Raw genomic sequence first — 288358 nt, 5'->3', positions numbered from 1 at the left:
TTTATGTTGGATATATTGCAATGGCACGAAGACATGCAGTCGTTCAAGCATTTCCGTTTGACCTAGAATCTGATCCAGATGGAGAAGCAACGGATGAAGAAGTTGCAACTCAGCGGCTCCAGCAGGACGTTTCCGAATGGTTAGTTTAAAATATTATGTCTGGATACGGTACTTTATTCGGATGGTTTACAGTTATCATCACGTAGCTAACGCTAACCTACTGTTGCCTTTTCATGAGAGATCTGTAACGTCTGTAATTTATCTTATTACAATTACATCAAACTCTGCGATCTTGAAATGCGGATATCGCGCGCGCCATATAACCAACAGGAAAACGGTTATCCAAATAACAAAGAAATGTACAACACTCGCGTTACAGTATGTGTAACTTGATGCTGTCTACCTTTACATTAGCGCAAGTAACTGCATAGCTGCATAGCTAATGTGACAGCCACATTCTACGTGTAAGAAGCTAGGTAACCATAAACAGTAAAGCAACACACTTGTATATAATTTGTTGACTTAACGTTACTTGTCCGACGTTCAGCAAGCCCAGCTCTGTATTGACCATTCGATGTTCATTTGTACATCCAATTATTGAGCAATTATTATGCTTCGCTCGCTCAAAAGCCATGATATCTCTCGTGGACAAACTAAAATCGCGCGCGCGCGTTCTACTTCCTAGCTCATTTTCTCATGGGCGAGAAATATTCTCTGGGCGAGCAAAGCAGAGAAAGGGGAGGTAACATTTCTCCTTATGACGTCATAAGGAGGAGATTCAAGTGCTGTTTTCCAGTCCACTTTTAGACACGCACTCAAAGCACTTCCCCTCGGGGGAATCCCCGCCGCCATTTTGAAGTGCGTTCCACTTCGTGAAGTGGACGAAGGAAGTTTAGATGGACAGACCCTCGTTCCCTCGATTTTGACCGAGGGAGCAAGTCTACTTCATATGTACACTTCAGGCACCTATATGTTACACAATGCAGTACGATTGTGACGTCACCACAGATCTCGTCTAATCACCACCACAACAAACAACTCTATGATATGTTAATTAAACATTTTTTTAATTGAAAACAACCCAAACACCATATACATTTGGATGCTGCATTAAACAAATTCTTAAAGGGAAAACAAATGTAAATAATAAATCAACTACATAGCTGATTCCAAGTGATCAAGGACTTAGGACGTTCCAATTCAGCCCATTGCAGTTTCCGCCAGTAGTGGGCACTCGCAATGACGTACATCCGAGTGAACGAGACGGAGGGAAGTTAGCAAGTGAAGGGCATGACAATTTTGGACTGGAACGCAGCCATAATCAGCCCGGTTGAGCTTCCATTTTCTCAAAGGCAGAGAAAAATAGCAAAAGCTCGATTTACACCGATTAAATTTTTTAGAAACTTGGGGACCATATACAGGCTAGGGGAACTCATATTAATGTTAAAAAAAACGCAGAAAGTGGAAATTTCATGTCATGGGACCTTTAAGATCAGACAGAGGGCTAATTTTTCACTTCCATGACAGACACTAATTTAATCAAGCCGCTGAAATCTTTCAATTTCATTTCCCTCTACACTCAATATGCATCACTTCATCACTTGTCCCTCAAGAGCTCACGCATTACCAAGAAAACACAGGGGCTTTCAGACTCTTCAGAGACTTATTTTAACCCTCCAGGCTTATGATGACTGTCTATTCAAAAATGTGTGTTCCCCATCAGCCCTTGCTGAGCCCCTAGAACCTGTGAAGGGAATTTTTCAGAGATTAAGAGGACATGTTTGTTGTAGGGTCAGAAAAATTGCAGAAAACAGTTACAGTCTGTTTGTTACAGAATACTAGACCTATATTCTGTAACAAATGTATTATATATATATATATATATATATATATATATATACACACACACAATTACATATATACAATTATATATTTATAAAATAAATAAAATATATTTAATATATTTCGATATTTTAATAATTAAAGATAAATATTATGAATAGTAGATAAATATGTAAAATATATAAAAATGATTTATATATATAAATATATGTATATAAAGTGTATATAGGCCTACTGTAAAAAAAAAAAAAATTTTAAATGTATTTTATTCCTGTGTATGCAAAGCTGAATTTTCAGCATCATTACTCCAGTCTTCAGTGTGACTTGAATGAAATTATATTTAAAAATATATTCAAATAGAAAACAGTTATTTTAAATTGTAATATTATTTCACAACATTACTGTTTTTGTTTGTATTTTTAATCAAATAAATGCAGCCTTGGTGAGCACACGAGACTTCTTTTAAAAACATTAAACAACTTACCGAGCCCAAACTTTTGAACGGCAGTGTGTATATATATATATATATATATTTTTTTTAAGATATGTATCACAAATATTTAACCAAGTATTTTTGGTGATAAATGCTGCCACTATTATATGAGACCAAAGCCTCTCTTAAGCTACTGCATGTTCCCAGTAATACATCAGATTGTACTGCTATAAGCAATACCACATGTTGGGGGGCTTGAGCAGGGTGTTCCCAAAGAGGAGGAGAGCGCAGAAAGACAAGAGTTGGTATGCACAGCATAGCTAGCAGAACACAAGTGTAATTTGAACAAGGTCTAAATGTGCTCCCCGTCAATAAGAGAGATATTTCATTAAAAATGATTTACTGGAGCCCACCCAAATAACTATCCATCTTCAATAGTCTGCTCCCAGGGCATTTGCAATGTCATTTGGTGCACTGTTTCAGCTTAAAATATTGGGTCAAGAACTGAAATTCTTATATACGAGGCTTAACAAACGTCAGAACAACATTCCTTATTCAAGTCAAGAAATACAAGAGAAAAATCCAGACAACGGCAACATTGTCACCTCCTAGAATATTTCCCCTCATCTTTCCTTGAAAAAGTGGTCACACTGATTGAGAAAACCAGCCACTTTCACTCATTTATGAGCAAAGCAGAGAAAAGCAACCTCCCCAACATCACCAAAACAACCGTTTTTCTTGGTTCGTTCTGGCGTATTGCCTTACCTTAATTTGTTAAACTGTTTATTTTGTTGTTCTCAATTTAAAACACATTGGACAGTGGCGAGGCTGATAAGCCTTGGTTCACATGATCCAAAAAACAAAACAAAAAACATCACAAATGCTGAACTTGATTTGTGTGAAGACTTCCCCATCCAGATAATGCGTGGCACCAGCATAAACCACTGATCATAAACTACTTTAATGGCTCTGTCCCAAGAGAAAAAGACTTATAGCTGGCAGATAGCACATTTGGGATGGTTTAGTCACAAGTAAGTAGGCTACTAGAAACTTGCTGGTTGCTGTCAAGGCAATAAAACACACTAGTACAGTTTTTATACAGCATATTGTCACAACGAAATTTTTTGCCATTTTTGAACATAATTGCCATTATGTAGGCTAATTATGTAATTGCCAAATAATTTTTTTAATCATTATGAAATAAAAATGGCAAATTCTTGTTTTTTATGGAATAATATTGCAATATTTATAATAAAAATTTTTTTTATTTTTTTTATTAACCTTGTAATCTTTTACCAAAGTAACTTCCCTCCCCTCCTTCTTTCAACGACATCTCCTCTCTTCTCTGATGGCGTGTTTAGCGTGACGGCGGGACAAGCTGTCACTCACATGAGATCGACCAATGGAAAACCACAACCATTCAACCAATTCCCAATGGACAAAATGAAGTCCCTACAATAAAGAGCAAATATCTCCCTTTGCTTTGAACTTTGAGCATTGTAACTTTGCAGATGATGTTCATGCTCAAAGTTTTAAAGTTAAAAAAGTGAAATCATAATCAACCACCCCTTTAATTCAAATCATGTGACTCTAGAATTACAGTCATGTCTAAACATTACATCTCATAAAAAGTGAGGGATTTATTTTCCAACTTAATTATGCTTGACTACCCTGCCAGAACCCAAAGCCACAAACTTAAGGATTAACTTATCAAATGTCATTTAATTGAGAAATTCAGAACACACACGTGTTTCCCTCACCAAATAAAGCTGCTGGATGTCTGTTGCCAGCTTTAGAACAGAAGCTACAGTTGTTGTAGGTGTGCACTGGATAACAAAACATGACATAAGATTAAGACCGCATAAGAGTTATTCATTTCCTGGTAAGGCCAAAAAAAAAAAAAAAAAAAAAAGTGTAAAGAAAAGCGAAATTTGTTTTTTTGGGACCTTTTTATATTTTCCGCAATTAAGTTTCTTTTCCTTTTAAAAAAAAAATCTGACTATTAGTCAAAATATATATATATATTTTTTTTATTGACATCCCTGATAAAATTGCTGCTTCAAAACAGGATCACTTTTAAGAACAAAAGAGCATGTGACGAAAGTAAGTACACCCCTCACATTTCAGCAAACATTTTAGTATATCTTCTCAATTACTATAGAAATAAAATTTGGATATATTTTAGAGTAGTCAATGTGCTGCTTCTATAGCAGTAGCCCTATATATGTACTGTCCTCTGAAAATAACTCATCACACAGCCATTATTGTCAAAATAGCTATAGCAACAAAAGTAAACATGTCAGAACTGTGTCCAAAGTGTCAATATTTTGTGTGAGCACCAGTTTCTAAAGGGAGCGCATCATGTTCTGTTTCAGAATGTCACAGTACATATTGGAATCCATGTTTCCCTCAATGAAGCTCAGCTCTCCAGTACCAGCAGCACTCATGCAGCCCCAGATCATGATGCTACCACCACCATGCTTGACTGTAGGTAAGACACAATCTTCTTGGTACTCCTTACCAGGGTGTCGCCACACATGCTGGACACCATCTGAGCCAAACAAGTTTATCTTAGTCTCATCAGACCACAGGACATGGTTCCAGTAATTCATGCTCTTGGACAGGTTGCTTTCAGCAAACTGTTTGTTAGCTTTCTTGTGAGCCAGCTTCAGAAGAGGCTTCCTTCTGGGACGACGGCCATGCACGAGGACTCAACTTCTTTGATTGACCCATGCGAGGCCTGTTCCGAGTGGAACCCTTTTTGGAAAACTTCTGTATGACCCTGGCCAATACTGTAACTCAGTTAAACGACGTACAGCTATTATCACTTAAGGTGTAATCACTTTTGTTGCTAGCTATTTTGACAATAATGGCTGTATATTGAGTTATTTTCAGAGGACAGTAAATATATACTGCTATACGAGCAGCACATTGACTACTCTAAAATATATCCAAGTTTCATTTCTACATTATTTCCATGTATCACCTGGCTCTTGCTTATATTGCCATTGTTGGGAATTACTGCATAGGTGTTAAGATCTTTGAGCACTACTAGAGTGGGCCAGCTGTAGTGTTCCACCCTAATTGGATATCTTTACTGACTAAATGAGAGCTAAATGCACTGCTCCATTTCAGGGCGCAAGTACCAGCTGGTGGCCATTTGGTCTGCTGGTGATAATTCAATATGATGTACCTTTGGGTAAAGCTGGATCAAGGGACTTATTGGAACAGGTACAGAGCAAAAGTCACAACAATGTAGCTCAGTGTTTTCTGCTCTAGGACTGGGACGATAGCTTCAAAAATCACGTACAGTGGGTACGGAAAGTATTCAGACCCTCTTAAATTTTTCACTCTTTGTTATATTGCAGCCATTTGCTAAAATTATTTAAGTTTTGTTAATTTTTTTTTCCTCATTATTGTACACACAGCACCCCATATTGACAGAAAAACACAGAATTGTTGACATTTTTGCTCATTTATTAAAAAAGAAAAACTGAAATATCACATGGTCCTAAGTATTCAGACCCTTTGCTCAGTATTTAGTAGAAGCACCCTTTTGATCTAATACAGCCATGAGTCTTTTTGGGAAAGATGCAACAAGTTTTTCACACCTGGATTTGGGTATCCTCTGCCATTCCTCCTTGCAGATCCTCTCCAGTTCTGTCAGGTTGGATGGTAAACGTTGGTGGACAGCCATTTTCAGGTCTCTCCAGAGATGCTCAATTGGGTTTAAGTCAGGGCTCTGGCTGGGCCATTCAAGAACAGTCACGGAGTTGTTGTGAAGCCACTCCTTCGTTATTTTAGCTGTGTGCTTAGGGTCATTGTCTTGTTGGAAGGTGAACCTTCGGCCCAGTCTGAGGTCCAGAGCACTCTGCAGAAGGTTTTCGTCCAGGATATCCCTGTACTTGGCCGCATTCATCTTTCCCTCGATTGCAACCAGTCGTCCTGTCCCTGCAGCTGAAAAACACCCCCACAGCATGATGCTGCCACCACCATGCTTCACTGTTGAGACTGTATTGGACAGGTGATGAGCAGTGCCTGGTTTTCTCCACACATACCGCTTAGAATTAAGGCCAAAAAGTTCTATCTTGGTCTCATCAGACCAGAGAATCTCATTTATCACCATCTTGGAGTCCTTCAGGTGTGCTTTCATGTGTCTTGCACTGAGGAGAGGCTTCCGTCGGGCCACTCTGCCATAAAGCCCCGACTGGTGGATGGCTGCAGTGATGGTTGACTTACTACAAGTTTCTCCTATCTCCCGACTGCATCTCTGGAGCTCAGCCACAGTGATCTTTGGGTTCTTCTTTACCTCTCTCACCAAGGCTCTTCTCCCCCGATAGCTCAGTTTGGCCGGACGGCCAGCTCTAGGAAGGGTTCTGGTCGTCCCAAACGTCTTTCATTTAAGGATTATGGAGGCCACTGTGCTCTTAGGAACCTTAAGGTCAGAAGAAATTTTTTTGTAACCTTGGCCAGATCTGTGCCTTGCCACAATTCTGTCTCTGAGCTCTTCAGGCAGTTCCTTTAACCTCATGATTCTCATTTGCTCTGACATGCACTGTGAGCTGTAAGGTCTTATATAGACAGGTGTGTGGCTTTCCTAATCAAGTCCAATCAGTATAATTAAACACAGCTGGACTCAAATGAAGGTGTAGAACCATCTCAAGGATGATCAGAAGAAATGGACAGCACCTGAATTAAATATATGAGTGTCACAGCAAAGGGTCTGAATACTTAGGACCATGTGATATTTCAGTCTTTCTTTTTTAATAAATGTGCAAAAATGTCAACAATTCTGTGTTTTTCTGTCAATATGGGGTGCTGTGTGTACAATAATGAGGAAAAAAAATTTACTTAAATGATTTTAGCAAATGGCTGCAATATAACAAAGAGTAAAAAAAAATGAAGGGGGTCTGAATACTTTCCGTACCCACTGTATATGAACCCTTATAAATAAAAGAGCAGGTCACAAACCCTTCAGGCGCATGTGTCAAACAAGACATCATACTCATTAATTTAATTAAAGTGGTTTGGATACTGGTGTTTCTCAGGTGTAAGACATTAGATAGTTTAGAAGTCTGGCACGGTTTGAACAACATGATGCATTATTACACAATTGGCTGAGTAAGCGTCATAAAAGGGAAATTAGTGAACAAATTGTTCTTTTGAGTGGAATCTTTTTTTGTTGTTGATGCAGTTCACAATGATTGAGGGATTGGTTCAACTCAATGATCAGTGCAAAAAGACTATCAGCGAATGAGACTTTGTTTCTGTCTGTTTCTTACATAAAGCAATCGTTTGGCTTCGGAAGACTTGGAATATTTATGGTGTTTTGTGTCTTTTCTGGAGCTTAATAGCTCTAGTCCCCATTCGTATTAACAGCATGGAAAAAAGCAATCAGGACATTATTCACAATTTCTCCTTTAATTTTTCTGTGGGAAAATGAAAATCATAGAGTTTTGGAATGACTTGAGGATAAGTAAATAGTGGCAGTTTTCAGTTTGGGGAACTATTCCTCAATGAGTCATATTTGCTCCAGTGAAGAAAAGAAATGGCGTCAACCGCACCTGGATTGGACCTAAAAATCTCTTGGCAGGTGGAGACAGACTTTCACTAATACACAATGTTCAAGGCCTACCAGAAGATTTGTTGCTTTGTCAGCCTATACATCTGTTAATGTAATCCAATCCTAGCAATCCAACTCAGACTAGGAGGCCGAGTTGTAATTCTTAGATTTACGCCAGTACTTCTGAGAGTCAAGCTACCACACTGGCTTCACTGTAAGTGTGAACACAACAGTTGTTACCTAATAGTTACTGTAGTTAAACTGCTTCCAAGCCTTGTTGCATTACAACTAGGGCCGTCATTTGAATAAAACATTTTATTTAATTAATAACATTACATGGAGATTAACGTCTCAATTAATGAACATCTCGAACATGAGCGCAGCAAGTGAAGTCAAAAGTAGCTGAACTTTGAAAAATGCATCTCAAAAGCTCTGTCTTTAGAACGATATTTAGATAGAGAGAGAGAGAGAGAGAGAGAGATAATGTTTTACATCTCGATCAAACCTCATTCATGACAGGGCTCGTTGTCTACAAATCTGGGCAGGTTTTATTAATAGAAAAGCATTCCATTGCTAATATAATATTTTAATTTAAGCATTTTCTCTGCATCTATTCCAAAATGTCCCATATCTTGATCAAGCCCACGATTGAATAATGCCAAAGATGTCGCCAGTACGTCCAATTGATATCAGCTGACTGAGCTGAGAAGCCACATGAGTGATTGAAATGAAAGAGCAGAAACCAGATGTTTAGTAAAGTCCCATATCATCTGTTTTTATAGGTTGTATGCTTTATTTGTCTGAAGGCGATTCCTCAGAACTTCACTGGATTATGTTTACGTGCATGAAAAGGGAAGTTGAATGGCACGCCACACACACACACACACACACACACACACACACACACACACACACACACACACACACACACACACACACACACACACACACACGTCGATTAGTCATTGGCTCCGCATGTGTCCTGCCTTGCATGTATGGATATTTCAGAGTCTAGAAGGAGTTTCTTGAAAATTATTTTTGGTGAAAGTTATTTCCTCATGACATAATGCCTGTGAAATGAAAGGTTATTCAAAATTATGTAATAAAGAAACATCAAAAGTGCCGCATAAAACTGAACTCGTTCCATGGAATTCTACAGATGCAAATAAAAGATTTGTGATTGATTGAGGGTGACTTTAAAAATTGGTTACTTGTGTTTTACTCGTTTAGTCATGCGTGGCCTCAGACAGGACTGCAGTCATCACAGGGATTCCCATAGGCATTAAAAGCAAATGTTGTTGCATGAATTTCTCTGAAAGGGAATGAGAACTGGCAGAGCTGTAATTTCATTTGGCACAACTGAAATGTCATGGCAAAGTTGGTCTTTCTATTTACTGATACTTTGACGCAACTGTCCTACGTCAAAGAAAAAAAGAAGGCGCTTAGGTAAGTGAGCTAAATATTGTGGTGCCGAGGAGTCCAGATCCTCTAGTGACCAGTGTTTAAACTCTTTTAGGTCACAGTTTGTTTTCAACGTTTTCCCCTACTAGCTCTCATTTCTAGACTTTTCTCCATGCTTAGTGTCTAAAAGAAATAATTCACCCAATTACTTAAAAATTCTATCATTTACCCTCATGTCATAAGAAACCTGTGACTTATAGAAGAACATAAAAGAAGATAGTTATGAAGAACTTTGGGGCCCAAACAATATTAGACCTCAGTCACTTTTAATGTACGCAACAACAACAACAAAAAAAGAGACATTTTTCAAAAGAAGCAATGAAAAGTAATACAGGTTTGGAACAATATGATGCTGAGTAAATAATGACATAATTACCCATGTTGTATTTATTTTTTATTAAATATATATATTATCTATAATAATATTACATATATATGTATGTATATATATATATATATATATATATATATATACACACACACACACACTGTTAAAATGATATGATCAATAAGTTATGACAACATATGTTATATATATATATATATATATGTATATATATATATAATCATTTCGCTTTGTATAAGGCCATGTTGAAGCAAATTTGAAATTTTTTCATATTTTCTCAGTGTCTTAGTTTCCAACATAAATACACTTAAACAAATAAAAAATTAAATAAAATGAATTGGAATACAAGTCAACAAGATATTTATTTTCAAGGAAGACGAACACAAATTAGTGTATTTATTCACAGACCTCCTTGTCTTTGATCTAAAGATTCAGCTTTCAGCTTGAAAGGACTTGTTGCTTTTGTCTATTTTTGGCACACAGTCATTAACATGCACAAGTGTGCAAAACACAGTACAGAAGATAGCGTCAGATTTGCATTTGAGGATAGCATAATAGTCCTTTTAAAGAATATTTAATTTTCTGTAGAGGTAGCATAAAATAATCTTGCTGAAATTATATTGTCACATGATATTCAGACGTGAAAATACACTGTATGTATATATATATATATATATATATATATATATATATATATATATATATATATATATATATAGGATACAACAATGTCCCTAAAAATCACAAGTCTAATATAAAATAAATCTAAAAATAGATTTGAATGGCTATAATTATTTAAGTAATCAGGATAAAAAATCTAAATTCCTACTTAAAATTTGAATGTGTTCAAAGCGCATTGTGGATTTCAAATATCTGATGCGCAGTTCTCACAGAACTGACATGACATTTATTCTGTAGTAGTACATTTCTGTATTCAGGTTACAGATTTCAGGTAATGTCACAAGGAGGCACCAGGAGAAACAAGAATGACGCAGAGCGGAAGGAAGGAATTTTTTATATTGCGTATACAAGTACTTATTGCATGCGATGACAAATGTGTTATACCATGAAAGGAGTGCAATTGTCATGACAACGGCAGCGTTTATGGCAACGGTAGGCCTACCTGTGAGCTCCAGGGTACAGCAAATCCACCACAGGCATGGGGTTAAGTTATTTTATCCACTACAAACAGCGAGTGCAACCAGATTCCACTGACGCAAATGGGTTTTATTTGATTTATTACGAGAATTATGAACTTTTTGAAACCTAAATCTTAGGGTGGGACTTGTACGTCACAGAAAAGTGATGTACAGCCATCACGCTCACAAGTTCAAGAACTCGAAACCGAAGGGTTTTCAATTGTAAATGTGAGTTACTTATTTGAAAAAGTAACTTCTATATTATGATTTAAATGGTACCAATGTGTTATTATATATAGCCTACATATACATATATCGTTGCTGTCAGGCAGAAACCATTAGAATTTTTTTTCTTATTAATCACTACTATTGGTTAACCTTTACTCTACATCTGTCTGCGGGTTTTGCAAATATTTATCCAATGAAAAGTATTAAAAAGTTTCCACCCGACATCGACGATATATTATAATGAAAATTGGTAGGAGATTTTGAGGAACTTTCATGTGTTTTCAAATAGCTGAAAATGTCCACGGTTGTAAGAGTCCCATGAAAAATAGGAGCAATTCTGTGGTTAGGGTGAACTCTTATTCTAATGAGCTTAACGTTGGAGCCGGGCTTGAATGTTGCTCACCTCTTGCCTGGAATGTGCCATTCATAAACCAAGCCTCACCACAGAAAGCTATGGTGCTACAGATGCGTTCCCAGTTCCTGTGACTCAAGTGATGGGAGAAATGGGAGGTAGTGGAGCAATTTGAACCTCTGAATAAAGTTCGTGCAGAAAGGCAGATTGTAACAGGAATGATCGGTCATGTGTATTTTAGATCCAGCATCAACCTTCCTCCAGCTCTTTATTCCTCTTTCTTCTTCTGTTCCTAAGGAAAAATACATGATTTTTATTAATTATATTAACAATACTTTGACACAACTAGAAGAAAAATAAGATATTTAAATCTTTTCATAATGCAAACATTCATTTAGATTTCAGTCATGTTATATGCCAATTAGATCTGGACTCTTAGAAAGTTTTTTTATTGGCACCTGGTTCCATGAAGAACCTTTAAAGGCCTGTTCACACCAAGGACTAACTATAAGGTTAACAATAAAGATATAGTTTTAAAAATCATTCTAATGTAAAATAATAGCAGAGTCCACACCACAACTATAACGACAATGTCACAGAGGAACAATATTGTTGGCTACACTTTCATAATATTTTTTTTTCCATTAACAGCCAATAAGAATCTTAAAGAGCTTGAGCATTTAAAGTGTGCAAAAGAATGCTATTGGTGTGGACGCTAATATAGTTATCATTATAGTTATCGTTCTTGGTGTGAACGGGCCTTAACATCCAGTTCTTTATAGTGGAAAAAGATTCTGTAGATTACTAAAATGTTCTTTACACTAAAAAAATGGTTCTTTTAAGAACTGTGGGGGATCAAAAATGGTTCTTCCATGACATCACTGCAAAAATGACCTTTTGGAGTATTCCTTAGCATTTCCTGTTATGTTCACAGGTGTCATTTTTATTGAATAGTAACTTTCATATGGCTTCCGAAGAGTTGAAACAAGCCCGTACAAAGGCGTAACAGGCACGCTAGCTAAACCTTTTGACCACAGCGTTCCCCTGCAGATTTACATGCCCAACAGTCATGCTTTTTTACGACTTACCTGGTATTGTGTTGTCCAATACAAATCCAAAGAATCCACCAATGAACATGTGGGTGGTGAAGAGAATCATAATGAGCTGATCCAACTCTTTTATGCCTGTTGACAGATACAAACCATTCAAGTCACAAAGAGCTGGGCGGACAGTGACAGATGCCCAATGTATGCATATATATATGCAAGTCAACGGGTAGGCGTAAAAACTCTTGGTATAAGATATCTTATTAATTATTATGTCTTAATAAGGTAAATATTCTAGGACCAATTAACATCCATCTGACGAGACCAACACAGCAAGCGTTGGTCAGGAGTTCAATGTGTCAGCTTAGATCACTAATTCCTGAAAGCCTATCATTAAACTGCTTAAAAGAGGCTCTGATTAAGAGTGCACTATGCACTATGAGACTTGTTGAACCCCCTCCCCAAATTTTAAGCAGTGTTAACCCAACACGAAGTTTAGGACAAAGTTCATCAAAAGGCTGCACTGGCCCAAATGTCGAAGGGGGAACGCTGGTTTTCACGTGAAAGGTTTGAAGGGAGGTCTGAAGTGAAGGGAGGAGATTACAGCAGAGTCAAACGGAGACTTGTAAAGAGGATTGGCAGATAAATCGCCCTAACCTCAGGAGTCCAGACAATGCTTCTCACCACTGCGGATAAGCTTGGGATGTGCCACTTGCACCGAGTGACCCGCCTCACAGCTGTCGTTATCACTCTCAAATGAGATCTCAAAGAAATGAAAGCTTTAGCGCAAGTTCTGCCAGGAAGACTCAATCATTATGTCACTTAACCTTCACATCTAACCAATCATGTTGTAATACTTGCAGTGCAAAAGATTGGTACTTACACATGTCTGAGTTCGCAGATGCTGACGCAAACAATTACCTCCATCCTCCCCGCCACCACCAGGATGGTCCCTTCCAACACCTCCCGGGGGGTCGGCTGCGCCCCTGCCTTCGTCTTCAGGCAGGAAATGCAGATCGCTACCCTCGGATTGCGCGCTACGCCAAATAACTTTATAAATATTTGCTTGCTGGGCTGTTAATAAATATATGCTTTTGTTACATCATTTTTTCTCCCGAGTCTTTCTGGTAGAACTACTGTTTCTTGCCCTGTTCAGAGTCTGAAGCAATATTTGAGTCTAATGCGCAGCAAAGGAGTTCAGACTGGAATTTTTATTTTAATGTATTAGTTTTTTTTAGTTTAGTTTTATAAATTTTTTAGTTAAGGTCAGATGTGTGTGTCAGACCATGCAATACTACACAAGAAAAAAACAAACAAACAATAGCTACATCTCAGACTGCAGGTCTCAGTTAACATATTAAATGTTAAAGTTCATGACAGTACAATCAGAAAAAGACTGAACAAGTATGGCTTGTTTGGAAGGGTTGGCCTCTTCTCTCTAAAAAAAAACATAGCAGCAATGGCTTAAGTTTGCATGGAACAATGTCCTTTGGACAGACGAGACCAAAGTGGAGATGTTTGGCCATAATGCACAGCGCCACATTTGGCAAAAACCAAACACAGCATATCAGCACAAACACCTCATACCAACTGTCAACCACAGTGGTGGAGGGGTGACGATTTGGTCTTGTTTTGCAGCCACAGGACCTGGGCACCTTGCAGTCATTGAGTCGACCATAAACTAATAAAAACATTTTTGTTGTTAAATAAATAATGACATTTTTGCTATGCCCTGACGCGCAAATCCATATAATGCAAAAGGGTGTACTTTCTTTTTCACATGACTGAATACATACATAAACACATACATGCATTATATATACACACATACATGCAGTCATGTTCTTTTAGTTTTGTTTTCATGGAATTTTAGTTTGTATTTAGTTCCTGTTTTCCCATGTCTGAGTTTCCTGCCGTCAATTACCATGGACACTCATCTCACCAGCTGTCATTCATCATGTTCGTTAGCTCTGTGTATATAGTTCCTCGTTGTTATCTGTTTCCTGTTGGTTCTCGTTGACACACTAGCTAAGTTTGGTTATGTATGCATTCTGCTATTAAAGCCTATTTATTCTTATTTCGTCTTCATCGTGTTCCCGTTGAAGCCACGCTGAGCCAGATTGTGACACATGCATTATATATATATATATAGGGGTGGTAGTGGCGCAATGGATAAGACACATGCCTTTGGTGTGAGAGACCCGGGTTCGAATCCACTGTGAGACACCAATGTGTCCCTGAGCAAGACACTTAACCCCTAGTTGCTCCAGAGGCGTGCGACCTCTGACATATATAGCAATTGTAAGTCGCTTTGGATAAAAAGCGTCAGCTAAATGAATAAATGTAAATGTAAATGTAAATATATATATATATATATATACAATTTACAATTAAGTTTATATTTTGCCAAAATGCAGTAGGTATGGCTCAACTATACTCAGTTTCAGAGAAAACTTATTGAACATTTATATCAAAGCCATCCAGATTAAACAAAACAAAATTAAACTTAATTTTGTGTGAATGCTTCTTGAAACCATAACAGAAGTCATCAGGTTATGTGATTATACTCAAAACGGCAGAGTTTTCTTTCAGCCTGAGCTCACTGAGTTTTTAAGAGATTCATTGTGCACCAGAGGGCACTCCACATAAGACTATTATCACTCACAAACTACATTTCCCATAACTCACTGCCCAGACTCATCATCACTGATCACATTCACCTGTACCTCATTCACTGATTGTATTCACCTGTGTCTCATCATCCTGTTAGTCTCAGTCTATTTATACCATGTTCATTCATTCACTCACTGCGAAGTCTTGTTTAAGTGTTATGCTGCAATTCCGAGCGTTTTCCCTGGTTTCTTGTCTTTTGGTTTATTTGGATTTCTTGCCCTGTTCCCTGGATTACTCTTTTGCCTCTGGTCCCTGCCTGTTTTGTTTGTTTGTTTGTTTGTTTCTTTGTTGGTTTGTTTGGACTGCCTACCTGTGTTTTGACCTTTTGCCTGTACACTGGATTACGCCTCTGGATTACCCACAATAAAGCTGCGTTTGGATCTTAACCCTCGTCTCGGAGCAGTACGTGACAGAAGACTTCGCCATACCCAGATCCAGCGGCTTTTATGACCATTTCCAATCTAACCATGGACCCAGTCGACCAACTACTACATTTCCAGCAAAGAGACTTACCTATTGAAGACTATGTTCACCAGTTTTGTTTGTTATCTTCTCAAGTTCCATTTGATGAAGTGGCTTTAAAGGACATTTTCTGTTTTGGACTAAATGAGCCCATAAGATCTTGGTTTCCTGAAGGGAAGTTTAATTGTAGTCTAAGAGACTTTCTGGACTGCCCTAATTTTATGTGGTTCCTCCTTCACTGATGGGGAGGTTGAAGAGGACATGTCCCCTAAACCTTTTTTGGGAAGGGGCATCAGACTCCAAGAGGCAATGGCCACGGAGCTTGGCCCACCACATTCATCAGCATTCCCAGGTCAGCCTCTTCACGTCAGTCCCGCCGAGCCAGAGCTTCACGTCAGTCCCGCCGAGCCAGAGCTTCACGTCAGTCCCGCCGAGCCAGAGCTTCACGTCAGTCCCGCCGAGCCAGAGCTTCACGTCAGTCCCGCCGAGCCAGTGCTTCACGTCAGTCCCGCCTGTGTCTGTTCCTTTTCCTGAGCCGGTTTCTGTTCCTGTGCCATGGCCTCCTGAAGGGTCGCCTCCTCCCTGGCCTCCGGAAGGGTCGCCTGCACAGCCTGATCCGCCCGCGCCTCCTGTCTTGCCGCAGTGTCCAGGTCGTTATCCGCTCCACGGGCCTGGCCCTCCATCCCACCCCACCCCCGGGTCCTCCTCCGCTCCACCTCCCTCCTGGACAGTTTTAGGAGCGTCTGGAATCCGCTCCTTAAAGGGGGGGCTATGTAACGATCACCAGCTGGAGTGCCCTTGAGAGCCACCAGAGGGCACTCCACATAAGACTATTATCACTCACAAACTACTTTTCCCATAACTCACTGCCCGGACTCATCACTGATCACATTCACCTGTACCTCATTCACTGATTGTATTCACCTGTGTCTCATCATCCTGTTAGTCTCAGTCTATGTATACCATGTTCATTCACTCACCGCAAAGTCTTGTTTAAGTGTTACACTGCAATTCTGAGCGTTTTCCCTGATTTCTTGCCCTGTTCCCTGGATTACTCTTTGCCTCTGGTCCCTGCCTGTTTTGTTTGTTTCTTTGTTGGTTTGTTTGGACTGCCTACCTGTGTTTTGACCTTTTGCCTGTACACTGGATTACACCTCTGGATTACCCACAATAAAGCTGCATTTGGATCTTAACCCTCGTCTCGGAGCAGTACGTGACAATAGGCGTTTTCGCAAGAGTGCAGAACTGAGACTGAAGTTATTGACCGCTTCAATGATTAAAGAGCGCACTTGCAAGCTTTTTGTATTGGCTATATCCCATTCGCTATTTCAATAAATGTTATTGACATTTATTGTGTTTTTCATGCTACCAACACACTACAGAGTACAGTTTCAGGAGTGACAACCCGAGGGTGAATCTGCTAAATTGTTTTGTTAAAGTCACCCGGATATTTTAATGATTGACAGATAATTATAGCAATAGACGAATGGAAAAAATTATGGTATGTAATGTGTGTTTTTTTTTACCGAATTTTCACATGGACTTTTTAAAGGAATGATGGCTTAATTGAAAATTTTCGAAGGGTACATTATGTTTTAATGCAAATAAATACAATTTAAAATAAAAGCTGTGAAAATGAAGCAGTATTGGGTTTTTGTTGTGGTGAGAGGCCTGACCCTTTGGTTCTGTGACGGGGCCCAATAATTGGTGCTACGCCCCTGGGTAGAAGTATTATACTCCTGTAAAATATGTTTGCTGATGGGTTAAATGCTGCATACGCTAGGTGATGCTGATGTTATTTTGTATATGTTTCAATGTTATATTCACCTGTGTTGACCATGCCTGGATTCGAATGAAACCAGGTTGGGAGCACAAGACCACTGAAGGTTGAGAAGCCGAGAATTAGGAGATTCCTGGAGGAGTTCAAGTCCACATACTAAAAGAAATGAAATACAAAAGAAGCAAACTCTTAGTATGTATTTTATTAGATGAAGTCGCCCTGACATACAATTTTATAACAATGAAATGAGAACTCTCTATCAAGTATACCTGCAGATTGGAAATACCGACTGCTGCTACCATGCCAAACATGATGAGGAACATTCCACCAATGACCGGGTCTGGAATAGTTATAAAGACTGCACTGAATTTACCAAAGAGTCCCAAGATGATCATAAGAAGCCCAGCGGTTTGAAGTACCAATCTGCTGCCGACCTGGCACACAATGTAGGGATCAGCCATCAAAAATATAAATCATCCAAAATACTGTCATGAAACCCAAACCAAACAAACCAAAAAACATTTATGAACATGCAGGAATGCAATAATTGTCATTCCCATGAAACGGAGATACATTATAAAGAAAAATGGCCTGATAACATTTAAACACCACTTGGCAAAAATCGAAATAAAATCTTCAAAATAAGACCTTTTTATATAGCACTGCCCTGAAGAAGATGCACAGCAGATGTTTAAGCATTCCTCCAAAAATGACATTAATCTCATGTCATGTGTTGCCTCCTCGAGCATCAATGATGGCTTGCAGGTGTTGGTGATATGTGGGGAAGTCCTTAAATGTGCAGAGGATGCTCAAAAACCAAAATAATTTACAGGAAGTGCAGGATGTTTGAGAACAGTGGCCACCTTTATTACTCAGAACTCATGCACAGGAACGATCATAAAAGGTCACAAATTGTCATTGATGCTCGGGAAGTCAACACTAAATATTAAGCACCAAAACAACCTGAAATTCTGATCAGGATACTTTCTGTAAATTAGTTCTTGATTTTGTAGGGTTGGGGATTATATGTATATCTGTGTACTGCATATTCTTTTATTGAATTAAATTTATTTATTTACTGCTCTAACTTCTCTTTAAAAAGTGAAACATTATTATTTTAGTTATTTTATGTTCTGGAATATGTGTAAATATCAGTAATGACAAGTTATGAAAAGCTTAATCACCAAAAAAAATTCTTTTTTTAATGCACGTGTATTATTATTATTGTTGTTGTTGTTGTCAATAAACAGAGAAATCCTACCCTTGTAATTCCCAGAGCGGCGATATTCTGACTGTAGGAGGTGGTTCCATTACCACTACCCCACAGGGCAGCCAAGATGCAGCCCACGCCTTCCACCGCAATGCCGCGGTTAATAGCATGCGTGGGAGGTGGAGGCGCACCAGAGAGACGAGCGCACGCATAATAGTCTCCAATGGACTCCATTGTTGAGGCCAGCACTCCAGCCATCATGCCCAGTACAGACGACAAGCTCACAGTGGGTAAACCCCACTGTCCTGTAAAAGAGTTAATAGATGAGGAAATGCTTGTTACGGACAGTACTTTCCTTGGTATATTTTATGATGCAAAAAAACCCCATAATTTTAGTGGTTGGTTCCATGCTTCCATGGTTGGAAGCATGATGAGGTTACTAGGAACACCATTTCTTCTAACCGTTTAAGGTGGAGAAGCTTAACAAAAAGAAACCTTTGGGTTGAATAATTTTGTCTATTGACACAACCTAGTCAAACTTTGCTTCCTTGTTATGGTGTCATGAAGGTATGTTTGCTTTGACTCCCATTCAAATTTGTGTCTGATTTTCAGCCAAAAAAATACTCAAAATACCAGATTTTAATCAGACTTTCTGAGTAATACTTAAGCATAGTTTTCTCAACGACTCAACTCAATGCATTTAGGCATGCAGACATGGTCTAGACGATCTGCTGAAGTTCAGCCTCAAAATGGGGAGGAAAGGTGATTTAAGTGACTATGAACGTGGCATGGTTGTTGGTGAGATGGGCTGGTCTGAGTGTTTCTGAAACTGCTGATCTACTGGGATTTTCACACACAACCATAGGGTTTAAAGAGAATGGCCTGAGGTCAGAGGAGAATGGCCAGACTGGTTTGAACAGATAGAAAGGCAACAGTAATTCAAATAACCCCTTGTTACAACCGAGGTGTGCAAACAAACATTTTTAAGCGCACAACACGTTGAACTATGAAGCAGATGGGCTACAGCAGCAGAAGACACACCGGGTGACGCTCCTGTCAGTTAAGTACAGGAAACTGAGTTAACAATTTGCACAGGCTCACCAAAATTGGATAATAAAAAAAATTGGAAAAACTGATGAGTCTCGATTTCCTCTGTTACATTCAGATGGTAGGGTCAGAATTTGGTGTAAACACACTTTGAATTTGGCACACTTTGGGCCCCTTAGTACCAATCGAGCATCGCTTAAACACCACAGCCTACCTGAGTATTGTAGCTGACCATGTCCATCCCTTTATGACTGCAGTGTACCCATCTTCTGATGGCTACTTCCAGCAGGATCACTCTCTCTCTCTCTCTCTCTCTCTCTCTCTCTCACTATGTATCTCTATATATATATATATACATATACATACAGCTATATATAAAGCAAAAAGGATAATACACACAGTAGTAGAATATACACAGAAGAAACACATTATGGTAAAAAATACACACAGTAATATGAGGCCCATGTTCAGTTATTCTTGTATATCAGCCCGGAGCACATACATGTCTCAAGGGATTTAAGTGGGTCAAGCGAAATGACTGATTGTCCTCACTAACATTCAGACACTGATGCAGTCAAACCTGTATTAACTATTTGATGTTTAAAATACCACATTCCCGAACATGTAGTCCCTGGGTGATACAACTAGGCTTTATCTAAAGAAGTCAAATGGGACGCAGTGAAAAGAACGATGGAAACCTTAAAGCTGTTTCAAATACATATATACGTGCTAGCTGATTCCTAGCAGAGGACCGATTGCTGTTGAATGCTTTTCTTAATACAACAGAATGACTGAAAAGACCTGAGTGGGTAGCACGTTGAAACGGGCGAGGGCTCAAAAGCCTGACTGTCATTGTCATACACAATAATACACCACACCTTTATGAGTGAGAATTGACCCTGGCAAAGACAACTATGGTTCCCGGTGACTGACAGTTCCCAGATGTTCTTCAGGATGAATTAGAGAAGCCCTATTCATGTCACTTTTCACATGTCACATATGTATCTCTCATCTCTGGAATATGAAAGAAACACTACCATTCAAGATAGCTCTTTCTTTTTTGACAGACATGTCTTAAAAACAGCTTGCAAACAGCACTTGGGAACCAGCTTTGACAGTACTGTTGAAATAGCTAACGTTCATGTTCATTGACTATGAAAATCAACTTTCATATATTATTCAGAACAGTCAGATGGTTGACAAAATGTTTGTTTAATGAGTTCCACGGAAACCATGTATCTTTGCATCAAACCATTCATTGACTTTTTGCTATCATGAATTGGTATTTTAATTCATGAAAAGATTAATTAATTATTTCTTCTGGAATTTTCACAGTTAAGCAAGAGATAACAAATGTGGGTGTTTTTTCAACTATGGGTATTTTTGGCCCTGTGCACTTTTAGGAAATAAATACATGTATTCGTCCCGAACTGTCACGGTCAGATGATGAATACAGTGTCACAGGCGATCCACACTCCAATCCAGAATGGGGTGTGCGCAGTAATGCAACACTGTTTGCTGACCACAACACGAAAAAGAGCAGAAGACGAGGAGACGATCTATGCACCAACCCAAAACAAGGGCTGTGTTCGAAATTGCCCCAATACACTCATTCACTATTCCCTACATTACTCCACTAATATAGTCCACTTAAAGGAGTGAATGAAAATGAGTTAATTCAGACACTTTTTACTGAGTAAAAAGGAATTCATACCTGTATGATATTACGCTGTACCCACATTGGACCAGCGGTTTGGAAAAATGGATGGACAGACGATTCAGCTGCGGGCGCCACCTTCTGGTCAGATGCCGGAATTCATTCGGCGTGACCGTCAAAATAAGTTATGGGTATTCTCTAGCTCAGTGTTTCCCTACCCTGTTCCTGGAGGCACACCAACACTACACATTTTCCAACTCTTCCTAATCAATCACACCTAAATCAACTCATCGAGCTGGTAGAGACTCCAAGACCAGAAATATATGGGTCAGATAAGGAAGACATCCATAATGTGCACTGTTGGAGTGTCTCCAGGAGCAGGGTTAGGAAACATATTTGGCGTACATGTTCAGCTTACATGTTCAGCATGTTCAGCGTACATGTTCAGCCTAGCTGTTCAGCGTACATTGGTTGTAGACTCGTTATTGCGGTGCATTCTGGGATTCGTCCACTATGGTTTCGGACACCAGTAAAAATGGCTGTCCCCTTAAATAGTGCCCTATTTAAGGAAATGGGGGGCAATATCAGACACAGCCAAGAGCATTTCTCAATAACAAGTTTGCAAAAGTTTGGACTTGCGTCCTTGGTAGTTCGGACTCGCCAAGTTCGACTCAGGAGTACAAACTCCCGAGGAAGGGAGGACGCAGATTAAGCTATTCTGCAAATGGTACAGCAGCGTTCTTGATAACGTCACTCAACTCGCCTTGGCTACTCCGGTTATCAGTATGTATATTTACAATAAAACATACATGTACACCACCCTGCCTCTTTTCGTTTTCATTTAAAAATCTTAAATGCATTAATAGCCACACAAATGTGGTTCAGGCAATGTGTACATAGATCACCTTCATTGCATGTATAACCAAACGAAATATAAAACAACCCTGCCTTTTGTTGTTTTCATTTTTTAAATATGAAACATTAATATGTTCAGGCAATATGTACTCTGATTCTCTTCACTGTATGTACATGTATAATAAAATGAACCTCTTTTTGTTAAATGTCAGTTTTAATGATCAAAATCCCTTATAAAAGTTATAGTATGAAGTATAAGAAGCTATACAATAAGAAATAAAGACAAGCAAACAATTCAGTCTAACTACATCAGGGGGACTAAATGCCGCTAGTGGAACAGATTGTAATTTGCACTACTGTCTGTTCAAAATAAAATAAAATAAATCTGCATTGTGGATTTGTAGCTTTTTCCTGTTGTACTGAACTCGTATCGAACCGTGACCCAAAAACCGAGGTACGTAGGCTACCGAACCGTGACTCGTGATTTCTGTGTACCATTACCGTTCTGTGTACTTTTTTTTTACAAAAGCATCTATTTCAGATAAATGCTGTTCTTGTAAAACTTTCTTTTCATCAAAGAATCCTGAAAGAAATGTACACAACTGTACTCAACATTGATAATAAAAATAAATGTTTCTTAAGCACCAAATCAGCAAATTAGAATGATTTCTAAAGGATCATATGACACTGAAGACTGGTGTAATGATGCTGAAAATTTTGCTTTACCATCACAGGAATAAATAAGGCAAGGCAAGCCTTGGTGAGCATAAGAGACTTCTTTTAAAAACATTTAAAAAATCATACCAATCCCAAACTTTTGAACGATATACAGTACAGGCCAAACGTTTGGACACATTACTATTTTTAATGTTTTTGAAAGAGGTTTCTTCTGCTCATCAAGCCTGCATTTATTTAATCAAAAATACAGAAAAAAAAAATTAATATTGTGATAAATTATTACAATTTAAAATAATTGGTTTTCAATTTATTATACTTAAATTATCATTTATTTCTGTGATGTAAAGCTGAATTTTCAGGATCATTACTCCAGTCTTCAGTGTCACATGTGACATCCAGTCTATCACATGATCCTTTAGAAATTATTCTAATATTTTGATTCATTATGAGTGTTGGAAACAGTTCTGCTGCCTAATATATTTGATGAATAAAAGGTTAAAAAGAACTGCATTTATTCAAAATAAAAAAATATTTTCTAATAATATAAATCTTCTATACTATCACTTTTGATCAATTTAACACATCCTTTCTGAATTAAATTATTGATTTATTTCAAAAAAAGAAAGAAAAAAAATTACTGACCCCAAATTACTGACCAGTAGTGTATATTGTTGTTACAAAAGATTTCTATTTTTAAAACATTGGCTTCTTTTTTTTCTTTTTTTCTTTATTCATCAAAGTATCCTAAAAAAGTATCACAGGTTATGAAAAAATATTAAGCAGCAGAACTGTTTTCAACTTTGATAATGAATCATCATATTAGAATGATTTCTAAAGGATCATGTGATAGACTGGAGTAATGATCCTGAAAATTCAGCTTTGCATCACAGAAATAAATGATAATTTAAAGTATAATAAATTGAAAACCAATTATTTTAAATTGTAATAATATATCACAATATTTTTTAAAAAATCTGTATTTTTGATCAAATAAATGCAGGCTTGATGAGCAGAAGAAATTTGTTTCAAAAACATTAAAAATAGTAATGTCCAAACTTTTGGCCTGTACCGTATATATATTATACATGTGTGTGTGTATATATATATATATATATATATATACACACACACACACACACACTACTATTCAAAAGTTTGGGATCTGTAAGATTTTTTTTATAAATAAATAAATTATATATATATATATATATATATATATATATATATATATATATATATATAGTGAAAAAACTTGTGAAAGTCTGGGTCTCTAAAATCTAAATCTTTAAATAAAATGTGTAAAAAATGCTGATGACATAATAGCAAAAAAAAAAAAAAAAAACTGCAGGGTTGCAAATAAAAGTCCATGTTATTTGCTGTATAGCTGTTTGATGGTGGCTCACCTGGATAAGGCACATAAAACCATGCAGCACTTTTTACTGCATTGAGATTGATGTCAGTTCTGGCCATGTATCCGTACTCATTCGGGGATGAGGGCAGGGCATTGAAATATGTCAGCAGGAAGCACACCAGCCAGGCTCCACACATCCCAAATAAAGCCTGTACATTAAATACAACACATAAACATGGCTTTCTACGTCTCCTTGTCATGGACTTCACAATGTACACTTTCTTGTTTTTGAACCTTTAAAGGCTGGATTTATTAGCTCACTTAGGCTAAGTCAATTAATGTCAGGCTAGTAATGCTAGGAATCTTTTTGTAATCTGTATCTGTAGCATGTAAAATGTGACAATATTAGCCCCTGGGGTATTTCTTGATTTTTGCCAAGAGTGAAGCTTGAAACTATTATTTTTTATTCCCACAACTCTTTTCGACAAGATTGTCACAGACTGAGTGATTTTTAAGACGTAGTTACTTCAAAACCACCATATGACAGATTACATCTAATATCTTATCTGTTATCAGGAGTGGCTTTCGCAATGGAGGAACCTTTTCATAGTTCCTAGAACTATTGGCGGCAGAAGTACAAGAAGTACTCGGATTTATGGTGCCTTCACGTGCTATGGAAAAGATGATATTTTCCACTTGTGAACTGGTATTTACCAGTGTGTTGTGTTCAAGTGCTTTTGTTGTCGTAATGTAGGTAAAAAAAAAATGGACTCACAGATCCAGACCTGTTATTTGGCTAAAAATGTTTAGATAGCTTAAGTCAGTAAATCATGTTGTCGCTGGCGTACACTACAGACAAAATACATTCACGTGAGTAAATTGCCTGACCGCTCATTACTAGGAGGCTCCTATTGACTGCTAGCTAGCATCTGCTCTGGGTAGGTAACAACAAACCAAACTGACACTGAGTGTTAACGCATTATATTACAATTTTTAATGACACAATATTGTATAGGCTACAAAAACTATCCGCTAACAGTAGCAAAAAAACGTTTAGTTGTGTGCAATGCTTATTCATGACTCTTGCGTTGCTCTCCGCCATTTTGAAAAGGTCAAAGGTTATCTCATCTCGGCAACTCGTGCATCAAAATATTCTACGAGTTGCCCAGTGGAAAATACCACATGAGGGGGTGTTCATGTGCATTTTCCACGTCGGCTTTTGGTATTTACCATAATTACCATAGCACGTGAAGGCACCATTAGTCGTGTTCTAGGAACGATTTTAGTTCTAGCAATTCCTTTTAGAGGAACTAATTTCCAATAAGACGTTAGTGTACGCTGATTGGCTAAACGCACGCGAAACACCGATACGTTATGAAACATGTAAAACATTGATAGATAGGCCTATTAACCTTTTCTGCTCTGCTAGCAACACCCTATTAACCTTTTCTGCTCTGCTAGCAACACTGGACATAAACCACATGGCATCCGCAAATACCTTTTCATATACTCAGCTACTTTCTATTGTAACGTATTAGACAGGAGTGTTATGGTGCGTTCACACCAAACGAGAATTTAATTATTTGCGCGAGTAAATTAAATACAAAGTCAATGCAAAGACGCGAATGACGCGAATTGGGCGACGCGTTTGCCGCGAACGCTCGATAATCGCCTCAATCGCGTCTTCCGCGCAAGTTGAAAAATTTCAAATCGAGCGGAAAATTCGCATGACGCTTAGTTGCGCAAGCCAATCAACGAAGAGCTCACTGATACGTCACTTTTGTCGAAAATGGAGGAGCTAATTATTGTGAACCCAGACACGTAGGCGTTTGGCTTTCCTCCGTATTTTGGAGTTCCACAACAAGTACAGAGCAGCAATATCATTTATTTCAGACATGACGGAAAAATTATGGCAGAAAGAAATTGTGTTGATGTTGATGATGATGACACACTCCTTTTCGCGGGATGTTTTTATTCGCGAGTGACGCGAAAAACAAGAAAAACATCCCGCGAGTAATCTAGAGCGAGTAACGCGATGCGAATATACACTTCGCGTTTGGTGTGAACACGCCATTAGACCATGCATTAGACAGATCGTAAACTAATGAACATGGAGCCTGGAGGGTGAACACTCTGGTGGTGTTTTCAGCACCGTCAAAATAAAGGTCTGCCGCACCGTCCAAATAAAAGTCACAAAAACAAGCGCGGCTTCGTCACTTCAGAGTTCCAACTGGCGGTGTGAATGCAACCAGGAACATGGTTGCACCAGAGAAAGTCTAATAAGACGTAGACGGGCTCTGGTTTGCACTGAAAATCTGCACTATTTCTAGGTCACTAATTTAATTGAAGGATTCAAAAACGTGGTTCACCAGGCACAAACTTGTGGAATTCATGCCAGGTTGTCACTAAAGCAAAATGGGGACATATCAATATTAAGAAATTAAATTTTTCACTCAAATTGTTATGCTATTATACAGTTGTAATGACAATTTAAACAGCAATGCAGAAGCATTTTCTCTAGTGGCTCCAGACCTTCGGATCCCATGGTAGATATACCTACATAATTATATTGACATAATTATAATTATATAAAATACACTCACAGAAAAGAGTTTGAAGAGAGGGTACTGGAAGACTTTCCACTTCTTGTCCTTATAAGCAATGAGAGGAAGGTTAACTTTGCTCAAATACTGGGAGAAGAGAAGGATCAGGCAAACAGTTCTGTAGAAAGATGACAAGATATCATTGTTAGAAAGATATAGCTCTTATGCACAGATCTATACAATTTACAAATATTAAACATCTTTATCTGTGTTTCCATATGAAATAACATCTTATAAAAACCATAATTATTCTAAAAGTATTCTAGTTGTTTTAATCCATTACTTTTATCTGTTTTGTAGGTCCAGCAAAGCAAAATCAAATTCTTTCCAAGTATCTGCCACGTGTAAACCCTGATTGGACTGTTTTAAACGTAATCTTCTCTTCAAGAACAAAATGGTCAATAATCCATTATTTTCAACTAAACCATCATTTTACAGGTTTTTTTTTTTATTCGCTTTGGTACTATTTTCACAAGTTAGGTGTACATTTTCAAAACTCTTAGTGCTAATATCACAACAGATCATCAAAAGTGCACTTTTTTTTCAAACATTTCATCATGTTTTCAATTGTGTTATAGCACAATACACAAAATCACAAAGTAGCCTATCCTTTTCACAACACAAAATACTGTAAGTGTTTCGTCTACATAAATGTTTCATTCACAGTAACTGCCTTTCATAAAGCTCTTACTATCAAACTTTTGATTTGCATCTCTTCTTGTTCAGTTTAATACATTTGTCTATTATTTAATCCAAATTATCTTAATGGTTAATCAATGAATCATTTGGTACACCTATAGATTTCTATTGATACTGATTCAATACACAGTTCCTATAGAACTTGTTTGCAATTTCTGATATGGATAACCAAATGTCTGAATTCTTTTTACATAAGTGATTTATAGATAATAACCACCATTTTGTTCAAAATGTGTGCACACGCATGTGTGTTTGTGTGTGTGTGTGTGTGTGTGTGTGTGTGTGTGTGTGTGTGTGTGAGAGAGAGACTGTAAAACATCAGATTGATCAGAGATGCACCAGTAGAAGGGAGACAGATGGCATACTGTAAAATACAGCATTTTACATTACAGTATGTATGCCATGTGATACTGTAAACATGGTAGTTACATTACTGTAACTCAACCTTCATCTGTAAAGGTCCACTACAGTATAGATTCAGTCAAATAGTCAAAATCATTTACTGTATTCATTGCCAGCAAACTCTGTTCTAGCACAGAACCTCATGGCTGTGCTTCATCACACCTTTTGATAATACACTGGATAGATACTATTACAAACATTATGGATTCAATTGCATAAGTTAGGTAATGCACGTGTGTTTTCTAATGTGGCATAGCCTGTATTACTGAAATTATTTCAGCAACAACGGTGATTTGAAACATGTATCTTGCATTGTTTGCTGTTGAATGAACTGATTGTTAAAAGTACTAAATTGAAAGATCATACTGTTGTGTTTCTGTGATTAAACCAAATGTTGTCATTACATATTACAATAATCTTGTGTTTGAAACAATGATTATGTGGACTGAAAAGTGTATAACTGTAATGAAAGCATGGGATCAGGTTTTGAAAGAATGACTAGCTGTGTTACAAGTGGGATCAGTTTGGATTTTTGTACTAAGAGTTTTGAAAATGTACACCTTACTTGTGAAAATAGTACCAAAGCGAATAAAAAAGAACTTTAATGTGCATACGATTCAGGTTTTTTTACTCTTATTCAATTGGTTCACTTTAACAACAAAGGTTGCCATATTGTATATGGTGTAGGTAAGGTTTAAGATTAAGACTATAGGGAGGATCGGATTAAGGACTGGACGAGAATGAAGAAGAGGATTAAGAATAAGGATTGGATTTAATTTGATACTGAATTAAATATCCTCATAAATAGCATCTGCTTTGATTTTTTTTTTTAAGTAGCTGACAACAACGAACTTCAAATAAAAGTATATCAGCAAAAACACACAAAAATCAACACGTTATTTGTTCAAATAAACAGGCATCTTTTGTCTTGTACACTAATTAATGCTGCCACAACCTGAATCTTATTTACAAGGCTTAAGATGAGATGTTTACTATGTGACCTATGGGTCACACACACATATGTGCCTTAAACCTTTGTTTACTCTGAGGCACCTGGACAGGGAGGGTCTGAGGGGCGAGACGCTCAAACCGATGGCAGGATTAATGTATTCTCTTAGGGATGCTTGAGGATGAGTAATGAACAGCGTTTTTTTTCATCAAAGGATCTGAGCGATGTTTTATCATTTAAATGAAAACACTGAAGAGGGTTGATCTGTACAGATAAACACTGAACCCTGAGGGTGTTTTGTTTTTAAAGGGGCCTTGCATTGTGAGAGCCACACGAAAGCCATACACAATTAGAAATACAGATTAGTGACTCGGCTCTCGAAGTTACACATAATTCTGCAGTTACTCACAGAGCAGCAATTCCCCAGTGAGCTCCTGACTTCTGCCCAGCCTGGATGAAGAGCGACAGTCCGATGAGGTTGATGGTGGGAGCAATGGCCAGCGGCCCGATGAACCTCAGCACTAGCCCCACAAGACCCGACAGGCCCAGGACAAGCTGAAGCATTGAGGCCACTAGAATAGCACCCTGGATCTACGGAATGTGAAAAAATGGTCAGAATGTTCTGAGAAAATATATGAAAATTGTAGATATTTATTCATGAAACAAGGTACGTTCATTGAGTTTAGGTTTTCCCTGTCTGACTGCCTGTCTGTGTTCCCAACGCTATCTCACGACCAATTTGTACGAATTCGTACGAATGATAAAAAGTTGGCTAATTCGTACTAATTCGTACGACCTCACTCGTACGAATTTGTACGATTTGTCTAAACCCACGTGATGGGTAGGTTTAGGGGCGGGGTCAGGGGTAGGTCATTCGTATGAATTCATACGAATTGGCCAATTCGTAAAATATGTAAGATTTTGCAAAAATCGTACTAATTCGTACGAGTCAGGTCGTATGAATTCGTACGATTATGCCACTTTGTAGAACTTTGGTTGTTAATTAGCTGTGCACATGTACTGTTTTACCTTGATTTCTCTGTCTTTAATTTAAGTATTTAATTCCTTAGTTGCATGAGTTGTTTGTTTCACGTCATTAACGTTTTGTTGAGAGTTATTCCCTGGTTATCTCCTGCACGTTCCATTTATTCTATTAAATTCTGTAAAAATATGTTTTGCATTCAAGAAATTCTAACATACATCACAAACTGGTTTCTCTTCCCCTCACAATAAATATGAATGAGCGAGTCTTGAGCGACCAGTACGACATCTCATATATACGACCTGGTTGTTTCTATTTTCAAAATAATAACAATAATGAACTCCTTGATTTAGTACTGGACTCATATGCATTCATTCCATTCCATTCTCCATTTATTGTAAATGTACAGATTTTACAGATCATCCTATACAACTGAATAACTTTAAAGCCTCCCGATAATTTACAAAGAACATCAATATATTTTTGCAATACTTAAAACTGACCTTAAAGCTTAAAAATGCTTTTGATTGAAAATATCTGGTCATTCAGATGTTAAATATTATAGTTTTTCCTTTTGTAACCTCCTTAAGACAAAAGCTGCTCTTCACATCTGAGACTTTACAAGGTAAAATTATTACATTAACAAAAAATTCTCTAATTTTACAGTCAACACTCATTATTTTAAATGAGCAGACACTAGTTCAACATGATCTCATTAGTATTCATAAGTACAGGTATAAGAGCATTCTTACATTTTTGTACATTACTGATAATTACAATTTCCATGACAGCTTTTAAATCAAACCCTTTTTACATTTGAAAATCTTTATCAATACTTTTTATGAATTGTATTGCATTTAATATAAATGAAATCAAACTGGTTTAATGATATTTAATTTAAGTAACTCTACTGCGTATACATATCAACAATATATTTCATTCTTGTGGAGCTTTTGCCATTTAAAATGTCTTTAAAAGTTCAATGAGAGTACCACTACGAGGATTGAATTCGCTCACAAAGCTTCCAACGATTTCAGTTTGGATGAGGTTTCGTAAAGATCTCCAAAGTCTCCAAAACTCACTAAAATGTATGTGCTCACTTTCCACATAGTGGAACATTATTGTCAATCTGTCATTATTTTTTTTGCTCTTGACCCACATTTCCTTTTGACACATGACTCGCAGCTCAGAACAGACACACTTGTTTCAAATCATGCAATTAGGTTCAGGTTTGAAATAATATTTCCTACAGTACCTCGCGGATGCGGACCTTCCACACCTCGTCGCCATCCACGAGGAGGGCTGCAGAATCTGTGGTGTTCGGTTGAGCGGTGGCACTCATGTCTGGGCATCTCCACTTGGGGAGGGCGAGGATAGCCAAGGTCGGGGTGATGAATGTGAACGTCCCCCCTTGGAGGATCGGCAACCTGCAAAGTCATAAAGAATGAGGCTATTTTATTCATTATGTCAGTTAAATCATAAAAACATTGGCAGGAGTATTGCAAAACATCAATATATTCCTTTCACTGAATTATGGAGTACATAAAAACCATTGAATGCAAAGGTCTCGGCTGAAAAGACGAGAGCCAGACTGATTTTAATGTACTTCTGTAAATTTACTTAATGTAAATTCTGTGATTATTTATTCACTCTCATGTCATTCCAAACTTCTTTCTTCTATGGAACATAACTATAGATGTTTTTGTTCAATGTTGTTGATTTTCATTGTATGGACAAAACCAATACTCTTATGTTTTGTACTATTACGACTCTAAACTCTTTACTCTTTCCCTGCCATTAACAGAATTTTCTGGCAATCCATGTTTTCACTGTTATGCATTAGGGGGCCCTATTACACATCTTTTGATATAGTACAGTATCTCTGGATCAAAACACAGGAGAAGAAGCAGAAACAACAAGCGACTGAAGCATTGCTTATGCACATGTAAAATTACGCGGTGTTGATGAATGAGATCTACTGGATCTATGTTTTGATCATCGTTCTGAATCTAATTCGGATGTAGTCTTTGACAAAAACATGATTTTCTCAGCTTTTTGTTCAAAATGTCACTTTTTTTAAATGAAACTTACCCACATTCAATTGTTGCTAAAAAATGAATGCATGAAGCTAGAATAAAATGCTTTTTAAAGAACCATTATTTTCTTAGTGCAAAGAAGTTTGTAATAACTAAAGAAACTTTTTCCACTATAAAGAACCTTTTTGTGCATTTCAAAGATTCCATGGATGTTAAAGGGATTGTTAACCGACAAATTTTATTGATGAAATCTGAAAGCTTTCTGTCCCTCTATTGTCAGCTGCGCAACTACCACTTTGATGCTTCAAAAAGTTAATAAAGAGACCATAAAACTAATCCATAAAAATTGAGCAGTTTTGTCTAAATTTTCTGATGAGACATGATCGCTTTATTTGTGGAACAGATTGAATTTAGGCTTTTATTCACATATAAACATTGATCAGCGAACATAAACAGAAGTTCAAACGAACTTGCTTGACGAGCAAGAACAAACCTCTTGCTGAAGCTCAAACGTCCTGCGTAACACACGAGAAAGAACCTCATTGGTTCTTGCGGACCTCAAACGTGATGCGTAACACATGAGAATGAACCTCATTGGTTCTTGCGGACCTCAAACGTGATGCGTAATACATGAGAATGAACCTCATTGGTTCTTGCGGACCTCAAACGTGATGCGTAATACATGAGAATGAACCTCATTGGTTCTTGCGGAAGCTCAAACGTGCTGCGTAACACATGAGAATGAACCTCATTGGTTCTTGCGGACCTCAAACGTGCTGCGTAACACACGAGAATGAACCTAATTTCTTTATGGAACCTTTAACATCCATCCATTTTTAAGAGTGAAGGTATTTTTTTCAGGCAGTGTATATAACTTCAGATATCACACATTGAGGAATGTTAATCCCCGTACCTGGTCCCGAAGGTGGTCTGTAGCAAGGTGCAAAGGCCAGAGACGAAGAAGATGGTAGAGATGAGTTGACTTTTGGCAGCGTTGTTCTCTTTGATGCACAACGGCTCAGCCAGGATGAGAGGAATTGCCAGGATGCCACCAAATGCCAGTATGTAATGCTGTGTGACGCAAGAAATGGGTATGAAGAGCTACCATGGATGACACCAGGCTTAGGTTCATCGCAAACAGCTTGTTATGCGGGACGAGACCCAATCTAAGACAGATGATCACAAAAAATGTAGCAAATCTTAAATCCGGCCTGACTAAGCCAGGGAGACGTGCGAGAAATGGAAGACAGATGTTGGCCTATCTGTTGTGAATATATAGCACCTCTTTACTCTCACCAGTAAGCTTCATAAATTTGTCAGGCTCAGAAAAAGTTAAACTTGCCTGAATGCTCAGCAGCTTTGATGGGAGATTACGGTGCGGATACGGAGATGGTGCACGGGAGACTATTTACACAGCAGGAGAGGTATGGAAATAAATGTGTACAGTTTGATGCTTTATGTTATCCACACTTAAATTCCTGTTGTTTTATTGTTTTTCGGCTGTTCTAGTTTATGCTTTCACAGCTGCCTTCCCCCAGAAGTCAAGTAGAGCAGAGCGGGTAAAACAGTTTTGAATTGAATTTACAATTTCATAACCCTATAGGGACGCGCATTAGCATAAAAACACCGGTAATGAAAGCTGAAACGGCTGGGGGCTCCAAGGGAGTCTGTGCTGACATGAAATACCAGGTCTCTCCCTGCCTTTTCCTCCCCTCCATGACACCAGAGAGATGAAAGAGAGCATGCTGGAGGAGTGAGATTTCTTCTTTGTACTCCTCTTTACGCTCAGCACATCATCTTACCTCACATGTCAATGCGAGTCCCCTGTGTACCTTGCTGACCTTTCTCTCCCCCCACCCAATTGCCTTTGATCTCCATGTGTCATCAGGACGAGTAAGTGGAATGCTTTGGCTCATATTCCCCTCACCTTACACATCAGATGCATATAATAAGGAATAACAGGGTCAAGAGTGGCAGTGAAGCCTTAAGGCGCTTAGGCTGACGATGAGGATTAGTGGTGTCAAAGCAACCAGAAGTCATTCCTTTTTAATGAGAATTGGTGGTTTGAAATGAAAGAGACCATTTACAAAACGGAAACTGTGAACTCCTGTTCACACCAAGAATGATAACCACAAAAAAAAAATGTTTTAAACTGTTGCTGTTCGCCAAAATTTCACTGGCAAAATCTAGGCATTTCATTAGGAATCCGCACAATCTGGTGTATCGTGTTACGGTGAAAAAGTTCCCCTCGCAGATTTTGCTTGTTGTCAAGTTGGTTGCACAAATTCGCTGCTTTGATCAACAAAAGCTGCTTGGTTTTAAACTCATTTCTGTGTGACCTACGCTATTGACAATAGATAATGGATAATGTTTTGCTAATGTGACCGTACCTTAAGAAATTAGCAGAGACCATGCCAACAATATGTATAATGGCAGAGAGGAAAGATATAATTTCAATGACTTTCAGACCGATTTTGTTTTCCAGATAATGAACTAAAGCTATAGTGCACGCTTAAAAAAATAACATTATCGTCCACTAGTGCGAACGGACACTATTATAGTTAGCATTAGTTGTTGTAATAGTTTTTGTTCTTGGCTGGAATGAACCTTAAAGCGATAGTTCACACAAAAATGTTAATTCATCATCTGTCATCATTTTCTCATCTCATGTCATTCCAAACCGGTAAGACTTTCATCTGCAGAAGGCTACAAAAGAAGGTATTTTGAAGAATGTTGGTAAACAAACAGTTTTGAATATTGACATTTGAATAACTATTCCTTTAAGCTATGTAAGCAAAATGCAAAGGGTAACTGAAATATACCCTAAAAGATTCATATTAAAATCAAATCAAATTAATCGAATTAAGAGTTACTTGTGAACTGCAAAATTGGATCATAAAATATCTATCTATCTAGACTGGTACCATTCGCATACTATCCGTCATAAATAGTACTCGAAATTAAATCATAGCATGTTAAAGTGAGTATTCCAAAGATACCCGGATGGTCTACTATTTTCGGTTAGAATACCGGTTAGTGAAGATCCATGCACACTCAATAGCTAATATAGCCCAGTAAGCCCACAACCCATTGAGTGTTAGACGAGGATTCGATTAGAACTACAAACTCACTGTACAATAAAATACAAACATGCCAGATATGAGCAACCGACGATTAAGTATTAATATTAGAAATCAGTATCTAACCTGAAAAAAAAAAGTTTATTCAATGTAATCCACGTTATGGATTCATCTGCAACAACAAAAAAGCGGATCTATGAAATATCAGATGCGACCAAGCTTCAGTGCAACATTCCTGTGTATTAAGGAGTTAACCTTATCTTTAGTCACTCTGCTCATGCCCTTCAAGGCAATTCTACCATCCAGATGTTTACTCACCTTTTTCTTGGCATGCAATGAGGAGAACTTTACCCTCAAGCTCAGTTTAACCAAAAAACTCATTAAAGGTCAGTTGTTTAAATCAGGAAAGACCTGTTCGCTTGAAAAGAGATGTGTGCAGAGATGTCTTTACGTGTGGTTGGGGTTAAGCTGCCTTTCTCAAAAGGCTAACTAGAGATTTGTTTCATGTTGTGTCTCACCTGGAAACCCAGAAGAATGCAGAGGTACCAGGGTGGGCGATCATTGATGGAGTAGATAAGGTTGCCATCGGGCCTTGGGTCCAGGCCCTCTTCCAAACTGTCAGCACGGGGTTCAGTGATAACGTTCTTCTCAGGGTCAATGCTGCCATCTGAAATCTGAAGGTAGTGGGGATTATTCCAGCATCTAAGGAGAGTCAGCACTGAAGTTAATTAAGAGAGCAAAGGGATAACCACTGAATCCTTCGAGAAACAAGATATGGAGACCTTTAATGTTCCGAGAAAAGCTCTGTTCCAGAACCTGGGCAGCTGCTTTATTCTCTGCAGCATCTTAACAGTTATGGAACTTCATAAGTGACCATTTTGGCAAACTATAAGGCAGCATTTCAGTATAGATGACATGAGGGAAATGACACACTGAACCCTGGATATTTATTTTTATTTTTTATTTAACCTTTATTTACCCAGGTAAGCACATTGAGAACACTTTCTCATTTACAATGGCGACCTGGCCAAGATAAAAGCGTCGGGGTACAAAAGTTACACATGAAATTACAAGACAAAACAGATAAAACATTTACAAATTTATACATGTAGTACAAAAGGTGTCAATATATTGAAGTAATGATTAGTAGATAAAACGGCGTTGCTCTATGCCATACAATCAATAGACGAAATAAATAAACAGCCATGGTATATTAAAATGTACAAATACATATATTATTGACTAAGTGTGTTCCAGTCGTTAACAGCGGAGAACTGGAAAGAAAGACGGCCAAAGGAGGTACGGGCTTTAGTAGCAGTCAAAGTGATATATACCTGCATGAACGAAGGTTCATAAAGGGGGTAGCTCTAGAGATTAGTGATCTTAGATAAGGTGGGGTTTTACACAGTAGACATTTATAGATAAAATGATACCAATGTTTTTGACGTCGGATCTGTAATGAAGGCCAGCCGATTAAACTATAGAGGTCGCAGTGGTGGGTATTATATGGAGCATTGGTGACAAAACGGATGGCAGTATGATATACAACATCTAGTTTACTAAGGAGAGAGCTTGAAGCAATTCTGTAAATAATATCACCGTAATCAATAATTGGAAGGATGGTCATTTTCACGAGAGCGAGTTTTGCTGGGAAAGTGAGAGAGGCTTTATTACGGAATAAGAAGCCAATCCTGGATTTAATTTTAGTTTGGAGCTGATTAATGTGGGTCTGGAAAGAAAGAGAAGAGTCTAACCAAACCCCTAGGTATTTGTACTTGTCTACCTGTTCTATAGCAGACCCATCTAGTGTGGTGATGCTTAATGGGCAGGTAGGTACAATGTGAGATCGGTTAAAAAACATACATTTAGTTTTGGTAGAATTTAGAAGCAGTTGAAGGGAACGGAGTGAATGCTGTATATTATTAAAACTCTCTTGAAGATTTTTTAACACAGTGTCCAACGACGGGCCAGCCGCATAAAGGATGGTGTCGTCTGCATAGAGGTGGATCAAAGAATCACCTGCAGCAAGAGCAACATCATTAATATATACAGAAAATAGAGTCGGCCCTAGAATTGATCCCTGAGGCACCCCCATGGAGACAGCCAGAGGACTGGAAAGTAGGCCCTCTGACTTAACACATTGAAACCTATCAGAGAAATAATTTGTGAACCAAGCAAGGCAATCATCTGAGAACCCCAAGTTCCTTAATCTATCAATTAAGATGTTATGATTGACAGAATCAAAGGCCTTGGATATACTGGATATATACATGGATATAGCCAAATATGTATATTTTTCTTAAGAGAAACCACGCCGGATAATGGGATAATGGGATGGCAGCCATATTGCGCCATCAACCCATTTCGTGACACGGAGGATGTAAAAGCTTACAAAAGGCCTTGATATTATAGGTACTGCCCTAACAAAAGCCAAATTTTTTGCAAATATTATCTCTAATAATTCATGTGCATCCATGTTGTCATTTTCTTCATAGAAGATGGCAGTGACGCACAAAGGTTATAGTTTACATAAACCAGAAATTTGAACGCATGAGAATAGTTTCTTGTGCGCTCTCGAAAGACTGTATATTTTTTATTTTTGCAAAGGTTCCTTTAGGGGCATGAAACATAAATATACTTTTGTAAATTATGGATAAGACTGGCCATCTTTATTTTCTTATTTAATTCTAATTTATATAATTTAATCAAATTAAATTCCTAAAATATTTTCAGTATTGAAAGAAAAAATATCTTGCTCTGCCCAGCATCACAGTGTTGCCAAGTCTGCGGTTTTCCTGTGGAAATAGGATACTTTCACAATGTTGCATCAGGTTGTTTTTTTTAGTCTGCAGGCTGATTTGCCAAGTGGATGTGAACATGATAGGTCAACATTATCCTGCTAACATTATAATCAGCCAATGACAGTGACGAGGAGGCACTGCCTCCTCTCATGTGACTTTTCACTATTTTTTTTTTTTTTTTTTTTTTTGCAATAACCCCCTCAACTGAGGCAAAAGAGATACTACATCCCTCTGAAACTTTATCCACTAGTTTTAATTTTCTTAAATTATGTCATGCTATTTCTTTTCAGGAGGCTCTGTCTTCTGTGCCTTCTAGAAGAAAACACCTCTGGTTCATTTTCAGAGGAACACACTACCAGACATTAAAGGTGAACCGAGTAACTTTTTTTACCTTAACTGAACAGCTTCGGAGTCATTGGAATGGTTATATTACTTATTTCGGGTTGAATGGTGGTCGTTTCGCACCCCCCTGGTGCCCGTGAGCGGAAAATACGCACTTGCAACTTTGAGCCGGCGGGCCGCCGGCCGCTGCGTCAGGAAGTCTCGCGTGATATCAGGTCTCGCGATGTAAACAATTGCTTTACGGCCAAAAGAAATCTGCTAAAATGCTGTCATTATTGCGCTCCCTCACGCTGTCCGAACCCGAATGAAGAAGACGTTTTAAAGAACGTCCCATCTGCTTTGATGTCGTTGATCTATAGCCTCTGGTGTCTGAGAATCACCAACGAGTTTTTACGACAGTGTTGTCAAATATCTATTCCGAAGCTGTGGGGGGAGCTCTAGAGAGAAACCTGCGAGCAAAAAGCGAGAATACAGCGAAGAAGTCCCGAAGCTACTGAGTGCTGCTTTAATGCATTCCTGTCTCATCTTCATAACTCTCCTTCCAAATACTTACTTTCTTGTGTGACTCATGCCCAAGTCAATGAGTTTCCTAATCACCTGTTTTCCCTTCGCTTCATGCTCATTGAGAAGTTTATTCAGATGAGCATGCATGCAGCCAAATAATAGGCCTTTTAAACAGTGTTTGTTCTGTGGTTGATCTGCAGTTAAGAAAAATAGGCCAGAGCACCTCACGGGGGATAGGCTATATGATACAGCAAACAAGTGACTTGATTTAACGCGATTCGGTCCAGCGCATATGCATGTATGAATGATTCTAAGGAGTTTGCTCTTTTCTTTTCATAAGCTACATATCCTCAGGTCAATTTCAATACATAGCATCTCTTTAAAATTAAGGAATAATGATTCATCCGTGCATGAACGAAAAAGTCATTATGAGGTAGTGAGATTGATGATGTCTTAAAGGAAGAGTTCACCAAAAATGAAACTTCTGTCATTATTTACTCAGCTCATGTCGTTCCATACCTGTCCAGGAACACAAAAGAAATTTTTTGGCAGAATGACAGTGTCAGTCACCATCTCTGTTAATGAATGGGGAAAAAAAGATGATACAACAGTAAATGGTGACAGATGATGTCTAACATAGGCAAATCGTTTTGTGTTTTCCATGGAAGACATATGGATTTTAAAACAACAAAAGATGACAGATTAATTTTCAGCTTTGAGTGAACTAACAGACAGACAGATAGATAGATAGATAGATAGATAGATAGATAGATAGATAGATAGATAGATAGATAGATAGATAGATAGATAGATAGATAGATAGATAGATAGACAGACAGACAGATAAACTGACAGACAGATAGACTGACAGACTAACAGACTAACAGGTAGATAGAATGGCAGTCATTGAAAAGCCAGTTAGTTAGCCAGTCAAACAGACAGATTAACAAATAAACAGACTAGGCAGGCTTGGTAACCGGACAGAATGTCTGAACAATAAATCAAAAGAAATAAGCGAGCTAGGTCAGACAGTCAGATATTGATAGTTACTTTTTTAATGGATTTTTTAATAACTAAGTGAATGTCATACACATGTCAGAATGATTTTACAGGAATGTATCAGCATGTAATTTATGCAGACATACTATCAGAGGTGGATTAGTACCCCCAGGGGCCCCTGGGCACTGAAGCTCATGGGCCCCCCTCCCCTACCTGACAACCACACCCTCCAAAGGAACACACACACACACACACACACACACACACACAAACACGCGCGCGCGCGCGCACACACACACACACACAATACTAAGCCCCACCACGTGTGGGATTTGACATGCCAATAACTATTGGTTAAAAGCTGAATGATTAGTTAACAAGACAATGATACAATTATTTATTTTTTTAAAGTAGGGCTGCACGATTTGGGGAAAATGTCATATTGCGATTATTGAGGTCAATATTGTGATTGCGATATGCGATTGCGATATAGTAAACGAATGGTTTCATGAGTCAACTTGCTTGGTTCTCTGTTCTTTTTGTTCTTTGAATAACTTTACTGACAGAAAGCTTAAGCTGCTGTCTCTTTAAGACGAGCCGTTGCTGACAGAGACGCTAATCTCACACGCGCCTCACACCTCTTCACGTCATCATAAGACTGCTCTTAAGTTATGAAGATACTCGACAAAACGGACATTTTGGCATAATTGTGTGTGTTTTTGTAAGTTCAAGCACGAAAGAGAACCGTATTCTGGCGTGCTGTCTGTGCGCATGATAGGCTACTGGCGCGTCTGTGTATGTGTGTCACTGTCACACTTTTGTCTTGTCGCACATTAATTGTTTAAAAGCATGATATGTAGGCCTACACTTTTTTTTTATAATCTGATTGGATAATTATCAAGATCGAGGCCAAGCCTTGTGTAGGCTATACTATTTTTATGTAGCGCAGCGCACAAAAAATAAAATAAAACTCCGATCACGGAGGGCCCCTCTCTGCGCAAGGGCCCCTGGGCACGTGCCCAGATTGCCCTTATGATATATATCCGGCCCTGCATACTATAGTTACATGTAATGACAGTTCTAGGAAAACAGAGCTGCCAACTCTCGCGCAATTGGCCCTTTTCACACGCTCTCACGCCACACATCCATTTTCTCATGCAGAGAAAAATTGCGAAACAAAGAGGACACCGACAGACAAGACAGAGCAGGTTACTTTTGATATTAAACAAATTCTCAGCTCTCAGATTCTGTCAATTTTATTACGAAATTCAAACAATATAGGCTACCGTTTTGGCGCTTTTAAATTTGACAAATCGCTGTAGCGCATCAGTTCAAGCGGCACGTGAACCGATCATCTCTATTTACTAGCCTAGGCTACTAGTTTATAGTAAATAAACACGAATGATCAATTGGTATGTTGAAAGATACAGTACAACTTACCGAAATGTATATGCCTCATAATATCGAGCAATCCGTGTTTTTCAACAGTGCAAAGAGGTCAATAAAATAGCTGGAGTAGGCTACGTCACATAATGTTACATTTACCTCAGGAATGCCATTTTATGACCATTGCACGTAAGTTGGCTAGAAAAATGTGTATTTTATAATATATTTAGTATTAGTATAAATGAATATTTAGCTAAATATGTGCACTATATTATAAATATGTGCATATATTTTTACTTATATCATTAAAATATTAGTTGTTTTTGTAATAAAACAGCATTAGGCCTATTTTTAATTTGAGTTGTTATTTTAAACCTTTAATTATACCAGCTGACAGGGCTCTATAGCCTATGTTTACAGCATTAGGTAAGATTTTCTTTCTTGAGAAAAATGAACACTAGGCCTACTGTACCTAATACGGATCCAAATTGAATCAAGATCGGAATAAAACCACAAGAATTAAATTGAAATAGTAAAATTTGTATCAAGCAATAATAAAAGCAATAGCCTATACCAATTATTGCGCCATCACAACATTTTATTAAATTATGTTTAGCTAGGCAACCAAATGTTTTGACAATCACAATAGCCTACACTTATTGTTTGTGATGCAATAATAATAATAATTTATTTTTTAAAATCCCCCAATCCATGCTTCTGTTTCAAGCTCTGATGTTTTTTTGTACCAGCATCAGTCACGTCTAACACATCAAATCCGCCATTAAGGATATGAATGCAAATGAAAAACCTATGCATTCACGCTTCGCTGCCGCCTCGTAGTGGTAGTTGGTGGGTATTTCATTCACATTATTAGGCCTCGTCTAGCACCGCTGACTCTGTCAAGTACACACATTCTGCTTTCACGTGCTATCGGAAACTTCCTACTTCCCACTTCTGAAGTTGTGATTACGAGTTCATTGCATTCAATTTTGACTTGAGAGGGCGTTCATGTTCAATTTTTCTAGTTTATTTTAGTTTATTTTGTTATATAGCACATTTCTAGTGCCTCAAGTGCAGCCCAAAGTGCTGTACAAAGCCATCAATAAGACAGATAATTTTACAATAATTCCAATCTCACATGAAGGCAGAATTAGTCTGGACAAAATGTAAGTTATATTTTTTATTAAATATAATAGGCTACTAATTTAAATATACGTATAAGTCACAGAATTCACACTGCCAACCAGGCTGTGTTATGCACTATTTTTGACTAATGCTTTGTTTAGGTTTGCAGATATGATTGTTGTATATGTAAATGTCTAATCAATGATGTAGTTGCTCATGACATGAAATTCCACATCGTGACTGATCCTTCATAAAACCCAGTTGGCCTATATCTGCAAAATATTAAAAGCTGGTTGAGTGAGGAGTGTTGTTGGACTTTGGTGTCTATTTTTTGCACTTAAGGAAGTAAGTGTGTTTATCTAAAACAACAAGATGGTGTCCCACTGTTTCCCCCAAAGCCATTTGACCTTTCTAAATCTGTTTTCAGTTCGTAATTAAATTACTCTGGTCTATATCAGCCTTTCCTTCCACAACATATGAAACAAATTGACAAGAGCTAAACTTATTCATATCTGTTATGCTATATTTTATAATAATGCTTTCTTTTATGGATGAAGCCCCCAAAATAGTAGGCTATTACATCAAATTATTAACCCATAGCCTATATTTGTAATGAATGAATAATAAACGTAATTATTAAAGACGCATTATGAAATTAATAAATAAATAAATAATATATGTTTATGCTTTACAATGTTATTTTATTTCACTAACTGTAGGATATTCTGCAATACTATAAATGTGGTGTCGTAATCCTGATTACGAAAATAATTTTTCTTGTGTGATCATTAATTATACTTGCAAATAGTTTTCTTACATCATATTGGAATCAAACATAATTATTTAAAACTGAACTTCATATGCAGTTTCATTGCATATGACATTTTTCTGATTTTGCGGTTATGTGTGTTACTGGCCCTGTAAAGCATATTAATAATACATAATGTGGTGGCAACAAGAATTTCTCTAAACCATTGGCTTAATATTACCTCAACAAGCCCAGCATTCATGGTCTCTCAAGACCACAAATTATTTGTTATTAACTTCTCAGATTACTCATGTTAGTGCTGCAGAATTCCACTATGACAAGATGGTTATGATGATTTGAAAATTATCCTAAGAAATTTGGAATCCAGTTTGAACAGTTGCATTCTGACTCATATCACAGATATATTACCCTCTGTTAACCCATAATTCACCACATGGCTCCAGAGAACAATACACACTAGTATTGTTTCACATTCGTTAACATTAACAAATGCAGTAGAAGTGCAGTTCATTATTAGTAAATGTTAATTTCAATATTCACTATACATTATTAAAATCAAAAGTTGTGTTTGTTAACATTAGTTAATGCACTGTGAACTAACATGAACAAACAATGAACAGCTGTATATTTATTAACTATCATAGATTAACAAATGTATTGCTCATTAATGAGTAAATAGTTCAAGTTAAGTTAGTTAATACATTAACTAATGTTAACAAATGAAAACTTACTGTTAAGTGATACACATGTATTGACTTGCTCGTAACTGAAACTGACAAAACAAGGCTTTCTATAAAATCACATGTGATGAAGAGAAACAAGCAGCAATTGATAAAACTTTTTTTTCTCAGAATTGAGCGTTTTTTGTTTAGAGCATTTTTTGGCACTTACTTCAAAAGTTGAGTCTGTGGCTCCCTGGTTTCTTAACACAATGTCAAGCTTTTGGTCCTGTTGAGTGAGATGCATAGCTGACCTGTAGGTTTTGGAGAGAGACGGCGGCCACACTTCTGATAGGTTCAGAGAGAGAGACACTGGCCTTTGCGGTCTGCTGGTCGTCAAGGAAACCAGAGCTGTGTTATACATGCGCCTTGAACTTTTGAAGCATTTATGTAATCGGCAGCTTGACCAAGGGTTTTGGAGTCATGTGCCAGCCTGAGGACCGCTATACGGCCACTGATAGGGCCCAAGACCACACGAGTGCTCCCAGTGTTTGTGTTGATTTTAGGCAGATCAAACCAACCCTGACTGAGCACGAGGAGGACCAGGGGGTGTTCTTTTGCATTGAGTGGAACAGGAGACACGCTGACTAGAGCGGTGCAAATCAAAATCTATGCTCCAGTCTGGGAAAGACACTTTGTAAAGCAGAAACAAAAGGAATCAACCCAGTGTTTATCAAGAACCGAACAGATATCTCCTAATGATGTTAAAGTGTCAACTTACTTGAACTTCTCTGTTTTGTTGTAAAATAGAACACAGGATGAATTAAAGTTATAAAAATTGTAAAGTTGTAAAATTACATTTAATGTTTGTTTTATATATTTAATGTTTGACCATATATGGTAAAGAAACAACAGTTAAGCATTCTCATTCTCCCATCAAAATTATTTTAAATACAATTAATAATAATAAAATATGTCTTTAATTTTTTTGTAACATTATAGTACATTGACAGTAAAAATATAATAACAACTGAGAATTCTCAAATCAATTACCAATATAATATAATATAATATAATATAATATAATATAATATAATATAATATAATATAATATAATATAATATAATATAATATAATATAATATTAATGTGTTGTTTGAACATATATGGTAAGGAAACACAGTTAATAAATATTTTTACTGAGGCATTTTAAAATTATTTTCCTATCAAATTATTATATTTAGACCAGCATATCTAGTCAATCGCATTTATGAGGCATGAGTGCTGGTGTACGGTTGTAGCCATCATGCTTCATGGTTAAAGGAATAGTTCACTTAAAAATGTATCATTTACTTGTTGTTCCAAACCTGTATGAATGTCTTTCTTCTGCTGAACACAAAGGAAGATATTTTGAAGAATGTCAGTAACCAGACAGTTAATAGACCCCATTGACTTCCATAGATACAAAAATACTATGGAAATCAATGGGGTCCATCAACTATTTGGTTACAGACATTCTTCAACATATATATATATATATTTTTTTTTTTTTCAGCAGAAGAAAGACATCCATACAGGTTTAAACAACTAATAATTTTCATTTTTAAGTGAACTATTCCCATCAAGATTTGCTTGTGAGGAACATGGCAGTGCTGGTCTGGACTATAGCACCAAACCAGCATGAATCAGCCTAGACCAGCATGGACATTGATGGCAGTTTTGTGGAATCATCATTACATGAACTGCCATTTTGATGATGTCAGCTCTGACCCTATTTGCTCTAAATGCCTTCTCACTGTCACAATTATAATCGATTAGTAGTGTGTCAGAACAGCTCCCTTTTAAACGGTCTTGTCATTATGGCTTTGCATTCGTCTGTTGGATTGATACATAAAAGAATCAATTGATCTCTGTGACCTCTTTTTTCATCCTGCCCCCCCTCATCAGCCATCAACAAAATAAAATACTTTCAATCAATAGATATTCAAAGAGCCCTTATAAACTCATCACAATCTGGGTGAAAGGTGACAGCTTGGCTGACAGGGTCAGAATCATATTCAAGATGCTGAGATGTGACTTATGTAACTTTTCACCTGGAATTTTTCTGTTTGTGTCTTTTGCTTTTTCAAACATGGTCACCAACCCCCTGTGTCGAACAGCTGGACAAATGTCTAAATATAAAGAGGTTTTTTTTTTTGCCTTATAAGTTCTTAAAAGTGGTTACTCTCAAGCCTTTGTTAATTATTGCAAATGCTTTTTTTTTTCTTGTCCAGATTTACCTTTTTAAATTATATTATATTATATTATATTATATTATATTATATTATATTATATTATATTATATTATATTATATTATATTATATTATATTATATTATATTATATTATGTTATATTATATTATATTATATTATATTATATTATATTATATTATATTATATTATGGATGAATCAGTTCAAGGTTTAAGGTGTTTTTTTAAAATGTTTTTAATGTTTATTTGATTAAAAATACAATAAAAAAGTATATTTTGAAATATTATCATAATTTAAAATTTGATTATTTGCTGCTCAAGAAACATTTCTTATTTTAACATTTCTTTTATTTTATTTCTGTTTACATCATTATCAATGTGCTGCTTAATATATTCGTGAAAACCGTGATACATTTTGTTCAGGATTCTTTGATGATTTGAAATAGAAATGTAACAATATAAATGTCTTTACTGTCACTTTTGATCAATTTAATAATATATCCTTGCTGAATAAAAGTACTCATTTAAATCAGCTTAAATTCAAACACAGTCTTGGGACATACTGTAAAAAAAACAACACAAAAACTGCCCACCATAACCTTCTGTAATTTAGTGATATGGTCTCGTGAGGGGATCGTTTGAGCAAAACAGAGTGGGCTTATGGAATATTGAGTAGACCACATGCATGAGTCCAGACCCTGAAAGAGGGAGTTAAATCAATTTACTCAGATGTGGCAGAAACACAGCTATACCACACAAACACTCTTTCATTTAAGCATGTGGTCTGTAATCATGCCTTATCGATGCACTGTTCATGCACAGAAAATGCCAATTAGATGTAGATTGACTCATGAACCTCACATGGTTTGACTGACTGACTATATATATATGTGTATATATAGGTAATGTGACTATATACAGATAATGTGAATTTATACATATATAAATGAATGAAATACTAAGAAAAAGTGGTTGTGTAACTGGAATATATATTTTTAGATATTTTGGTGATATAATATAATGCTATATATAGCTGGGATATTTTGGGGATATTTTGGCATTCTATAATACTAAATAACTGGGCTGTTTTGGGACACAACTAATCTATAATTGGGATATTTGGGGGCTAAATAATAAACTATAACTGGGATATTTTGGGGATATATAATACTCTATAACTGGCTGGGATATTTTGGAGATGTCTAATATTAGATGGGATATATTATTGTGGGGATATATAACTAGGATATTTGGGGATATAATATACTCTGTAACTGATATATTAACATTTATATGACAAACACATAAACTTAAAACATAAGGAATGATATTTTATCAGTTCACAGAGGAAATTCCTCGAAGAAACAGTGGAGATCAATGTGATTTAAGAAGAATTTAACATCAAATAAGACCAACCATATTTCTCCAGTTTCATTCCATTTCCCCTTAAACCAATGGGATCTTAGATAACATTAAAAACTGTTTTGTGTTCTCATAGAACTGGCCAAGAATGGTCAGAGTTTCCATATGGACAAGCTGTGATGTTGTTTAGAGGCCCCCAAGCAAAAGGGGGTCTTGGGGGATTTCTATGAAGAAAAGGAAATGAGAGAATACTACTAATGCTAACCCCTCCACAAACTTAATATGATTTGCAGTTGATTTATGTCTTGTTTGCGGTGGAGTTGTTTGCATGTGGTGACATGGATATGCAGGCTACAGTATCCTAACTTTTGTACAGTTCCATAGAACATAAATTTTGAGCATTCATTGCATGCTCATATTGCTACAGGACATGGATTACATGATTACATTTCATGATGGTTCTAAGTTAACATAGTGGGTATATTCAGAATTAACATAATCCAGCAATACAATACAGAACAATACAGTAGAATATTTTATGAACATCTGGGCTGCTATTTAGCTTTGAGCATGATTTAGAGAAAAACAAGACTTGTGTACAGTGACTTTTTTGTAATGCCCCTCACATTCCCTTTTAAACTAAAATAACTTTTATGCACCCACACATTTTCTTAACTTGTTTAGTAGATGCCTTTTTCCAAAATGACAAAAAAATTATGAAACACAAAAACGCATTTTGGTCAAGGCCTCTAATGATCTACATGATCAAAACTTTGCTTAAAAACCTGTTATGCTACTTACATGCCTTTTGTCGTCTGATTGATAGTTTATACTTTTTTAGCAAGTAAAAGGCTTCTAAAAACGTCAACCTTCAGGTTGTTGTTCGCGTGTCTGTTTGTTAAGAAATCTTTAATGATTTTTATGAAGTAAACATATTGTTAGTCATATTTCAAGATGGACGCTTACTGGACTGAATCAACTTAAGTTTACTTGATTATCCATTCATAATTTATTAGAAAATGTTCATTAGATGTATTATGATAAAATATCATTGTGAGTATCAAATATGATCAGACTTTTGAGGAACATTTATTATTTGTACATTTCTCGATCATTATTGTATTGCATTGCATTATACGTTTTGCACCCACAGTAAAAACTATAGAGCTTTTATCATAAAACTAAGCATTTCATAAAACGAATCTAAGGGAGACATAGAGTGACAACTGATATTTCTCTGCATTTTTGTTTAAGTCTGTTATACTCTTAAAGATTATTTACATTTCAAGGCTCAGCTATCCGATTTTAATCTTACTTTTTGATCATAAATAACAGCATACAATAAATTGCATATAGCGCTACATATTCTCACTATATCATTAAGGCCTGACGTATCAAATATGATACTCAACAAAAACCACATACACTTACACTTTATGACTCGCCGCATACACATACATAGTCTAAATGTTTGTCTATTTGTCAATAAACTGTTCCATTTAAATAATAATAACAATCATAATTGTTTTCTGTCTATATTTCATATGCCAGGCTTTACAGGGTTAACATTTATTCTTTTAAAATTTTTACTGTTTTCACAGTTTTACATGCTGTTTTTAATGGCTTTTAAAAGTGATACTGTTTTGAGTGAGCAATTTTACCCCTCAAATTCTCACATTTGAAGTCACAAATGTATAAATTAATTCTTAAATTAAAACATTTAATTCTAAAAATGGGTAAAACAATATATAGCAATAGCTGACACTGAACTGTATCACGGTGAATTGAATATGTTAAAGGTACTGTAAGAAAAAGGTCATGTAAAATTACATTAACATTTTTTAGAAACTTGAATTTAAATGATGAAATTATTTAAATACATTTTAAATAATAATTTAGATGAAATTAATCAAATGTAATGCTACAAGTCTGCTTATAGCCCCTTTAAAGAAACACTTAACACTTTACATCCTTCCTCTTCTTACTATTCAGTTGTTGTATAACGGATCTCAATGTTCTCCAACTGTTAAAGAGGTGGTATAATGCCCTTTTCACAAGATGTAAAATAAGTCTCTGATGTCCCAAGAGTGTGTCTGTGAAGTTTTAGCTCAAAATACCCCACAGATATTTTTATATAGCATGTTAAAGTTGTCACTTTTTGAGGGTGAACAAAAACGCACCGTTTTTGTGTCTGTTCCTTTAAATGCAAATGAGCTGCAGTGCTGCTCCCGCCACAGTGGGCGGAGCTACAACAACTTGTGTCCTTTTACCTCACACAGACATGCACTGGAAATTTAAAAAACTTTTAGCCTTTTATGTTCAAACTGGAGTCAGAAAGATGGAGAGACTCAAGAAGACATGACAACATGTAGACAACATTTCTGAATGGTAAGTTGGTGAATTTAGGTAGTTTATGTGTAGCGATCTTCTAGTCATTGATTACCATAATCTGTCTTGATAATCTATAAATCGCGTTCCGGGGGCGGGGTTTATGTAAATTGTAGGGTTAGTGATGTCAGTCCCTACCAGCCATTTGTTGTAGTCCTTAAAAAACAATTTCTTTAAAATAAAATATCTCCCTTTGCTTTGATCTTTGAGCATTGTAACTTTGCAGATGTTGTTTATGCTCAAACAGCAACATTACACACTAACTAAAGTTAGAAAAGTGAAATCATATTCAACCACCCCTTTAAATGACCCTATTTTGAATCCTATGCTGCAGTCTGTCCAGCAGATGGCAGCATGTATCATCTTATCCACCACAGCAAACTACTGACATCATCAACCTTGGGGCAGAAATATCCATGGTAACCCATGAATGAATTCTCACAGCTTACTGTAATGAATAAAATGAACCCATAGAAGAAATACGGCTCCCGTCACATGAGCGCTTAAACATTAGGATTTGCACTTGATCACACCTGGTGAATATTTAACATCACGTTTAAGGCTCAAGATTTGGCTGGTTCATGGTCCAGTTTAGCCTCTGATGGAAAGTGCTGAAACTACACCATTCTGTCTTTCTCCAGGTCACCACAATGGCCTCTGCATCTGTTCTTAATCTCTAGAACAGTTACATGTCCAACAGGAAGGGACTGATAACATGTCTGTTCAACCGAATCAGGCCAGTTAGCTTCCTGTGAACACAGAGTGGACAGTCAATAGTGACACGGAAGGGTCACTAGCCACTGGCTTTTAATGACATGCTGAGAGGACGCAGGATTAGCGAGGGATGATGTCATCCCTGCCACCAGCAACTGTGCCCTAAATGACATTTCTATTACTCTGTGTCGGCTTATAAAGGAACTCCTGCCATTTTAATGTCAAAGAGACACTGAGAAAGGTTTGTGGGTGACAAAAAACGAGGTATACAGATATCCTTTCCTCTGATTTATTTATTTGCTTGTTATGAATCACAGCCTACAGTGCATGGCTGAATTTATATTGCTTCATGCAGCAAGAATGCCTGATTTGTTCAAGTCTCAGTACGACTTCTCGAAGACACAATAGATTCCAGTACATCTGTGTTACATTACATCCAAGTTAGATCACTTTATGACTCGCCTTTTTTGGAAATCTGCGTACTTGGTGATGGGGGAATAGAGTCTTTTTTTATATATCTAGGTTTTTGTTGTTGTTGAGTGAACAGTCTCAGTTGTTTCTGTACAGCTAGAGTTTTTAACCAAGGTTTAGAGAACATATTTACGTATAAGAAGAGCAAGATTGCTGTTGTTATGAATATCATATCATTCAGCCGGAGACATGACACAGTATTGCCAATTCAAGCCTGTTCACACCAAGGACGAAAACTAATGCGATAAAGCTTTAAAAATCGTTCTAGTTCTATGAGAACAGCGGAGTTCACACCACCAAAACTATAAAGATAACATCACAGAGAAGCTTATGAAGTTGGAATCACTTTCAGAACGTTTTTGTCCAGCTAATGAACAATAAAATCATTAGCAGCCAATCAGAATGCTCAAGCATTTAAAGTGGCAGATGACAAAACTGCAGCGCACAATTAAAATAAACAGAACGGCTGCATGTTCTTTTGAGGTACTTATTTTGAATAAGTATATTGCGACAGCTAAAAAAAGTATGTTCCATATTGTATTAATCTATATAGTATTATTATATAATCCAGACATACTACATCAGCCATGTAGTTACTGTCACGTGACCTACCAGAGTCAGTTGTGTCACTTCACTGCCATTCACAAATCCTCTCCTGTGGCCTCATGGGATATATTGCTTATTCTTTTATGAGTACTGTGAATTTGGACATACTACTTTTGTCACATACTGTTTTTCACCTACTAGCCAATTAAAGTTAGTAGGGAAGTATACAGTTTCCAATGCAGCCAAAGTTATCATTTGTTGGTGTGGACACTAGTTCACTAGTACTATCACTATATCGTTCTTTATGTGAACAGGCCTTAACAATAATGATCACAAAAATATCACTGGAATCCCTTTCAGAACAATGTTTTACTGCTGTTGAACAATAAAAACATTAATAGCCAATCATAATCTACCCGACATTAAAAGCCTAGAGCATATTAAGCAGCAGACCACATGCAGCATGCACTTATTATTAAAAGAACATTAGCATCCATTGGTGTGGACTCTAATATAGTTATCGTTATAGTTATCATTGTGAATGGCCCTTTATGGCCTTTTTTTTACTCCATCAATGGATAATTTCAGTCAATGCCATTGTGTGTCTCAGAACAACACAGTAGTGATGTTTTGTTCCTGAATGAATCAGTGTTTTTGAACAAATCAGTTGAGTGAATGATTCAATAACTCACTCAAAGGCAGTTCAATGAAAGAATCAGTGTTTTGGACTCATTGGTTCAGTGAATATCTAAATGAATCATTCCATAAAGACCGTTTGCTTGTTTCTTTCCTGAAATTAATCAGCGTGGTTGAACGAATCATTGACTAAATGACTCACTTATAAAAAAAGCCACTTGTCGCTGCTTACTGGCATAATAATGTAAATGTGCAAAATCCCCACCACTAATGCACAGCGATCAGCCAATCAAATTTGAGAATCGTTTTGTAATATTATGTAAAATGGTCATTATGATGGTCTTCTTTTTATAAACGGTAGTCTTGATGGTTGATTCATTCAGGATTTGAACTCAAAAAAATTCTCTCTGATTTATCTTCTCTGTCATTTGTTTCATCCATTCGTTTTCTTTTGCTTGTCTGCCTACTTTCATTATTCAAAAGCTTTCATTCATCCCTCGTTCCTTTGATTCATCTGCCACACTCAATGCTAATATCTGCTGAATCCATTAGGTATTATTTTTAGCTCTGCTTTACAAAGGAAGAAAATGTGGTCTAAATCTAGATGCATTCTCTTTACATAGACTCTCTCTTTTCCATTCTTCTCTCTCTCTCTCTCTCTCTCTCTCTCTCTCTCTCTCTCTCTCTCTCTCTCTCTCTCTCTCTCTCTCTCTCTCCAGAGTTGAGTAAAATTCAAGAATGAAATTCAAAAATCCTTCATGAATTAGTTGGAAATTGAATTTGCACCTCACACAGGAATGAACTAATTTTAATAATTAAAATTTTATGCTCACCAAGGTGATACACTACCATTGAAAAGTTTCGGGTAAGTATGATTGGGAAAAAAAGAACGAAATTAATACTTCTATTAAGCAAGGACACATTAAACTGAAATAAGTGGCAGTAAATGCATTTATAAAGTAACAAACGATTTCTTGTTCAAAAGAAATGCTTAAATTTGACTTGTGAATGGCGCACAACCTTTCCATTCACAATGCGACTCTCACACGCATGCTGCGGTATATGAACCTCCCCTTCCCCCCTCCCGCTGACTTTTTCCTGAATGGATGCTGAAGCTCAGGGACCGGCAGCTTCCACGCTGCGGCTGTGGCTCAGGGAGGGAGGGATGCTGGAGGTATTAGTGGCTTCTGTCGCCATTACACGTGCAAGCTTGAAACATCCAGCCTGCCATTCGATGTAGAGGAAGGGGGGTAAGGGAACTCTGTCATCCACACTCACACTGCCTGAGGATTACAGCCCATAATCTGCACGGCAACAGCCCAGCTCTCTCTCTCTCTCACTGAGATGATGGAAGGAGAGAGGGAGGGGGGAAGAAGATATAGAAAGAAGAGATGAGATTAAGAATGGCTGCTGATTCATTCATATAATTTCTCCTCTATTCACATTCCCGGCCTGCACTGGGGTGTGGGGGGGAGGGGGTGTAAAGCGAAAAATGGGCATCACTAAGATGAAGGAGGGTGAGTGAGGACGAGCACAGCTTCATCCATCCACACCCCCATCTTCATCAGCGGTGAGGAAGAGGAGGGAGCTAATGACGTCATTGCAAAGGCACCGCAGTACAAAGGCAAAGTTGCAATGAAATACAGACATGCACTCGTTCTGCCCAAAATCCCACGAATTGTGGGAAAACGCTGGTGTGCAAAAATGGATTTGAAGCACAATTCAGAGTCTGAAGATGTGGGTTTATATTGGCTGAAAACGTTTAAAACCATTGGTAGGATAGTACTGGGAAAAATGTGGAAAGTCTTTCCATACGCAAGCTTTTTTATTAGGACAGGTCGTTTTGGGAAAAGGGGGGCAGAGCACATGCCAGTGCAGTGGTTCGGGCTTGACGTAGGCACGATGATGTCATTGATTCAGGAGCACAGAGAACTAGTGCAGTCTGATTTTTATTTTTTAGCGCTTTAGTTGTCAGGAAGACAAAGAAGTGTGCAAAACTCCAAGAGACAAACATATAGCATGATACGTGACATTGCACTGAAAATCTACTTTATGCTGTGCCATTGAGAGACAATTGCAAAAACTCTTTGAATAATGGATCCATTGAGGAGCCAAAGATGCATCCATCCAATATAGCATTGATGATGTCATAAAGCAGTATCTTTCAACTAACAGGTCATGGTTTAACACGTTTGGTAGATACTATGTTATATCACAAGTCTTTCTCCATTGACAAATGTAACTGTAAAAGTAAAAGTAACTGTGAATTCAGATTTTTTTCTTTCTTCAAATATAACAACCTATTGAAAATATTTACCTATAGTAGCAGGCTATAGTTAGTAGATATTTTACTTAAGCCAATTTTCCAATGTTCTTGAAAGAAGTCTAAAGTCTAAATCTAAAAAAAATCTTACTGACCCCAAACCTTTGAACAGTATATATTTTACATACATATATATATATCCTACTGTGTCCTACTGTGATGTTTCACCATTTGCTTGGCCTGTAAATTCTTCAATATGATCAGAATCATCAAATGCATGAGGACAGATAAACCCTTCCCACTCTTGCTGAACGGGCATTTGACTGGTCTGTCCTCCACTGACCCAGAATAGCATCCCTTTGAAAATGAGGTCAGCACCCCCTCCATCTCATAAAAAAATAAATAATAATAACGGAAGAAGATTTCGAACGGGGGAGTGTGAGGAGAGAGAGACAAAATGAATCATGCCAGGATGACTAATGTCTTGCATAACTGCCTGAGAATCCCTCCTAGTGTTTATCAATGGGCGGTGGGCTGGCTGGATTTCATAACCCTCCCACATTCCCTTCAAAAAGATCAAAACCTGTGAATATTCACAGCTGCCAATCATCACAAGCCACCAGGTATCCGCACTGCGCCGTCAAAAGCAAACAGATTCTGTTTATAAAAGAGGAACGCTGGTTGAATGTTGTATTATTGTCGTCTATTGACATAATAATCAGAGGGAACTTATACTCTGACCTCTTGTCAATATATTTCAACTTCCATTTGTCCTCTCTAAGAGTATGCTTATTATTATTAGTTATTATTATTAAACTCTTTTGTTCGCTTGGAAATAGGACTGAAATGGCTTGGAAGGGATTCCTTAAGGATGTCATGTCTGACACAATGAAACTGCGTGTCCCTGTATTTTGTCCTACTTTGTTTGAGATGGAGAATCCAGCTCTCTTCCGCTTTGACGTCATCAGCCATATCTGGCCTGTATTATGTTCGCTCCCTCTCCTCAGGTTTCCCCTCGAGAGTTTGTTATTCCACTGAATCAAAATAAATTGCCTATGAAACCGGATGAATCAGTCAACCCCCTCTTCCCTCCTCCCTATTCCCATTCCATCCTTTTTCACTCAGTATTACGTATTTGAAGGGAGTCTCGATGCGTCTTTCATATCTTTTCTCCTTTCTTCTTTTTTTCAAAGTGGGGCATTTCTTCCAGCACCCACTCTGTTTGCTCTTTTTAGCATCTTGCTGCTTTCCGGTTGTCACGCCTTATTTTGAGTCATGAGTCGTGTTGTTAGCCAAGTTAGAAGGAGTTTGAGGATGATGTGCTGACAGCAGAAGTGTTGAATCATCTGGAATCATCTTGGGAGGCTGGTTGGAAAGGGACTGAATTTTAAGAATAAAGTAGCCAGAAAAGTGGCATATAAAAACATCAGGAAGCATTTTAGAAGTTGCATAATAGTTCAGTTGCATTATTTAAGTATACAGAAAGTGCTTACTAGATCAAACAAAAGCAAACCAGAAACAGCTGAGTTCCAATTCAGAAGCTGCATCCTTCGAAGGTTGCATTCGAAGACCGATTGCGTCACAGTGGCGTCATGAAGGCTGTCCCAATTGGAAGGCTCCCTCAAATGTGGCCATGAAATGCATCCTTTGTTTCCCGGGTAATGAAGGATACAACGTGCTTTTCCCAAATCACTGAAGTGACCTCGACGTCCGGGTTAGCGATAGCATGAGCCATCAGGCAAGTGTTATTTAAATAAACTCCTGATGTACTTACAAACTTTCCAATGCCTCGTTTTATGAGTACAGAACCTATTTGTACTACTGTAGAAGTTTGATACCATTCTGGGCTTTATTAGAAGGGTAATTTACGAGATACAACCTTGGTTCCATTAGCGCCTGCACTAAGCCATTCGGCTGATATCTCTAAATAAGCTCTAACTTTAATAATGTTCGACCAAGGGAAAAAGGCTTCTGGGCTTTGGGTGTTTGGTCCTTCGTTTGCAAAGGACCCTAGGTTGATTTTATTCCAAACCATCCCTTTAACAATGGGACTTCGCAGACTTAGAAGACTGGCCTTCAAAGTCTGCATCCTTCGAAGGATGCAGCCTCTGAATTGGGACACAGCTAATGTGGTCTCCTCATGTAGAATCCTCACAACCTCCCTCAGTTCTTGTTAGTGCTATGCAAAGCTAATAGGCTAAGCTATTCATGTGCTAACCTAAGGCTAATTTAAAATATTGATGTATCTTTTATATCTGTTTAAGTGCTTGTGCCATTCATGATAGGCTATATCTCCCTTTCTTGAAGGCTGATCAAGGGTGTTATTGTGACATCTTGTTCTAATTAATAGAAAGTGCTTTTCTTAACCAGTTAGCGCTATACTGAGCAAAATGAAAACTAAGAAAGGAAATGTTTCATTTGACCTTCGGTAACTTCTATAACTTTTTTATTTTATTTTATTTTGTCTTTTTGTTGTCGATCCACCTCAACAAAAAGATAAATCCCTCCACTCCTCAATGTTTACAACAATCCAGAGGTCCAGTAAATAAGGAATACTGGAGAGGTGTGGGAACAGATGGGCTGAGGGAGAACCAAGGTGTTTGCGGCTCCAGCTGGTCAACAGTGGATTGAAGGAATGCGTTTGATGCACGTTTCACTGGAGAGGTGCAATATTTCCCTCACAGATCCAAAACAAAGACCAGAAGTTGCACTGACGCCACACACTTCATTTTATCTCTATCAATCATTTCCAGAAATGAAAAGAGGGTCATCTGGTCAGATAAAGTTCAGGATTGTTCATGATTCTGTGATGATGATGGTTGGCATGGTTTCTGTTTCTCTAGCAGAAGTCACACATGAAAGTGAAGTTGTAGGCGTTCATGAGGTGGCTGAGGCCTCAAAATCCTCCAGACCAGCCAGTGACAGGAACACTGAGCCCAAACTAAGAATAAAACCTCACACTCTCTTTCTAATCTCACGTGTTTCAGAATGTGGGAAACTGAGTCATCTGAAAGTGTAAGGAACACACAGTAACACAAAACTTACACCTGAGTTTGTTGTGTTTGAAGCTAATGCATAAGACTGCTGTGATCACACAGAACACCCCAGCAACATAGAAATAGTTTGTTCAATCTATCTAGTACAAATCTAGACAACTAACAGGGTTCTGCATAATTGCCTGTTTTATTTTATTGTAGTAAAAAAAGGGTAAATTTGTGGTTAGTGTGTTTTTACAACAAATAGCCTATAGTCAGACTCTGGTTACTGTAGTAAAAGCATAGTTTTCAATAGTGTTTTATTGAATTTTCCTGTTAGTAAACTAGCTAGTGAAATGTAATTTCTGTGCCACTAGTGAGACCAAACAAAACTTTAAAAATAACAGTTTTTTAACCATATCTTTAACCAAGTGTTTTTAAACAGGTAAAGAAAAAACACTTCGATCTGCTGCAAATGATCAAATAACCTGATAGCCCCGCCCCAGACCCATGCCATTGGTTGAGCCAATGTTGTTGTCCAACAAACAGATTACAAAAATAACTACAAAAATGCACATTTGTAAAAAAGTTGACATCATGTGACATCATTCATATTATGTGTTCAGTCTATAGGCTCAGTGACACCGCCAACAACTATGGAAGGTCAAAAGGGTCAAAACGTGTAAAAACTGTCTTTAAAAATGAACAATGAGCATAAATAGCACAACTAATAAACACTGGCATGCTGCATTTTTTGTCGTTTTGACAACGTTGTCAACGTGCTTTTCTCGTGAGCCACTTAGTTTGGTTAGTCTGAGAAGAAAGAGCTGGCGTGGAAGCATGCAATGACATGATGTTTTAAAATGCAAAAATGTTTTACATTATTAATGTGCATTTGGTAAGTGGTGGGAGCTTAGTGTGCATTATCCAGTATGATGTCATGACACGTGTATGAAGATCTCATGAGGGGGCTCATAAAATCTTTCGGTATGAAATCATCTTATCAAAAATGAAGCAGATGAGGGGAATATTGGGGGAGCGGATTCAAATGCAGCTCCCTTGCCTATGATGTCAGAATTTTCTAACGATTTAGAGAGAGAGAGAGAGATGGAATGAACATAGGTCAACCTGAAGTATTCATTAGAATTTTAATGTGCAATGTGGCTACAACTATATTTTATTCATTCTTAGTGTGTTGTGATGTTTACTCATTCTTCATGCTGATGTAAACACAAATGAGGTAGTCAAGTATATTTGGCCATTTTGTTCATGCTTTGGCTGAATGACTAAGTCTCTTGTATTCGCTAGCTTATCTTCTTCCTGCTGCCTCAGGATCCGGGAGAAGCCTGTTTAATTAAATGATGATGTGTCCATGCCAACTCCAGTTTAAGTCACAATCAGTGGAAAGCATTTAATGATTCAGGAAGGATGTTTTCTATTTGGTTTTTAGCCCAGTGGTTCCAGCGGCCGAGCGGGTTACACAGGAACGTATTGATCGGCTCTCTGTCCGGGGTCACACAAGTGCTGATTCTGCTGAAAAAGGAATTTTTTACCTGACATACACATAACACATATAAGTAACACTTTAATATTTGTATATTTAAAAAGTTAGGAAACCCGAGACTGTTGGAACAACACGGCTGAGGATGAGCTCATGCAAGATAAAATTTATTTATAAAATGAAACAATTGAGTGATATAAAGTCAAACTGTGACATAAGCATCGTAATTATGAGGAAAAATGTATGAATGCGATATAAGTTAATTATGAGAAACAAAGTCGCAGTTTAGGACTTTAAAGTCACAATGTGTGATATAAAATTGCAATTATGAGTAACATAATCACAGTTGGGTAATATAAAGTTATAATGCAAGATATAAAGTTGCAATTATGAGAAACAGCTGCAATTTTATTACAAATGTACAATATAAAATCTCGGTTATGAAATATAAAAAGTAATTTTGTGAGATATACAGGCGTAATTGTGAGGAATAAAGTTACAATTACGAGAAATAAAGCAGTCATTTTGATAAACAATGTTATTGTGAGATATATATTATAAGAAATAAAGTTGTGAAAGTGAGATATAAAGGTTAAATTTTGAGAAACAAAGTCAGTTAAAGGGACAGTTTATGAAAATGAAAATGATGTCATCATTTACTCACCCTCAAATTTGTAGACTTCCATAGTATGGAAAAAAATATATGGAATATACTGCCCATTAACTGTTTGGTTACAGACATTCTTCAAAATATCTTATTTTCTGTTCTGCAAAAGAAAGAAATGCATACAGGTTTGGAACAACTTGAGGGTGAGTAAATGTCGGACTATCACTTTTAAGGAATATAGTCACAATATGACAATCAAAGTTGCAATGATGAGAAACAAAGTTTTTAGTTTTTTACACTGGTTTGGACAAGGGCTTTCATACAATTCACTTGTTTGGTGTTGTTCCCCGACAGGATGAAAGGTTTCGGCATGCACCTCTCTAGCGATCTCTGCTACAAACCCGAAGCTCATCTGCAAGTCTTACCACGGCATATCTCATCTCAGAAGTGCGACATGAGACTGACACGTCACCTCCTGCCCGCTCAGGTGCACCCAATGCTGTTTCACGCCCCGTTGCGTCTTAAAGACGAACAACCATGGATCCTTGAGTCAGTGAAGGCACAAAACACGTCAGCTTCCCCAAATACAGTCACCGCCATGGTACTCTTGTTAAAGATTGAAGTGTTTTCATTGTGTACTTGGCCAAAGTTTCAAAAGGAGTAAATAATGCATGGGCTCCTAGAGAAACTCTTAGCAAATGTGCAGAAGTCACACGGATTCTTCCTGCTTTGTTGTTGTTGTTGTTGTTTTTCTATCACACATTACTTAATCAGAGAGTGAGGTAATCATCTTTCCAAATCCCTAATCATAGCAAATCTGCCACTTTTATTAAACGAAACGCGATAATCCAGTGACTCTTGTGTGAAGGAACAGGATGTTCTGCTCTACGGTGACAAAATGTTCTATTTCTGCACACAAGATGAACCATTAAACTTTTTGTGGTGTCCTTTTAGAAGTAAACTTTATAATTTTTTTGCCTATGTGGGTGTAGGACCTGATGGGTAATAGGAAACAATGCTGGACCAGAGCTGAGGGAGTTTCATTTAGCATGAAAGGGAGTAAACGGCTCCCAGTGGAGCAGTGACTGGCAGTAGCCACATGGTGTCATAAGTTTTGTTATGGTGTCATCCGAGCATGAGTTCCTTCCTCTTTGTCAAACAGTTCAACCCCAGCCCTCCCTTTGTCACCAACAGCCGCAGACCACATCCTGAACTCTGGTTTAGCACTCTTCCTACTGATATGACTGCTAATCCACTGTAGACACACATGTACAATGCGCTGTGACCTTTGCTATATCAAAATCGCATTAGAGGACTATACAACTGCTTTACACGCCAAAAGTAACACATTAACCAGGGCAGTCTCACAAAGAAATTTCAGGGTCATATTTAGCCCATAAATTCCAAAAATATGAGCACTTAAATTATTATTTCTGTAACCGATATGCACTTACAGTAATAACAATTAAAGGGGAAATTGGCTCAAATGATCATAAATAAATGTAATAAGCATGCTGGGATGTCTTTTTAGTCTATAATATAGGTGTCCACATTGAGATTACATGAACATTTTAAGTTAAATGTATGAATTAGTGTACGATAACATTTCAAGTTAAGATCAATTAAAATGTATAAGTAGTAAATACAACGTATACCAGTTCTGCTTACTTAAACTTTGAATTTCTTAAATTAAAAAAATTGAGGCAACTGATTGCCTCAAATTTGATGAGTTTTGCCAACTGATCCAGGTTTACAGTATGTACGTTTATTTATTATTGCTTATTATAATGTTTTTATTTAGTCTAGTTTTATGTTATTTTAAACAGATTATTGTTTTATACATGTTTTATACAAAAGCTATAAGTGTATCATTTGGTCAATGAGGTATCTGTGATCTGTTTTATCTTGTGCAGGGGGCAGGATGGATGATTTGACACCCTTTGTGCAACACTGAAAGGAAAAGACCTGAACAGTTTACTGAGCACGGCACGGCTGTTTTAAACTCATCAATATTTAAACAGCTCGGCTTACTGCTTCTCTCTCTCTCTCTCTCTCTCTCTCTCTCTCATGGTTGAGTGAAGGTAATTCTTGCATAATTTGACTTTAATGCATTCTTAGCTCAGCAACAGGAAGATAGAAGAGTTAAAGCGAAAAAAAAAAAAAAGTATCAACATCACCTATGAGATGAAAACATTCAGTTTTTGAATGGCTAAGTATGCCACCAATTAGACTGGCACTGACTGAAAGAATGTGCTACTGTCACTTCTTGTTTGGAGCTTGTGTGGTCGTCAAGCGCAAACCTCTTTACCTCCTACCCAGATGAAAAGGTTCAAAGCGACCTGTGTGCCCTGCATCTATTCCTTATCAGGTGTGACGCTTCCCCCTCCTCAGGAGCAACCTTTTGAACTGCGTCTTCAAAACGCCTGTCTTGAGGAGTCTCAGCCATCAAGGTGTAACCAGAACACAGTGGAATTTTTACAACAGGATATAATTATGCTGAGGGAGATGTGTGTGTCCGTCCGTGTTTATGGGAGGAGCCAAAGGTTTGACCCTCGAATGAAGGGTCAAATGACAGCCTGACAGGAAGATTAGGTGTGCCATTTGTTTTGTTATTTAGAAGGAAATTGCCTCAGTCGGCACTGTTGAATTCATTCATTCTGACTCTCTTCATTTGTAACTTGTTGACAAATGACTTAATGTTTAAGATGTTCACAGTAATTCATTAATAATCTCTAAACCAATGAATCACCTCTCACAAAAGATCACCTCACTGTTAAGCATTGATGTAATACAATGAAACCTAAATAGGGGTCATTCAAGACCAAACCCTATGAGGCAGTAAAAGCCAGTCTGCAGTTGTAAAGTAGGATCTTCCCTCGCTGTGAAAGCTAATGAATAGCGCCATTTATCGGGTGGTCATGTGGACCTCGACACAAAACATTAGCAGTTATATCTGGCCTCCTCTTTAAATCTCATGATACCATTTGTACAGAGGATGAGGAAGCAGAGAGAGGCGTGAGAGAGAAACATTCTCTAGGAGTATTTTTAGTTCATGTCAAACTGTTTATGCTCTCATTTTGTTGCCTGAAACGATAGCTCTCACAAGGACGAACGAGGAGATGTTGGAAAATGCAGCAGTGCCATGACTGTATGGTTGTGTGTTCTGCAGGCCTTGATACACACACAAAAACAAACAAACTGATGGACAGAAATATTTTTTTACATTGGTGTTTTACACTGTGTCCAAACTAGGAGCAATGTGACCAGAAATATATCCGTCCACAATGAATTCGAAAATGTGGTTTGTGTCATTCGGTTCATTGTGTTAACGGTTTCTTGCATTCTTCCGTACATCCTGCTAAAATACTTTGACTCTAGAGTTTTGTGCAACAACGCTACTGAGTCTAAAGGGCGAAAGAGGCAGTGCGTTTATTGTAGACTGATTCTCAAAGAAAATAACTCTTATCTGGTTCAAAAACATCCAGTGCAATCCACACTGTAAAAAAATATTGTTGGTTCAACTTAAAAACATTAGTAACCTAGTTAGTTACTTTCAAATTTTGAGTTCATTGAAATTGATTGAAGGAGATTGGTTTAATCAACAGAAAATCCAAATATGTTACCTGAACCACATTAATTATCTAAGTTGATGTGACAAAAGAAAAAAAGTTGTGATAACAAATCATATAAATATTTTTTTTTACAGTGACCTTAGAACTAATGACGTCGTTCCTTTTAGTGAAGCAAAAACAAATAGAGAAACCAGTGTAGTCGGTTGAAAATTATTTTAAGGTAATGAAATTAAAATGATTTTTTCTGAATATAATTCTTTCAAGTAGTTATAAAAATAATTGTTATTAAAACATTTTATTTAAAACACATTGTAAATATAAAAAAGAAAGGAAATGCATATTGATGTAGAAAATCCAGGTGCAATGATTATTTTTAAACAGATTTACTGAATCAGCATTCCACTTATTCACCCGCAGCAAGTCAAGTCAAGGTTTTTCCATAACACACTGCAGGGTTATTTCCACCGTGAAGGAATCCGGCTCATCCCTTTAACTTCACATTGATTAGACCTGAAAAGACCTTTGTCATGTGACCAAACCGTCATTGTTCTGCACCAGGTGTACGGCCTCCTGAGTGCTCAACAAGAGCAAGGTCACCCGGGTTCACGTCAGGCATGAGCAGAAAAAGACGTGACAGCGCCTGTTTGTGAAGGTGTGTCATTGCGTCTCTGGAAAACCTGATAGTTGTGATTGTGGGTTTAGAACCAACACCTACAAGACCAAACCTGCCACCACTCCCTGTTAAACAAATACCTTATTCAAAAATATGTAATCATTTGATGTTTTCTTTGATTCATTCATGAGCGGATGTATGTAAGTGATCAACTTCATCTTAATATTTAGACAAATAAAACTGAGTCATGGTCATTTCCTAATACAAAAACCAGCGTTGTAGCCCAATGATCTAATCTAATTCAAGCAGATCTGGCTTTTAACAACTCCAGGCTCCATCTCAAATGCACTCTGGTGTTAATGTGGAAATTGGATCCCTGTTTTCTTTGTTAATGGGGGTAAGGGCTGTGTGTCCAGGTTACGCAACCGATGGCTGGTTTTCTGTCATCAATCACTCTACAGAAGCCTGCCTGGACTGCCTGTGACCTCCGCCAAAACATCTGAGACTTGTGTTTGGGCATAATTGATATGCTTGGGAGCTACTGTTTTCATTTTGGTCAAGTGTGACGTTGCCAACTGGAGTTGATCTGAAGTTCATCTTGTGTTTTTATAAATATAGGTTTTGGTCCAGAAAACAAAAGCTGGCTCAGATCAGGCACACGGAAAAAGGCATTTTAAGGTTCACCTTCCCAGTAACATGTTCAAACCTAGCAAACAGTTTGGGCATGCTGACTTAAAACACATACCTAGCTGAGCTAAACTGAAAGCTATTCTTTAGAGAAAGGACATAGTTCTGGACAAGTTTGGCAAAAGTAGCATGCTCCGTATTTTTGCTATGTAATTTTTGTAAAACAAATATGGAAAAGTACAACAACAAAAATTAGCTGTCCTACCATGGTACCACATGGTACATAAATAATAAAATAAAATAAAAACACCCGTTTGTTAATGGGCTGCCCAAGGTTGCCAGGTCTGCACAACAAAAACCCGCCCAAATGCTAATCAAAACTAGCCGAATCATGGCCAAAACTAGCCCAGTTGCGTTCCGGGCTGGGTAAGTGTAAAAGTAGCCCAATTCCGCGGGAAAACTGCAGACTTGGCAACACTGAGGCTGCCATACATTTATAGACTGAACACACTGTCTGAATGACTCTGAATGAACCATTTTGGTAATCTATTTAACTAGTTCAAAAGAGTGATTCATTCATGTATCAGACATTGCTAAATCTGATTCTAAACAGCTTCAGGGTCACATGATCCTTTCTAATTCAAATGCATGATCCTTCTAATATTCTGATTTAGTACTCAAGAAACATTTCTTATTATTATCAATGTTTGCAGCTTAATATTTTTGTTGAAAACGTGATACTTTCTTTTTCAGGCATCTATGGTGAATTGAAAGTTCAAAACAACAGCATTTATTTGAATTTGAAATGCTTTGTAACATTATAAAAGTCTTTACTGTCACTTCTGATAAATTAAATGCATTCTTATTAAATACAATTATTAATTTCTTATAAATAATGCAATAACATTTATTTAATGCAATAACATTCATTTTAAGTGTGCGTGTGTGTGTGTGTGTGCGTGTGTGTGTGTGTGTGTGTGTGTGTGTGTGTGTGTATGCGTGCGTGTGTGTGTGTGTGTGTGTGTGTGTGTGTGTGTGTGTGTGTGTGTGTGTGTGTTTGTGTGTGTGTGTTTCACTAACAGTAACTCCTTCAGCTTCTGGTCACCTGATCAATAGCTTACAACTAAAACTGTAGCTAAAGACAGAAACCAAGGCAACCGCACTTCTTCTTTCAATCATACACTCTTTCTAATTATTCACTCTGTCATTGTTCCTGTTTAGCAGGTCTGTTATTGCCACCAGACTGGAAATTGTCGGCTAACAGTTGTTTATTACAGAGGAAACCCGTCCTACTCCCCTCATCTCCGGCGAAAACATTCTTGTATGTCCATTAACTGCCATAAAAACTGTAGTGGTGTTTATGTGGAGGTCTTTGTAGAGGCTCCTGTGGTTTTTGCCTTGTAACAGCTTCACCCAACCCTCCTCTACTTCATTAAACAGCTCCATCCAAGAGGGCCTATACCAGACTAATGCGTCCCCTCTGTCCTTCCTTCCTGCCTTAGATGATTAGCACTGGACACTCGCTTTTATTGACCTCACAGCTAGTAGGCCAGACAACGGCACCTCTCCTTCTCATTAGCGCCCACGTCATATACACATTTTCCACAAGGTCGGACTAAATAAACCCCACAATGCACAAACATACACGCCAGTCAACTTTTAGTTGCCTGTTCTCGTAGTTTTATGATATCCGGAGGAGGTGGTGTGGCTGTATCCTGCCTGGAGTGTCGTAAAAAGCCTCATTTTGCTTCGCATTTGTTCTGTCTCTAAGGTCATGAGGGCTCATACAGGCCCCAATAAATGTAGGTGAACGCCTAATAATCTGTTAATGTGGTGGCAGTGCTGGAATTTGGCTTTGGTTATTTAGTGGAGAGTTGAGCACTTTTTTACTTTGTGCTGATGGGAAGTTTATAGCAAACTTCTGCTAAGTGTGTGTGTAGTGAGTATTGCCTGTGTATTAGAATTGCGAGACAGCTGGATTTTCTCTTTTAAAGCTGGGAGCTCGTGACTGTGGGCTCACACACACAACATGGAACTGGCTCACAGATGCTGTGGTGACAGCTACAGTGTTGTTGCCACCCTCTCAACACCCCCCAGCCCACAGTCTTTCCACTTCCTGTACCATCTTTCAGCACTCCGTGCACATTACATTACGAGAAGGGTTTCTGTTCAAAGCCTTTAGTAATGTAGAAAACGTTTTTACGTTTTACTGGATGTATGGGGTCAAACTAAAAGTTGTCTAAATAATTTTTTTTTTTTTTTTTTTGGAACGGAATAAGCTCTCCTGTAGCTCAAACAGTAAAGCATTGGCTCTTGCAACGCCAAGGTTATGGGTTCGATTCCCAGGAAAAACAAGAACTGATAAGAATGTAAATGTGTACCTTGAAATGCAATGTAAGTCGCTTTTAAGCGTCTGCCAAATATGTAAATGTTCAAAGATTTGGGGTGGGTAAATTTAATATAAAGTCTCTAGGCTGCATAAAGTCTCATTTAAAAATGTTAATATTGTGAAATATTTGTACAATAAAAAAAAAACTATTTGAATGTATTTTAAAATGTAGTTTATTCATGGGATGCAAAGCTGAAATTTCAGCATCATTACTCCAGTCTTCAGTGTCACATGATCCTTCAGAAATCATTCTGATATGCTGATTTGATGCTCAGTTATCAATGTTGAAAACAGTTGATGTAGGAAACCATGAACCTTTTTTTTTCAGGATTATTTGATGAATATAAAGTTCAAAATAACTATTTATTTGAAATATAAATCTTTTGTATGATTATAAATGTCTTTACTGTTTCAATTTACTTCCTGAATAGAAATATTACCCTCAGTTTCACAGACAAGGCTTAAGCTAGTCTCAGGCTGAAATGCATGTTTAAGCTGTTTTAACTTAAAGCAATTTACACTGACATATCTTAAAATATGTCTGCCATTTTTGTCTCAAGATGCACACCAGTAATGTTACATCTAAGGCACATTTATAAAAGCTACTTAAATGTCCTAATTAAACTAAGGCCTAATCCTGGCTTAATCTAAACCCTGTCTGTGAAACCAGGCCTTATTTCTTTCTCTTTTCTTTTTTTTAAATACCGCCCCCAAACTTATGAATGGTAGTGTAAATATTGTTTTATGATTTCAAACCAACCAAACAAACGTGTAAGTAAAAGTGCAGATGTGTGTTTCTTTAAATTAAAGACAACCTCTTGGATTTATATTTTATTTAATGCAATGACATTTATTATAAGCGGATATTTAAACAGATATTTTGCAGATATTTTTCTGGTCACTGTATGTTCAAACAGGAAGTTTGTGAAAGGATCAGCACTGATGCATTGACACATATCTGATGTTACCGGGAATCTGTCTGTATGTCTTTCAAGAAAAACACTTTACAAAATGTTCCAGTCAAATGACCCGGTGACACCAGGTTTGTCAGCGCAGCTCAGAGGGTAGATGAAGGTATGTGTGTGTGTGTGTGTGTGTGTGTGTGTGTTCATATCTGTCCTCTGTTACACTTCTCTCATTCATGCCCCCTTCATGAACCCCAGATAGGAGTGCGATTTGGTGAGCAGCTGGCATACCTTTCAGCAACAGGTTTACAACATGTCTGCCGCTTCATTCCACTCCTTTGCACAGAGCAATAAACTCAAAACATATACGTGTACAAACGCAAACTTAGACTGCACTAAAAGTCTTTAAATACATTTTTTAACTAACATTTTTCATTTTTACATTTTAGACTCCTGTTGTCAAGCCAAGGTTAGTGATAGTGAAAAAAAAAATGTAGGTCATTTTCATGGCATCCTAAGACTTTTGAATATAGAGTTATAAATTATTTTGGAATTTTACATTATTTATTTATTTGTGTGTTTGTTTGCTTATAAATAAATAAAGTTAGGAAATGTTATGTTATATTAAGGCTTTAGAATATATAGTTATTTTATTTGGGAAATAAATTTCCAAAAAGCAAACAAACAAATAAAAATAAATAAGGCCAAATAAATGAAATTAGGCCATTTTTCATGGCATCCCAAGACTTTGGAATATGTTGTTATGTGGGAAATAATAAATCTTTATTTATTTGGAAAATAAATAAATTCAGTCATTCATTCAGGTAAGGAATAAGATATTATTGTACAAATATTTTAGGATCTGTATTGTCCAATCAGCTGTTTTAGTATTTTTTTGTATGAAGGATCATTGGAATATTTGTCAAAGATGTAAATGACTCGAAGTTCAAGGATTAATTCTTCTTCCACGGTCACGGTCTCATCAGATCTGTAATGCTGAATGTTCTGCAAGAACGGTTTGCCCTTATCTCTTTGAATCTCTCTTTGGATTTTTTAACTTGAAACTCAAAGGTGACCTTTTGACCCGGCTGTCAACCTCGCTGCCCTCCAAACCCTTCCACCGCTTCTTTGAAAGGGACTTGACAAGAACAACAACTGTGCTCATCACTTAGGAATTCCCAACCCTTGACCTTCCTGCATTCATCACAATAGTCAAGAGTCACACTTTCAAGTCACCGTGGCTTTCAGAAGGCGCCATTGCGTGTGTAAACATTTATGGATATTCAAGTTCTCAGACTAACGTCCAGTTGCAAACGTGACACACTCTGTGCATTCGGGAACACTGTCCTGATTCGATGTCTTCGGTCTTTGTTCCGTGTCGCTCTTTCTCTTTTTCATCACTCTCTCCCATCCGCATTATAAGGAACCCCTGAGAGGAGCAAAGGGGGAGAGAAAGAAAGAGAGCAGAGGACTGGAACAAGGGAAATGGATAGAGGGGGGTTATTGTGGAAAAGGGGATTACTGCTCGGCATTGTCCTGCCTTAATCCCACCATTTTACTATCATTTAACACCTTTCAATGGTGGCCCCCACTTCCCATCCTCCTCCGCACACACAATCTGCTCTCAACCTCCCTCCTCAGACGGCGTGAAATTTGTTATTCAGCCTGTGTCGAGCAGGTGGGGGGGCAGGGTGTTGGGTGGGGTGACAAGTTTTGGGGGGGCGCCCGGCCGTTTTTTGACCCCAACTTCATCTATTTTCCACAGCTTGACTCAGGGGCCCCATAACCCCCTTTGTTGAGATTGATGGCCTGCTGTTGTAAGAGAAACCAACACACTGCTCAAACAAGCATACATGGACATTATTGGCAGTGAGGCCGACTTGTGACGCCATTCATGGATGTTTCCCAAATGACAGCCTTTCTTGAGAGCAAATGTATTTCACTGCAAAGTTTTCATTGTGTAAATGACAAGACACTATAGTTCAACACTTAATTTTCTGAAAGTAATCAAAAACCACACTTGAGTGTCATTTCCGCCATGTATTGTGTCTAAAGGCAATCTGGAAATGACGGTTGTGGAAATTACATTTTCAACATTTTTGGTAAGAAATAGCTAACTAATTTGTCTTGCTAAAGCTAATTTCAAAGCTAAAATTGTATGCATATGAAATACATACAATTAATAATTATATTTTGTGCACAAGTGATTACGTTGATTTTTTTCACATTACCTTGTGTTTTATTCACTCAGCTTTGAAAATAAATTGTTTCGCGTCACGGAAATGACATCACAGCTGTCAGATAGTTTCTGCATCTGAAATCGCATACTCTCTTGAGTAGGATCTTATATTTAAAAAGTAATTACTTCACGGCTGTTAAAAAGTATGTCGTAATCATGTGACCTACCAGCGTCAGTTGCGTCACTTCACTAATCACAAATCCACTCCCGTGGCCTCATGGGATAGTAAAGTGTCCATCGTGTGCACACATCAGAGTCTCGCCTGACGTAGTAGGTCAACTCTTTTATGAGTACTGTGAATTCGGACATCTTTTGTCATATACTGTTTTTCGCCTACTATATAGTAGGGAAGTATGCAATTTTGGATGCACACAGTGTTTATGCATTTTAATAGCTTAAGATTGAAAGTCTATAGAACTGGGAGGGTAAAACAATGAAATCTGTACATGAAAGACATTTGAAAAGTAGAAAAAATAAATGATAAAAAAAGGTTTCCAAGTCAGTTTTAATTTGACCTTCATATAATAAAAAGGACAAAAGATGTCGAAATCTAAAACTGTTCGTTTTCCTAAAAGTGGTCTTGAATTTCTATCCACAGCACAAAGGGGAAAGAAGTAGAAGCCAAGAGGGGTGAGTACACAACGGGTAACCCTAACGTCTGTGATACCTCTTAAAAAGAATTCATTTTCCACCATCCATCCATCCTTCCTTCCTCTCCACACTGCACTCCTTCTGAGTAAAAGTGCAGCTGTCATTTGTAGTCCTCAGTTTGTCCGCCCCCTGCGAGCGCTCTGAGGGTCGTGGGATGGGGGTGGGCAAGAGTTAGACATTGTTTTAAAGAGGGAGGGAATGTAGGGGGGACTGAACAGGTGCTGCCCCCCCCACTCTCTCCAGAGTCCATCTCATCCTGCGTCCCTGAGGAGAGGAAGTCAGGGCTCTGTTAAAGGGATTAGAGGATTGGATCAAACAGAAGAGCGGACGTTCTCTCTCTGTGAGGCAAAACCATGAATTGGTCGACACGAAATCGCATATAGTTGGTAATACATTTGGTTTGAAACTTTAATTCGCGACCGTTAAAAAAGTACTATCTATATAGATAGTATATACACTATCCATTATATACCGCCATTTTGTCATTATCATGTGACCTATACGGAGTCAGTGGCGTCAAATCACTTTCATTCACAAATACTCTCTCCACATGTCCATCGAATGCACATTTTGAAGTTGTAGGTCATCCGGATTCGCCTACTTTTATGAAAACTATGAATTCAGACTACTCGGCTCACATACTTTTCGCTTATTATATAGTAGGCATATTTCACAATATTACTGTTTTTAAATGAATGCAGCCTTGGAGAGCATAAGAGACTTCTTTCAAAAACATGAAATAAATGTTACCGACCCCACTTTTGTATATTGTGCATTTGTATATGTTGTGTATATATACTATATACACTATATATTAATACACTATATATACTATATACACAACAATAGTGTATATAGTTAGCCTATATATTTAAGAACATATTGCCCCCAATAATAGCTTCAATGTAGTTTGCTACTTTTTGTTAGTTGCGTAAAGTAGCAAACTACTTTTACAAAAACCTAACTTGATTGTAGTTGAACTACTTTAAATAAGGATTAGCTTAGTTTGCCAAGTGACAATTTCAAAGTAACACCCAAAAGTAAATGTAACCACTGATCTAAGCCTTTATAATATCAAATAATTTATATAGATCAGTGTTTACATTTTGTTCTCATAAACAGTGTTGTGGATGTTACTTTGAAAGTGTCATTTGGCGAACTAAGATAATCCTAATTCAAAGTAGTTCAACTACAATCAAGCTAGGTTTTTTGGAATGAACTGATGGAATGCAATGGGGCAAACCCATCAAAGTATTATGATGGCAATACCCTAATGGCAGCAATAAACCTGAGAGGAAAACAATGGCGAAGGACGTTTGCCTCGCCTTTGCCCCAAGTGAATTTCGGACTGGTTGAATGAGAGGTCAGAGCAATTTAACACCACTTCGCTCAAAGGGTAAGGTCATGCTTGGGCAGGTGGTGGTCAGTTTAGCACAAGAGTGTCTGCCTTCTCTGTGTGTGTGTTTGTGCAAGACAGGAAGCAGAACTGTTACGCTAGTAAATACCAGCACACAGGCATCTGACACGATGGGAAGCTGGAACGTCGGAGATACGGGCTGGGGGTGCTTTAGTTGAAACAGAAATAGGCCTGCTATAGCCTCAGTGTTTTGGCATGTGGAGGGGAGGAGGTTTGTGCAGTGTTGGGTTTCACAATTGCTGGCGTCCTGAAAGGAGAAAAAAGTGGTGGTTGTTCTCAGCGCTAGCTAGCTTCCTGTTGCGGCTCTGTGTCTCTACATGTGTTTGTTTGAGTTTGTTTATGAGGATGTTACTATGACTAGGATGTGAGTGAGTCATTTAGGGCCAGTGTGAAGTTTCATTCTTAGTTTGTGTGTGTGTGTGTGTGTGTGTGTGTGTGTGTGTGTGTGTGTGTGTGTGTGTGTGTGTGTTGCAAAACTAGTTTGTTTGGCCCCATTAAACGAGTTGTCATACTTGAATTTATGTCTGTTGTAACTTCACCTCCGACTGCATGTTTTTATGCCACTGAGGATATCATTTTTAAATATGGTTTCGCGCATCAAGTCCAATAAGAGTTGTGGGCTACTGTAGATGAAGCCTTAAATTATACAGAAGTGTATCCGTTTTGGTGTTTGCCGAGTCTCCACTAAAGGTAGAAAGAACAGGGCTAAAAGGAAAATATTGATTGTAATGTGTTTCCTGTTCTTAGCTTTCACTCTGGTGTCAATCTTCAGAGAGAACACAGTGTTCTAACAGACTGTGTATGTATACAACAGGCAGACGAAACACACATCTCTGAGCTGAGACTAAATGTCATCACAAAATCAATAGTATTAGCATAAAGAAAATTAGTTCTGGTTTTAGGACCAACCATATTTTTTTTTGCCTTTTAGTACATTTCTATTTTTTATATATATATATTTTTTATATTATTTTTATTACATAAATATAATTAAGTTTTAAAATAAGGTTTAATATTCTTATAATATTTAATACATTTAGTAATTCATGACATGAAGTTATTTTGTAATCTATATCAAATTCTGTTCGTTTTTCTCGATTGCTTAAACACATTTCTTGAAACCATGCCTCGTATTCTCAAAACAGTAAACGTCTCACCCAATTCTCCAAGCATCCTATTTTGAGGTCAAAATGAAGTTCTACACTCCAAACCATTCACTCTTGCTGAAAAAACAAACTTTGCCCTAAGACATCACACACAAGCCCTCACAAACACTAGTCGTTCACACTGGTGCAATGAATTCAAAACAACATTTCCAAAACTGGTAAGTTATGTTGCTTGTGGTTCCCCCCTCTCAAACCTTTTCACATGATGAACACAAAAGACACAACCAATGGATACATTGGTAAAAAAACGTATTCCTTAATGTACTGTACAGTACAATACACCAAACAAACAAACAAAAAAAATACTCTGCCCCAACATCCCGTCTTTGGAGAATCTCGTCCACATCACAGGCTATATTGGCCCTGGCCAGACAGAGGGGTAAAATCCTCTTGCATGCCTGTTCCCCGCTGGCACGCATCAACTGAAATATTTGGCAGGCTTCTTCCATTTCATCGTCTCTGTGTCCTAGAAAAATAGAAGTACTTATTACTGTAACTGTAACACATCCTTTTTACAAAATGAATTCAGAAAAATGTATGTGAGGCAATTTGATGCATTTCTTTTTATTACAGTAGTATAGGGCAACAGCTACAGAGTACATGTATGTGTTGTAACAGCACAGTGTACTGCACTCAAAAGTTACAGTAGAGAGCAGTCTGAAGTACATCTACTGTACCTGTTTTTCTCCATGAAGGTTCTTATGATCGAGGCGACGGTGAAGCGACTCAAGTTTGGCTGTGACAATGTGAACAATGACATGGGCAACTAGAGTGGCACTACTTGTCTTTTTGGCCTTCACCTTCCTCATCCTCTTCCTTCACCTCTTCCTCCACTCCCATCTACTCTTCTTCCTCCTCCTCCTCCTCCTCCAGCTGAAGCTGTGCTGACTTGAGTGAACATTATTGAATGTTAGTGCTTTCTAAAAGACAACATGGTGTAGGCAATGAGAAATGAAGATTTGTGTAGAGTTTTGCAGTGACTGTTCAACAAATGTAAATATAAATAATATATGAACTTATATTATAATATTTTCAATATTTAGTAATTCATGATAATTCAAAGTATTTTGAACAAGCAATTAAATAGTAAACAAAAAATGTGAAGTGTATCTTTGATTTATGATCATTTGTCTTTTTTTATAACATGTAACTGTCACATATAAGTAAATAATTTATAAAATGCATTTTAATTCAAAAGTAAATACATATTTAATTAGAACTTAAATAAACAAAAAGAAAAAGTGAAATAATATGTTATTATGTTTCTTGGATTTCAGTAATAGGCCTACATATTTTTTGCATTATGGTAATGAGAATGTGATTAATTGTCACCAATATATATATATTTATATATTTATATATATATATATATTTCTAATACATTTATATATATAATTTATATATAATTATATATTTATATATATATTTATATATTATTTATATATTTATATATTTATTTATTTTTAAGTTTAGTGTGAAGTATGACCCAGGTTTCATCCAGGCCAGGTATGTTATCATAAACATCAGGATTATACTTTTGTCTGTATAATAACATATTTGTAAAAACAATAAAGCCTCCCTCTACTCTTCTAAACGCAGTCCTTTCTGTAAATGACATGCTCTGCTCTACCTATCCGGCAGCGTTCATTCAAACAGAGGCCGATCCATTCAGAAGCCCAGAGTGCACTGCACACTCATTCATGCGCAGCACAAGCCCTGCCTTCGCTCTCTCTCTCTCATTCACTCACTTTCTTTCTTTATTTATCTCCCGGGTTTGCTTAGCAACCGCGTCGCAAAGTGAAGCACTGCAGCGGTGAGTCAACCTGCTGTCGTACTGGCGAGAGATGGAAGGACAGATGATATAAGCTAGAGATGCTGTCAGACTCAAGTGATGTGAATCTAATCTAAACCAGGTGAGAAACTGAACACATTCAGGTGTTAAAATGTGTGTGTGCTGTTAAAGGTCACAGAGGTCAGATGCACAACTTGAGTTTCCTACCGTTTTGCAGGTTTGCACTCTTCACGCTTCTTCTTTACCCCAGTTCTCTCCCTCACTCCACTGTTCTTGTTTCTGAACCATGAGACATATTAATCATTTCCTGGATTGCAGCCACTCACAAGGCAGGTCTGAGCTCCTGTGATCTGAGTGAGTCTTAACTCACTTCCTGTGTCTGGCTGAGTTTGTGTGCTGAGTGGGCGAGCTGAAATGACTAGAGCCGTGTCACAGCACTGGAAAAAGAATTAGAAAGACAAAGACGCGGCGAGAATATAAATCTGCATCACAATCTGTAGGTGTGTATCCGTGTCATAATTAACTTTTGTTTTTAAGAGCAATATTTGCCACCTGAGGGCGTTTATGAGGGCGTATTTGTTATCTAACCATATTACACACAATTTGTCATCTATGTTGTCTAATACTTCAACTCAATTGACTGAGATAATGAGAGATAATGAGAGATAATGAGCCTGGTTTCTCCCAAGGTTTTTTCTTTTGGGTCCTTACCACTGTTGCCTTTGTCGCCTTTGGCTTGCTTAGTTGGGGACACTTAATTTTCAACAATATTATTGATCTGCCTGCATTGACACCATTACGTGAGAACTGAACTGAGCTGGACGATGACATCACTGTTTTCTCCAGAGCGGCTGTATATATAAATGAACTAAATTAATAACTTTTTTATAACAAAAATGAACCATCACCGAACATACTTAAGCTGAACTTTGACGCTATTTTCTTCTAGATCTGCTGTACAGCCGGAACTAACTTTCTTGCATTATTTTCCTGTTTGTAAAGCTGCTTTGAAACAATCAGTTTTGTAAAAAGCGCTATATAAATAAAAGTGATGACTTGACGTCAAATGACCTCAAAATTAGGTCAAATTAGTAGGATTGCGTGAATTTTAATTGTCTTTTATGAACCGCTTTAGCCCTGACTGATTTGTTAGGTTAATTCAAGTCAGGTTTTGGATTGTAATCCCCAATTTTCTTAGCGCACTTTATGGAACAGGTTTCTGGTGTGTCTGTATAACAACGGTCTAACCTGGTTTGCTGGAGGTAGTGTGGGTTGTTGAGGCATAAAGTTTTTACTTTTTCTCTCCCTTTTTGTCTCTGTCGCGCTCTCCCCCTCACACATGTTATTTTTAAAAGCACTTTTAAATGATAATGACTATTTTTACTCCTTTTCCATCAAGCTGCGTGGGCTCACACAGAGACAGCGGCGGGTGATTCATATCGGTTGGAGTGCTCCTTTTGTGAACTGCTGCCGCCACATCTCTGCTGTAACACGGCCTTCATAGAAATGAAGCCACGAAGGGCCTTGAAATGGATGGAAGCAACACAAACAGATCTGTAAGCTCTGTGCTGACATTCACAGAGCAAATCTATTCATAGAAATTCAAGGTTTAAATGTCTTCATTTCATTTGCACCTGTTGTTGTAGCTTGTGATGTACAGCATGTAAGACTGTTAGGATGCCATTAGCGTTTTTTCGCTAATACATCTGTTGTTCATGCTTTAACTTCAAATTGTCCTATTGTTTATGTTTCTAAGTGAATAGACTTACGGTTTTCACCTTGTGAACGGTAATACAAAGGAAAAAATCCAGAACATTGGCGTAACTTGAGAGAACCCTAATCTTTTAGTCTGTGTCTGTTAGCTTTGAGGCTAAATATTAGCACACGCCTAAACATTAATACGTTTTATCAAATACACACATTTAAAATTGTGTCTTTCTCTTCTAAAACATTCATGGCTCATCTTGCACTACATAGATCTCATCTTACCCAATCAGAGGCTTTCTAGAATGAGATTGTCCCGCCCACCTAATACCGCTTACTTCTGACTAGCAATAAGAATTAGCAAATCATGCTCCTTGGTGTGATGTAAAATCAAAAGATAATGGCTAAAAAGGGGAAGTGTCCCTCAATACAAGTCACCACAATTTCCTGTTTTAGTGTTAAACACATGAACAACAAGAGCCTTCAATGTTATGAATTCAAATGTGTTGCACACCTGATTGCAAATAACACGGACACACACTTTTGGTTCTGGTGGATGATTAGATTAGAGAATATGGCAGCAAAGTCCGTCATGCTGTAAATCAACAGCACATCTCATTTCTGCGAGCAGGAACGGAAGGAATCTCGTGGAGTTTTTGTCATGGAGAGACAAGCGTGGGCTGCGAAGAAGCACAGAGCGACAGAGTTCTTGTTTTCCGCTGCTAAAGTCCAGAAGCGAGTGAAAACACAAAAAAACAAAAGCTTTAATTCCAAACAAAGCACTTCTGTGTGTCCCTTCTTGGAAGACATTCCAATACAGCATTCCAGAGCTTGTGTAGGTGGAGATCTCGACCACTGGGTCTGAGGATAATTAAGTTTGTAATTTTTAATGAAATGTCCCACCTACACACACTGAATGTCCTGAAACCTCTTTGTCTCCTTCCGACTGCCCTTCTCTCTACATACACAATATGATATACATGAAATGATAAATAATATCCAAAAATGTATTATATCTTTGTGTGTGAGTATATATTAGTGCTCGCAAATCGACATAATAATCGCATCTAACATAAAAGTGTTTGTTTACATATGTGTGTATATATATTATTATATTTAGATATATTATATATGTATGTGTGTGTATGTATACTGTATATATATATCTGTATATGGGAATCCAGAAGAGTTGCTTTTTAAGCACACACACATACACATATACAGTATATATATATATATATATATATATATATATATATATATATATATATACGTATCAGTGCTGTCAAATTGATTAATCACAATGAATTGCATTGCGAATAATCACATCTAACAATGGAGTTTTTGTTTACCTTATATATACACACACACACACACACACACACACACACACACACACACACACACACACACACACACACACACACACACACACACACACACACACACACACACACACACACACACACACACTGTGTACACATATATATATGTAAAGAAGAACTTTTATGTTAGATGCGATTAATCGCAATGCAATTAATTAGGTATTAATATATATATGTGTGTGTGTGTGTGTGTGTGTGTGTGTGTGTGTGTGTGTGTGTGTGTGTGTGTGTGTGTGTGTGTGTGTGTGTGTGCGGAAAAAGCAACTTATCTGGATTCCCATCCCATGTACAATGTAAAACTTATCTGGATTCCCATCCCATGTGCATGGCTCTTCAATTTCTGATGAAAAATATCAACATTACTGATGTCTTCTAAGCAGTTCTGGCTTATTCTGAAGCCTCTTTGTATTCAAAGTGAGTGCGAGATGGAGAGCAGGAGGTAAAGAGATCACTTTGCCAGGGGTGAGTTCTCTCCCCACGTTGGCGGAAGTTCTTACTCTCCATGTGGGTGGTTTGGAGAAGAGCCCGTAGCAGTTAAGTGTGATAACAGCGTATCCACTGTTGCCCACTATGGTGTTTACTCACAGCACTCAAACTCTGTTTTGCCCTGTGTATAACCTCCAGGATGTTTAGTCTTGATAAGCTGTTTGTTATGGAAGAAAAGAAAGATGAGATAATAGACATGCTTCCATATTTCTTTTAAGTCTGTACACCTCCACCATGTTAACAGAAAAAGCACAGATGTGTAAGCTTTTAATTGGTATGTGAGTCCATGGCTTGATTTACACTTTTTAGTTGTATCAGGTTCTTGAGATGGTTTTTTTTTTTTTTTTTTTGGGGGCTGAAAATGTTCTTGATAGGTTTTCCAGATCGGCTTTTTGGATTCTGACGGACTGATTCTGGAAGAACTGGAAAATAAAAGGTTCTCCAATGGCATTAGGCTGTAAAAATGTAAAATTGCTAAGAAAATCATGCACTAATGAACAATAATAAACCTGGAGAAAGGGGGTGGATCATCACACCATCTGTTTCGGCCCCAGTGACTGGCTGGTTATGCACCTGCCCGTTAAAAGTGATTGACAACAGGCGAGGTCATCTAGCCAGGGGTGGCCTGTACTCCTGCAAGTCACATAACAACACAAATGGAGGAGTGCAGCTGGTGAGCAGAGAGGTGGTGGGTGGACGTTGCCTGATGGGAGTACGGGGCGGGTGGGGTTTGGGTCGCTGGAACTTGAGCACCGGAAATTGCTGGGCATGTTGGCAAATCCTTCACAGCGCAGTTTGTAACAAGAGGACGACAAGGGACTGAAACCCTTCACACAGGATTAGCACATTGGCCAAGTATAGTCACAATCTGTTGGGTTTATTTTCAATGCTTTAAAGACTTACAGACGTGTAACAGTAATAGTGGGACAATGGACACATGTTGTCTTAAAACAAATTGTGCCTTGGTCCCTAAAAGCAATAACATATAATTGAATAATATTAACATATTATTTGTCATTTGCAAATATATATATATTTACAAACTCATGTTAGATGCGATTGACAGCAATAAATTAATCGATTTGACAGCAGCACTAATATATATATATATATATATATATATATATATATATATATATATATATATATATATATATATATATATATATATGAAGAGTTCAGATGCAAAAGCCTCTAAGTGCCATCTGAAATTTTCTTCTAGAATGATCATTTTTATCAAGCTTGTATATTTAAGTTCAGTAATTTCACTTAAATGACAACTAATTGGTAATTTTCATTGCCATTTAAGTGAAATTACTGAACTTAAATATACAAGCTTGATAAAAATGATCATTCTAGAAGAAAATTTCAGATGGCACTTAGAGGCTTTTGCATCTGAACTCTTCATATATATATATATATATTAGGCTAATGTATTTAATTGAAATACATTTTGAATAATCACACACACACACTCACACACACACACACACACACACACACACACACACACACACACACACACACACACACACACACACACACACACACACACACACACACACACACACACACACAAATGAATAATAGAATATATTTAAAAAATTAATTTAGACTATTTACAAGGCTATTTTATTTCATTATTAAATTCAAATAGTTGTGTTTTGTCAAAACCTCAAAGTTTTGAAGGATAATATACAGTATATATATATATATATACACACACTACATTTTGACTATTTACAAGGCTATTATATTTAAATATTAGTCTTAATATATATATAAGTATGTAAGTATTTCATTGTGATGTAATATATGTCTAAAACGATCTAATAGTTATAATGATGCGAAATGAATGGGATTCAATGCAGATCACCGAATTAAAACTACAGGAGTGTCTAATATGAGAAAATCCATTCTCTAATACTACTCCTACTCAGATATGTATATATCTTCATGTTGGCGGATATGTAGAATAGATCATTGTTATTATTATAACAACAATATACTATTTTGCCATCAAAAATAATAATTACTCATTTTAACCCTATTTCTTACACCCACACAGGGATTATCCCTTTATCTGATGTATGCAAAAGCCAAGAGGGTGTCAGGTTATACAGCTTGTTTTTGTCTGGACTTGCTTTGAGAGCGGGAGCCTGATCACCTGACAGGAAGTGCCGCAGGGGGGGACATTTCACTCACCAACCCATACCTGGAAATACCAGCCTGTCCACATGGAAAGTTGTTTTGCTCACTTAACACTCAGTAACACTTTATCTTTTGTTTTTGATTGTACAACTGTTCTATATCAAAGATTAATCTAGTCTTTGGTTAGCTTCGACATTTAAATACTAAGTTATATATTTTTGTGATTAGTGAACTGTGTGCTAGTATATCTATTATTCTGCACTTTTTATATTTTGTAATTAGTTTGAATTCATGTTTCATTTGAGCAAAGAAAACAGAGAGACATAAATACATTTGAATAGACAAAATAGCAATTTATTAATAACTTATTTCTTTACATTCGTAACATTGGGGGGGAATTGGTTTTGTAAAACAGCCCCTCCCTCCAATCAGGCCTTTGCTTTGAGGGACAACAAAACACTCTTGAAAACCATCACTTTTCTCACAAAAAAAACTGCATGTCACAGAACTTCCCTGAACAGGAGACACAAAACATTCTCCCAGCTTTGTCAACACAGACCTTAAACCCTTGCGCACAAAAAAATATGCATTTCTTGCTTCGACCCTTCCATTGTCCCCAGAAAAATTACAAAAAGCGAGTAGTATAAAGGCGTATGGGTCCTAAATGAGCATGCATCTGAAACCCCGCCGCATAGCATTCGAGGAATGCCTCGTACGCGTACAAGTTTGGACAACCCCTCTGAACGTGCAAGTTGGTATGGCCAGGTTTGCTAAAAAAAAATGTGAAAAGAAGCATATGGGGAACTGCTCTAAAAGTTTACCGCACAATAACACTTACGTATGTACAGAACTAAGGCAAGAGAATGACGACTTTGATTCGTGATGGTGGTTAAAAGGCTGAGAAAGGCGGAATTGATCCGTAAAGCAAAACTATAAATATATTATACATATACACATTGATGATCTTGCAAAAACCTGTTAAAATTTTTGGCATTTAACTCTTGGATAAAGATAATATTGATCGATATTCAGGTTTTTTTTACATAAAGAGAACGAAAAGGAGAAGAAAAATCTACAGCCGTTCCTTTAAAACAGGTGTATTCTAACTACGGCAAGGCTTACCAACATCTTAATATACACATGTATAAATGTTTTTAAAAATTTCTCCACGCAAATAAGTTGGAGTACAGTACACTCTGCCATCATTACCGAAGGGAAGTCTCATCCCGAAAACAGGCAAGTCTTCATTGAAGACAAGAAGAGCACACCTAGAAAATGTCAAGGTGCAAGTGCTAAACAAAACAAATGAGTATTTGTCATTGTTCAGTTCCAGTCAAGTCTCTTTGGCACACCAGCCCCAAAACATCGGACGTTCTTTCCATGCTTGAATATGTATGTATACGTATATATATGAAACAAACTACTTTAAAGAGTCTTGGAGGTACAGAGTCACATGATCTCTCTCCGTTTAACAGCAGCGTAGAAGCTCTGGGCACACCGCATGCCCCATCAGTGGCTACTCTGGTCGGCCGTCATCTCAAGCCAACATCAATAACGTCAGGAATCCCTCGACAAGTGTCGAAAAAAATGAAACTTGTGTTTCGCTCGATTTGAGAAAAAAGAGGGTCCTCACGTGGACTCCAGAGGGTCCAACTGAAAAACGTTGTGATTGGTTGGCGTGGTGAAGTACAATGGTTGGGTCGGGGCCGCCACGCGGTTGTCGCACGGGCTCTTGAGGCCCAACGTGCGCTCAAAGTCCAAGAGCTGGCCCATGAAGTTGAAGTTGGGTGAGATGTTGGACTTCTTCATCTTGACAATGTCGTACGCGTCGTTCATGGACAGGTTGAGCTTCTGCATGAGGTACGCCACCGTCACAGTTACAGAACGGCTGATACCGGCGAGGCAATGAACGAGCACGCCGCACTTCTGTCCGCGGGCCTCATCTGAGGGGGGAAAAAAAGATGAGATGATTAGTTATCTGTGTGCAACTGACTTATGAATATGCAATTGTACATAAGCTCGGCTGTCGGAATTCATTACGGTCCCTGCGCTGACAAAAGGGGCCTCATTCAGCGGGATTTCTAGTGCATGACTGAAAACAACTCGCTCATTTCTCAGAGAATGCGACATGGAAATGGGCTATTAAGGTTAATCAAATGATCCTTCCGCTCGCCAGGTTACTTGACAATGGTGCCATTTGGGCGTGTAAATGTAGAAGTCATGGCAGCACCCTGTCAAGGCTAACAGGATGTCAACACGGCCCTGTAAATGGTCCTCATTGTGTGGCGAAACATTGCTCTGTCCTAGATTACTTTCAATGCTGCTTGCTTCCTTCCTGTTGAGCTCATATTACTGCCTCCCCCCTCCGTCTCCTGTTTCATCATAAGCCTTTGTGTCACAACCGCAGGATATGTTACTATGCAAACAATAAATACGGTGCCGTCCGTTTGGTTTCAAAACATTGAAAGGCCCTACAGTTTTAATCAAAACAGGGACTGAATGAAAAGCAAATTAAAATGAGAATAATTGTGTTTAAAACTGATTCTTACCAATAAAGCTGATTGCTTCTGGGAAGAACTGTGAGAGATTCTGGCTCCAGTGATCGGAGATGGGAATCTGCTTGTACTTAAACTCCCCAGCATTCTCGAACATGTTGGGAAGATTAGGGGTCACGTTCAAGATGTACTTGATGCCAAACTCCTCCAGGATATCAAGGTTCGTGGAGTCCTTTGCACAGCCCAGATACAGATGCGGCAGGATCTCCACGGGGAATGAGGGCTGGGGGTTTGACAGAGGGCTGCCATCTGAGTCGGTAGCGCTGCATGGGTCTCGGTCGATGTCTGACTCGATGTCTGAGGAGTCAGAGCTGATCCGAAGCCCTCCGAGACCCAGGACCTGGGAGGTCGGTGAACTGCTGCTGGAGGAACCGTCGAGGTTCGTCTCGCACATTGTGGGAAAATCAGCTTGAAATTTGCTGAAGCCACCTGTAAAGTTCAAATTAGAAAACCATTTAACATTTATTCCTTCAAACTAACTAACTATCCTTTTGTTTTTTTTTATCTGATGAGTACTCATTTTTAATAACAAGTAGTGACTTGTATCATTTTCTGTTTCACTAATAACCATTCATTAGATACTGGTACTCTTTATTTACTAGTAACTATTTGAACATTTATAGTTGAAAAGACACTAGACTACCTATTTATTAGACATTAGTGTGTATTCCTATTACTATGTTTAATTCAACTATAAAGTAGCCAACTGCAACTACAGTGGATTACGAAATGTGACTAGTAACAACTGGGATATTTGGTAGTATATCATAAAGAGAAACTAGTTTTGAATAAAACACCAGTATAGGCCATATTTCATACATAGCCTAATATTTGTTAGTATGAACCACAGATTTTTATAGAAACAAATGGTAAAATTTGAAATTTGTTTCAAGTACAATTGGAATAGTTAACAACGGACGTGACAAATAAATACTTGTGTGACTAGATACTAGTTAGCACTATAAATATCTACTAAATAGTTTCAAGTGAAATACATGTAAGCAATTCATAAATACTAGTAACATAAAACAGATACTATTTTGTTGGCAAAAAAATATACCAAGTAAAATCATAAAATGCAGTGGAAATGAACGTACCTTCCAGATAGAAAGCTTTGTAGCCCTCGTCCTTCATTCTCCTCAGCAGTAAACCCAGCACGGACCCGCCGTCGATGTTTTCATTCCACTCTCGGCTGTACTCGTCGTACAACACGATAGTGTCCGTCTTGCACCTCCGTGCAAACATCTCCCTGTCTTCTCCGTTGGAGAGCAGAGACTTGATAGGCAGGTTGCCCTTCTTGAGTCTCCGGAGCATGAGGCTCGGGATGGCCACGTTAATGGCCGTTTCGACGTGCGACGATTCGTAGAGCTCTTGCGCTCGACAGTCCATCACGAGCAAACAGTCCCTGCGCGTTTCCAGCTGCTCCTTCAGCCACTCTACCGTCTTGCTTATAGCCATGACCGAATCGAACTGCACGGGTTTGAACTTATCGAGCATTAGTGAAATAAGGTACGGTACCGTGAGACCTTAAACTGCGGAGAAGACGCGCTGCAAGAGGCCGTGGACGTCTCGGGCCTGGAGCTTTGAGATTCTCACGTCAAAGTCTCTTCTTCTGCACCGTCGAGATGATTTAAATCCTCGGGTTTTCCTTCGAGAGTCAAGCGCAGACTCGCTCTACTTCCACCCCATTCATGCAACTGTGTGCATTTATCAATGACTCACACTAGCCAGTGAGTGCGCGAGCCACAGCCACTGACGTTATCATATGTTATATAACCTCTTTTCTCTCGCGCCGTCGATTTTCGCACGAATCAATCTAGATATCCAGTCGAATATCGATTGTAGACTAATAACGAATGCAAAACGCTTCGTAGCTTTATTTCCCTGCGAGATTTATCCCGGAGAATGCAACACTGCGTCCTCTAGTCCTAGATGCGCTCTCTGTCACAGCGAGCTCGTGAATGGATACAAGCGCGAGGCGTTTCAATGGATACATTATGTCGGCCAGCCAATCAGGAGGCGCCGAGAAATCGTCGCCGTGGAAACGGGGCCGGATGGAACAGACTGTGTTGATGAATTGTTAATAAGTTTGTCATTCACAAAAACGGAAAGGAATTTCCGCTCCGGATCAGCGGAGTGCAAACACACAGTAAAGAGGCACTGCACGGGAAGGAAGGAGTGCGAGTGTATTTGGTGAGGGGTCTATATCCTACCTCATGCTCAGGTTACACACTTGAACTCCGTTTAGCCACGTTTCAGCTGCTGTTTGTAGGTCGGGTTGTGGAGTCTCGTGCGTCGCTGCCTGCCGACGATTAAATGAACGTAGCTTATGTGCTGTCTGTGTTTTCAAATGTCGTTTTTAATTTCATACACTGTTAAAAAAAAAAGTATATTATTTTTTATCACGTTTTATCTTATGTCAAATTGTCAATTCAACTTCGATAATGTGGTTCAGATAACATAATATTTCATTGTGTCAACTCAAATGTTTAATTTCAGTAAACTCAAAATTTTAAGGCAACCAGGTAACTTACTTTTTTTAAGTTAAACCAATATTTTTTACAGTATGCACACTGTAGTATTAGTGTAGTACACTAGTGTAGTAGTGTAGTAACTAGTTAGCCTACGTTTCAAATTGTCATCATATAAAATGATCAACACACAATAAAACTATGGCTTAATAAGTAAATAAAGCAACATTATTTGTCAGTATAAGCATGGAATAATAGCCTAATAACAATATGCAATGAAATAATAATCATGCAACAAAACATTTGCTTAAGAAAACCGACAGTGCCAGAAATTGAATTGCATAAAATGTTAAATAAAACAGCCTATGCATAAAGATAAAAACATGGTAACATTTTTGCAAAATCGCGCGTGATTTGATCAATCTGACTGTATTTATCGCCTTGATCGATGGCTCAATCCGAATTCAATGAAGGTGGGGAGCGCGAATGATCGCCCCAATAAACACACAAACAGGGCCATCAAAATAGTTTAACACCAGATGCAAATTGGGAGTTTCTCTTCACCTCCTACAGTCATTTCCTACACTGAACCTATAATGTCATCTTGTGTGTCGACATACCACGTGTGCAAGCTTTGAAAAAAAAATCCCTCACAAATCCCTCAACAGCTGCACCGGATTCCTGCGCATACATTAAACCAGATGTCTTTGAAAATATTTTACGTCAATTTTATTGCTATCGGTTTCATTAAGGTCAACAAGGTTTATTTGAATTGCATACTGATAAACAACAGCGCATGTATTCGTTAAAAGGTCAGGTCTGGTCTCTGGTGCTCAGAAATGCTGAAGCTTAAAAACAAGAGGCTAAATGTTATTTAACACTGCATCTGGTAGGCGAGTTTAGAGAATTTTCCTAAATGAATCCCTGAGATTTAATATGTTAAAATAATCATCTTTATGAAATATGTGTTCACTTTGGTCTAAGTGAATGTAGTAGCCCAGATTAGGGTGACCTGATTAACATGCTGTCAGACTTCCTGTCTCCTGTGTCATTTGGCAGTGAATTGCTCATTAATTGTCCATCAAGGCTCTCTCTCATCATTCACATGCACAGGAGTCACATGGCCAAAGGTGTGTTCAGTTTCACCCCGCTTAACATATGAAACGCCACACAGTACCAAGATAATGGCCATTATCCTGTAGCTTGTGGAGATCCTTCTGGGGAGGCTGAATTGTATTCTCATTGTAATCCACTTTGGCTGCTTTACTGTCCATCTGGATGAGCTTTTGTCTTTGAGAGACGTGGTCCCTCTACAATTTCCACAATCTTAAATCTTATAAATCACTTGATTCTTTGAATTGTCAGTACAGAATTGTATAACAAAAGAAATAAAAAGAAATAAAACTTGACACTAATCATCATGATTACTAGAATGTCATTCAAACAGATGTGCCATAATTTTATTTGCTATTCCTTTGATCATAATTTAAAAAGAAAACACACACACACACACACACATATATATCTGCCTCTCTCTCTCTCTATATATATGTATACTGTATATATATACTTTAATATGACTTTTATGGTAACAAAATGAAATAGATAATAAATATAATAATAATGCATATAATAAAAATATTACCTATCACAACTGAAAACAAAATGGCTGCTGCATACAAAAATATAGAGTATTTTAATTTAACAAAATGAAAAAAAAACATTAATAAAACTGAATAATAATATTAACAAAATTCTAAAATAAACAAAGACAGATCATCATATATAGTTTATATATCATTTTTTTATATGAAAAAAATCTATTAATCTATTAATAATATGAATTTATGTATACTTTTACTTTTATTGTAACAAAATTAAATGGAATATAAACAAAAATATCAAGAATATAATATTCTGTGAAAAAATTAGAGGCAGATACATAGAAAAAAACATTAATAAAAATGAATAATAATATTAACAAAATTCTAAAATAAACAAATACAGATCATCATATATAGTTTATATATCATTTTTTATATAAAAAAAATCTATTAATCTATTAATAATATGAATTTATATATATATATACTTTTACTTTTATTGTAACAAAATTAAATGGAATATAAACAAAAATATCAAGAATATAATATTCTGTGAAAAAATTAGAGGCAGATACATAGATTAATAATCATTTTATTTGTTTATTTTAACAAATTTAACAAAATTACATTAATGAAACTTAATAATAAAACATGTCAACAAAATTGTATAATTATTAATAAATAAACAGAGACAGATAGCATCATATATAGTTTAATAATAATTTTAAAATATTTTTAGTTAGCACACAAATAATATACAAAAATATAAAGAATATAATATTTTGTGAAAACATGGAAGAGACAGAATTTGTCAAAGTTTAAATGAATACCTCTGAAAATGTTTTAGAAGTTAATTCAAAATCATAGAAATAAATTAAAAATAATTTTCCTTTGTGTATTCACACTGTATGTGTTGTACACTACTGACAGAATAAATACGAACACTTATTTTGAGAAATCCCCTCATTTATTATTACCTTATTGTAATACATCGATCTGTAATGTTTGTCAACAACAAATGGTGCAAACCATCAAGCAGACTCCAGTTAAAGTCAACCTTTAAACAGACACATGCAGGTCATCCGGCTCCAGCAACCGGCATGCAAACAGATAAGCGCTCAGTTCTTCCTGCTATTATCACAGAACTGATGATATCTTGTGTGTCAGAAGCAAGCGCAGCACAAAATAGCCCTGTGGTTGGAACATACAAAACTCTTGAACTTTGCAGCTATTTTCATCTAGCCAAATGCACGTTACAGACCATTTGCAGTCGTGTATGAATTACAATGTTTCTTTCCAAATACATTCAAATACCTTTAGGGAAATGTTTGGGATAGCGTGTATGTAGACTTGTGGTTTTGGGGGGGGGGGCTGGAAGTTTATGCCACTCAACAGGCCCACTAGACTGTGAGGTTTAGACAATACCGGCTCCGCTTTTATCTGCCGGGTCTCTGTCTCGCATCAGGGTCTCTGCTGACCCCCCGCCATCTCTGAGAGCAGCCCATAGTGCTCTTGGGATGAAAGGTCAATCTGATTGTGTTGTGAATCTCCAGGGTTTCTCTTTTCTTAAACTAACTGCTGCCCCCACCTCCTCATTTTCACCTATGATACAGTGCAACTTCCTGCCCTCGTGATGTTTACTTCCTCTCTCATGTTGACTTACTTTTGTTCCTCTTTGTGAGCCGATTTCTTCCTGGGGGTTGGTGGACTTTCATAAACATCACAACTGCAAGTCATGCCTGTAAAGAACACTGTTTGAGAGGTTAAAAGAAGGTGACAAAAGTCATTTAAAGGAATAGTTCACCCAAAAATTAAAATTAGCCCATGATTTACTCACCCTCAAGTCAGGGTGTATATGACATTCTTCTTTGAGACGAATACAATCGGAGTTATATAGAAAATGTCCTGGCTCTTCCAAGCTTTATGGAAGCTTTATGGCCAGTGAATGGCCATTTCTGTTTTGAAGTCCATAAAAGTGCATCCATCCATCATAAAAGTGCTCCACACTGCTCCGGGGGGTTCATAAATGCATTCTGAAGTGAAGCCATGCGTTTGTGTAAGAAAAATATTCATATTTAACACGTTACAAAGTAAAAATTCTGGCTTCCAGCCAAACGCAGTCTACTTGCGTATAAAGTGCAACTTATGATGCCGGAAGTAGCGAAGTGTGTCATGGCGTAGAGTAAATATCAGCAGTACATCGCATTACTCGCATAAGTTGCGCTTAGACTTAAGTTGAATCCGTATGTTCGTTTGTCCTGAAGCTAGTTGATTTACTTTATAAAATTTTAAATATGGATATTTTTCTTACCCAAATGCATCGCTTCACTTCAGAAGGTATTTATTAACCCCCCGGAGCAGTGTGGAGCACTTTTATCATGGATGGATGCACTTTTATGGACTTCAAAACAGAAACAGCAATTGACTGCCATTATAAAGCTTAGAAGAGCCATATATAACTTTTTTTATATAACTCCGACTGTATTCGTCTGAGGGTGAGACTTGAGGGTGAGTGAATCATGGGCTAATTTTCATTTTTGGGTGAACTATCCCTTTAAAAGAAGGTGCCAAAAGTAATTTAAAGTGAAGCCCATTAAAACCATCACAATATTTAAAATTCTGCCTAATTTTTTACAAATCCTCATCCTGAATGAGACTCCTCTTAATGCAGCTTATCTCCTAGTAATTTCATAATTGGCTTCCAGTCTGTGTGTTTGAATAGCACTTGTTTGAACTCTTAATAAATGGGTTTGCCTTAGGCCGAGAGGAGGGACACATTAAAGGACACTCATGGGAATCTAATAGAGGTTTCAAGGCTGGGCTGGTTTTAGTTGTGCACAATAATGCACTCTCTGAATCAAAACAGGAAGCAGAGCCACGAGGGTCTCTCCAGAGAACCGCAGTAAACAAACAAGCAACAGCAGCGCTACAAACAGGAAGTGCTCAGATGAAACCGAGATCCCATGTTAAGAAGTCATCAACAAACTATTAAGTCAGGACGGCTTTCACTCCGATTTAGTTAATTATTCATGTGATTTCATGCATACATATGGACATTCAGTCATGTGACTGTTAAAGATGTACAGGACACATTATCGATCTGGATACATACAACTATAAAACCATTATCACCCCACAGGGCATGTCTTGTCGGACCACCCTTAAACACAAAAGACCTTTGTGATGGTTCGTTTTCATCAGGTTTTTCACAATCGTCACTTCACATTAACATCCTTAAAGCTCTTGAACTCTGAAATTCCACTTTTAGAAATTCTATTAAAATTGCAATTATGTCTAAGAGTGTTTGCTCAACTGCAGGCACTTTTGAACATTCAGAAACACTTAGTTTTAGTCAGTTTAATTGGTCCATTAACAATGTCCAAAACCTTTGAAAGTTGTTTTTTTTCTTCCAAAAATAAGTCTGTTATACTCACCAAGGCTGCAATTATGATTAAAAATACAGGAAAAAAGAGTTATATTGTGAAATGTTATTTACATTTTAATCAACTGTTGTTTATTTGAATATATTTTAAAATGTAATTTATTCCTGTGACCAAAGCTGAATTTTTAGCATCATTACTCCAGTCTTCATTCTTGAATCAGTCATGTTTCTTCAGAAATCATTTGAATATGCTGATTTTGCTGACAAAATACTTGCATTTTTTTTATCATCATCAATGTAAAAAAAAAAAAAAACAGCTGGATTTTTTCCCCCAGGATTCTTTGATGAATAGACAGCTCAAAAGAACAGCATTTACTGGAAACATAATTTTTTTGTAACAGTATAAATGTCTTTACTTTCACTTTTGACCAATTTAATATGCATCCTTGCTGAATAAAAGTATTAATTTATTTTAAAAACAATTTTACTGACCTCAAACCTTAGGAACAGTAGGATAATTTAAATTATCTGTTAAAGTATCTTACAGATAAACACATTGCAAAAAGTTTCCAAGTTTTAATGTGACCTTCTGATAACAAAAGGAAAAAAAGTTGAAGCAGTTAGTTTTAATAAATATCAACCCCTGGGATGTAAAAGTGCCCAAAGTTGAAGAAACACCCATAAACATTCTCTCAAGTCATCCTTCCCACCGCACACCTTTTCCTCCACCGGGAATGAATGTTCTTATTTCAACACTTTTCTTGATGAATGAATGGTAGAGGCCCAGAGCTGTTGAGAAAGACCCTTCTGCAAGGCGTCATTCCAGACCCAGCTGTTTTCCTCAACCCCTTTAACAGAGGTCCTGCAGATCCTGAAATATGGCAGGAATTTGTAAACAGAGGCAGACAGGGGGCCCCGGGGTATCCTGGGTAATAGCGGAGAGAGGGGAGGGTAATTGAAGGAGAGCAGGATGAAGGTTATTATGTGTTTGTATGGCAACTGAGGAGTTGATGGCGTGTAATTACAGTGCTGGCTGAGAGGGGAACACTTTACATCCTCTTGCAAGTCCCAGCAGCGACCCACTAGTCTGTGCTGAGGCGTAATGGAAAGGCAAATTGCAGAGGAATAGTGGAATGTGTTTATTCTTTCCTTTAACTTCCAGTATATCTGCACCTCTACGCTTTGTTCTCTTAATGTTGTACACCATAATGATTGCAAGCTCACTCATATGAATCCTGCAGTGCCTGGTCTAGTGGATGCTTTAAAAGTTTTCCAAACAATCTAATACTAAATCAAATCTAGAAGTCTTGCATCAGCCGAGCAACTGCCATTGAGATGAAGGAAATGGATAGTTTTCTTTGCATATTATAGACACCATTGTTTGTGACATAAACAAGAAGTAATATAAATATAATTCAACCTCAAATGCAAACCTTTTGGGATCTCAACATTTGCCAATGTATGACATGTAAAGTTTTTTATAAATAAATCTGTTTAATAATTTTTTTTGAAATATTGATCAATATTATTATATTAACATATAAACAAATGTAATTCAAAATATATTTACATTTATTTTATAATTTAATATTATATTTAATATAATTTTTTATATATATTTATGTATTTTAATATATTTTTTTATTAAATATCATATATTAAGCTTTTTAATTATAGACATTTCAGCCTCACTGCATGTGCCATTTTGCCAATTAACGCAAGTTTTTATTAAATTAATATCTCTCCTGATATATACTGTTTAATTCGTATAAACTCTTGCTGTTTAATTCGTTTAAACAATGGCAAAATGAATCTCGGCTATCAGCAAGGATTCTCTCCCGTCCTCTGTAACGAGAATTATACAAAAGTGGCAGGATTCATATTCAGCCTCGCTTCACAAAGACATAAAAGCTGCTCGGAAAATGGCTCATAAGGCCGGACCACCCACCAAGGCTGAGTGTTCGTCCAACACATGCCCATTTTTAGCCAGGTAAGTCAGACCCAAAGCGTTGCGTCACCCCTCAAAGAGTTTCAACAGTTCCTCAAGCAAGACGGCGGGGCTATTCTGGATAGAGCCGCTGGAGACGGTCGATAGGCTGGAAGCTGGAGTGATATGCCACCCCACTAGCATATTCACAGCATCTCTTTTATCCTTCTGTGAGGGGAGTCTCGCACAAAGGTCACGCTATACGAAGGTGCGCGGATTCAAAAAGCAGCCCTGCTCCATAATAATATCTGAGGTACTTTGCTCCGGGACCACCCACAAGGTTATGGTCAGTCCCACCGCCTCAATGGGACTATTGTTTCCCCTCTTTTGAGAAAAGATTAAGACGTCCTGAAACAATTACTCAAGTGCCATTCAAATTTTCTCAAGGGCAATTGAGACAAATGATCAGAAAATCTTAAAGGGGCTGCAGTCCCACTCGGTTTAGTGCCTTTCAAAGTGGTGCATTAAGGGTTAATGTAAAAGGAGATGCTGGCACCCATTACGTTCTTGGACTGGCATGCTGGTCTGCCCATATTTAATGCCCAGACTAAACAAGTCCTCAACTTAAATACAAGAGTGTTAAATCTCTCATTCGAGTTTACACTTGGTTGTCTCATTCCAAACTGCATTATTCACCTCTTAGTTGAGTTTAAAGCAAGACACCGCAAGGTGAATAGGGTTTAAAATAACTATAGATATCACCATACTATAGTACCAAAATGATCAGTGCATGAAAGAACAATGTTTTTTCCGTAGTGTCCTTGGTTTAAATTGTTAAGCCCAAGGACAAATTACTTTAATTATATCTCACAGCTGTGACTATTTCACTCATATTTGTAATGCAATTTCTGAAAATGTAGGGGCCTTCTGAACCACAATCCACCCTTTATATTTGTAAAGCGTTCATTCGAGAGCTTCTGGATGCTAGCAGACTTGAGGGAAAACAGAAGCTGCAATAATTACAGAGTCTGAGGTCAGGTGAGCCCCTACCAGCTGCGGATGTCCAAATCACTGTCAGCATGTGAGGGTGTTAAAGCTGTCATGGTCTGGCAGATGTAGGTTTAACAAGAGGAAAAGAGCAGATGCAACCCGAATCATTTCCACCGTCTCATTTTCACAACCTGCAAAAAGAGTGTGAAGGAAAAGGGTGAGATATTGCAAGTTGTCTTTGTCTTTTCACTTCGGCAAATCTAGCAGGAAACGCAACTCGCACGTTATTTTCTACTTATACATACTGGGAAAAAAAGAAAAAAAAGAACAGTGGATCCACACATTGGAAATGGATTTCTTTAACATTATTAAACTCAATTACCTTGTGTGTAGTGGAAACATGAGATTGTACAAAAATGTATGAATAACATTGCAAAAATTCATACGAATATAGCCACCAATTTACCAACATGTAAAAATAGTTGCGAATTCCAATTTGTTATGTATAATGTAAATTGAAGATGGGAAGCACAAGAATGAGGAGACCTGTTACAATGCTAACATTTGCACAGCAATATACCGTATAAGATAACCAGCATAATTCTATCTCCCAAAACAGCAGCACAACAGAACATTAAGCACATTGTCAGCATGAACCCAATAAAGTTTGAGCATTTGAAACAAGGTCAAATGAATCACTTGTAGTTAACTATTAGCTTAGCTAGCATTAACATATATTAGCATGTCAAATATAACATTTCCTTACAACATAGGCGGGAAGCACATTAATGAGGTTTTCTTACCATGCTAGCAATTTGCACAGCAATATAAAGTATAAACTAGCATAATGCAAACTCCCAAAACAGAAATCAGAACATTAAGCATAACATTCTCAACATGAAACCAATAAATCCTTTAAAGTTTAAGCATTTAAAAATACCTCAAATGAATTAAGTTAACTATTAGCTTAGCTAGCATTCGCATATATTAACATGCCAAATATATAACATTTCCTTACAAAATATTATGTAAATTGTGGACAGGAAGCACATAAATGAGGTTTTATTTCCATGCTAGCAGTTTGCAGAGCAATATAAAAGTATAAACTAACATAACGCTAACTAATTAGAATGAGAACATTAAGCATAACATTCTCAAACCGATAAATCCTATAAAGTTTACGCATTTAAAAATAGTTCAGATGAATCACTTGCAGTTTACTAGCTAGTAATAGCATATATTAGCATGCCAAACAATTTTTTTACAGCATATTATGGAGCAATATACAGTATAATATAACTAGCATGCTAACTGCCAAAACGGCAAGATAACAGAACATTAAGCAATAACATTCTCAACATGAACCCATTAAAGTTTAGGCATGTGAAACCAATTCAGCTGAAATTTTTTTTGGCAGTTAACTACTAGCTTAACTACATATTATTATGCTAAATGTAACTTTTCTTTACCACATAAAATGTAAATTGTGGGCGTACTTTTAGGCCTACTAGCATAATACTAACTCCCAAAAGGGCGATATATATATACATTTTATATATATAAACCCTGCCTGTTTTAGCAATGTTACGAACAACGTACATGTAGTACCAATTTGTTCATGAAGCTTTAAAAAAAAGAAAAGAATTTGATTATTTTAATCAAGTTGAGCCAGGAGCGATTTTTAAATGCATACTACAGTAGTAATTCAACTTAACACACTTAGCAGTAGCTCAGCTAGTATGATTCACCTCACATCTCATGTCAAATTCAACCACAAATGCTATTTAAAAGAGCCTAACCATATAAACAGACACAGCCTAAACATCCTTCCAGTTAATCTGACAGCGAGATCGCAGCAGTGAGACAGGTCTGAGACAGACGGCATACTGCCCTCCTCAGCATGACGTACTCCTGCCAGCTTGTTGGATGAAGGTTTGCGTATGAAACACTGTCATCCCCTCATCCAGGCGGGCTGCCAGCATGGTCTTGTGCGCAACAGCATCTTAAAAGATTAGGAAATGCTTCTTAACCTGCTTAACACAAAACTACCGGAAAGATTGCCGGAAACACAGGCTCACCTGACCAAATGTGACAACCAAGTCCACAAAAGGTCATTGCAGGCAAATATGCTAGTGAAAGATTTAATGTCTAAAAAAGCACAAAACTCACTAAGATCTCTTTATTATCTCAACTGAGAGTCTGAGTCTCCCACTCTCAAGATTTTTCTAGTGGGTTACAATATGTAGGCTAAGTCAACAACAATGTTTGATGCTAATATAAATTTGTAGCTTGTCAAGCTACAAGCAAATCATTATTTTAAGTAGTTATAGATGCTATTTGAGTGAAAAAGTAGTCAGCTACACTACAAACTACTGACAAAAATAAGCTTGATAGCAAACTAGCTATGGGGAAAATATCTTCTTCCTAATGTACAATAAGTTAACATTTAATAAAACGAATGAGGTTGATATTGACAAATACATTAAACTAGCAAAGAACATGTTCGCTCCCTTCGGATTTAAGAAGGTATACCATGTGAAGTCCACCTCGTAGGCCTATTATACACACAAAAAAAGTGTTTGCAAAGTATACAAGATCAACCCATATACATCAAGTTGATGCTAATTGCTAAGTCCATAACAAGAATTGTGGACTTAGCAATTAGCATATTCTTGATATCTATGGGTTGTTCTCTACCCCCACCCCACTACAAATCATTTCTAACATTTACCGGTATATGGATGCGATCAATTGGCTAATTGGCTTTATCAATTAACCAAATCATAACATTGTGAATATCAGGACATTAGCATGTAGTCCTTGCAACAGCAAAAACAGAATAACACCAGATGCAATTACTTCCTAACTTCTTTCCCTAGCTCATCCTCTTTTCTTGGCCTCCTCCTCTATATCCTCTCAGCCTTCGTTCTGGGAGAGGGCTCGGTGACAGATGGGTTTGGGACATCCGGCCGAGGGTCGGGACTTAGGGAAGCGGCTAATCTAAAACAAAAACAGCAGTTGGCAGGTACCACCCCCTCAGCCGAAGACAAGCAGAGTGATTAGAAGAGTTGAGAATGGTCGAGAGCACCTGGAGAGGATTACAGACAAGGAGACACACATACAAAGCACTCTGTTCTCTAGGGCACTGCTTTGTTGGCAATTTTTGGGATTAGCAGGGCCTTCCCATAACACACCTGCACATCAGTGTGGGATGGATGGCGACCATTTGCTTACATAAAGGCTTACAGACAGGAAGAAGACATGACATAAGTGGACTAAGCGTGTATTATCCTACTACGTGTCCTAAAAAAAATGAGGTAATCGAGACACACAGTCATTGCATAATGCTGCTTGGAGTATTATGCTGCATAATAATAAGCAGTAGTAAGACAATAACAGCACAATTTATGAAACCAGAGCCTGATTCATTTGATGGAATGTGACCAATTGGAAAGAATTAAAACAAATAAGGAAGATTCATGCTACACCTATCAAGTATTAGTGACAAAAATTATATAATTGTATTATTATACTAATACAGGCATCTCACAAAAACTGAAATACTCATATTTCACCCAATAAAACAAAAGGGGAATTTTTTTAATTATATTTAAAAAGAAATAATTGAATATTCAATTATTTAATTTATATTTCAATTTGTATAATTATAGTATTAAAATGAATTATTATTAAATTATTAGTTTACAAAATATTATATTTATAAGAATATTATAAATGTATTATACTAATATCATACAAATATAATTAATATTCAAATTATATTAAAATGTACATATTAAAACAATATTCCGCAAAAAGAAAAGGTAGCTTTTTAAGTGCTTTTTTTTAATCTTGCCAATTACTACTTTTCATTTTTCCCATTTCCCACATCATTCCCAAATTGTTGATTTAGTATGTTTGATAATGACAATTTATATATATACACACATACATATATACATTATGTGTGTGTTTGTGTTATATATACAAAAGTGTTATTTGTTACAAAGCCAGCATATTTTTTAAATGCTATTTAACTTTATTTAAAACAATTCTCAATTGAATCAACTGAACACTAAATGTGCCTGGCTACAGAGATGTTATATATATATATATATATATATATATATTGGGGTGAAATATGACCATTTATTCATGAGATTCACTTACATAGACATTTAAAAGTTAACAAAACCCCAAAAGTGTTTTCTAAGCATGAAAGGCTCAGGGAGTTTAGAGCAGGAGCCTAATTTGACCTAACTTTTTTCAACAAGCTGAAGTAAAACTCTAATCAGGCCAGATGGAAAGCTGAGCCTCGGAGGTCAATGAGTTTCACCGTCACATACACTCCTAAAGGATGAATTGACAAACATCGCAGGTTAATTCAGACCCACTCCACCCGGCTAGAGAGAGGGTGTAGAGAAGGAAGATTACACAGATGTCTCCACCTGCCAGCTCTCAGACAGGAGGCATCAAGGGAATAGGCTGAAAGTCTTGCTTAAGGAAAAGCCATCAGGATTGAGATGTGGAGATGGAGTTTGGCTATTGGAGTGGCACATGACTGGACAGGCACATGGACACTAGAACAGACAAACGCTGTGATGCAGTCCTACACATAAGTACATACGCACACGCACGTAATGTCTCTGTAGCCAGGCACAATTAATGTTCAGTTGATTCAATTGAGAATTGTTTTAAATAAAGTTAAATAGCATTTAAAAAAAATATGCAGGCTTTGTAACAAATAACACTTTTGTAGGGAAGACCGTGGCTTTTTACTTTAGTAAATAAATAAATGTATTAACACATAATTATGCTATTTATAGTGGGCACAAAAAAACAGTTTTAATTATAAATGCATATTTGTATAGTTATTGTACTATAGATATCGAGCCCCTAACCCCAACCATACCCTAAATATTGGCGGATAATAATAATACACTCTTATATTTTTAAAGATATTATGGTAACGCTTTACAATAAAGTTTCATTTGTTAACATCAGTTAACAAAATCAGTAAACAAAAAAAATTTTCTAAAGCATTTATTAATCTCAACATTTACTAATACATGAATAAAATCAACAGTTGTATCTGTTAACATTAGTTAATAAACTTGAGCTTATTTTTTTTTTTATTAAATAACGTTCACAAATATGAATAAGTACTGTAACAAATTACATTAACTACCCTTAACTAATGGAGCATCATTGTTAAGTGTTACTGATATTTTTAATCCATTTTTAAGAATGGATTACGTTTACAATTTTATGATGTGTTTGTAATTTTTTTAGCTATAGCTCTCAAATAGTAAACAAAATAAAAGTTAATTGGTTAATTAATAATTCAATTATATTATTTTCATTCAGTGTAACATTTAAAAATTTAGGCAAGGTAAATTACTCATTTAAAGGTAGGGTAGGCAATTTTCGGAGCAGCTAGCAATAGCAAGATAGCTTTGAAAGCATAGGATCCCACCCTCCCTTCAGAGCGTCTCCAAAGCCACGCCTCCTTCCAAACACATCAACGCACACAGCAGAGTGTGTAAAGCGTCACGAGACGAGAACATAATGAACAACAAAAAGCACTGACCTGTACCACCTGACTGCTGCAGATTCATTTCGGTGTTGATAGTGTTGCAATTAAAACACATAAATTCGAGTCACAAACCGCTCCGAGTATAACGTTACAGATTTCCATCTATGGCGCCAGTTATGGCGTGAATGCAGCATAAGCTCGTTGTTTTGGTTTAGGAGGAACTGTAAAATGTGGCTGCTGTTTCGGTTGCGGTGCTCTGTGACTGACGTCTGTCTAACTCAAAGCATGAAACGTGCTGATGACAATTGATGTCTGTGCGAGCAGGTGCGCGGAGATATGGAAATGCATACGTTGACTGGCTGGTAGGACAATCGTACCATTGCATTCGGACCCAATGCAAAGATTAGACGGACATTTTATGGTCCTACGCCTTCCACAGACAGATTTTCTAGAACAAATCGCCAACCCTGCCTTTAACTTAAATAAAATAAAATAAAGTATAAAATAAATAAATGTCTGTCTGCTAATTTAATACAGCACCAGAATTCATACTAATGAGATAGGTATACAAATAAAAAATTATGTTTCCACAGGAAGTTCTGTTCCTCTTTTTATTTCTACAGTACAAAGTAAATATGTTTTGACAAGGTCAGATTTCTCAAACCGGTTGTGGGGAGACAGGACGGATGTTCTAGCTTTTGCAATGACCCCTGGTAGCACCTCTTTCCAGTTAAAGGACCGGTCCCATATGTGGAAGGTGGGAAGTTCCGTAAGTCCTTATCAGCAGCAGGGACAGCCTGTTCCCACATTTCCTCCTCCAGCTGAATGGACACAAGAAAGAAAAAACTGATATCTATGAAAACCGGAAGCTCATGAGACTTTACAGGAAATTGGCCCTTTTCTAGACTTTGTGAAATATAAGCAAAACAAAGAATATAGGGCAGTTTCAGAAGTGAGAGGAAATTGTAGAGACAGAATCAGTGTTTGGAAAATCATGACAAATGGTGTAAAAGCTCACCAACATTGGTGCGTTTTCCCACACAAATGGCATTCCCGGGTGAATAAAAAAACCTATCAAGGTAAAACAGTTTAAAAAGCAAAACGACATACATAACAATATGTAAAACATCACTACTGATCACTTTAATGTAAAACACAAATCCACAACAACAACAACAAAAATTCATTTTGGTGTGAAATAAAAATACACTCTTTCTTTTTTCATGTTCCAAGATTTTATTAAGTGCAGCTGTTGTAATCAACACACCTCTGTGTCCTTTGAACCCGGCATCTCTCTTCTGAAAACACATCAGGTTCCTTGTGTTATTCAATCAAAGAAAACTAAAACACTTGGAGTCAAAGGATTTGCTACAGGCAGTGCAAATGTGTGACTTCAAAAGAAATAGGGTTTTAAAAAAAACAGTTTGAGATAAGAGCACAGGGGGTTTTCGGTTAGCAGGAAAGACTTGTTCTAAGGTTTTGAGGAAAAGCCAAGGAGGAAGTATCTGGGTGGGGGGTTATTAACCCTTCACACCTTTTACAATACCTCTCTTAGGGAGATTTAACACTTTGAGTGTAGCGATTGTTTTTCATTCATTATTTTTGTCCTAATTTCCATTGCAAATTTTCAGAAACGCAACGCAGATTCCATCAGCTGTGATAAAAATAGTGCAAATACTCCACAGCCTTTTAAATATTCAAATATCATTATTATTATTAGAAATGTTACAAATTATTCCAAATTTATTTAGAAAAGTATTAAAAATATGCAAGTAATATTGAAAATATTTAATAATAAACATGACATCAAGAAGTGTGACATGCTATACGTTTACATCAACTATTGTAAATAAAAGTTGATTAAAAAGTTGATTAAAATTCAAAACAACAATGTTTTACTTTTTTGTCTTTTGTTTTGATGTCTGTAGTCATTTTAGAGAAAAATAAGCATTTCAAAACTGTGAGGTTGGAACAAGTTTATGTACTAGCCAAAAATAATCAAAACTGGGGTGAAGCCACCTGGATTTGGAAAACACCCCGCTCAATAAACCAGGTGTGAGGATATTTTAAAACACAGATGTGAATAGGAACATATGATTTAAAGGTCATAGTGTGAGCCACAGATCTCAAGATACGTGCATGATGGATTTATGACAAGACGAGACTAAAACAAGTGAATCCAATTCAGTCTTCTAGATCAAAACGCTTGGAAGCTGCATTTAGTTCTGCTCCTCAAATTTCAAGTAGTTTTAATACACCGTCCGACAGCAATGTGTTTTCTCTCATCCTGTATTGCTCAAACCAGGGTTTCTCTCACCAGTTCGGAAACTTCGAGAAAGATCTCCGACCCACAACAGGTGTATACCTATCTTTAAACTTTCCGCACCATCTATATTTTTTGAAAGAGAAAACCTCTCAACAGACGTCAAAAAAAATAAAAAATGGAGCAGGTCTATTCTGTGCAGGTGGCGCTGCAGAAACAATACGAGCGACCTCTTTTCCATTCCTCTATCTTTATCTGTTCTTCCCTAGAGCAGAAGGTCAGAGGGAATTTCCTAAAAGTGCTCTGATTCAACGGCAGCCAGCTCTGGCTAACATAAGGAAGAACTCGTCCTCTGATGTCTGAGGGGGGGATAATGTTTACCTTCCCTTGCCTCATAAGCAGGCAACCACTTTACCATATGTGGGTCTTTCAAGAACGTGCATGCGCACAAATCCATAAGCACAGACACGTGCTTGAGTAGACCACTTTTACACAGGCACACATGCGTACATTTCCATTCTCTTCTCTTTGTTCTTCATTCGTAAGTTGGTTGCTCTAGCCCTTTTTCAGGGCCCCACCGGAGACAAGGGACTCGTGTTGTGCACAGAGAGGTCACACGCACACCTGCTGTCTGTGTGCTGCACAGGAAGTAGTTGGAGAGATGTTTGGTTGGATTTTGCAGTAACAACAACAGTCACATGCTGGATTGTTTTTGTTGTGTATATGACAAATTCTTAAGAGAATATATAAACTAGTCCTATCAAGCGATTAAAAAAATATACTAATTAATCACACATTTTTCTGTAATTAATCGCGATTAATCACACCTAACATTAATTTGGAGATTAACTGTGAAATGATTACAATATAAAAATATATTAAAAACTATAATGTAGAATAATATTATTAAGTTATCAAGCACTTCACAATTTAAAAAGAGATTAATCCTTATTAAAGCTAAAAATGAGCAGTGAGTGATTTTCTCTGTCTTTTGTTCTTTGTTTTACATAAATGAACGACATCCCAGCCACAGGTTTATTAGGCTGCTGTCACTTTAAGATCTGAAGCGCATAATGCAGATCGGACACGTATCCCAATCAATAATTTCATGATTTGTTTTCACTGCTGTTGGATGCATTGTTTTTATGTAAGACTGTTGTGAAGACTTAAGCAGAGCTGCTGCACACAGACGGATGTGGTACACAAAGCAAACAAGCACCGCTTGGCCCTCTGTCGATTGGCTCCCTGCTTCCGTCTGACCTCCAGCCAGAGGAAAGCCACAAGGCTGTGGCTGATTGAGAAAGAGTAAACAAGACTGCGAGTGTCTCTGAGGACACTTACTCAGTCTCTCTCTCTTACATACACATGCACAAGCCATTCATGCTGCCTGGGACACAATCGCATCAAAGACTCGTGCTGTAATTCATTCATAATGGTTTATATTTACATAATACATGCAGCAGACACAAACCGCTTTGGATACAGTAAATCTGTGCATGCATGTCTATTCTTTCAGTCTCTTCCCTCGCTGCTGTCAAAACATGACTGGGATGTTGTCTTAGCTGCAGCTGTCCACTTAACACAACATTTTTTGGGGTGAGACTGCTGTACGATCCTTTCAGTCTTTTCATCTTGTGTCCTTTTTTTTGCATTGTTAAGTCCAATGTCCTCATTTGGAATGACACAGCTGGATGTCTTTAAGCTAAAATGAAAAAAGAATAAGGGATTTGGTCCCCCTCTGCAGGCCAGAGGAAGTTTCCATTGAAGTGAGGACCACTGGGGTTGGGTCTCCCTCACACAGAGGATCCCTCGGTTTCCTCGTCAGATCGGTCCACTTGTTGTGTCTGTTGCAAAAGCAGGACCTGGTTGTCCAGGCATGTCCTCAGTTTGTCTTCGGTCAGCGTAAGACGCTCCTCGAGGACAGCAACGGTCTGAGATATGAAAACCAACAGTTTAAGGCACGATCACATTGGCGACATTTCGTAGACAAAAAGGGTCTGTTGCCATTAGTGTAGCTATTTATGAATCACAGCTCACACAGAAGTCACTTTCTGTTAGGCAACACAGCAAATTTGCGTGAACAACTTAAATTTGTTGCAAAATCTGCAAGAGGAAATCTTTCACCCTCACGAAATTCCCCATTGCATGGATTCCTAATGAAATTACTTGATTTTACCCGCAAAAATGGTCAAACAACAGTAAATATGACCTTATCTTTAAACAAATTTCAGATTTGACTAGGAAAAACAAGCTGATTTGCTGGGTAGATCTAGACAATATAGCACTATTCAACAGACTTAGATGAGCTAAAAGCAGTTCACCTGGGTCAGGATGTCCAACTGCTGCACAATGTTCTCCAGAGTGCTAGTAAGGTTTGATGGGATACCCGAATGCTCCGCTGCAGATGCTGTCATGCCACCAGGAAACCTTTCTTCTTCATCCTCCCCTTCTTTGGGTCGATTATGAGTCCGATCTGGACCTGAGTCACGACCTGAGATGTGCTGATATCTGCTGCTTGTGCCAATATCATGGCTCCTTACATCCTGAGGAATTAGGAAACCAAAATGAAAAGTTCTGTTATCATTTTTTCACACTTATATCATTCCAAACCTGTTTGACTTTCTTTCTTATACAGAACACAAAAGGGATGTTTAGCAGAATGTACCAGGTGCTTATTTCCAATGAAACAATCAACAAACAACATAAAAGTAGATAACATTTTGGTCGTTTCCTCACTCAGAGCTATTTTATGGCTTTATAAGACCTCACAAAGACTACTTTTATGGTCCTTTTTCTTTTCATTTTTGGAGCTTCAAAGAAACAAATCACTTTCAAAAGGGGATTTTGCACCGGAGGAACCTTTTCATAGTTCCTATAAATAATGGTGTTTTTGCCGTGTTCGCACCGCAGGAACTGGGAATGATTTTAGATATAGGAACTCCTTTTTGGGGTACTAAATTAGGTCCTACTTCAGAGTAGGGTCTAACCCAGCACAATATGAACTACCAGTGATGTAAGTGTACGCTGATTGGCCAAATGCATGCAAAACACTGGCACCCGCCATTTTTAAAAAGACATGTAAACACACAGTTTATAGCATTATTTACTCCACGAACATGGAAAACAGAGCAATAGAACAGAAGGACAGACGACCGCTGAGGAAATCCAACACTACTTTGAAGGAACCAAGCGAAAACAACGTTTTTTTTCTGCTCAGCTAGCAACACTGGCCACACGGCAAATGCTATTATACTTTTTCGCTAATTAAACATAAGTGTTGGTCATTGATTTTGGCCCTAAAAAAATTTTTTCATCCAAAACGGTGTTTCATTTATCACTAACAATGTTTTTATTTCTTCTTTTGTATTACACAGATAACTTTTTTTTTTTTTTTTAATCATACAGGTTTGGAATGAAATGAGGTTGAGTAAATTATTTAAATTTTCAGGTTCATTGTTGTAGACAAATTAGTTGAACGTGGAAAAAATGCACCACATCACAGTCATCTTTTTGCTAACAATACATGATAGAAACACAGAAATCAGTACATGGGCCTCTGACCCTATCATGCATACCACCAAAATCTTGAACAGAACAGAGAGACAAAGCGAGGAGGAGGAGGGGAGGGTCATACATTCCTGCCCTAATGCAGGAAGAAAATCGATTGCAGACCCTTACTTCCTGTGCAGCGTCCTGACTTCAAAGCTCAGGCCTGAGAGACAGCATCACGGCCTAAGAAGGGAGGGTAGGAGGTGAACAAAGCTGTCAGTGTGTTGAAGGGTTGGTTCTGGGGTCCTCCGGCACCCACCAGCCACATCTGGAAAACATCTGCTAGCCTCATTTACACGCTTCACGCTCAGACCTCGATCATGCTACGCTCCAAACCTAGTATCTTCTTCCGTGTGTGTTTAGTTTCTCTATCCTAGTGGAAAACAGCCCTTGGAAAATGCCGTCGGTGCTAGTAGCAGTGTCTCATTTGTGAAAATGACTGAGGTAAGGTAAGGGGTCTACATGTATGCATGACATAACGGTTCAAACCAGGAAAAAAGTTCCAGCTCAGATTCCTCAAAAATAAGGGCCTTTGCACCTGGTAGTTATAGAAACTAAGTTACAGGAACTAGCTACCAAAGCAGTCCCCCTAGAACTAAATGTTCCCCTAGGACCATTTTCCTGGTTGCATTCGCACCGCCAGTTGGAACTTTCAAGTCATATAAGCCATCACTTATGTCCTGCCTCTTTGGATGTTGTGCGGGACTTTGATTTTGAAGATGCGGCAAACTTTTATATTGATGGTGCTGAGAACGGCTTAGCCTGAGCTAAGTTTACGATCTGTTTAACAGTCCTACCTAATACGTTACAGTATTAGTTAGAACTGTTAAACAAAGAAAGTAAATGGTATACAAAAAAGTATTATAGCATTTGCCCAAAATAGTTGATGCCCAATGTTGTTAGCTGAGCAGAAATATTTAATCATGTTTTACTTGGTCCCTTCAAAGTCACGTTGGATTTCCTCCTTAGCATAAAGGTTGATAAGTGCCTATTACTTTGGCGTCGGTCCATCTATCACCATTTCCATGTTCGTTGAGTAAATATATAGGCTAGAAATTTACACTTACACAGACCCTACTCTGAAAAAGGAGCTAGTTTAGTTTCCCCAAAAGTCTTTCCTAGAACTAAAATCGTTCCCAGAATCTGCGCTGCGAACATGACAAAAAGCAGGTACTTCCGCCATTAGTTATAGGAACTATGAAAATGTTCATCTGGTGCGAAAACCCCTAATGATTCTGGTTCCCTCATAGTTCCATTAAAATGTATTTGATTTAGAAAGAATTGAGGCAGATGAATGTGAGCTTCCTGGAGCGGGGTTTAAGCAGACTTAATGATTGGAGAAGTCCGGTATATATCACCAGAAAGACGACTGTTGTTTCACCGGAAGATGATATCACAAGTAATTATATTATGATTATAAATTATGATGTAGAAAAAAAAAAAAAAATTATTCAAAATTAAAAAAATAAAACATGTATGGATGAATGGTCTACAATAGGATCAATCATTTAGAAATCGATAGGATGCTATTAAAAAAAATAGTTTAATATTTTTTTTAATAAGAATACTTTATTTTTATTATTATTTTTTTATTAGAAAATACTATACACAAAGCTAATAATGTGCATCTTTAACTACACATTGTAATATGAACAACCAGCGACTCTTACAATAGTAAGCTGTATGCGTTCGATTCACTAAAAAAACCACAATCATATATAGTTTATTGCATAAGAAAATGAATTTATCTGACTTTTCTAAGGTTTCTAAGAAAAATCAGAGGCAACCTTTTCAAAGCAGAAACAGCTCTAACATTAGAGTTATCTTGTATTTCAAACTGTCATATCTAATCGCACATAACGCTGCCTTACCAAAGCAGAAAGGTCAGATTTGGCCTAGTGTTTCTTACTCAATGGGATCAGGTTAGGCAAGAGACTATCCTGTGTTGCAGGGTGAATGAGTGACCTCTTCTAGATTGCTTCACCAGTTGCCATGACAACAGGGGTACCTGGGGTTGCTCACAAAGAGTTACACTCATTCTGTTCCCTTGGTGACAGTGTAAGCGATATGTGAACTGACTTCAATCTTTCCTGGACCGTTCTGAGAACGTGCACCTTATTAACAACTGTTGTGTTCAGTCCAACACGGTGTTGCGGTCTGAAGTTTGAAGTGGGGACAGGTGGGTCATTACAGTTTGAACATATTCATTCAGCTCTGAGACCGAGGGTCTTTATGCCAGCGCAGATATAATTTATGTCAACAGGCTTGCTGGCCGCTAAGCAGGTACTTCACTGGGCCATTGGGAATATTTATGAGCTCCCTAAACAACACCGAAAACCCCCCAACAACCCTTTGAAATATCACTGCGTTCCTCATTGAACACCTGGGAAATGGAGCATAATGACTGGATACTTGACAAGATCAGAGCAGCCGTTGAAGTCGTGTCTAGTCGTCTACTCATTAAGAAATGGGAAGACACCTTCTCAACGGCCCCCTCACAACAATATCGGCTCCTCATTAGCGCTAATATTAGAACGATGTGTCCGTGCCAGTGCGAGAAATGTCAAATGTCCTTCATTTGCAGAAGCGTATGCTTGTCCTCAAGGATAGGCACTGAAAGTCCCAAAACGGTTATTTATTTTATTTTTTAAAAGATAAGCACCCCTTCTCACTGCCACTAAACCACTCACTGATCTGGTCTTGTGACAGAAGATATTTCCTTGTCACAGGATGCCATGTAATGCCATTAAAGTGAGCTCTCTTGTACAAGGAAATCCTTATTGAGATCAAGGAAGGAGGCATTAGCTCTTTGACCTGCAAGCCTCTTTATACCCCAATATCTCCAAATCTTTTTCTTTCAACAGTCTTTCTATGGATCAGAGGCTGGTTTCTGCTGTGTGAAGTGTCTTCTAAAGGCTGGCTATAATGGGGTTTAAGCTAGTATCTGGCTCCAGAACTCAATAAGACTCAATTTTGAGACTCAACTGAGACTCTGAAACAACTGAAAGGGAAGGGGGAAAAGAAAAGAGCAATTTTAGATTCATAACCTTTTAAAATAATGCTGAAAAAGTATTCATTGCTTTTAAGTGAATGGTCTTCCATATATATAAAGTCGCTGTTTGGATTTAAAATGGGCAAATGCTTAAGAGTCAATGATTGGATCATTATTGCAGTAATAATTATTGCATGTTATATGTTTGGCATCAGTTATTCTAACCCGAAGCATGAAATAGATTTTTTTGCACATGAATCCAGACCTTAAATTCATTGAAAGTCTTTGGGATGTGCTGGAGGAGACTTTACAGAGTGCTTGACTCTTGGATTGTCAATATATGATCATGACCAAAAATGTATGCACCTCTTGATGGAAATAACAAAAGTCAAGCAACCAGTTAAGTCTACTCCAGCACATCTTCATGCTTCCTCCTAACCATTCTTTCACAATTTGAGCCTGATGCATCTTGATATTGTCATCCTGGAATATGGCCATGTGTCGTCTTACGTGGTTGTTTAAGAAATCAAAAGCTACACACCATCAATTAGGGTTAGAAGAACTGTTGCCAAATGTATAACATGCTAGAAACATAATAATCACTGCAATAATGATCCAATCATAGACTCTTAAGCATTTGCCTATTTAAATCCAAACAGACAGACAGACAAACACACACACACACACAAAAATAGACTTGTGAATGACAGTTCATTATAGTTAAAAATCCCAGCACAGCTATGTCATGTTATCATATTTGCACATGTCCTACTTCACTGATTTTGATGACGGCTATTTTTGCAAGCCAAGCCTGACTTCTTTATTATATGGTGTATTTGACCCTCATGCTGGCTGGCCTAGTGGAAAAGTGAAACCAACACTTGTCACTCTGAATGTAGGCCATATCCTGTCAGGGGACCAAAACCACAGCTGTCTGCAGCACCATGAGCTTCACATAGAAGGTCAGGTTATGGGTGAAGCCCACAGAGGACCTGCTTTTGCTTTGGTGTGTATCGGTGCTCAGGAAATGGGCTTTGAAATGGGTCTTTATCCCAAAATGAGAAACACACACTTTCGACACGAACAAACACATGCATGTACACGCAAAACCTGACCCTGGGCTTCAAAAGAAAAGCTGTTTGGTTAGTCTTCCAGATGAAAAGAAGTACTGAAAAACTGGAATATCAGAGATGGCTCCTGCACGCTATGGTAGGGGAAGCAGACGCTTCCTTTTTCCCTCTCCGTCTGTTCTCGTATCAAACCACCATTCGCTCGCCCACACGTTGGCTTCAGGGAAGATAAATATCCGTTTTCAGAGATACCACAAAACTGCAGCATTTTATAACCAGCTCTGTGACTAAGTGGTTATGTCACATTTCAATTGTGACTGAAGTGTACGCCCTCATCGGGAACAACACAACCAAACACAGCAATAAAACCTGCAGATCGCTGTCGGTACACTCTCATCTGCTCTTCATGAGCCGTGTTCACAATGAGTGCCGATACCACCAGTGACCTGAAACCACTAAATGCCAAGTCCACAGGATATGATATAACTCGATTATGCAAACCAGGATGCACTGAATAAATGTATCTGGAATAAAAAGAATGGATTTAAAAACGATCAGACTGAATGATGTAATATCATTAGGGGATTCTTTGTAATTCATTTAATTAGAATCAAAAGCATAAATTCGACTGGTGGAACTCAAATCAGAAGCCCTCGTTTGAAGAAAATGGGGGATCCCTCCACAAAAAGGGTAAAGAGGGATGACGGATGCGGTGTTCTGACCCAATTCCTATTGGAGGCACAGTTTCAGATCCCACAGACTGGAGGAGTCATCAGGCGCATTCACGCTCACACACACACCTAAATGGTTCCAAACGCCCCAAAAATAACAAAACCGAAACTTATGGAAAATTAAAACAATGTGTCCCGTGTATGAAGGAGGGCAACGTGTCCTTGTGGTGAGTGGGCATCGAGTAGGTCGGGTGACGCCGACATGAGGGAAGACACTCATTCCATCACATCTTGAACATTAGAAGCACATTAAAGGTAGGGTGACCATACGTCCTGTTTAACCAGGACATATCTGGCCAGGATTTCGAGATCGCCCAAAATGCCCGGGATTCGGCTTTTGCTTTCTACAGTCACCATTCATTATGTTTACATTATTACGTTATTTGACACTGACACGTACGTGCCAGCTTTGCAGGTCATGCATTCTGATTCACACGGATCCCGATCGAGACGAAAACACAGGAATTTTCTTAGCAATGCTAGAACGCACATCAACCGATCACTTGTTTAGTGTTCATGTAAACACTACATTCAGATTAACCAATCGGAAGTAATTCAGTACTACTGAATCAAAAGGTGTACATGTAAACAAAATGAATGGCGACGAGAAAGCAAAAGCCGAATCGCGGATATTTTGGGCGATCTCGAAATCCCGGCCGGACATGACCTGGAATATGGTCACCCTAATTAAAGGGATAGTTACCTTTGAAATTAAATTTTGGTATGTTTTAGCTTACCTCAAGGGCATCCAAGATGTAGGTGTCTTTTTTTCCGCAGTAGTTTCAATTTTGATATTTTTAGGTCAAACCGTTCTTGTCTGTCAGTCATATAATGCAGGTCTATGGTCACTGTCTCAAAGAGCATGCACAGAGTCCAAATTAAACAATTCCCCATCGTAAGTACACATTGATGGCCCAAGACACGAAACGAGCGGTTTGTGTGAGAAAACGAACAGTATTTATATCGTTTTTACGGTTAACGGTTTCGCATTAGCCAATGCGACATCTAGTGTATATATCTATACCCGCCCGCGCTCTCAGATCACTTGGACGTGGCTGTGTTCAAGAGGTAAAAACGATATAAATACTGTTCGTTTTCTCACACAAACCGCTCGTTTCGTGTCTTGGGCCATCAATGTGTACTTACGATGGGGAATTGTTTAATTTGGACGACGGGGAATTGTTTTAATTTGGACTCTGTGCATGCTCTTTGAGACAGTGACCATCGACCTGCATTATATGACTGACAGACAAGAACGGTTTGACCTAAACATTTCAAAATTGAAACTACTGCGGAAAAAAAGACACCTACATCTTGGATGCCCTTGAGGTAAGCTAAAACATACCAAAATTTTATTTCAAAGTGAACTATCCCTTTAATAACCCAATAAACTCCTAATGAACAAATGTGTAAAATAAAAATAATAATAATAATAATAATAATAAGTAAGTTATAATATTAAATACAAATATTATTCATTTATGTATTAGTATTAATTTATTTATTAGTACTTATTAGTAGTAGTAGTAGTAGTAGTATCTTTTTAATACAGGTAAATATGATTATAATTTTAAAATGAAATTTCCTGTGAATAAAAGCTTTTTAGCAGCCATTACTGCAGTCTTCAGTGTCACATGATCCTTCAGAAATCAATCTAATATGCTGATTTAGAAAATAGGAACAGGAAAAAAAGATGACAAGAATTTTGTAATCGACCAAGTTCTCGGAAACCATGTCCATCATTTCCCTATCAAGCACATTCTACAACATTCAAACATCTGCATTCATTTTTCACTCAAGTGCCTGTGACTCCCGGTACTCGGCAGAGTCGTGATGGAAAAATTCAGCATTAAATGACCTTGCGAGAGCGACCGAAGTTCGCTGCCTGAAACGCTTGTTTTGTCTGGAACGCAGCTCCTTTTGTTATATTTTTTGCGCCCTGTTGCCAGGAATACAGGCAAGGTTAAACATACAGGCTTCATTGTAGGTGGTAGTGGTGTCAACTGAGGATGTGTAGGAGGAAATTTAGCCTCTCGGAGTAGGCAAAGATGAGTCACAGTGAGAAAACTGAAGGTTAAGTCTTGAAGGTACAGTTTATGCACTATTTTAATTCATTATAACATAGACAAACAGAAATTCGTTTACTATCCTCGGGTAAAATGCTACTTTAGGAGTGGATAAATATATCGAACTTAAAAACAGGCTTAGCATGACACAAAGTCAGCCTCGGTGTTGGGATTAAAAGAAAAAGAAGCTAGCTAAGCTACCAACTATTCAAAAGCAAAAATTTATTTACACAAAGTAACTACACTGGGGAAAAAAATTGGTGTAGAAACAATTTTCACTCCGAAATTGCAAGGAAATTTCATAGACAATTGAGTGACGCTGATATGACGTAAAATCCCAGACGACTAATTCGCCAGTAGTTCCCTCAAGATTTTCCTATGGGTTTTTATACATCAGTTGATGAAACTAGAATGTTTTGTTCTACAACAGAAATTAGACCCACATATTGAAAATGCGAATTTTGAAGCTATTATGTTAATAATAATTAAAAAGAAACCTATATGTTTCTAATAAGTAACTAGATGAGAACATTTGGGGTGTCCAAGTATAGTCAACTTATGTTTACCACAGACCTTATTTTAATCATAAATTGGAAAGCCCTATTATAAAAACAATCTCAAAGGAACCAGTGGCAAATTAGTCTTCTGGGTAAACCGCAAACAACACACTAATTAAATGTGAAATTTTGAAAACTGAAATAGTATTTTCTTGTAAAACGTACTTAAATAATCTTTATTTAAAAGTTTGAAAAATCTATTTTTACAATCTAGGTACAGTATAAACTACAAGACAAAACAAATACTACATACTAAATGCTACATTTAAGCTAAATATATATATTTTTCCTTCTAATTTCTTATAAAACAGTCAGATTGATTCAGACTTAAAGGGATTTAGACTTATTTTCTAACTTGTTTGAAATAACTGACTCAAAAGAGTGATTCACTCACAAATCAAACATAGCTGTTTCTGAGTTGACAGAAAATACAAGATATACGCCTTGTTTGCTGAAATACCATCTGAAAAAATAAATCAGTAGAGAAGGCAAGTTCAGTGTACAGTCTAAATTCTACAGTCCACACACAGAGAAAAGTGTGTGTTTGGCTCAGATCAGCTCACTGTGGCGCAGCTCGCAGCAGATACAAATTGATGCCCGTTGTGGCAGCCGTAATGTTTCTAAGCAGGAAACCATTAACATGGCATTACGCGGCGGATGGAGGGCAGGAAATTAAATTCGGCTGTCTTTGAGTAACTGATGTCACAGTTCTCCCTGTGGGTAATTGATTATTACTGCCTTCCGCTGGCTAAGAGCACCCTGGATGTGGGTCATGCAGGGATGAGGAAAACAGAGAGGTATGGGGAGTTTGAGTCAGAATGATTCGTTCACCAATCAGACTGATTCAGTTCTTGAGTTCAACTCACTGATTCAATCTGATCCTGCAAAGCTGATGGCTTTGAGAAAAATATGCCACTCAAGTCTCATTGACTACTTTTATGATACTTTCAGCTCCCTGTACTATACTTCCTTCCCTGTCACCCCATCTCACTTCTGTTGCAATCTGTCAAGAAGCCAAACAGAAAAAAGGGATAAGGAGGTCATGTTAGTTGAGTTAGCGAAATCACAAAATAAAATAAAATCAAACATGTCTATGATAAAAATAAACAAATACATAAACATAATGAATTATATTAAAAATTAAAATAAAATTGATTATAATTTGATAATATTTAGTAAATTAAAACATATATTATACATATACTGTAAGCATATTTAGATTTCATAGACCCCCAAACCATTTATAGAAAAACTTGGTTATGAGCAAACACATGCTGACACTCATAGCACATATCTGCCAGGCTGCATAAGCAAGATGAGAAAAAGAAGAAAAAAATTATTGGCAAAGTCCAACGGCATTGGAAATCCAAAACTGCAATAAAAAAACACAAGCTGCCCAATGAACACTAAAGCACCATGCTTATCTTGGCTTTTATGCACAACCATACTGATCTTACAGCCAATGATTAACGCCAGGGTCAACAGCATGGACTGTAAAAGCTTTGCTATCAGCAGGAGATATCACGCCGCCAACTGACACCTCATTGAGACGTGTTGGATCCAACCCCCATTGACAAACTGTTCACACCAAGAGAGTCCACATCCTCTCTTTTGCTTGTTGTGGCTTCATAATCAAATGCTCTTTTAAGTGTGGGAGAAAAAATAGATAAGAAAACACTTGCACAAGGTTAAATGAGAACATGATGTACTACCATGCCGTAAAAATACTTGACACATAAAGGCCGTGTGCTGTACATGTGGCACGTTGTGCAATCGTAAGTGACATTGGGAGATTTGATGGTGTTATAGAGTTGTCATATAAAACTCTCATAAAATGTGTGAAAAGAAAGTGGGATTAACATTATATGACATGCAAGTGGGTGACTGTCAGTTGCATTACGATGAAAGTGGCCAGCATTGTTTAATTTGGGCTGGACGTGACAGAATATGGTCCTATGTTCGATAGTTCTACCCAATGCTCCTTTTCCTAATTTCAATGCTATCCACTTTTCAATTATCCAATTTTTTGATCAATTATAAATAAAATTAAATAAAAAATACAAATAAATCAATGTTAATGAAAAAATAACATGTTTTATATTAAAAATATGTTTATTTTATTTTTAACTAATTAATTTTTATTTTTTTACATATAATTTAATTATATGTAATATATTATATATATATGATAATTATATAAAACAGGATATAAAGTTGATTACTTTGACTTGGTGTTTAAAAAAAACACAGCTAATAGTACAAGATGCTGCAATTTAAATATAATAATAGTAACAATTGGCACACATTGTGTAATTAAAATAGTTTTTTTTCTTCTTCTTTTTTCTAACATTTTGTCCCAACCTGTCGCCATTCTCACTGCACTTCCACTTATTTTAAGATGCGGTCAGCACATTTGTTTCCGATCTCACCCCCTCCTCTTCTAGTTCTTCCTCTCTCTCAATCACCCACTTCTGCTTAAATTTTTTAATTCTCTTGCTCAACGGCAGCTGTGCACGACTGTGGTTCAGACAGAGCCAGAATGCTGTGGATTTTCCATTTAAGAGTGGGACACTGTTAGAAATGACCTGGTCCAAAGCCCATGGTCTCTGCAATGATCCAAATGCATTTGAATTACAACAGAACATTGCGATTAGAGAGGCACTACCCGCTGTTCACAAAATCATGACATGCTGGTGCTGAAAAGAGATGAGTTGGTGCACCTCAAATGCTATCAGATGTGAACACAAGAACTATTGCTGTGAAGTAGACTGCTGAACGCTAAATTGGAAAAAGGGTTGGAAAAGGAACAGAAGCTGAGCGGTGGCCCCTGTGTTTAAGGTGTACTTGAGTGGCAATTATTGGAGAATTGTTGGTATCAAATTACTTGCTTATAAATGCTGCTGATAATACATTAACAATACATTATTTTCAAAAGTGTATCTGGAGAAGAAAAAAAATCTTTTTCTTTTTACAGATCTCGCATGCGTTTTGACCACTCGAAAGACGAGCACGGGGAATTTTTTTTTAAGTTTTACAAGTTACAGACCAAAAAAAGAAAATAACACATTTAGTCCTGGTTCGCTTAGCATTCACACAGTCATTTTTAACACCAAATCTAAAGATAAAAAAAAAAAAGGCTTTTATGACATGTTTAGCAATGGAACAATGCCGTGCACTGGGCTAAATGCGCTCGCCGTATGCACGTACATATGATGGAGCTGACAACTCGTGAAAGGCTAATAAAATGTGTAAAGGAGACAAAACAGCAGCAGGAATCCCTCCGTCACACACACAAACGAAGATCTGCTGCAGGGAGATGTGGTTCTGATGCCTGTACCGAACTGTGATGGGCAACATCGCGACTATGGCGATAAAAACAGGTAGGGCCTACGCTTGAGCATTATTTCCTTTTTGGGTTCTGTTTTGTGTGCGTTTACATGTCTTTGGTCTGTGTTGCATTCATATTACACCAGAGATTTTTTTGGAAGCATCTTTTCAGCGGTCTAGGTCCACTTGTTTGCTGTCCACCAGGGTTCGGATGGCAGCGTTCACATTTATTCAAATGAACCGCACTAACAGAGCAATCGCACCAGTTTGTTTAATCGTACCAAACATGCCAAGTGCTTAATGTCTTTTGGGTGTTTCTTGGTTTCAGACTAGTCGGTTGCAAAACTTAATTTTAAACGAAAGTCAAATTAGTCGTTTCGTGCACCCCTAGCTGTTGCCCTATTGTAGGTACCTTTGAGTAATTTGCAATGTATGATATTCAGAAGGGGAATAAAAATGTATTCTCTGAGAAATTCATTTAAATTCATTATTATGTAGTCTTCATATTTACTATGGACTACAGATTTGTTCTTGCACTTTCTCGCCTGCTTGTTTTTCTGTTCCCCGCTGAGTCGAATACTGGCAGACGGGCGGCGTCCCTCGCAAGAGTCTGTCAGGCATCTTTTCGTATCATTAACCTATTTTAAATCCGCTTTCAAAGAATTATCCACTTTTAAAATATTTACCCCTCTCTGCGACACATGCCAAACGACGCACTCAGCAGGCATGGAAATAAATAATTTCCGTATTACAGTGCTTAATACATAAAACAAACAAGTAGAACAGGCGGAAACGTCCTAAGCATGAGCCAGTAATGAATACTAAATGCTGCATTTAATCTGCAAATCAACGGATCAAAAACACATACAAGATTCCCTCATTTTTAATCCCTTTTCTCAAAAGCAGAGTGGAGTAGAAAGTGTCTTAGTATGTATTCCTCACTATTTCCAGCTTATAAGCTTGCAGCACTGCAGCAAAGAGTGCGGACAGAGTGAAAGTTCAGCAGTTTGATTGACAGCTACAGCAGCAGGTGGCATGGGGTCCAGCTGAGCCTGTGCCCTTCACCGAGCTCCGTCAGGGAGCCTCAGTCTCAGCATGCCACCTCTCAACTCCACCGTTACTCCCTAAACCGGACGGACAGAACCTTCACGTCAAATCAGCCTGAGAGCCACATGGGCTGGCGACTGTTGTTCCTAAGAAACACTGTTCCACAAGGCTGATTCAAAAACTTTAATTAAACTGCCTTGAAAAAGCACTAAAATCTTCTGATAACCAATATATACAGATATGTCATGCATCCCTACTTTTATAAGAGTATTGCTCTATTACTTTAGCAACATACTAACATCATACCCTTTGTAAATCAAGGTAACCATCATAGTATCTCCAGAAGCTTCCCCACTAGATGCTCTCATTTTCCCCCGTGCCACTGGAGAAATGAGGCAATGATGAACAAGCAGAGGGGAGATGATATCAGTGGCGGGGAGTCTCAGAATAGTGTCACCATGTGAAAAAAGCCACAAGCTCGAGTGCAGCATATCTCTAGGTCAACCCCATAAAGCAGAATATCAAGGCTCCCCTGCGCTTCCTCTCATATGAGCCGGTGCCAGAGGCGGCAGATTAGTGAGAAGAGCTTCCTGTTGCTCTAAATAGGTATGACATCTGCAATTCAAATTGAAAATGTAAAACTACAGGTGCACTCTTCCACTTTCTGCTTGGTGTGTGTGTGTGTGTATAAATAAGGTTTTTAAAATGTATAATTGGAAAATCAAGGATATTGAATATGGACGTTGCTTTCTGTGAGCAATTCAGGTTCAATCGACAGACTTTAGCATACAGCGAGATCTCATGCCGTCTCACTTTATCCCAGACTTACAAAGAGGCTATCTGTCTGGTTGTAAGCTGATGCAAGGTGTTGCTTAAGCAGCACGGCCAACAAACTAAAGTGAAACAGTGAAACCTTTTCATTCTAGTGCAAGCCGATTAGGCCATTCACAGAGAAATCACGCCTGTATTGGCCACTTTCTTTGTGAGTTCCCACAAATTGATTCCTTAGAAAACCTATTAGTCCAAAGTTAACCTACATCTTTAGAGAAGTCTGCTCAAACTTTTGGCCTCAAGAGGCCTGTGCATTCCATTAATGTTGCATTAAGAGATAAAAAGTCACCTCTACCTTTTAAGTGAAGTTGAGAAACACAATTAAATGCATTCATAATAAAAAGACCAAACGACTAATTCTGATCATGTTTAGACTTTAAACTAATGGCAGACTTCACTGTCTATCTATTAACAACTGATATATATTGATTTGGATTTGAAAATTTCTTTAGAATTAGGATTGCAAAATACAGTATATCAGTACCACACTTTATAAGATTGTCATATATATATATATATATATATATATATATATATATAAAAATAGTAGTATAAATAGTAGTAGTAGTAACAGCATTAATAATTATATTTTAAGCATGATTCATTATTTATATATTATTATTATTATTGTTATTAGCAGTAATAGTAGTGATGATGATGATGATGATGATGATGAGCTTCTAAGAATGAACCGTGTCATCTGAAAATGAGATGGAATCCTATTTTTTCCAGTGCCAGAGAGGATGTTAAAAACATGACACTTAAGCTCAGACTATGACATGCTTTTCTCAGAGGCTAAGTAGACAGCCCATCATTTTCCAGACAGAAGCAGATAGTAGCAGTGAAACCAGAACAGAGTTTTGGGCATCTCTGGGGTATCACATACACCTACTACTTGAAAGGTGTGAAACTAGTGGCTAATTTTAACCCTAGCCAAAAAAACACTGACATCGCTATTCCAAATGCTACAGTGATGGATATCAGTTAGGTGGGGGGAAAAACAGGAAGAGAAAATGGTGAGGCATGTCCAGAACGCATTGGAACTTGAGCTTCGAGCCTGACACCTGACCCCACTGCTGCTTCGAGAGGGTCAATGCAGGTCAAGAGAATGATGGGAAAGAGGAGCAGCAGAAGAGGTGGATGTTTTCCAGTGTTGGCTTGGAAAAAATGTAGACGCACTTAGGTAAGTAAACATGAGAGAGTCCCCAACGCCATTCCTCCACAATTCTTCCATCACCTACTTAAAGGTTAGGCTGAGGGCAAGCAGATCCCCCCACTGATAAAGTGAGAGCAGCTGTTTACACTTGTGCTTTTGCATGGTAATACCAAAGGTTGTCAAGCAGTGGAGAACCATTACTGCAGTTCACCAGAAACGCAAGGCTTTTTATAGCAAGTCAATAAAATGATTCCAGTGTTAAAAGGGGATGCAGAAGACCAGAGTAGGCGTAAAACAACTTTTCTCATTTTAATCTGATACTTACGACAATGACCACAACAGAACAATGCCTGCAATAGAGGATTTTCCCGATCCAAAGTGAATTCAACAATGCAGTAATTTCAAATTCAAAGTGGCTCTTCCTGATTCAACTAGGGCTCCTGCTGAGTGATCTCCATAATGACTTCACTTACTTGTGGTCATCACTTGGCCTGATGACCCCTTTATAACCCCAACAGTACTCCAGAACAGCTGTTTTTGTTCCACAAAGGGGGGGGGGGGGACAAATGTCAACAATTTTTGTATGTTGTTGAGCTCAGAAAAAAAGTTGCCAGGGCAAGTAGAAATCTAAATTACTGGCCAGAAGAAGAAATAAGTTGATTTGCATGCTAAACACAATATGTTAAAACACACTCAGGAAAGTCAGCATCCGCCACCACTGGATGACCATCCTGCCCATTCCTAGAACATTGGTAGAGTGGTAATTTGGAAGCATATAGTTTGTCTAGCCAGATTTAAGTAGTAATCACCTGTGTCTACACTTCATGCAATTTCCATGCATGACGTAAACCCTCTAATATGTATATTGTATTGTATACTAACGACTTTTCCAAGTTAAGCATCAACACATCTGGATGAGCAAAATTAAGAAAATGAGGGCAGTGTCAACTCTCCAAAACACAGAGAGAACATTGCAGGACATATGACTTCTGTCGTGCCAGTCAATGCTCTGGACACACATTCTGTAATTTGATTCTGGCTAATCCGATTGATCCATGCAAAATCAGGGACATCAGCGAAGCGTTTGTTAAGCGTGTTTCCTAACTCATTGCCCTCACATGAGGCAGTCTGTAAATAGCACAAAGAGGAAGAGGCAGAGCGAGTGGGATGAAATCAGTCTTCATGGGAGATGTGGGGGAAGCAGAGGTGAAGCAAGCAACCAATTTTCCCCCCAGCAGCGACGCAGGTTTCTAAAAATACAATCATGCAATGTCCGACGAAGAAGAGATAATGAGATTTCAGAGGGCTGTACTGTCTGAATATGCTAACTCGAGGTCTGGAAGGTTGTCACGAGCCAGGGGGTAAATGAAGATAAAAAGATATTAGAAACTGGAATGTTTGGTAGTTATGTTAAATTACCCAAACATTTCACAATTTTTTTAAACCATCAATAGTAAAATACTTGGTCTTTTTCTGATCTAGGAGCATTGTTTTCTTCAAATGAGCCCCAGCTATTCAATGTGTTTGTGTATATTTGTGTGTTAGTGTTGTCAAAAATATTAACATTTCGATATGTATCGGTACTGAAATATCTGAAACGGTTCCAAGACTATTTTTTTTGCAGTATCTCGTCTCATACGCTCCGGTTGAATAGTGCGCATAATTTTAGTCATTCCCGCAGGTTTCGCGCTCACACCAAAAGCGCCTACACTACTGATCTACAGTATATAAGTGATGCACATGTAAAGCCGCCACTCAGACAGCTTGTGAGTACCAAATTGGCTTATTTGTCGTGGCTTATTGCACTCAAACGGCAAAAACATACAAAATGATGTCAAAATGCCTGTCTTGTCAAGCATTAAGGTAAATACTGTCATTTTTTGGAACGTAAATAGTTGAGAGAAAACACATGTTGTGTAACAGTATATTGGATCTGTGCATGAGCTCTAAAAGTGAAAGCAGACTTATAAACCTGCTGCTGTCGGTCATGTTAATCAAAAGACAAAGAGAAAACCACTGGCGTATCTTGACTAAATAACTGTAGTAACTTTAATTGTAAGCATTTATCTTTATTTCATTTTACAATGAAGACTATCTAGTGTTATTTTACATATGATTACTTTAATTTCTGTAGTATTTCTTACCTGAATACTACTGTTAGACACACCTGAAAAACTTATTTCATGTAAAGCCTCCCTGCTCTGTGTGTAAGCTATTGCAACCATATTGCAAGTACATAAACAAATCATGGGCAGGAAACCTGTGACACCAGCCAGAATAGGTATATGCCTGTCCTGTGAACTACATGCGTACTCACACACAAGTTCCAAATATCAACTTTGACTAGGACAAAAATTGCAAGAGAGTAGGGAGATGGAGACATTGTGACCCTGGGTCATTTCTCAGGTTGAGGAGGTTTCTCTCAGTTCTGTGCTAATGGTGATCTAGCTTCCGGGCCTGATGGAAACGAGGCTCCACACTGGCTAAGAAACTCCTGCATGGTCATCATATGACCATCATACGTCAATAAAAAGAGTCTCATATTTACAAATACCTCTGTTGTCTGCTGGTGCAGTGGAAAATTAATTTAGTATTAATTCAAGTTAAGGGTACACTTACTAGGAAATGGCATAAAATATAACTATTCAGTCTAAATTAATTGACAATAAACCACACACACACAAAAAAAAGTAATCATTTTAAATGCACAGTATGAAAAAAAGATATACATTTTTAGAAAAACTAAATATTGCATATATGGCAAAGGTCAAAATGTAATTCCAAAAGTAAATATAGAGGAAATGAACATGAACAATGAAATATGCAATATTGACCAATAACAATTAACTCTAATGGAGGTTCATAACTGACAGGGTACCTAAATATCAAGGATCCCTACTTAAAAATGATTATGGTATGTCTTATTGATAAATCACTGAGATACATGCTTTATAGTCTAGTATGAACAACATGGTTAGCATGAAAACATTGAATACACAATGTAGGAATTATTTCAAACAAACAAAAATGCACTAATTCACATTAACTTCACATCACATTTTAGAGCTTTTGTTTTTAGTAAACTGGTGTAATTCCTTTAGAATTACAGCTATCAGGCTTAAAAACGGGAAAACCGTTAACTTTCAAACATCAGAAAGCAATGTAGGTAAATTCACAAACACACGGAAACAAGAGGGTCCCTGTGTGGGATTTAATTTAAGCTAAACCCCATTGCTACACAAATGCTAGATAATCTGCTTTTGAACTTGGTAATACCAAATCGACTGCAAAGTATCTGTGGGAAACTACAACACACAATGAGCTTGCCACTAATTGCGAATCAGCAAGCCAACAGGACTTCATTGGTTTAAAAACCATCTTTAAAATTGGTTCACTTCACTGGATATTGGCGTACAACAACAACAACAAAAATACTTCTTTGTATAAAATTCCATTACAATTATTGCTTGCATTAAAATTGGCTTGCGAAAACAGATTGTCGCACCAGTGCAATGCATTTAAAGCAGTGTTTGAAGGGTTAAAAGGTGATGTGTACACAGACATTAACGCACTCTGAGATAAGGACTTCACTGACCTCAATCTCTTAACACCGCATTTTTGGAGAGTGTTTGAGATAGACGTGAATAATGCGGTTGGCGTAGTCACTGCTTTCGCAAGAGGAGGCCCTGGGAGGAATGTGAAGCTTTATGGTTAAGTGCACTTTAGCTGGGCCTTGCCTCCTTTCAAAGTTCCACGTCAAAGCCCCCTGGCCCAATTCAACCCAAAGACTTCCCCTCATCTTCAAGGGAATAGGTGTGAGGGGTTAGAGGGGAAAGAGAATGAGTAATGCTAACGCATTTCCCACAGGCAAGGAAGAATGCTGTGACTTGTGCGGGGTTAAGCCCATAAGGCCCGGACGGGTCGGCAGAGAGGCGCCTGACAGCCCTTGCGGGCCTGTGGCTGGAGGTGGATGTTGGGGATTAGAGGAGAGGAGGAAGGGGCGGCAGGGAGAGTGGGACGCAAGGGGTTGAGGTTCAAAGGGTCACGGACATTCCCCGCGCGTTTCATTGTGAGGCCGAGGCCAGCTGACGCCAAACAGGCAACAGTGGTGCTGTCGGCGTGCGTGTGGTATTTTGTGTAAAAAATAAAGGAAAACAGGGTCGGAAAGGGATGGTGTGAGAGAAAGAGGGAGGGTCGTGGTATAAGACTACAGAAAAAATAAACAGGAAAGAGTGTGAAAAGTACAATAGGAAGAATGGAAATGTGTGCAAGAGTCATTCTCAAAAAAAAGATTGGCTTTCTGACTTGGAAAAAGCTGATGTTTGAATTCAATATTCAAAAAATATATATATTTTTTTATTAAAAGGTACGTTAATATTTCAATGCATTGCCTCATCATCATCCTCTTTTTTTTTTTACGTACAAAATTAAACAAAAATTGAAGTGGTATGTCAGATAAATGAGACAATGTATTTTTCAGGCCCCTGGCAAATCAAAAATATAGTTACAAAAATGAAATAATATAGTCAAGGTACTTTTATAAGTATTTAATAAAAAGTTATATAATTAATGTTTCTTGAATATTTGTAATATTTTTCATACTGAAAAGTAACAGAAGTGGGATGCTTGTCACCATATTTTGAAAATGACGCAACAATGACAACATTGACTTTTATAAAAAGAATATTACAACAGCTATTACACGCAATAAAAAACTAAAAAGCTTTGGGAGAAGATGGGAAATATTTGACACAGGAAGGTTTAGATAGAGTGAATGAGATGGGAGAGAAGGGAGGGAGCGCTGGTGTAGGAATAGAAATGAATGACTTCCTAACAGGTGGGACGGGGGGGGGGATGCAACTTACCCTCTAACCCTGATCAGTATTGAGTTTCAGCTGTACCTCCGGAGCCCATGACCCTCCTGTACTCTCGCTCAGAGGAAGTTGATTTGTTTTCTGACCCCTGTTCATTTCAAACACTAATGCCAAGGGAGTAAAATATATTTTATCAACCAAAAAAAAAAAATAAATCAACCAAAACTCACCTCTTCACCAACTAAAAATAAAACTTCCACAAAAACAATTTACCAAGAGTATGTGTAGGTTCATTTTTGTTTAGTTTTCATAGCTGGTTTTGAGCTTAAAACATTAGCAAATTTTTTTCCATCAGTGAAAAGCGATGTTTTGATAGCGCATCCTACACAGTTCACAGAGGCGCTTCCGCCTTCCATTCATACTACGTTAAAAATAAACTCATACAGGTGAAGAGAAAAGCGACAGTTAAATGGAGCATCAAAATAAATCACGAAACCGCGCATGCAGCGCCTCTCTATTAAAGTAAAGGGTCATGGAGGGATGACCTGTGTTTTTAATTGCTACGTTTTCACAGAGGCTCTGCTGCTCTGAAGAGGCTATACTGTACCTGTGGTGTTAAAAAACATGTACACAAACAAACACTTTACTGCATAAAAGTGCTCATAATGCACAAACCTGTTCTGTGAGGAGTGTATATATAGCATCATATAGAGAATTGAGTGGGTATTCAAAAGTATTGAGCAGATAATCTATTCTGCCATTGCGATGGTCCAATGTTGGCTTGTTCCTTTAGTAATGATGTTCCTTTAATAATGATAAAATAGGATATATAACTGTTTTTAGCATGCTTTAAAATGTCTGGAAAGCTCATTACAATTGTTATGATTAAAAGTATAAACTCTGCACCACTAGTGGATAAAAAAAATAAATAAAAATAAAAATTTGGGGTCAGTAAGATTATTATTTTTTTAAATAGTTTTATTCAGCAAGGATGCATTAAATTGATCAAAAGTGACAGTAAAGACATTTATAAAGTCACAAAAGATTTCTATTTCAAATAAATGCTGTTCTTTTAAACTTTCTATTTAATCAAAGAATCAGTTTCGACAAAAATATTAAGCAGAACAATTGATTTCAACATTAATAATAATAATAATAATAATAAATGTTTCTTGAGCAGCAAATCAGCATATCAGAATGATTTCGGAAGGATCATGTGACAATGAAGACTGGAGTAATGATGCTGAAAATTCAGCTTTGCAATTGCAAGAATGAATTACATTTTAAAATATGCTAAAATAGAAAAGGTACATTTTCATCAAATAAATGCAGCCTTGCCTGGTGAGCATAAAATACTTCTTTTAACAACATTAAAAATCTTGTCGACCCCAAACAACTGAATGTCTTATTTTGTAAAGGATGGATGGTTCATCCAGTAAACGAAACAATAAATTAAACAAACATTTTTTTCTGCTGTAGCATAATATCTGAAACAGAAGAGATTATGTAGACGGACAGCAAAGTGAGTGCATTGCAGGAGAGCAGCTCAAAGTTTGCCTTTGAGGTGTCCCTGTTACCTGCAATAGCACAGACCCACTATTTTTAGAATCAATGTTGACGAACTGTCAGCGTATTTTAAGCTGTGCCCCTCTCTGGGCCACCATATACCCTTGAGAGAGCTCATGGAGAAAGAAATGTCAGGTGAGAGAGGAAAAACAGACCCTTAGCCATATTCTGATAAGGTCCTTTCAACTCTACAGTCAACGTGATTGTGCTCCGTTTTGACAGGTACTTAAGATGAGGTCTGGACTATTTAGGAACCATCTGCTTTAATGGAGGAAGTGAGATCAGCCATTAAGTTAAAGTGCCAGTGTGACTCAATGGACGGAACAGCTCTATTCTAGGAGAAGGGTCAATAGCCTTTGGTGGAACTCAAAAGACAGCAGATAAAGCAGATGAATGAAAAAAAAAAAAAGAGATGAAAGGGGTGGATTAAAAACAGTATTTAATGGACAGAAAAGAAAGGAAGAGGTGCAGACAGACACAATGGGCGAGAAACAAGATCAAATATTAAGGCGGACACACCGAGTTCTGGGTGTGCCCTACACTGAATAAGTGATGAACCAACCCGGGTTCCTGTGTCTTTGATGTGTGAGCGCCTGTTTGTCTGCCGGAGTCCCGGTCTGAGGTCCCTAGGTCAGTGCAGGGGATTATGGGCCGGGTGAGACATGCAAACTGACCTTTTCTATTATCTGCCTTAGTTTGCGCTTTCAGGAGAATCCAAGAAAGGTGTAATAACTCTAGTGCCAATGCCGCCTACTGTCATAACAAAAGGAAATTTGCGATAACAGTTGAAACATGACTGCGGTTGCATAACCATAACACATATTTCCACACTTCACCACCTACATTTCTTCAATGAAAGGTGCTATGTATGTTTCACCATAAAGGTTGAGTAAACAACTCTAAAAAGCACAAACAATGAACTGAATATCTCTTCCAATGCAATCTGATTCAAATCGATGAGTACTTCCTGCTGACAGCTCTTGTTTTTTTGGTTGAGAATGACAAGCCACTCTCTCTCCCTGTAAGGCTATCTTTCTCAAAGCTCTACCGGTGGAAAGTGAACCTTCCCCTGGGCCATTCTATCTTTAGCGATTTACTTCCGTCATGTCACGTCTTGTCACCGGAGCCGGTGGCAGGCCTTCAAGCTGGTATCCACACCTCGCGGCCACCCAATCTCCTGCTCTTTACAAAACAGGAAGAGGCTCTTTGCCTGTTTCCTGTCTGTCACCCCTACAAGCAACCTTCAGAAACGTAATACCAGAAACGCACACACATCTACAGACCCTCAAACAAACAAGCATGCACACACTCGGTTGAATGTATCATTTGAACAACTATATTATGATAAAAAAAGGCTTCATCTTCTTCATCAGAGTTTAATTTGATTAGTTATTCTTGAATACTAATTTGAAAGCACTTAATACAATGAATCATTTTTGCATACATGTTTTTACATTATACTTATATTTAAAAAGAAAAACACCTGCCTTTAATTACATGTAATTCATTTCTCTAATTGCATCTATTATTACACTATTAACTCGCCATTAAACCTAACCGTACCATGAAATCGGTCTCTAACCTTACTCATATCCCACCTCAATAGCAGAAAAAGTGTTTTGCAATGCAACAAACACAATCAGAAAACTGTACCAATTTTTACTTTTTTGACATCTAATATAAAGATACAACCAATAACCTATTTATATTGTACAAAAATGAGATAATCATCCTCGTGGAGCCACAATGATTATTAAATTTTACCATACATAGAGAACAAATAGCCTTACTTTTGTTTAGAATCCCATTTGGATTTGGTTTATAGATAAGCCACAGAATGACATTTTTACAGAGTGAATGTTACACTTACTGAACTGCTTGAACTGTTGAATTAAATATTGATGTTGCAGTACAATGTCTACAAAAATGTAAGTATTCATATAATTAATTTGTCATTGTTTTTAAATAATTAAAAAGTATAATATTATTAATAATTTAAATTAACATTATGAATGTATTCAATTAATTGATCTATGTATTATTAATTATTAGATGATATTGTACCATAGTATTTTTTGGTAAAACAATATTTTTTTTACCATATATATCAAGTATCGCCAACTACCTCACCATGCGATACATCTTCAATATGCAGTGATGCATCACAATATTGTAATTGGACTGTGACTAATTCAATATCTCTTGCACTGTAGGATGTGATATGAATGCTCAAATAAACAGACATATCGATACAAGTAAAAAAAGGTATTATTATAGGAAAATATTATTTAATATGATTTATTTTACCGCTTTTACTGATGTATAAGAGGTGGGAGCGGGATGGGAAAGTGACGTAACTAACTACTGCTAACCACCAGACCCACGAGTGCTTTGACACAAGCTAATACTTGGGTCGTGGTCCTTTCCCTGCTGTTCAGATGCCTCTGGTCTTGCTTATGTTGTCTATGCATAATGCATCAGGGAGTCAACAAGGACCGAGATGCAGAGGAGTTCCACCAATTGAGGACCGCATCAGTGCACACACACACACACACACACTCAAGCTAAAAGGACTCCAGAGAGAGTCAGTCAAGAGGAAGTGATGGCAGGAAGCGTCACACAAAAAGGCGCCACGGGTCATACTTCTCTCTGCCGTCCACTTCCTCATGTCTCTGCTCCCACGCACGCAAGGCAGGGAAGCAGAATGAGGAAACTCTGTCCTGAAGGACTACAGGATGCTCAGGGCCAGATAATGACAGGGTTTCCCTGAAATTGGGCCCTGACAGGTCGGATTCGGGAGGGCATCCTGGACTGAACTGAATTTTTTTAAGTGTGAATGCTGGTAAAAGTGAATGTGCGCTATATGGCTATTTTTTACTACTCAACTTGTCATCCAGAAGATTAGTTAAGTAGTCAGTGGGTTAAACCACGTGCCATGCAGCTTCAGCAGCCTTTTTTTGTTTCTGGCAAGAGGTAGTTCACCCAGTGTAGTCTGATTCACAAACAAATTACTCCCATGAGTCAGTTCTTTTAATAACTAGTTCAAAAAGACAAGGTGCCAGTTTGAAAGAGTCTGAAACACTGCCCTCTATAATACACAGCATTAGTAGAGAGAAAACGCAGGGTTTTTCCTGGGTCAAAAATGGTTTTCGGTGGTGGCGGACGAACACAGTCATCAACAAACACAGTACAAAGTACCTTACCCAGGCCAGTATACTCATAATAAATCCTAAATAAATGCAAAACAACAGTTTGTAATATTAACTTATCCTATTATTCATGAAATAAAAAAAAAAAACACTCAGGTAATTTATACTATAGTCACTGAGTGACTCAAAGTGAGCAACAAAGTAACACATTACATAGAAAAAGTGTCAGGTCTATTATTTTGCATTTATACTCCAAGATTTAATGCACAGATCATTTGACATACAGTATCCGATTGTTTTGTTCCGTTATTGGTATTGTCACATTAAAATGATAAAAAAAACAATAAAAATAAATCTTTGGCGGGACACCGATTCATTTAGGAGGCCGCCAAAATATTTTCAAAGCGGGAAAAACCCTGAAATATCTGAAAAACAACCGAAATACACCCAAATGAAACAGAATCAATTTCAATTTGAATTAAAATCAAAACTGAATCTAAAGCTTGTAAATCAGAATCGAATTAGAATGGGAACATTTCTTTCATATCTTTTCATTACAACTGAAAAACACCCAAATGAAACAGACTCAAAATGAACCGAAACCAGAACTGAATCTTAAGCTTGTGAATCAGAATCAAATCTGAATGGGACTCGCAAAAACATGGACAATTTCTTTCATATCTTTTCATTACAACTGATAAAGCACTCAAATGTAACAGAAACAAAATGAATTGAAGAACTGAATCTAAGAACTGTGAATCAGAATCGAACCAGGATGGACCTTGCAAAAACCTGAATGTGTTAGGCCTACGTAGACAAATAGCAACACTGGGACGCAGTACAGTAACATCAACTGACACCATATAGAATAAGTGCAATTAAAGTCACATGATCAACAACATGTCAACACATATCCAGAGTCTATTGGCGTAACGAATCGACTAGTCAACGTGTGTGCAGAAGTCCAAGTCAGACACTAGTTTTCTCTATGCAGTACAGTGTGTACAGACAAAAGGAACAAATGGAAGAAAGGGAGAGACAGCGAGAGAGAGAGAGCTAAAGTCACATTGTGGAGGAGTCTATTATTAGTCTATGGCTCCAGCAGCAAAGTGAGGTCACATCAGAGCCCAGCTTTAGACACGTGTGTGTGCTCGGTGTGTTTTTGCTTTCACGCTCGAGCTACTCTACACAGCCAGAATCAGAGCACTCGAAAAAAGAGAAAGAGAGAGAGAGAATGAAAGGGGGAGAAAAAGAGACTTCCTGTAAACACGTGAGCGAGGCACCCACAGTCTGTTGTGTGCCGTCTCGCAGCATTTCCTCAATCCGCTTGTAAAGCAGAAAGCACAGCATTTTGCACGGAAGCACGAGGACATTCCCATAATTCGGATAAGAACAAGGCACGCAGTAAATAAGAACGATTTGGAAAGCTGCCGGCCACACAAACAAAACTGGGCTGAATATAATAAACAGTTATTTTTTGGGAAAACCGGCCACATTAATAGCCATCATGTGCCTCATATTAACTATAATTATACAGCAGGGTCCAAAAATTTGCTGAAAGTGCTTCTATTTTAATTGTATTTTAATTGAATATATATATATATATATATATATATATATATATATATATATATATATATATATACACACACACACACACACACACACACACACACACGCATACATATGTATATATATATATATATATATATATATATATATATATATATACACACACACACGCATACATATGTATATATATATATATATATATATATATATATAGACACACACTATTATTATTATATTAATATATATTAAAATTACATTTAATAAATAATTAAATATCTCATTTTCATTACAAATTAAAGTATTAGAAAAGCAATGAGTGAAAACATATTGACAAATGTATTTAATATTTAATGACAAATTATAGTATCAGAATAGCAATCCGAGTTCAAATTTAATGTGAAAAATTTGCAGGAATTTACTAGTTTCTTTTGTTTTGTTCTCCTGGTTTCATGATAGAATGCCAGATTTTCAATGTGGTCTCAGATTTTTACACCCCACTCACATATTTACAAGAGAACAGAAGTGTAAGGAGTAGACAAAACCATAATAATGTGGAAAAAACTTAAACTGATAAATATTGATCATTTAAAAAAGAAAACATGAGGGACAGCAAAAGTGTGGCAGTTTTCGATGAGGGCTTAACATTAGCTAGCCTATATTTCCCCCTAGTGGTTGGAAACAGTTCTGACTTCATGAATCAGTTCCAAAAAGAGCTCAGATCTTACCGCTGTGGAGAAAAGAACACGTCCCACTTCAACCACCTGAGGGTCACCAGACTGAGTATCAGCAACAATGGGGTTAATCTAAGAAAAACGAAAGAATGAGAGATAATAACTAACCTGAATGCAGTGTTTGTGCTGGTGTCACAGAGCTAATATATTGACTGCAATGTACTGGATTGATCTACAGTGTTGACGCTGTACTGATCTCCGAGAGGAAACTCAGTACCGTTTGTGAAACACAAGGGTATTGTAATAGCACTGCAGTTGTGGGCACTGACCTCAACTGTGCCATTTTGAGCAGTGTGTCGGTGAGAGGATCGAGGGTAAATGTCCATCAGGTGTGGAGGGGGATCTGGAGTGACTCGTTTGCTATGCCTGCTCAACAGCTCTCTGTAGTTCAGTGAATCAAAGTTGGTCTTCCACATTAGAACCTGAAACCCAGACGATCACGAGCATAAGTGACATGATCAGCTCCACGGTAATCGGATAATAAAACATTAACATTACATCACAATTACCTGAGAGTCAGCACCTCCTGAAGCAAACAGATCTCCATCTCGAGAAAACGTCACAGCCAACACTGGACCCTGAGAGCAGAGGGGGGGAAATTACACTTTATGGCTTTTCTTCTAAGGGTGGGCTGTTTAATGCAGGTCTACATCACAAAATACACAAAAATGTTAGGAATAATTATTTTTTTCTATTTAACACAAACAAATATTGTTTTTAACAAATTATTATGCAGCTCTTGCCATACAATGACAGTTGATCATGACTATCAAGCTCAATTCATGTAATAAAAATAATAATTTACCATACTGTAAAAGTACTCCATATGACTATTTTCAGTTCATATTCAGAAACTTTATTATGTGTAAAATTGTCTTCGGCTTCACCATTGACAGCATGGACAGTAACACATAAGCAAAAGCAAAACATAATAGACCAAATATTACCAGTCAAATAAGAAAGATAGCATTTTCAACAACTTTAGAAATTAACTTTAAAAAGTGAATATTTATTATTTAGTTTATTATTATTTTGATACCAAAATTATTATGTTAAAATATTTAATTGCAAAAAAAGCTTCCCCCAAAAACCCCCAAGAGTTGTGATACATTTTTGGTGATTTCTTGATTTCCTGTTGTATGGCAAGAACTGTATATTTTTTTCCAAAAAATCTGTTTTATGTCCCATTAAAAAAGAAAAAAAAGAATATGGGTTTGAAATGACAAGAGGGTGAGTAAAAGATGAGAGAATCTTTTTTTTTTTGATGAATTCCCAATTGTTCCAGCTAGAATTCAAATTCTACGCTATTAGAGAGGGTGACACCTTGTGGCCGTGAAGAGTGTAGATGAGCCTCCCCTCCAGCAGGTCCAAGATCTTCATTGTACTGTCACTCGAACCACTGATCAGATAGTTTCCGGATGGATGGAAGGAAAAGCTGTTGACCCCTGCGCTATGAACTGCAAGACCAAGTAAAATGCTTGAAAACAAGAATTAAAAACAAATACATTTTCATGATGTGAAACCATCTCCGTTTATATTAACTACCTCTGTAATGTTGTATTAACTTGTTTGTACGAATATCCCAGATTTTTAATGTGTTGTCCGCTCCTGATGATGCAATGCATGTGCCACTGGAATTGAAGTCCACAAATGTCGCTGACCTAAACAGAATATCAGGAAACTTTAGTCCAATAAACATACAGTATCCTCAGAAAGATTCAGAAAGCACCAACAACGCTCAATTCTCACCCGCCGTAGTCTGTGAAAACGTTTATGCACTGACGTGCGGATGTATCCCAGAGGCGAACCGTCCTGTCATCGCCACAGGAAGCAACGAGACGACCATCTGGTGAAAAGCTGACAGGGACAGACAGGACAAGTGAGAGTGAGAGAAATCCCACTTTATGTGACAAAACCGGAAAGGTTAGACACATAGTCTCATACCTCGCACAGCGTACCCAGTTGGTGTGCCGGTTTAGAGAGTAAAGGAATTTCTTCCGTTCGACACCCCACACTTTCACAGACTTGTCATCTGAGGCCGTGACCAGCCTTTGGCCATCGCTGGAGAAATGAACGCTTCGGACGCTCGCTGTGTGTGCTTTGAACACAGTTGACTCACCCTTTCTGTAACACACATAGACAATAATGCATTAAGATACATATAATACATTAAAGGGTTAGTTGTGTATTTGTGCTAGACGACTTCTTACAACCGAACACAATCAGAGTTATATAAAAGAAAAATAGCCTGGCTCTTCCCAGCTTTATAATGAGAGAAAAAAAGTGCATCAACATCATAAAAGTAATCCATACGGCTCCAAGGGGTTAACAAAGGCTTTCTGAAGTGAAGCGATGTGTTTTTGAAAAATATCCAAAATAAGCTTAGGTGAGAGTAGACGCCTCTCGCAGTTCAAACTAATAGGGCTGGGAAACAAACTCAAGCTCCTCTGACATTTCTCTTCAAAAATTCTCATTTTAAACTTCTGACTTGTGACCGGTGTTTTTTTTTTTTGCGCTCTCCTCTGTGCTTCCGCATTCGCCAATACGTCAAGCGTCGTGTCAGAGGTCACTCTTCCACCGGAACTTGACTCGCGTACGGCCGTTACCTGAAGCCAGTGAATATAGTTTATAAAGTTATAAATACAGATATCGCTTCGCTTCAAAAGGCCTTTATTAACCCCCTGGAGCCGTATGGATTACTTTTATTATGGATGAATGCACTTTTTTGGGCTTCAAAAAACAAGATATCATTCACTCCCATTATAAAGCTTGGAAGAGCCAGGATATTTTTTTTAATATAACTCCGATTGTGTTTGGCTGAAAGAAGAAAGTCATATACACCTAGGATAGCTTGAGGGCGAGTAAATTATGGGATAATTTTTGGGTGAACTAACCCATTAAAACTCTTAAGAGATCATCTGTACTCACATGCTGGGCGTCCAAAGTCGAACTGTCTGATCTCTGGATGAAGACGCCACCAAAGATCCGCTTGGAGAAAAATGAACACCTGTAATGACGTCCGTGTGACCCACAAACCTAAACGCCCTTGCTTTTGGAGCGAGGTTCCAGATCATAAGGTTCTTGTCACAGGATCCAGAAGCTGCAAGAGAAGTTGCAAGTGGTTATGTTGGGATGTTCTCTGACTGAAAATAGAAGATAAATAATATGACATACCCAGCTGTTTATTATTGGGGCTGAAATCAGCGCAGGAGACAACATCTTTGTGACCTTTAAAATGTCTCTCAAGGGTGGGATCCTCCTGAAAAGGATATCATAGAAGAATAAGGTGTAAAATGTTTATTTTCCAAAGTTTTTGGAAACCCCAAATTCAAAATCTCTGAAAATTAGAATATTACATGAAATCAATTAAAAAAAAAAGGATTTTACTTACAGAAATGTCAGCCCTCTGAAAAGTATAATCATGCATATGTACTCAGTACTTGGTTTGAGCCCCTTTTGCATGAATTACTGCCTCAATGCGTAGTGGCATGGATGCTATCAGCCTGTGGCACTACTGAGGTGTTATGGAAGACCAGGATGCTTCAATAGCGGCCTTCAGCTCTTCTGCATTGTTCTGTCTCATGTCTCTCATCTTTCTCTTGGCAATGCCCCATAGATTCTCTATGGGGTTAAGGTCAGGCAAGTTTCCTGGCCAATCAAGCACAGTAATCCCATGGTCATTGAACCAGGTTTTGGTTCTTTTGGCAGTGTGGGCAGATACTAAGTCGTGCTGGAAAATGAAGTCAGCATCTCCATAAAGCTTGTCTGCTGAAAGAAGCATGAAGTGCTCTAAAATGTCCTGGTAGACGGCTGTGTTGACTCTGGACTTAATAAAGCACGGTGGACCAAAGTCCTCTTTTCTGATGAGAGCAAATTTTCATTCTCATTTGGGAACCAAGGTCCCAGAGTCTGGAGGAAGAATGGAGAGGCACACAATCCAAGATGCTTGAAGTCCAGTGTGAAGTTTCCACAGTCTGTGTTGGTTTGGGGTGCCATGTCATCTGCTGGTGTTGGTCCACTGTGCTTTATTAAGTCCAGAGTCAACGCAGCCGTCTACCAGGACATTTTAGAGCACTTCATGCTCCCTTCAGCAGACAAGCTTTATGGAGATGCTGACTTCATTTTCCAGCAGGACTTGGTATCTGCCCACACTGCCAAAAGAACCAAAACCTGGTTCAATGACCATGGGATTACTGTGCTTGATTGGCCAGCAAACTCGCCTGACCTTAACCCCATAGAGAATTTATGGGGCATTGCCAAGAGAAAGATGAGAGACATGAGACAGAACAATGCAGAAGAGCTGAAGGCCGCTATTGAAGCATCCTGGTCTTCCATAACACCTCAGTAGTGCCACAGGCTGATAGCATCCATGCCACTCCGCATTGAGGAAGTAATTCATGCAAAAGGGGCCCAAACCAAGTACTGAGTACATATGCATGATTATACTTTTCAGAGGGCTGACATTTCTGTATGTAAAATCCTTTTTTTTATTGATTTCCTGTAATATTCTAATTTTCTGAGATTTTTTATTTGGGGTTTTCATAAGCTGTAAGCCATAATCATCAAAATTATAACAAAATATAGCTGCAAGCAGCAATTATCGGGGCCAAGCGCAAGCAGATGACAGGATATGCCAACATGGCTGAAGGTGTCAGACCAACTGCAACAATTTGCAATTAAAGACATATAAAGAGGATTTTAGGCGAAATGGCTGAAAAATCATATAAAAAGTAATTCAAAATATGATTTAATGGGTTATCACTTTCGACCAATAGGTGGAGCAGTTACAAAACTGATGTGATGTGGTCAGAGTGAAGTGACAATGACACATACAAAGTTTGGTGTCAATATGTCAAGGCATTACAGAGATAAAGCCTGAATAGTGCTTTTGGCATCATGACTCAAATTTGCTGCTGCTCTACACGAAAACGGTTTCGTCTATTGACACGAAATCCATAACTTTTAGACAGCACAGTCTGGAGATGATACGATTCGATTTTGGTGAAAATCGGACAAACGGTCTAGGAGGAGTTCAAAAAAGTAGGTTTTGAATGAAAATCAAGATGGCGGACAGGAAGTTCGGCCAAATAAGGAAAACTTGGTATCTATGTTCTCGGCTTGACACAAGGAATCTATTAAGACCAGTGGCATTTCGATAGGCCGATTTATTCAAAAGTTATTAGCCTTTTTGGAAATCTTGTTATAACTTTTGACCACTAGGTGGCACTGTCTCGAAATATTTTGGGTAGCTTCAGGGGATGGTGCTGAAGGCACATTCTGAGTTTCGTAATATTACACCAATGCATTTGTTTAGTATAGCATTTTATTTCACAAAACTGTATTGAAGTCAATGGGAATTTCATGTTTTGTTCTGTTATAGCGCCACCAAGAGGCTCAGTCCCACCATTTTTTTTACATGTCCTCAGAGTGAGCCCATACATATGTGTGTCAATTTTGGTGAAAATATCTCAATTCGCTTCGGAGTTATAGACATTTATATGAAAAAACACGTAAAAAATGACTGACACATGACTTTGATTGGATTTTAGTACCCCTTACTATCAATATTTTCGCATTTGGGCATTGGCGTATAGCTATCGACCTATGTTTCCAAACTTCTGACGGTGGTTTCGTCTTGATCGGAGTAGCGGTTTCGAAGATATAGCCAAATGTTTTTTAAGCGCTAAATCACAACGCTACACAAACCCTAAGGCGAAACCTAGCATGTTTGGTATCGTTGGACTCGGCAACGATTCAGTAGTCTAATGAGATGAATCTTGTGAAAATAAGTCGACCACACCCAAAGTTATAAGCATTTGAATAAAAAGATTAACCACTAGGTGGCGCTGTTTCAAAACTTTTCACGCTCCTTCAGGACATCGTGCTGATGACCCATACCAAGTTTCGTAACAATCAGTTCATGCGTTCTTAAAATACAGCATTTTAGCACAAAATTCAAAATGGCCGACAGTCAAAATGGCCGATATGGTCAAATTGGATATCAGTCGACTCAGCATGATGCCCTGAATATAACAAGACCAATTTGATGATTTTTGGACAAACCATTCAGAAGTTATAAGCAAAAACAGCCATTTTTCATATCTCCGGACCAGTAGGTGGTGTTGCGCCGAAACGCAGCATGTAACATCAGGTCATGCTTGTGATGACATGTACCAAGTTTGGTCTGAATACGATAAACCGTTGCGGAGATACAGCCTTACAACTGTTTTTGCAAGCGCTACGTAAAATTTGTTCGAGCGTTTATCAAAAACGGTTTGACGAATCAATTTGAATTCCATAACTTTTGGTCAGCACTGCCTGAAGATGACCTGGTTCAATTTTCGTGCAAATCGGACAAACCGTCTAGGACGAGTTCGAAAAAGTAGCTTTTTTATAAAATTCTAAATGGCGGCCATATTTTTATGAGGGAAATGACGTCATAGGGTGCAATCGAATCGTCATGAGCTCAGGAATCAGAGAAAAAAAGAATTTTGTTGATTGATCTTACAGTTCAAAAGTTATTAGCAAAATATAAGTGCAACTTTGGACAGGTGGTGGCGCTAGAGGGAATGACTTAGACACACCAAAATTGGTGTATTTAATGTTGGGACTGTCCTCTATCAGAATGTCAAACCATTACAACTTTCCCGCAATCGGTTCTATGGGCTGCCATAGACACCCAGTCGGAAAAAGGAAGAATAATAATAATAATAGGAACGGGAACAGAAACAATAGGTGCCTACGCACCTTCGGTGCTTGGCCCCTAATAAAGGCTTGAAATATCTCACTTTGCATGAAATGAGTCTATATAATATATTAGTTTCACCTTTTAAGTTGAATTACTGAAATTAATGAACTTTTGCACGATATTCAAATTTTTCGAGTTTAACCTGTACATGGTGACAAAACCATAGTTGTACCACGGTAACGTTACCATGTCTAAAGCTGCTAGTTCCATAGTACTTTTTGTTAGCTAATTATATTGTTTTGTACGGTCAACTTCGTCAAATATAACCAATATTAGTATCTCCATATTGAAACATAAACACGAAACTTTCCAGCACAGTTGCACAGAGCTAATTAAACCAGAAACGATATAAAATGTCTACATTCGCACTTTAAAATGTTTCTGCTAAGTAGTCTTACCATTACAGACGCCATTGTTCTGGAAAACGTCGAGGAAGTTTTTGAATTTCGTGCAGTTTGTTCTTTGTTTTACAAGTAAACAAGTGAAACTCCTTCATGTTGAGCCACTTCCCATCTGTCAAACAAGCCGCGTTTTCCCCAGACCAAACAAATCACGCTCCGAATCATCGAGTCAGCGGGACTAGATGAGCAATGTGGACTTAAAATCCCTTTCGATTCAAATTATTTACATGTATGAATCGTTATTAAGACTGACAAAAAACGAATTTACACAGATTAACCTCTGCATTAATGCAGTCAATGGAAACCGCTAGTGTAACCAATCCTCCTAATACAACAGAAGGCTTGCTGGGATTAAAACTAAAATTTGCAAGCTTGTTTTACAAAGATTATACTGTCTGTAGAGTTAATTAGTTGCATATCCAAGCCAAACATTGTAAACAATTGTCTTCAGAAAAACAAGAAAAAAACACAGGAATTACTGGAAAAATACATAGATTAGAAAAATCATTTTATAAATTCTGCCGACGGGACTCTGTCACTGCATGGAAATAACGCCGTTGCATAGCAACAACCCCAAACGGTAAAGCAGTAGAACTAGCATTGAGGTTAAAAGAACTCCGTCACTGATTGGATAACCAATTCCACGAGCCAATCAGTGAAGACTTTGCTCAAAGAGGCAACGCTTTGAGTTTTGATTTTGGAAGCTAACGTTAGCCGCCGAAGCTCAGCTACGGTAAAATGTCGGTCAAGCTAGGGATGGGCGATTCAAAGGTCAGTGTTTTTATGTTTCTGCAAAGTGTCATTTGCAAAACGTATATGTTGAAAGCTAGTTCAGGGAATGTTTTACATGGGAAGCTGGGGTTTAAAAGGGAATCTGACACCGGCGCAGCTGCTGCTCCGTTGCCATAACTGTTAAGTTACCTGTCTGACCATCAACACCAGTTCACTGCTGATGCTTTCATGTTGTATAATTTTCTACCAGTACTAATCAATAAATAAACCATTTATATATAACGTTACTAATGGATGTTATTGGAGCTTACAGTGGCTTTTATATTCACTGCAAACTCCATTAAACTCAATGTTTGTTTCACACACGTCCTTTTCTCAGATGAGAAACCAACGTTAAACAATTACATTGATCCCAAAAACAATTATTTCAGAATAGTTAGTTACACAATGACAGTATGTTTTATTGAAATGGATGCTTATTTTCCTTCAGTATTTAAAAAAGAGGATTCCACAGAACCCCAAATATCAACATGTAAAAACACGACTTGATACAGGTATCAACTTTTTGGTGACTAACATTTTGAATATTCATTGCATAACTTATATCACAAAATATGTAATGAATAACCCTATTTATTTTCTAGGCTTCAGCCTGTCAAAATATATGGAGAGACTAGAGGAGGCCAGGAAAAGTAAGTTCAGAATATTATAAATCCATATTATTGCTGAAACTTTTTTAATATTTCAAAATGTCATGGTGCATTTAATTCTGAAGGGTTATTCTAACTAATAGTTTTTTTACAACACCTAACAAATCACAGACATTCAAGCACATCACAGTGGCCAAACAAAACTAGTGTGTATTTACATAAAAATATACAAAACAGTGCAGAATGGCACAGTAATGCATCTTTTGTGAACAGCTCCTTAATGACTTGTTTCAGCTGTTTTGTCTCCAAATGCTCTTGTCCTACTTATATTTACTCACCTGATGAGGAGAGAAAGACTGCTTTGTCCATATTGGTCATCTTGTTACAGGTTCCCTCTGATTTCTCAAGGATAAGCAAGTCTTGCTCCTCCTTTTGGATGCATGAGCAATGGATGGTTATTGTACTGTAGATTACAGTTATTCCTCTGTCAAGATTGTCTGCAGTGAAACCGAGATGCATAACCTCATCCAGTGGTGTCACTTGGCATCTTACAGTGGGTTTGCTGGTGAGGCTGGACTATGGAGTTCTTGCCAAAGATAAAAAGAGACGTTGGCAGAGCTCGTCTCAGTTTGCAGCAGCAATTGGCTTGTTAAAGTCAAGTTTAGTGAGTTTAATCTGTATCAAAATGGAGTTTGATATTTTGGGTGTGAATTTAAATGATGTGTCTTTAAATGAAGATGAAGTGAGAAATGGTAACACTCAGGATCCAGGTAAAAAGCATCAGAATTGTTTTTGTGTAGCAGCACTGCATCATTTAAAATGCATGTTTATTATATATATTTTTTCCAGACTACAGATATAGGAAGGATGAACTATTTAAAAGACTGAAAGTGACTACATTTGCTCAGCTGGTAAGTGAAAAAGAAATTATATAAAACACATGGTTTACTTTCAGTTTTAATATATTTTTTAGAAATATTACAAGTTAAAATGTAATTTATTCCTGTGATGTAATGTTGAATTTTCAGCATCATTACTCCAGTCTTTAGTGTCACATGATCCTTCAGAAACCATTCTAATATACTGATTTGCTAATCAAGAGACAATTCTTTGTATTATGATTATTAACAATGTTGAAAAAAGTTGTGCTTTGCAAGAGGAAGTTCAAAAGAACAGCATTTATTGAAAAATTTTTTTTTATGACGATATAAATGTCTTTTCTAACACTTATTAATTGTATGTATATTGTGTGTGTGCATAATCTTTTTTTTTTTTTTTTAGGTAATCCAAGTTGCTTCGGTGTCAGATCAGAATGACAACATTAATGATGAAATGCCTGGATTAGATGGTAGTTTCATTCCTCTTTTATGTTACTCTTTATTCTCAGTAGTTTTTACTAACAATTATTACGAATGAACACCCTAGAAACCGCATAGCAACATATTAACTACAACTCAGGACACTTTAGTACAGAGCCCCTAAGGGGACATGGTGATGGAAAACATGAAATGGGAGGGAAAAAAATTATATTGCAATGACTTTGCGTTTGCTTTCAAATCTTTTGCGCTCACCTGAGAAACATTGCGTTCGCTTGTTTCTTTTGCATGAGCCTGCAAACCTGCAGATGGAAACAATTTGAGTTGGGAGGAAAACTATTTTAATGCTTTTTTGAGCGAATGCTCAGGGCAATGCAAAATGTGTGCAAGCAAACGCAAAGTTCCTCGAGGAACGCAAACATTTGTGCAAGTAAATGCAAAGTTCCTCTGGGAATGCAAAAGTTGTGCACGCAAAGTTCCTCAGGGAACTCAAAATTTGTGCAAGCAAACGCAAAGTTCCTCGGGGAACGCAAAAATGTGTGGGCAAACACAAAGTTTCTTAGTGGAATGCAAAATATTTGCAAGCAAACGAAAAGTTTCTTGGGGAAACAAAATAACAAAAGTAGTAAGTAATACTACTTTTAGAAAATAACAAATGAGAATTTTCTCAGGAGCTTTGCAAAGCAGTTTTTCCCTACTTTCTCATGTTGTTTCCCTTAGGGGCTCCGTACATTAGCAACCACATAGCAACGCCCTGACAACTGTTTTCATTTTATTTATGTATTTTGTATATGGTTTCAGATGATATTTCAATATTCTCGGCATCACCGGGGCTCGACGGCTTCTCCGATCAGACTAATGGCTCCCCAGAGCCGACGCTTCTCAACTCACAGTGTATCAACAATGAGGAATCCGGCAACACTGGGTTTTCTCCTAGATCTACACTCCAAAGGTAGTCAAATCACTTTTGTTTTTGTGACACACCTGTCCATGTCCTTAATTAACCGGTCACATCAGAATATCATTTTATGCATCTAACTGATCCCCCCTCTAGCATTTCCTCTATTGTACACCCACAAGAGCTCTCATTGGCCAGGCTGCTTTCTCATGGCCCCAAGTGCCATTGAGTCTGTTTGGGGACAGTCGGTGCAATCGGACTCCGTCCTCAGAGACCCTGTGGGGGGGGAACAATGAGATATAGCCTGTAACACTGAGCACCCCTGACTGTCCTCACTCGATGTAATCGAGAATCTCTGGGCTCATTCATAGTGTCATCAGTGGCGTGGGAGAAATGGATCTGGACAGGAACGGACAGAAGACCATCCGACTGTCTCCAGTGTCTACCTCCAACACCACAGAGTGCCCCTTACCTGACTGCCCGTATCTGTTGCTGGATGTGCGGGACAGAGAGCAGTATGACCAGTGCCATATTATCAGTGGTAGGAAACTTACCTGGAAAACAGAATTTTGCTCAAAGTATGAAATACATTAATATAATATTATTAACAAACTTTTTTTTGCTCACAGCTTATAGTTACCCCATAGCGACCTTATCGAGGACAATGAACCCATACACGAAAGAAGTCCTTGATTACGTATCCTTTTATTCTTGATATGTGAAAATGTCATCGCAAACCTATAATGTGCATCTAATGCACATAAGCACAATAAATGAATATTTTTATTTATTTAATTATTGTTCATGTATGAAATGCACTATAATTTTTTTTTTTACTTTTAATATTTTTTTATTATTCATTCATTCATCAATTTTGATGCACATCTATGAAATGCGCTATAATGTATAATACTTATAAGGGGGTCCTATGAATTAAGGAATAAATAATTTGATTTAATTCATGAACAATAAATAAATAATAAATGATAATAATATAATAATATAAATTGTGCATTCATTCATAGGACCCCAGGATACCATTGGAAAAAGTCACACTGTTTTTGTGCGATCAATCATTTCTGTAATTTCAAATTCCTAGTTTTAAAATCTTTAACAGCTACACAGAAAAATGCATCGGGAAAGATCATAATTTTGTATGATGAAGATGAGAGGATAGCAAGTCAAGCGGCCACCACCATGTGCGAGAGAGGGTTTGAGAATCTCTTCATGTTGTCGGGGGGTAAGTCATCGTGACGACTTCTTCCAGGCAGACTGGAGACTGATAACAAACCTCAAAGACTTCCATGAACATTTTTCTACCTTTTCTTCTCATAGAAGGGAAAATAAGAAGCTCTTTTTGAAATGAATATTGTTATACATAGATCATTGAGGTCTCAATTATCTCCAAAGAATACACGTGGGTTAATCCTGTCAGTATTTCAGTATTCATCTTTTCCTTTCTCAACAAGGTTTAAAAGTGGTTGCTCAGAAGTTCCCTGAAGGAATGACAACAGGCTCCATTCCCATCTCCTGTCTGCCATCACCCACGGGACCTGGAGGTCGTAAGCGATCGGTGCCACGGAAGACGTCACAGGCAGCAGAAAAAAAGTGGCGGTTCACCTCAGAGGACCTCAGCAGAATCCAGCATTACCTAGAGGAGGTGTTCTTACCCAGCGAGCCCGGCAGTGAGTCATCCATTTCAAAAATGATGAAATTAAATAACCATTTTCACTGGCCAAAAAAAAACCTCTCATCAATTACTCACTCTCATGTCGTTTTTATTTTAGTCTGTGAGCCACATTTACAGATACTAATATATTACTATTTCCCCCCCACACACACACAAATTTTAGGTCGTCTCAGCAGTAGATTGTCCACTAGCAGCGCTGGCTCCAAAGCGTCTACAGTTCGGAGCGGTCGACAGGGCTCATCCATAGCAGGATCAGAAAGCGTTCGTTCACAGAGCAGTCGGCCTTGGAAATAACCTTCCGTTTCACTCTCACCATTGTCGTCTTCACTTCAATGCAAACAAAGCCTTTATATTTTACTTTTGCAGGATTCCTGTGAACATCTGTGATGGACATTCTAAATAACTGGCCACATGCACATAGTTTAATTCTCAGAAGTACACTGGAAGAAATTAAACATTTTATTGGTCCTGGTAGTACACCCAAATGGCACTGTTTTATTATTTCAGTTTATACACATATCTTTGCACTTGCTGACTCCAAATCTAAACTACATGTTTAAAATCTGATTTGCGCAGTCATCAACTTGTTGGCATCAAGAACCATTTATACTGTAATGATGGTACAAGATGTCTATGGTTTGACATCAAGCTGTTTAAATGTAGGGTTCTTCTCTGTTACATAAGTAAGCAGGTCTTAGTGGAAGGACTACACCTCTTGTTTGTCATTTTATTTGCTTTAGTTGTGCTATGACATGATCTGTTCATTGAGCATGCTGTATGTTTACTTGCTCAGTAGACACAGTATGAATGGCGCTTTCCTTTAGAAGTATTTTAGATGTGCTTGATGTTTTTTATGCCTTAAATCTATAGTTAATCTGTTCATTCAGTGCATTTATTTAAACGATTGATGCTTTCTGAACCAGTGCGGAAGATCTGCTCAACTGTGATTTGAATAATTATGAAATGTAGATGTGATTTCTGGCATTAATGAAGTTGATGTTGCTGTGTGAAAATTTGCTTTGTCTGTTGCAGAGCGTGATGAAGGAACTTAAAGTGCTTTTATTGGAGTCAATGTTGGTGGAATGTGTACATGGAGTGGTAGAAAGAGCTTTGACTTGTTTGTTTGGCCTTTGTTGTCTGTGCTGATTGACTGAAATCAGTTATTCCTGTTCTTTCATAGACTTTGTTTTATTGACCAATTAATAATTTAATGTAATCTATATAGTGAAAACTACCTGGTTTGTTCTTTTGTAATGAAAGTATGAATAAAGATCAATTTTATATTGTAGATCTAAGTGGTACCTACATGATTTTCAAGGATATTTATCATGTGTGTTCAGAAATGTCTTGATCTAATGAGCTGAGCTGTTTACATTATAACAATTATCTTTTTAGTCATTGTTCTTTATTACGAGTATAACTCCCTGTAATACTTGATTCTAGTTGGTCAGTTGAAGTATTAATAAGGCAATCTAATGTTTCGTAATGTCCACAGTCGTCCCTGACTCGTAACTGTGTAGCATTTAATAAAAAGTGATCAGTTGACTTAACTTAAAAAAAGTGACCCGTTGCCTTAAATGTATTAAGTGATTGAAAAAATTAAGTTATGTGGACTTGTCAAGTCCATGAAGTTTATTACTTAATTGAAGGCAACAGGTTTCCTAATTTTTTTAAGGTAAGTCAACTGATCACTTTTTACAGTGTAGTGAAATGACTTCAGACTGAGGACTTGGTATTATTATTACTGTGACACTGCAGTGTGTCTTGTTGCTAAGCTGTATATTTTGTACATTGTAACAGACTATTATACAGTGGCCTAATATTTTCTAATATTCACTGTCGTCCTTGGCTTGCAACGCTGTATATCAGACCTCTTAACTAACCGGCGCAACTATGGCAAGCTGCTTTGACTTTTAATCTTTCCTAGGATATGAATTTCTGATATCAAGAATTCAATTATCAGTAGTTAAAATGATCATTCTTGACATCAGGAATGGAGTTTTTACTAGGAACAATTGCTAATTGTTAAAATCAGGAATTACATTTCCAATAATAAAAACGTGAATTCTTGATATCTTCAATGACGTCATCACTCGCAGAAATACGAATTCTTGACATCAAAAAATTATAAAACTCTTTCCACTCAAATCAATATTTCATGTCCATAGCTTTATTCATTTGTCAAGAAGCAATTTAATAAGATGGATAATCTACAATCTGATAGTCATTGTCACGAAATAAACCCCTTTTTGCCATAATGACCAGCTGACTGTACATTATCCCTTACTTCATGCTTACACTTACAAACTTATGCACTTTGACTCATCACAAAAATATTGTTGTATGTTTAATATGGATTATTCTTGGTGTGCTCCATGATGGCCATCAGGGCCAGCCAGGTCTCCTCAGCAGTCGGGACGATCTGATTGGCTGGCAGGATGAAACCATAGCGACCAGTGTCTCTCAGCTCAAAGGTGTAGGAGTACTTGATGCCCTGATCATAAGTCCAGTCAGTAGTGACTCCATCGGCTTGGTCTGAGAGCAAAAAGATTGTTAACAATGAGATTAATAGTCATTATGATATTAGATTAGATCTTTAGGTTCACTGGAAATGTACTTACAGATGGTAGTAATCATGCTGCCAAATGTATATTCAGTGTTATACAAAGACTTAAGTTCAGTGATGGCCTTTCTTGCGAGTTCATGCTGAAGGGACAATGCAGAATTGATTTGAACAGATCGAATATGTTAAAAGCATCAAAATCAGCATGTTTCTGTGACATACATACCAGTTCAGCCTGGTCTTTGGCAGGAGTTGCTGTGTATCCATGTGGATACAGGAGCATCTGGGAATAACTGTGGATGGATAAAAAGGCCTTGAGGTTGCCGTGAGATTTCACAAAGTCCACAATGGCCTTGACTTCTGACTCAGATTGAGCACTGGGTCCATGGTAAGTCTGAGAGCACGGGTTACTGCTGGCACCAGGACCTATAGACGAAAAACAGTATAATATAGTTGAAACAGTAGTATAAACAGTATATACATAGTTGAATATATTTAAATCAATCAGAATTAATATCCCAAACTTAATGCTACATCTCACCACCAAAGCCAGTGTCCCAGTTTCTGTTGGGATCAACTCCAACACAGCTGGAGCCAGGGTTCGGCTTTCTGGTTTTACGCCACATGCGGTCCTTAAACAACCAACCAATTGTATTCCACAAGAAAGAGGGCAAATTTCATTAAAATAGTTGTTCTGTTAAACCGAATGTGCATGTAATGTCTTCCAGGCATTAAACTCACACTGCTGTGGGTGTAGGCGAAACCATCAGGGTTGGTGACGATCTCCAAGAAGATATCATAGTTGTTAAGGATGTCGGTGAGGACGGGGTCACGTCCGTAGTCAGTCACGATCTACTCAACAGAAAATACACGGGTATAAATCTTTGATTCAGTTATGCTGTCATAGATTGTATTTCAGAATTTCAGATTACCTTCTTGGCAAACCAGATTCCGCTGGCCTGGGTGACCCATTCTCTGGAGTGGATGCCAGTGTCGATCCAGATACCTGGACGGTTCGCTCCAGTGCTGAACTGAGTGACAGGATATTAGTCATAATAAACAAATATTAATTTATCCTGACATTTATATTACTTACGCTGCATGCATCCTAATTAATACAAATTTACATTATACACCACATTGGAAATTGTAAAGCATGCATTTTTCTGCAAGTAGTCTAGCAGTGAAATAAAATTGCATCTTGATAATCACCTTATTAGCTTCTAGCTAAAATTATTATTATTATACCATTACTGGAATCATAGTATTATCATAGCTTGTGTGCAATATCTCATCTGAGATTTGGTACTTTGCAAGGTTCTTTTACCAGCATGATTTGTGACACACTAATCTTGCATGTAGATATACGCAAATCTCTATTAAATCCTGCTAGATGTAATTAAAGTTTCCAAAATAAGCATAAATAATATCATAAGATTGTTATTGATTGTGAGTCATGACCAACCTTTAGGACGTTCAAGGGGCGGCTCTCATAGCTCTGACCAATCACAATTTTGCTGACCATACTGTTTTCTGCCACAAGCATGTCCATGAAAGAGTAAATCTGCAAATGCATGGATGTATGTAAAGCTAGGTTCTGTAGGCTTATACACAATTTTTTTTTAACTGAAGTCATAAGCACATTTGATACAAACAATTTTAAAGTACAATAAAACATCATAGTTTCTATGAAAAGGCTGATATTGAAAGTTAAATGTCTTGTAAAGCTATTGAATTAAAGGTGCACCACTCACAGAGTTCAGGTCATGGTAGGTGGTGTAGACAAAATCATCGGTACTTCTCGGGAAGGCGCGAAATTTCACCATCTCGCGTTCCTCATCATCCAGCAAATCCTTATGTTACAGAAAGCCATCAGATAAGTAAGGATTTTTCAGCTTTTTGTTTGTTTGTTTGTTTTTTCGACCACAGCTTTGAAATAGTCCCACCTGAACATTCTCAATCATGACATTATACTGGATCTGATTGTATGCCAGGAACGCCCTGACAGCCTGGAGACTGTGAAAGGGGACACGAACATCCACAGGCAGGGACTCATGAACGGGCTCCATCCAGAAGTCCAGCTGAACACAGAAGAAAATATAGCATAATAAAGTAATTTATATTACATATAAACTATATAATAGTAATAAATATTACATTGTGCTGTCAAACCGATTAATTGCATCTAACAAAAGTTTGTAAATATATAATGTGTGTGTGTGTGTGTGTGTGTGTATGTATATATGCATATATATGTATACATGTATGTATCAGGTTTTCCCACTTACAAAGAATGCAGAAGTCTGTAATTTTTATCATAGGTACTCTTCAACTGTGAGGGACGGAATCTAAAACAAAAATCCAGAAAATCACATTGTATGATTTTTAAGTAAATTAAAAATGGCACCCAAATTAATTTGCATTTTATTGCATGACATAAGTATTTGATACATCAGAAAAGCAATGCTTGATGCTTGGTATAGAAACCTTTGTTTGCAATTACAGAGATCATACGTTTCCTGTAGTTCTTGACCAGGTTTGCACACACTGCAGGAGGGATTTTGGCCCACTCCTCATACAGACCTTCTCCAGATCCTTCAGGTTTCGGGGCTGTCGCTGGGCAATACGGACTTTCAGCTCCCTCCAAAGATTTTCTATTGGGTTCAGGTCTGGAGACTGGCTAGGCCACTCCAGGACCTTGAGATGCTTCTTACGGAGTCACTCCTTAGTTGCCCTGGCTGTGTGCTTCGGGTCATTGTCATGCTGGAAGACCCAGCCACGACCCATCTTCAATGCTCTTACTGAGGGAAGGAGGTTGTTGGCTATGTATCTCGCGATACATGGCCCCATCCATGCTCCCCTCAATACGGTGCAGTCGTCCTGTCCCCTTTGCAGAAAAGCATCCCAAAGAATGATGTTTCCACCTCCATGCTTCACGGTTGGGATGGTGTTCTTGGGGTTGTACTCCTTCTTCCTCCAAACACGGCGAGTGGAGTTTAGACCAAAAAGCTCTATTTCTGTCTCATCAGACCACATGACCTTCACCCATTCCTCCTCTGTATCATCCAGATGGTCATTGGCAAACTTCAGACGGGCCTGGACATGCGCTGACTTGAGCAGGAGGACCTTGCGTGCGCTGCAGGATTTTAATCCATTACGGCGTAGTGTGTTACTAGTGGTTTTCTTTGAGACTGTGGTCCCAGCTCTCTTCAGGTCATTGACCAGGTCCTGCCGTGTAGTTCTGGGCTGATCCCTCACCTTCCTCATGATCACTGATGCCCCACGAGGTGAGATCTTGCATGGTGCCCCAGACCGAGGGAGATTAATCGTCATCTTGAACTTCTTCCATTTTCTAATAATTGCGCCAACAGTTGTTGCCTTCTCACCAAGCTGCTTGCCTATTGCCCTGTAGCCCATCCCAGCCTTGTGCAGGTCTACAATTTTATCCCTGATGTCCTTACACAGCTCTCTGGTCTTGGCCATTGTGGAGAAGTTGGAGTCTGTTTGATTGAGTGTGTGGACTTTATAAGTCTTTTATACATGTAACAAGTTCAAACAGTTGCAGTTAACACAGGTAATGAGTGGAGAACAGGAGGGCTTCTTAAAGAATAACTAACAGGTCTGTGAGAGCCGGAATTCTTACTGGTTGGTAGGTGATCAAATACTTATGTCATGCAATAAAATACAAATTAATTATTTAAAAATCATACAATGTGATTTTCTGGATTTTTGTTTTAGATTTTGTCTCTCACAGTTGAAGTGTGCGTATGATCAAAATTACAGACCTCTACATGCTTTGTTAGTAGGAAAACCTGCAAAATCGGCAGTGTATCAAATACTTGTTCTCCCCACTGTATATATATATAAACATCACCTTTATCCCCAAAAATCTGAAACAATCAAATGATCTTTGGGCTTCACAAACACTTACCCAGAGTGTCTGTTCAGGGAGTTCCTTCAGGAGAGAAATCTGCTCTGCATCTTTTGCAGTGATCCGAAGAACCTGGTCTCTGTAGAAACATTTATACAATTTTCTTTAACTTCAATATTCAGAATAATGAATATAGTATTTTGCATGTTTTAGATAAATAGAACAGAAACTGGCACATTTGTATCTCTGTATTTCAGCTGTCGGTATGTCATATGACAATATGTTAACACATGTTTATTTATTACCTGGGAATTTTACAGCATAAAGTAAGGGATAGACTACTTGGAGACACAAGAGAACTCACCCCTCAAAAGTCACTTTGCCAAATATGGCCACAAAAAGAGCCGTTAGAACCAGTAACCCCTTCATCTTGCTGCTCGAAGTAGAGTTTCTCATAGTAAGCAACCCCTTTATATAGGCCTACTATCATGGTGGTGATTATGACTGGATTTGAGGAGCTAACAGGGTCAGGGCTCAGACAAACCTGCTGCTTTAGTTCTCACAACCTTATAAAACACTGATGGAGTTTAAATGGATGAGAACATTGCATCTGTTTTCTCTCCTGTTTCCTAATATAGCAACTTAAGGTTTATTGACAAGAAATCCATTGAAGTCCATGGTTCACTGACAAATGAGGTAAACTGCAAAGTCAGACTATAGTCACTACAGTTCACATTTTTTGATAATGCTCATGTGTTATTATGCCTTTTATGCAATCCTACTCATTTGTTTTCTGTGATGTTTTTGACGTTGTTTTGCGAATATTGCTGATGTAATATTTTGTAGAAATGATGAGAGTGAATTGATCCTTTTGTCTTTTGTTCTTCAGTCAGAATGGGTTTAAAATCATAAACAAATAATTAAGCTTTTTTTTGTGGCGACGCCAGTGAAAATGTTGATAGGGTGAGCACTGAATAAGTTGACTGATAAAGAGCAAATGTCTAAGTGTGTCAATAAAAAAGTTTTTAAATACATTTTTTATATCCATATTCAATTTTCTATTTATCTATTTTCATTTTTTGTTATATTTTAGCCTTTTTGCATTATAGAAATACCCCCTTTGCATGTGAATTATTTAATAACATAGTAATATTATTTAATAACATAATAATCAAAACAAAAAGCAGTTTAAAAAAGCAGTTGAAGGATAAAGTGAATAATTAAATTATTTATCTGACTCCAATATAATTAATCTGACCAAGATGTTATTTAACCTCTTATTCTTTAAAGGTAAAAGTCTTTCTTAGAACTGATAGGGAAACATCGGATTTAACCTGAACTTTAAGATAACGTCTAGGTTACAAATTCCCTGAAGGAGGGAATGGAGACGTTACGTCAGAATGACTGATGAATTGGGATCTCATCTGAGAGCCCAATCACCTTCGAGTGGTAACCGAACAAGCCAATGCACAGTGGCGAGTGAGATTTGCATCACAAGCCACTCTCCGCTTCTGGGTATATAATGGCGCTTTTCCACTGCATGGTACGGTACGGCTCGGTTCGGTACGGCACGCTTTGGCGCTTTTCCACTGCATGGTACGGTACGGCTCAGTTCGGTACGGCTCACTTATGGCGCATTTCCACTGCATGGTACAGTACGGCTCGGTTCAGTACGGCTCACTTATGGCGCATTTCCACTGCATGGTACGGTACGGTACGGCTCGCTTCGGCTCGCTTTAAATGGTACCACCTCTGTTGAGGTTCCAAGCGTACCGTACCGATACTAAAATGTGACGTGAAAACACTGCAGATCACTGACTGGTCAGACAGAATCATCACTACCAGCGTCATTGTATTTACAACACGAGACACTAAACCTGCTAGATTTAAATAGCCAGTAGACAACAGCCAACGCTGTAGCGCCTGTTTTAAAAGTATTTGCTTCAAAAAAAGAGTATAAACTTCAAAAAAGAAATGGCTGAATCGTGGTCACTGGACGAGGTGCAGACGTTCCTCTCGTTGGTTGCCGAGGAGCGGATGGGGAAACACGGAATGAAAAATTCGCATTTAATATGATGATGTCATGGCAGTAGAGACGGCAACTATAACGATCAGTCCCACCCACTTTGAAGCGGTACTAACTGCAGTGGAAAAGCAACCGAGCTAAAGTGAACTGAACCGTGCCGTACCGAGTCGAGTCGTACCACGCAGTGGAAAAGCGAAGCGAGCCGAACCGTTCCGTGCCGAGTCGAACCGTACCGAGCCGAACCGAGCCGTACCATGCAGTGGAAAAGCGCCATAAGGCAGCATGCAAAGTCTCACATTAATTTTTCCGCTGAGGACATTGTCCCGGTCGTACCAGCAGAGGTAACGGAGTTGTGGCGACAAGATGTAATGTCCTTCAGTAAACGGGGGTTACATTAGTAACCTAGACGTTCCCTATCAGTCAGTCACGTTCGACATTACAACAGAACGACTGACAATTTGGGATTCCCATGGAAGACACCACAACTGCTGCCCCTGTCACGTTGTGGGTTTTGTGTCTTGTTCCTTGTTCTTGTCTGTCGTATAATTCCCTGCTTGTCATGTGATCCTGCCATGTGTCTTGTCCCATGTTCAACTGTTCCCCGTTATGTTGATTAGTCTTCCCAGGTGTTTCAGTTTAACCACACCCCCTTGTTATCTTGTTTAGCTTGTTTTCCCTGTGTATATAACCCTGTCTGTTTTAGTATGTGTTACGGAGTCCTTGTTTTGTTCACACCACTTCAGTTCCCTGTATTCCAGTTTGTTTTCTGTTCTTGGATTGATTTTTGGATTTTGACCTTTTTTTGCATGGAAGACTACGATTTGGATTACCCTAAATAAAAGAACTTACACTGCATTTGGATCTTGCCTGTTCCTTGTGTGGATCGTGACAGCCCCTTCCAGTGCCCCAAGTATAGCCGCCTGTTGAGGCGGAAGAAAGGACAGGACTTTGCACGGACAATGTCAATCACTTACGTTCCATTTGAACAGGTCCCCTACGGAGACCATATCCTATCCGTAGGGAGGTAACATGTGGAGTTACACACATGGGCTAACCGAAGGGTAGTGCTACATATGGAAGATCTCTGTGGTAGATCCTGCTTTGTGCAGGGGTGTAGTCAATGCCGTTACAGAGATGGCAGATGGCACCTGAGGAGCAGAATAAGCGCTCATATCCCATCCTCAGAGGGCAATGGCGCAGCAAGCGAGACAGAGAGTTAAACTTCTAGCATATTTTACATTTACATTTATGCATTTGGCAGACGCTTTTATCCAAAGCGATTTACATTGCATTTCAAGGTACACATTTACATTCTTATCAGTTCTTGCTTTCCCTGGGAATCGAACCAATGACCTTGGCGTTGCCTACTGCTCTAGTGTTTGAGCTACAGGAAGGCTATATTATCTGTTTGTACCCAACACATGGGAAAACACCATCTCCACTCAGAGATTGTAGAATCTTGTGAATGTGTTAGGCACCATCAGAGAGGCACCATTCTCCAAGACCCAGGAGGAAGCAATACTCCGAGTCGAGTAAGCTCTCACCCGAGAGGGCACAGCTTGTCTTGGGATTGTGTAAGAAAAATATTCATATTTAAAACTTTATAAAGTAAATTAACTAGCTTCCAGTCAAACGGACATACGGATTCCACTAGTAAAGTGTACAAGTGTAAAGCGCAACTTATGCAAGTAATGCGACGTAGGCTACTGCTGATATTTACACTACGCCATGACGCACTACGCTACTTCTGACTTCATAAGTTGCGTATTAGGGGCAAGTAGACTGCGTTTGGTAGAATTTTAGTTTGTAACGTGATAATTATTAATATTTTTTCTTACACAAACTCATTGCTTTGCTTCAGATGGCCTTTATTAACCCCCGGTATTGTGTGAAGTTCGTTTATGATGGATAGATGCACGTTTTTGAGCTTAAATCTGTTGGTTGCAACTTGCAATCCACTGCCATTATAAAACTTGGAAGAGCCAGCGTATTTTTTTAATATAACCGATTTTATTAAAGAAGAAAGTCTTACACCTAGGATGGCTTGTAAATCATAGGGTAACTTTCACTACACTGTAAAAAGTGATTGGTAACTTAACTTAAAAAAAAGGTGAGGAAACCAGTTGCCTTAAATTTATTAAGAGAATAAACTTCATGCGTAATTGAAAAAAATAAGTTATGTGGACTTGTCAAGTTCACATAACTTAAGTTTTTCAATTTCACATGAAGTTTATACTTAATTTTAAGGCAACAGGTTTCCTCACTTTTTTAAAAGTTTAGTCAACTTATCACATTAAACATTGTAACAGACTATTATTCAGTGGCCTAATAATTTTTAATATTCACTATCTAATATTCACTGTCGTTCTTGGCTTGCAACGCTGTAGCCTATATCAGACCTCTTTTAAGCGCCGCAACTATGGCAAGCCTGATATCAACAATTCAATTATCAGTATAGTTAAAATGATAATTCTTGATATCAGGAATGGTATTTTTACACTAGTAACAATTGCTAATTTTTTTAAAATCAGGAATTACATTATAAAAACATGAATTCTTGATATCTTCAATGATGTCATCACTCGCAGAAATACAAATTATTGACATCCAAATTTTTCTTCAAGAGAAAGTAGTAGCCTTTATTGTCACTTAGTCACAAGTACCAGCGAAATACAGGTAAGATTATAAAACACTTTCCACTCAAATCAATATTTAATGTCCATAGCTTTATTCATTTGTCAAGAAGCAATGTAATAAGATGGATAATCTACAATCTGATAGTCATTATCGTGAAATAAATCCTTTTTTTTTTTGCCATAATGACCAGCTGACCAATGGCGATTCTAGGGGGTGGCCTGGGGTGGCCGGTGCCACCCCTGAAAGCTCATTGGCCACCCCTGCGGCCACCCCAGATCTGATAGGTCAAGTTCGTCAACACAAGAAACGAGAAATGTTGTCAATCAGTGATGACAGCTGATCAACTGATTTAGGGCCAGTTTCACATTTTTAACTAACACAGGAACGGTCGTACTGAGACTGTGAGAGCTGATTTCTGCTCAGCGGACGTTTGGCCATGCAGGTCTGATGACCCATGAGATAAGAGCACGCGCGCTGCACGGTGCACCTGCTGCTGCTGGTCCGTGAAACAAGAGGACGTCACACAGTTGCAACAATACAACAACGATAAAAACGCTGGAATCAGTCGATTGAGAGGTATGGTCGGGACCCAACGCAACAGAGTGCGGCACGGGAATATAGATCTGATGGCCGAGTGCTGGCGCGGGCGGTAATGCACTCGTGTGTCGATTCGCGGGAGTCGGGACTCCCGCAAAATAGAATGATCTATAAATTGAACAAATAAAAACGAATAAATTGTCATTCATCTGTTGCACAAAAGCAACAAGAACAACTAAAACAAAATAGAAACTATTTACAGGCCAGAGTCTCTATTTATAACATGTTTGCAGCGTTGAACAATGTAACCAATCACAGACATATGTGTTGATTTCTTGAACGCAATGGCCAATCAGATGCATTTAAGATAGAATCCCCTCACCGCTCAAAATGGACTTTTTGTTCAGTGCTGAATTCTGCATACTGGCAAATCATCTATTATATCAAACAAAGTGTAGATAATATGAAAGATTAATTATGCTGCCAGTTTCATTGATAATAACAGAGATTTGTGAGATGGCGATGAACTGAGATGTCAGCTTTTTAGGAATTATTAAGTGAGAAATCCGTCCCGCGCAGGTCTCTAATGTAGACTTTAAAAACAAACCACTAACATTATATTTACATTAACAGTAGCCTAGGCTGCAATCTAGTGTATGTAAACCTTTTTGCAGATAAACACAAATGCATTTTCGGACAAGTTAATGGCCAAGTTAATTGAGTAAATAATATCCCCCACTATGGCAATTAATAACAGACTATAGTAAACACATTTCCTAAATAGGCCTGTGACTATATCTTACATTTTATGAAATAGTACCATTATTTAAAAATAAAGTTTGCACTTTGTTACTATTATTAAAATCCTCTATTTCCTCTAATCTAGATCCAACTCCTCCCACCTTACATATAAGAGTTTAAAGGTTTACATAACATTACTTTATAGTATATATGGCCACCCCACTCTAGTTTTGTGTCCCATCTTGGCCACCCCAGTAAAAATGTCCTGGATACGCCACTGCAGCTGACTGCACATTATCCCTTACTTCATGCTTACACTTACTAACTTATGCACTTTGACTCATCAAAAAAATATTGTATGTTTAATATGGATTATTCTTGGTGTGCTCCATGATGGCCATCAGGGCCAGCCAGGTCTCCTCAGCAGTCGGGACGATCTGATTGGCTGGCAGGATGAAACCATAGCGACCAGTGTCTCTCAGCTCAAAGGTGTAGGAGTACTTGATGCCCTGATCGTAAGTCCAGTCAACAGTGACTCCATCGGCTTGGTCTGAGAACAGAGAGTTTCTTAGCAATGAGATTAATAGTCATTATGATATTGACAAGATTATAGCTTTAGGTTCACTGGAAATGTACTTACAGATTGTAGTTATGATGCTGCCAAATGTATATGCAGTGTTATACAAAGACTTCAGTTCAGTGATGGCCTTTCTTGCAAGGTCATGCTGTGAAGGGACAATACAGAATTTATTTGAACAGATCGAATATGTTAAAAGCATCAAAATCAGCATGTTTCCACTTCATACATACCAGTTCAGCCTGGTCCTTGGCAGGAGTCGCTGTGTATCCATGTGGATACAGGAGCATCTGGGAATAGCTGTGAATGGACAAAAAGGCCTTGAGGTTGCCGTGAGATTTCACAAAGTCCACAATGGCCTTGACTTCTGACTCAGAATGAGCACCGGGTCCATGGTAAGTCTGAGAGCACGGGTTACTGCTGGCACCAGGACCTATTGATGAAAAACAGCACAAAGATTGAATATAATTTGAATATTTAAATCAATCAGAAGAACCAATATCCCAAACTTAATGCTACATCTCACCACCAAAGCCAGCGTCCCAGTTTCTGTTGGGATCAACTCCAACACAGCTGGAGCCAGGGTTCGGCTTTCTGGTTTTACGCCACATGCGATCCTTAACCAATCAACCAATTGGATTTCATAAGAAAGAGGGCAAATTTCATTAAAATAGTTGTTCTGTTAAACCGAATTTGCATGTAACGTCTTCCATACTTCAAACTCACACTGCTGTGGGTGTAGGCGAAACCATCAGGGTTGGTGACGATCTCCAAGAAGATATCATAGTTGTTAAGGATGTCGGTGAGGACGGGGTCACGTCCGTAGTCAGTCACGATCTACTCAACAGAAAATACACGGGTATAAATCTTTGATTCAGTTATGTTGTCGTAGATTGTATTTCAGAATTTCAGATTACCTTCTTGGCAAACCAGATTCCGCTGGCCTGGGTGACCCATTCTCTGGAGTGGATGCCAGTGTCGATCCAGATACCTGGACGGTTCGCTCCAGTGCTGAACTGAGTGACAGGATATTAGTCATAATGAACAAATGGAAATATTGCTTATTAGCATCTAGCTAAAATTATTATGCTAAAAATCATTACTGGAATTGTAGCATCCAACTGGTTATCATAGCTTGTGTGCAATATTCGCTGATAAATGATGAACAATATGGACATATGGCATACTTAATGGACTGAAAATTTGGTATTTTGCAAGGTATTATCAGCATACTATGATTTGGGACACATACTGGCATATACAGTAGATATAAGCAAATTGGGGTCTAATAACTTATTTCCATCTCTATTAAATCATGCCATACGTAATAACTAACATTACAGTTTCCTAATAGTAAAATAAGCTTAAAGATTATCATAAGATTGTTATTGATTGTTAATATTGACCAACCTTCAGGACGTTCAAAGGGCGGCTCTCATAGCTCTTACCAATCACAATTTTACTGACCAGATTACTGTTTTCTGCCACAAGCATGTCCATGAAAGAGTAAATCTGCAAACAGTATGGTGAAGATTAAATGCATGGATGTATGTAAAGCTAGGTTCTGTAGGCTTATACACAAAAAATGTAACTGAAGTCATAAACAAATTTGATACAAACAATTTTAAAGTACAATAAAACATCATAGTTTATTTGAAAAGGCTGATGTTGAAAGTTCAATGTCTTGTAAAGCTATTGAATTAAAGTTGCACCACTCACAGAGTTCAGGTCATGGTAGGTGGTGTAGACAAAATCATCGGTACTTCTCGGGAAGGCGCGAAATTTCACCATCTCGCGTTCCTCATCATCCAGCAAATCCTTATGTTACAGAAAGCCATCAAATAAGTATTTTTCAACTTTTTGTTTGTTTGTTTTTTCGACCACAGCTTTGAAATAGTCCCACCTGAACATTCTCAATCATGACATTATACTGGATCTGATTGTATGCCAGGAACGCCCTGACAGCCTGGAGACTGTGAAAGGGGACACGAACATCCACAGGCAGGGACTCATGAACGGGCTCCATCCAGAAGTCCAGCTGAACACAGAAGAAAATATGGGGTACTACGTTATATTACATAATATGAGTATAATTGTAATCTATATATAATAGTAATAAATATTACAAAATCGCATCTAACAAAAGTTTGTAAATATATAATATGTGTGTGTGTATATACACATCACCTTTATCCCAAAAAATCTGAAACAATCAAATGATCTATGGGCTTCACAAACACTTACCCCGAGTGTCTGTTCAGGGAGTTCCTTCAGGAGAGAAATCTGCTCTGCATCTTTTGCAGTGATCCGAAGAACCTGGTCTCTTTAGAAACATTTATACAATTTCTTTAGCCTCAATATTCAGAATAATGAATATAGTATTTTGCATGTTTTGGATAAATAGAACAGAAACTGGCACATAAGGAAGTCAGAGTTTGTATCTCTGTATTTCAGCTGTCGGTATAGGACAATATATTAACACATGTTTATTTATTAACTGGGAATTTGACAGCTTAAAGTAAGGGATAGACTACTTGGAGACACAAGAGAACTCACCCCTCAAAAGTCACTTTGCCAAATATGGCCACAAAAAGAGCCGTTAGAACCAGTAACCCCTTCATCTTGCTGCTCGAAGTAGAGTTTCTCATAGTAAGCAACCCCTTTATATAGGCCTACTATCATGGTGGTGATTATGACTGGATTCGAGGAGCTCACAGGGTCAGGGCTCAGACAAACCTGCTGCTTTAGTTCTCACAACCTTATAAAACACTGATGATGGAGTTTAAATGGATGAGAACAATTGCATCTGTTTTCTCTCCTGTTTCCTAATATAGCAACTTAAGGTTTATTGACAAGAAACCCATTGAAGTCCATGGTTCACTCAAATGAGTTAAACTGCAAATTCAGACTATAGTCACTACAGTTCATATGTTTTGATAATGCTCATGTGTTATTATGCCATTTATGCAAACCTACTCATTTGTTTTCTGTGATGTTTTTGACACTGTTTTGCGAATATTGCTGATGTAATATTTTGTAGAAATGATGAGAGTGAATTGATCCTTTTGTCTTTTGTTCTTCAGTCAGAATGGGTTTAAAATCATAAACAAATAATTAAGCTTTTTTTTGTGGCGACGCCAGTGAAAATGTTGATAGGGTGAGCACTGAATAAGTTGACTGATAAAGAGCAAATGTCTAAGTGTGTCAATCAAAAAGTTTGTAAAAAAAATGTTTATATCCATTTTCCCCGTTAAAGTTCAATTTTCTATTTATCTATTTTATTTTTTCTTATATTTTAGCCTTTTTACATTATAGAAATACCCCCTTTGCATGTGAATTGAGCTATTATTTAATAACATAATAATCAAAACAAAAAGCAGTTTAAAAAAGCAGTTGAAGGATAAAGTGAATAATTCAATTATTTATCTGACTCCAATATAATTAATCTGACCGAGTTGTTATTTAACCTCTCATTCTTTAAAGGTAAAAGTCTTTCTTAGAACTGATAGGGAAACATCGGATTTAACCTGAACTTTAAGATAACGTCTAGGTTACAAATTCCCTGAAGGAGGGAATGGAGACGTTACGTCAGAATGACTGATGAATTGGGTCGTCTGGCCCGAATTGAAAGTACGGCTACAGATCGGTGTGATTTGCACTCGATGTGTGCCGCGGTGCCATGCCTATCACGGGACCCGATTGTGAAGCCAGTGCTGAAGCGGTCTCATATGAAGCAATCCGAGCAGCGTGACCGCAGCTGTGGATGCCCTATGCCCCAGGAACCTCTGAAACAGTTTCAGTGGAACTGCTGTCCTGCCCTTGAACAAATTCAAGCAGTTGAACTGACAAATTTCATGTTGACAGAGTCCAACTCCGTACAGAGAAAAGAGATTATCTGCACGGGGAGAATTTTCTCTTTTCCCAAAGTGGCTTAAGTGCCTGAGCACCAGGTCCCTGTGTTCGCATAACTGATCTTGTGACTGGGCCAGAATGAGCCATTCTTCAAGATAGTTGAGGATGCGAATGCCCGCCTCCTTCAATGGGGTAAGGGCAACCTTTGCTATCTTTGTGAAGACACGGGGCGACAGGGACAGCCCGAAGGGGAGCACCTTGTACTGATATGGCCGCCCCTCGAACGCAAAGTTCAGAAACGGTCTGTGTTGAGATGAATGTATGCATCCTTCAGGTCGATCGCTGCGAACCAATCTTGGTGGCGAATTTCTGGATTCAGGATTTCTGTATCAGCATCTTGAACGGAAGCTTGTGAAGGGCCCGATTAAAGACGTGCAGATCCAAGATCGGCTGAAACCCACCACCTTTCTTCGGTAAAATGAAGTATGGGCTGTAAAACCCTGACTTCATATCGGCTGGAGGGACCGGCTCTATCACGTCCTTCGCCAATAGGACTGCGATCTCCGCACACAGGACAGGAGCATACTTGTCTGCCACTGAGGTACACCGGATGCTGCTGAGCCTGGGGGGCCACCAGGCGAACTGAATCGCATAGCCGAGTCTGATCATCCGAATGACCCAGCGAGACAGGCTGGTAAGCACTAGCCAGGTTTCCAGGCACCTTTCAAGGTGGACCATGTAATGCACCTCGGAATGCACAGGGTCCTGATGTGGAGGCCATGAGTGTGGGGGCACACTTGTCTGGCTCCACGGTTCCCGTGAGGGAGAGGCTCGAGACGTATGAGAAGGCGATCTTCCTGCAGGGAGATCGACATTGTGGCCTGGGTGAAGGCAGCTGCTGTGGCCATGATGAGAACTTACAGGCTTTGGATGGGAGACGCTGACGACCCCACCAGATGGCAGCATTATGCAGGCACAACTGCACCGCAACTGCACGCTCCTGGGGGATCTCCATGTACCCTTTGGCCGCACCCCGCCATCGAGGGTAGTCAGTGTGGGTGCATGACTCATCAACGAATGCCAGCTAAGCATGATTATGGCCCAGACACGTGAGGCAGAGATCATGGCTGTCAGACGGGCAAGGAAACAACAGCATCCAGAAACACACAGGTGGAATGACATCTCTAAAAAGACACAACTTTACACACGTGTTTACTTTTTTGGGGAAACTGCTCTTTAGATGTTGAAGTACCCAGGGGAACCGCTGCTGCACTTAACCGTGCACACACTCGCGACCTCTGCTGGAACATCACACCATCACACCAACACAGGAACAGGTACAGGATCCCTCTTGTTCTGCTACTCTGGAACGATGTTTGAAGAGCAGATTGAAACAATGTCCGCTCGGCTCCAAAGCGAAAGCTTAATGTGAGTGTTTGCATGCTGCTTTATATACCCGGAAGCGGGCAGTGGCTTGCAATGCAAATCTCAATCGCCAATGTGCATTGGCCTGTTCGGTTACTACTTGAAGGGGATTGGGCTCTCAGGTGAGCGTTAAACGTGACTGACTGATAGGGAACGTAAGTTACAATCACTTTAGCTTTCAACATTATCAGGTAAAAGGAAAGAAGGAAAGAGTTCCACCAATATTCGCTCAAATATAGTCTGATTAAATACTCCACATATATTTGCGGACAGATTCATAAATCTGAAATCTTATTGGGCCCCTGTTTAAAATAAACGCCTGTTTCAAACTTTCGGATCCTTTGGAGGAATTTAAAGATCAGCAGGAAAATCTCAATGCCCATTTTACTTTTATATCACTAGTTTTTCTAGGAATGACATTTTTTTCCTTCTTCCCATTATTCTGATTTATAACAGGCATTATAAATATGGGTGGTCATGTTTTGATGCATCTGGATGATGTCACAATGTTGCGTGAATTCAAAACATTATTTTTGCTTTTTGGCTTAATAAATGTATGGCGTTCTTTTAATGCCACATAAGTGCTCTTTTTGGACTGGGGAGGAAGTTTTGAGCTCTTTTACTGCAAAAAAAAATTAATTGTAATGAGATGTAAAAATTATTTTTACATTATGGCCTATAACCAATAAATGGTCTATATTAAAATTATATACTCTTTTGTCTAAATAAATTAAAACACTAAAAACTAAATAAACTGTTAATAAACTAAATTTAGGCATCACAATTTTATAATGTACAGTATGAAAAAATGGATATTCATTTAGAGATTTGATAAAAGAGTACATTTAATAGTGTTATTAAACTGTTAGTGTTTTTAAAGATGAACTTTAAGATAGCCTTACATGATGGTAAATATAGGCTAATCTAAATGTAAAAATAGAGGAAATCAGCATTAATTAAATATCCAATATTAACCAATACTGATACATTTAAAAAAAATCTCTAATAACGTCTGATACATTATATGGTACAGATATATCAGTGTCCAGAAGCTTTTCAGGGCTGAACAATGTACATCAAAGCAACATCCATAAGATGGTGATTTTTATGTAGTTTTTATTAACACTCTTTTATTCAACACATAAAAGAAATATTGTTGTATGTTTAATATGGATTATTCTTGGTGTGCTCCATGATGGCCATCAGGGCCAGCCAGGTCTCCTGAGCAGTCGGGACGATCTGATTGGCTGGCAGGATGAAACCATAGCGACCAGTGTCTCTCAGCTCAAAGGTGTAGGAGTACTTGATGCCCTGATCGTAAGTCCAGTCAATAGTGCCTCCACTGGCTTGGTCTGAGAACAAAACAGAGATTGTTAGCAGGGTAATTGTGATGCAAAACTAAAATGAAGTGACTCTTATTAAACTTACAGATGGTGGTAATGATGCTTCCATATCTGTAGCTAGTGTTATACAATGACTGCAGCTCAGAGATGGCCTTTCTGGCGAGCTCATGCTGAAGAGACAATACAGAATTCATATTAAATGTTGTTAAATATATCTAAAATAGTGTGTTTCCACATGCATACCAGTTCAGCCTGGTCCTTGGCAGGAGTGCGTGTGTATCCGTATGGGTACAGGAGCATCTGGGAATAGCTGTGGATGGACACAAAGGCCTTGATTTTGCCGTGAGATTTCACAAAGTCCACAATGGCCTTGACTTCTGACTCAGAATGAGCACTGGGTCCACGGTAAGTCTCAGTGCATGGGCTATTGCTGGATCCACCACCTATAGATGAAAAACAGACAATTACAAGAATATATTAAACACTATTTAAATCTTTACAGCCCCTTAAAAGTTACAAGTAACACTTTATTTCTGTAATACACTTTAGACATTATATTAACTAAGTAACTTTGCAGCCAACTACATATTCTACTAACGCTAACTTAACAGTCTATGTACTGTATGCTCTAATGAGAGTTAGCTGACATGTAGTTGCAAAGTTACTTATAGTTAGTAGAATGTCTAAAGTGGATTATCGAAATAAAGTGTAACCAAGTTACATTTTAAAGTTGGTCTGCTTCAGTGGTCTACCAGCACTCGTCAATGTCAAAATAATTGAGATGGCCAATCAAATTAAAGAAGGCAGGCAGACCCCCCACCTACCCCAAGACATGGGCCTTAAAGTACATCTTCAATGATGAAAGCATCTCACCTCCAAAGCCAGCATCCCAGTTTCTGTTGGGATCAACTCCAACACAGCTGGAGCCAGGGTTCGGCTTTCTGGTTTTACGCCACATGCGGTCCTTAAACAACCAACCAACCAATTGGATTCCACAAGAAAGAAAGCAAATTTCATGAGAATATTGTTCTGTTAAACCAAATGTGCATGTAATATCTTCCAGACATCAAACTCACTCTGCTGTGGGTGTAGGCATAACCATCAGGGTTGGTGACGATCTCCAAGAAGATATCATAGTTGTTAAGGATGTCGGTGAGGACGGGGTCACGTCCATAGTCAGTCACGATCTACTCAACAGAAAATACACAGGTATAAATCTTTGATTCAGTTATGCTGTCATAGATTGTATTTCAGAATTTCAGATTACCTTCTTGGCAAACCAGATTCCGCTGGCCTGGGTGACCCATTCTCTGGAGTGGATGCCAGTGTCAATCCAGAGACCTGGACGGTTCGCTCCAGTGCTGAACTGAGTGACAGGATATTAGTCATAATGAACAAATGGAAATATCATGTATCCTGACATTTATATTACTTATGCTGCATGCATCCCAAATCTTTAATACAAATTTACATTATACACCACAATGGAAATTGTAAAGCATGCATTTTTCACCAAGTAGTCTAGCAGTGAAATAAAATTGCATCTTGATATCACCTTATTAGCATCTATAGCTAAAATTGTTATACTAAAAATCATTATTAGTTTAATGAAATCTTAGCATAATCATAGGTTGTGTGCACTATTCGCCGATAAATGATGAACAATGCATACTTCATGGACTCACTTCACCTGAGATTTGGTATTTTACAAGGTACTATTATCAGCATACTATGATTTAGGACACACTAATCTGGCATATAAGCAAATTGGGATGTAATAACGTATCTCTATCTCTATTAAATCCTGCCATACGTAATAGGTCAAGTTTCCTAATAGTAAAATAAGCATAAATAATATCACAAGATTGTTATTGATTGTGAATCGTGACCAACCTTCAGGACGTTCAAGGGGCGGCTCTCATAGCTCTGACCAATCACAATTTTGCTGACCATACTGTTTTCTGCCACGAGCATGTCCATGAAAGAGTAAATCTGCAAATAGTATGGTGAAGATCAAATGCATGGATGTATGTAAAGCTAGGTTCTGTAGGCTTATACAAAAAATTTTTTAACTGAAGTCATACATTTTATACAAACAATTTTCAAGTACAATAAAACATCATATAGTTTCTATGAAAAGGCTGATGTTGAAAGTTCAATGTCTTGTAAAGCTATTGAATTAAAGGTGCACCACTCACAGAGTTCAGGTCATGGTAGGTGGTGTAGACAAAATCATCGGTACTTCTCGGGAAGGCGCGAAATTTCACCATCTCACGTTCCTCATCATCCAGCAAATCCTTATGTTACAGAAAACCATCAAATAAGTAAGGATTTTTCAACTTTTTGTTTGTTTTTTCGACCACAGCTTTGAAATAGTCCCACCTGAACATCCTCAATCATGACATTATACTGGATCTGATTGTATGCCAGGAACGCCCTGACAGCCTGGAGACTGTGAAAGGGAACACGAACATCCACAGGCAGGGACTCATGAACGGGCTCCATCCAGAAGTCCAGCTGAACACAAATGAAAATATAGTACTACGTTATATTACATAATATGAGTATAATTTGAATCTATATATAATAGTAATATATATATATAGCCGTGCGATATGGCTGTATATCAGCATGGTTGTGATTCGGCCGTAGTGCCGTAAGTAATCCCATCATGCTGATACAGCCGTATCGCACTGCTACTCATGTGATATTGCTGACTAACCATAACTATGCTATTAAGTTAAAAAAAGAGTTAATTATTTGACTAATTATAGCCTATTGTATCTGCTAGCATATGACCTACCAATAAGTGGTGGTAATTGCTTTTGTCCTTCGCCATCATCTGCTTCTTTAACTAGGACTGTGTTCAAATAAATTTGACCAACGTTCCCTTTTATTTTTGGGCTATTTTTCTCATTTGAGATACACTTTCATATTCTGGAGACATTACTGTGACATCAACTTGTCCATTACTGGGAATTCAACATGAGTATGTCAGGGGAGTTAAATACAGGCCAATCATTGAACGTTTTCAGAAACTGTAAGTAATGCTTGACATTTATATTGGATTTCAGCAGGACTTGACATTAACTTTGACATTGACTTTTTTGCTCTCCACTGTGGCTAGTGGTTTTCCAAAGTTTGGCCATTTTCACTGGCCACAATTTTAAGATTGATACCAAGGGGAAAAACTGCCATAAAGATATTTGGCAGCAGGTATATTAGGCTGCGGTCACTTTAAGACATGGCGCACTGACCAATCATACTGTTACACATGCGTTTTCTTTCTCAACTGTTTACATTGACTTGAGCGCTGAACGGGTGCTGGCGGTCTGGAGCTCAATCTCCAAAAACGTCTAAACAAATTGTCAGATTCATATATAAGTCGCATATTTTTGAGTCCTAAATAACTATATTCTTACTTTAAAAAAAACTCTTAAAACTACATACCTTAACACAACAACAGTAGTAATTGTAAAATTATTATGGTTTGCTCATCCGCCATGACATTCTCTGTGAGAAATGTTGCAAGCGGATATAAATGGTGAAGCAGTTCCCTTTGTGATACTGGAAGAATATGGCATGGCTGGAAAAGGCTCTCAGCCAATATGATTCTAGAACCAGAGAGAACTGTTATATGTGTGTATATATATATATATACACAAACTAGTGCTGTCAATCGATTAAACATTTTTATTAATCGCACATTTTCCTGTAATTAATTGTGATTAGTCGCACCTAACGATAAAGATTTACTATATATAAAGATTTAGGTTTTGAATGGCCTTTCTAAAGTTCCCACCTCAATAAAAAGCTGCGAGCGAGCGCATACAGGTAGGACACATCTGCTTCTAATAGGCTACAATATTAAAAAGCTATCTTTGTGGGCAAACGTGTCACCTTCGCCTTAAGGCTTGGAATTTTAAGGGGAATCGGATAGGCCTATACGTGTTTAGACATAGGTCGAATGTCCAGATGTCGGATATATATCTGATTTAAAAACACATTTGGAAGTTGCTCAGATCGGATGCGAAAAAATCTGAGCCCATGCGTATTTTTGTGTTTACACATGTGCAACAAATTCCGATCTGCATCAGATGTATTGTAGCTTTTATTGTTATTAATAACATTATATAGGCTAAACTGTAATACTGTCAATATATATATAATGCTGTCAATATAACACTACAATATGATATCACGTTTATTTATTAACCTGAATTTGAAAGCATTTGCATAAATAAGAGCGTGATCATATATTGTAACACTAGCCAAAGGATGACGGGAAAAAATGGATGCTACGTTAAAGGGATACTCCACTTTTTTTGGAAATAGGCTCATTTTACAACTCCCCCAGAGTTAAACAGTTGAGTTTTGCCGTTTTCGAATCCATTCAGCCGATCTCCGGGTCTGGCGGTACCACTTTTAGCATAGCTTAGCATAGATCACTGAATCGGACAAGACCATTAGCATCTCTCTCAAAAAAATGACCAAAGAGTTTCGATATTTTTCCTATTTAAAACTTGACTCTTCTGTAGTTACATCGTGTACTAACACCGACGGAAAATGAAAACTTGCGATTTTCTAGGCTGATATGGCTAGGAACTACTCTCATTCGCACCATGAGTGCAGCAGGCGTAATGATATGACACAGCGCCTGCAAATAGGTCTAATAGGTTAGACAAACTTAGTCCCGGTCACGTTGGAAGTTACCGAGCTGGGGACTATTTTCAGGCACTGCGTCATATCATTACGCCTGCTGGAGCCATGGTGCGGCAGCAAAGTTTCTTGATTATTACGTTAAAAATGTGCGTTAACGCGTTAATTTGACAGCCCACAGCATTTATATATAGGCCTACAGTATATATAATGGTATTGAAATTAATAACAATAAAAGCTAATAATGATGATAGTGTAAGTAGCACAATAAAATATATATTTACAATAATATACAATAAATATTAGGCTATATATTAATAATAATTTATAATATATTAATATAAACTTAAACTATCATTTAGCAGATAATGGTATTCAAACAATGCTGATCACAGATACAAATCTACAGTCACCGTTATCCCAACAAATCTGAAACAATCAAATGATCTTTGGGCTTCACAAACACTTACCCCGAGTGTCTGTTCGGAGAGTTCCTTCAGGAGAGAAATCTGCTTTGCATCTTTTGCAGTGATCCGAAGAACCTGGTCTCTGTAGAAACATTTATACAATTTCTTTAGCTTCAATATTCAGAATAATGAATATAGTATTTTGCATGTTTTATATAAATAAAATGAAAACTGGCACATGGAAGTCACAGTTTGTTTCACTGTATTTCAGCTGTTAGTATATCATAGGAGAATATGATAACACATTTATTTATTAACCGGGAATTTGACAGCATAAAGTAAGGGATAGGCTACTTGGAGACACAAGAGAACTCACCCCTCAAAAGTCACTTTGCCAAATACGGCCACAAAAAGAGCCGTTAGAACCAGTAACCCCTTCATCTTGCTGCTTGAAGTAGAGTTTCTCATAGTAAGCAACCCCTTTATATAGGCCTACTATCATGGTGGTGATTATGACTGGATTTGAGGAGCTAACAGGGTCAGGGCTCAGACAAACCTGCTGCTTTAGTTCTCACAACCTGATAAAACACTGATGAAGGGATGAGAGCATTGCATCTGTTTTCTCTCCTGTTTCTAAATATAGCAAGTCAGGGTTTATTGACAAGAAACCAAGTTGCTGTACTTTTTTCAAGTCCATGGTTCATTGTCAAATGAGGAGGTAAACTGGAAATTCAGTCTATCACTACAGTTCATATTTTACGACAATCTACATATTTGTATGTCTTTTATGCAATTTGTTTTCTGTGATATTTTGATGTTATTTTGCAGATAATGCTAATGTAAGTTTTTGTAGAAATTATGAGAGTGATGTGATCATTGGAAGCATCAATCATGGGTTTGAAATTATGAAGTTTTGTGTGTGTGTGTGTGTGTGTGTGTGTGTGTGTGTGTGTGTGTGTGTGTGTGTGTGGCGAGGCCAGTTAAAATGTTGATAGGCTGAACACCGAATAAGCTTAATGATTAAGAGCAAAAGTTTAGGTGTGTCAAAGTTTTGAAATAAATTTTTACATCCATTTTCCCTGTTAAAGTGCGTTCTTTTTTGTTGTTGTTATCTTAGCCTTTTTGCATTATAGAAATACCCCCTTTGCATGTGAATTGAATATCATTCAATAACATAATAATCAAAACAACCAGCAGTTGAAGGACAAAGTGAATAATTCAATTATTTATCTGACTCCAATTTAATCAATCTGACCCCATTAAAGTTGTATCCTTTAACTTCTTATTCTTTAAAGTTAAAAATCTTTCTTAGAACTGATAGGATAGAAAACATAGGATTTAACCTGAACATTTAGATAACAAAAGTTACATTCACTTTAGCTTACAACATTATCAGGTAAAAGGAAAGTTTTTTGCTCAAATAGTCTGATTAAATACTCCACATACATTTTCTGTACTGACAGATTCATAAATCTGAAACCTTATATGATTGGGCTCCTGTTAAAAATAAACTTCAGTCGCCTGCTTCAAACTTTCGGATCCTTTAGAGGAATTTAAAGATCAGCAGGAAAGGCTTGATGCAAATTTTACTCTTATATGACTAGTTTTTCTAGTGTTTAGGAATAAAAACATCTGACCTGCTTCCTGTTCATTATATCATTATTCTGATTAATGGATTTCACCCAACAGGCATCATATGTAAATGTGGGCGGTCATGTTTTGATGCATCTGGATGATGTCACAATATTGCATGAATTCAAAACAAATAATTTTTGCCTTTTGGTTTTATTAATGTATTGCGTTCTTATAATGCCATATAAATGCTATTTGGACTGGAGAGGAAGTTTTGAGATCTTTTACTGCAAGATTAATAAAAAATCTAATTGAATTGATTAGCTAATAAGTATTTCCATATTATGGCCAGTCAATACAAATAACCAATAAATGGTCTATTAAAATTATATACTCTTTTGTCTAAATAAATTAATATATAAAACACTAAAAACTAAAATAAATGGTTAATAAAGTGAATTTAAACATCACAACATTATAAAGTATGAAAAAAATTTGCTAAAGATTTGCTAAAGATTACATTTAACAGTGTCATTAAAGTTAGTGTTTTTAAAGATGAACTTTAAGAGAGCATTTAGATGATGACAAATATAATCTAAATGTAAAAATAGAGGAAATCAGCATGCACAATTAAATATCTGATATTAACTGATACTGATAAATTACAAAATCTCTAATAACGGCTGATAAATGATATGGTACAGATATATCAGTGTCCAGAAGCTTTTTAGGGCTGAACAGCGTATTCTTTATATTTGATAATGTAAATCAAAGTAACATCCATAAGATGGTGATTCTTTATGTTGTTTTTATTAACACTCTTTTATACACTTCGACACAAAAGAAATATTGTTGTATGTTTAATATGGATTATTCTTGGTGTGCTCCATGATAGCCATCAGGGCCAGCCATGTCTCCTCAGCAGTCGGGACGATCTGATTGGCTGGCAGGATGAAACCATAGAGACCAGTGTCTCTCAGCTCAAAGGTGTAGGAGTACTTGATGCCCTGATTGTAAGTCCAGTCAATAGAGCCTCCACTGGCTTGGTCTGAGAACAAAACAGAGATTGTTAGCAGGGTAACCGTGATGCAAAACTAACGTTAAGTGAATCTTATTAAACTCACAGATGGTGGTAATGATGCTTCCATATTTGTAGATAGTGTTATACAATGACTGCAGCTTAGTAACGGCCTTTCCGGCGAGATCATGCTGAAGAGATAATACAGGATTAATTTTAAATGTTGTTAAAAATATATCTAGAATATTATGTTTCCACATACATACCAGTTCAGCCTGGTCTTTGGCAGGAGTCGCTGTGTATCCGTATGGATACAGGAGAAACTGGGAATAGCTGTGGATGGACACAAAGGCCTTGAGGTTGCGGTGAGATTTCACAAAGTCCACAATGGCCTTGACCTCTGGCTCAGAATGAGCTCTGGGTCCATGGTAGGTCTGAGAGCATGGGTCATTGCTGGATCCAGGACCTATAGATGAAAAAGGTGAAACAGAGAATTACAAAAAAAGTATTACATATTTCAATCTTTACAGTCCCTTAAAAGTTACTGATAACACTATTTCAATAGTCCACTTTAGACATTCTACTAACTACAAGTAGCTTTGCAGCCAACTACATGTCAACTACCAGTCATTAGAGTATTAGTAGACTTTCTGCTTAATATCTGCTAACACATCATTTTGATGGTTCTACATTCTACTGACTATAAATACATTTGCAAGTACATGTCAACTCATTTTACTAACCCTAACCTAACAGTCTACTTATAGTCTAAAGAGAGTTAGCTGACATGTAGTTGCAAAGTTACTTAGGCCACATCCACACGAAGCCAGAGCTTTCCCTATCCGATATTTTTTTTCCCCGTTCAAAAAAAAAATTCCGTAAACACGGCGTCGTCTCAAGAAATATCTGCGTACACACGAAACCACTGAAACCGACTCAAAACGATGTAGTATACATGCCAGACCAGTATGTGGCGCTGTAATTCTGCCACAGACATACACTAAAAACGGAGAAGAAGACTTGGAGCTCGCGCATAAACCTTGCGCGCTGTATACAACAATAATATTAGGCACAGTAGCTTCTTTTTTTCTTTCTTCTTTTTTAATCAAGAACTTTGTTGAACAATATGAAAAACCATAAATGTAGTTGCTGTGACTTAACGGTGTCTGACTAGTTGACACTTGGTGTGATGACATCATCGTTTCACAAAATATACGGATTGGCCGTACACACGAAAACGCAAGGGCGGCGTTTTCAGATTTATCCACCTTGGGACCCGGTTTCAAAAAATAGCGGTTTCAGTCTCCGAAAACGCCGGATCCGTGTGGACGAAACGCCAATACGATAAAAAATTTATACGTATACAGCGAAACGCGTCTCCGTGTGGACGGGCCCTTAGTATACTTGGGACTACTGAAATAAAGGGTAACCAAGTTACATTTTTAGGTTGGTCTGCCTCAGTGGTCTACCAGTCCAACCACTCATCAATGTCAAAATAATTGAGATGACCAATCAAGTCAAAGAAGGCAGGCAGACCCCCCATCTGCCCCAAGACTTGGGCCTTACAGTACAATTGCAATGATAAAAACATCTCACCTCCAAAGTTAGAGTCCCAATTTCTGTTGGGATCAACTCCAACACATTTAGAGCCTGGGTTCGGCTTTCTGGTTTTACGCCACATGCGGTGTTCATTCTTGACCTATCAGACACACACTAATTATTCATTATATTTAACGAATAATCCAGGAAACTCACTCTCCCAACAAAGTCTGTGAACCATCCCCCCAAAACTGCAAATAACATCCCAAATGCAGCTAACACCGGCATCTGGTTACAGGACACATGAAGACTGAGAAGGTTTATGACCCAAAGGAATTTTAGAGAGAGGTCTGACTCTAATTATTGCTGAAAGGGACAAATAAACACTTTTAATATATATACTCTATATATAACCACTTGAGAAATTTATAAACATGTATATAATTTTCCCATCTCATGATCATCTTCCTTTTATAGGGTTTGGCCGGTGTATTAATTCAAATTAGTTTGGATTAATGTTTCAGAATTGCATACTTTGATTAACTAAAATCACATGTGTACTGTAGCATCTATGAACTCCAATTTTCATTCCCTGTTTGTTAATTTACATTATATTTTGCGAACTCTGACATTAGTATTATAAGAATCTTGAAGGTTATTTTCTTAAACACCCAATTAAATTACATATACATGGCTGGCTAGAACACAAAGGATCGTAAAGTTTCCCGCCAAAGGAAAAACTTCTTATTGGCTCACACACCTCCAGAGGGTGTGACATCTTTACACTTTAAAAGATGACTGATCATAAGATCAACCGGTTTTTCCCTGTTTTCTGAGAAATTCTGATGTGAAGATGATGCTGAGCTAGAAGTCTTCCAAGGGCCCTTAAGTTTGTGCCAGGCTACGACCGTGCATTCACCAAAGATCCTCTGACTCAAATTGGTTCTCTCTCATTAAGACAACATCAGCAAAGATCAACTGGAGCCTCAACAAATTGCATCAGGATAGTTTTACCCAAATGGGCGAAACATGCAAGTATCAAACTTATTTCTCCATTATTTGATAATTCCCTACCCCTTTTAAAGAAGGGTGTGTTAGAACTAAAAACTGATAGTTTGCTCAAGGCTATTGATCTGCTCAATTTCAAACAATGCTATAACTTCTCGCTTTCTTGTGTTCTGCTTCAGCTCTCTTTTCCTTCGGAAACTGTATGCATGTGTGTGTGTGTATATGTTAGATTAGTTCAAGTGTTTAATGTAGTAAAAAAAAGTCTTGTTTGTATCACACTCAAGGTTGTTTTGCTCATAACTGGAGTCCCTAATCATGCAGATTTTGGCTACATACTCTTGAGTAGTACTGTACAGTAAGAAAATTAACATTTCTTAAAATTAATAAATAATTAATAATGAGTGTTCATTGGACGAACATGTTAGTTGATTCTGTTATTTAATTCTGCTACATCTAGTTAATTCTATTAACTGAATATTTATAATTAATTATAACAAGTTATTCATATTTCTTTTGAGCTAATTTGCTACATGGACCTTAAACAAACAGATTCGCAATTGAAAAACAGTCAGTTGGGATTTATTCCCAAAATATAGTTGTTCTGAATTGAATGTGCATGTGAAGTCTTCAAGGCATCAGATTCTAAAACTCACACTGATGTGGGTGTAGGCGAAACCATCAGGGTTGGTGACGATCTCCAAGAAGATATCATATTTGTTAAGGATGTCGGTGAGGACGGGGTCACGTCTGTAGTCGGTCACAATCTGCACAAGACAAAACACACAGGTATATATGCTTAAGTCAATTCGTGTTCCATTATACCAATGAATATTTTTAAAAGCATGTTTGTATTTGCTAACTCAAGAATAAATAGCTTTACCTTCTTGGCAAACCATACTCCGCAGGCCTGGGTGACCCATTCTCTGGAGTGGATGCCAGTGTCAATCCAGATACCTGGACGGTTCGCTCCAGTGCTGAACTGAGTGAAAGGACATGCATGATCACAATGAAAAAAAACTTAATTATATTACACATCCTGCATTTAAATATACATTGAGAAAGTATGAAAGTATGATATTCAAAATCTATTTTGAAGCTGAATAATGTAAATTTAAGTTTACATTAGTTAACATCAGAGTTAAAATAGGCTACTGCAGAGCCATTCATAGTTTAAACTTTCTCAACTGTGCTTTAGGAGTGCTATGAAAATGCCTTTGTTTTGAGCGACACATTTATTCTACACAACACCAAGTTACCAAAGTGAGTTGTGGGCGGGCTATATGTGAGTTCACAGATACTCGCATAAATAGTTATATTAGGTGGGGCAAGTGATGCAGAAATTTCATCATAAATCTGGAAATGTTTTGGATTTTGAAAAAGTAATGAGGAGTGACCTTAGTAAAACCTGATATCATATTGTTGTCACGAAGTCTAGGTGTGATGTAGGTAGAAGACAGGACGAGGATGAAGATACCGATTGTTAAGTCTGACGTCACGTGTGACGTTTAGCCTTTTCCGGGTCCAAGCGCTCCTCTCGTCCAGAAATAACAATGGTGGAACCTGTAAATTTATTTACGATCACGTCTTTCTTAGTGACGCACCCTTGGCGGTCAAAAAGGGTTTAAATTCCTTTAACACCAACAGAGTGGTTAGTGTAGCTCATCACTCAGGTAATTAAGGGTAGAGTCCAGGCATCAATGAAAAAGAAGATTTACGAGGTTGAAGTGAGTTAGCTCGGGACACGGGACACAGCACTGCAGCATTGTAAAAACACTCAATAATAACCAAAACACTAGCGAAAGCGGTAGGTAGGTAGAGAGGACCTGGACTTTGGACCCGGAAAGAGTATTATCGGAGAGTGGTTACGTCACGACTTAACAACCGAATAGACTTTATTAAAAGAAAGATTACCATAACCAAACTTAAGTTCTTGTGTTAACAACAACCAGATAAATACACATGTAAATTAGGATAATTAACAACACACAGCTGGAGAGAATGACTAATCATATCAGTGACCATAGTGACAAACTCAGACGGGAAACTAGAACAGATTATGTTACAATTGTAGAGATACATTTGTTTCGAATTCTTTTTTATTTGTTTGTCTGTTGATGTCCAGTGCATTTACTTTTTTATTAAATGAATGTTAATTTTTCGTTTAAACTTTTCACTCAAATTGTTAATTGAATTGATAATTGATCATAGATAAGTATGAAATAAGAAAAATGCTAAATAAAAGCAGTAACGCTCTCAAACTTCTGGTTGCAAATAATAATCACATATACGGTGTTGGGTAAGTTACTCTAAAAACGTTATGTAGTGACTGAGACAAATTAGACACACAATTATTTGTTATATTTAAAACCCCTCAACCAACAACAAAACGAGACACCAAGGTATGTGGACAACCCCCGAAGAGCAACTAACACCCAGGCATGAAAGCCATGTACAACCAGAGTTAACTCTGACTCCATTTCCCTATTGAAACACATATAATACCCATAAACATGAACATGCATTTCTCAAGAACATTGTATGTATGATTAATTACTGTCTTATAGTTTCTTTTGTACTGTATACTGTTTTAAGCATGCTTTATGATAGATCCTCTAGTTAATGTAACCACAGCTATACACTGTTTCCTATCAAAATAATCCTCATTTAATACCCTACACATTGGTTTACATCACCTCTTCATTACATGCGCTGTATTGTTGTTAAATTATTTCAGAGTATGAAAGGACACAAACTGCTAATCCAGTTACATGCAAAAGACCATGCTCGAAGAGTAAACTTTTCCTCCAAAGGTTAAAGTTATACCCTGGAGGAGTGACTGTCCTCAGAGTTTAAAGAGCACCCGCACACTCCCTCTCTCTCTCTTGCTCTTCTCTGTGTCTTCTGGTTGCTGTTTGTGTGGGGCCTCACCCGGCCCCAGAGCCGGCTTGCTCAACATATCAAGCCATGTGTAACTTCCACAACAGTAACAGAGTCAGACTAACTACCCAAGTTCATCATAATTTCATCAATAATTTCTCCTGAGACTGCATCCAGGGGCTTTTTCAACAGCCAATTGCAAGCATCGTACAATTAACTAACTAAACATAGGCTTATATGTATTTATAGTAAGCTGTGAACCCCTTTGTTAACAAAGTTGTTTTGAAATAAGAAATTCCCCTGTTCTGTTCCGATTTCATTCATTTTCACTTTTCCATTTCCCGTGTATGCGTTATTTGGGTCTAAGTTTTTGTTTAGATTAGTTACGTGTTTGTGATTTAGTTAAACAAAGCTTTTGTGTACATTCTTGCGAGTTGATTCTGGTCTACTTGTAAATCAAATTCAATTTAACGATGCGATCACAGCTACATGTTTTATTTTTCCTGTGGTGATGAAAAATATCCTTTCTGAGAGTTAATAGATGATCAATACTGAGTGTTCGCTGGACGAACAGATTAACTGATTGTAATAATAATTCAGCTACATCGAGTTAATTCTATCAACTGATATTTATAAATACAAATATTTATAATTGATTATAACGAGTTATGATTAATTATTCATATTCCCTTTTAAGATAATTTGCTACAGTAATTAATAGCTACTAATTACATCTACAACAGTATGATTAGATTACTGTACTAATTACTCTCTCTACAAAGTATTGCATTACTTATTACTTACCTCGACCAGTTGAACAATATATTTAGCATTCAGATCATCGCCTTCGCCTGCCTTCTCCGGCTCATCACCTCTATTGTTTTATATAGAATTGTTCTATAGTCTAGACTCTATACTATTTAATGCAATTATATCAAAAGTAACTGTAATCAAATTACAGAAAAAAATAAGAGTAATCCCTTACTTTACTTTTTCAAGGGAAAAGTAATTAAATTACAGTAATTAATTGCTTAGTAATGCATTACACCCAAGACTGCACATATATAATTATTGATCATGGCATACCTTCAGGACGTTCAAGGGGCGGCTCTCATAGCTCTTACCAATCACAATTTTGCTGACCAGATTACTGTTTTCTGCCACAAGCATGTCCATGAAAGAGTAAATCTGCAAACAGCATGGTGAAGATCAAATGATTATAGATTGTGTGTGTAAAATTGTTTAAAAGATACAACAGGTAATGAAATTCTGAAAACAAACAAAAACGCATTGAAACATACTCACAGAGTTCAGGTCATGGTAGGTGCAGTAGACAAAATCGTCTGTATTTTTCGGAAAGACGCGATATTTCTCCATCTCACGTTTCTCATCATCCAGCAAATCCTTATGTTACAGAAAGCCATCAAATAAGCAAGGATTTTTCAACTTTTTTTTATTTTTATACCACAGCTTTGAAATAGTCCCACCTGAACATTCTTAATCATGACATTATACTGGATCTGATTGTATGCCAGGAACGCCCTGACAGCCTGGAGGCTGTGAAAGGGGACACGAACATCCACAGGCAGAGACTCATGAACGGGCTCCATCCAGAAGTCCAGCTGAACAAAGGAAACAAGGAAATTTGATGTTTACAGTTTCCCAGTTAAAATACGAAATGCATATGAAAAACAAAAAATTTAGACATCTGGTCTTGATGTGAGACTTACCCCAAGATGCCTCTGTTCAGAAAGTTCCTTCAGGAGAGAGATTTGTGCCTCATCTTGTGCAGTGATCCGAAGAACCTGGTCTCTGACATCATCAACACCATATGTTTAATTATGTTTTTAAGACCTGATATGTGGCGTTATTTTATATGAAGATATTTTATAAGATATGAAAATATTTAAAAACATTTTTCAAAACAACTTATTTTGTGTTCTACAGAAGAAAGATCATATTGGAATGTCATAATTGTGAGTAAATAATCAGTTTTGGATTAACTATTATCCATTTAAGCCCTAAAGTGACTCACCCCTCGAACGTCTTTTTGGCAAAAACAGCCACAAACAGAGCAGCTAAAAATGGTAATATGTTCATCTTCTTAGAGAAAGTAGCTATCAACGTTAAAAATCACACTTTATATTCTGTCACTGTAGCTTTGACCATGTTGACCCTCCTCCTTAACACTCAGCTTCCTCAGCAAGCCACAGCTTCCTCCTGAGATTCTTAAAGAGATAGTTCAACCGAAAATGAACATTCTGTCATAATTTACTCACCCTCAAGTTCATACAAAATTGTTTGAATTTCTTTCTTCTGCTGAACACAAACTCACTGTCCATGTTCAAGAAACCAGTTTGAGATGATTTGAGCTTTGTGATGTGCGTTATCTTGCTGGAAGTGGCCATCAGAAGATGGGTACACTGTGGTCATAAAGGGATGGACATGGTCAACAACAATACTCAGCTGTGGCGTTTAAACGATGCTCAATTGGTACTAAGAGGCCCAAAGTGAAGTCAAGTCAAGTCAAGTATATTTGTATAGCGCTTTTCCCAATACAGATTGTATCAAAGCAGCTTCACAGTATTAAATTAAAATAATACAACAAGGTTTGTTTCTAGTGGAATTTATTGATTGATAAAATTAAATTACATATCCCCAAAATATCCCCAAAATATCCCCAACTGAGCAAGCCAAAGGCAACAGAGTGAGCCAAGAAAATACCCCCACACACCAACTCCTGTTCAAATCAAACCAAAGTGCTTTCTAAGATGTGAAAGATGGGTTAAGATCAGTAGCGCCTGGCCGTAAATGTAGGTAGGACCAATTCTGACATACAATCATAATGATAGAGCAAGCAATAATCTCAGACAGCTAAAAAAAAAATATTTCTTACATTATTTCTTGTCACGAGTGGTTGCAGGAAGGCAGAAGAGAATGAAGATTCAGTTTCAACACAAAGTTTTAATGATGAAGATGCAACAAATAAACAAACAGGCAGGGCAACACACACTAAAGCAACGTACACCAAACAGTGAGGGACCAACTTATATAGCAAACACAAACGAGGATGAAGATGACACAAATGAAGTGGAATGAGGAGCGGGAAAACTGAACAAAGGAGCACATGATGAGAATAAAAACAAACTGAAAGTCCATGAAAACAGAAACTAACAGAACATAACGGTGACATTTCTATGAGTAAAGGAACCTGTCGTAAAGCACCGGTAACTGTTTCAGCACTTCAACGCCGCCGCGCTCACAATATGGTGCACAAGCGCCAGGTGCGTTCTCTGTGAGACGTTCTAACCACAATGGTCCTTATAACATACTGGTTCTATCACTGACGGACACGCATAATCTTCAGGAACATTGGCATTTCTCTGTTCTTGTGTATGGAGGCCAACTAGTAATAGCTGTGCAGGTAAACCTCACTCCCCTGATCTCAAGATGCGCACTAGCGACTGATGCTACAGACTGCAATCTTTAGCATCCTTCCAAGCATGGCTGCCTCCCACACCGGCGTCCCGGGTTTGAGGCCAGCACAGAGCAGGACGAGTAGGACCTGAGGGGTTACACTTGCTTCGCTTCATCTGCCAGTAATCACTCAGTATTAGCTCTGCAGCCGCCATTTATCCAACACATGGCCCCGCCTTGATGCAATGATTGACGGCTCAGAATGCATTTTCAAATCCACACTGAATTTTGCAACATTGATCGTGTGATATTTAATGAAAATTCAATCACAAGTGCTTAACTGTGAGTGTAAATGCAATAAAGAAAAATAACATTTAAATAAACGGAGTAATTCCAATATGGTCCTCACACCATCGGTGTAAAAAATAAATTTGAATATTGCTATCCATATGCTTCCATAGAGTAGAACTCGCTAGAGTCATCCTTTATTTACTGCCTTGGAGCTGTGACCTTGTATTTGAGAGAAGGGAAGCCTGCTGCTGTGGTTCCCACAATATTTTGCTATACTAATGATATACAATTTAGAGTAATGCAGCCATTTTTCCTATATGTAACTTAGTATAGAAACATAAGCTATATTGACTCAATGTAATCAATATGCCTCAGATGGCATTGCCTGAAATCAGACAGATATAGTAAAAACAAAAACAAATCAACGAGTCATGGGGCAAATATGCAAAATTATTGGTAGTCCTTTTTTATAATAATAAATGAATATATGAAAAGTTTAATATATTTTATATATGTTTTAAGTATTATTATTACTATTATTATTAATTAAATTAGATATAGAATTATACATTTGAATATTCTATTAATATAGAATGGGGGAGAGGGTTATATTTGAATAAATACACAGTGGCAATGACAAACTAAATACTTAATAATAACATATATACCATTTTACCATATCAAATATTTCGAATATGATTGGAAAAAAACTTTCATGTTTGAATGGAGCAGATGGACGGAACAGTTCCATATATACCAAAACTTGTTACAGGTCAATATGACCAAACCATGTTAATCATTCACTTCTTCTGGAGTTTTCTCATCTGCACAACCACACGATAAGCCATATCCTGACAGGAGAGGCACACCTAAATGTTAAATATGTCACATAGCTTATGCATTTATATCTCTTTGCAAAACAGGATCTTGCTTTGTGGAATAGAAGAGCAAGAAACACTTGAACCAAGGATATTACCTTAGTTGACATTAAATAAACTCAGACAGGCTGCTTGCTGCAAATTTGGTTCTCACAGCCTTGTATAACACTGGAGTCTGAAGGATGAGAACAATGCAGCTGTTTATATCTTAATTTTTAGGGATTACGGTGCAATTTAGTCAATACATAGACTTCTCATGAAAAATATGATTGATTGCAGAATTTAATTCACTTAAGTTTGCTTAAAGAAATTGCTTTTGTCTATATGAGGATTTATAGTGGTGGCAACTTATTGGTTGAAAATTTGTCAGCAAAACCTAAACCTCCATCTCTGTGAATGTGCTGAAAAACACTTTTGTAATCAGGTCGATGAAACAGAGCTAATTAAAGGAATGACTGTGTATTATTGAGTAATAATTCCACCCAAGATATGACAGGTAACACACCCTGTTTCTGATTATATTCAGACAGCTATGACATCATCCTTACTGACAATATAGTTAGTCTTGACAATGAAGCAGTGGCCATGTTATCCTTGCTTCATGTCAAAAAAATGAGAGAAGGAATTCAAGTCAAGTCAGTTATGAAGTTTCATGAAGACAAGTCAGCACAAACCTTTAATAAACCCCTAAAAGAGAGGCAGAGAAGCAGGAGAAGAGAATTTCTAAGAGAAGAATTAGGATGTCAGAATTTTAAATCTTACAGCTTACATCACCACACCCTAACACAAACACGGAATAACACTGTGAAAATGCTTTTTTCCCATACAAATTATAATATCAAAAAAAATATCAAATATATGCAGTATATATTACATGGCTTGGTTGAATTCTAATGTAGAAAGTGGTCTGTTATTTCTTGATAACAGACCGCTGCTAAGTATAACACACCGTTGCCATGAAAAACAGAGCGTTGCTATGGATGCAGGATTCTATCCGTAGAGACGGAACAGACTGTTTTCTTTAGTGTTTTTAAATCAATAAACTCCTTTTTAAATCAATATTTTGTCAAATTATTGATTTATTTGGTAGGTAGCCATGTAATAAGCGGGATAATGTAGAGCGAGGCGGTTGTTATAGCGAATACAACCACTTCAGGCTGATTCGAGACCCCTCCGCTTCGGGATCCTGATCAGCCTGTCGGGGTTGTATTCACTATAACAACCGCCTTGCTCTACATTATCCCTTACATATATATGAAGGATCTAAGGGTTTTCAATAACAACCTGTTTTACTTTAAGAAAGCAACCATAAATTGGTGTTTTATTTTCTTTGTTATTTTAAATATTATTTTCTTAATTTTTATATTTAACTTCATAATCATTTATAATCATTAGTCATTTATATAGTTGATTTATCATTTATTCATATTATTGTGATTATTTGACATATAATTTTCTCATTTAATCATTTTATTATTATTATTGTTATTCATTTATGTCATTATATTATATTATACAGGGTGTGGTGCAGGCAGAAGAAGGCGAAGAGGCACAGAGCTCCAATTCAAACGTTTTACTACAATAATACAATACTTTACGCAGGCAGGAACACACACTCTAAATACAACTTACAACGGACGATGAAAGAGGTAAAACACAGGGCTTAAATACATGGGGAAACAGATCAGGGAAATGAGACACAGCTGACAAGACTAACGAGGTAACAGGTGAGACAGATGAACTAATAATGACACGTGACATGACAGGTAGACAAGTCCAAACTAAACAGAACACAACTGTGACATTACTCCCCCCTCCCAGTAGGCGCGTCCTCACGCCGTAGAAGACCAACTGCGGAGGGAGGGAGGGGATTCAGGAGAAGGACGAAGAGCAGGTGAAGGCATACAGAAGACAGGAGGGACCAGGGTGGTGCAGGCGGCCAGGGCGAAGCCGGCTGTGCAGGCGGCCAGGGCGGAGCCGACGGAGGGAGGAGCCATGAGGAAGCAGAGCAGGTGGGAGAGGAGACCAGGGCGGAACCGAAGAGCCGACGCACCAGGGTGACACCGAGGTCCCAGCGGGACACGGCGAAGCTGGCGGCTCCGGCGACTGAAGCGCAGGCGGTGACCCCGAATGCCGCAGCGGCACCGGAGCAACCGAAGACCCAGGTGGAGCCGGAGGGAGTGAGGAGCCCAACTGAGCCTGACGATTTCCACTCGTCACAATGGTGGTAACCCCCCAAAAAACCAAAATACCAGAAACTTTTCTAAACTATAGCAAAACAAAACATTAAACATTACTAAATCTCCCACTATAACATTAATCAGGTACAAAACAATTTTAGCATTTACTCTCCCCTTTAAGTGTCATGGCAAAGCTTGCTGGGGAATAGAGATCCCAGCCCAGTTTCAGTGAAATTTAAGTTTGTCTAATTAAAAGAAACAAGTTCATAGAACTCAAAACAATTAAACAATTCAACATAATTAAAATGTGTAAGTTTTGTGAACTCAAAAGAAAAGAAAGTTCTTAATACTCATTGGGCCCTATCTTGCACCCAGCGCAATTGACTTTGTACACCGACGCATGTATCATTCCTATTTTGCACCCGCGCACAGCGCCCTTTTCCCTCCACAGACGCACGTCGGTTAACTAAGAAATACACTTGCGCTCCCGGGGGTGGTTCAGCGCAAAGAGGAGGCGTGTTCGGCGCAAACGTTCCCTCATGCTATTTTGCAGGTTTAGAAAACAATTCCGCCATTAACCAAAAAAAACTAGTTTAAAGTCAGTGGCGCGTTGCGCATGTTATTCATATGCTATTTTAAGGGCGCATGCTTGGCCATAATCAATGTAGCGTGTGCACAATGCGCATACACTTTGATTCTCTCACACAGAAGCAGCCGTTTTCATTTTTTCAAATCATACATTATTACGATAGATAGATAGATAGATAGATAGATAGATAGATAGATAGATAGATAGATAGATAGATAGATAGATAGATAGATAGATAGATAGTTTATTATAAAAGCATACATCTAGCTTACACATTTACCCAAATGATCATACGCCTGTTTAACCGAAGCTAATTTGGGTGGGTTTCTCCATCCCCAACATCATTTCTCTGTCTTTTACGGCCCTGACGAGAACGTCGGTCTCCTCGGCTGTGAACCGCTCCTGGCGCGCCTGGCAAATCCGCCGTTATAATAGGAATCCGCTATAGAACAAGAGCGCCTGCTCTTAAAGGGAATGTGAGATGTCGCTCTGATTGGTTTATTTCATGTTACGCCCAAACCACACCTATGAATAATGAAGCTACTTCAGACCAACCCATTTTAGGTTTGCGTCGGGTGCAAGAGTCATTTATCCCGCCGGTATAATAGCAACAGCGCCCAAGACCCGCCCACAAAGTTACTTGCGTTTTGCGCTTGATACTTGCGTTTCAGATCGTTAAAATAGGGCCCATAAAAGTTAATTTGATCGAACTAATTTGTATAATTTAAGTTGGCCCTACTCAACCAATTCATTATTTTGAGCGTTAGGGTTTACAGAAAATCAGCACACATAAGCCTCTGTGGTCCATGATGTAGCATAAGTAAAGTTGTCTTGAGTGGATATTTAATTGTACTCGTCTTAAGGTCTTCAGAAGTCATAGCTTCAGGGGTCAGTGGGGACCCCGAGAATATTTAATTTCCCTTAAAACCAAAGATTAAGCTAAAAGACACTAGTTTCCAGTGTTCCCTACCAAAATCAAATAGTGTATACAATTTGTATTACACTTTTTTTGTGTGTGTGTGTTCTGACACAATGTCATTAATTGGTACTTTTTATTTTATAAAATTTACTTTTCTTACGTCTACAAAGTTTCAATTTCAATTCATTTTCCTAGCAAGTATAAAGTAAAAATATGATAAATATGCCTGACGCAATGTTTTAAGTATTAGCTGTTGCTCCAAACAGTTCCTCACACAATGACACCATTAAGGACGGTCAACGGCTCATTCGGTGAAAACACAGCGTGTGTAAGGTAGTTTTCCAAATATCCCCCCAAAACAAAGACCGTATGTTTTGTATTACACTTTTCAAAGGGTAATCTAGCTTTAAAGTTAGAATAAAAAAGTTAAAACCAATCATAGCTTCATACCTGGTGTGTTCTGACACAAAACCATTAACTGGTTATTTTTGTGTTATAAATGTAGCCTACTTGTCTTATTTCTACAAATTTCAACCGGATACATATAGAGTTAACACACAATGAAACAAATGAATAATGCTTTTTTAATTTTATTTAGTGAACAAATACAGCATAAGAAAATTACAAAAATTACAAAAATGTAACTGCGATATTCTTTTAGGACTGTCTACGAAGCGGTCACAAGACACATAACAGGCCCAATGTGAAAAGTGAGGCCTGATGGTTTTTCTATCACAAATACGACGACTGTTACACTTAAAACAAATCCCTCAACAGACATATACGACAGTATTCACATGAATTTGCTTGATTTAATAACTTCCAATGCTGTGTATTATATCCATATATGTGTCACATAACGCCAACATGTATTGAAAAGACCATTGTGTTACAGCAAAACACAAAACAGCAAAACACAATGCTGAAGAGTTCAGATGCAAAAGCCTCTAAGTGCCATCTGAAATGTTCTTCTAGAATGATCATTTTTATCAAGCTCGTATATTTAAGTTCAGTAATTTCACTTAAATGGCAATGAAAATCTTCAGCATTGTGTTTTGCTGTAACACAATGGTCTTTTCAATACATGTTGGCGTTATGTAACACATATGGATATAATACACAGCATTGGAAGTTATTAAATCAAGCAAATTCATGTGAATACTGTCGTATATGAACAAATAGAAGATGAGAAGACCTCGAGTTCACTAACATTACACAGGAAACAGATATCCAGGGGAAAGTGTAAAGAAAACACTACACAAAGCATTACAATCACACCCGGCATTACAATAAGAATGGTGATGTTAAGAATGAAACCGTGGTAAACAGTTTAAAACAGTCTGTTTTAGAAAAATGAGAACAAAATCAAAGAAACATATAACTCAATCTCCATACTGCTACAACTAATTGCTGTTTTTGTTTTTTGCTTCATAGTCAAAACTTTGTGGTTTATATGTGTACTCACAGTCATGTGATGATACCAGAGCCACTATCACTGGTAATAGCAAACTAATGGGACAGTGACATTCTGTAGATTATCTCTTCATTAGCATTTGGTAACAATTGAGCCGTGAGCTGATGCTAATCAATATTTATAATCGTGAAAAATAAAAAAAATTAAACTGATGAGGGACAAAGACACATTGTGAAGACAAACATGACAAATTGTCTATCTGTGACACCTTGACTCATAATGCGTAACTTAATTGAGGGATTTGTTTTAAGTGTAACAGTCGTCGTATATGTGATAGAAAAACCATCAGGCCTCACTTTTCACATTGGGCCTGTTATGTGTCTTGTGACCGCTTCGTAGACAGTCCTAAAAGAATATCGCAGTTACATTTTTGTAATTTTTGTAATTTTCTTATGCTGTATTTGTTCATTAAATAAAATTTAAAAAGCATTATTCATTTGTTTCATTGTGTGTTAACTCTATATGTATCCGGTTGAAATTTGTAGAAATAAGACAAGTAGGCTACATTTATAACACAAAAATAACCAGTTAATGGCTTTGTCAGAACATACCAGGTATGAAGCTATGATTGGTTTTAACTTTTTTATTCTAACTTTAAAGCTAGATTACCCTTTGAAAAGTGTAATACAAAACATATGGTCTTTGTTTTGGGGGGATATTTGGAAAACTACCTTACACACGCTGTGTTTTCACCGAATGAGCCGTTGACCGTCCTTAATGGTGTCATTGTGTGAGGAACTGTTTGGAGTATTGCAACAGCTAATACTTAAAACATTGCGTCAGGCATATTTATCATATTTTTACTTTATACTGCTAGGAAAATGAATTGAAATTGAAACTTTGTAGACGTAAGAAAAGTAAATTTTATAAAAGAAAAAGTACCAATTAATGACATTGTGTCAGAACACACACACACAAAAAAAGTGTAATACAAATTGTATACACTATTTGATTTTGGTAGGGAACACTGGAAACTAGTGTCTTTTAGCTTAATCTTTGGTTTTAAGGGAAATTAAATATTCTCGGGGTCCCCACTGACCCCTTAAGTTATGACTTCTGAAGACCTTAAGACGAGTACAATTAAATATCCACTCAAGACAACTTTACTTGTGCTACATCATGGACCACAGGGGCTTATGTGTGCTGATTTTCTGTAAACCCTAACGCTCAAAATAATGAATTGGTTGAGTAGGGCCAACTTAAATTATACAAATTAGTTCGATCAAATTAACTTTTATGGGCCCTATTTTAACGATCTGAAACGCAAGTATCAAGCGCAAAACGCAAGTAACTTTGTGGGCGGGTCTTGGGCGCTGTTGCTATTATACCGGCGGGATAAATGACTCTTGCGCCCGACGCAAACCTAAAATGGGTTGGTCTGAAGTAGCTTCATTATTCATAGGTGTGGTTTGGCCGCAACGTGAAATAAACCAATCAGAGCGACATCTCACATTCCCTTTAAGAGCAGGCGCTCTTGTTCTATAGCGGATTCCTATTATAACGGCGGATTTGCCAGGCGCGCGCCAGGAGCGGTTCACAGCCGAGGAGACCGACGTTCTCGTCAGGGCCGTAAAAGACAAAGAAATGACGTTGGGGATGGGAGAAACCCACCCAAATTAGCTTCGGTTAAACAGGCGTATGATCATTTGGGTAAATGTGTAAGCTAGATGTATGCTTTTATAATAAACTATCTATCTATCTATCTATCTATCTATCTATCTATCTATCTATCTATCTATCTATCTATCTATCTATCTATCGTAATAATGTATGATTTGAAAAAATGAAAACGGCTGCTTCTGTGTGAGAGAATCAAAGTGTATGCGCATTGTGCACACGCTACATTGATTATGGCCAAGCATGCGCCCTTAAAATAGCATATGAATAACATGCGCAACGCGGGAACGTTTGCGCCGGAACACGCCTCCTCTTTGCGCTGAACCACCCCCGGGAGCGCAAGTGTATTTCTTAGTTAACCGACGTGCGTCTGTGGAGGGAAAAGGCCGCTGTGCGCGGGTGCAAAATAGGAATGATACATGCGTCGGTGTACAAAGTCAATTGCGCTGGGTGCAAGATAGGGCCCAATGAGTATTGAGAACTTTCTTTTCTTTTGAGTTCACAAAACTTACACATTTTAATTATGTTGAATTGTTGAATTGTTTTGAGTTCTATGAACTTGTTTCTTTTAATTAGACAAACTCAAATTTAACTGAAACTGGGCTGGGATCTCTATTCTCTACAACTTAGTTTAGTTGTGTGTGTAACCTACCCGTAGTTTCGTTTATTAAACCATTATATCCACACTTTGTCTCTGTGTTTGCCGCTCACAAATCAAAGTCACTTTAACGTCTTGATCTATATGCTATTACCCTGGTAGTACTTTATACAGTAGGAAAAGGTTCCCTATCATTCGGTCACTCTCGACGTGTGAGACTGTGTTCGTGGCTGGTTCATGTTTTCGCAAGGGAACATGACCACGTCGGCATGCCGGTTGACTCTTCTTTCTCTGGAAAACTTTAGTCGCCTCTGTTGTTGACCAGCCGCTGCTTGTGTGTAAAAGCACAGCTGCAGGTCTGCTTGACACTCTGGGAGACCGTGGAGATCAGCGAGAGCTTAAAAAAAAAAAAGCTCCGGCACAGCCTGCTCTACTGTGTCCGCCGCAGGAGGATAACACCGCCTGTCTCAGCCGCTGTTTAAGTGGTCGATGAAACAATCACCCCTGAGATGGGTGACCTGGAGATGGGTGGAGCTGCTCTCTCCTGGTGGAGGGCCAGGAAATTAATCTTTTGAGTCAAAATTATGTTCCACCACTGGAGTTACAATGGTACCCAAATTCTCAAAAAAACAAAGAGCAGTTCCTCTATCCCTGGGTCTGAAGAGGGCCTGGAGAGCAGTGGGAGGAGAGAATCCTCACCACTCTCAACCGCCTCTTCTATCACCAGCGGACAGCAGCGTGCAGCAGCGTGCAGTTCGAGAACGCATCCAACGCAGAGACACATTTTTGAATGCATCAGTCCCCGAGATTGGTTTGCAGCAATCGACCTGAAGGATGCGTACTTTCATGTCTCGGTTCTTCCTTGACACAGGCCGTTTCTGCGCTTTTCGAGGGTCTAGCATATCAGTACAAAGTCCTGCCCTTCAGGCTGTCCCTGTCTCCCCGTGTCTTCACGAAAGTCACGGAGGGGGCCCTTGTTCCCATGAGAGAACAGGGCGTGCGCATTCTCAACTATGTCGACGACTGGCTCATACTAGCACACTCTCGAGACCAGTTATGCGAACACAGGGACCTCGTGCTCAGGCACCTCAGCCAGTTGGGTCTTCAGGTCAACTGGGAAAAGAGCAAACTCTACCCCATGAAGAGGATCTATTTTCTCGGTATGGAGTTGGATTCGGTCGCACAGAAAGCGCGCCTCACAGAGGATCTCAGTCGGTGCTGAACTGCTTGAACACGTTCAAAGGCAGGATGGCGGTCCCACTGAAATATTTTCAGAGGCTCCTGGGGCATATGGCAGCAGTAGCAGCGGTAACTCCACTCGGGCTGCTCCATATGAGACTGCTTCAGCACTGGCTTCACGGCCGAGTCCCGTGATGGGCGTGGCATCACGGCACTCACCGGGTGACAATCACACCAGCGTGCTTCCAGACCTTCAGCCCGTGGTCAGACCCCTCGTTCCTGCGGGCAGGAGTGCCCTTGGAACAGGTGTCCAGGCATGCTGTGGTGTTCACAGATGCCACTGCCACCGGCTGGAGTGCCACGCACAACGGGCATGCAGTGTCAGGGGTGTGGACGGGCCCCCAACTGCATTGGCACATCAACTGCCTTGAGTTGCTAGCAATACGTCTCGCTCTGAGCCGCTTAAAAAGGCCGCTACAGGGCAGGGACATGCTGGTCCGTACGGACAACAATGCGACCGTTGCGTACATCAACCGACAAGGTGATCTACGCTCCTCCCGTCGCATCTTGCCCGCTATCTCCTCCTCTGGAGTCAGAAGCATCTGAGGTCGCTTCAAGCCATGTATATCCCCGGTGTCCTCAACCGTGTGGCCAACGAGCTGTCACGAGCTGTGCTCCCGGGAGAATGGCGACTCCACCCCCAGGCGGTTCAGCTGATCTGGAGAAAGTTCAGGGACCGACTGGCACACAGCTGGCCCCGGGGCCCCCGCAAATATGCGTTTCCCCCATTAAGCCTACTTGCACAAACTCTGTAGCTGTGTCCAAATGTGAAAGCTGCATCCCCCGAAGGCCGTATTTGAAGGCCGATTGGCCGCATTTGAAGGCCGATTGCGTCACAGCGGCGCGACGAAGGATGCACCCTTCTTTTCCCCATGAAAGGAAGGATACATAAAAGGATCCTTAGCGGCCTATTCTACCCTATCCATAAGTCATTGAGCGCCAGTGACGATGGCATTTTTGTTTGTTTTTAAAAAGGTGGCCGAGACTAGAGTTCGGTGGTGGACAGCAAATTCACATTTAAATGTAAGTATTATGTTTTAATTTACTCAAATAGCGAGTGAAACCAGAGTTAAAAGCCACAAGTTTTTCTTTCTTACAAACTTCATCTTAACTCCTTCACCATTGCGTGGCTTCATTTGTCAGGTGGTTTGAGGCAAAGCTTGTGCTAATATTAGTTTAACGACCTATTTGTAATATTTGCAATAGTCTATCTCACTTGTGTATTATAAGAAATATCACTCACCCTATAAAGCCCACAACAATAAGAAAAGCAGTAGATAAGGCTGTCAGGAACCAATCAGACTCAGCATCCCTCACCACACAACGATAACTCTCCCCAGAATTCTGATTACTCACACCTGTTCACAATTATCAACCTCATTCCACCAACACATAAAACACACTGCAATACCCCAGTTCTTTGTCAAGCCTCCAACAGGAACTGACCCTTATCCTCGGTCTCCGATTCCTTGAGAAACCTGTGACTTCTGAACGTAAAGTATACTCACCTGTGATTTACTAACCTCTGGCTTCTTGATCTGTGACCTCCAGGAACATTGTCTGTATCCATTTGTTACCTGACATCCAGCGATCTCCAGAGTTTCACTGAATCCTCCTGCCACCCGTTGAACCAACGCCAGAACCTGTAAGAGAAAGACCAGTATTAATATCCCAGAACGGATTGAGATTCAATTATCTGGAGTGTTTGAACTTACCTGTTGTGGAGCCCACATCCTGCGTTTCCTCACGTCTTCTCGCTCCTGATACTCACCATGATTTGTTGCACCATTGAATAAAGCTGTGTTATATTCACTTACCTCGATCTCTGTGTGCCTTGTATCCTGACAAAGGCAATGGGGTTTCACTTTTATGTGTTTTTGTAGTGCTGTCATGCAAGCTATGTCTACAAAGGTTTTAACCAAATTTGAGTATCCAGAAATATGTTTTCAGGAAGTATTTTGTATGCATGTCCTGATGTGTTATATTTTGCAGTGTTAACAATGCACTAATGTTAAGATGTGTTCCATAATGTTCTGCTTTTTTAGAGCAATTCTGGAGAAAATGGGTCTGCTGGGGAAGGTAACTCCCATACAGGCAAATAATAATAATAATAATAATAATAATGGGACAACTTCCAAAAAAAAAAATACAAAGAAAGTTAATACACACACCTTTGCTGAAATTTATTGTGCTGTTGTTGTTAACAAGCCATGGTTCATTTGCTCTGCCTTTAGGATTGCAAGTGTCCGGGGACAAGTGAGGGTGTGAGTGGGAAACCCACTGCTGAAACCTGGCCCTGGTTTGTCCTCATGGATGAGGTGTTGGGACAGAGGCATTGCACCAACCCCACGTCCTCATTGCCTCAATCCCTGAGGACACACCAGGGCCGAGTTCAGCAGTGGGTGCCCATGGTGAGGATGAGCCAGGGGTAGCAGCACCAGCACCCGCACCACCAGCATGCAGCAGCAGGAGCACCAGCAGCACGAAGGAGGCGAGACAGAGAGGATGAGTTTTTGGGCTTGATCAGCGAAGAGCGAAGGCTGTCTCCCTCCACCCTCAAAGTACATGCTGCTGCTATTTCAGCATATCATGACCACATAGATGGCAAAACAGTAGGAAAGCATGACCTAGTCGTCAGGTTCCTTAGGGGGGCAAGACATTTAAATCCTCGTCGATCCTCCATGCCATCTCCTTGGCTTACCAAGCACAAGGCGTGCCCTGCCCGGTCAGGTTGCATGCTCACTCCACGAGAGGCATTGCATCCTCCTGGGCGCTGGCACGTGGCTCCTCACCAACAGATATCTGTAGAGCTGTGGGCTGGGCACAATATTATAGCCTAGGTGTAGAGCCGGTCTCCTCCCGTGTTCTCACCTTAAACGGGTAGAAGTACTGAGAGGCCCGGCTCTGTCGGCTTGCTGCACCCTACTGTGCACCCTTATTGCTCTAGAGTGAAAAACCTGTTGAGTACTCCAACACCCTCGGCCCGGACGTGGCCAGCGCCAGCGCCAGGCCTTTATCCGTTGAATCCTTGAGAACCGGGTCTAGGCTGGGTCCCTAATGTGTAACCTGACGGGGATCCCATATATGTATTTCTTCCACAGCTGCTCCTCATCGAAGCCCATGTCTTACCCTTGGGCTAAGTTACCCAGTATCATATGCAGTACAACCTTCGGGCTAGTCCATATGTATTCCCCACATAACTCCTTCGGGGAAGAATGTGGCTTCCGCAGCGTTCTCCTTCCTAACAGAAAGGGCACGCTTCCCAGTGTTATCCAATAATCTCACTGTATGGGTTATCATGGAACAACAGTGACAGATACACTCTGTGTAAGCAAGAGGCTCGCACAGGGCGCTGGATGGGGTCATCATCTGTGGCGCTTTGGTGGGGATTCCTATTCGTCAGTCACAACATATGTCGAGAGTGACCAACTGATAGGGAACGTCTCAGTTACGTATGGTAATCCTCGTTCCCTGTTGGAGGAAACGGAGACGTACGTCCCGTCGCTACATCTGCTGTGACCCACCGGGGCAGCCAGCTCATCGGCTCGGCTCGGCTCCTCAGCAAAAAACTGAAGTGCAATCGCACCTGCTCCTCATTATATACCCGTGCTGCGTGGCTGAACAGCTGATGCAAATGATTGCATGCCAATGTGCATTGGCTTGTTTAGTTTCACTCGAAGTAGATTGGGCTCTCTAGCAAGATTCCTATTCTACATATGGAATAAACTGTTAGCGTTTAGATCCTCATCTCTCTTTATTTGAGACAACGATGCAGATGTTACAGAATAACCAACCCACAGATGGATCTAGCAGCAGTTTTACCCACTGGACTCTGGAGCTCGTCTCCTCCTTCTACGTCAAGGCAACCGTTCCATAGAGGATCATACACAGGACTTCCTGGACCTCGGTCACCAAACTGACTTTCCAGATAAGACGCTTATTATTAGTCTTAATACTCCATTGAAAACACTACTGTTTTGTGATGATCCTAAAGGAACTTGCGGACATTGTAGAATGGGCATTATTTTTAAGGGGTTCGTCATTTACTGTAGGATATGTGGACAAGGAACCCCGTAATCCTGCAGTACCCACTACCCCTGAGACAGTTCACATCATGCCTGCTAAGTCAGAGACTGTTAAAGTCATACCTACCAAGCCTGAGTTTCTTCACGTCATGCCTGACAAGATTGAGCCTATTCACGTCGTGCATGACAAGTCTGAGCCTGTTCACGTCATGCCTGCTAAGGCAGAGACTGTTCATGTCATGCCTGCCAAGCCTGAGGTTCTTCACGTCATGGCCACCAAGCCAGAGTATTCAGCCAAGATGGGCGCTATGCCTGTGTCTTCGGACAAGATGACTGCCACACCCGGCTCATCAGTCAGGATGGCCACCACGCCAGAGTCATCAAACAAGATGGTTACCATGCCAGAGCCTCCGGCCAAGATGGCCGTCATGCCAGAGTCTCCAGCCATTAATGGTGTTATGCTAGCGTTTTCAGCCATCATGGTCGTCATGTCAGGGTTCCCAGTCTTCATGAACGTTGCTTATGAAGCCTCAAAAGGCAGTTTCTAGATGCACGAGACTGGTGTCAAGTCTGGAAGATGCACTGCTTATGTCGATGCGTGCTGCTGGTATCCCAGCAGTTGTCCCAAGGGGTCTCAGAGGTGGTCCCAATGATGACTGCACTCCGTCACTGCTAGGGCCATTATGTGCGTTTGGGCTGCATACTGTTCATCAGCCCAAGAGTCTGCTTCAAAGTTTGCTTCAGATCAAGAGTTTGCTTCAAAGACTGCTTCAGCCCAAGAGTCTACTCCCAAGCCTGCTTCAAGGTCTGATTCAGTCCACGAGTCTGCTTCAAGGTGTGTTTCATCTCACCAGTCTGCTCCAGAGCCTGTTTCAACCCCTGAGTTTCATGTCTGCCTCAACGGGACTACAGAGGTAATACCTGGACTTCATGTCTGCCACGACACGACGACAGAGGTCATACAAGAACTTCTTGAAAACCAGAGACACTTTGCTGATCCTGTCATGTTCACTGAGAACACCATCAAGCTGCATCCATTTTTTGTGGCCCTTGTGGCCAGTGCAAACCTCTCTGTATCTTCTGTTACAGTCTCGCCTAACCAAGCCTTGCTTGTTCCATTAGATATGCCATGGTGGTCTTCTGCCCTGCAGTGGAGGACTACGGTTTTATCTGATCTGCTATGGTGGTCATCTGCTCCGCCCTGGAGGTTGTCTGCCCTACCAATCCACCTGAGATACCCCGACCACTGCTCCTCGGACCAGGTCCATCTCAGCACCATTGGCCAGGATCATGTCTGCTCAACAGCCCAGGTCCAAAACTGCACCACGACTCACTGCTCCACGATCCAGGTTCTCCAGTGTTCCATAGTCCAGGTCCATCACTGCAAAATGGCCCTCTGCTCCACAGCCCAGACCTGCCATTTCTCCACGGTCTAGGCCCATTGTTCAACTCTGCCCTTGTTCCACGGCCCTGGTTCCCCATGGTTTCATAGTCTGGACTCTCTTCGACCCCAAGGCCCAGGTCAACCATTGCACCATGTTTCTAGTCTTTTTCCCTGCATGTGCCTGGCCCTCCATTATGCCCCTCAACACTACCCTTCTGGACTATTCTTTTGTGTGGAGTGTCTGGAATCGACTTATCGGGGGGCTCTGTAACAAACTCAGTACTATGGTGTCTGAGTTCAGTTTGATGTTGAAGTGTGGTTTTGTCATGTCTTGTCACCTTGTGTTTGCTCTCGCTACCTTGTCTGTTCCCATGGTTACCCTGGTTTGTTTCCCCGACAAAACGTCCCACCCCTTGTTATCTCGTTAGTAGGGTTGGGCATCGAGAACCGGTTCCAACTTGGAACCATTTAAAAAATAACGATGCCATTGGAATTGTTTAGAAAATTTGTTTTCGATTCCGATCATCGGTTCCAAACGTGCAAGTTTTGGTTTCCATAGTGGCCGCCGGATTTCCAGAAGTGCTTGCCGGTCCAGCTTGTTCTGTTGCAGCCATGGAGCACGGTAAGCGGCGCTCAAAAGTGTGGCTTTATTTCACCTTAAAGCCTGGGTCGGCACAGTGCAACACATGTGACAAACGTATTTCTTGCACAGAAGGATGCACTACAAATATGACTTAACACCTACGCCTGCATGGTGTACAAATTAACAAGGAGTTTAGCGTGTTCGACGTGCTGCGCAGGTCCACTGTCTCGTCCTCCTCGGGCAACCCTGCGCTAACCAACGTTATTAACGTTACCTTGTCACAATCAGGTAAGTGATTGTAGTGTAACAAAGTCCAGGCTCCAGACCAGGGTGCAAGTTCTGCATAATAAATCTGTTTTTTGGTCTGGTGCAGAGGCATTCCTAATTTTCTCCCACATGGGCTGCAGCTCATGAGTCTGTGATATGTTATGACTCCACCCCTCAAAGAATCGGAATCGAAAAGAACCGAAATCGAAAGGAAGAATCGGAATCAGAATCGTTCAAATCAAAACGATGCCCAACCCTACTCGTTAGCTCCCCTGTGTATAAATAGTACCATGTTTTTGTCAGTTATTGTTTGAGTTCCTTGTTTGATTATGTTTGTTGTGTTGTCTCGTCATGGTGTTCATGCCTCGTTTGCCTTAGAGTTCATGTTATTGCCTTGCCTGGATTCATGTCTTGCCTGTTTTTGGATTATTGTGACTGTGCACGTGTGGAATAAACTGTTTGCATTTAGATCCTCATCTCTCTTTATTTGAGACTATGCTGCAAATGTTACATTCTGCTACAGTCAATTCTAATCTAAATATTTTCTACACTGTTTATCTTTGTGGACAATGGGGAATGCAAGGCAGGTTGAGAGAATTCTTAGTTTCAGGCTGATTTGGTTACTAAAATGTGAGTTGAAAAACAACAAACCAGCTAGCATCTACACAGACTTTCGTTATGCCTTTGGTGTGTTGTGCATGACTTAGGAGCAGGTTGGCCGCAGAGAGGTTTTTTCACAAACACAGTGAGACTGAAGGAAGAACCCTTGCTTACTAAGCAGCTGTGGTTGCCGCTGCATGAACGGCACAAATCTTCACTACTCAGGCATGTCATTTGCACATTGAAACACCTCACTCACAGCTCACAGATAAAGCCAAAGTGCAAAATCTTAGGATTTGGATTCAATCTAAATTATCAAACGGATAATATACTCCAAACCTTGCTTCCTTATCAAGTCACATAGATATAGTGTGTGTGTCGGACACTTAGGCATTTTTAAATGTGTTCATGTTTAAATAATATGGGCAAAGGGTTTTTAGAGAAATGCAGAAGAAGTTAACAAATGTGTGATGTCAAAACCTTAATTTAGCAAAACAATTCCATTCAATTGGGAAAACCCTGTACCCTCAGGACGGTTTTGTGAATTGCAATGGAATTTTATGACTCTTTTTTAATGCATGAGTTATCAGGATGTTTTAGTCATAGTTGATAAGCTCTCATTGTGGGTCAAAGTTTTACCAGTAAGAAAGGCACTAGTGTCTTTCAGGCTAAAATACTGGTTTGAGACATCATTTCCAGACAGGAAATGTCACACTATTGATTCTGATCAGGGAACACACTTTAATGGTCAGGTATGTCAGGAAGTCTATGGACTTCTGGAGTTTCAATGGCATTTTCATTGCCCATGACAACTACAATCATCGGGCATGTTGAACGAGTTAATTACACTCTGAAAACAAGATTGGCAAAATATGGAACGACAGAACAGGACTAACATGAGTACATGCTCTTCCATTATTTATCCGCTAATAAAGAAACTGGGCTGAGTCATTTCAAGATTATCACAGATTGAACAATGTCATTGCCAGGCACAGATCTTGCTGAGGCAGATTAATTTAATGTCAGCATGGAAATTGTCTTCTCTTCTCTTCTCTTGCTTCTCTTGCACTTTTTCATTTGTTTCACACATTTTTCACACCCTTTGTCAAAACAGAGACCACAGATCTCATTGAAAGACCACACACTCTACTACTGGATTAACTGTTGAACTAAAGGAAAACATCTATTCACAGCTGATAGAAAGTACTTGCATAATTATGAATCTCTTATAGGCTAGTTGCACGTGGCCGCCATGTTGGATTTCTGATCAGCGAGTGTGGGGGTATACACTTCCGGTTTTGCATTATGCCCGGTGCAGGGAGCTGGAGAAAGCCGAATCTCTTATAGTTGTTTATTGAATCAATTATATCACTTAAAATACTACTAAGATCCATATTACTATCACACTAGCCAATGACATTTAAATGCACGGATGCATAGTCAGATTAATGAATGAAATACAACTGTTCACGAACAGAAGATTGTATTTGACTCATGCTGCGTACGCATACGCAATGACAGTTATGCCTACTGTAAATACTTGTTTGAGTATGTTTGTTGTGTTGTCTCGTCATGGTGTTCATGCCTCGTCTGCCTTCATGTGCCTTCATGTGCCATCTGCCTTGCCTGGATTCATGTCTTGCCTGTTTGTGGATTATTGTGACTGTGCATGTGTAGAATAAACTGTTTGCATTTAGATCCTCATCTCTCTTTATTTGAGACTATGCTGCAGTGCAAATGTTACATTCTGCTACAGTCAATTCTATTCTAAATATTTTCTACATTGTTTATCTTTGTGGACAATGGGGAATGCAAGGCAGGTTGAGAGAAGTCTTAGTTTCAGGCTGATTTGGTTATTAAAATGTGAGTTGACAAACAGCAAACCAGCTAGCATCTACACAGACTTTCGTTATGCCTTTGGTGTGTTGTGCATGATTTAGGAGCAGGTTGGCCGCAGAGAGGTTTTCTCACAAACACAGTGAGACTGAAGGAAGAACCCTTGCTTACTAAGCAGCTGTGGTTGCCGCTGCATGAACGGCACAAATCTTCACTGCTCAGGCATGTCATTTGCACATTGAAGCCACATCGTGCCTGTAGGGAGGTATACATGTGGAAGTTACACATATGGACTGGGCGTTACCGGGCAGTACAACATATGGAATGTGGCTCCAGCCTATAACAGGGGGAGACGCACCGGTCAGAGACAGCAGAGCGGGCTCTGCCAGGGGAAAGACATGGGCTCACCGCAGGGAGCCGTACCGTGGAAGAAAACACATATGGGATCACCGTAGGGATCACAACATATGGACCCAACCTAGCACATGTTCCACCAGTGCATACGAGTGTTAGGCCTGGCATCGGACGCTCCGCCAAGTCCGTTGCCAAAGGGTGTGGAGGAACTCAACAGGGTTCGGCAAAAGAGGAACTCTACTGGAGCAAGAATGGCGCACGTATACAGTCCTTAGGAGGAAAATGGCGCAGCAAGCCGACACTTCAAACAGGGCTTACAGTGTAACTGGCTTATATGCGAAGGGAGCACACGGGAAGCAACCGGCTCAACACGTAGGCTATGGAATCTAGCGAACGTGTTTGGTATCGCCCAGCCAGCAGCTCTACAAACATCTGTCAGCGAGGCACACTGTGCCAACGCCCAGGAAGCAGCTACACTCCAAGTGGAGTGGGCTCGCAACCCAGGGGGTATGGTGCATCTTGGGAATGACACGCCAAGATGATGGCATCCACTATCCAGTGGGCCAACCTCTGCTTGAAGACAGCCTTTCCCTTCTGCTGGTCTACGTAACAGACAAAGAGCTGGTCTGAGGTCCAGAGGCTTTGCGTTCTGTCCACATATAACCGCAAGGAGCGGACGGAACAGAGAAAGCCAGGGCTGGGTCTGCCTCCTCCGGGGGCAGCGCTTGCTGGCTCACCACCTGGTCCCGAAAGGTAGTGGTAGGAACCTTGGGCATATATCCAGGCCGGGGTCTCAGGATAACGTGAGAGTTAGCCGGCCCCAAAACCCAGGCACGATTTGTCTACCGAAAATGCGTGTAGGTCCCCTATCCTCTTAATAGAGGCCAAGCAAGCAGGAGAACTGTTTTTAAAGACAGGACTTTTAACTCAGCTGCCTGCAGGGCTCAAAGGGAAGTCTCTGCAGTGCGGTCAGCACCAGAGATACGTCCCAATAACCAGTAGTTGTAGTTGCCAATACAACTAGCAAGACCTGCTCCTCTTTCTCCCTGACTTTGAAACGTGTACTTGCGGAGGCCCCGGGGCCAGCTGTGTGCCAGCGCCTCCATGCCGAGGGTTTCCTCGGTCAGGGAGTAAAACAACAGGCAATGGGACGAGTCCAGAGAGGCAAACAGATCTATCTACGCGGCCCCAAAGTGGTCCCAGACCAGCTGGACCGCCTGGGGATGGAGTCTCCACTCTCCCGTGGCCACAGGCTGTCATGAGGGCTCGTCTGCAGCACGATTGAGCTGGCCGGGAATATAAGTGGCATGAAGCGACCTCAGAAGCTTCTGACTCCATAGTAGGAGGTGGCGGGCGAGTTGTGACATGCGAGGGAAGCGTAGCGCAACGGTTGCAGTGTTGTCCGTATGAACCAGTACATGCTTGCTGAGCAGCGGCATTTTGAGGCATCTCAAAACAAGGTGTACTGCTAGCAACTCGAGGCAGTTGATGTGCCAATGCAGTTGGGAACCCATCCAGATCCCCATTACTGCATGCCCGTTATACATGGCCCCCCAGCCGGTGTTGGTGGACACTTGTTCTAGGGGCACTCTGGCCCAGAGAAACGAAGGTCTGATCACGGGTTGAGGGTTTGGCGGCAGGCCAGGGTGATTGTCACACGGAGCGTGCCGCTCTGCCACGGCCACCTCGGGACTCGGCCGTGAAGCCAGTGCTGAAGCAGTCTCATATGGAGCAAGCCGAGTGGCGTTACTGCGGCTGCGGCTGCCATAAGTCCCAGGAGCCTCTGAAAAAGTTTCAGTGGACCACTGTTCTGCTCTTGACAGTTTACAAGCAGTTCAGCACTGACCGGACACGTTCCTCTGTGAGGCGTGATCGACTGTTGGACCGAGTCCAGCTCCTTACCGGGAAAAGAGATCCTCTGCACGGGGGCGAGTTTGCTCTTTTCCCAGTTGACCTGAAGACCCAACTGGCTGTGGAGCAACAAGTCCCTGTCTTCGCAAAACTGCTCTCGAGACTGTGCTAGTATCAGCCAGTCGAGATAGTTGAGGACACGAACACCACGCTCTCTCATGGGAGCAGTGTCCACTTCCGCGAGCTTCGTAAAGATGCGGGGCGACAGGGCTAGCCCAAAGGGTAGGACACTGTACTGATAGGCACGACCCTCGAACGCAAAGCACAGGCATGGCCTGTGTTGCGGAGAATGGAGACATGAAAGTATGGGTGCTTCAGGTCGATCGCTGCGAACCAATCTCGGGGACGGATGCGTTTCTGCGTTAGCAACTTGAATAGAAACTTGTGAAGGGCCCGATTCAAGAATCGCAGGTCCAAGATTGGCCGTAACCCACCTCCTCTTGGGTACAATGAAGTTTGGGCTGTAGAAGCCAGTCTTCATATCGGCTGGAGGGACCGGCTTTATCGCATCCTTCGCCAGTTGGACTGCAATGTCCGCGTGCATAACAGGGGCACGTTCACTTAACACCGAAGTGAGCAAACAGCGCTGAACTTGGGCGGACGCCGGCCGATTCTGAATCGTATAGTCTAGTCTGACGGCACGGAGGAGCCAGCTGGACCAGTTAGGAAGCACTCTCAGGCTTCTGCAAACCAGGCCAGAGGGACCAGAGGCACCACAGACATACCCGAGGTGGGGCAGCAAGGTGGAGGACAGGGACCCGGCTCAGAAGGCCCGGAGTGGGGTCTGAGTGTGCGGCGCAAAACCTCTCCATGGGTCGGTGTGCATGAGAAGGCGTTTGACCAGGTCCTCGAACCGCACCCAGCTGCCGGCTGGCAATACAAGAGGGGCTGAGGGGTGCAAGGCTTTACAGGGCCGCACACCGCCAGTCTGGCCCTCTTGGGACCCAGGAACAGAGAAATTTGCTCTTTCTTTGAAAATGTGGGTACCGCTGGAACTCCAGAGAGCCAGCGGTGGAACACAAACACAAACAAAATGAAGCTGCGAGCAGCATTTATCGGGGTTCAAGTAGGGCTGGGCGATAAATCGATAACGATAATTATCGCGATATAATTTTTCTCGATAAAACGATATCAAGAGTTCGATAAATGTTATTTTTATGCGCCAAAAGCGGAACGAAACTCATTTGAACCGCGCGCGACACAGACCATTTATCCGCTCGGCTCAAAGTCCAAACGGAAGCGCAGCGCGAGCTTACTAGCAGATGCGTTTACTCTGATCGGTCTCAGTCACGAGATCCAGTGAGAAGCGCTTGAATTCAGCAAAGAACACACGTCTCAGTGATTTAACCAGTTTAAAGGCAGATGAAACAGCGCTGACAAACAGGAGAAACACTGTGCGCAATGATACAGTCAGAAGGCTTTTCCGTCTACAAATTCCAATCATTTACCATGGATTTACTGTAACGTTACCCTAGTAATATTATCTGCACCATGAAATGTGTGATATACATATTGAATTGTATAATATTATTAATGTAGACAATGTATTAAAGGACTAATGGAATATAATTACAGTATTTAATAATTTACATTTACATTTACATTTATTCATTTAGCTGACGCTTTTATACAAAGCGACTTACAATTGCTATATATGTCAGAGGTCGCACGCCTCTGGAGCAACTAGGGGTTAAGTGTCTTGCTCAGGGACACATTGGTGTCTCACAGTGGATTCGAACCCGGGTCTCTCACACCAAAGGCATGTGTCTTATCCATTGCGCCACTACCACCCCATAATAAAATAATTATAATAATGTATTTAGGCTACTGTTTTTCATACAAATACCATAGAAACCATAAAGTTACATTTTGCCATGATAGTGAGGTGCTGTAGGCTATGCCTGGTTTATCTGTGGTTATAATGATCTAAATGCATGATACTGGATGACCAATGATTAATTTTAATAAAACTCAAACAGTCAGATTATTACATTTTACCAAATAAAAATACCAAAAAATGTTTAACAGATGTTACTGTTTTTGTTAATGAACACAAATGTAACATAGTAAATCTGCATCCTAACTCAAGCTAATACTACTGTCAACTCACTGTCAAATATGCGTTTCGAGACAAAACATGTAATGTTAATATTGTAGCCTGCACTGCAAACTGTGCTGAAGATACGTGCCATCAAAGTCAGGCAACACAAACCTGTTTCAAGACTTGAAACAATATCCCCCATTAGCACATGCAGAAACTAAGAAATACATTTTCCAATAAAGATATTTATTTTGTTAAGGAAAAATTACAAATGAATGTTCTACCTCAGATTTGTGAAATGTTCACAGTAGTAAGTATGATACACCACCAAAAAAAAATGTTTGATTGACAGGTGCCACGCCCCTTCCGGTGACAGGCCCCGCCGCTTCCGGTGTCCCGCCCCTTCCGGTGGGTGACAGGTGTCCCGCCCCTTTTGGCATAGGATCAAAGGGATCAAAGGGCTTTTGACAGCTAGTTTTGACTTTTGATTGACAGGTTGACAGCTTTTGATCATGTTTTGACAGCTAGTTTCGGGTTTTGATGTCTTTTGAAGGCTTTTGAAGGCTTTTGAAGCCTTTTGATATTGACAGAAAGTGTTATAACAATATGTCATGGTATCTGACAGCTAGTTTGATGCCTTTTGAACATGACAGTTAGTGTTTTTGAAGCCTTTTGATCGTTTGAAGACACTGTGATTAAACAATATGTTATGGTATCTGACAGAAAGTTTGATTGTTTGAAGTCATTTAAAGCCTTTTGAACATGACAGTTAGTGTCTGTGTGTGTGTTTTTGAACTTGGTAGGCTATCACAGGATCCTCCTACATATTCCTGAGCGTATCCGGGCTGTAATGTGAAAACTGATAAGGGAAAAACTGTGAAGTGTATCTCACACACAAACGTTGAAAACCATTCAGTTCTTTTAAAAAAATATAAATGAAATGTTTATAAGGATCTTACTAAAACCTCACACCAAAAGTTGAAATAAAATAGCTTACTAAAAAATCCACTGAATCAACCATTTCAGTTTAAATAAAATGGAGTCACAAAAAAAATTGCAATCAGTTAAATGTTTATAGAGTAAAAAAACACAAAAACAAAACATACAGGTTATGAAACAATCAGTTAAATGTTTAGAGAGTTGAAGAAAAAACATACAGCTTATGAAACAACGCAATAAATGAAACGGGTTCACAAAAAAAAAAAAATCATCTCACATGTTTAGATAACTAAAGGGCCTCTTTTCACACCGTCTGTGTGGGCCGCGCGCGTGTCTCTCTCTCTCTTTCTCTCTCTGTGTGTGTGTGTGTGTGTGTGTGTGTGTGTGTGTCACGGGATTCCCCTCTGACATCTGAAACGTGCTGTTCAGACACTGTGATTAAACAATGTCTTACAAAAACATTCTATCCTTTAAAATAATGATCATGTCAATTAAACTAAAGTTGAAAAAAAAACAAAAAAAACATAGGCCTACTGTTCTCATGCTCGTTGAAAAACTGTGGAAGTTTATCTCACACAAATGTTGAAAAACCATTCAGTTCTTTTAAAAGAATATAAATGAAATGTTTATAAAGATCTTACTAAAACCTCACACCAAAAGTTTAAATAAAATGGAGTTAGAAAAAATAATAAAATCCATCCGGCATGTTTAGATAACTAAAGGGCCTCTTTCCACACCACCTGTTTGACCTGCGGAGCTTTCAAAAAGCACCAACCAAAGGGGGTGTGTGTCAGAGAGTCACACAAATTCAGCGATCATGATATCAGGTGCTGAGTTTATTTATAAGAAGTATAATCTTAAAAGTTTAAATGATATCTTTTAAAAATAAAAGATTGTTTACATAAAACCTAATGTAAACTTAATTTAAAGTTTGAATACATTAATATCTTCTATTTATCTTTTAGAAGATTACTGTAATGATTTTGTTTAACGGTTATTAAACAATGTCTGTTCAAAAACTGTACTTATATGAAAAGATTCAATCATAATTTTTTGTCCATGCGGAGTTTCAATTTTTATGGCTTTCCATAGCCATGATGATTTTTGTACCGTAACCGCATATTCGATCATGTACACCTAAACACGACCATCACAGAAAACTACATTTGTACATTTTCAAAAATGAAATAAATAATGAAATAAAATGTAAACAAAGTTTTAGCTAAATAAATATATAAATAAAAACACCTTACATTTTTAGAGAGTCACAAAAGTCATCTCACACCTGTGAAATGTTCAATAATTCCTTAAGTTGTATCTGTGATCATATCTTCATACCTGTTGTGTTCTGACACAAGGCCATTAACTTGTTCTTTTTGTTTTATAAATTTATTTTGCTTATTTCTATAAATATCAACCTGATAAATATGGACTTAATACACGATTAAACAAGATAATCATGCTACCCAATACGTCTGACACAACATTTTAAAGAAAAAACAGTGCTTTAAAATACAACTTAACCATGATATCAGATGATTTTGACAGTCCTACATAAATGCATGTTGATTACTGAGTTTCAGGCATAGTGCAATGTTCGAGAAATCTAATACTGGTGTAATCTTGGCGAGGTCTCACTCACAACGCACAACTTTGTGTTGGGTGATCCAGGCATACCTTTACTAAAATAAAATATTATGGAAGTAATTTACTCAAAACTGTAATTATACCATATTTTATTTATTAATATTATGGCTTCATGTTGATTTAAAGTTTTTGTTTGTTTGTTATTAACTAATACCTTTATCTTTTAACTAACATCCAGCACAAAATTAAAGAGATGTATGAGCTAAGGATGTCCTCTGACCCCAAATATACAGTTAGGCTAGATATTCTCCTACTTAGTATGTGTGTAAATAGTTGTGCATAAATCTTTGGGTGTATTTTTACACACCATACTGATGCAAAGTTCCACATCCTATGGACTAACTTTCAAACATAATCTTATTCTTTATCGTTAAGATTCAAAACACCAAATCACTAAGAAAAGAGGGTTGAAAAGAGCCGTTTATAATAAAAAGTTTCCAAATAATGGTTTTATTACTCCACTAGATTTAGTCATCTTGTTCAGATATCAGACGACACTGTTTCACATTTTGTTTTACACTTAAACTATTACAACAGAATCACATCTGACTATTGCACCGAGAGAGCCATATTCACCAAAGCTTGAGGCTGTTAAACAAAGTTCCACACTTTGGTAAAACCTGCTGATAAAATTGCACAAAAGTAAATTCTAGAGGTCAGCTGGGTTAAAAGTAAATGCATCATCATGAGCCATTTAAAACAAATACAGAAAAGCCACTATAGTGATCAGTTTTGGCTTTGTCAATTACGCTGTTTACATCTGGTTTTTGTACAGTTTGCAAAAAGTATATAGTCTCCGAGCGTAGTCAAACATGTTCATATAGTATTTTATGAAAAACATGAACAAATATTTCATAAAGAGAATTAAATGACGGTCCTTCTACACGAGAGTGTTTAAGACTAAACAAATCATATTTATTTTCGAACATCTTTCTGCTATGTCTACGAAACATTGACGTGAAAGATGAGTATTACACTTCAAACTCGTCTAACTATTACACTTATTTTGTTATTATTACACAGTTATTTTGTTTGTGTTTGTGTTTGTGTGTGTGTGTGTGTGTGTGTGTGTGTGTGTGTGTGTGTGTGTGTGTGTGTGTGTGTGTGTGTGTGTGTGTGTGTGTGTGTGTGTGTGTGTGTGTGTGTGTGTGTGTCGCTAAACAACAGTTAAGCTAATGAATTACAGTTGATACGTGGTATTTTTACGTGAAAGGAGGGTTGATTCATTTTTTTTTTATTCTGTCCACACCAATACTTTGAGTTTTAGGCATCTGTCTTTTAGGCTCGATCCAGAAAACAGACGTTGTGTTTTATGTCTTAATAATTGTTCTTCTTTTTATGATCTTCTTTTTATTCGGCATAATGCCGAAATGTTTTAACATATCGTAAATTTCAATGGTTAGATAAATCATCTAACTATTATATCTAACAATCAAAAGTTATATGTGAAACAAGCCCAGTCGCATTAGAGTTGGATTCTTGTTTATATTGAACATTGTAATTGAACCGCATGTTTAACAGCGCTATTGTTCTCGGCCTCATCAAAGTTTTCACAGGAGCATACCGACTCTGAAACAAGACCAAATATTAGCGCGTAACATTTTGGACACCTTTGTTTTTAGGCATCTTTGATTTTGTTTGCATTTCTTCTGAAACAACCTGTTTTGAAATTGTTTAACAATTTTTAACATCACTAGCGTAAACCTTATCGTATTGCTGGGTGTGATTGTAATGTTTTGTATGGCGTTTTCTTTACACCTTCCCTCGGATATCTGTTTCCTACAGTTACTGTAGCTGTAATGTTAGTGAACCCTAGGTCTTCTCTTTGTTCATATACGACAGTATTCACATGAATTGGCTTGATTTGATCAAATTATGGTTTAAACCATCATCTTCACGTGAGACATTTACATTATATTATTATTATACCGTCCTAGTTTTTAAATAGCGCTAAAATATATATTTTATATTTTAACCCTTTATGTGGATATAGAATTCCGCACAAGGTTCTCTGTTCTCTGGTTCTATGTTTTTAAAAATACCGCGAAACAAAGACAAGGACCCTCAAAATCTGTGCATACAACAAAACACATGTAGGTGTTCGATGATTTATCAGAAAATTACTTTTGTTTGAAGAAAAACTTAAATCAGCTGGTGCTTGATAACTATTGAAGTTATTAAACATGGTAATGATGTGTTTAATGCGATATTGATTTTAATTTTAACTCAATGCGCTAAAGGTCTATGAACTTTAACATCTTAATAGTTAACTTAAAGCATGCGCAAAATGAAATAGATCCTAACTACTTTCTAAATGTTTGTTACAGAACTTATGGAGAACAATTCACCCATGCATATGTTTAATCAGATTTTGTAACTGGATTGAGTAAAAATAATAAACTTCTCTCTGCTGGACATCCCATGACTTCTCCATGACGCTACTTCTGTTGCATTGTGACTGTAATTGACATAGTTTTTTATGGCTTTCCTGATGACAACCCCCGTACATCCTACGCAACAGGGTGGGCGGACCCCAATCGCCGTCCTGATAAATATTTCAGGACATCGCACGCTCTAGCTCTACTCTAGCTCTACTAGCCGCGGACTGCTGTGCTACTGCATCATCTCATTGATCAAAAGTTGAAGGACTGTCAAAGCCCGCTTCAACATTTGCCTAAACCTGATGCAAACTACGCTCCTGTCCTGACCCAAAAACACAAACTTCCGAGCATTAACGCACAAACCCTGGACGACTGTACCGCAAGGACTCACTCAGGAGATTCCAGGAACATTCCAGGAACGAAAAGCATCTTTCATCATCGAATAGTGGACTATTCGAAAAGTTGAAAAAATGGCGACGCAAAAACAGATGGAGAACGACTCCGCGTTGAGTTCTGGCGATGTGGGGCACAAGTATCATCCGGCGTGTGAGTGCGCCACGGGCAAATTAGTTGTATCATTTGAAAAATCACCACACAATTTCAGGTATTCACATCTTGGAAATGGTTGCCACTTCGGGAATACAGTAATTAAAATGCAGAAAACAAATATTTAAATATTTAATCTTTTAAATCATGTAGTATTTTTAATTCTTCTAAATATTATTATTATTATGTATACTATTTTATTTAATACCTCCTAAAGAATAAGTTGTGTCATACTATTTTTATGAGCTCAGACTTTACCACAATAGTAATTTTTTGTATTTTTTAAATTTATTTCAACATTATACTTTCGAGTATACATTGAAGTAGTGAAGAAAATGATAGATCGGCAGTACATAAAGTAAAACAATAATGACATTTACAGATGGTCTAACCAGAATAGAAAATCTCTGCAGGCTATCATGTCTTGCTCTAGGATGTAGTTGACCAGACTTTCAACTAATTCACCAAGGTCAGTTTTTGCATTTTTTGACACCAGTGACACGCAGAGATCCGTTACGAAAGTACAAATAGCGAGTATCTCTGTGATTTCGAAATCGTCAGAACATGCACGCAACACATCCAGAACTTTCCTGAGGATTACGCCGTTCGGCTCTTTGCCGTTAAAAAACATGGGCGTTACATCAGTCCATGACTTTGTCAGGCCTCTTACGACATCCATTTCATTTTTTAAATTTGTCACACGTTTGGTATCCTGTGCACAATCGTTTTTCATACCACACGCAGCATCGATGATCCTGTGCATCAAGCCAACCATTTGGCCTCTAAAATGATCTTTAAACATATAGTCTAGCGTAGCTCTTAAAGGACACTCTTTGCCCGTGGCGCACTCACACGCCGGATGATATTTGTGCCCCACATCGCCAGAACTCAACGTGGAGTCGTTCTCCATCTGTTTTTGCGTCGCCATCAACTTTTCGAATAGTCCACTATTCGATGATGAAAGATGCTTTTCGTTCCTGGAATGTTCCTGGAATCTCCTGAGTGAGTCCTTGCGGTACAGTCGTCCAGGGTTTGTGCGTTAATGCTCGGAAGTTTGTGTTTTTGGGTCAGGACAGGAGCGTAGTTTGCATCAGGTTTAGGCAAATGTTGAAGCGGGCTTTGACAGTCCTTCAACTTTTGATCAATGAGATGATGCAGTAGCACAGCAGTCCGCGGCTAGTAGAGCTAGAGTAGAGCTAGAGCGTGCAATGTCCTGAAATATTTATCAGGACGGCGATTGGGGTCCGCCCACCCTGTTGCGTAGGATGTACGGGGGTTGTCATCAGGAAAGCCATAAATAACTATGTCAATTGCAGTCACAATGCAACAGAAGTAGCGTCATGGAGAAGTCATGGGATGTCCAGCAGAGAGAAGTTTATTATTTTTACTCAATCCAGTTACAAAATCTGATTAAACATATGCATGGGTGAATTGTTCTCCATAAGTTCTGTAACAAACATTTAGAAAGTAGTTAGGATCTATTTCATTTTGCGCATGCTTTAAGTTAACTATTAAGATATTAAAGTTCATAGACCTTTAGCGCATTGAGTTAAAATTAAAATCAATATCGCATTAAACACATCATTACCATGTTTAATAACTTCAATAGTTATCAAGCACCAGCTGATTTAAGTTTTTCTTCAAACAAAAGTAATTTTCTGATAAATCATCGTACACCTACATGTGTTTTGTTTTATGCACAGATTTTGAGGGTCCTTGTCTTTGTTTCGCGGTATTTTTAAAAACATAGAACCAGAGAACAGAGAACCTTGTGCGGAATTCTATATCCACATAAAGGGTTAAAATATAAAATATATATTTTAGCGCTATTTAAAAACTAGGACGGTATAATAATAATATAATGTAAATGTCTCACGTGAAGATGATGGTTTAAACCATAATTTGATCAAATCAAGCCAATTCATGTGAATACTGTCGTATATGAACAAAGAGAAGACCTAGGGTTCACTAACATTACAGCTACAGTAACTGTAGGAAACAGATATCCGAGGGAAGGTGTAAAGAAAACGCCATACAAAACATTACAATCACACCCAGCAATACGATAAGGTTTACGCTAGTGATGTTAAAAATTGTTAAACAATTTCAAAACAGGTTGTTTCAGAAGAAATGCAAACAAAATCAAAGATGCCTAAAAACAAAGGTGTCCAAAATGTTACGCGCTAATATTTGGTCTTGTTTCAGAGTCGGTATGCTCCTGTGAAAACTTTGATGAGGCCGAGAACAATAGCGCTGTTAAACATGCGGTTCAATTACAATGTTCAATATAAACAAGAATCCAACTCTAATCCGACTGAGCTTGTTTCACATATAACTTTTGATTGTTAGATATAATAGTTAGATGATTTATCTAACCATTGAAATTTACGATATGTTAAAACATTTCGGCATTATGCCGAATAAAAAGAAGATCATAAAAAGAAGAACAATTATTAAGACATAAAACACAACGTCTGTTTTCTGGATCGAGCCTAAAAGACAGATACCTAAAACTCAAAGTATTGGTGTGGACAGAATAAAAAAAAAATGAATCAACCCTCCTTTCACGTAAAAATACCACGTATCAACTGTAATTCATTAGCTTAACTGTGGTTTAGCGACACACACACACACACACACACACACACACACACACACACACACACACACACACACACACACACACACACACAACACAAACACAAACAAAATAACTGTGTAATAATAACAAAATAAGTGTAATAGTTAGACGAGTTTGAAGTGTAATACTCATCTTTCACGTCAATGTTTCGTAGACATAGCAGAAAGATGTTCGAAAATAAATATGATTTGTTTAGTCTTAAACACTCTCGTGTAGAAGGACCGTCATTTAATTCTCTTTATGAAATATTTGTTCATGTTTTTCATAAAATACTATATGAACATGTTTGACTACGCTCTGAGACTATATACTTTTTGCAAACTGTACAAAAACCAGATGTAAACAGCGTAATTGACAAAGCCAAAACTGATCACTATAGTGGCTTTTCTGTATTTGTTTTAAATGGCTCATGATGATGCATTTACTTTTAACCCAGCTGACCTCTAGAATTTACTTTTGTGCAATTTTATCAGCAGGTTTTACCAAAGTGTGGAACTTTGTTTAACAGCCTCAAGCTTTGGTGAATATGGCTCTCTCGGTGCAATAGTCAGATGTGATTCTGTTGTAATAGTTTAAGTGTAAAACAAAATGTGAAACAGTGTCGTCTGATATCTGAACAAGATGACTAAATCTAGTGGAGTAATAAAACCATTATTTGGAAACTTTTTATTATAAACGGCTCTTTTCAACCCTCTTTTCTTAGTGATTTGGTGTTTTGAATCTTAACGATAAAGAATAAGATTATGTTTGAAAGTTAGTCCATAGGATGTGGAACTTTGCATCAGTATGGTGTGTAAAAATACACCCAAAGATTTATGCACAACTATTTACACACATACTAAGTAGGAGAATATCTAGCCTAACTGTATATTTGGGGTCAGAGGACATCCTTAGCTCATACATCTCTTTAATTTTGTGCTGGATGTTAGTTAAAAGATAAAGGTATTAGTTAATAACAAACAAACAAAAACTTTAAATCAACATGAAGCCATAATATTAATAAATAAAATATGGTATAATTACAGTTTTGAGTAAATTACTTCCATAATATTTTATTTTAGTAAAGGTATGCCTGGATCACCCAACACAAAGTTGTGCGTTGTGAGTGAGACCTCGCCAAGATTACACCAGTATTAGATTTCTCGAACATTGCACTATGCCTGAAACTCAGTAATCAACATGCATTTATGTAGGACTGTCAAAATCATCTGATATCATGGTTAAGTTGTATTTTAAAGCACTGTTTTTTCTTTAAAATGTTGTGTCAGACGTATTGGGTAGCATGATTATCTTGTTTAATCGTGTATTAAGTCCATATTTATCAGGTTGATATTTATAGAAATAAGCAAAATAAATTTATAAAACAAAAAGAACAAGTTAATGGCCTTGTGTCAGAACACAACAGGTATGAAGATATGTTTGGTTACTTTTTATTCTAACTTTAAAGCTAGATTATCCTTTGAAAAGTGTAATACAGTATTTGATTTTTACACAAGCAGTGTTTTCACCAACTGACCTAAACCGTTGACCCCTGAAGTTATGACTTCTGAAGGCCTAGATTCACTCGGTTGAAAAATGGTATTTTGTAATTTATAACTGTTATATTATATTAACAGGTTATGTTATATTTATAACATTAAGTAAATCAAATCAAACAGAGGTATATAGTAAATAAAGATAAGGACAGTAAAATGTAGTCAAGTATCAAATGTACAACTAAGCACATTTATGATAAGGACAGCAAAATGTACAACTAAATGAATTAATTAATAAAGACATTAACATTTCTTCCTCCCCCGTGCAATTCCCAGCAAATGGTATGTCCGGGCGGAACCAATAATGCTTAAATTCTGTTCCTGTCCGGACTCTAATCCTGCAGCGGACCATGTCTGAAGTTCATCACTGTAAACTTAAACTCAAAATATAAGTAACATATACAACGTAACTAATTTGTGTGTACTTCAAATCAGTAACAATGTATATTAAAATGTGCTGCAAATGTAAACAAATGAAAACCTAACAATAAATAATTAATATTGTTTTGTGTGGTTCTTATAATCCATCATTATACTGAAACAAATGAATGTGAATAACAAAATAAGAGTTTAAATAAAGATTATTCTTAAATACATGTCCTTTGTGTAAATGTACGCGCAAAAAATGCTAACATTTTAAACTTCTACATATATTTTGAGTAGATAACCGATAGTATATTCCCAGTAAAGGGTTTCACCCTGTGTGTTTCCACAATGATTAAGGATAGTTCGGGAGATACAAGTCAAAATGATCTTATACGTGTAAAAGATCATAGCTACAAGTAAGGTCATGATTTGAATTAAGACGGGTAAAATTAAATATTCGCTCAAGACAAACTTTACTTATGCCGCGCCAGTGGCGCCACGGACCACCAGCATCTCTGAAAAATGTGTGGTGATTTTCTAAAAGATACAACTTAATCTAAATAAGAGCAATGTAGAGTCCTCGGATTTCTTAAAACAAAACAACAACAACAACAACAAACATTGTGACAGACTTTGACAACATGTTGTATGGACAAAAATACTGTTTGAAATATTTTTGTATAAATAAGATCTAAGACGCCTAAGCACAGTTTTTCAACATTCTAAAGTTTTTGAACAGACGCTGTTTAGTAACAATTATACCTTAGCTTAAATTTAAGCAAAATCATTTACATCATACATAAGTCTTCTAAGAAGATGAATAGAAGATATGATTTTAAAGATTTGACTTAAACAGTCTTTTAATTTTAAAATATCTTATTTAAACTTTTAAGGTTATGCTTTTAAATGATTTATTTCACACTGTAGTTTATCTCTGAAGGATCTGGGGCTGTTTTGTTTGACAACCTAAACTATTTGATTTTTGGATTGTTGCATAAAGAACTACTCCACCTCTCTGGAAATGTAAGGTGTTTTTATTTATATATTTATTTAGCTAAAACTTTATTTACATTTTATTAAATTATTTATTTATTTATTTCATTTTTGAAAATGTACAAATGTAGTTTTCTGTGATGGTCATGTTTAGGTGTACATGATCGAATATGCAGTTACGGTACAAAAATCATTATGGCTATGGAAAGCCCCCACCATGAAAATTGAAACCCCAGCATGGACAAAAAATGCTGATTGAATCTTTTCATATAAATGAGATTTAAGACGACTAAGTACAGTTTTTCAACAGACATTGTTTAATAACAATTATACTTTAGGTCACAGTAATCTTCTAAAAGATAAATAGAAGATATGAATGTATTCAAACTTTAAAGATTTTATTTAAACAATCTTTCATTTTTAAAATATCTAATTTAAACTTTTAAGGTTATGCTTTTAAATGAATTTAGTGTAAAACTCTGGATGTACTCTGGAACGCGGACTAGCTTTACTGTGACGACATCTCCCCGAGTTTTTCAGTTTCAGTTTTTCAACCATCGAAAGTTTTTGAACAGACATTGTCTCACATTATAACAATTATACTTTAGGGTCACCATTAAACAAAATCATTACAGTAATCTTCTAAAAGATAAATAGAAGATATGAATGTATTCAAACTTTAAAGATTTTTTTTAAGAAAGAAAGTTAAGAACTTTAAACTTCAAACTAAAACAACCTTTTATTTTTAAAAGATCATATTTAAACTTTTACGATCATGCTTTGAAATTAATTTAGTACGAACAAAACTTTGGCTCTGGAAAGGACCTTATAAGCAGCCTATCAATAAGACAGCCTGATGGTTCACAGTTTCTAAATGTTTTCATTGTTGCTCTCTCTCTCTGAAGATAGGCCTATGTGGTCATTTTCTCACAGATACAACTTAAGGAATTATTGAACATTTCACAGGTGTGAGATGACTTTTGTGACTCTCTAAAAATGTAAGGTGTTTTTATTTATATATTTATTTAGCTAAAACTTTGTTTACATTTTATTTCATTATTTATTTCATTTTTGAAAATGTACAAATGTAGTTTTCTGTGATGGTCGTGTTTAGGTGTACATGATCGAATATGCGGTTACGGTACAAAAATCATCATGGCTATGGAAAGCCATAAAAATTGAAACTCCGCATGGACAAAAAATTATGATTGAATCTTTTCATATAAATGAGATTTAAGACGACTAAGTACAGTTTTTGAACAGACATTGTTTAATAACCGTTAAACAAAATCATTACAGTAATCTTCTAAAAGATAAATAGAAGATATTAATGTATTCAAACTTTAAAGGTTTTATGTAAACAATCTTTTATTTTTAAAAGATATCATTTAAACTTTTAAGATTATACTTCTTATAAATAAACTCAGCACCTGATATCATGATCGCTGAATTTGTGTGACTCTCTGACACACACCCCCTTTGGTTGGTGCTTTTTGAAAGCTCCGCAGGTCAAACAGGTGGTGTGGAAAGAGGCCCTTTAGTTATCTAAACATGCCGGATGGATTTTATTATTTTTTCTAACTCCATTTTATTTAAACTTTTGGTGTGAGGTTTTAGTAAGATCTTTATAAACATTTCATTTATATTCTTTTAAAAGAACTGAATGGTTTTTCAACATTTGTGTGAGATAAACTTCCACAGTTTTTCAACGAGCATGAGAACAGTAGGCCTATGTTTTTTTTGTTTTTTTTTTCAACTTTAGTTTAATTGACATGATCATTATTTTAAAGGATAGAATGTTTTTGTATGACATTGTTTAATCACAGTGTCTGAACAGCACGTTTCAGATGTCAGAGGGGAATCCCGTGACACACACACACACACACACACAGAGAGAGAAAGAGAGAGAGAGACACGCGCGCGGCCCACACAGACGGTGTGAAAAGAGGCCCTTTAGTTATCTAAACATGTGAGATGATTTTTTTTTTTTTCGTGAACCCGTTTCATTTATTACGTTGTTTCATAAGCTGTATGTTTTTTCTTCAACTCTCTAAACATTTAACTGATTGTTTCATAACCTGTATGTTTTGTTTTTGTGTTTTTTTACTCTATAAACATTTAACTGATTGCAATTTTTTTTGTGACTCCATTTTATTTAAACTGAAATGGTTGATTCAGTGGATTTTTTAGTAAGCTATTTTATTTCAACTTTTGGTGTGAGGTTTTAGTAAGATCCTTATAAACATTTCATTTATATTTTTTTAAAAGAACTGAATGGTTTTCAACGTTTGTGTGTGAGATACACTTCACAGTTTTTCCCTTATCGGTTTTCACATTACAGCCCGGATACGCTCAGGAATATGTAGGAGGATCCTGTGATAGCCTACCAAGTTCAAAAACACACACACAGACACTAACTGTCATGTTCAAAAGGCTTTAAATGACTTCAAACAATCAAACTTTCTGTCAGATACCATAACATATTGTTTAATCACAGTGTCTTCAAACGATCAAAAGGCTTCAAAAACACTAACTGTCATGTTCAAAAGGCATCAAACTAGCTGTCAGATACCATGACATATTGTTATAACACTTTCTGTCAATATCAAAAGGCTTCAAAAGCCTTCAAAAGCCTTCAAAAGACATCAAAACCCGAAACTAGCTGTCGAAACATGATCAAAAGCTGTCAACCTGTCAATCAAAAGTCAAAACTAGCTGTCAAAAGCCCTTTGATCCCTTTGATCCTATGCCAAAAGGGGCGGGACACCTGTCATCGGAAGGGGCGGGACACCAGAAGGGGCGGGACCTGTCACCGGAGGGGCACCTGTCAATCAATCATTTTTTGACAGGTGGTGTATCATACTTACTACTTTTCACCTGTTTGGCAAGTGTTTGTCATGATATGTTCTGACAATAAAGAGTAGTTTATAACCACAATTAACGCTCTGGTTTCTACAACTTTCACTTAGGAGCAAAAATCTGCCTTTAAACTTGAAAAAAATAAAGATTTGACATTTATCGTGATAATTATCGATATCGACTGATATAAAAATTATCGTGATAATTTTTTTGGGCCATATCGCCCAGCCCTAGGTTCAAGCATTTAAGGCCTTTAAGGCGAGACACTACAGGTGAATAGGGTAAAAATGTTAACTAGCAGATATCACCATGAAACTTTCCCAGTTGATTACCTACATTAAGATGAGAAAAAAAATGTATTACAAGTTTTCTATAATTTAATGTTTAAATATGCAAATTAGGCAATATCTAATTAAATATGCGCTATTTTGCATATATTTAAAAAAACGAAATCTGAGTATTGGATAAAGCCAGGTTAAAAAAAAATGTCATTGTGTTCACATATTAGATGGGAAAAAAATTACAGAGGGATTTATGGATATCTACTTTTGTTATCCTGTAAATCAGAAAATACTGTCAATAGCCTTAAAAAAATTCTTTTCGCCATGTTTTTTGGAATAAAATGTTATATAAATCAGGCTAGGAATGATATATTTACAAATCCCTCTGTAAATGTCTTCATAATATAACTAGGTACAAGACTGGAAAGTTAGGTGCTACTGAAGTGGAGATTTCGGACTTGGAGTATGAGAGAAAGGTCATTTTGAGAAAACGGGCTTTAAAGATTTATCATCAGCCAATGAGATTGCGCATTCAGCCCTTTTACTTTCACGATTGGTTGCTGATAAAAAGGAAATGACCATATTTGGATCCGACAGCACTGAATCAAATCAAATTCCTTTTATTGATGCAGGTGACTAATTTTTAACTTTTTAAACCATATGAAATTGGAAATTATTTTAATGAATTTTTCATAAAGTTGATAAATTAAGAGAAATATTGTTTGGCAGGACCAGTTTGCCACATCTTTAATATCAGTATTGAAAAAGGGATTTTTCCTTTAGCTTGGAAAGATGCATAGGTTATTCATCTACAGAAAAATGCAGCACTGGGTTTCAATAGTCGACCAATAAGTTTGTATTGAAACTGATAGTTTGTGAGCAAATTCATTTATTCTTTAAGGAGAGTAATTTGCTCTCTAATTTTCAGCATTGATATTGAGAGAGCATAGATTGATGACAATAACTTAGGAGCAGTATTGTTAGATTTTAGCTCAGCTTTTGATGTACTGGATTATAAATTATTGCTGGATAAACTGAAATGTTCTCATTTCTCATACTGTAACTGTCTAATTGGACAATGTGTATTTTATAATGGAAGTTATTCAGATGTGAAAGAGTTGCAATGTGGTGTGCCTCAAGGAAGACCAATGATCTTCCTCGTTTTAAAGTGTATGGACAGTCATGTATGCAGATGATAAAACATTATATTTACCTGCAACATCAATTAAGCAGTTGTCTACTGCTTTGGATGAGGAAAAAATTACTTTTTACTACAACACTGTGTAGCATGTAGCGCGCAACGTGACTTGATGTGCTACACCCAGTTATAATATTCGGTTGGGCCTAATTAAATCAGAAGCAAGGAATGTCTACTGGAGGTAGGAAATGGTGCAACAGGTGAGCAAATAGTTGACACAATTTTGTTCTGATTCAAAGAGAAAATTATATTGATAAATGAAAAAGTTCTCTTCGTAGTTTGTTTCAGAAAGATGAGTGACAAATATGAACAATAGATAGTTAGTAAATCAAAACAGACATCACTGTCTCGTTTCTTTTAGGATGAATGATTCAACAGCCTAAAAGCTTCGATTCAATTAGGTGAAGTTCCACAGTTTTCATACAATTTGTGAAGAAGAAAAACTCAAAACCAATACTGTGTCTGTTTCTTTCACCTTGACCCAAATAACTTACAATAATAAAACAAAATAATACATTCTATTAGGGCTGTCGCGATAACCGCAATTGTGTAATACCGCACTACTGATTAGCCAACTGCAGAGGAATGCAAGTAACCGCAGCAACCGCGATATTCGCATGTTTTCATAAGGCTATCGACAGAGAATGTTCCACTCTCAGTAAACTTCCGGCTTCTGAACTGGTTGCAGTTCCACTCTGGTTCCATATGAGGGCGCTCACAGGACGAGTGCAAAATGAATGGAGGTCTATGGCACTATACCCATCAAAAACACCTTTTCTTAGGATATAATTATTTTTTCTAGAAATTTGAATGTTGTATTCGAAAGGAGATGCAAAGAAATTACACATTGCTGGGTGTTAGATTTTTTAGAGTCACTTATTTGCTTTAAAAAGTCTTTTAAAATGTCAATGACGTCATACACATCTACGACCAGAGATACTGCTTTACGGCAATCCTTCAGTCACTTTGGTGCTTTCGCGCTCTGCACTTTCTTTTCTCTCGAGGCATCGACAACACAGGTAACACAGGTAAATACATGTGCTAGAAGAGTCTTTGTTTTGTTTGTTTCTAGTCCCGCTTCGGATGCCACGATGCCACCAAGCGGTATCTCTGATCGTAATCAGTCCTTCACTGACCAATCAGCGTTCATTTGCAGAATGCTAGCGTGTTATGAGCAACAACAACTCAACCTGTAAGAAATCGAAAGGACATAAGTAATTGTTCATTCAACTTTCGACCTATAACCCATGTTGAACTTGCAAAATCTACAATAAAATCTGAGATTTCTCAACGGCAATCGGGTGAAAGAGACAAATTTAGCCGTCTAGCTCCATAGACTCCCATTCATTTTGTACTCATGGCTGATCGCCCCCAGTGGAACTCTGGTGGAACTACAACCAAAATTCGGTACAATAGGACTTAATAGGGAGTGGCCAGGCTCTCCGTAGACGGGCTCTGCTATAGACCTTATGCGCAAGAGAAATGAGGGTGCCGCCATCTTGAGAATATTGTCGGGCGGCAGTGGCTCAGTGGTTCATGTAGGTTGTCTACAAACTGAAAGGTTGGTGGTTCAATCCCCAGTTCCACTTGACCAAGTGTCGAGGTGTCCATGAGCAAGACACCTAACCCCAGCTGCTCCCAACGAGCTGGATGGCGCCTTGCATGGCTGACACCGCTGTCGGTGTATGAATGGGTGAATGTGAGGCTATGTAAAGCGCTTTGGTGGCCATAGGTCTGTGAAAGCGCTATATAAATGCAGTCCATTTACCATTTTAACTTCCGTTTTTGCGGTTGCTCTGTATATTTCTATTGCGCTGCTGTCCAGGAGTAATTCGCTTTTGAAGTGGATTTACTTAGTGTAAAGTTAACGAAAGTTATCACGAGGACTGTAATGTTTCACTTCTTTTTCTTTAAAGGTAAAAATATTTATTAGAACTGATAAGATAGAAAACATAGAACATTATATGATTGGGCTCCTGTTAAAAATAAATGCCTGTTTCAAACTTTTGGATCCTTTAGAGGAATTTAAAAATCAGCAGGAAAGGCTTAATGCCTAATTTTACTCTTATATGACTAGTTTTTCTAGTGTTTAGGAATAAAAACATCTGACCTGCTTCCTGTTCATTATATCATTATTCTGATTAATGGGTTTCACCCAACAGGCATCATATGGAAATGTGGGCGATCATGTGTTGATGCGTCTGGATGATGTCACAATATTGCATGAATTCAAAACAAATTATTTTTGCCTTTTGGTTTAATAAATGTATGGCGTTCTTATAATGCCATATAAATGCTATTTGGACTGGGGAGGAAGTTTTGAGTTATTTTGCTGCAAAAGAATTGAATTGATTAGCTAATAAGTTTTTCCATATTATGGCCAATAAATGGTCTGTTAAAATTAAATGCTCTTTTGAATAAATAAATAAATAAATAAAACACTAAAAACTAAAATAAATCTTTAATAAAGTGGACTTAAGCATCACAACATTATAATGTAAAGTATGAATAAAATGGATATTCATTTTGAGATATGCTAAAGATTACATTTAACAGTGTCATTAAAGTTAGTGTTTTTAAAGATGACATTTAAGAGAGCATTTAGATGATGACAAATATAATCTAAATGTAAAAATAGAGGAAATCAGCATGCACAATTAAATATCCAATAATAACCGATACTGATAAATTACAAAAAAAACTCTAATAACGGCTGATAAATAATATGGTACAGATATATCAGTGTCCAGAAGCATTTTAGGGCTGAACAGCGTATTCTTTATATTTGATAATGTATATCAAAGCATCATATAAGATGGTGATTCATGTTGTTTTTATTAACACTCTTTTATACACTTCAACAGAAAAGAAATATTGTTGTATGTTTAATATGGATTATTCTTGGTGTGCTCCATGATGGCCATCAGGGCCCGCCAGGTCTCCTGAGCAGTCGGGACGATCTGATTGGCTGGCAGGACGAAACCATAGCGACCAGTGTCTCTCAGCTCAAAGGTGTAGGAGTACTTGATGCCCTGATCATAAGTCCAGTCAATAGTGCCTCCACTGGCTTGGTCTGAGAACAAAACAGAGATTGTTAGTAGGGTAATTGTGATGCAAAACTTTAATAAGATTCACTTAATATTACTCACAGATGGTGGTAATGATGCTTCCATATCTGTAGTAAGTGTTATACAATGACCACAGCTTAGTAACGGCCTTCCTGGCAAGCTTATGCTGAAGAGATAATGCAGAATTTATTTTAAATGTTTTTAAATAAATCTAGAACAGTATGTTTCCACATGCATACCAGTTCAGCCTGGTTCTTGGCAGGAGTGCTCTTGTATCCGTATGGATACAGGAGCATCTGGGAATAGCTGTGGATGGACACAAAGGCCTTGATGTTGCCGTGAGATTTCACAAAGTCCACAATGGCCTTGACCTCTGGCTCAGAATGAGCACTGGGTCCACGGTAAGTCTCAGAGCATGGGTTACTGCTGGATCCAGGACCTATAGATGAAAAACAGACAATTACAAGAAAGTATTACATAGTATAAATCTTTAGAGCCCCTTAAAAGTTACAAGTAACACTTTATTTCAATAGTACACTTGAGAAATTCTACTAACTATAAGTAACTTTGGAGCCAACTACATACCAGTCATTAGAGTATTAGTAGACTGTCTGCTTAAAGCTACACTGTGTAATTTTTTTAGTTGATTCTTAGCAAAAAACACTTAGTTCTTTCAAAAATATTTCTGCTCATTAATGTATATTTACTTCTTTCAAGTAATAAAGTATTCTCGTAAGTTTATAATCTTCCATTGAAAGTACATACGGGTGAGGGGTTCGAATGCCGGTCGCCATGTTGCCCCTCCATCTTGAAACTACATTAGCCAAAGAGGGACATACCTGTAAATTCAAGCTTCGCCTTTCGCGCTTTACACTCAGTGACACAGAGACGAATGCGAGGGGGAGATTACTCGCGACTGCCGGCAGATTTGAAAGATTGCTGATGGAGGATCACGCCTATTTTCGAGGACATGTAGCAGAGTCGCCAAGGAAGCGAAAGAGAGAATTAAAACGTCAACGCGACAGGCAAATCAGCAAGACCAAAGTCAATATTGGAGTAACTTTTCCCAGATGGAAAGAGCTCGAGGAGCAAAGATTTTAAAACGGACGCCGAAATTGCCTGCTTTCCTCTCGACAGGTAATCCAGCCTATTTGTGTAAATTCGAAGTTTTATAGTTGCTTGTCTAACCATAGCATGGTTGTGCATAACGCCAGAACGACCTCTAGTATAACTTGCGTTACTTTTCCTCACGTCAATGGTGAAAAAGTACTGTTTACCTTGTAACATAAATCTGTGCTGCGACGGATCACAGGTGATAGTTTTAAAGGCGCAATTGGACGAAGTTGAACTGGAAGCCATGTTAATCTTGGAATAATATGGCCACCGTAGGAGTTAAAATGCCCTCGAAATTGAAAGGAACAGAAACTAATATTCACTGGGTAGTCATATACAATTTCACCGCTAGATGGGGGAAAATATCACACAGTGTAGCTTTAAAGGGGTGGTTGATTATGATTTCACTTTTTTAACTTTATTTAGTGTGTAATGTTGCTGTTTGATCTTAAACAACATCTGCAAAGTTACAATGCTCAAAGTTCAAAACAAAGGGAGATATTATCTTTAAAAGAAATCGCTTTTTAAGGACTACAACAAACGGCTGGTAGGGACTACACAACATCCTCCTGGGTTAGTGACATCACTAACCCTAGAATTTACATAAACCCCGCCCCTTGAACACGATTTATAGATTATCAAGACAGAATATGCTAATCAATGACTAGAAGATAACTACACATAAGCTACATAAATTCATCAGCTAACCATTCAGAAATGTCCTGTTGCTTCTACATGTTGTCACTTCTTGAGTCTCTCCATCTTTGTCTGACTCCAGTTTGAACATAAAAGGCAAAAAGTTTTTGAAATTTTCAGTGCATGTCTGTGTGAGTGCAAGCTCTTGAAGCTCCGCCCTCTGTGCTGAGAGCAGCAGCTCATTTGCATTTAAAGGAACAGACACAAAACAGTGCGTTTTTGCTCATCCTCAAAAAGTGACAATTTTAACATGCTATATAAAAATATCTGTGCGGTATTTTTAGCTAAAACTTCACATACACACTCTGGGGACATCAGAGACTTATTTTACATCTTGCGAAAAGGTAGCCTGGTTAAAACCAGACCCTTCTCAGTTGAAACTGAGTGTAGGGTCTGGCGAAGCTATGTAGACAAATCATTTCCAAAGGGGCGTCACCAACCGACGTAGCTCAAATTCCTCTGGGCGCAATTGGATAGTCATAAAACCAATCAGATCGATGAAGGAGATGATGTATGCTTCGAGTGTTGTTCTTTGCTCCGGTTTTAACGAAAACGGTAAGTTTAAATCGCTCAAAACAGACGCGATAACTGATTCGTTTATATACTGTCTATGATTCGAACGAGTGATGTTCCACGGCGGCATCCATCTTTGTAATGAAATCTCCTTCAGCGTCGCTGCGCTGTCGTCATCATGTAAATCCCTCCCCAAACGTTTCTGATTGGTGCCGCGATTTCGGCGGCACAGAAATGAGTTTGAATGGGCTCTTCTCCAGACTATCCTGGAGAGAGAATTAAAATTCGCCGGAAGTAGTCTGGGTTTTCCCAGGCTAGCGAAAAGGGCATTATACCACCAAATTAATATCTGCTAGAACTTTATTTTGTTGGTCCCCCAACAGACATTCTAATGACTATAAGTAATTTTGCAAATACATGTCAACTTATTCTACTAACCCTAACCTAACAGTCTACGTATGCTCTAATGAGAGTTAGCTGACATGTAGTTGCAAAGTTACTTATAGTTAGTAGAATGTCTAAAGTGGACTAAATGTAACCAAGTTACATTTTAAGGTTTGTCTGCTTCGGTGGTCTACCGGCACCCGTCAATGTCAAAATAATTGAAATGGCCAATCATATTAAAGAAGGAAGGCCACCTGCCCCAAGACATGGGCCTTAAAGTACAACTTCAATGATGAAAGCATCTCACCTCCAAAGCCAGCGTCCCAGTTTCTGTTGGGATCAACTCCAACACAGCTGGAGCCAGGGTTCGGCTTTCTGGTTTTACGCCACATGCGGTCCTTAAACAGATTCGCAATTGAAAAGCAGTCAGTTGGGATTTATTCCCAAAATATAGTTGTTCTGAATTGAATGTGCATTTGAAGTCTTCCAGGCATCAGACTCTAAGGCTACGTTCACACTGCAGGGCTTAATGCTCAATTCCGATTTTTTGAAAAAATTAGATTTTTTTGCAAGGCCGTTCACATTTCCAATTAAATGCGACCTTTTGTGATCTCCTGTGTGAACGTGAAATGACCCAGAAGTGACCCGCATGCGCAGAAGAGTACTCAACGGTCAACGACGTCACTTGTTGTTTGCGGAAGTAGCTAAACTTTAACTGTGATTCTCTCTCACACACACACACACACACACACACACACACACACACGAGCGCGCGCAGCGACCGTTACACAAGAGCCAGACAGCAGCCGCTGACCTATCTAATATCAGATTCAGCACAAATAAGTTAACATAACGTATATATATAATGGCCGTGGGCTTTTTTTTTTCTTTTTTTTAATTAACGGGCTCGTCGAGGTCGACCCGTTCGGCAGATTTACCTCAGCTCGACGAATATGCAGTCCGTTTTCAAACCGACGACTACTTCATCGCAGGATTATGACGTTTTTCGCTTATCAATGACGTGCGGGTCGGATAAATGCGACCTGGCCGTTCAGACTGAAGTCGCATTTGAAAAGATCGGATATGTATCGGATTTGGGACGACATACCCAAGTGGCCTGGGTCGCATTTGAAAAGATCGGATCTGTGTCGTTCAGACTGTCATGAAAAGATCAGATACAGGTCGCATAGGGGCAAAAAAATCGGAATTGGGTCGTTTCAGCCTGCAGTGTGAACGTAGCCTAAAACTCACACTGCTGTGGGTGTAGGCAAAACCATCAGGGTTGGTGGCAATCTCCAAGAAGATATCATATTTGTTAAGGATGTCGGTGAAGATGGGGTCACGTCTGTAGTCGGTCACAATCTTCACAAGACAAAACACACGGGTATACGTGCTTAAGTCAATTCCTGTTCCATTATACCACTGAATCAAGCATCTTTGTATTTGCTGACTCAAGAATAAATAGCTTTACCTTCTTGGCAAACCAGATTCCGCTGGCCTGGGTGACCCATTCTCTGGAGTGGATGCCAGTGTCGATCCAGATACCTGGACGGTTCGCTCCAGTGCTGAACTGCGTGAAAAGACATGATCACAATGGAAAAAAGTGTGATTATATTACACATACGACATACTGTATTTAAATATACATTTGGGAAAGTATGAGACTCAAAATCTCTTTTGAAGCTGAATAATGTTTTGGTGTTAAAATACTGCAGAGTCATTCATAGGTTAAACTTTCTTGTAACTGTAAACAATGTGTTTTAGGAGCGCTATGAAAATTCCTTTGTTTTGAGCAAAACTTTTAATTCTACACAACACTGACTCAGACAGTGGCTTGAGTTGTGGTTGGGGCTATGTGCATTCACAAAAAAAGAAAAGTGAAGTCCGCACACTGCAAGCTACTCCAGATAAATTTATTGAAAGCACAACGTTTCGACCATCAGGTCTATATCAGGTACATTTGTGCGCTCAACACATTAAGCCATGTGTAACTTCCTCAACAGTAACAGAGCTAGACTAACATCGCAAGCTCAATTTCTTCATTTAAAGCAGAAGAAATTGATTGCAACTTCAACACCATCGACTCAAGGAATCATCAACACTTTCTTCTGAGACTGCATCAACTCTTTCAATGGCTAAGGCATTGCAAGTATCGTACAATTAACTAACTAAACAGAGGTTTAGTATAAGCTGTGAACCCCTTTGTTAACAAAGGTGCTTTGAAGGAAGAAACTGATGGTTCTTTCAGATGGTTAAAATACACTTTACCCAAGCGTCATTCCCCTGTTCTGTTCCAGTTTCATTCACTTTTCCATTTCCCCATGTACAGTATGCGTGATTTGTGTGTATGTGTTTTGTAGATTAGTTATGTGTTCGTCTGCTTGTAAATCAACTTCAATTTAACGATGCGATCACAGCTACATGCTAAGAAAGAGTTATTTTTCTGTGGCCATGAAAAATATCCTTTCTGATAGTTGATAGATGATGGCACAGTGATAAACTCCGAAACTTAAAAATGGCACTTCATTGGTAAAAGGTTGGTGACCCCTGGTCTATACAGTATTTAATGCAATGACATCCGAAGTAACTGTAATTAAATTACAGAAAATTTAAGAGTAATCCCTTACTTTACTAAAAAAGTAGTTAAATGACATTATTACGGGGCTGTTGAATGCTTGAATCTGATTGGTTGACGAACGTTCTAAGGTGTGCAATTATTTTCAGGGAAACGCATGGCTAAAGTAGTTCCAGGCAGGTCTTGACCGCTTTACAGTTACATATCACTTCACCAAATGATTTCAGTTATTTCAAAGGTCCTTATACAGTCTACAACAGCATAATAATCAAAACCCGCAACGACACTGACCGAGCAAATAAATATAGTAAACAATAGGATTAAAACCACAAATAATTTCCAGGTTTATTGCCAAAAAAAAAAAGTTTTATTGTGTATTATAAATAATTGCTTAGTAATGCATTACACTTAACACTGCACATATATAATTATTTATCATGGCATACCTTCAGGACGTTCAAGGGGCGTTTCTCATAGCTCTTACCAATCACAATTTTGCTGACCAGATTACTGTTTTCTGCCACAAGCATGTCCATGAAAGAGTAAATCTGCAAACAGCATGGTGAAGATCAAATGATTGTAGATTTTGTGTGTAAAATTGTTTAACAACAGGTAATGGAATTCTGAAAAACATAAGAAACACACTCACAGAGTTCAGGTCATGGTAGGCGGAGTAGACAAAGTCATCGGTACTTCTCGGAAAGGCATTATATTTCACCATCTCACGCTCTTCATCTTCCAGCAAATCCATATGGTGCGAGAAGAATAGTGTCAACAAGAAAGAAAAAATTAATACGCCAAAATATTTATTGTGGAGAAACCTAGGGTTTCCCAATCTGGGGTTTGTGAGGGAAATGCAGGGGGTTCAATTGGTGATAAGCTAATAATAAATAAAATTGAAAATTAAAGTAATTTTTAAATAAAAACAATCAAACTTTAAGATAAAATATGTGTTTACCTGCGTGTCATGTGACCATTTACAAACATAAGAGAACATGTGAATGTGTTGTTGCTAAAGTATTAAAATATCAACTTAATATTTCACAGGCCTGGTACTTTAAGTAGGCCTACTATAAAATATTTTTAGTTTTTTCCAAAAAAATTATTTGGAAACCCCTGGTGTAACCAATGAATGGGTGTTGTATTATTGTTTATCGTCTAAATATATTAAAATCATAATAAAAAAGTTTAATTAGTTAAAGTAAGTAATATTAGTTTGTTTTTTTTCTCTCCAGTAATATTCCCACCTGAACATTCTCAATCATGACATTATACTGGATCTGATTGTATGCCAGGAACGCCCTGACAGCCTGGAGACTGTGAAAGGGGACACGAACATCCACAGGCAGGGACTCATGAACGGGCTCCATCCAGAAGTCCAGCTGAACACAGAAGGAAACAAGGAAATCTGATGTTCACAGTTTCCTAGTTTAAATATGAGAAACATACAACATGTAAATCTCTGGTCTTGATGTGAGACTCACCCCAAGATGCCCCTGTTCAGAAAGTTCCTTCAGGAGAGAGATTTGTGCCTCATCTTTTGCGCTGATCCGAAGAACCTGGTCTCTGACATCATCAACACCATATGTTTAATTATGTTTTTAGACATGAAATGTGGCGTTATTTTAAATTTCATATTTATCAGTTTTTTATGAACTATTATCCATTTAAGCCGCAAAGTAACTCACCTCTCGAAAGTCTTTTTGGCAAAAACAGCCACAAATAGAGCACCTAAAAATAGTAATCTGGTCATCTTCTTACTAAAAGTAGCTATCAACATTAAAAAATAAATCACACTTCATATTCTGTCACTGTAGCTTTGACCATGTTGACCCTCCTCCTTAACACTCAGCCACAGCTTCCTCCTGAGACTCTTAAAGGGATAGTTCACACAAAAATGAAAATTGTCATCATTTCCACCCTCAAGTTGTTCTGAAATTTCTTTCTTCTGCTGAACACAAAAGATGATTGTTTCCAAACAGTTGATGGGCCCCACTGACTTACATACATACATGAAAAAAAAAATATATATACTATGGAAGTCAATGGGGCCCATCAACTGTTTGGTTACTGACATTCAGATTGAGCTCTGGTAACTGTGGAGGTCCTTTCAGTTTAGTGAACTCAGTGTCCATGTTCAAGAAACCAGTTTGAGATGATTTGAGCTTTGGGACGTGCGTTAGTATCCATAGACCATAACCATGGTCACTGTGGATATATAGGGATGGACATGATCAGCAACAATACTCAGGTAGGCTGTGACGTTTAAACCATGCTTAATTGGTACTTAGAGCCCCAAAGTGTGCCAAGAAAATAACCCCCACACCCTTACACTACCAATACCTATTCAGATCAGACCAAAGTACTTTCTAAGATGTGAAAGATGGGTTTAGACATCACCAGAGTTATCAGAATGGTAAAAGACAAACAGAAAAACATACAGTACAATCATACTGATAGAGCCAAGCAATAATCTCGGACAGCTTGTCTACGATTATTTCTATGAGTAAAGGAACTTGTAAAGCACTGCTCACTCGACGCGGCTGTTTCAGCACTTTAACAGATCGTTTGGTTGTTAGCAGGTCTTAAAATTAGGTAAATACAACCTCAGATAAACAGCAACAAATTACATATTTTTACACAGTGTCATTATTTATTTAACAAAAATAATGCCAAAATGGAAAAGCCATGGGTGACAAACTACCCAAGCAGCAACATAGGGTCGCCCCAGATCCGGCCCACATCTGGTACACATGGATTCCACAAGGCCGGATCTGGGCCGACACTATGTTGCGGTCTGGGTAAGTACACCCTATGATTCAATTGCTTGTAGAGCCACTTTTAGTAGCAATCAGTTAAAGAAATCGTTTTCTGTGTGACAGTATCAGTCTCTCGCATCGTTCTGGAGGAATTTTGGCCTGTTCCTCTTTACAACGTTGCTTCAGTTCATTTAGGTTTGTGGACATCCGTTTATGCACAACTCTCTTAAGGTCCTGCCACAGCATTTAAATCAGGTTGAGTTCTGGACTTGGCAAGTGCAATACCTTCATTCTCTTCTTTTTTAGTGATTCTGTTGTAGATTTGCTGGTGTGCTTGGGATCATTGTCCTGTTGCATGACCCAATTTGGGCCAAGCTTTAGCTGTCGGACAGATAACCTCACAGTTAACTCTAGAATCCTTTGGTATACTTCACTTCACATTTAATTTTATAGCGCTTTTCATAATACATATAGTTTCAAAGCAGCTTTACAGAAAATGCATGCATCTTCTGTTATCAGAGGTGACTGTGTCCAAGTTAGGTCATGTATTTCTGAAATGTACATATACAAATCATGAAGTTGGCTAACAATGTATTAATTTAAGGCAGAAACAATGAGCTTATTGAGGCAATGAATACATTGTATACAGAGGAGTTCATGGTCGGCTCAATGACTGCAAGGTGCCCAGGTCAACACTTCAACAGACATGTTGTGTCTGACTAACCATAATGGTTATGATAGCGTACTGGTTCTATCACTGACAGAGGCTTGAACATGTTAAACATATCTTATAATTTTTGTAATACAGTTTAATTTAAATAAATGCAATTTCTCATGTTACATTTAAATTTGAATATTGCTATCCATATGCTTCCATAGAGTAGAACTAGCTAGAGACATCTTTTATGTACTGCCTCACTGGCTGTGACCTTGTATTTGAGGTGGTAATGGGAAGGGAAGCCTGCTGCTGTGGTTCCCACAATACTGTACAATATGAATGCTGGAGTGAGAGGAATGCAGCTGTTTATAGCAACATAAGCTAATAAATGTAATCAATATGCCTCAGTTGACTAGTACATGTAATCAATATTCCTCAGCTGAAATCAGAGAGATAGTAAAAACAAGACCAAATCAATGAGTCATCCTTTGGGGTAAATATGCAAAATTATTGGTGTAGTCCTTTCTTATATAATAATAAATTAATAATAAAATAAAATAAAAAATATATATATAATTTTAAGAATTATTGTTCATTAGATGAGTTACAGCAAAGAAAGCATTAGTCCATTTGAATATTATATTAATATAGAATATTATTGGGGGAACTGGTTATATTTGAATGAAGCAGATAAACAGGAATGTGGCAATGACATTTACACAAAACTTAATATTGTTAGTTTTTTTATATATAATATTGTTAGTTTTTTCATATATATATTATTTTATATATGTGTATTAATATATATATATACTTTGTTTGAATGGAGCAGATGGTCAGAACAGTTGCATTTATACCAAAACTAACCCAGATATTACTAGGTCAAGATAACCAATCTATGGTAATCATTTACTTCTTGAGTTTTCTTATCTGCACAACCTCAATTCATATCCTGACAGGAGTGGCACACCTAAATGTTAAATAAGTCACATACACTCACATGTAAACAAACTCACCCTTCATAAAATTACTTTAGACACTGTAAGACTGAAAATACTGGTTGAGGCCTGCATGAGGCAAAAGGGCCCTGATGGCTAATATTCGACCTCCCCCACACGGCCTGACTTCCTCTCACAAACTACTAAGAACAACTCACACAAGAACATGGTTTAATGTGAATGTCTATCATTGACTGTTATGCTTTTGGTGTCATTTGAAATGTCTCAAAGTGAGTGGTACAGATACTGTATCTCATATCCAGATAGATAAAATAAAAGGAAATAAGGTTTAGAGAAGTTTAGAGAAAACTGGTTTAGAGATAAGGCCAGATAAGGCAACCCCCCTTCTGTGGGATAGAAGCCATTGGAGGGTGGTCTTCCCCATCCCCCATGTCACCTGGTCAGGAGAGAATAAAGGAAGGTGTTCTGGCCCTCTCTGGCACTCTTCTTGGCTGGATGTGGAATTGAATAGGTGGTCTTTCTCTCTCTCTCTCTCTCTCTCTCTCTCTCTCTCTCTCTCTCTCTCTCTCTCTCTCTCTCTCTCTCTCTCTCTCTCTCTCTCTCTCTCTCTCTCTCTTTCCCTTTCGCGCTCTCTATCTCAGGTACAAGCTGGGTAAGATTCCTTGGTGTAACCAATGTATAACCATGTTCTAGATATTTTAATTGATTGTGGAATTGATCTCTGATATCTGAAATATTAAATTGTTACATGCGATTATTCTAACTGATTTTGACATTGTTCATTTAATGATTAAAAGTAATAGTCATACATTCGCTCACTTTATTAAGTGTGTACATACGTTTCCCTTGTTTTTTTTTATTTTATTTTATTTTTTATTGTGGTGACGGTCAGTGTTTGAGTGCTGTTTTGTCTATGTTTATGTTTGTTAACTGTCAATAAAAAGTTAATCACAAAAAATACATTCGCTCACTTTTAGTGAGGCACAGATGTTATTAAAACCTTTCATTTATGGAGTCAGATGAATTAACGAGTAAATACATATTATGATCAATGTATTACAAATTTAACCAACCAATACTTTGCATGAGTGAGGACAGAACACGTGATCCCTTCCCCGTGTATTGGCGAACCGGCAGATTGGACCAATATAGCGGGCCTTACAACACCGATAGCTGTGGTACAGTTAGTCACAATTAATTACAACCTATTTCTTCTTACCTCATAAAATGGAATAATGGTTATAGAAAAAACAGCAAAAACATTAAGCGTATGCATTTAGATCTCTGCAAAACAGGATCTTGCTTTGTGAAATAGAAGAGCAGGAAACACTTCTACCAAGGATAGTTTTGAGCTTATAACATAAGCTCAGACAGGCCTGCTGCTTTGGTTCTCATAACTTTGTGTAACACTATTGTCTGATGAATGAGAACAATGCAGCTGTTTAAATCTTTATTTTTAGGGATTAAAGTGTGATTTAGTCAATACACAGACTTCTCGTGATTGGTTGATTTATTTAATTTATTGATTTAAACACTATTCACTTCAGTTTGCTTAAAGAAATAGCTTTTGTCTATGTGAGGATTTGAAGTGGCGGCAGCTTATTGGTTGAGGATCTGTCGGCAAAGGCACGTTTAATCTGGTCGATGAAACCGAGCTAATTAAAGGAATGACTGTGTATTGAGCGAGTAATAATTACACCCAAGATAAGACACGAAACACACTCAGTTGATCAGACAGCAACGACATTATCAATAGTGACAATATAGTTAGTCATGACAATGAAGCAGTGGCCATGCTATCCTATGTCCAAAAAAATGAAAGCAAGGAATTCAAGCAGGCTTAAATGAAGACAAGTTCACACAAATCTTTAATAAACCCCTAAAAGAGCCAGAAAAGCAACATTTTGGATTTATAATCATATACAGAGAGTTCTTGGTCGACTCAATGACTGCAAGGTGGCCCGGTCCTATGGCTGCAAAACAAGCCCAAATCATCACCCCTCCTCCACCACTGGTTGTGGTTTTTGCCAAATGTGGCGCTGTGCATTATGGCCAAACATCTCCACTTTGGTCTCGTCTGTCCAAAGGACATTGTTCCAGAAGTCTTGAGGTTTGTTCAGATGCAACTTCGCAAACCTAAGCCATGCTGCCATGTTCTTTTTAGAGAGAAGAGGCCAACCCTTCCAAACAAGCCATACTTGTTCAGTCTTTTTCTAATTGTTCTGTTGTACTTTTTTTGCAGTTTCTCTGAGCATTGCACGGTCTGACCTTGGGGTGAATTTGCTGTGACGTCCTCTCATGGGAAGACTGGCAACTGTCTTGAATGTTTTCCACTTGTGAATAATCTTCTTTACTGTAGAATAATGGACTTCATTGTTTGGAAATGGTCATAACCAGTCGGTCCCAGATTGATGGCAGCAACAATTTCTTCTCTAATACCATTCTGATGTCTTTCCTCCTTGGCATTGTGTTAACACACACACCTAAATATTTCAGACCAGAAAACTGCCAAAACTTCTGCTTTTATAGAGGTGATCACGCTGAATCACAGACATTTGACATTTGACTGATATTTACCCCTCTTTATTCCTATGGAAGCAGTAAGGGTGTTAGTTTATGGCTTTATCTATCTATCTATCTATCTATCTATCTATCTATCTATCTATCTATCTATCTATCTATCTATCTATCTATCTATCTATCTATCTATCTATCTATCTATCTATCTATCTATCTATCTATCTATCAGCCTTAACTCTAATGCATTTCATGTTATGCCAACCACAATTAAATTGATAAAAAATTGAAATATAATTGTACTAAGATATACAGTAGGCTATATATCATATTACTAGGTTATCTATCTATATGATTTGATATGATATATTATACAAAAGACAAAATTATTTTATTTTAAACAATTACATTTTATTTATAATCATTTCAAATTAATATCTAAAATAAATAATTGTATAAATATAATTTCAAAATGAAGCAATGTAATCCACGTGACGTCACACACACACACACACACACACACACACACACACACACACACACACACACACACACACACACACACACACACACACACACACACACACACACGCACACACAGCATAACAGTGAAATATAGTAGGCTATTTTACTATTCATAATAGCCTCCGCTCTATCCGCGATTGTTTCGATTTGTAACTTTGACATGTCATGCTTGGCTCTGATTGGTAGGTCTCATGGACATCTCTGCTTCTATTGGTTGAACAGCGCACATTGACAATGAGCGGAAGTCTCTCAGAGAGGGGCAGTGGGAGACTGTCCCGTTCAACAAAAGTGATCATTCAGGGAAAGTTGCCGGTGGGAATAGATTCAACGCCGTTTATCAAATCTAAACAAACTCGACAAGAATGGAGATCGAGAAAGAAATTAAAAAGGTACGCTTATTAAACTGGTCATGGTTCAAAGGGTTAGTTGCTGAAACATTCGGCAACGCCCTTAAAGGTAAAGCTACTGCCATTGTTATACATGGCGAAACATTTGGTATAACGACTTGTTGGTTTCGAGCAAATGGTTAAAAAGCGTGGTTACATTTATTAAGAAATAGGAAGTGGTCATTAATAGGAAGTAAAACATAGAAGGAGGATCCTGGTCCCTCTTTATTTGATAGGAAAAAAATGAATTGGAGTTGATGGAGCCTATAGATTTAAAAATGTTCATATTGTAAACAAGCTACAAGATGTTATCATTATTATATAACATTCTACAGATACATTCACTATTTTTATAGGGGTGTTACTGCAGAAATTTTCTTCGTACATTACAGTTATTCAACCACAAGCCAAGTTGCAATATGTTGTGACATGCATGTACAGTAAAGAAAGAAGTGGGTTTTTGCAAGATGATGATGTAAAGATGTGAAGTTCCACTTGACAGTTTAAAGTTATAGTTCAACCCAAAATTATAATATTAGCCTACTGTTACTCACACCCACCCACATGTCGTTCCAAAGCTGTTCTTTCTTTCTTTCTTTCTTTCTTTCTTTCTTTCTTTCTTTCTTTCTTTCTTTCTTTCTTTCTTCTGTGAAACACAAAAAATACTTTGAAAAATGTTTTTCAAAGACAATGAATGATGACCGAAGATGTCAAGCCTCAAAAAGAACACATTCAACATTAAAATAGTTAATCTAAATGATTTGTTCAAATCAGACTGGTCTAGTTCTTGATTTCAATGATGCAGTCAACACAGTTAACATCTCACTGGAGATATAATAAAAAACTAATTATTATAAAGAAGACTTAAATTATACAAGTATTAAGGATTATTTTAATGATACTTTTATGTCACCTCTGCATGTATTTTGAAGCTTGAAAGTTGCAGTCAACTTTGGAAAAGAGGTAAAGTGTCCAACAGTCTTCAGAGAATTATAATTTTTTGTGTGAAACGGACAGTTTCTCATGTATATAACATTTCCACATTTTTACAGTTGCAACACTAAGTGTACTAAGAGTTCAAGAGTCTATCAAAGAAACGGTAAAAAAATGTTACATTTGTAATTTTTAAAGCATCTTTAACAGATGCAATATTTTTCGCCTGCTAAATCTTTGCGAGAACTGCAAAATTGTCATGTTTTTAAAAGCAATAACTGAGGCTTGCACTAGTGTTAGTACAGTATAAATAACAGTAGTTACAGGTTTATGCCACAGTGGGCCTCATAGTTTTGCCGTTCAACTGATCTGGAGGGATCTCTCCGTATTTTAGGCAGAAAAAAATCCCTCCAGGCATTCTCCATCTTGATAAATACTTGACCTTATAAGGCGGTCTTCCAGCTCAGGAGGATTACTGGACAGGAATGAACTTTATAATCTAAATATTATAATATCTAGTGAAGAAGACTGGTGTCAGATTCTTTTCTTACCCTTTAATTATGTTAATTATGTCCTGCTTCATACTGAAGTGTTTTTGTAAAGTCTTTTATTTTGTCCTAAATAGTAAGTTCTATGAAGTTTTAGAAGCACTAGATTGTGTATACGGAGAAAAAAAGCCTCTTTGAATCTTGTCTGCTTGTCTTATGAGAAACAGACCTTTCAGACAATTTCACGTGTTAATTATGGAACAATTAAGCAAGTAAAGCATAAATGAAGTGTAAGAGAACTTTCCATAAACATGTTACATGTTGGTCTTTTCTTTTTTATAAGTAACTGGAAGCACACATTTTTTATAATTTTTTTTTATGAACTTGGACTATGTTAGAGAATAAAGAAATAATAGTGAATAATAATAATAATAATTTGGTCCCAAAATTTTGCTAACCCGAGTGACATCTTAATATATGCTAAATTTGTGAACCTTTTACCTGTTTTGGCATAGTTTATTTATTTAGGATTTTTTAAATTATTATTATTGTTGGAAAACTATGCATTATATATATACAGTAACAAACACACTAATATTGTTAAATATTATAACAATTTGATATAACTCTTTTTTTTTTTCATTACTCCAGTCTTCAGTGTCACATGATCCTTCAGAAATTATTCTAATATGCTGATTTGCTGCTCAAGAAACATTTCTTATTATTATCAATGTTGAAAATTTCCTTCAGGATTCTTTGATGTATAGAAAGTTCAAAAGGACAGCATTTATTTGAAATGAAAATCTTTTGTAACATAAATATCTTTACGATTACTTTAATGCATCCTTGCTGAATTGCTGAATAAAATTATAAATTTCTTTTGATCTCTAATGTGTCTTAATGCATTGTTTTGGCAGATAACCCTGGGCCATGAGATTGGAGCCGGAGCTGCCTGTCTGAAATGCAAGGACAAGTGTGAAGGCTTTGATCTTCACTTCTGGCGGTTTGTACTTGCTTCCTTCCTATGTATTTGTGTAGTGATATTGTTCATGCGTGTGGTTTATACTGTGAAAACTGTGCAATCATGTTTGGGCCATCATTGGTTTGACTTTGTTTTTATCCATCATCATCTTGAAAAACAAGGCAACATGCAACACCAAATCTATCTGACAAATACGACAAGAAAAGTGTCATGCTGAGAGAGCTCTGGCCATTAGCTGCACTCGACCAGTTTTTCTGAAGCGAGAGTCACAGGTGCCAAGATGCCCGTGCCAAAGCTCTATCGCTACAGCGGCGCTGCGTGCCATTCCCGAGCGCCCTCGTGGGGCTTCAGGAATTCTTTGAATGAAAAGACGTCAATGTGGAGGTCATTGGATGCAGAGCCAGAGACTTCATCTTTGTGTTTGTTTCTATGCAGCAGAGATTGGCGACTAGCCATCCATTGGCTGAACCGAATTAGTGACATCTGAGTGGGAGTAAAGTGACTCAGACAGGCGTAGGCCCACTTCCTGTTCCTCATCTTCAATTCAAAGTCTTTCGTTTTTAAAACGCTTTGGGTAAAAACATCTGTGCTTTGATGCTTTGGATCACTGACATGCTGAAACATTTCTTTTGGGTGAAGATAAAGACTCTTTGGATTTGTGGCTAAGATTTATGTTGTAACATTTCCAAAGACCATCATTCTTTCTGCTTGGCTCTTTTTGATATGTTAAACAGCTCAAAGTGTCCTTAAAAGGGGCCATGTTCTACTTTTGTAGTATTTTATTTTCTTCCCTTATAATGTCAGGGTTCCTTGCACCAAAAAGTCATAATTTAGTTTTCCTGATTACCCTCTCGTTCCCTGACCCTGCGTTCACAATAGCCGGGTTTCCATACAAAGTTCTGAATGTAAATTATGCGCATAATTGGAATATTGCATGAAAGATATGCGAAATAAAGCACCGTTTCCATCCAGTGTGTTCAAGAGAACAAAATCATCACTTCCTGGGAAACTGGCGCAAAGAATCAATAACAATAATTTAAAAAAAGAAAAAAATTGGTGGATGGAAAACATAGCTAATTACAGTGGTTTGAAGCAACAAAGTGACCAGAATGCATTAATTTTCCATTCAAATTGTCAACAAAGAGTTTTTCATGACATATAAACCTTAAGTCATCTTGCAGATAAACAATGCACTTTATCCTGCTCTACAGAAACCGAAGTCTTTTCTCAAAATGTTCACAGGTCTCATTGAATGCAACACAATATGATTGATTTATTTTCTGTTGCGGTAAGAATTATGACGAAAGGGTTTCAGCATGTAACCCACGTTGTTCTTTTTCCAAGGAATCACTGAATACTCTGTGCATGCCGTAACTCGACGTGCACAGCAATCCAAACTAGTGTTATCAGACTCTTAACTTAACAAAACAGACATAACTCAGAGAGACAGTAATAATATGCTACTCTCATTCTCTATCAGTCATTGTTTTTTCCCTCCTGTATTCTGCGGTTTGATTCTTCACACAGTTCAAATGTTTGGGGTCAGTGTCTTATGCTTATGTTTTTTTAATTAATTATTCCTGTGACTGTGAAGCTGTATTTTCAGCATCATTACTCCAGTCACATGATCCTTCAGAAATCATTCTCATATGCTGATTTGCTGCTCAAGAAACATCAATTTTGAAGACAGTTGTGCTGTTTTTTGTAACATTATAAATGTATTTTACTGTCACATTTAATCAATTTAATGCATCCTTGAATAAAAGTATAAATATATTTCCAAAAAAATCAAACTGACCGCAAACCTTTGAATTGTAGTGCATGGTTTAAGTGTTTCCACAAGTGTTCACCCTGAAATAAAAATTCTGTCATTCTTTTTATCAGAAAGATTTGCCGAAACTGCAAGTGCGGGGTTGAGGACCATGACGTGCAGCTTGAGACGGAGGAGAATAAGAAGGTGGGGAAGCTTTTTGAGGACACCAAGTACACAGGCCTCATAGCCAAGCTGAAGAAAGATGGCATCCCGTCTTATAAAGGCAACCAAGTCACGTTCAGCATCCCGGCAGCCACCATCAGCACTGCTACTCCTGTTCCTGCTTCCACTTTTGTCCCCGGCTCCAGCCAGACCTACACCCCCAGCTCTCAGTCCGCTCATGGCCCACCTGTTGCTGCCACTGCGGTCCCAGGAGCGTCAATTCACTCCCCTGCAGCCCCAGCAACAGGCCGTACTGCTCCATCAGGAACAGGCCGTACTACTGCATCAGGAACAGGCCATACTGCTGCTTTAGGGACAGGCCATAGTGCTTCCATCCCATCTAAAGGCCCTGGTGCTGCCACTACTGCTGTCCCAACCCCCACTGCAGTGCCTGCCAAGACGGATGTGGTGAAGTCTGTTACCTATGAATGGGCTCCACCTGGGATCAACCAAGGCTTGGTAACCCTCTTAATCTTAAAATCATATACTATACTATACATTACATTATATTTCAATTAAGTTTATATTCAAACTTGTGCTTGAGGGTCAGTTTGTAAATGTACTATGATACTTGTATCCACTAGAGGTCACTGTTCTCTACTTCTTCTTTTTTAGACTTTGAAAGTTTGGAAAACGTTTGTGCTCTCCCAATATTTTGATTGTCTTAAAATGCTGAATAATAGAAATATGTTTGCATTTATAATTTAGCTGATACTTAAAAATGAGGTAAAAACAGAAGTTTAAAATATTAGCAGTTATGTTACTTTTTTTTCAATAAAAGCATTATTCTTCAGAAAAGAATATAAAAATGCATGTTCTTTTAGTTTTAATTAAAAACTTTCTTTGAGTAATGAAAAGTTACACCTTTCATTAATAGAAATCAAGCTGACCTTTTTGTCTGTAGGCCTACATTGTTCTGTTATTTTCTGTAAACTTTCTGTTGCAAAATTATACATAAAACTTAAATGATTATTTTTAATAAAATAATAGAATTATACATTTATATTTATTTATTTTTATTATTAATATAATTAAATTATTCCACAAATATTTATAAAAATATCTCAAAATATGTATATTTTTTTAAATATGAAAGGAATGCTTCACCAAGAATGAACGTCCTGCCACTCCTTTGCCATTTATTTTTGAATACCTTGTTTCAATCAAAAATACATCACATTACAGAAGCCAAATAAGAGTTGCAAATCCCATTTCATATTGACCAAAAAACATCACGTTTGTCCTCTCAGGCTCTGCTCTACATGGAACTTCTGCCTCCGGAGCGGCGACCCATCGCTGGTTCGGCGGGAGCGGATTACCGTAAGAAGCAGATGGCCAAGCAGCTTCCCGACCACGACCAAGACCCTGAGCGCTGCCACGAACTCTCACCCAGCGAGGTCAAGCAAATGCAGCAGTATGTCCGAAAGTACAAGGATGAGGCTTTGGGCATAGGTGACATCACCTTGCCCGAAGAGATGGGGCTGCAGGCAGGTTTGGCCGGGGAAAGGGGCCCTCAAGGTGTCGGGGCTGGAGGGAAGCCTGGTGCTGGAACAACAGGGACACCAGGAGACAAAGGTGATGCTATTGCTACAATGGGAAAAGTTGGCGCCCCAGGGGCTGATGGAACTTCACTCAGTGGACCTGCTGGTAACTACGTAAGTATTAACGGGACACCTATTGTGAATGTGGATGTTGCTTGCCATGAATACTTTTCTCTATTACATACAAATAGCGTCTGTAACCTCTTTATTCTCATTATCCCTTTACATCTAAATGAATCTCAATCTAGATTATTTCCAGTTAAATGTCAACATCTATTAATGAAAAATCCCCTTTGGAGTTGTTGTGCAGCAGTATTTATTTCCACCACATGTGCGCCACAGGAGTCAAATCATTCTCCTGCGCTTATCTCCGGATTCACTTGATTAACATAAGAGCGGTTCATATACTGCCAAGCCTGTGTTACTCAGGCAGCTGGAATGAACGTTATGTTCTTTCAGAGATCTTCATAAATTACCACACTTAGTCCCTGTGGTTATGTTCGAGCTCGGGTGGATTTTTCCTAAATCTATTGTAAGCATCTGAAATCTCATGATGGAAACACATGTATGCCATCAGGCTAATGTTCTTGCCCTTTTTAAAGGGATTGTGTGTGTCTTTTTATTTACTCAACCTAATGTTATTCCAAACCTATATGCTGTTATTGTTGCCCTGAAACACATAAGAATTAAAACAATCTTCAGCAGCTCTTTCGCATACAACAACAGTTCATAGTGATCACATTTCTCATGCTCTGAAAAGCACCATACATGTGATCCATACAATTCCTTCACTATATTTATAAGTCTTCTGAAGTCAAACAATAACTTTCTGATGAACAAACTGAAATGTTATTCACTGAAAATCTTGCCCTCTGCTGCAGCTTTCCAAAAACAGGTTATTGTATAATTAAGTTTAAAATTATAAATATAAAACAGATATAAAGTTATAATTACGAGAACTAAAGTTATTTTGTGAGATATGAAGTCATAATTATACAAAATAAATTTGCATTGTAAGATATACAGTACAGTCATAAATATGAGAAATAGTCCTAATTATGTAAAATAATCACATTGTGATAGTCATAAATATGAGAAATTGATTATCTGAAAAAGTAGAATTATGAGATATATAGTCATAAATACGAGAAGTTAAGTTATGATTATGAGATTAAGTCATATTGTGAGAAATAAAGTTAAGTATATCTAATAATTACAACTTTATTTCTCATTAAGTCATAAATACAAGATGTAAATTCATAATAATGCGAAATAGTTATATTATGATATAAAGATCGATACAAGATATATAATTCACATTGTGAGATTGAAGGCATAATTATGATATATAAAGTATGTATTGTATTGTTTTGTGAGATATAAAGTAATTATGAGAAAATGTCACATTTTGTCATATAAAGTAATATAAATCTTGGGTCTTTTCCTTTAGACTTGGTCGTTTTTTCCTATTTCCAATATTCATGTTTCAACTGTGGTGATGATTTTTCAAAGTGAACCGTCTCTGGTCTTGTTCATTAATACCAACCTCCCCCCACTGTGTTTCCCCCCTTTCATTCTTCATTGATGTTTATGCCAAGCTTAACTCATCACCGAATCTCTGCCCACAGTCATGTCACCGGTGCCAGCTGCCCATGAAGAAGGGTGAGCCGGCGGTTTACGCCGAGCGGGCAGGTTATGATAAACTCTGGCACCCTGCATGCTTTGTGTGCTGTAACTGCAGCGAGCTACTGGTGGACATGATCTATTTTTGGAAGAAGGATCAGCTGTACTGTGGCCGCCATTATGGCGATAGCGAAAAGCCTCGGTGTGCAGGTTGCGATGAGGTGAGTGGAGGCAAAGTAATTCACATGGTCAATGTCACAAATTTGCTTACATTTGTTTAGCAACCTGGAAATAGTTCAGAATCTTCAATAACTTAATAATGGCTATGTTCAGAACCTTAACTTTGATCATTTCCAGGTTTAAATGAAACAAAGGTCAATGGGCTAATGGCGCAGTAGTCGGCTCAATGTACATTGTCCTATATGCCAAGTTCAAGGGTCCATAAAGAAAGATTGGTACAGTAAAAAAGGCTGTAAATGTGGATTTCATTAGAGCAGTAAGACTACTATAACAGCCTTTTGTCTACTTTAATGCATCATCTGTGACAGCCGAGAAACAGCGCCGAAAATTGGGCTGATGGTGCAATAGGTGGCTCAGTCTGCATTGTCTTAGATGACAAGTTCAATGGTTCATAATGAAGATTGGTACTGTAAAAAGTGTTCAAAATTTGGATTTTGTTAGAGCAGTACCTCTAGTAAAAAGTCCTTCTGTCCACTTTGTGGCACCTTAGAAACCGCACCACGAATTGGGCTGATTGTGCAATAGGTGGCTCAGTGTGCATTGTCCTATTTGCTGAGTTCAGTGGTAAAAAAAAAAAAGATTAGTACAGTAAAAAGTGCAAACAATTTGGATTTTAATTAGTGCAGTAACTCTAGTATAAAGTTGTTATGTCCGCTCTAACGCATCATCTGTAGCGACTGAGAAAGAGCGCCACAAAATGGGCTGATGGTGCAAAAGGCCAATAAACAAAAAAATTGGTACAGTAAAAAGTGCTGAAAATGTATATTTTGTTTGAGCAGTTATTCTAATAAAAATTTGTTGTCAGCTTTAACGCATCTTATGTGCGGCCATGAAACCGTGCCAAGAAATGAGCTGATGGCACAATAGGCGGCTCGTGTGCATTATCCTATATGATAATTTCAATGGTTCATAAAAAAAGAGTGGTACAGTAAGAAGTGCTGACGATTTTCAATGTCATCTCAGATGTTTAGACCCCACCATATGTTTCATGTTAAAATCTGAACTAGTCTTAGTAAAATAATGAATGTAATTTTGTTGAATGTTCTTAAACAATTGTGTGTGTGTGTGTGTGTGTGTGTGTGTGTGTGTGTGTGTGTGTGTGTGTGTGTGTGTGTGTGTGTGTGTGTGTGTGTGTGTGTGTGTGTGTGTGTGTGTGTGTGTGTGTGTGTGTGTGTGGTCTCCAGCTCATCTTCAGTAATGAGTACACTCAGGCCGAGGGCCACGATTGGCACCTGAAGCACTTCTGCTGTTTTCACTGTGACTGTGTGCTGGCTGGAGAGACCTACGTCATGGAGAAAGACAAGCCTGTTTGCAAACCTTGCTACATGAAGAACCACGCTGTGGTAAAGAGAAGAAATTCCTTACTTTCTCTCCCCTCACTGTTTCTCTGCTCTATTTGATTTTGAGTATCTTTCTTTCTATTGGATGTCTTTTCATCTTCCACAGAAAGGAATGTATAGATGCAATACGGCATTAATATGTGCTTTATAAGTACTAATAATAAATAGCCAATAACCTAGTAATATACTGTATATCTTAGTACAATTATATTTAAATTTTTTATCAATTTAATTGTGGTTGGCATAACATGAAATACATTACAGTTAAGGCTGATAGATAGATAGATAGATAGATAGATAGATAGATAGATAGATAGATAGATAGATAGATAGATAGATAGATAGATAGATAGATAGATAGATAGATAGATAGATAGATAGATAGATAGATAGATAGATAGATAGATCATTGAAACAATTAGCTTTACAGCCATTGTACAAGTATCATTCATGTCACGCCTAAATGGAAGTGAATTCCTGCTAAGCCTGGGCTATTAAAACTAACAGGCTCGGCATGTGTTTGCCAGCCATATTGGTTCAGGAGCAGGTGAAGGAGATTAAGGAAGTGCCAGTGACATGATAATCAGAGGAAAGGGAGGGTGGATGCGCTTATAATGGAGTTGTGTGATATCGGACACCATCGTTCTCTCTCAACGCCTGCTTGTCCAATGACACACAGCTCTTATGACTCATCTGTTAGACATCAGCTTAGAAAGGAAACTTTAGACATTCAAATAGAGCAGAGTTTTTATATTTTATCATCTGTAAATGATATTAATATAATATTTATAATAATTATTCACACACATATGTATAAGTATATATTATATTGATATAATAATGTTAATTAATAAGGGTTTCTTCCAAATAACTTTGATTACACTTACTACATATGCAATCACACTGGTGCATCCTGGGATGCCTTGCTGAAGGGCATATAAAATATACATAAAATATTAATGATTATTGATGATATTAATTATTATATTAACTATTAAAATATGAATTAATGTAATTTAATCATTATAAATTAAAGATTTAATATTATTTAGAATAAATTATTCATATGTTCAAAAATGAAGAAATAAATCATAATGCAAAATATACATATTTAATGTTTATTTTATATTTATATCCCAGAATGCACTCGCTTGATTGTGCCTGTAACGTGTAATCAAAGACCTTTGTCACAAGTGTTATTTCAAACAAATGCATTTACTATGATATACTTCTTCCTGTGAATTTTTCCTTGTCTCTCTGTGTTCACAGTGTTGTGCGGCCTGTCAGAACCCCATCGAGCCTGAAGCTCAGCGTGTGTCGTATGGAGAGCACCACTGGCACGCTGAGCCCCAGTGTTTCCAGTGCTCCTGCTGCTCCAAGTGCCTTATGGGCCAGCGCTTCATGGCCCTGCAGGGAATGCTGCTCTGCTCCGTAGAGTGCAAGAAAAAGGTCATGGCCTCATGAAGGAACACCTAGGAATTCAGTTTTATTTGGTAAAGTGCTCAGAGCACTGGAAACCAGTTTCTCCCTAACGCATTACTCATAAATATATACTCCCACTATTTTAGAAATTAATGTAGTTGAATGACCAATCTTAATTTTCATGTCATTTGAATGTTTTTTGAGAAATAATAAGCAATACGGTGGAGCAGCAGCTGATGAACCAACTTAATAAGTGTTGTCAACGTGACAGTGTCTTTATTATTAATAATTTAGTATTGATAAACAGAAGCTATGATGGCTTTTGTTTTTTGGCTACTGAATTTTCTTTCCGTTTTTTGGTCTAAAATTGCACTTTATGTTTTTCATTTTGTAATCCAATAAATGTTTTGCAGTAATATGAATGGATTATTTCCCCATCTTTCCACTTCAACTATGTATCCAAATATCCATCGTTATTGTTGCGTACAAGTTCGGGATCTCAAGGGACAGGTGTTACGTTCATGTTAACGTCTTGACCGTTTCACACCATTGAAAATACCAATCTAGGCCGGCACTTTTGGGGAAAAGTTAGTCCTCTGTGTGTTTTCTTACACTTAGCTGTGGAAACCGGGCACAATTCAAGGAAGCCCGGTTCCATTGTCTCTAATGGTGGCGAACTTAAGACTATGCCGTCATTTCCTCCCATCGTAACTGTCCACGGTTGCACGAGTGGCTCTACTGTTTCACCTCCCCTCACCTCACGCCACACTAGGGTGGAGTTTTCCAGGAGGGAATTCTTTCCTTCAATGTCACCCCTCGTGAAGGAATTTATTTACATTGTGCTTTCCCTGCCAAACATGAAGTGCATTTACTTGCACATTTCCCTCCTTAGCACTTGTTTTCCCCATGAGCACTAACTGTGCAAGAGATATGATCTGTTGATTTGTAGCTCCCTGAGGTGATGAAACACAGATGCAAAGCATTAAGCGTCACTGCTGTTTAGCGAAATTATAGCACAGACCCCACACATGAAGAGTCAAGACAGGCCAGGGAGACGATCCAAATCCCTGGAGGATCCTACTGGTGACAGCAGAAATGTGACAGGTGGGATCCTGGAATTACACTCGTTAGTCACAAAACTGTTGAGCTTGTTTTTTTACAGACACTCGAGAAAAATAATGATAAATGACAATGTAGAAAAATATGCTTATTAGGTTAGGCCTCTCTTTCTGCCTATACTGTATGTTCTGGCTAACTATTCAGTGATGTCTTTTCAGCCTTAGATAAAAACGTGTTTGTATTGCAAGGCCCCCTCCTCAGTGCGGTCATGTTTATCTGGCCTTTAGCTGAGAAAATATTCCTAGATAAGCACATAGAAACTAAACCGGTCCATTGTGTAGTTCAGTATTGAAAAATAATCTGGTGTTAGCACATTATGAAAGTGCACATGGCCAGTTCAATCAGATGATAGTTGGGTTCCACTTTATTTCGATAGTCCAGTTTAGACATTCTATTAACTGCTAAATTTGCAATTACATGTCAACTTACTCTCAGAGTATTAGTAGACTGTTAGGTTAGTGTTACTAGAATAAGTTGATGTACTTGCAAAGTTACTTATAGTCAGTAGAAAGTCTGTTGGGGGACCATCAAAATAAAGTGTTAGCAGATATTAAGGCGACAGTTTACAATGCTTTTTTGACTGGTAGTTGACATGTAGTTGCAAAGTTACCTGTAGTTAGTAGTAGAATGTCTAATGGGGACTATCAAAATGAAATGTTATAGATAGATGGATAGACAGACAGACATATGTTCATTCGGACACCCGTTTCCGCTTTAGCAGCAATTGTTAAGATGATCCTGGAGAGGGCGCTCTTCCACATTCTATATGTTGTTGCACAGCACCAGTCTTCACTATTTAGCACTGTTTAGTTAATAGCAATGTGCAGTGCATCTGTGTCCCAACGATTGTACCATGATTTTTTTTTTGCATGTTGCTGTTCGACATCATCGTTGGTCCTCGAGCAACATTTTCGTTAACCAGGTTTAGGGTTCGGCCTGTAGGGCTGGTTTGATGCTTGAACAACATTCTTATCAAATAATAATTTCTCTTTTTTTGAAGTGTGTGGTTAAGGTTATAACAAGAATATTGTCAAAGAAACGTAGTCTAACCATTACTTGGCAAGTTATGTGACTTTTTTGTTGTTCTTTGTTAAGGAATGATCCAACGGCATGAGACTCGTCCAGATGCTCCAGGTAATTGTGAGAGGAATGTGAATACAGAAAGAGAGAGGAGGCAGAGTCAGACTCAGAACTCAAGCTCAGTCAGCTGTCTCTTTGACTGATAAGCCTCCCCAACAACATTCCTCCTAAAAAAAAGAGAAAACGAGTGAGAGTTTGACACATAACAGTGACGAAACAGAAGGAACTAGTGTGCTGCCTGCCAGAATTGGCCTGACGCTTTTCTAGTCACCTCAGTGATGTTTACTCAGCCATAAAACCTTAAGGCCACCTCTCTTCACATTTCTCTTCAACGGCTTTCCAAATTCTTTTTGAGCTGTTTTTGCATATGTGTGCTGATATGAAGCAGACAAGACCAGGGTTTCCAGGTGTACTCCCCGCCTCTATCATCTGGGCATGCTCATACCAACTCTGGGCAGGCAAATAAAGCAAATCCCTGGCACAGCCCTAATGGTCTTTAAATCATATCTGCGGTTGGCTTTGGGTTCTTTCGGCGCTCTTTTGTGCTTTTGTTCATCTCGTACACTCCTCCTTTTCCTGCCTTTTTCATTGTGTCAAGTCAAATACGATATTAAGTGAACTCTCCACACCCACCTTTGGTATATTAGACCATTGTTTGATGTACTCATTCTATCTATTTCTCTCCCAGTGTGTTTATCTCTTTTTCTCTAGGACAAAAAATGGAGAAGCCCCACCCAGCTGAAGAGTAATGTAGCTCTCCCCAAACATAGTTGAGGAGTCATGTGCTATCCATACTCCACCAAGACCATTTAAGACATTAGTGAAACTTATTATTCACTGGGAGTGTTTTTCTTTGACATTGTGGGTATTTATTTTGGGTAGCACAAAAATGTTTTAAGCCCAGTGAATTAGGATGCGATAACTCTCTTTTGCACATTTTAGAGTTTTGGGACGTTTGGTTTAGCATTTCACATCAATCATTAAATACAGTAGAGTAGAGAACAACATTAATATGCAAAACACCCAATTTTAGGAATGATGGTTCGTAATCACTGTATACAATGTACAAAACACATCTGGATACTTATATGCAACAGTTACAATATAGAGAAAGTAATTGCACTATAATATCGCAATTAGTTCCGGTCCTCGAATTTGATTGGCCCAGCAAGTCAGAGATGAAAGAAAGACAGAAAATAAGACGAGGCATTATGTTCAATCTGTGGAGTAGAGAAAGGATGAGAGGAGCTAAATGTAGATGCAGAATATATGGACACAATTTAAGTTCGTTTAAAATGTTTAGAGAAAACAAACAGAATTTTTTTTTTTTACAATATGGTTACCATTTTAAATGTTCCTCTTATTGAATTTTTGTTGGCCTATTTGTTGTTGCATGTGTTGTAGAGATAATTGTCATCCATAGTCTGATTTCTGAATATTCTGATATCTGAATATTCTGTTTATTGGTATATTATATACCTTGCAAATAACACATTATATCAACTGTATTCAAATTGAAGTATAGCTGGACCTTAAAGTTAACAAAAGTAATAAAGAAAAGAAAAAAACCATCTACTGTAGGTATCTAAATTACACATTTTACAAAAAGTGGCCTATTTTACCTGCATTGATAAATAGCGGCACTGTGACCTTAACGCTATTTGTATCACTCCCAGACAGACTATAGCCTAGTTTCCGAAATCGCTATATACTCCTTCATTGACTAGCCTATTCCAAATCTACCCTTTTACGGTGCACTACTTGAGGAGACAGCCATTTGTATGGTGTCTGAAATTATATATCAAAAGCACTCATTCAGTCATATGATATAACAACAGATCCAGCCATACATGAGAAAGGGGTGAACAAAATTAAACAAGTGTTTTGGAGACAACGTTGAAACGAATGGAACTGAACATATTAGCGCACAATCCTGAAATCACAACTTGTTTACTGGATTAGCCTACTTCGAAAAAGTCATAGCCCTTATGTAGCTCCGCCCCTTTCAGCTCTGCGTTCGTTGTGGTCTGTCTTTTGGTTTGTATTTCCACAGCATGAAGGAAGGATCTTACGAATTTATGAATGAACCGCTCGTTTTAAAATCTTCCAGGTCTACTGACATTTATGACATCCGTTTTAAATATGACAATGCCCGTGATGACTTTCGTTAATAATAACTCCACAATGTATACATGTATATGTATGTATATATATATATATATATATATATATATATATATATATATTATTTTTTTTGCTCTTTCCTTTTCCTCTTATTATTATTATTATTATTATTATTTGTCCTCTCCCTGATTTCCCAACCTCCCCTCACCTCTTCATTACTATCATTAATATCATTACTATCATTAATATTATTACTTATACTTTTGTTTTACATTACTATTATTACTGTTTTGATTTGTCCATCTGTTATTTTATTATCATTACTATCAAGTATTTATACCATTGTCATTATTCAAGTTGCTGATGTAGTAGTAGTAGCAGTTAATGTAGTAGTAGAGATTGTAGTAGTAGTTGTGGTTGTAGTTGTAGCAGTTATTGTAGAAGTAGAGATTGTAGTAGTAGTTGTGGTTGTTGAAGTAGTAGTTGTAGTAGTAGACGTTATAGTATTTTTAGTAGTCAATCCTTACCACTGATTGATTTCTTTATATTTGTTTTATTTATATCTGTTATTTGTTTTCATATACTTTCAATTTATTTGGTAGGCTATATTAATTTTTTAAACCTGGTGCAAGTGCACGGTGTTTAGAAAAGTTGCAGTAGTCGCTCTCAAATTTATTGCTTTTTGTCTATGTGAGACCTTTTAAGGTGTTCTGCTCAAACATATCTTTAAACTATTTCAGTCAAGATAGATTTACAAGTACAAAAACTGGACTTCTTGCTTATGGCAAGAATGCAGAGAATCTACAGAACAATGAAAAATTATAACGATTATTCCAGTACATTCTTGGTGTATTGTGTTACTGCTGGAGCTGATGTTTACTCAACAGTGTTTGACACAGATTTTACAGGCCTCATCAACCATGGGCTCTCCAGGTTCAGTTTGCATAGCCTAGCAACTGCCTCAGTTTCCTGCCTTTGTACACTGTTTCATTTCCCATTCTTCACCCTGGAAAAACGTACAAGCAGAGGCAAACACAATCCATCAGAGCTCAGTCATTTAAACACCTCAGAAACGCAGACGTTTCTGGCCAAGAGAAACCCAAACGTTTAGGCCTAGAGAAGCGAATAATCTGGTGAAGCAAGACATAAATTACATAAATGCCACAAATGGATAGATAACCCATTCAATAGGTCCTCTATTGTTTGATTCTTCTCACACAACTCCAAACTTGTACCACTCATTTTGGAGAGAAAACATATTTAAACTGGCAAGTAATGGTTGTTTTTCATTCCCAATGCCATGAGTTTGGTGTGTAACTATCTGATTGACCAATGGAGATGGAGTATAAACACAATATCACATAATCACACGTTAAACATATAGATTGTAACTTTTTCCTGTCAGTATAACCATATGTTTTTTTCCAATGATTAATGTTCACGTGAAGGCTACTTTACAATAAGGATGATGCATGCACATTGACTGAAGCACTTAACCTTTACATAGTATGAAACCCCACACTTAATTTGTTTTAACTATGTAGAAAGATAAGAATTCTTAAAGGCTGTACTCTGGATTTAGCAAGCTATTGGAGAAAATTTTTAAGAGCTAATAAACGTCTCAAGCAGGAATGTGAAACTACCTTGTATGGGCATTCAAATCAAGAGCTCGTTTTTTTTCTATCATCTTTCTGCAGCAAAGAGGTTTACTTTATTTAATGTGGTTTAAATAAGAGGGATTTCTAAAGGTGATGAGGTGGGAAGGTCAAACAGAGAAAAAAAAACACTATATCTTCTCTCATTCTAGGAACTTTTTAAAGGTGGTACGGGGATTCCTCTTCCTGAATGGTGCTGATGCCACTGAGTCTCACCTCTCTGTGAAGGAGAAATACTGAGGTGAGATTGTGAGGGGTCAAAGTTTGGCTCTTGTAACGTTTCTGAACTTCTTTTTTACATCTCCATCAGTTTTTCCACCCATCCATCATTTGGATGAAAGAGAAAAGTGGATGTTTGACATTTGACATCAAAAGACAGAGGACAAGCCTCTCCATTCGTGTACTGCACATTCCACTGACAGGTGACAGAGAAATGTCAGAATTAGCCCAATTCTTAGCCTTTAACCTTTGACCTTATCCACATCTTTCATAACTTTTACTTTTGGTGCCACTTTCCAGCAAAAACAATATTCAAAAGTTTGATTTTAAACTGAGTGTCCACCTCATGTAGATGAGTTAAGATTAAGTTAATGCTATTTTTAACAAGCTGTTTCTATCCAAACAGAGCTGATTTACTCCCAGCTAGCACATTTATACTCTACAAAACATTTAGCAAACATTATAGTTTGCTAGTGGGAATGTTAGCAACATAACATGTTTGAAATGCTCTCTCGATGAACATTGATTTATATTATTGCAATTGTTGAATATGTACAGAATACTACTTTATTTGAAGTGTACAGTCCACATTTTTTCTTTTTTAGGAACACTAAAAAGTGATCAGTTAACTTAACTTAAAAAAGTGAGGAAAAAATTAAGTAATAAACTTCATGCATAATTGAAAGAAATTAAGTTATGTGAACTAGACAATTCCACATAACTTAATTTTTTCAATTACGCATGAAGTTTATTTACTCATTTTAAGTCGTCGGGGTTTCCTCACTTTTTTAAGTTAAGTCAACTGATCACTTTTTACAATGAACAATAATTATAAGAACTGTAAATTATTTCCCAGTTTTACAAGGAAATAATATATTACCATATTTGCTGGAATATAAATTGCTTTCTGTAATCTGAAATTTAACCACAAAGAAGATTTTTTTTATTTTATTTTTTATTTTTTTTAAACACTCTTTTCGGTACTATACGGTTATCCGGACCACACGATGGCCTTCCCCTAACCCCGCCCCTAAACCTACCCGTCACTGGGGTTAAGACCAATCAGGGATGACTATACGGGACTAAAAGACACACGTGTGGTCCGGATAACCGTATAGTTCCCTCTTTTCTATATAATCTTTTCTTGAACTATAGTTCAAGTGACCTCATCTGTCAAACTCCAAAAAGAACTGTTGAACTGTATGGAAAAGAGCTGCGTAAAAATGATCAAAATATTTTCTTTTTTATTCCACTGAAGACAGGAAGTTGGAATGGCATGAGTAAATATAAAAGAATTTTCATTTTTTGGTTATTGATTCTAGGAATGTTTGTCTCTAATGTTTACACAGCCTCTATATAACGTTAGCCCTGTCAGGTATTTTCCCAAAACTGTCCAGGTCAGCGTAACCCTTCCTCAAAGGTATTTGAATCGATTTGGCCTGCTTACCGCTTCATTGCTAACTAGCCTATGAGTCTGTAAACTTTTAACATTATTTCATGGCTGTGCTTGCCTTGTTTTGGCATTACACAACACAATCATTTCCCTTCCCCTGAGACTGATTCACTATAGAGAGCTGGTCCATGCTTGCTGAAAGAATGCACCTCATGGAATGCCGGTCTTTGTATCACTGTAACTTTCGAGCCAAGTATCATGAACAATACGAACTGTCACAGACTTGTTTGGATGTTACTTAGTTGCACCTCCTTTGCCTTGAAACACTAAGCCGTGAAGATTTGAGCTGTAGTGAATTAGAGGGATAAGATAAAAGCAGCCATAAGCAGACTAGGGGCTGGTTCGCACAGAATGCGTTTTTGCAGTTAAAAACGGCATGTTAACATTGAAAAACATTGCCGCAATGGAATGGAAAAACGCGTTCTGTACCACTTACAGTTTCTTTTCTATACAAACCATCATAGGCACTCATGTAAAAGACGCCTCATGTAATTCTGCTCATGTGATTGCCTTGGTTTGACAGGTCTCAATGATGTGAAACAGCCTATATATATATCAACAATCATTATTCTGTTTTCCTCATCCAAGTCTGAAACTAAATGCCATTTATTCCATGGAATGAATTGGTAACAGCATGTCCTAGTGTTTTCACAAACATGCTGTACTGATAAGTCTGTGGCTCTGGAATTCTTACAGTCTGAGGTAATGGAGTAAATGCAGAAAAGTGTGGAGAAACCATTTCAACTGGAGTTTTTACCCCCTCACCAGTCTCACGGCGTAAGGTGTTCAAGCAGATTATGCTAATAGCTTAAGTGCATTTAGATGCATTGCTCTGAAACAAAATCATATGCACCTATCTTTTCTTTCTTTTTTTTGCCTCTTTTCAGAAACCTCCAGTGTTTATATATGATAATAACTATGATTAATTATAGTAAAATAACTGGGTGAAATTCACTAATCATGTTTGAGTCATATTTCAAGCCACAACTGAAAGGAAAAGATGATTTTAGTTTATTTTTTATCCAATTGTATGAATATGTTATAAAATTGTTATAAAATCTAAATATGTATGTTATAAAATATAAAATTGTATTCATTTTAAATATTTGGGTTTTTTATATTTTTTTTTTTTTATATATTTTTGGGTGTTTTGTTTGGTGTTGTTTTGTTTGGTGTTTGATTTTTGTTTTTGTTTTGCTTTGTTTGGTGTTTTGTTTTTTGCTGTTTGATGTTTTGTTTTTGTTTTGTTGTTTTATGTTTTATTTTGTTTTTGTAAAAAATAGCATGATTTTAAGTTAAAGGCAATAAAAAAATGCACAATTACTATTCAAAATATCTATACAATTATATATATAAAAAAAATCCACATTATGGTAATGAGAATGAGTTTCTTTGCATTCACCTAATTAGTTGAAACTAGCTGTTTATGTTTCTAATGCGATTAAGACACACTAGTGCTCATTTATTTTAAATAATGCCTTTAATGTGTACTAATGCTTACTAATTTATGAAATCTTTTCTTACGACTTGAAGATGAAGTGATGCATACTGTACATTGCTTTCTAAAACTGTTGTGCCAGAGTTAATGTGAGAAAGAGAAAACCAGCTTGGCTTCTTCTGTCAGCAGGCTATAACTTCTCTCGAGTTTCTTGAAAGATTTGTGTCATGCAATGAACTAACTTCATCACAACACAACAACTTGCAGCCACATTGTTGTCCAGATCAAAGCTTTTAATATAACTTAGCTACTTATGCTATCATAAACACATGTAAGAGGGACTCTGTCTTGTATTTTAGTGAGCATAGAGTGTTTTGCCCCAAACTCATCTGATGGTTTCAGATCATAAATCAGATATCACTGAAATAAAGAGGATACTGTTTATACAAAATTCCTCCTCAAGCAACAGCACCAGTTTATTCCCATTGCCATGCCAACAGTCTGGTAAACGGCAACAGTGTGGAAAGATTAACAGTTGTGTGAAGTAGGTTTCACAGGGCACTGGGTGAAATCCTTTGCTATCCACCAGCAGCTCATTTCTCGCAATGACTAAATGGTGCAATAATCCAGGCTATTTATGCAATATTGCATTTGAATTTTTACAGAATTTGTGTCAGACACAGGTTACCAACCTATCATTTCGCTTGGATTTTAACAATAGTTTATTGTTTAAAATCTCATGTTAAATCTCATGCTGTGATCCATATAATGAATAAAATTACTTTTACTGTATAGCCAAAAAGCACTTTTTTTTTGTTGACATTTTAAAAAATATCTTCTTTTTTTTCTTAAATTACATTGTAAAATACATTCAAATAGAAAAATTGTTATTTGAAATTTCACAATATTGCCGTTTTTACTGTATTTTTGGTCAAATAAATACAGCTTCGGTGAGCATAAGAGATTTCTATAAAAAAAACCTGAAAAATCTAACTAACCCCACACTTTCAAACAGTAGTGTAACAGTAAACGTATAGGGTAGAATCTCATTGAAAAAGCCCTGCCCTGGCACACCCCTCAGTCCACAGATGCCCACAGGGCGTATAACCTACAAACACAGATATAAATGAGCATATCCTCCCTAAAGCAAAGACTGAGAGGAGAGGAATTTTCCAGAAGTGGTGTGAAAGGCCCATGTGTGTCTTCAGTTTAGATTGCAGCAACGGGAGAAAGAAACAGTCAGAAAGAGGGAGGGAGGAAGGGAGAAAAAGAGAAAATGTGCTAATGAAATTGGGTAAAGCATAGCTTGCTCAATATATTGTCATTAGAGAGCAAGTGAACCCACCCGTGTTTTCTGGGAGAGAGGTGAGGTTGGGAAACTCCTTCCACATGATGGAGGATTCTCCTCAAATGCCGCAAACATGACCATGAAAAAGTATTTTTGTTTGTTGGTTTTTCATGAATGATGTGTAGAAAGACTGATCTTCAGTATTTCTTCTTTCTGTGATGGCAAAGCTGAATTTTCAGCATCATTACTCCAGCCTTCAGTGTCACATGATCCTTCAGAAATCATTCTAATGTGCTGATTTGCTGCTCAAGAAACATTTCTTATTGTCATCAATGTTGAAAACAGTTGTGCTGCTTACTTGTTTGAGAAAACAGTGATACATTCTTTGATGAATGAGATTTTTTTTCTTCAGTCTTTTGAACTGTAGTGTATTTCCAAAAATTAGCATGTAATACTGAGAATCACATTCGAAATCATTTTGCATTTGGTTAGATGTGACATTGCCTTAAAAAATATAAATTACAGTGGCCTCAAAAAGTATCTGGACACATTTTGTTTTTGTCCAAACAATGAATGTCAATTAGGTCTGAAACAATGTTGGCCCTCATTGGCTTTGATTGTATTTAAAAAAAGATTTTTATTTGTATTTTATTATTTTATTATACCGTCTTTTGTGTCACTTAAGAGATAAAGTCACACAAGTTCGGAACAACAGGAGTAAAAGTAAATGATGACGGTTTTTATTTTTGTGTGAACTATCCCTTTAAACTTCAAGTATTTCTCCCACAAAACCCAAGATTCTTCATCTCTTGGCCTCCAGAGTTCAGTCAAAGCCAGTTATCTTTCAAACAGACACATCAATGGTTAAGACCCCATTTTCTGCCAAACATTTGGGGTCTTTCCATGCAATAAATTTAGCGACTCACAATGAACTCCAAGGAAACAAGCGAGGAATGACACATTTGTGAATTCCCAAGTGTCCCTCAGCACTGTATAATGATTGTGGTTAGCTTCTTCAGACACACCTCTGTGTCTGAATTTATGTGTGTTGAATAATAAAAACAGAAGGAGTGAGAAAAAGTGGGAGGCTGAATAGATAGAGAGAGACACACCCTGATAAAACTTTTTTTTAACATCTTCCAGATGATATCGCTATGCTGATGCTTGGTTTGAGAACAACCTCTGATTCATGTCAGTGTATCCAGCTGGTGCCTGCCCTGTTGTTTTCATGTCATGTGTCTGCATTTCCAAAATTCCTCCAGACCTGGCCTTCTTAAATAAACACTTGTGAAGAGAAATACTTAAAAAATATTTTAAAATGTAAAATAAATACATAAAACATGTAATTGCTCACTATATATATATATATATATATAAGCAGTTATCCTGCTTCTGTAAAATCTGTAGCCCTAGGAAATGGGAGTATGCCATGCTGTATTTTTTACCAAAGAATGTGCCATGTTGTGGCAGCAACTTCAAATAGGTTATAATGTGTTTCCAGTGACTCACTATCCTTTTTTTTTTGCCCACTGAAAAAAAAGGGCCACTTGCCACTCCTATTCCGCTCAGGTGCAGTCTTCACCTATTAACATTTAATGCAAATAGTCTTGCTATGCAGAGCATCTGTTTATAATGTAAAAACCTTGACTATATATGTGACCCAGTCACATGGGTAAATTTTTTGAAATTGAGATTAATACATCACATGGAAGCTGAATAAATAAGATTTCCATTGATGTATGCTTTGTTAGGATAGAACAATATTTGGCCGAGAGACAACTATTTGAAAATCTGGAATTTGAGGGTGCAAAAAAATCTAAACATTGAGAAAATCGCCTTTAAAGTTGTTTATTTATGTTCGCGATTGTGCTGCATTCACTCACAAAAATAAATGTTTTTACATATTTACGGTAGGAAATTTACTAAATATCTTCATGGAACATGATCTTTACTTAATATCCTAATTATTTTTGGCATAAAAGAAAAATAGATCATTTTGACCCATGCAATGTATTTTTGGCTATCTGTGCGACTTGTGACTGGTTTTGTGATCCAGGGTCACATATGTGTTCAAAAATGTAGTTTGTTTACATGCTGATTAAGGGTAAGGTCATGTTGATGTATTACAGTATTTTATCTTTCTTATTATCATAAAGTTTCAATGTTTTAAAAAAGATTTCATAATTAGGACAGTGTTTTAGTGCCACAGTAAAATAAAATAAAATCAAGAATGAAGTTATGGGCCTATTATGAGATAATGTAATACTATGCCTTCGATTCTATTCTCTTTTTTATGATCATTAATGAAATTATTATCAAAACATTATGACTTTATTCTCTTAACGTTACAACTTCTTTATGTAGTGGCACTACGTTTATTACGTAGAACCATGCCTTTATTATCTTTGTGTTCCACCATTGTTTTAGATCAGCCTGTACAATTAAATCTTGGTTGTACATTCTAAAGCCTGGCAATTATTACCGTACCAAATTTCTCTCATGCTCACGTGCCCAAATAAATTTCATGTGCGCTGTTGCGATTGGATAATGCTGAAAAAAATGAAATTTTTGAAGTATTACACATAAAAAGTGGTTTGGAATTGAAATGGGAAATACTCCCCTTGGCTGACATGTGTGTTTGATTTTTGGGATTGAAACAGTGATGTTTTTAATGTCTGAGTATCTGAGCTAAATTCAATCCCCCCATGGTTCTAAATAAAATACAGAAACATTTTGTTGACAACCATTAACCACACTGTGCATTCATTCAGTCATAATGATGAAAACTGAACAGCACTGCACCATCTTAAAGGGACAGTTCACCCAAGAATGAAAATATGTGTTAACTTAACCCCAGTGTCGTTCAAAACCTGTATGACTTTCTTCCTTCTGTGGAAGAGAATTTTGAGATTTTTTTGTCCATTAAGTCAGTGGAGTTCTTTTATGTATCAAATATCTTCTTATTTGTTACATGAGGGTAAGTAAATAATGACAGATTTTTTATTTTTGGGTGGGCAGAGAGAGTATGAATAAATGAGGGAACTTGTAACAGAATATGGCAACTGTAGGAATTGAAGCCCCGCCTTTTGGTTAAAACAGCCAATCACATTTTTTATAGAAATGTCACCTGTTTTTTTGTGTGTGTGATGAGCTAAAGTAGCAAAATGTATTATACTATTTTGCATTTTATTTATGAATATATGTTGCTGAAATATAATCTTCAGTCTTTCCCTATTTAGATAGATGCCTTCCATTAGCACAGCATTCAAGAAGATTAATGGCACCTCTTACATCTGCTACGCCTCATTGAAACATCCCTCAACCATCTTCCCATCTGGTGTTCTCTACCTGAAAAATGCATTGTGTGAGAAGCAAAGATGACCTGCGTCAATACTCGGAAGCTCTCGGCCGAAGCCGCATGATAAAAGCAGACATCTCAAAGAGGAACTGTTTTCACGTCTCCTGTCCAAAAACAGTTGCAGTCGTTTCCTCAAGCTAAAGCAAGCTGGAGGACAATACAAGGGTGTGTCTTAGGCCTCTGGGGGAAGATTTATGCTCTCTGTCCCATTTGTATGGGCTTCCACTGACAGGAGGAGTTCCCCGCTCGAAGAATTCTCCCACACAGACGACCCACGTGGCGAGCAGGGATGTCCTCGGATAATTTTAGCCAGCTGACGTCGTCCTGTGTTCCTACCTTACATCTGTTCCTCCTTTTGTTCCTGATGTCTGCTATTAACTGTATCGCTTTTTCGTCTCTGAAATTTAATGTCAAACACATGTGCTTCTGCAAGGAACAAAGCTGTTTGAGAGGGAACTTATGTTAGCAACCAGACCTCAAGTCTCTTATCTCCCTAACGCACAATGTTATGTTTTGGTCCCCATTGACTTTCACTGTATGGACAAAAACAGATTCTTCTTTTGTGTTCTGTAGAAAAAAAGAAAGTCAGGTTTGGAATGACTTGAGCGTGAACTATGTACTATCCCTATAACAACATTATTTTCCCTATAATTTTATCGTGGATACCAGATCTTTTCCTGAAATCTCATGATCTCAGAAGGTAGATTCATTTTTTGCACATGGCGCATCAGGGAAAATCTCACAGAGAGCTCACATTCATCACAACTCGAACACATCCTGCCTGGAGTCCATTGCAGGAAAGAGTGGGTCACCATAACATTATGTAATGGGCTCTTTGCTGTCATGGCAACGCTGTGGGAACTGGAACTGTGTATTTGTGCGGTTGGAGGCTGTGGCGTATGTTGACAGAATGTTCCTCACATTGGGTTCTTGGATGGGCTTGGCTATAAACACTCAGTCAGGGAGTTCCCTCTCTGACACAATTCGGGGTTTGGAGTTCTGTGCAGGTATGTATTACTACGTTTTTGGTCACATCCACTTATTTTTCCACAGGATCTAGAAGAGGTTTTGTACTGTACTCTGAAAAAGAGATGTTTTCTGAAAAGATCTTCGGCCAGATCAATTTGCCAAAGGCAAACAGCGATGACAGGCCATTTTGTAAGTCCAGAAGTATTTATCTTAAGGTCTTTTTATAATTTGATGAACCATTTGATAACTATTTTGATAACTAATTATTTAAAGCTATGTTGTCAGTGCACTACAAATGAACTGGTTCTATGCATTTATCTTGTTATTCAAATTGATTGGAAAATAGAAGGCCTAAGAGATTTCTGATCCATTAATGTTGGCAATGGGTTTGCCAATGGGTTAAACTCTAAACCAGTGGTTCTCAACCTCTCCTGCAGGGACCCCCTGACAGACCATGTTTCTGTTTTAACCCTGAAATGGCACACCTGATTCAATTAATTAAAGGCTTAATGAGTAGTTAACTAATTGATTAATTGACTAATTCCTACTCTTCTTACTCTAATAACTACTCATTAATTGAATCAGGTGTGTCATTTCAGGGTTAAAACAGAAACATGGCCTGTCAGGGGGTCCCTGCAGGAGAGGTTGAGAACCACTGCTCTAAACCATCAAAAGTATACAATTAACACACACACACACACACAAACACAGAGGGACGTCAAAGGATAAGTTGGAGACTGCAGTTAATTCATCAGAAAATTCAACAACATTTACAAAAAAGTTCAATCTAAACTGTGACAGAAAGTAGTCTTTGATTGTCTAAATATATATCCAAATGCAATAGCTAATAAAAGTGATTAATTATGTCTGAAAACACTGTTCTCAGCAACAAGGCTTTCCCCAACCATGTTTAAAAACAGGGTCTATGCTTCTATCTAGTGGTTATACATATACATATATATCAATATAAATAATATAAAATTTGGTAACTGTTATTATCTTTTATATTTGTGTGGTTGCATGTTTTATTAGTGTCTTAACTTCCACAACCCTGAGAAGTACATTTTGTTAAAACTTTTTGTGTGTGTGTGTGTGTCAGTTTTTCAACGGGCCCCTTAGGATCCCTGGACCTCAGTTTGATTCTAATTGATCTATTTACATACCTTGACTAATTGCATCAATTATGGCACTTCTGTCACTTTAATTGACAGCTATTTACGGTACAGTTTGATCCGGGGAGAGTTCCTTTATTCTTTGTCATTCACGTGTAACATTAAAGTAACCCATTTGAGCAGAGCCCTCTGTATCATTTGTGAGAAATATGTTGCATTTTGAGGCGAGTATGACTCACTGGACTTAAATGAGGGATACAAAAAAATGAGAGACATTTTCCCTTGTGGTTTGTAGTATGTTGGCATTAGGGATGATAGATTTAAAAATGTAACAGTGAAGAATAGTTATGGCTCCTCACATGTCAGACAGTGTGTTTATAATGACTTGTATCTGTTACTAATGGGTACAAAGGTCTGATAAGGGATGTATCCACCGGGTGAGCCCCTTTCCTGATAAAGAAGGCACTGTCTGCATCACTCTGAGTCACCGGGCCTGTGTTTGTGTTTTTTATTGTATCCAGGCAAAGGCAGTCTGAAGTTTCCATCCTTCTGCTCGGAGCAGCACTTTCCTGAACTCTGGCCAGGAAAATGTGTGTCGGCTTGGCAGCTCGGCTGTGGGAAGACTATGGGCAAAAACTTGTGGAGTTTTGCGGCAAGGGGCTTTATATAGCATTACAGCTCCTCGGGACTCCCTCTTTGGTGTAGATTTAGGTATCAGTAGAGGGATACTGTACAGCAAGAGCTTCAATTACTTGAACATAGTAAGTGAAAATGAGAGATGATTGAGTACAAACAAACAGCATATGACATGGATAAATGAGTGTGTTATGGTTCAAAATTAATATCGTGCTTGTAAACTGTAAAATTGATCTTTTGTAGAATTTTTTTTGGCCATGGAGCCCAGTCCACTTACATGAGTTTGACCCCTGGGACCAATGGCCTGTTACCTCCAGATAAAGCTTTAATTTCATGTTCAGCTGCACAAGGAAAACAAATGCTATTCCCCGGTCTCTGCTAATTACTGACATCCCATTTCAGGAAGAAGTTTGGCCCACTCCTCCTGTTTTCTCTGTTATCAACTGTACATAACATCCTGCATGAGCACTGAGGCAGGCCGGTCCACGCAGAGAGAGAGAAATAGACAGAGAGACTCCTGTATCAGGTTGGTGAGGGAGGCAGACTAAATTATTAAAATATTACATGGAAAATATTGACTTATTTTAGGTGACATGTCCCTACTATTATAATAATGTAATAGGTATAAACCTAGCCTATTTAAAATAGATTTAGTTTTTATTTAGTAATGCTAAGTTATAACTAGGGCTGTCATTCAAATATAACTGTTGTCATTAACGTCATGATCTCTGATCAGTTTTTAGAATGAGAACACGGTAATAAAATAAAAATATAAATTTGGTAAATATATAAAAAGGTAATATAAAAAATAACAATGTGGTATGTGAAAACAATATTAATAGTATATTTAAAACAAATTTTTTAGGGTAAAAAAGGTTAAAAATATTTTGTAAAATATTTTTCTCTCTCTCAGATTTTCCTGCGAATTCCAATGCAGTTGCTCAGTTTATGAATCCACATTGGTCACTACTTAATTCCACCTGAATATGCCCGCCTTTAAACATGAACAGTGTGATGATGCCAAAGCAACTGAAACCTCCCTTTTCTCCATGGTATGATGAACGGATGACCGTAGGCTTTAGAACCAACCAATCACAGCCTACTCATGCTGGATGGCAGCGTATCCGACCGGAGACGTCTGCAAGGAAATTAAATACAGAGATTGTTGGCAACAGCTCTGAGGAACATTTGTGTTTCAAAAGTGATGTATTATGAATCTGTGAAGAAACACACACTTTCAACCCCTTTGAACATGAAAACTTATTTCAGAACTGAAGGCTTGCAACATGCCTGTCCCTTTAAGGCAAATCAGTTCACTCGGCAGCCATTATGGAAGGCAGTACTAGGAATAAAAGTGCAGCTCCTTTATACTTTACATCTGTTTGTAAAGATTGTATTTTATAAATATTTTAAATGTAGCTTCATGAATGGAGCTCAAATCATGTAGCTCTAAAACAGTGTATTTTTTCAGACTAGCATAGAACAAAAGTTCAAGCATGTTCTAAAAATGTTTTTAAAAACATCATTGGCTCTTTAAGTGAAACCATTTCTACAGCTGCTATATTAAGTGTTGCGATTTTCCCATTAATTTTTCTATGAGTGGTCCGTCCCCCCTTCAATGTCTCTGATTATGCTAGGATCCTGAAGTACCCTAAAAACTCCTTACATGGTTTTGGTGGAAACATTAAACTCTGCCGAGCAGTTGATATGGACATGCTCCTGCCGTCACCACAGAGAAAAAAAACCTGAGGACTGTGTGTTTAAAATTCCCCGGTTGAAAGTCCCAGTGGACCTTTATGTTTTGCTCTCAGAGTTCGCCATCAAATTTAAGAGCTCTGCTGATGTTTTAAAACAAACTGATGTGTACTTGCAATTAACACGCTTCAGCCCGTTTTCAGCCTTTTTTTTTTTAAGACCTTGAATACTTGATAATATGTAGATATGAGTTATCCCTATTATGTAATTAATTATATTCCTACAACAGCTCAAACGGGACACACACAGTTTAACCCTTTAACAGTATCTACTCCTGTCAAATGACTGTGTAATCTTTTCAATTGAAGTTAATTTTTATAACTCGCTGCAGTCAATTGGGCATGTCGAGAGGTATTTTTTAGCCTTCATAAGAAGGCAGCCTGAGGCATGTTCTTCCCTGCCTTTGTACAAGCGGATGTGATTTTCCATTAACTTGTTAACACACATCAGCGCCATTTAACCACCCCTCCTCAACACCTGAAAACATTTTCACTGACTTGTCTAAATAATGTCATTAAGCACATTTGAGTACATTTAATTTCAAAACACAAAAGTTCAACCAAAAAATTTATGTTTCCATTGATTAAGTCAGTTATCATTTACTCACCCTGGTGTTTTTCTAATGCCGTATATATGCCATTCTTTCTTTTTCGGCCCAGATAAGGAGATTTTTTTTTTTTTTTTTATGTCACACTCATGCTCATCCATAAGATGGCAGTGAACAGAGACCATCATCAAGCTTTAAAAAATAATGGAAATGTATCAGAAAGGTCCCATGCGACGTGTCGTATATTCCAAGTGTTCTGGGGGTATGCAATAAGGTTAGAACAAAAATGTATTGTATTATTTAACGAAAATCCTGACCTTGGCCGTTGGTTTTCTCATGAGACTCTATTGAACTGCGCCACTAATAGAGTCTCATGAACGTGTAGTCCTGCACAAAAGACAAACAGCCAAGGTCAGGATTTAAATGTGGGTTTGTTTTTTACCAAACCCCATTATATATTCCCAGAACACTTGGAGTGTACAACACATGTTGCATGGGACCTTTCTGTGATACTTTCCATCTTTTTTTAAAAGCTTGATGCTGGTCTCTATTCATTTCCATTATATGGACAAGTGCAAAAAAACGATCCCTTTAAGGCAAAGTTGATCACAGTAGATCACATGTACTGTACAGTACAGTACACATACAGTATGTAAAGTATCACGAACGATATGAGTCATGCTGTATAGTCTTCTAATATCATGTGATAGCTTTGCATTAACCAGACAAAAAAGTCATTATTCAATGGAAATGATCAGAAACAATAATGATTCGTGTCAAAGCATTTTTGTACTTGAGCCTGAGACTGTATTCACTGTACCTGAGATGGGCCACGGGAATGAATGGAAGAAATTGGAATCCAATATGGTGGCTCTATAAAGTAAGTCCCTCCTTGCACATAAAAGAGCCAGTCTGCAAAGTCACCACCTGGTCTTTGCTTGAAACTTCGCTCAGTGCTTGTACATTGGCTGGACCGTCCAGATTCCAGAATATAGGTTTTTAGCATTATTGAAAGGTAAGAAACAACATTTATGGTACCAGCCTTGTCAGATTTTACTGCTGAATTGAAATGTTGTTGAAATGTGAGTTTGGCAAGTTTTTGTTTCCCCATTTAATTAGACAGGAGCTTTACTTTCATGACTTAAAATAGTTGCCTTGAATTACTATGCTAAAGGACTTAGTTTTAGCATTAGCATGGTCTTTGGAACACTTTCAAAAGCACCGCCAGTTTGAAAACTAATTGCCAACTCTAAAACCTTTTATTAAACCCAGATAGCTTTCGCAAGCCAAAAAATGTCTCAAGAAGATCATATTCCTCAAGAGCTCCCAATGGAAGGTCAGCTTCCAGTGACCACGCCCTTTGTTTTTTGTCTGCTCATTGTTTGTGCTAATATTGGGATAGTGAAGAGCAGTGATCTCTCACACATCTGTTTTCAAATACTCATTACACCCTCAATCAAGCGAGCAGGGTATTGGTGGTCTCATTATTGTGTGTTCATGACCGGAGCTTCCTTTTGAACTCCCCGGGACACTCCACCCACCCGCGCACACTCATTCACTCCAGGTCACATTCACACCGCGGGAAGTGTGTGGTCCGATAGCTGCATATTTGGTTTCAAACACTGTTTTTCCATGAAAAGACAAAGGTTTGATGACACTGAGCTTGGAATTCAGCCTGCAGGGTTCACAGTGTCAAAGACTGCGGTGAAGGCCGTACAGTTTATGTAGCTGAGTTTTCCTTGCGTACTGATGTTCATAATGATAGATTGATGGATTTAGAGTACACACTTTTATGTAGACTGCATAAATGAGACAATTAACCACTCATCGGTATCCCTGAGATGATATTTGTGGAGCAAGGTGGAAAGGAGGCAGCCGAGGCCTAAAAAAAGCCTCAACAGAACCGTTTCATCGCCGTAGCTTGGAAGGAAAGAGAAGGAAAGCTGTGTGTGAGCTGATAGTGTGGTTGGAGAGAACGAGGGAGAGAAGGCGTAATTAAAGACTAAATTTAACTTGGGAATTCCACTTTGGGGGAACCCTAGTTGAGAGTTTGCGTGACTGACTATTTCAGAGGCCATTAGCAACATGCTAACTCAACTCAAGATGAAAAAACACTACAGAAAAAAAAACAAAAGGGCTTTTCTCTCTCTAATTGTGTTCCCCTCAGCCCACACCCTTTTGGCACAGAATCAGGGTGAGTGTTCCTGTAAAACTTCACTGTTGCTAAATTTGGGGGTCCGTGGCTAGCATGGTTTTGGCTAATTCAGGTAGCGCATTCAAGGGTAGTCCTCATATTCCAGTGCAAACAAGTATGGAAAACTACTAGAGCAGTGACGGTTGACAGTGTTTGCTTTGGACTGCACGGCTACTCCAGCGTTTTCAGTCACCTGGTTCAAATGTACACATAGCTAATAGCTAACTGTGAAAATGATCAATTAAAGCTTGCAGAAAATTAATTGGTTTATGTAACACATTCATGTTTTGTGACTATACATGATGCAGATAGATAGATAGATAGATAGATAGATAGATAGATAGATAGATAGATAGATAGATAGATAGATAGATAGATAGATAGATAGATAGATAGATAGATAGATAGACAGACATAATACTCATTTTGGACTAATCATTTTCACATACAGTAGAAAAATAGGTATATTCGAACATGAGGTAACTTGATGGAAACAACATTGAGGACACAGAAAAAAAACATGAAATATTCACAAAGAAAATTCCTTTTCACTTTAGATGTAATTTAAAATTAGTTTTATTAAATATTAACATAAATGTAAAAAATATTTAGAAATGATCTATTGGTCATTCTAATGGTTTAGAAACACGCTCCTATGTTCACCCAAATGTGAAAAATAACAACTAATATGATTTCTAACTATACTGAGTTTATGATTCTGTCCAGTGTGGCAGTATGCTTTCATGAAGGGAACATTTATCACTAGGGCTGCTTATAAAAGCACAAAGTAGGTGCATGAAACAGGATCACTGGCCGGCATTTCCAGACTTGGCCTAAAATGAAGGGAAAAGGCACACCTGAAGCTGTTGAGTAACAGCACCGGTATGCACGATCTGAAACGTTTAGAGTCATCTACCTGATCTAAACTATGCTGGAAAATGGTTTGAGGGGTCTGTCATGCGATGGAGATGAATATTCCTCCGTGTGCGACTGGGCAGCCGTGTCAAAGCTGCAGGTTTGAAGCTTGTAAGGACTCAAGGGCTTGTTCATGCAACACCTCAGCAAAAGCTGCTCCACAGTTAGTAGCCTACAAATGGAAAAAAACGTATTTATCTCTTCCCGCAAAGCTCATATACTCTATCGACTAATGCGACCTCAGGCTCTGGGCGGATCCCCGATGTGTTTACCACACCTTCAGCCAGTGTGTGTTCGCAAGCACAGAGCAACGTGGGTACAGATGAAGAGATTGGGTGCTTTTGACAGGTTTATTGTGCTTGGAAAAGTTACAACGCATTAAATTTGATCTTAGACAAAGGTACATGCTGGCAGAGAGCACGTAGGCTAATGTATTCTCTCTAGTTTCATTTCCTAAAGTTGATCTAAGCTCAGTCTTTATAAGAGTCAATGGAGAAACAAATGCCGCTTTTATGTCTGAATGAGTTATGCAATGTTTAAGCAAAGACTTTCATCAGTGAGTGCTGTAAAGTATGTGCTGTTTTCCTTTTGCTGAAGACTTTAATTGAAATCTGTTTTGATTGCCAATTGCCTGCTCTACAAGTAGCCTGCAGGAACACTGTATTCACACTTAATTTTTTTGTATAGTGTAATTGTAGTAATTGTTCTCTAATGCATATGAAAATATGAGGTTCCAGACCTGGAAGGTGATGACAATAGAGTAACATTGCTATAGGCTGATTCTCACGATTACCGCATGTCAGGGTTTATTATGATGTGCCAGTATAAGGAGATTCACAGAGCTGAGAGCTTTAACAGATGAGGTGACTGTCAGGAAGGCCCATCTGATATCATTGTGCTGAATTCATTGTTTTTCTTCAGGTAGATTTATATCACAGAACCATGGAATGTGACCTTTGGCTAATTCATCAAAACTCCCCAGCACTGTTTGTGCCTTAGGATGAACAGTTTTCCTCAAACCCTGAGCTTGTGAGTGTACATTTTAATCTTTATCTACATTTAAGAAACTTTGTTTATTATGTTTTTGGTGCATGATATTTTACAGTCTGAACTAACCTTGTCATTAAAAAGTCAAATTATTTGATATTTTAATAGACTTGCTGATTTTGAAACAGTCATGAGTGTCTCTATGATATTTCCTGTTTTATTGTCTGCATGATGACTGCACCACATGACGTTTTGTTCAAATATTTTTTTGTAATATCTTTTTTTATATATATATATTCATTTATTCATAAAAAGTAATAATAAAAGACTGTGCCAAACTATCCTTTTAAAAAAAATGAAAAATAAAAATTCATTATGATTCCAGGACAGATGTATCACCCTGATATTTTTTACTTTATGCTCCCCCAAAAAAAATCCAAATGAATTTATTTCAGAAATAAAAAATAGTAGTGTATTCCAGTGGATTACATTTTAATGTATTTGTGAAAATTGTAAAAAAAAATAATAATAAAAAAAGTGTATATATATATATATACAGTGGCGTAACTTTGTTTTAAAAAGTGGGTGGGACAGGTGGGGTGGGGTGGGGTGGGGGGGTTGCTAATAAAATGCTAAATCAGATATATGAACAATAACATTACGATGACCTTCAATCGATTTAAATAGTAGGCTACATGGGGTTTAATTTGTCGTTTAATGAGATGTAACCTGATATATGTATCCGCTGCTTGACTAACGTGTATCTTAATGGTCCAGTGGTAGAACTTTCGCCAACCGTGTCAGAGGTTCTGGGTTCTAATCTGCTCTCGCATAGTTTTTTTTTTTTTTTTTTTTATATAATTTTTTTTTTTCTCATCAAAACCGTTTATGTTCATCAGTGGTTGTATATCAAGCAGGGGCACGTTTGTGTGCATTATGTTTTGTGATTTCACCAGAACGAATAGAGAGTATCCGCAACGGACTGAAGCGCGCGTCCGAGTGAAGACAGTGCGGTCCACCGAAAACACTGTATCCGCGCCACTGATCACAGCGCCAACGAGCACTTTGATCACTTGATTTAAAAAACACATTTGAGCGCTAGATCGTCTTTTATTTAAAAAACGAACGAAATGAATGCTCTGCCAGTTAACTGGAGATGTTTTATTTATTTGTAGAATTGGTACATTCGTGCCGCGAGATGTTTTAAAAAGTGATGGGGACAATATCGACCCTGGCAAAAAGTGGTGGGGACATGTCCCACCCGTCCCACCCGCAAATTACGCCTATGTATATATATATATATATACAGTATATATTTTATTAATTTTTTTTAATTTTTTTTACAATTTTCAAAAATACATTAAAATGTAATCCGCTGGAATCCACTACTATTTTTAATCTCTGAAATAAATTCATTAGGATATTTTGAAACAGAACAAAACAAAATTATTATTTTTTACATTGTAATATACACTCACCTAAAGGATTATTAGGAACACCTGTTCAATTTCTCATTAATACAATTATCTAATCAACATGGCAGTTGCTTCAATGCATTTAGGGGTGTGGTCCTGGTCAAAACAAACTCCTGAACTCCAAACTGAATGTCAGAATGGGAAAGAAAGGTGATTTAAGCAATTTTGAGCGTGGCATGGTTGTTGGTGCCAGACGGGCCGGTCTGAGTATTTCACAATCTGCTCAGTTACTGGGATTTTCACGCACAACCATTTCTAGGGTTTACAAAGAATGGTGTGAAAAGGGAAAAACATCCAGTATGCGGCAGTCCTGTGGGCGAAAATGCCTTGTTGATGCTAGAGGTCAGAGGAGAATGGGCCGACTGATTCAAGCTGATAGAAGAGCAACTTTGACTGAAATAACCACTCGTTACAACCGAGGTATGCAGCAAAGCATTTGTGAAGCCACAACACGCACAACCTTGAGGCGGATGGGCTACAACAGCAGAAGACCCCACTGGGTACCACTCATCTCCACTACAAATAGGAAAAAGAGGCTACAATTTGCACGAGCTCACCAAAATTGGACAGTTGAAGACTGGAAAAATGTTGCCTGGTCTGATGAGTCTCGATTTCTGTTGAGACATTCATGTGGTAGAGTCAGAATTTGGCGTAAACAGAATGAGAACATGGATCCATCATGCCTTGTTACCACTGTGCAGGCTGGTGGTGCTGGTGTAATGGTGTGGGGGATGTTTTCTTGGCACACTTTAGGCCCCTTAGTGCCAATTGGGCATCGTTTAAATGCCACGGCCTACCTGAGCATTGTTTCTGACCATGTCCATCCCTTTATGACCACCATGTACCCATCCTCTGATGGCTACTTCCAGCAGGATAATGCACCATGTCACAAAGCTCGAATCATTTCAAATTGGTTTCTTGAACATGACAATGAGTTCACTGTACTAAAATGGCCCCCACAGTCACCAGATCTCAACCCAATAGAGCATCTTTGGGATGTGGTGGAACGGGAGCTTCGTGCCCTGGATGTGCATCCCACAAATCTCCATCAACTGCAAGATGCTATCCTATCAATATGGGCCAACATTTCTAAAGAATGCTTTCAGCACCTTGTTGAATCAATGCCACGTAGAATTAAGGCAGTTCTGAAGGCGAAAGGGGGTCAAACAGTATTAGTATGGTGTTCCTAATAATCCTTTAGGTGAGTGTATATATAATCACCCGAGTGCCCAAAAATAGTCATGACCAACATACCAAGTCCTTATGGAAAGTATGATTTTGAGAGGATTTTAAAACTGCTTCACTTGATTTGCTAGTAATAGCTAATTATCTCAGCTATAAAATTTTACTCGTTTTATGCAACCTTATAAGGCAGCTGTCATTCACCTGCTAAGTTGTCATGAAAATGACATATTGGTTTGATTACTTTGCTTCAGTAGCTTGTTGGGCTGGTCCCATATCCTCAAGGGGAAAACTGTTGAACTTGCAAACTTAGTTATTATGACTGTAAAATATTGCTACTGAATAGATCAATCAGACTTTCCTGCCAAACCCTTCATCACAGATTATAGTACTTGATACATTAATTGAAGAGTGAAGTCTGATTGCTCTGTTTCACATTTTTATTTGGACCAAAAAATAAATAAAAACAGTACACCCACATCAAATTCGAAATCATAGATCTTCATAGACCGTTCATGATGCTGACAAAGTTTAATCACCACTTCAATCACACACACTGTTTTGCTGTTGGAAATCAGCTGTGTGTTTATCCATAGGGATTATGGCCTGTATTGTGTGTGTCCATGTGGGTAGAATGTGCTTTTCACTTCCACTGTTGTGCTTTTGCTCTGCTGTCATGAGCCACCACGGCCTCTCCCCTTTTTCCTCCCGACTGTCACAACACAATGAGTTTGTTGTTTATTAGCTCCAGTAAAACTCCCTCCATTCCTTCTGGATATAGATAAACATTATATTCAGACATTTGGTAAGAATTATGAAAACAAAGTGTTAGGGGCTATACATGTTTAGCAGAATGACCAAGCTGGCCACCATCCACTTTCATTGTGGAAAAGAACAGCTTGGAAATTTTGTTAGGTCAATTTATCTGATATTTGAAGACTCTTATTGACACACTGATGAGGGTCTTTATATCATTTCCTGTTTTTTTTTTCTTCCTCTCCTTCTCTTTTTTACACATGTTGGTTGCACCACATGACTTTGATTTGGCAGAAAAAAATAAAGGCAAAAATAGCAAAGCAAATACCATCACTGGATCAGTTTCCAGTGTAAAAAATATGGAGAGCAGCCTATTGGCTGAAGTTAAGACTGTGTCTGAAATCTAAAAAAAAATACTGCCTTCTAAGGTAGTACACTTGGTTTTAAAACAGTACAGTTTATGCATAAAATCAATAACTGTGTGTTGACAGTCTGTTGAATGGCTGAGCTCCAGCAAATCAATGTAGCTTTCAATGGATTTTTGACAGTTCAGCATAAAAGGGTTCTTCAGGACAATATGGTTCTATAAAGAACTTTTAGGCATAGGCTAGAACTATGTAAATAACCTTTAAATAAAAAATACCTCCTCCAAGAATTCAGTGAAGCTTAATGATTAATGAAGAGCAAGACTGAGGGAGATAAACATTTAGCAATGCCCTAAAGTTTAAAAACTTATGAATGAATCAATGAAACGGGTGAGGAAAAAATACTTAAAATAGCGACCTATAGGCTACTCTAGAGGAAATAACAAAAACAATCTGTCAGCATTCCTTGAATTCTGTTTCAATAAACAGTGTTTTGAGATAAGGACGGCTAGACAGGGATTTATTCCTAAAAAAGGTTCCTTATCGTTGTTCCACATTTGTTTGGAGCTGTGAATTGAGCGCCGTTTGTGTGTTTTGTCTGCGCGTGAACGCGTCTTCCGTGAGGGGCGTGGACGCGTCCTGTCTCGAGCGCACAGTGCGCGTACAGCAGGCGCGACAGACAGCAGTGCGCGCCTCGCACCTCAAAAACAAAAAAAATGGGACTTGAAAAAGAAAAATCGGAGACCAGTGTCATTATGGATGAGGATGAATTCAATAGATCGATTGAACCTATACTTGGAAAAAAACCGAAAGTGTATTCAGATGTACCGGACAGAGATCCTAACGATATTAACTCGCACTTAAAGGTAGGTGACAACTTAATGCGAGAGATTTTAATATGACTTATTTTATTAATACTTACTAATAAACATCGTTACTATACAACTGACTAAACATCGTTGATATAAGCATTGATAACGTGTTTTTTAAGAAGGTATGATGCAAAGTTCTTTTAACTTACCGCCATTCACGTGCAGTGTTTTTTAGAATGAGTCTATTCTATTTGAATAAGTGTATGTTGCACATGCGCAACAATCATCTTTTTTTTTTCAATTCAGTTTTGAGTAGATTGGCATGGCTGTTTTGCATACAGCAGGCTACTCAATTAATATCGAAATAACATAGTCATAGACTTTAGTTTCACTTTATTTTGATGTCCCCTTTACCATTCTGTTGACTATAACGTTGCACATTAGAGTGTTAGTAGAGTATTAGTAGACTGGTAGGGTTAGACAATTTAGTTACAAAGTTATAGTCATTAGAATGTCTGTTGGAGGACCATCACAATAAAGAGTTAGCATAAGCAGACCATCTACTAATTCTCAAATTAGTTGACATGTAGTTGCAAAGTTACTTATAGTTAACAGAATGTTCAAAAGGGACCATCAAAATAAAGTGTTACATAGACTTTCAGCAACACTGATCTCTTGTGGTCTTTAAATGTGTGTAGTTAAAATAAAGTTTGACATTTTATTTTATTTTTATACATTTGGACTAATTCATTAGCTGAGTTTGTGCACTATTGATTTTCATGTTTTATGCTTGATTCCACAGGTTGGTTTTGAAGACATCATCGCTGAGCCGATCTCCACGCACAGCTTTGACAGAGTGTGGATCGGCAGTCATGCTGTGTTCGAGCTGGTGAAATACGTCTTCTACCGGATCCTCACCACGTTTCTGGCTATTCCCTTGGCATTTATTGCGGGGATTGTTTTCGGGATCCTCAGCTGTATACATATTTGGTATGAAAAGACTTCTTGTTGGGGAAGGCTGTTGGCTCTATGTTGTATTTTCCACAGCCCAATTGCAAAATATTTGCCATGGCCACTTCCCACCTAGATAAAGACTTGCATTTGACAAAATTGAAGAAATACCACACAGAAAGTCTTGCATATCAGTTTTGTGCAGCACAGGTGGGCCTGTATTTTCACATATGGTGGAAAAATCCACACATAACTCTCATTGGATTGTTAACATTCTAGTCAAGTGTTTTTTTCCGACTTCTTAGGGGTTTGACACATGCAAGCAGAAACTTGGCAAAGCTTGGTGCTTGACCCTTGTGCAGTTTAGATCAGCAGCTCTTTCAGGGTCAGTGTTCCTGAGGTGCACACATTAGCACACTGTGCAAACTTTACAACCCAGAGTAGCAGAGTGACCCCATTAGCTTAGGAATGAGTCGTGCTGACAAATTTGCCAGATAAGATAAAATGTCAAGATGTAGCTCATTAAGGGCAAAGAGAAAACTACTTTTTTAACATTTTGCATGTCTAAGGCGCTATAGTGGGCGACACCTTAAATTGTGGGGTTTGTTGGATACATGTGTCTTTTCTAAATGATTGTACCTGGTTGATGCTAAAACAGGTGAAAAAAATCTCATCACAGAATATCATAAAGAATTGGAAATGGGCTGTTTTTATTTGGGGTCAGTAAGTAACCACCTAGCATCTACCCAGAATGTTTCTATCTATCAACACACCTAGCAACCACCTAGAACATCAACTACAATGCTAAGAACCTCAACAACCACATAACAACATAGCAACACCCTAACATCCACCTACATCACCAAGCATATAGTGCTAACAACCACAGGATATTAGCAGCTGCAAAGCAACACCCCCCAACAAGCACTTAGAACATCAAGTACAATGCTAAAAACCTCACAGAGCCTCAACAACCACATAGCAACACCCTAACATCCACCTACATCACCAAGCATATAGTGCTAACAACCACAGGATATTAGCAGCTGCAAAGCAACACCCCCCAACAAGCACTTAGAACATCAAGTACAATGCTAAAAACCTCACATACCCCTTTTCCACCAAGGCAGTGCTGGTGCCGGTTCGGAGCCGGTGCCTACTCGCGAACCAGTTCTTTGTGTTTCGACAGCCAAAGAACCGGTTCTCGGCCAGGAAAACTGGTTCCAAAGCGGCACCAACTCTTTGCTGGACTAGAACCGTTCTTTTATCACGTCATGCTTGCGTCGGGGGCTGGGGGCGGGGTTATTGTCGAACTTCTCGAACGTAACCTCCGTATATAGTAATCCAGACGAGCAGCACAAATGTGTTCTAAACGTCTTCTTCTGACCCCAATATAGGATCGCAAAGCCAGGAGAAACATTTGCAGAAAGACGATGTAGTCCGCCATTGTAATTGTTGTGCTTGAAGTTGGCGCAAGTGTTTCTAGGAAAGCTAAGACGTAACGTAGCCTATGGCAACGTACACAGTGACGTAACGACGTCGTTCGCTGGGCTCTCTAGTCAGTGGAAAAACAAACCGGTTCTGAGAAGGTTCGCAAGTTGAACCAACTTTGAACCAGCACCAGTTCCGAACCAGTTCTTTTTTGGTGGAAAAGGGGTAACAGAGCCTCAACAACCACATAACAACATAGCAACACCCTAACAACCACCTAGATCGCCAATCATAGTGCTAAAAAAACACATAGAACCTTAGCAATCACATAGCAACACCCTAACAACCACCTAGATAACCAAGTATAATGATAAAAACCACATTAGAACATTAGAAACAGCAATACAATGTCATAGCAACACCTAGACCCCCAATCAAACAGCTAAAAAACACATTGGCAACCACATAGCAACCATCTAGAACACCAAGCATAGTGCTAAAATCACATTGAACTGTAGCAACCGCATAGCAACACCCTAGCAACCACCCAAAATAGAACTAAAACCACACAGAACTATAGCAACTGCATAGCAGCACCCTAGCAAACACCCACAACATTGAGGATATGAGTTTTGCACAGGTGAGGCACCACTCACAATTAAATAATTTTTTTAAATAAACAAATATTTTTTAGCAAAAATATGGTTCATTAATGTTATGAATACCCTAAAATACCTTTAATCTTAGAAATAGGAAGATTGTTGCAAAAAAATAAGATTTTAGACCTGTGCTGTAGATACTGGAAACACACTTTATATATTCTCTCATCTCTTATGAATCCCTTACAGATGGCCAGTTACAGATCTTGCATATGGTTTTAATGTCAACAATATCAAAGGTTATGATTTAATGGAACCATCTGAAATGAAGGATAATGCTTTGCACACTTTCCATGGTACATTTGTACTCCAGAACAAAGAGAGAGGAACTCGTTCACCTTGATGTGAATGATTATTATATAAGCCCTATCAACACACATGATGATGAGTTATTTTCCATTTGCAGGGTGGTGATGCCAGTGATCCATGGCTGCATGATGACACTTCCCTCCATCCAAGTGATCTGGACCAGCTTGATGGACATGTTCATAGGGCCTTTCTTCTTCAGCATTGGACGGTGCTTGTCATCCATCAATATCAAGACTGTTCAAAACTGAGCAAGTCTGTCCAGATTTAACTCCGCATAGAAGTTTTGCAGAATCTTTCTGTCGTGTTCTTTTGGCCTCCTTTTTGAGGGTTATTAGCTGAAGGATAAGTTGTCCTTGACTTCTGAAGCAAAGAGAAGAGAAAGAACTTTTCTTTCATTTCAGTAGAAAATTGCAATATTCATTCCGTTTTTTAGCCACTGACATGTCAACCTCGTAATGGGCGGCGTAAGTGTTGACATGCTTTTTCAATACTCTTATGTAAGTCTAATTAAGCTTTTGTGTTATAATGTAAGACTTTTAAAATATTTTATTGTAATGATTGAGATTTTTACCTTAAGGATAAGATATTGTGCTACTGCATATGACATTGCAATAAGCGCATGATGTGCTTGTAAGGAAAAAAATATGCAACTATTTCCAATAGGGTTGTAGTGTTGTGCGATTTATTTCTGAGTTAATATTTATATTGTTTGGAGTTGATAGATTTTCATCAACAAAGAGTAAATTAGATGATTTGATGGAATTTCAGTGTACAAACTATTTATGATTTTCAGGTACATTCCTATTATAGAGAGCATTCTATACAAATATCATGTTTTCTTCTGTATCAATGACTTCTTTGACTTATCATTCTGTAATGATAGAATAGTGCCCAAATGGCGATTAGTTTGACTTGCAAAGCGACATTTGACACGCTGTTTGCCATTGATTGTGCTTTGTTAGTGGCTCCGCAGAGTAAATGGAATATTTGACTGTGCAATGGAACATTAGAGGCTCAGGTGCCGTTTCCTCACCCCTGAATGATGTCATGTAGCAAACATGCTGAACACAGCTCAGCTTATGAAAGACAGAACTAAATGCCTTTCAGTTCACAAATAAAATTTTTTTTTAAGTTGAATGGACTGTTTTCTTTGCTGAGAGACCATAGCAAGAACATCACTGTGTGGCACATGGAATGTTAACCTGACAAGATTTAAACATCTTGTGCAATGTAAAAAAAAACCTTTGCGGGTCATGTTCAATGCAGCAGATATGCCTGAGGATAATGGTGTAGTGTATGTGTATGTTTTTAGAGAGGGGGTCTGAGTGTTATTGAGTTCTTAACAGATGGGTTTTATTAAATGTCTCATTTTGCATTTGATTTTGTAGAATAATAGGGTTACTATGAGGGATTTTTGTCATTCATGGAGACTTTTATTTAATATAAAGTAATAATTGATTTAAAACATTATATAAAGGTTTAAACAGATTTAAAACATGCTACCTTTTTACCTGAGCAACAGCGACCTTTGGCCGCTATCTCGTCGTTGTTTGCATATTTTGCATTGCCTGCACATCCCAGCACCTGAACTAGATACACAAATATAGGTGCAATAAATGGACACTAAAAGATGTATAAAGTAAATGATAGAAAAGTTATAGCCTAATAAGTGTCATAAGTCACAAATATGAGAAAAAAACAAGATTAAACAACTGCATTATTGTTGAAAACATTCCAAACTAAAGTGCTAGTTTTGCCTTGAGGTGTATTTTGGTATGCAAACCGAGTCACGTTTTCAGGTTTAAACATTTCAAGAATGAATTTCTTTACAGAGCTAAAACTTTAAACTAAAACTAAAATAGTAGCCAATAAGTGTTCAGCATTCTCAATTGGTTTAAAAAACATAAAATGCACCTCATGTATAAGTAGGCTATGTAGCTGTGAACATAGGATGGCTACTTTGGTGAAATTTGGTTTGTTAACCATTTGATTTTGGTCACTCACTACATAATCCCCGTACTTCTGAATTCAGGTTGATTGGGACACTTTTTACATGTCATTTCAATGGCAAAAAGTGTCCCAATCACCATTAATTCACTCCCAAATTTGTGTTGCTTCATAGTTGTGATTACTTTACCCTTGCTCTAACGTGGAGAAACAGTGCGAGTGGATGTTTAGATCGTGCAGGAAAATATGGTACAGTGCCCAAATATGCCTCCCATTTGGGAAAAATCACGTCAAAATCTCCAAACACTAATACTGCGTAGCTCTGTGAGTGGCAGGCTAATGGAAGGTTTCATTCATTGAACACACAGCATGTCCTCAGTGACTGAGAGAAACTCCCACAGATGCCATGAGAGGTTGAAGGAGAGATAAAAACATTCAATAGATAAAGTTTTATGGGACTTCAGTTGGCAAAAAAGAGGGCTGTTGTAAGGAAGAGGACTCCCCAAAGTAAGCAATCTCCCCACGCCTCCCACACTGCTTCCTCTGTACTGATTGTCTTGTTTCCACACTCACTCATCTGATCGCACTTCAGTCACTCACAGGACAGCATGACTAGCGGATACAAGGACGGGACACCTGAAGAGGTAAGAATTACAATTATTTTAGCTCGGAAATCTTTTATTTTTGATGCCAATTCATTGTGCAACTTATTACTCAAACACTTTTAGGGGTTTATCATGAAGGCGGTGTGCTGGCACTTGCTCCATTTGTTTTCGCGCATGTTGGATAATGTGAGGTCTTATCTTTTACTGGCACGTATTTGTTCGGCAAGCCTCCCTTGTTTACTTTGTGCACACTTTGTGCAAACACAATTTGATGGAATACGAATATTAGCTAAATGAACTGCTCACTATTCATAGGTGGAATGATGTGCAAGTTCGTAGCGCATGTTGACGGAGCGCAATGCAATTTTTTATTTATATAGAATAACTCATATATTTAAAGCACGTCCTAAAAGTTTGATATTTCAATTTTGGGTGTATTTCTTTTATATTTTCTGCTGTGGAATAAAAGTAACGCACGCGCGGCGTATAAAATGGCGCCACCCTGCGGCGGGTCGCTCTACTGTGTTCCAGAGGGGTGTGGTGCTTCATTTCTATCCGCTTAAAACCATCCCATGCCAGGGCTGTGCTAAGTTGCGCCTCAGTCTTCCCTCCACGCTCATGAACTACATTTTCTGTTTTCTTTGGAACCGCAGGAATACGCTCACTCACCGTTCATCAGGAAACAGGGGAATATTTACAAACCAAATAATAAAGAAATGGATAACGACAGCATCAACGAAAAGACACTTCGGGATGTCCACACCAAGGAGATTGACCTGGTCAACCGGGACCCAAAACATTTAAATGACGATGTGGTGAAGGTAGGTCATTCACTTCACTTTTTCTGCTTTATGCAACTTTTTTTCTTTGGCCACTCACTTTAAATGCATTTATAATTAGTACAATGTAACATGAAACAACTGCATGCAACTTTTCATACGTAATTATTTTAGTATTATAATGAATCTATTATATAATGTAATTTATTTATAATTATATACATACATATATATATATATATATATATATATATATATATATATATACATACATATATATATATATATATCATAACTATTAAATGTTATGCTTTGTTATATTAAACTTAATAAAACGTCTTCAAAGATCATTACAGTTTATGCATATCCTAATAGTTCGGCATTATAACTCAACAGAAAGTTTGGCTTTATAACAAAGGCGATGAGTCACTGGTCAGTTTGTCACGGTGGCACTGGAAACAATTATTGCAAGCAGCAGCTGTCTTTCAAATCCTGTTATAGAACTTGCAAAACCTTAAATTTACTTTTAAACGCACTTGCATTCAGTCTCACCTGGACTCTACTATATGATACTGATGTGCTGGTGTCCCTACCAGGCTTCCTTAGGTGTTTTGGAGCAGCAGTTGATTTCTAAGCTTGTTCTACCTCATGGACCAGCTGGTCATACCAGTAGTCAAATTAGTTCTAGACCAGCTCGAAGATCCACAGCTACCAGCTTAAGCTGGATTTTCCATCAGGGTGGAAACAATTATCACTGGAGCAGCTGTCTCTTCAATGTGAAATGTTGGGACTGTGGCACAAGTTTGTGAAATCCGTGCATGCAATAATAGCCTGTTGCTCTCATTTGGACGGGCATGATGCTTTTGTAACTCCCATGTGGTGACGAGCTGTCAAAGTAAGGTCTTTTTTTATAGAGGAAATATTAAGAGTTTCCTGTTTTTGAGCAAAGACTGCACACCTAACATTCTTAGTGAACATTTTCCTGGGCGTGGGGCGATACCTTGCATAGCAACTTTCCCTGAAAGAAAAGTCGACTGGGTCACCTGATGATACACTCAGCTTTCAAAAAACGACCCCCCTGCATCCATCTCCACCCTTTTGCATTATATTTTCACATGTCTTTTCCCCTCCCACCACAACATGACACTGAGTCACATCCCTGAGGACACATGCAGTTGAAAGCCTCTTATGATTTGACTGAAAATTGAATCCAGATAACACCAAAAGCCAGTTTTCTTTTTATAATTTGCTGTTTGCTTGGAATTATGGGATTGCTGTCACAAGGGCTCTGAAAGGGACTCATTTTGTGCACACAGTCCTTTTATTTTGTCCTTAAAAGGGGTTGAGCACTCGCAGGGGTCTTGCGTAGGAGAGCGTAGCAGGGAATTCCCATCTCCATTTTCAAAAATTCTCTGTACACGCACACACACATACACACACATCCTTCTGCACACATGGGGCGTTCCTCCAGACCATGATGCACTCGTGGTTCAAGTGCACTCCCACAGACATCCACATCAAAGATCCTTGTGTGCAGAAACACATGCGTAGCTTTCCCTTGGAACAGAATATTTTCCTCTCATAAAAGCGCATTCTTTTAATAGCACGCTGGAGCAGGATTCCACGTGGGAATCTGGCCAGAGCACAGTCTAGTGACCTCCGCGTAGTCATCACGAATGCATTAGATTATGCTTGTAATGTACAGTGTTTGCAGAAGTACTATAAATCCTGGCTGACCAATATAGGAAAACCTTCCATAGCTAATAGAGTTACAGTACCATGGCTTTGGTGGGTTTGTTAGTCACTGCACATGAATTTGCAATTTGAAATGAATCACAGGTTGTTGCCATCGTGATCGAGGATTTAGAAAAAATAAACAAGATAGCTATAATTGTTTTTAATTTAAACCGTTGTGGATCCTCAACAATGCCATTGTTTTTGCACAACTTTTGCTGTCGGTCCAAGTTCAATATTTTGATGCATACTATGAAGGACTACTTCAAAATAAATCTTTATTTATTTATAAACATTAATTAAAAAAAGTAATTAATTGATATGTTAATATTTAATTACACATTTATATATGTAATTAAAAATGTCTGTTTATTGGTCAGTTTGAAATATGATTTATTTATATTTTTTATTTAATTGTACTTAATATTATGCATTTTAATGAAATGAATTAAATCAATTTTTTATTATAAAGTGTATTTATTTGTCAGTTTAAAAAAAATAAATATATATATATATACATACACACACACTCATATCTGCATTTTTAAACATTTTATTAAATAAACAGTAACTTATTTATTTACATTTTTATTTATATTTCATTTTGTTTTATTGTTAAATATTTTGTTATTTTAAATATCATTAAGTAAACCGTTTTAAATGTGATTTATGGAAATTATTTATTATTTACATTTTTATTTTATAAAAAGTTTTTTATTTAAATGTTTATTTTAAATGATTTAATTGATCAGTGGTCAACTGATCACTCCTACTCCTCCATAATCTGCAGTGTGCACTGGTGATTTATTAACTATGTGGACGGGTCTTATATAATCACAAGCCCCCAGATCTGAAGAATGCTAGTTGATACTTCTGTCAGTACAGTGAGGGTGTTATCAGGGAACACTGTGCAGTCAGCTCAAGAACTGTTTATTTTAACGTTGTTGAAAGTCATAGTTGTAATATTCAAGTAATGGAAACTATGTGTCCAGCCAATTGGGATATACTGTAGATAAATGAATGGGGAGGATAGGCTTTTATAAGACTGTATAATTAGGTATTTTGTTGCCAACTTGAGCCGCCATGATGGTTTCAAGCCCTTGGACAAGTAGTAATTTATCAGTTTACTCTTACAGGAACTTCAATTTACTCGAAACACTCTTCTATTTTGTCCAAACCTTGTGGTGAGCCTACCAGTCTTTTTAGCTAAAAAACGTAAGGCTAACTTAACCAGTCAGACTTCTTTGGTCAACCAGCTTTATTAGATAGACTGTGGTGGTTAACCAGCATTTCTTTTCTTTTTTTCTTTCTTTTTTTTTTGCTAGTGATCGAAGGCTTTGTTTAAACTAGCACAAATAGTCTAAAGTGGTTAAGTTGCCTACATTTCAGTAAGCAAAACTGATATTATCAGTTTAAAGATCACCATAAACAACACTGCTATCTAAAAATGTAGGTACATCTGTTTTGTTGACTAGTTATTCTGATTCAAACCGGAGTTCTTAAATAAATATTAGCTTTATCTTGACTTTCATGTTTGACCGTGAAGGACGGGGTGTGTTTGTATGCTTTTTCCCTGTATAATCAAAAATGTCACAACTGAAATAAACACATCTGTATTTAAAAGAAAGTGCGCTGCTATACAGTGATGGTGTGAGGTTTGCCAGCTCTGGGAAGATCTGAACCAAGCTTTCCAGGGCTTATTAAATGAGTTTTACATTTACATGTCTTCTCTAAATGTTAGTGTTTGGTGTCAGGCACTATCTAATCCAATCTGCGGTTGATGCAGGAGGTTTAGAGTAAGGTGACTTGGGCATGAACCAGGCCGTACCAGCCTGAGTGAACCAGAGCAGGGTGCTGGACAGTGTAAAGATGCTGTCTATGAGGAATGTGGAGATGGATGAAGAGGGGGAGGAGGAATTGTGCTGGATTTTTTAATGTCAGCCCACTTGATATGGATGAAAACATGCAGAAATACTCAGATAACTTTCATAGTAATTTAGTCATCCAAAAAATGTTAATATAATATAATAAAAAATTCTGATAGATAGATGGGTTCCAATGGGTTAGTTGTGCAAAATGAAATTATGACTGATTTTATTGTATCAATACACAACGATTTAATTCTGAAATCCATTTCATCTCCAGGTGGACTTCGAGGACGTGATCGCTGAGCCTGCCGGCACCTACAGCTTCGACGGCGTGTGGAAAGCGAGCTTCACCACCTTCACAGTAACAAAGTACTGGTGCTACAGGCTGCTGACGGCCCTGGTGGGCATCCCGCTCGCCCTGGTGTGGGGCATCTTCTTCGCCATCCTCTCCTTCATCCACATCTGGGCCGTGGTGCCCTGCGTGAAGAGCTACCTGATCGAGATCCACTGCGTCAGTCGAGTCTACTCCATCTGTGTGCACACCTTCTGCGACCCTCTGTTCGAAGCCATGGGGAAGTGCTTCAGCAGCGTGCGGATCACCACCACCAAGGTGGTGTAGGGAAAGGGAGAAGGAAAAGAGCCAGAGGGATCGGGTGGGACGGGGGAAACCAATGTCCAAAGCAGGGAGATAAATCACATGATAAACCTTTATAATAAAGAGGGCGATATAAACGTGAACAGAGACGGAGGGTTGCACTGTATTTAGGTGTCCCTTAGGTAAGACTCTCCTCTCTGTCTCTTTTCAGCGTATTTATGAGTTTTGTCTCCTCTCAGCTTTGGATTCCTTGGGGCGTAGGGGACGTGTGTGGTAAAAATTCTCATTTTTTTGTAATTTGTTAGAATTTATCAACGTAGGAAATAGGAATACCGATTTAGCCTGACTTTTAAAGGGACAGTTCATGCAAAAATGTAAATTCTGTTATTTACTTACCCTCATGTCATTTCACATCCGTCAAGCTCCAAAAACACCATAAAAGTGATCCACATGACTTGTGCGCTATTATTCAAGTCTTCTGAAGTCATATGAATGATATGAAACAGAACATGTCATATTGACCACTTTTATGGTACTTTAATGGTGCTTTTTTTGTGTGTCCTTTTTGGAGCTTGACAATGGTCACTATCATTATATAGAATATCATTTATAAATATATAAAAAATATATATAAATATAAAAAAAATTGTGAAATATATAAAAATAAATATTGTAAGGTCCAGCCGCATTAGCAATTGCTTCGATTCCTTTGAAGTAACTGGATTTCAACCGTGAAAATTTGCTGAATAACAGAAAATGTGACTGCACTTTTATCGTTAAATATTTCGCAAACTTTCCACTTTGTATCCCACAGATACATGACAGGTATATACATTTGGAATAGCATTAGGTTAAGTAAATAATGACAGAATTTTCATTTTGCGGTGAACTATCGCTTTAAGATTTGCCTACTGGGACAAGGCTGTGAATCTGTTGGGTTTTTTGTTTGTTTTTTTGTCCCCCATCGTTCATTGACACGTCCACTTAAGTCTGTCCAAAATAGTTCCTTAACATTATATAGAAGATTCGAATAGTTTTGCTATGTTCATTCTTCCATTTGGGTACCATCACCCTTTTTTTTGCCATCACTGGGTTTAAGTAATCCAAACGTTTTTTGGTTGTTTTTGGGAGAGGGTTCGGGGAAACTGAACGAATATTAGAGAAATAAGTAGGCGTGGCCCTGCTGATGTTAAGACTGCCCATCACACTGCATGTTGCCACTAAATATGGTGGATGGCCCGAACACGGAGCAAAAGAGGTGCCCTCACTGAACCCTTTGCCAACTCAGCATATACTAACAAAGAGACTGTTCCTGACTTTGACATGTAACGCTTCAAACCGGTCATCATGTCAACAGCTTTTCGAGTGGCAGAGAATGTCTTTACAACTTCCAGAAAGACATCATGTGAATCTAGCAACTATAGGACACAAAGCTAGCGTGGTTGTGAAGATTGAACTATTTTAACACTACAGCACATTACCACAGCCTTAACATATACTTAAACTTTATTTGCAGTCTTTGAAGATGAAGAATTCGTTTTTTTGCATTTTTTTTTTATGTTGTTTCTGCAGTAAGAAGTAACATTTGGTTTGGAATTTTGTCCCGTAAACAAACCTGTCTGCTTCTCTGTTTATTCACTGTCAGACACACACACACTTACACACACACACACACTGGCAAAGACTGGCAGCAAACCAAAGTTTCCAGCATCAAAGGCTGCTGCTAAAGTAGGGTTTATATAGTATTTCGTACTGACATTATGCTCACTTCTTTCACCTTTTGTCTACCCGCTTTGACTTGGTCACCTCTTTGTCTACTGTACCTGCTGTCTTAGTATCTATTGCGATGCATTTGCTTCAGTGAGTCAGCCTCTGTACATGAGATCTTATTTTTATTCATATTTTTTATATGAAAACTGAAATTCTCTTTCCTTGCTTTTACTGTAAAATCACATAATGCTGTGCACATTAAAGAAAATTTAATATAAAACAAGTTGATTTCATTTGTCTGGTTCATTCATCGTCTTTATTTGCACGTGGACGGTTGCGCTGCCGCAGGCTTTGCTTTCTTGTAATGAAAAAGTTTTTGATTAAATGGCTTTGATTTAATTTTAGGACTTTGTTTAAAGCCCTTTTGGGTTGCTTTAACCTCTCTGTGGTCATTTTAAGGCTTTCTTTATTTGTGTGCAAAACCTGCACAGTCCTTGAACCCACGGCAATTAATATCGAAGTATTTTAAGAGACGCCAAAAATAAGCACGTAAGCTCAGGGTTACTAAAATAAAGTGGAGAGAAATAAATCAGTGCTTATTCATTTTCATGTGCCTCTAGTGAGTATTTGGACTGAACCTCAAAACATTTATTTTTCTTTTGTAATCCATTTTAGTGGCCCATGGGTCCTCTAGTCTAATGAAACTAAACACTTTTACCTTTTATTATAGTACTGTACAACATCAGTATTATTTTAGTATTTTGAGATACTATTATCATTTTATGTAGGTTTTATTTTTGTATTTTCTGTTTTAATTTTAGCTACAGTTTTAGTAATGTTGTTGTTTTTGAATTTGTTTAAAGTTTTTATTCATTTTTATTTTATTTTTATTTTTCAAGTTAAGCTAGGCTAAATGAAAATGAGAATTGTTGGCTTTGCCAACTAGCTGAAGGAAATTACGGGGAAGTTTTTGTATATTTTATTTTATTTCAGTTAACGTTTTTTTATTTAAAGTAATGAAAATCCTGGCCTACATGTCTTAAAAGAATCATAACCACAATAAAGATGTTAAAAGTATCAACTGAATTTCCTTTCACTTTCACAGATAAAGAATGGGAAAGCCTGACAAGAGAACCTATTTGTTAGGAAAATAACCTATATTCAAAAAATGCTGTAAAATGCTTCAAAGGAAATGTATCGCCCCCTACGGGAACTGTGGATATTAACACACAGAAGCACCAGGGGCCTCATTTATAAAACTGTGCGTAGGATCCTTATTAAAAGTGTACGTGCGCCCGAGAGCCAAAAATGGCGTGCGCCAAAAAATATTCAGACTTTTAAAACCGTATGTACGCCAGAACCTGCGCAGAATTCACTTTATAAATCCCAGTCAGCGGAAGATTGTGCGCGCATGCGTCTCCTCCCCAAAATAACCATATATGGAGCTTACAACGCCTAGTTTTACTATGCATATCCTCATCTGCATATCATCTGCATATGCATATTCATCCATACCACATTTAACGGTACAAGACATTAGGAAAATATGAGATAAGGATGTGCCGTCACATTACATTGATACAAATCATTTAGTAGCCTATATCCTTGCATTGTTTTCGAATAAATAAATCAAATAGTGTAAAATACATTTCAGAGAAAGTTTTTCTCAATATTTTCCACTGGCCAAATAGTATTTTGAATGGATTTATATTTTGAATGGAAACAGATAGGCCTTGTTGTGCATTATTTGCACGAAAATATTTTTTCTCAGACAATCTGCTATTATCATGATAAGCATTTCTCAATGTGGTCAAAACATTAAAACACAGCATGCCACAGGAAAAGTGTTCAAAAGTATCGCATCCACTACAAATATTAATATTTATTGAATATAACAAAATGTTGCAACTTCTCAATGATTTCATGTATAATTGAAGTGTTTAACTCCATTAATGAGAATGGCATATTCAATCTAAATGTCGACAAAGATTTAAATATGAATGCATTTGCTTAAACAGATGTGTAGCGAAAATATCAGGCCTAGGCTAAGTAGGCCTATTTGTCAGGTAAACATTGTTATATGTGATAACACCTCCTCCTGGTAAATAAAGACAATAGCAAGTATGTCTGTTTGATTATTCATTGTATCCATGTGAAGGAGTCATTGAATTGATTCAATGTGCAATTACGTGTTTTTAATATAGGCTAATTTATAGGCTGCTATGTACTTTGATATTATGCCCAGTAACACTTCTTGCCAAGATTTATGGTTTAGGAGACTGTTCATTTTCCCCTAGCCCCGTGGGCATCACAACACCTGTTTCTTTCAGATGTTGTTATCGTCAGAATATCTTCCGTCATGCACAAAACTGCACTGAGTCATAGATCTTCGGTATTTCTTTTACATGGAGAGTACAAACAAAGTCAAGGTAAATCAAATCTCAGCTGTTTGATCAGACACAGAACAGATGGTGCTTTCTGAGCAGCCATGCCATCCACACCACAACCAGGTTTTCATTTTCCACTGTCATTGTTTGAATCATTGTCACCATAGCAAAAACAGTAGGCCTGTCACACTGTTCAGCTGCACTAAAACATATGAACCCGGGAAATGACCTGTTTTTGTCCATGTTGTCTTTTTGAGATTACTGTTCACTGAATCTGAAGGTGGAATTGGGTTGTTTTGCAAAGGTTTTCAGGACAATCACCTACTTAGTGAACAAAGGATAGATTTCAGTGACCAATGCCGTTCGTAAAACTGTAACAAGAGCAGAACGCGTCCATCCGGGGATAAAGGATGATGGCCGACCATGTTGAGTGATTGAAGGAAAGCTCTTCGTGTTCTTTGAGGGAAAACATTGTGCTTAATTGTATTGAATGTGCACTTGTAGTGTATTTCAAATCTTTAAAGTATATTTAAAACTCTACTTGCAGATAATATAATATTAATGAAATAAAAGGCAGCTTAGGTGTACTTAAAGAGAGTACACTTGTTTCAACACTATTTTTCTAAATACTATTTTAAAGTGCACTTAATATAAGTGTTATAAGTGTAATAATGTCAAGTTTTACTTTAAAATACCTTTTACATCATTATGTTTTAATAATCTTTAGTCATTCCTTAACATCATACACTTATTTTGATGTGTTGACTAACATACTAAAGCAAATGTAAAGTACTTGAATATAATTGTAACTGCACCGTGTGTTTTTTAATGTTACATTTAAAGTTAATATATTAAATGTACTACATTGTAACTTTATCATTACTAAGGTGTAATAAATAGATTATTTTCTTTGACAGTACACTGTAACCATATTTCAAAGACAATAGAAATAATTATGAAATTACATAAGATGTACTAAGGTCATACTAAACTGGGCCAAAAAGTACTCTAAAGTTCAACTAATATAAATTTAAACTATAACACATTTTCTTTGAATTGTAAACAACATGCAATCAAGTGTTTGAGAACATTGCATTGAGTTTACACTTTATTTTATTACTTCTGTAATAATAAGCACCCTTTTTAGGTAAATTGTGCTTCTTTTTTGCAAGGAGCCTGAAGCCCTGAAGCTTCATTCCATTCAACAAAATCAAAAACAACATTATCCAATTTAAATAAATCATAAAGCCTGTTTGGTTTGCTATCAAGGACCAGGTTTTAAAATCAATAATATTATGATTATGTAATAAATCAGAAATGAAGTTGAGAGCGGTCATGTGACCCACAGGAAAACAATGCCAACTGGGTGAACTAATCAGCTTAAGTGCTGTAAAACTGGTTTGAGAGTAAAGTTTTTAAAATGCGGCTCTGTGTTTGTTTACCCTGTAAAAACTTTTTCCTGGAATAACAGTCAAATCCGTTTCTCAATATATTATGGTTTTGAGATGGCCCAGGGGCGGAGGAATATAAATTCAAATTGCTTTCTGCAATAGATAGGCTATACTGAATCTTATTTCCCTCTGTGATTTAAATACATTTAATTCAGATCTAAAGTTTGACTGATAAAATTGTATCTTTATTTTCTGAAAGTCATACATGAATTTCTTTTTAAGGCATTCAACTGTATTAAAATGATCAATCCCTGCATGTCAGCAGTCATTCTTCACAATTCATGCAATATACTAATGTCAAGAGGATAGTTAAATTAATGTTGCTGATGTGCGCAACATTTAAAAGCCCTTTTCCAAATGAACCGTGGCAGGTTTAAATGATCAGTCGTCAATGAGGTTTTACAATATAGGAGAATGACCAGGTCAGCACTAACCTGGATTTTATTGATCTTAAGGTCATAAATAAAACCTGAGACTAAGTTAGAGTGGGTAGGAAATCTATACGGATCAGTTTTGTAGATTATCTGTGGTGTCCTCCCTCCACTCACTCTGTGTCAGACACCAGATCACAAATTTTATTGATTAGTTCATACATATTATGGAACAGTAGGACTATGTCACCACTAGGTGGCGTTACGATACCTTGAATAGCTACACAAATGACAGGGTTATCATGTATGCAGGCTATACGAACTTTGTGGCACAAAAAAACTCATTACAATCTGTTGTTAAAATTACATTTTGGCCCCCCCCAAAAAAAAATATATATATATATATGTCATTATGATAAGACTCCTCCCTTCAAAAAAGACCACAAAATATTTGTCAAATGTGTCATGGTCACGAGGCCCTTAAAAACAGTAACATACCATGGCAGGTGGGGGATGAAGATACTGCATAGTTGAAGAGAAAGTCATAGATCCAGAATTTCACACTTCGGTTTTAGTGGTTACTGGGTGGCGGTGT

The 288358-nt window shown here is 37.9% G+C and overlaps 11 protein-coding genes and 5 long non-coding RNA genes across 23 annotated transcripts; 5 read left to right on the top strand and 11 right to left on the bottom strand.

Moving 5' to 3' along the window:
• Positions 1 to 11222: 11222 nt before the first annotated feature.
• LOC309490323 (solute carrier family 23 member 1) lies at positions 11223 to 43985 on the bottom strand. Its single transcript, XM_082159424.1, has 12 exons — positions 43692 to 43985; positions 35393 to 35548; positions 32708 to 32865; positions 31014 to 31185; positions 29186 to 29367; positions 26727 to 26844; positions 24176 to 24332; positions 18587 to 18840; positions 17595 to 17759; positions 17373 to 17481; positions 12453 to 12548; positions 11223 to 11656 (listed from the first exon to the last, which is right to left on the bottom strand). Exons 1-12 carry the CDS (start codon positions 43881 to 43883, stop codon positions 11472 to 11474), a joined length of 1944 nt encoding a protein of 647 aa, XP_082015550.1. The 5' UTR covers positions 43884 to 43985; the 3' UTR covers positions 11223 to 11471.
• Positions 19045 to 21626, bottom strand: LOC309490333. Its single transcript, XR_014202668.1, has 2 exons — positions 19949 to 21626; positions 19045 to 19918 (listed from the first exon to the last, which is right to left on the bottom strand). It is a non-coding gene; the product is annotated as an uncharacterized lncRNA (long non-coding RNA).
• LOC309490334 lies at positions 32220 to 32699 on the bottom strand. The gene is made up of 2 exons (XR_014202669.1): positions 32542 to 32699; positions 32220 to 32488 (listed from the first exon to the last, which is right to left on the bottom strand). It is a non-coding gene; the product is annotated as an uncharacterized lncRNA (long non-coding RNA).
• A 13824-nt stretch (positions 43986 to 57809) lies between the features above and the next one.
• LOC309489954 lies at positions 57810 to 61657 on the bottom strand. Its single transcript, XR_014202579.1, has 3 exons — positions 59469 to 61657; positions 59229 to 59331; positions 57810 to 58593 (listed from the first exon to the last, which is right to left on the bottom strand). It is a non-coding gene; the product is annotated as an uncharacterized lncRNA (long non-coding RNA).
• Positions 61658 to 67924: 6267 nt separating this feature from the next.
• Positions 67925 to 74864, bottom strand: LOC309489916. Its single transcript, XR_014202567.1, has 3 exons — positions 74750 to 74864; positions 73428 to 73670; positions 67925 to 73216 (listed from the first exon to the last, which is right to left on the bottom strand). It is a non-coding gene; the product is annotated as an uncharacterized lncRNA (long non-coding RNA).
• Positions 74865 to 80596: 5732 nt separating this feature from the next.
• Positions 80597 to 84774, bottom strand: dusp6 (dual specificity phosphatase 6). The gene is made up of 3 exons (XM_082160300.1): positions 83921 to 84774; positions 82818 to 83252; positions 80597 to 82211 (listed from the first exon to the last, which is right to left on the bottom strand). The coding sequence occupies exons 1-3, from the start codon at positions 84318 to 84320 to the stop codon at positions 81898 to 81900; spliced, it is 1149 nt and encodes a 382-aa protein (XP_082016426.1). The 5' UTR covers positions 84321 to 84774; the 3' UTR covers positions 80597 to 81897.
• Positions 84775 to 102413: 17639 nt separating this feature from the next.
• On the bottom strand, positions 102414 to 137457 carry poc1b (POC1 centriolar protein B). The gene is made up of 12 exons (XM_082159882.1): positions 137301 to 137457; positions 133329 to 133413; positions 133083 to 133254; positions 132099 to 132278; positions 131904 to 132011; positions 131700 to 131815; positions 131478 to 131611; positions 130664 to 130732; positions 130424 to 130576; positions 130149 to 130226; positions 103318 to 103539; positions 102414 to 102927 (listed from the first exon to the last, which is right to left on the bottom strand). Exons 1-12 carry the CDS (start codon positions 137313 to 137315, stop codon positions 102790 to 102792), a joined length of 1470 nt encoding a protein of 489 aa, XP_082016008.1. The 5' UTR covers positions 137316 to 137457; the 3' UTR covers positions 102414 to 102789.
• A 493-nt stretch (positions 137458 to 137950) lies between these two features.
• On the top strand, positions 137951 to 143879 carry cep41 (centrosomal protein 41). Its single transcript, XM_082159599.1, has 11 exons — positions 137951 to 138074; positions 138526 to 138589; positions 138680 to 138727; positions 139535 to 139596; positions 139967 to 140033; positions 140803 to 140953; positions 141271 to 141440; positions 141529 to 141596; positions 142025 to 142139; positions 142369 to 142584; positions 142753 to 143879. The coding sequence occupies exons 1-11, from the start codon at positions 138042 to 138044 to the stop codon at positions 142881 to 142883; spliced, it is 1125 nt and encodes a 374-aa protein (XP_082015725.1). The 5' UTR covers positions 137951 to 138041; the 3' UTR covers positions 142884 to 143879.
• An 858-nt stretch (positions 143880 to 144737) lies between these two features.
• LOC309490398 (carboxypeptidase A1-like) lies at positions 144738 to 149495 on the bottom strand. Its single transcript, XM_082159540.1, has 11 exons — positions 149388 to 149495; positions 149084 to 149162; positions 147099 to 147233; positions 146907 to 147005; positions 146618 to 146716; positions 146085 to 146183; positions 145894 to 146004; positions 145694 to 145784; positions 145379 to 145578; positions 145211 to 145295; positions 144738 to 145124 (listed from the first exon to the last, which is right to left on the bottom strand). Exons 1-11 carry the CDS (start codon positions 149477 to 149479, stop codon positions 144937 to 144939), a joined length of 1278 nt encoding a protein of 425 aa, XP_082015666.1. The 5' UTR covers positions 149480 to 149495; the 3' UTR covers positions 144738 to 144936.
• A 4259-nt stretch (positions 149496 to 153754) lies between these two features.
• LOC309490397 (carboxypeptidase A1-like) lies at positions 153755 to 158208 on the bottom strand. The gene is made up of 12 exons (XM_082159539.1): positions 158098 to 158208; positions 157786 to 157864; positions 157445 to 157579; positions 157261 to 157359; positions 156952 to 157053; positions 156459 to 156557; positions 156268 to 156378; positions 156068 to 156158; positions 155775 to 155974; positions 155605 to 155689; positions 155253 to 155514; positions 153755 to 153881 (listed from the first exon to the last, which is right to left on the bottom strand). Exons 1-11 carry the CDS (start codon positions 158187 to 158189, stop codon positions 155327 to 155329), a joined length of 1281 nt encoding a protein of 426 aa, XP_082015665.1. The 5' UTR covers positions 158190 to 158208; the 3' UTR covers positions 153755 to 153881; positions 155253 to 155326.
• Positions 158209 to 161917: 3709 nt separating this feature from the next.
• Positions 161918 to 167705, bottom strand: LOC309490327 (carboxypeptidase A1-like). Its single transcript, XM_082159431.1, has 11 exons — positions 167604 to 167705; positions 167291 to 167369; positions 164544 to 164678; positions 164360 to 164458; positions 164055 to 164153; positions 163429 to 163527; positions 163238 to 163348; positions 163035 to 163125; positions 162405 to 162604; positions 162247 to 162331; positions 161918 to 162170 (listed from the first exon to the last, which is right to left on the bottom strand). Exons 1-11 carry the CDS (start codon positions 167693 to 167695, stop codon positions 161983 to 161985), a joined length of 1278 nt encoding a protein of 425 aa, XP_082015557.1. The 5' UTR covers positions 167696 to 167705; the 3' UTR covers positions 161918 to 161982.
• A 1891-nt stretch (positions 167706 to 169596) lies between these two features.
• Positions 169597 to 227170, bottom strand: LOC309490326 (carboxypeptidase A1-like). Of its 4 annotated transcripts, none has more exons than XM_082159427.1 (11): positions 226868 to 227170; positions 176972 to 177053; positions 176729 to 176863; positions 176547 to 176645; positions 176328 to 176429; positions 173245 to 173343; positions 173018 to 173128; positions 171414 to 171516; positions 170084 to 170283; positions 169924 to 170008; positions 169597 to 169847 (listed from the first exon to the last, which is right to left on the bottom strand). In XM_082159427.1, the coding sequence occupies exons 1-11, from the start codon at positions 226957 to 226959 to the stop codon at positions 169660 to 169662; spliced, it is 1296 nt and encodes a 431-aa protein (XP_082015553.1). In that variant the 5' UTR covers positions 226960 to 227170; the 3' UTR covers positions 169597 to 169659. The 4 variants fall into 4 exon arrangements, with proteins under 4 accessions (XP_082015553.1, XP_082015555.1, XP_082015554.1 ...); XM_082159429.1 differs by lacking the exon at positions 226868 to 227170 and adding an exon at positions 177277 to 177416; XM_082159428.1 differs by lacking the exons at positions 169597 to 169847; positions 169924 to 170008; positions 170084 to 170283; ... (5 more) ...; positions 176729 to 176863; positions 176972 to 177053 and adding exons at positions 219647 to 219903; positions 219980 to 220064; positions 220138 to 220337; ... (5 more) ...; positions 226428 to 226561; positions 226664 to 226745 and having other exon boundaries at positions 226868 to 227033.
• A 5656-nt stretch (positions 227171 to 232826) lies between these two features.
• tes (testis derived transcript (3 LIM domains)) lies at positions 232827 to 243943 on the top strand. Its single transcript, XM_082159426.1, has 7 exons — positions 232827 to 232986; positions 235322 to 235407; positions 237271 to 237820; positions 238612 to 239016; positions 240531 to 240746; positions 241950 to 242108; positions 243375 to 243943. The coding sequence occupies exons 1-7, from the start codon at positions 232960 to 232962 to the stop codon at positions 243567 to 243569; spliced, it is 1638 nt and encodes a 545-aa protein (XP_082015552.1). The 5' UTR covers positions 232827 to 232959; the 3' UTR covers positions 243570 to 243943.
• A 4041-nt stretch (positions 243944 to 247984) lies between these two features.
• Positions 247985 to 266297, top strand: LOC309490198. 5 transcript variants are annotated; one of them, XR_014202628.1, is made up of 5 exons: positions 247985 to 249746; positions 257143 to 258268; positions 259864 to 260103; positions 260381 to 260504; positions 260892 to 266297. It is a non-coding gene; the product is annotated as an uncharacterized lncRNA (long non-coding RNA). The 5 variants fall into 5 exon arrangements; XR_014202629.1 differs by having other exon boundaries at positions 260381 to 266297; XR_014202630.1 differs by having other exon boundaries at positions 259864 to 260504.
• A 4464-nt stretch (positions 266298 to 270761) lies between these two features.
• On the top strand, positions 270762 to 275453 carry cav2 (caveolin 2). The gene is made up of 3 exons (XM_082159940.1): positions 270762 to 271020; positions 271769 to 271956; positions 274414 to 275453. The coding sequence occupies exons 1-3, from the start codon at positions 270871 to 270873 to the stop codon at positions 274562 to 274564; spliced, it is 489 nt and encodes a 162-aa protein (XP_082016066.1). The 5' UTR covers positions 270762 to 270870; the 3' UTR covers positions 274565 to 275453.
• Positions 275454 to 276680: 1227 nt separating this feature from the next.
• Positions 276681 to 283837, top strand: cav1 (caveolin 1). Its single transcript, XM_082159939.1, has 4 exons — positions 276681 to 276770; positions 276856 to 276907; positions 277522 to 277689; positions 281527 to 283837. The coding sequence occupies exons 2-4, from the start codon at positions 276872 to 276874 to the stop codon at positions 281866 to 281868; spliced, it is 546 nt and encodes a 181-aa protein (XP_082016065.1). The 5' UTR covers positions 276681 to 276770; positions 276856 to 276871; the 3' UTR covers positions 281869 to 283837.
• The last annotated feature ends 4521 nt before the right edge of the window (positions 283838 to 288358 follow it).

The sequence above is a fragment of the Leuciscus leuciscus genome, assembly GCF_965113295.1.
Source record: "Leuciscus leuciscus genome assembly, chromosome: 25".
Classification (NCBI taxonomy): domain Eukaryota; kingdom Metazoa; phylum Chordata; class Actinopteri; order Cypriniformes; family Leuciscidae; genus Leuciscus; species Leuciscus leuciscus.
Note: the sequence above shows the minus strand (reverse complement) of the source record. Positions and strands in the feature narration are given on the sequence as shown.

Coding starts and splice junctions, on each gene's coding strand:
- LOC309490323 (XM_082159424.1), bottom strand. CDS start 43,883: ATGTATAACACAGCTCTGGTTTCCTTGACGACCAGCAGACCGCAAAGG. Junction 32,866..35,392: donor GCATTCTTCTGGGTTTCCAG/GTGAGACACAAC, acceptor TGCGTCACACAG/CATTACATACTGGCATTTGG. Junction 29,368..31,013: donor GGAAGGTCCGCATCCGCGAG/GTACTGTAGGAA, acceptor CACATTCCGTAG/ATCCAGGGTGCTATTCTAGT.
- dusp6 (XM_082160300.1), bottom strand. CDS start 84,320: ATGCTCGATAAGTTCAAACCCGTGCAGTTCGATTCGGTCATGGCTATA. Junction 83,253..83,920: donor CAAAGCTTTCTATCTGGAAG/GTACGTTCATTT, acceptor TGAACTTTACAG/GTGGCTTCAGCAAATTTCAA. Junction 82,212..82,817: donor AGAAGCAATCAGCTTTATTG/GTAAGAATCAGT, acceptor TTCCCCCCTCAG/ATGAGGCCCGCGGACAGAAG.
- poc1b (XM_082159882.1), bottom strand. Junction 133,255..133,328: donor CCCCAATAATAAACAGCTGG/GTATGTCATATT, acceptor CTTCTCTTGCAG/CTTCTGGATCCTGTGACAAG. Junction 132,012..132,098: donor AACTGGGTACGCTGTGCGAG/GTATGAGACTAT, acceptor TGTCCCTGTCAG/CTTTTCACCAGATGGTCGTC.
- cep41 (XM_082159599.1), top strand. CDS start 138,042: ATGTCGGTCAAGCTAGGGATGGGCGATTCAAAG. Junction 138,590..138,679: donor AAAAACACGACTTGATACAG/GTATCAACTTTT, acceptor TTTATTTTCTAG/GCTTCAGCCTGTCAAAATAT. Junction 142,140..142,368: donor TCTCTTCATGTTGTCGGGGG/GTAAGTCATCGT, acceptor TTTCTCAACAAG/GTTTAAAAGTGGTTGCTCAG.
- LOC309490398 (XM_082159540.1), bottom strand. CDS start 149,479: ATGAGAAACTCTACTTCGAGCAGCAAGATGAAGGGGTTACTGGTTCTA. Junction 149,163..149,387: donor GGCAAAGTGACTTTTGAGGG/GTGAGTTCTCTT, acceptor ATGTTTCTACAG/AGACCAGGTTCTTCGGATCA. Junction 146,184..146,617: donor GCCCCTTGAACGTCCTAAAG/GTTGGTCATGAC, acceptor CCTGTCACTCAG/TTCAGCACTGGAGCGAACCG.
- LOC309490397 (XM_082159539.1), bottom strand. CDS start 158,189: ATGAGAAACTCTACTTCGAGCAGCAAGATGAAGGGGTTACTGGTTCTA. Junction 157,054..157,260: donor CCTACCATGACCTGAACTCT/GTGAGTGGTGCA, acceptor TACTGTTTGCAG/ATTTACTCTTTCATGGACAT. Junction 156,159..156,267: donor TCGCCTACACCCACAGCAGT/GTGAGTTTGAAG, acceptor TGATTGGTTAAG/GATCGCATGTGGCGTAAAAC.
- LOC309490327 (XM_082159431.1), bottom strand. CDS start 167,695: ATGAGAAACTCTACTTCAAGCAGCAAGATGAAGGGGTTACTGGTTCTA. Junction 163,528..164,054: donor GCCCCTTGAACGTCCTGAAG/GTTGGTCACGAT, acceptor CCTGTCACTCAG/TTCAGCACTGGAGCGAACCG. Junction 162,171..162,246: donor AAGCATCATTACCACCATCT/GTAAGTTTAATA, acceptor TTTTGTTCTCAG/ACCAAGCCAGTGGAGGCACT.
- LOC309490326 (XM_082159427.1), bottom strand. CDS start 226,959: ATGTTGATAGCTACTTTTAGTAAGAAGATGACCAGATTACTATTTTTA. Junction 173,344..176,327: donor GCCCCTTGAACGTCCTGAAG/GTATGCCATGAT, acceptor CCTTTCACTCAG/TTCAGCACTGGAGCGAACCG. Junction 170,284..171,413: donor TTGGGACTCTAACTTTGGAG/GTGAGATGTTTT, acceptor TTTCATCTATAG/GTCCTGGATCCAGCAATGAC.
- tes (XM_082159426.1), top strand. CDS start 232,960: ATGGAGATCGAGAAAGAAATTAAAAAG. Junction 232,987..235,321: donor TCGAGAAAGAAATTAAAAAG/GTACGCTTATTA, acceptor TTGTTTTGGCAG/ATAACCCTGGGCCATGAGAT. Junction 237,821..238,611: donor CTGGGATCAACCAAGGCTTG/GTAACCCTCTTA, acceptor TTGTCCTCTCAG/GCTCTGCTCTACATGGAACT.
- cav2 (XM_082159940.1), top strand. CDS start 270,871: ATGGGACTTGAAAAAGAAAAATCGGAGACCAGTGTCATTATGGATGAG. Junction 271,021..271,768: donor ATATTAACTCGCACTTAAAG/GTAGGTGACAAC, acceptor TTGATTCCACAG/GTTGGTTTTGAAGACATCAT. Junction 271,957..274,413: donor CTCAGCTGTATACATATTTG/GTATGAAAAGAC, acceptor TTCCATTTGCAG/GGTGGTGATGCCAGTGATCC.
- cav1 (XM_082159939.1), top strand. CDS start 276,872: ATGACTAGCGGATACAAGGACGGGACACCTGAAGAG. Junction 276,908..277,521: donor AGGACGGGACACCTGAAGAG/GTAAGAATTACA, acceptor TTGGAACCGCAG/GAATACGCTCACTCACCGTT. Junction 277,690..281,526: donor TAAATGACGATGTGGTGAAG/GTAGGTCATTCA, acceptor TTTCATCTCCAG/GTGGACTTCGAGGACGTGAT.